The sequence below is a fragment of the Pipistrellus hanaki genome (assembly GCF_964339955.1).
Source record: "Pipistrellus hanaki genome assembly, chromosome: 8".
Lineage (NCBI taxonomy): Eukaryota > Metazoa > Chordata > Mammalia > Chiroptera > Vespertilionidae > Pipistrellus > Pipistrellus hanaki.
This window is the reverse complement of record NC_140510.1, coordinates 65,510,008-65,798,365: the sequence shown is the minus strand read 5'-3', so window position 1 is coordinate 65,798,365 and position 288,358 is coordinate 65,510,008. Positions and strand designations below refer to the sequence as shown.

Below are 288,358 nucleotides of genomic sequence, written 5' to 3'. Positions count from 1 at the left end.
GTGACCATTCAGGATAGCTCTTGGATCTTTAAAGAAACCTGCTTTCAGAGTCTGCTGCTGCTAATCTGTCTGCATCGTTGTCTTGAGATCTTGCTTGGTTTTAGAGGGGGATTGCTGTGTTCAAGTCCCTCGGTACAGTAAGTCTTAAAGCACTGCCACCATTGTGGCTCCAAAAGCATTTTGTTTCTGTGCTCTTTGATGGGAAAAGTTATTTATTTGGGTTTGAGGGTGTACTTTGAGAATGGGAAGAGAGGTTACCGGGGTCAGATGTCCCCATTAAGGAAGGAATTGTAACATTAAACAGAGGAGGATTTATTATTTTCGGAGTCATTCACCCTTCAGGAAGGAAATATTTGCCTCTCCCAAGCAGAGAAAAATTGTTTCACAATTGAAACGAAGGTAGAGACATAAGAATAAAGATAGACACCTCTGAATTTAGATATTCAAAGTAGATTTTTCTTATGATTCATACATTAATGATCAAAAGTATATTAGGGCACAGGATGCATTGTGAAGAACATAAATAATGTCTATACAAGAATAGAATGTAACTAGTTGTGAAGATGAGAAAGGCACTTTGAAATCAGAGTTTTACCTACCTACCTATGAAGCAAAGAACCCCTTCTGGTGTAAATTGTTCAAATAGTGATATCCGCCTGCCAAGCTTTCAAATGTTAATTTGTTTAGAAGAAGAAGATCAGAATGGTAATTCAACCCCTATCAAAAGCACTTCTCTAAAGTAGGGGTTCACTAACAAAAACATTTTGATATTTTGGCAAGTAGTCACATCTGGCAATTTCATTAACCCACAAGTTTTTCATTGGAAATGGATCCAGATGTTTGAAGAGAATTTGTATTGGACCTGCAAGAATCTGAATCCTTTCGGCAAAGTGCTGTTTTGTAGACTATCAGACCCTGTAGCTCCATCTACATGAAAGGGTCCAGATTGTGTTTCTGTGTGATTTAAACCCATTGGAAAGGCAAAATGCTTTTGCAATGTGTGTGCCCCATTCTTATAGGCCTGGAGACTATTGTTCCACTGGATCCTATAGACCACCCATAAAAAGGAAGGAAAAAAGATCATCCCTAAAGTTTAATGAAGAGTGTGAACTTTTAATATTTTATTAGGTACTATGTCCTCACAAAAAAATGGCTATTCCCCATTGAACTAAACTAAAATAAACTTAATGAATCAGAAAGACTCGAGAAATGATCTATCCCATCTTCCTTCTCACCTTTGAAACATGTAGCATTTACAACTCTAACCATAAAATAGCCAACACTTTTAAAACCCCCTAGAGAAGCCAGTTCTGTAATTACTATTGTTAGTTAGTTTAATCAAGTTTCTACAAACCATCCATGAAAAGAAAATTGGGTTGATTTAGATTTATTGGGCATTAACAACCCTCCCTCCCTATTCTATAGTTTCTGCTACATTAGGGGAAGAAAGAAAAGCAGTTTTATTGCTCATGCTCCATCTTTCCTGACCTTTGGGGGTGTCTGGTCCTACAATTCAAGACGTATAGTTGTAACAGCTGCCACTGGTTTAATCTAATCCCATTGCTAACCTAAATCTCCTACTAATTTTGATGGTTAAGTCTCTGGAATCAAACCAAACTCTTCCATCTGCAAACCATGATAATCTGGGCAAATCATGAACTCATTCATTTTTTTTTTCTTTTGAAAATGGTGATTATTATAGCACATACTCAAAGGATTGTTTTAGGAGGAAAATGAAATTATGAAAGTGTTTATCATGGTAAGTAATAGAAAAGGGTTAGCTATAATTACAAGTGATTTTAAAACTACCATTACTCATGCTTTCTTCATCACTCTTTTTATCTCCCAGTTCTGGTACCTCTTACCCAGACCTTTAGACCCTTGACCACAAACCAGGATTCCCTAAAAAAAGCTTCTAAGAACAAGTGACATAGTCCCACAGCTAAGTCATAGGAACCTTGGCATGACCCTGTACCTAACCACTTGGGGTTAATCATTGCATACATTTATTCTAGTGCACAGAATAAGTCTATGATATATAGAAAACCAATATGATTATTTCTATATTACCAATAAAGCAAATTAAGCTAGCTCATAAGAAGTCAACAACTTATCAAGGCCACATAAAAGAATGGGGTATTCCACACTTATTTCATGTGTCCAAGAGTAAAGCTTCTTCCATTATAACACATTGATAGAAATTATATCTGAAAAGTCCTGCTCCCATACTAACTTGGAGCCTGGTGAGCCTCAGAGAAAAAGGACATGGAGAGGCAAGAATGTGAGGAGGAAGTGCCTCCCTCCCACCCCCCTCCCACCCCCATGATTTGGTGTCTTTCATGTCTTCCTTCCTTTACCAGAAAGTAAAGTATGTTCTTCTAGTTTAACTTCAGCACATGTCAGAGACTTCCTGTTTTTTAAACTTTCCTCATTTGGTAACTATACCCCAATAGTGGTAATTTCCAATTTTGAATATGTCTAAAAGTCACTTTGGGAAATTTACTAGTAATTCAATGAGTCAAGGACTGGCACAGGTTTGTGACTCTTTTATTGACACTTCAGTAAATGTTAATGGATGTATTTCCATTCTCATACTGGAGCAGGGCTGCTCAAGTCCTGGGACATTGTAAATTTTCTATTTGTAGTTTTGTTTTGTTTTGTTTTTCCTGGTGGTAGCTGCATTCTAATTCCCTCCTGCTAAATCTGAACCCACTTGAGATATTATCTTTTCATCTTAAATTTGCTGACCATATAATACATGTAGGCATCAAGCATCTATGCTATGTTCCTGCAAATCTGACACTGTCATAAAAGAAAATTAGAGTAGTCTGACAGGATTTCAGCAGCCACCAGTTAGTTATTTCTTAAGGTGATTTTAAACCAGATACATTATCTATAGGGGACATTGAATGGATTCTAAGTTATTGCTTTTGGTAATTGGGATTTTTATTTTATTATTTCTAAGATATATTGCTCTGATAATATAGTACAGAAGACAGTAACAGACTTTGCTCTTTTACAGCATAGAATTAGAGGAAAAATTAATTCAGTTCATGTCCAAAACCCTTAGTGTTTCAAACATGTCTGCTTGTAGCCTGGACCATTGTGCCTATCTTTGTAGAATTGATTGTCATGACTTTTCCTTTGAGTTTCTCTAAGTGACCTGGAGTCTCACAGGTCTTTGGCACAATTTGAAGTCTAATCTAAAATACAAGTCCTTGCAAGTCTGTGTGTATGCCTATTGTAGATGTATGCATTTGTGTTAATGTGTGTTCGTATATTATAAAGTAATACACTATGGTTTTATAATGTTATCACAAAAATATCTGGGAACACTTTATGAGGCTATTTCCTATGAGAAATATAAATATAATTTCTATATAATATAGCATATAATTACATATATATGTGTTGTACACATGTATGTATGTATGTATGTATATACTATATATACACATACATATGAATGTGCTTACACACACAATGATATATAGGGAAATTTTAACTAGCTCTTTGGGGGCAAAAGCACTAGTTTGTAACATTTGCCAATTTCCATGGTATAAATACTCCAACAATGGCTAATTTAAAGCTACAAACATGACTAAACACACAAAATCTACTTTCTTGAGCTGACAGGCTTTGACACACCACTGGTTTATACCTCTCTCAGTTTTTCCTTGTCAGAAAGTAGGGTTTAACTAGCTGACCTTGAAGGTGTCTTAGCATTTAACATAATTCCTCTTCTATTTACATATACACCGTATAATTAATTGTTATACCCCAAATAGGAAAGTAGGTGGTCCACAGTGCCTTTAATCCCACCGAAAGTAAAAAGTTCATCAAAGCAGAGATTTAAAGGCCACTACACATATTTAGGGCTTTGAAATCCACTGTTCCTCCCAGGGTTTCTAATCCTATGTGTTGGCAGAAATGGATTTTCAACTGACTTATTTATCATCATAGTCATATCTTTTCATAAGATCTGCATTGTTTTTCAAAGTGGGTCCTTTGTTTCGGATGTTAAAATAAGGAATTTTATTCCATGTCCCACCAAAGAGAAAAGGGGGATAAAAGTTAATTGTATCTGAACTGAGGTGTAACTACGGTCCTATTAAAGAAGTGTAGTTATAGGCTATTGATCACAGTGCACAGGAAAAGCTTGTCATGTAAAGTCAAGAGGTTAATGTAATTACAAGAATGGGCAGCAGGATCAGCTGTAGTCCAGAAGTGGCGAATAACTAAAAGCTGCTTTAGAGACACATAATGTTGTCAAAGCATAAATAATTCATCCTAGCATTCAAGAAGAAATTACTCCTCTGTTTCAGCATATTATTCAGCCATTAAAATCTTGCCTTCTAAAGACTTTCAATGTAGTCATATTTTTCAGTTCTAACTCATTCAGAGGCATGCCACCTTCATTAGGCCTCATATTGTGTAGTTTTCAAAGTATTACAGGGGATGTAAAATAGAACCACAATTTGTTTAGTAACCACAGTAAGGTTCAGATAAGAGCGAAGAAGCTGGGAGGATTTATGTTAACATCTAGAACAGGGGTCTTCAAACTACGGCCCGCGGGCCACATGCGGCCGCAGAGGAGTCTATCCGGCCCGCCAGGTTTTTTGGGCAGTGAGCGCAGCCGAGGTGTTAACAGTAGGAATTAGTAGTTCATATAGTCCGGCCCTCCAGCTCTCTGAGGGACCGTGATCTGGCCCCCACTTTAAAAAGTTTGAGGACCCCTGATAGAAGCTAAATAAAGATAAAGATTAAGCAATGTGGGGTGGAATCCTTAGTTCATGATCTGGGCCAACTTCCATTCTCTCCATTTTCCTTACTCGCACCAAATTCTTGCAGATCCAGTCCCTGAAACATTTCTCTAGTGCCAAAGAAGTAAAAGAGAAACAATGACAGGTCCGCACCTTTTTTGTAAGTATTTTCATGTTAATTGCTCACTAGCTCTGACAAAAATACTCTGACAATGTGGTTTGGAATTCAATCCACTTTTTATATTGTTGTTGTTATTGTATTTCTTTCAAACTGCAAATTTAGAAAGAAAGTTTTGCACACCTATTGCAAAATGCTAGCTTCAGGCCCCTCAGAATCAATAGCTATATACTACTGGTATCTCTATAGTGATTGCAACTATTATTTCTACTGTATTGTGCACAGCATGTAAAAGGTGGGACATAAGACAACAAATATAAGAATGAGTATAATTATGAAATCATAGAACCAAAAAGATTCTATGGGAACAAAAGGAGTTTCACTCCCAAATCCATTCTTTGTTCTTCTCTGCCCTGCCCTGTGTCCCAGGAGGCTGAGCCCAGCTCCTTGATCTTCTGATTTCTTTTTGGGGATCAGCCAATGACAGATCCCAGCAGACATTGGGAAGGCAAGAGGAGAAAAGTAGGAATATTTCATCCCTGATCCCTCGTCACTGGGGTTTAGTCCTGGAGGTTGTGGTCACTAGAGCTTCTTTTCAATGACCCTTCTTTCATACCTCTGGTTCCATTCAAGCTTTACTAGCACTTGGCTTCTATAGACCTATAAGATCTCACCACCGTTTCATGTCTCTGAGTGCTTGAGCATCATTGCCTGGCTCTCTGCCACTAGTCTCCTCATTAAAAGTCTTCAAAAAAATCTCAGATAAATGTGCAAGACATTTTCCCAAGGATCCTGGTTAATAAGTAAGCTAGGCAAGGAGCAGGAGAACAAGTCCTCTTTAGTATATTCTCTAGAAGAAATTCCTTCTCTTCAATTCATAAGATATCATAGCAGTTACTAAAACCCTGATGAAAACAGCCTTAGGGAAAGTCACATGTCAAAATAACACTCAGAAACACTCAGAGGAGAATGGTGTTTTTCCAATACTTTGACATACTGTCAACAAATTAGTTATCCTGAACTACTCCTGGGTCAGGAGGAGCTAACATCAGATAAGCTCCTTTCCACCCATGTTAGAACTGGGCTTAATTGTCAAAAAGCTTAATCTCATGCCCTGGAGAAACCTCTGGGTGAGCACCACCAATGGGAGGCAACTCCTATTATATGAGTCATCGTATGCATTGAACATTATATATTTCAAACATTAAAAGATGTTTTGCTTTTAAATTAAAACTGTGTTCCTCTGGATGTTCCGGGTTTACATTTTGCAATGAAATAATACATTCATTATGAGGAAGGCATGTAAAGTATTCATTTAAAATGTCTGAGACATTCCCATTCATGCAGCTCTCCAGCATGGACGTCCTGGGCCAGATCAGTGATGCTGGGGTTCACCCCAAGCTCTGCCAGCAACTCTGCACAACCCCAGCAAATTTCTATTTATCACCTAGAAGTTATCCTTGATTTCATTTTCTCCTCACCTCCATGTCAAACCCATTAGTTTATCATATCATTTTCACCTCAAAAATACATCCTAAATCTATATTTCTATCACCCTTAGTACCTGGTGCAACCTACCATCATCTCTCACCTGGATTAATATTAATATAATAACCTCACTACTGCCATTCTTTCCTCCCAATAATCCCCTTTGCACACAGAGCAGGTAGTGTGATGTTTATAAAATGTAGCTCAAATTATATTATTCCTCTGCATTAAATCTTCCAATGGCTCCCTTGATCTACAAGGTCCCTGTATAAACATGCAGTTTCCTGTTCTTGTTCTCCCCACTCATGGTACCCTAGTCTCACTGCCGTCATTTGAAGCCTCCAACAATCTCCTTCCCCCCTCGTGGTTTTCTTGTTCTTTGCCCAGAACAATTAGCCCCCAATTTTTATTTGACTGATTATTTCTTACTATTCAAATTTCAACTCACATGCCATTCCCTTCAGGGAAACTTTTGTGACCCCACTGTAATATCCTGCCCTTAAGCCCTGCCCCGTCACATTTTTCTGTGTGGTTTTCTCCTCGTATTTATCACTACCTGAAGTATGTAATTTGTTTACATTTGCACTGTCTGTATTCACATTTAGAATGTGAATTCCATAAGATTAGGAATCTTATTTGTAATGTTGATTCCTTTCTTTCAAATTCTTAGCATGACATGGGTCCAAAGTGGGGACTCAGAAAGCAGTTGCTGAATTTGATTCATCTTTCTACTGCAATAGAGTAGTGAGGCAAAATAGTGTGACCTCATGTTTATTTTTTTCCAAATATTATCAATTAGCTCTTCAACTTATGCTCAATTATTTTACCTCCTGCTTAGTTGACATCAGCTAAATCTTAAACTGCTCTGCTCAATGGTAGAAAATGCTGGAACACATGCCATATGAAATTGTTTTCATTTTCAATGAAGGTCTCACAATTGATTTTTAAAATATTGATTTTTGTATATAAAACTAATTTACTCATCAAGTAAAAAAAATGGAATTTGAAAATATGGAAATGAGACAAAATGAAGGAGAGGTGATGAGAACAAAAATATCTGAAATCTAAGTACTTTCCAGGATGAGCAAATCCTTTTCCAACAGCATAACAGAGATGTGTAAAGGGACTGCCTGCCTCTCTCTCTGAAAACATCAAAATCGAAAGGCTATTGCATGTGATTAGGTGTTTTCAAATTTTGCTCTCCGCTCACACAAACTTTATCTCAGCAGTGAATGGGGAAAGTGTGAACAAATCTCTGAATCAGAAACCTCTGTGACAAGGTTTATTAGACCTTGAACAACTTAGGTAACTAACTGAGACTCACTGTCCTCTTCTGAAAATAAGAAGAGAGCTTGTACTTGCCAACTCCTGTACAAGGCTGAAGGGAGTCAGATGACCAGTGTGTCTATAAGTGCCTTGTGATATGTCAATCGATACACAAATGCTCACCACTGTAATCATTATTGTTGTGAGAGAGAGAGAGATGACTTACAGAGACAAATGGTAGAAACCTACACCAAGCATTGTAAGCGTGTATAAAGAATATTCCCTAAGTGCTGAACATTTAGAGAGAAAATAGGAAGATAGCATGACTTTGAGGAGGGAGTATGAGCCAAGAGAGGTTGGTCTAGAAAGTTTTCTAAGAGACTGCATCCAGGTCAAGAGGCAGGAAAGAGCATGATTCAAGAAAAATATTCAGGACCACTGAGAATCTTAACACCTTCTTGTACAGAAGAAGATGCATGCCTCAGTTAGGGGCCAGAGAGAGCCCCACTTCACTTTGTAATGTCAGGACACATATGGAGAACTGTGTCTGGAGGGCCACATTTTTAAGGACATTGATTTGAAAACACTCAGAGGAAGATAACCAGACTGGGGAGGTAAATGAAAAGTTTGCCATTTAAGGAAGAATTGAGAAGTTTCATATTATGGGACACAGAAAACTCAACAAATATGATGTAATTTTTTGTTGTTGTTTGTGTTAATCTCAGATGATTTCCAGAGATAAATGAAAACTTAAGTTTTAAGAGATTACACATGATTAAGAAGTCAAGAAGGTGTATGGAGAAGTCCCCTTATCTGAACACCAGAAGGCTTGGATTTAGTTCAGCTTTGCTCCAATTGGTGAGTACATTACTTACTTTCCAAGTTCTTAATTTGTGTGTTTAAAAAAATCTGGCTAGACTAGGCTATCCCTAAAATATTCACACAACAAGCTAGTAGTAGAGGCATAAAAACTTGTTTGACAGTTAAGTTTAGTAATTATTGACTAATTTTCCTGGTCCTCATTTAGGCTTACCTATAAAGAATGCAAAACAGAGCAGCAGGAAGTGGAGAAGTTTATCAATGGTAAAAATTGGGCAATATAATCAACACTTCATGATGTAGTAGAATCCAGATACCAAATAGATTATATACACCAGAGTCACAGGTTAGAAAAACTCAGTGAAAGTGATGCTTTGAGGGAAGGTAGGTTGGAAGCTAGAGAGAACGAAGACACACTCAAATTGTGCTCAACAGAATCTTTTGTCATGGACTAAGTGGTGAGCAAATTTATGTTCAACTAGATGTTAAACAAATGTTCGACAAATTTATATGTTGAAGCCCAAACCCCTAATTTTATGTCATTTGGAAATAGGGGCTTTGGGAGGTAATCAGAATTAAATGAGTTCATGAGAAAGGGATTAGTGTTTTCATAGAAAGAGGAAGAAAAAAACAGAGAATTTGCTCTCTGCCTATCTCTTTCTCAATCTGCCATGTGAAATTACAGCAAGAAATCAGCCATCTACAGCCAGAAAGAGAACCCTGAACAAAAAAACCAACCTTGCTGGCACTCTGATCTCAGACTTTCAGCCTCCAGAACTCTGATAAATAAATTTTTGTTATTTTAGCCACCCAGCCTATGCTATTTTGTTAGAGCAGCCTGAACTGACTCAGACATCTGGTGTTTCTGGATGCTAAATGTTACTACTTCTCAGAAGGGGAAAAAGAGTTCTATGGTAAAATTAATTTGGAAAATGGTGGGTTCAACCAAATAAAAAAAGCTTTCTTTATGGCAAGATTTCTCAGCACCTATAATATGGTCAAGGGTCTGGTGCCTCAATAAAGACATTGTACAAAGCATTTTTTTTTAAACCACAGAGGTGACCTTCCTCCTCTCAACACTCACCACGCCCCCCCCCCGCCCCCCCTCTAGCATTTTAGGAGGAGGAGTACTTATTAAACACTACTTTACAAAAACCCTGGAGACCTCTGCCCCTGTGTAGGATGGTCCCAGTAGGGACAACAAAGTGTTCAACTCATCCTGTGGGAATAGAGCAAGAACCTTTAAATCAATCATTATAAACCAATTAAGCACCTACTATTTGTCAATCACTGGAGAGGATACAGAAGCTCTCTTATGAAGTGTCAAAACAGCCAATTGGTATGGACTAGGCATACTTCAGTAGCCTGGAAAGCTTGCCAGACTGTGGCAGTCAGCACAGGCTTCTCCAGGAGGGGACTCTGGTGCCATTCCTGGAAAGAGGAACAGGACCAGATCATTTATAGGAAGACATCGGCATTTTGGAAGAGAGAATACTGTGATCAATGGGGCAGGCGAACGCCAAGGGCATTGGGGGACATTGAAGAGATGAGTCTGGAGCTGAAAGCTCTGAAACAGTTGTGGATAATGTTGGAAAACCAGGGCAGGGAGATGATTAAAAAGAGACTTCAATCCCAAATGCAAAACCATTCAGCAATGCTAAGCTGCTAAAATTTTAGAGCAAGTCTATGACATGATCAGAACGTGCACTTCACCTTCAACTTTGAAGACACAGACTGAAAGTATCATGTCCTTTTTAAGTCAAATAACTTTAATTTCTTGAGCAAAGCATTTACTCATTTTCAGAAGGAATTCAGGGAAGGGGTAAAAAAAAAAAAAAAAAAAAGAGTTTCTGTTTTCTCTCTTCTTCTGGCACATAAACAATCCTTGTTGTGGAGGAGAGGGCTCCGAGAGCTATTTTTAGCCTCCTGCCACTGAAGCCAGTGATAGAAGACATCGATGTATTCTAGTAGAAGACTCAGATATCCTGCTTGGACAGTTCTGCACACTGTTTAAGTAAACATTCTAAAAATAATACAATAAACTCATACAACCAGGAGAGACAAGCTGTGGGTTGCAAAGTGATGTAAAGTGCTTCCTCATTCATTCTGGAGGTTTCTTTGAATTTCAGCCAAGAAAGAGACACCATCCTGTCTAAAGGAAGGAGCCTCAAAACAAGTTAGGAGAGACATTCTTCCTAAATATTTTCACACTAACTCAGAGCTGCCCCTTGCCCTTCAGGAGTTATGCCGCAATAAAGAGCAGAGCGGGGTGCCCAGGACCCTTGGTTCATGGACCCTCTTCATTCATGTCACTCATGTCCACACTCTGCCTGCCTGACCCCAAGAAGAATTGCCATTGGTGACTCTAAGTTGAGGAATGGGGATGAGCTGGCCTCACTCATCAACTGATCATTGACACTGTAGGACCATGAAGCAGGTACCTAGGCACCAAGGAGCTCTCTGCTACAAGGCTTACTCAGGTGAGGGGATGAGGGAAAGGGGCCACTTAGCATCCCATAACCTTATTCAGAGGACTAGATCCCTTGGTTACTAGTTCTAGTATGTTTGCAAGACTTCCTTTAGAAAAATAATCTTTCCCAGTATGGATGGGAAAAAAAAAAAAAAAAAAAGATCACATGCTAACCTGACTAGTTCAGGGAAGGCCTGCATGGTGGTTTGGCAAACTCAAAGACCTAAAGTTACCAAAAAGGGTGGTCTGAAATTAAAAATTTTAACTAAAAGCAGTTTATAGTAGGTATTCATTTCCTAAGCCAGTATTTTCCCTGACAAAGACCAATTTCTGATTTTTACTGAGCCTTTTTCAGGACCCTGAGGTCACAACAAATGGCACCAGGGTGGAGATCGCAAATTCCCTCACTGGTATTATTGTATTAAATGTCGACTGTTAAGTATCCTGTATCCCCCTATGTAAAAGAAGTATGTGTCCATCATTTCACTTTTTATCCAATCCCAGAGGTCTCTCTGCTTTGCTTTCTCCCACCTCCCCAATCTATCACCAATGGATTTCATGTAATCCACTTACGGCTTTTTCTTTGATGGTAATTTATAAAAACAAGGTTAAAAACCTGCCATTCTCTGGAGCATTATCCCAATACGTTGAGGTTTTACTACCCTGTAATTGTCAACAGATTGGTTCAAATAAACTCACAAAACTTATTTACAGGTTTGAATTTGTTTTTATGTTAACACCAGTGAATATCCCTAAATATTATACATTGCTACCAGTTAAATATCATGAATCCACACTGGGAAGGTTTCTCCTTTTCAAATTATATTCAGCTTAGGAAGTTCTGGACTCCTTTATTCTTTAGTTAACCAAGACTTAGAGATCATTCCTCTGGCAAGTCTGGTTAGAAATAGAAGAAATGACAACAAACAAAAGACTGGAATGACTAGAAAAGTAATACTTTCAGACGTTCTGAATTTATTTTCCAGGCTTCTTTGCTGACCTCCTAAAAACTCTTTGGTTTCCAATGAGCACTAGTTAGAAACCACCTCTGCCTTGGCTTCCACTGCCCCTTCTTCCATGTGGCCAGCCTCCCACCCACGGAGGACCCATGTCCTGGCAAGTGCACGCAGGGCACAGCGTCCTGAACTAATGCAAGAAGACGGATGAGAAGAAAAAATGAAGTCCTGTAGAATATGCCATGAACCGAATAGTCAGCTGTCACGCCCCCCTTTTTCAATGAAACCACCTTCTGCTCTCCTCTGTGAGAAGAAACGCCTGAAAGTCAAGCACTTCACCTTTTTTCTGGGTCAAGCTTACTCTAGATAATGCAATCAGTCCTGCCCTGCCGTGGACTGGAGCGTGGGGGGACGTTATCCAATCCCATCACCGTCCAGCCAGCTCTAGCTCGCCAGAGCCTGCTGCTGTCCTGAAAGCTCATTTATGGAAAAATACAATCAAGCGGGGTCTGCTAGGGGCTGCCCCCTGGGGAACTGTCTTGTCATTGCCTCCAGGAGAAAGAAATTCACCTTAAGCTGCAATAAACTGACATTTTCTACATGGTGTTGTGTGCCTGATGGAATGCAGTGAAAAATAAATCCAGGCTGCCCCGCATCTCTCCGCACAGAGGCAGGCAAGATGATGTTATACTGTTATGACACGTGGCATTCATCTTCCTAAGATGATAAATCAAGGGACACACTGTTCACTCTGTTAAAACAAGAATCTACAAACGAGGGGAGAAAAGCAGCAGCTCATTATCATTTCAAACACCACAAACGAAGCAGGGGTTTGAGCAGGGAATACTGGAAGCAGAGATGCAAGGCAAGGACACATGCCCTCTCGGTAAAGGCTTGAGAGAGCGAAATAAATCAGCCCCACAGAAGACTCAAAGCAGCCCCCATGGGCAAGGGAGTGTGGAAGGCTGCATTTGCTCTTCCTGAAGTTTCCGATGCATCTTCGAAACCAGTCAACTGAGGAGGAACCTAGATGAAAGATGATAGGGATTGCAGTGGCTGCTGAAAGCTGTGATGAGCCCTCTTATCCATGAGTGCACAGGTGCAGTGCCAGCTGTGTATGGGGTAGGGCAGGGCAATAGATGCTGAGCCTCAGGTCCTGGTGCCATGGCTGGGTTCTAGCTCAAAGATGCGTTCGCAGGGCAGGGAATCTGGTAACCACACAAGTCAGCCAATATCTGAAAGAGATTATGTGTTTGAGCAGAGAGAAAGCCACTGACATAAATGATGAGGGATGCAGGGAGTGGAAGTTAAAAAACCAGCCACAAGTCATATGAGGCAGTTATAGACAGAGTGACTTATTGGCTGCACAGGGACACTTGCTATTAATAATGATACAACTGGAGTGAACTGGGACTGCTCTGGCAAACCAGATGGAAGGTCACTCACGTTGTGGACAATGTCAGGAGAGAAAATGGGAGTGACTTCATTTTAGCTCTTCTTTCTTTGAGGGGTAGCTATGTCTATTCCCCACCCAACTCCCAAGTCTGGGGAAAAGACTAGAAAGTCCTGCTTTATTTGGCCGGTGTCAGAGGTCAAGATCAGACCTCCAAGGCTGGAGGCTCCTCTTGCAAATGGTATGATACAAAGGCATTCCTAATTAGAGACAGAAAGATGGTTATTGCGTCAGATGGACCTCTGATAGGGTCCAGACTCTGTCAGTTACTCGAGCTCTTTAATCCCCACCAAGTTTTCTCAAATCTGATATGGGGAGAATTCAGTGAGAGAATGTGTGCTTATTCATATCACTGCAGCTCACCAAGCATCAGACCCTTTATAATCCCATACTTGATTTACCAATATGTATGTGTATTATGTCTTTCAAGGCAGAGTGCCTGGAATAAAGCAAGTTTTTAAAATCTATATATCATACAGTATATTAGTCCATACAATTCCCCCCCTTTTTTTCTTGGCTTACAATTTCCATTATTATGTGAGGTATGAAGACTACAATCATAAGCCAAACACAGTTGTTGTCACTGCCCTAGAGGCCTCATGATCAAATTATTTTACAGTTGGATATATAAATACAATCTCTGGTAGGTCATGTGCAGGTAAACAATGAACATAGGGTGGCATGAGAGAATCACATAGTGAATCTATTTTAGACAAAATGTTAAGGGAAGGCCTTACTGGGGAGGTAGGAGGTAGCAACCATGTGCTATGCCCTGAATGACCAGGAGGAGGCAGCTTTCTGAAAGAGGGCAAAGGCATTCCAAGAAAAAGTTCCTGACACAGACAAGGACTTGGCACATTTGAATACCTGGAGGGAAGGTAGAAGAGGAGGGAGCATGAGAAGGGCAGAGGGCAAAAGACTGACTGGAAGTAAGGCTCCAGCAGGGGGTAGTAGCCACACCATGGAGGGTCTGTGAATATTCAATGCATATTAAATATATGCATTTATTCAATAAATATTGAATATGTACCTAGTAGATGCTCATCTAGGCCCAAATGTTTGAATTTATTATAATAGAAGAGTAATGAAAAGGCATTGACAGTTCAAGCTTGGAAGAAGCATGACCTTTTTGCATTTGAGAAGTATAATTCTGACTGCTGAGTATAAAATTAATGGGGAGGGGAAGGAGTTGAAAGGAACAATTAGGAAGTAGGAACAGAGTGAATGGTAACTTGGACTAATGCTATCTTGATGGATATAAAGAGAAGTGATGGAACTAAGAATATACTTGGAGATGGCACTTATATGACTTGTGATTCTGAGTGTGGAGAGATAAAGGGACATGGATCCCTGAATAAATAAATACTCAGAGAGGACCAGGCTTAAGGAAATTAAAAGTACTGTTTGACTAAGTAAAATTTTAGATATTTTTCAGGTAATTAAAAGGAAAGCTCACATAGACAGATGTGCATATGAATATGAAGCCCAGAGGGAAAAATGTACATAATTGGGAGTAGTTGGAATATATGTGATATTTAAAATCAATGATAGATACAATCATTTGGAAAACCTATACGAAGACAAAAGGACAAAATAAGTTAAAAACATTTATTTCTCCATTCCCTTATTGACCCTAAAAATTATTTTAAAAACAATCTTAAAAAGCTTTATCTTTGGCAAAAAGAAGGCATCTTATTGACAGCCATTTGATTTTTTTATTACTTACATGTGAAAGGCCTTTTCCCATGTTTCTATTAAGGTAATCATATTTTTGATTCATTAATTCTATTTATATATTGAAAATATATAATGTTACTACTTATATTGCAAAAAGTTCCAAATCTGTCATTTATCATTTAAAATTATTTATAAGATTGAGTTTGTTTCTAATTTTTTCAGTAGTATGATTTTTTTTTGGGGGGGGGGGGGAATATGGATAGAAAAATTTGGCTGTTTTTCCATGATTTTGTCTTTGATATAATATTTAGAAAATTTTAGCCCACTACCAAGGTTTTAGAACAAAAGCATAGAAACCTAGAAGTTATTACAGCAGTGTTTATGAAAGTAGAAATAGTCTAAGAATATATCAAATATCTACTTGTTAAATATGTGACTTCACATAACAGAGTGCTTTTCAGCCTTTAAAAATAATATGTGCTTCTATTTACTGACATTGAGCCATATCTACTAAATAGTTGAGAGGAGAGAGAGAGAGAGAGAGAGAGAGAGAGAGAGAGAGAGAGAGAGACAGAGAGAGAGAGACAGAGAGAGCAGATATAGGATGACTCCCTTTTTGCAAAACTTATTGTAATAACAACTAGACTTCTATCTATTTCTGTTTCTATATTAAAAGAGTAAAGGTTTATTTATATAGAACTTCTCTCCCAATTAAGTCTTGAGCTTATATAGTTTCTTCATGTGTTACCTGCTCAAAAATATAATTAAATTTTATAACCAATGATAAGAGATCATCTATGATTTCAAAAATGTATACTATTAATAATGATAGCTAGCATTTATTTGCACATGTGTGTCAAAATTTGGCATATATATCAGTTTAAAAGGATAGAAAACAGGCAGAAAAATTTTAAGGAACACATAATGAAGTTATCACTGCTATTCACCTAATTAGCAAGTCAGGACACTGCCTGTTGGCTGTCTTTCCTAAAATTCTCCCAGCAGTTTTCCTGGAGGCCATCAGGCTGAGAGCTTTCCTCCCTGCATGGCCAGGGGCAAACATTTCAAATAATTCAGTATTGACCTGAACAGTCTCCCACCTACCTTTATACTCCATTTCACACATTTCTAGATACCCAGAACTAGCATACTCCCTTAAGCCTCAAATTCTCTTACCCACATAGACATCCTATGCCCTCCCTCTACCCAGGGTTCTCTCCAGACACATCCCCATCATAGCCTGCAGTGTTCTGATTTCCTTAGCACAGCTGGTTGTATCCAGGAATGATAGGGAAGGCAATCTGATTTTATTAATTTATTCTGAAGCATTAATAGCTGACAATCTTTTGATCTTCCAGGAGTTATTTGCATTAAAAATAAAATTAAGATGTAAAATGGGAGGAACTGTCACCAAAAGAACTCTCAATGTAGAATGTTAACTCGTATGGCTAATTGAACTGAACAAAATTAGGCAGGGATTTTGGACTGTCCTGCTTTGGTTAAAGGTCTAGCTGGAAGGGAGAGCAACCAGGCCAGTGTAGGAGGGATAGAAGAAGGGAGGTGGGAGGCTTACTTTTATGATGCTTTTGATTTTCACATCTTCCTTGTCTGCACTTTGAAACCCACAGATCCTCTAAAGTCTCCATACTTGGCCTGGTGTTATAGGCCTTTTCCCCTACTTTGGTGGGAGTGAGATACTTGGCATCAGAGAAGGACCAGCTCAGGGAGTGGGCTCCTTGTGCCTAAGAGTACTCCTTATGGGGAGATGCACAGGGCCTGGCATCCCTCAAGGAAGCCCCATCTCACCCATTTGTACTCTATATCCAACCTCACATTTCCTGTCTCCAAAGAGTCTCACCAGATCCTAAGTTGGCCAGGCCTTGGGAAAGCTGAGAAACCACAGTGTCTTGGTCCAAAGAAATGGAGACACAGGGCTTACATTTTTCTCTTCCATTAACATTCAAGTATTTTAATGAACACCAGATTCTACTATTTGTTCCTCGAGGAGGACATTTGAGTTTTCTGTGACTCATTTTATTTTAAATATTTTAAAACCTTTTCCCTCAATGAGGTATAACCATAATTGCATTTGTAAGAAGTAGGCTGTATTTGGTTAGTGGAACTGGTTTATAAATGTGGTGATAAAAATTAACTTCATGTTCCCTTTATAAAGTCTCTCTCTCTCTCTCTCTCTCTCTCTCTCTCTCTCCCTCTTTCCCTTCTTCCCTCCCTCCCTCAACCTGAAGGTTTTAAGCCAACTCACATCCTGTAATGTGTGAATACCAATGCACTATAACCCATAAGAAGCCCTCTAAGCAGGTATAGAGAAAAACTCTGTGCCATAGAAAGGGTATTAAAATTGTTCCATCTAACCACAAAGAAGAGCAAATCATCCCCAAAGTATAGTGGTTTAAAGACAGAAAATTGATAACTACATTTGAAGCTGACATCTTGACAGTCTCATGACCTAGTTTCAGGCACAAAGTTATACAAGAGTGACAAATGAGGAAAAAAGGAGGAGAAAAAGAGAGAAAAAAAGAGAGAAAGATGCTGATGTGATGGAGTGAGGAAAAGAAAATAACATCAAAAACAATTAAGAATGAAATACTATAACAGAACATAGTAAATAGACAGACTTGCTTAAAGCTGCTCTTTGGTATGTGAATAATTTGTGGAATAAATATACATTTAAATATTTATAATATTTATGAATATAAATTTATACTTTTCACTACACCAGTGCTCAATGCTCTCTCTACCAAAACTACAATGTGGTAAGAACTGAGGGGCAGGAGGAAGAGATAAGCTTTATGCTAATTTCCACCTTCTTGGTGGAATGGTTAATACCAGGTACCTTGATTTCTGTAGATTTGTCAACCTCTGTATTCATGTATGAGTAGACCTCACACTGAAGAAGATGAATTTCCAAGGACCCTGACCCACATTTTATGGTCAGTGGATCTTCTTAAACCTTTCTTTTGACAAGAACATGATTTCCAAACTTTTCTTTTCACTTTCAATGTCACTGGCTTTGAGAACCAACATCAACCCCCTAACTTTCTCCTTCCAAACAAACAGAAAAACAGAAAAGACTATGGCATTTACTATAGGATTAGACTATGGGATTAGAATTGTCTATATATTCAGCTTTCAGCCCACTACATTATTTTATTGTTGACATTATTATAGATGTCCCTATTCCCCTCTCCCCTTTGCCCACTTCCACCCACCCCCTACTTCTCCTTCCCTCTGGGCATCACTACACTGTTTTGTGTCTGTGGGTTATGCATATACTAGTGTGTTCTTTGACTAATCCCTTCATCTTCTTTCATCCAGTCTCTACTGCCCTCCCTTCTTGACGGCTGTCTATCTGTTCCATGTATCCATGCCTCTGTTTCTATTTTGTTCATTAGAATCCACATATAAGTGAGATCCTGTGGTATGTGTCTTTCTCTGACTGGCTCATTTCATTTAGCATAATAATCTCTAGGTCCATCCATGATGTTGCAAAAGGGAAGATTTTCCTTTTTTTTTTTTTTTTTTTTTTTTACAGCTTCATGCTATTCCATTCTGTATTAGAGTTTTGTTTTTTTTGTTTTTTTTGCTCCTTTACTGAGAAAAACCACTGAGTTTCCTCAAAAAAAGCAACAGCCTTTTGAACCAGTGATCACACTTCTGGGAATATATCCTAAGAACCCAGAAATACCAATTCTAAAGAATATATGCACCCCTGTGTTCCTAGCAGCATTATTCATAGCAGTCAAGATATGGAAACAGCCCAAGATCCTACTACTTTTAAATAATGATTTTTCAGTAAAGTACTATTTTCAGTTTTGTTTACTACTACAGGCAATCTTCCTATGTAGCAGTGAGCCTCTTACACAATATCTATAGGCATTAATCATTGTATAAAACCTGAAGAATGTACTCTTAGATGAATATTTTTAAAACATGAAAGTGTTTGAAAAGTAAGTTTACAATTGTTTGTATGAAAAATGATGCTATAATTAATTAATAACAATACAAGAATAAATTGTGTTTTGTGTACTCACAAGTAAAAACTTACTTTTGCCACATTCTGTATCTGGTATTGAGCTTCACTTCAAGATAATCCCCTTGGTGGAACATCTCAAATGTCTAAGGTCAGGAGATTTTCCTTGGGAAAGTAGCTTTAAAAATTGGCTGAACACTATCAAGTGTGTATTATAAATTAATTATATGCAGGATTTTTTAAATCTAACATGCACATGTATAGAAAATTTCTAATAAAACATAAATATATCTACTGTATAAGCTTACTGTTTAGTGCTACACTTGCTCACTAATAAGTTCCCAGGTCCACCTGTTTGTTGGAAAACTTGGTAGAAATCAGTATTTTTACAGTGTTCATATGATTCTATGTTAGCTGGTCCTGGGACTACACTTTGAAGAAGTTCTTAGCTTTAATAATTGCAAATTTCAAAAGTAAACTTTTGGTGTTTCTCAGCCTCCCCAACTGAGTTAACAATAGCACTTTATTTCATTGAAGAGTGGATGGAGAAAATATGGGGCTCAAATATGGTGATCATAGGCCAACTCCTACCTAAAGAATTCAATGGTAATTAAAGCACTGAACAGACTGTCAAATTACAGCAGGAGGGCTGGGGAGTATTGAGGAAATAGAACAACCAAAGGACTTGTATGCATGCATATAAGCACACCAATGGACACAAGACCCTGGGGGTGGGGGGATGACAGGGGGTAAGGGAGGCTGAGGGAAGGTCAATGGGGGGTGGGGGAAGGAGATATATGTACTAATATATGTAAAACTTTAAACAACATAAAAAAGTACATATTCAATGGTGTTTAAGGCTTGAATTTTTATGACAATAGCATCCTTCAAAGAGTCTGCTTGCCTCTAATTTACATAGGTTCAAAAGAGTTTTCCTGGGGGGGGGACACAAGACTGCATCAAGATTCAAATATGTATCCCTAGTAACTTATAGTAACTCTGACTGGGGCCAGATTATAAGAAAGGCATGAAAGGACATAGGAGTGACCTCACCTAGAGGTTGGGTGTGAGAACATTAGTCAGATACAATGTTAAGTAAGGCCTGAGGATGGTAGGGAGAGAGAAAAACAGTGATACTGATGCAGTGTGCAGGTGGAGGTTCTGGAGCCCAGCCTGGCACAGCCACCCTAGTAGTGTGTGCATCATAGGTTGGAGAAGGAGACATAGGCAGCTACCCTCTTATAAAGAGCAGTGGTAGGTCTCCCAAATATCACATATAACACAGCAGCAGCAACATGATGACAGAGGTAAGTATTGCTTCAACAGGGCAAGTTCACAGTCATTCAGGTTTAGGCTGCAGGGAACTGGCACTAGTAGTGCAGGTTGGTGGGACAGCAATGCCCAGGATTGCTGTATGGACATCATAAACAAACCTGGGAGACTTAAATTGTATCTCCTTGACAGGTGAGGTTTTACTGCAATAAAAATTGGATATTAAAGTTAGCATAATCCATTCATAATCCCAAATAGAGAAGGATGGGTAAACTGGTTCCATTTATATTGTGTGTGTTTTTTTCTGTTGGCTATTATATAAATCCATTCAACAAAGGAAATCCTGAAGACTTAACTCCTCTGAGTGACTACTTTGAATGCCCCACATTCCTTTTGTTAATCATCTTTAATTTATGCCTCAATGCCTCAGAAGTGGAGGGGTTATTATTTTTTTTTTTAAGGAATGCTAAGATTTAGGAAGATATATGTATCTTCCAGGTTAAGTGTTAACTAGCATAGTCTCTCATTACACAAATGGCCATTCTTTTCTTGTGATTTTCCTATCATTTTAGCAAAATGAAGGGTAGCAGGGAACTTTGAATACTACACATGGATTTCATTGTGGAGACCCAGCCCTAGCTCTTCCACATTCAGGATTTGATAAGGAGGATCTCAATGAGTTTTTCCAATACTTACTTTCAAATTCCATTTAACATGCTCTCAAGATACTTAAAAACAAATGAACTGAGATTTTATTTACATATTACTTTAAGTTTTAAAATATTTAAGCTAAAATCTTTCATAACAAAAATGAAGCACTGGTTGAAAACATTCTGTCTGGAGCTCGACACACATAGAAAGAGCCAGCGAATAAGTATTTTCAGGTGTGTGTGCCTCCACCCAACCATGAAATATATAATGATAATATACAAACAAATGAATGTGGCTATGTTCCAATAAAACTTTATTTACAAAACAGGAAGCCAAACCACAGGTAGCAGTTTATTGAGTCCTGTTCTAGGCTCTTCTATTCTGCCACAGATATTTTGTTTTGCTCTGCTGCACTGTGTTTATAAAAATGGTAGCTGTCTTTAGAGATCACCCACGAGTAGAGACAATAGATTTCAGAAGATGAGGTACAGCCATGAGAACTGTGAAATGCCTAGCCCTGTACAAAACCATCAGATTGCAGCAAATCAAGTTATTTTCCTAAGCCAAGACTGCTTCATGTTAAGAAGAAAAATTACAAAGAGGAAAATAGGTACTGAGGTACACTTTGTATTAAGAATGTAAAATAAAGATCTGGTAAATCTGAAGCCTAATTATAAAACCACATCCATACACACAGTGAAAAGGATGGTGCTGTAGAAAAATGATAAAGGAATTACCTTATTATGAGGATTGATGAGTATTCGAAATGCATAGCTACATAAAATCATATCTCACCATGTAAGCAACAAAGCTGTGTCTCTTAATTGCTGATTAAGCCCATAAATTCTCAGAATGATAGGCATGAATAGCTAACACCAAAGAGAGAAGCAAAAAATAAATAAATAAAATGAGAGCTTGCCTTACTTTGCTCTGGTGTCTGTTTAGTAGAACCACCAGCCTCACAACCGTAAAAGGTAGGGGAGAAACTTGCCTATTAAAGAAGTAAATCGTTTTTCTTCAGCAGATGTCATTTCCAAAGATAACATGTTGATTTAAACTTTCAACTTTCCTCCGGAAATATTTTTTATAGTCCCGCATTTTCATAAGGCCTCTCTTAAAGGCAATGAATATGTGAGGAAAGGAAGGGAATGTGGCTTCTCTGTGGTTTCTATCATAATATGAATTCTTCATGTAAGTCTCCATTTGGCAGAAGAAAAAACTAGTTTTATTCAAACTTAAAAAATAAAATGATAAGTTCCTAACAGCTTATCTGGTAGGTATTTAGTAGTTTCTGTGACTTCTATGTGCAGATGGAAAGAAATTTTTTGTACTAGTTTCTCTTGTAAAAATTACTCTTAAGTTTTTTTTGTTTTTTTTTTAAGGTTTCAAATGTACATGATTTCTCCAATCATGCCATATTTTACTGGGTACACAGGGGTGCCCTAACTGGGAATGGAACCTGAGATCTCTTGGTGCATGGAAGGATGCTCAACCCACTGAGCCACAGTGGCCGGGGCTATTCTTAAGTTTTAAAGAAAAACTGGTTTGTGTTAGATATTCTCTTCTGACCATTTTCTTACTTCATTTTAAAATTTCATTTTTAAATTATCATATAGTAAAACTGACTTCTTTGGATGTACAGGTCTCTGAAATGTAACATGTATAGTTAGATCCATGTAAACGCTAATAAATAGGATATTGAACAGTTCCAATACTGTTCAATAGCATTCCCTCATGCTATTCCTTAATGGTCACTTTTCCCCCAACTCAGTCCATTGGTAATCTCTGTTTTGTTTTCCGTAATTATCATTTTGTCTTTTAGAGACTTTTATATAAAAAGAATCATGTAGTATGTAATCTTTCAAAACTGTCTTTTCTCTCTGGGCATAATGCCTTTGAGAACCAGCCAAGTTGTACCATGTGGCAGTAGCTCATTCTTTTTATTGCTGACTGGTTTCCCATTACATTGATGTACTATGGATTGTTTACACACTCACTGAAAACATTTGTGTGTTTTTTTCTCAGTTTTTGATAATGATGAATTGAGCAGGTTTAAACATTTAGGTACCAGCTTTTAATCTCACTTGGGTAAATACGTAAGAATGGATACTGAATCATATGGCAAGTGTACAGTATATTTAGCATTATGAGAAACTGAAAATGGTTTTTCAAAGTGGCTGCACTGTTTTGCATTTCCAGCTGCAATGTATAAGAGTTCTAGTTGCTCCACATTTTCACCAGCATCCCATATTTTTTTTAGTCATTTAAACTGTTATGTTGTAGTAGAGTATCTCATCATCTTCCTTTGAAAAAAGTTTTATTTGCTCATGTTGGGTTTTTATTTTATAATTCTATTAAAAACACTATCTTCCACACTAGCAAGTTTAGTTCAATGGGTAGAGAGTCAGCCTGTGAACTGAAAGGTCCTAGGTTCAATTCCAGTCCAGGGCACATGCCCGGGGTTGTGGGGTTGTGATGATTCTCTCTCATCATGGATGTTTCTGTCTCTCTCTCCCTCTTCCTTCCTCTCTGAAATCAATAAAAATATATTTAAAAATAAAAACAAAAACACTATCTTCCTATTCTGTGTCTATAATTCCCTCTCCTATTCTAAGTTCTAAAGAATCTGTGACAAGAAAGATTACACTCACTCCTTTAACATCTCTATTTCCTTTTCTCCATTCTTGGTGGTTTCAAGCTAATAGTAGACCTGACTCCTATTTCAGAAGAAGTGAGTAAGTGGTTAATAGAGAGTGAATCACCTACTTCGGAACAACACCCTATGTCCCAGGAATCAGCTATGTTGATTCAGGTGTATGTTTGTGCTATTTTTTTAAGGAGCAGAGCTGGATTGCCCCAGTAAGGCAATGAATGTGCCTATAAATTGTCTCACATACCCAGGCTTGTCATCTAAAGAAGATTCCTAACAAATACACTATGTCTCCAAATATGTTGACAATCTAGACTATGATGAGGTTACACAGGTATCTAAACATCAGAAGGTCAAGCTTGCTTTTGCATATCTAATTTTGAGGCTGAGCCTTTCATGGGCAAATTAACAATAGAAATGATGAGAGGGTAGAATTTCAGATTTTCAAGGATTTATTCTGAACACTGCCAAGGCTGAGAGGATGGAGAGAGGAGTAACAAGAAAGATGGTGCTGAGGAACCAGCCAGTAAATGAGTCAACCTGGTTCTGAATCCAGTTGCTTGGTTATCCATTCTTTTAAAGCAGATAGCCTCTATATGTACATAATGTACTGGGAAAGAGATGAGCTTTGCAGAAGTGTGGAAGTAAGAATGGAAAAACTGATGTTATGAGAACATGCATGGGAATGTTGTAAAGAAAGTGTTTGCACTTTATGTATTGGGGATGCACAAGATTGTAAGCAATGTCAAATTTTAAAAGTTATATAGATATAGTGTCAGGTGTGGACTATACTTATGGGGAGGATCACGTCATAAGCTATATAAATATCTAACCCCTATGCTGTACACCTGAAACTAATATAATATTGAATTATGTCAACAGTATTTAAAAAATAAAAATAAATAAAAGAGTTTTAAAGAGGGATAACTTGACAGCCTAGAAAAAGTTGAAGAGGATGACAAAGAAAGAAGGGAAATTACTTGGAAGTCTTTTGAAATAATCTTGGCCAAAAAATCTTAATGTAGACTCTACTTTCTCTCTCATGTCTAGTACTCTCTATTCCCTTCCTTTTTATTCACATAATTCCTACCTGCATTAGCACCTTGATGTTTCAACTTTGAGTTTCTAATTGTTCCATAGTCACAGTATTATTCTCTCTTTGAGAATGTTTGGAGCAATTATCTCATGCAGATATTAAACATATGGATAACATTTACTTGGTGAAGGGCAGCAGTTTAAAACTTTTTCTTCAATAATATTTTCAGTGTAAACATTGTGACAAGAGGGATTCATGTTTAGTGTGGTGTGAGTCAGTGAAGCCCCTCAGCACCCCTCTTTGCAGGCTGCTGATGCCACAATATATTCCAGCAGGAGCCCCAGAACCCCTTGAATAGACTAATGACCTTTCTCTGGGCTACTTTTTCTTTTTCTTTTTTTTCTTTTTTTTAAATATATTTTATTGATTTTTCACAGAGAGGAAGAGAGAGGGATAGACAGTTAGAAACGTCGATGAGAGAGAAACATCTACCAGCTGCCTCTTGCACACCCCCTACTGGGGATGTGCCCGCAACCAAGGTACATGCCCTTGTCCGGAATCGAACCCGGGACCTTTCAGTCCGCAGGCCGATGCTCTATCCACTGAGCCAAACCGGTCCTGGCATGGGCTACTTTTTCTTGATGGAATTAAAGCAAGAAAGCTGTTAGAATGTGGACATTTCCAGAGTCAAAACTCCAAGACTTGCATAAATAAAATATATAAAAATGACTAGACTCAATATTCCTGATACACTTAAGAGTTTACACTTTTCTCGTAGTGGTGACTTTATGTGTACTTGCTAAGTTGAATTGGATCTCACCATTCTATTTAATGCAACATTTTTTTCTGCTTCATTTCTTTCTTGCTGAAAGAATAACTAAAAATGAGTAATTAGAAAAAATAGGTTTCAAAAAAAGAAAAAATACTGACAAACTAGACTTATAAATTTATAATAGTTATAAAACTCTTGCTTGTGGAAACACAATTGTCAAGGATCCATGTGATAAAGCACACATGCATAAAATTTGATTGTTAGTACACAATCAAACTTACCTTTACTTAGAGTTCAAAAGGACATTTTTCATCAGAAGTTCTCTGATTGCTTGCCATTGCCAATTTTTTATTTGCTCTTATTTATTACCTCTCAATATTTATAGGTAAAACAGAAGAAAAAAAGCATTTTGATGACAAATCTTTGAATCCCCTTATTTTCATTAGGATCTGCTCAATTATATATATTTGGTCAACAGTTTACTATATAAAACTCCTAGAAAGCCAGATAATGCTAACACTACTTTCTAAGTATTACCTTGCAGTACTAACTTTCACTCATTCAATGACTCCAGCAATTCCTAACTTGGTCATTCTACATTTTCTGAAAGAATCTGCCCAACAATTAACTAAAAAACAAAAAATAACCTCAAACCTATGTATCATTATGTGATAAGAAAAGTATTAGCATGAATGTAGAAGTATTCCTGTCATTTTGGAGGTAGGACAGAAGTCAGCACTTTAAAAAGTAATAATAATAATAATAATGTAAGATGAGTGAGAAAGGTACTACAGTAAGGAATACATTATATACAGAGCAATTCACCTTTATGTCCAGAGCAAATATCACACACAGTGCTTTCCTATAAGATCATTTAACCAGTATCCAACTGACCTTATCAACCTGCATTGGTAATGACATCTAGTTTTCCTGTATCCTGGAAAATGTGTTTTAATTGACCATATTTCTAGTAGCTTCTACAGAATTATCAATAATTCTCTAATTTTCAGTGTTATGACTACAGACATTTTTTAAAAAGGCTCCTTTTTGGAAATTTATAATTTTTCTCATTATGTTTCCATTGCTAGAATCCAAGTTAGAAATTTCAAAAATGTCACAAAGAACTATACCAACAACATGCATTTTCCCGCTTTTCTTATATAATTTATTTCATATTGTCATATATCTGTATCATACCTATCAGAATGTAATGCTGGGGAAAAGCCAGTGTTAGCATACTTGCACAAATATTTATTATAGGCTTTGTGTCTGAGGCTTTGTGTATAAATGTTTACTATTTTCATTTCTGTTTTTGCATACCTTGATTTTTGGATTCTAAAAAAATTAAAGAGGACGTGGGTCTTCAGTTAGTCTGCTACTCACCCAACATGTGACTTTAGATAGAACATTTCTTGAATCCCAGTTCTGCTTCTATAAATGTTGAGGTGAAAGGGGTAAGATTATACTAGGTAATCTTCAATGCTCCTTCCATCAGAAGTAGTCTAAGACTCCAAAGAAACATTTATTTTTGCTGTCACTAGTCACCATGTACTAATTTACCTGTTTAAAACAAGTTAGGACAGTGGCGAACACAGTTGCATGGGCCATTCTGTCACTTGTATTCCATCCAGCTCTTGATGTCACTGTGTAATTTTCAAGCACAGTCTGTCATCTATAAGATGGGCTCCTAAAGGAAATTCTGTGCTTAGCTCTTTGGTTTGTGGAATTAATCCATTTACTTCCCTTCCACTCCATTTCATAACCTTGAAAATAGCCAGGTGGCCTACATTCAGTCATGTAGGGTTAATTAGTCACTGTTTATTTATAAGCTGCAGTCTTCTCTGCTCCCAACATCTGCTTCTTGTACTCAATGTTTAGCATCTATCACTACTCATTGTTACCTCTGATGAAGTTGGTTGGTCATTAGTTCAAGATTTCAGTCAATCTTTAGGTCAGTGTTCTTCATGTTGGTACATTGAACAATTGTTTGTTGAATAATAACTGGATTTGATTAGAGAGAAACTATAGGCTCATGTGTGAAGTCCAAGGTTTTTACTAAAATTAGTGTAAATTTCTTCTGTTTATTATCAACTACCATCATTGCATTGACCTAATAGTTGTAAAGGAAGATAATGCAGTATTGCATAGAGTCATTTCACTATCAGCAGCATCTTGGGGAAAAACACACATCCTACCCCACCCCAAAAAGTTCTTGAGTGACTTGCAAGGAGACTTGGCTCTGCACTGGATGTGGGAAGTGTCTTGTCCAATTACCCAAAAATAGTTTAAAGTGTCCTCCAGGAGACACATGGAAGGACAATCAAGAAGCTTTGTCCTGCCTGTCGTAAATGTGGCTCAGAGTGGCAATCCATAAGGATTTTGTTTTCTACTGCCAATGAACACGGAGCTGCAGCTCTCCCAAAAAAGAGAGAGTGGGAGAGAAATGAAATACTACATTTATTTCTAACACCAGAATTCAGACAAAAACTGAAAATCTGTCCAGCTACTCCCTGGTTTAAAAAAATTATCAAAAGGTGAAGTACTTACTATGTGCTCTCTATATTGAGTTATTAGAAAGAAGTTTTAAGTCTAAAGAATCGGGTCTGAACTAGCTGCCAGCATGATTCCATGGTCCCTTCCAGAGAACTCAGTCATAGCCCAGGTATTCAAACACAAGTGGACAGGGGAACTCACTTGTCTCAGCATCAGTAAACTTGTCTTTATACAGAAATACAAGATGTGTTTACCAGACCTATAGGGAAAACATGTATGTTTTGTGTACTGCAGAAAACCTGTCCGTGGACAGTGTCACTAAATGAAGGCAGAGGCCTTTCAAGTGGGAAATAACAGCCCTAATGAGTACCGAGGGTGCCTGATTTTACCAAGCGTTCTCAGATGCTGCCTTCAAAAGACGTACTGTTTCTTATCCACCAGTGATTGTCCCTTTTAAGCTGGTCCTAAAACCTGTTTAACCTTGCCAGTCCCATTTCTGGGGATTGATATCAAATCAAGAAGAGCTGATTGATGCTGATTTGGAGTTTATACAAAGCAGGAAGAGTGCATAAGTTTTCCATATGATTTCTCACAGAAAAACATCTGAATCTGGATATGTTCATTTATAAGGGAAATCTTGAGGTTTATTTATTTATGTTTGTCAGTTCCTTAAAGAGAAAGAGAGGACAGAGAGAAGTTGATTGCCTTTACAGCATATGTTTCATAAAACCACTCTAAATAGAGCAAAATAAGTCACTTCAAATAACCAAATGTTTATGCCTCTAAACTCTCTTGATAAGCTTAGTTGACTGGTATAAGAGAACAATAATTTAATTAGGAAAAGGAACTAGGAAATTGCATTAATTTAGTGACTTAAGTTTTGAATATTAAGGTGAAAGAAAACACAAATGTACATCAGCCAGATGCTTTTTTCTATTCATAAAACATACCATTTTCTTATTTTAGCACCCTGCAGAGTTTACAGGAGCTAAGAAGAAGAACTGATCTCGTTAGAAGCAAGAGCCTAAGCCATGCAGTTATGTTGAGCTTATTCTTTGTACCCTCTTGCCTTAGACATTCTCCACTTTCAAATTCAACTATTTTGTATTTTATCTCTTTTATCAGAAGCATGAAGAGCAGACAACAGACTGCTGACTTGGAGATATCAATCATTGGTATGTCCATCTTGTGAAATAAGTTGTCCTACCTGGCTAGTGCAGTATATGTTGTAGTTAGAGTGTAAATCTCAGGAACACAGAACTCTAAAATTCTGATTCACATGCTACCCTCTGGTTGAGCTCGGAGAAAATGTTTTCAGGTAGAAAATGTGAATAATAATTCCCATCTCAGAAAGCCATTGGGAGGACTATGTAAAGCTTGAGTTGGTCACTCATGAGCTGTTACAATGTCCCTGACACATGTGCGAGGCTTTGAACTTGACAATGATGGTAGGGTGTGTATTGTTTTATGCAATTTTAGATAAGAAGAGGTCAGAGCATCTACTCTAATTCTCTATTTTCCATCATATTATTCTATTACCTAGTGCTTCTCTTTCAGATGTTTAGAAGCAAATGGAGAAGGCGTCATCCCTTCATCACAAAAAGAAATCTGGTTTGTCACTGGAAGTGCCCCAAAGAAGCAACAGGAATATAGTAAATGTGGTAATGATTAAAATAGAAACAATCAAAACAAGAATAATTTTAGTTTTTCCTTTGATACATCTTAAAATAATGAACAATACACCAGAGGCAAATTTCTCATGAAGGACAAGAAATTCAAGAGTCTGAGCCTTGATTTCCTAAGGCTCTTTCTAAATTAATATTTACTTTCAGGACTAATTTTTATATTCTTTTCCTTAAGGAGGGCCCTCAAAATTGTATCAATTTTAAGCTGTGCAATATCCAGTCCTACCCCTGGGAAAATTGTCACCAATTAAGTTTTCTCATATTATTCCTGCTTCTCTTCCATAACGAAGTTCCAATGTCAATTTTGATATACAATTTGGAACCTGATGTGCAAACCAATAAATACATGTGATCATCTAATTAATTGGCAAAATTCTCAACCTTCAGAAAACACTGAGCGCTAAGCTTAAGATGACTGAGCAGTACAATATGTTACATTTGGATTTTCTTGATCCATTATAAAGCATCATCTTAAAATATTTTAATTGATAAAATAGTACATAGATGAATCACTGGATGAATTATTAAAAATTGAATACATTCTTACAATAACCACATGGACAAAAGGGAGCCACAAGCTAAGCCAACAAACTCAAGGAAGGCTTGCATGGTGGCTTTGTAAACTCAGAGACCTAAATTAATCACAAAAGATGGCCTGAAATTAAACCTTTAACTAAAAGCAGTTTAGATCAGCTAGTCATGCCCTAGGTTAGGATCTTCCCAGACAAAAGTCAATCTTTACCTTAACTGAGTACTGTCTTTTGCATTTATATAACACTAGAGGCCTAGTGCACAAAATTTGTGCATGGGGGAGGAGTCCCTCAGCCTGGCCTGCACCCTCTCCAATCTGGGATCCCTCTCACAATCTGGAACATCTGGCTCTTAACTGTTCACCTGCCTGCCTGCCTGATACCCCTAATTGTCCTCTCCTCCTAGCCTGATCTCTCTAACTGCCTAACTGCTCCCCCCTGCCAGCCTGATCACCCTAACCTACATCCTCTCCTGGCCTGACCCCCCTAACTGCCTATCTGCTCTCCCTTCCTCTCTGTGCCCTTCAGACCACCCCCCATCCCCAACCCTGCAGGCATGCTGAGAGCTCTCTGCCATGGCCCCGCCCCCATCCTGATTGGTCGTCATTACATGATGGCATCCTAGACAATTTGCATATTCATCTATTAGTATAGATTCCTTTGGAATATCAAGGTAACTTCCCTTTTTCCAGGCCCCTTGGGGCACAACCAATACACCAGAGCGGAGACTGTAAGTCCTCTCACTGTTATTGTATTAATGTTGACTATTAATTATCTTGTACCGACCTATCTAAAACATGTATCATTTTATTTTTTATCCAACTCCAGAGCCTGCCCCCCTTTGTTTTCTTCACCTCCCTAATCTATCACCAATGCATTTCAGGTAACCGACTTACATCTTCTCTTTTGATTATAATGTTTACAATATGATGCAAAACTGCCATTCTCTGAAGCATTATCTCAATGTGTTGTGATTTTGCTTCCCCACAATTGTCCAGTTTGGCTCAAATAAACTCACAAAATTTCTTTACAGGTTTGTATGTTTCTTAAGTTGACACCACCCATGTCTAAATATGCAATATTGCCAACTTTATAGAAATTCCCACTATCACTTATTTTCTCCAATTTATTTTTACTTGAAAAGTTTTAAACCTTCAAAAAATTGAATTGATACAGTACACACCTGCACACATTTTAGCTAGATTCATCAAGTGTTAACATTTGGCCATATTGCTTGTTTTGAGGTTATACTCCCACCCCCACACTCTCTTTTGTTTAAGCAGTTGGGGATCATCATAATACCTTACTCCTCAAAATTTCATGCATTTTCTAAGAGAGGACATTCTCTTACATAACCACAATAAAATTATTACAATAAATTAAATGGTTCAGTAGTATCATCTAAAATCAGGTCCATATATAACCTTCACCACTCCCTCTTTCCCCAATTTTCTTTATATTTTTCTATCCATTCAGGATCCAGAGTTTCTATATTACTCCTATTTATCATGTCTCTTAAGTGTTCTTTCTTCTGTAACTGTCTTAGCACCATTTTTGCCTTCAGCACTCTGAAAACACAAGGTCTTACAGTTTGTCCCAGAGCTGAGTATTGAAACTGGATCTCTATACCTCAGATGTCACAGGAAAGACCAGATAAATAATTTCAGGGACCTGTGCAAAATGAAAACTCTTGTTTGAAAAGCAGGGGGGGGGGGGGGGGGGGGAATGGTGTTTAAGATACTAAAATGCAAAACTTTTATTTTTGAAAATATTTTTCTACTACAAATGTAGTAGGGGCAACAGTAACACAGAAGTATGAACATAAGATTACAAATTACAAAAAATTACAAAATTTTACCAAAATAATACTAATAAAATCAACGCTTTATTAATAATAAACACTAATATGATATCTTGACTTATTTTCCTGGCTCTATTTTCTGTCTGTTTGTTAGATCAGTCAACTTCATTTTCAAGCAATATAATTGAAACAATCACTCTTGCAAGTGACAGATAGCAATTTTTTTTTGTTTTTAACTTTGAGAAGGATCTTTATTTATACTGATACAAATGTTCCTATAGCCATTAAGAGAATTTCATAGTCTGTGCCAATATTGGGATAAAATTTTTATGTTATTTCGAAATATAAATCTTAGTACATTCAAAGTTGATGATACTTAATAAATAGTTTTTTTAAGAAATAGTTTTTCTAAAAAGACTTAACTGGATACAAATCAGTTTTGTGTAAGTCTGAATTTATTTTTAAGAGTAAATTTATTAAATGAAATTTCAATGCTTTTTATGGCATTTTATGTAACTTGTAAAATCCTACAAGAAACCAGAAGTGGCTTCAGGATTTCTGTATAATTCAGATACCTGTTTATGCATTATATCACTGTATTTTCAACCACACACATACACACACACACACACACACACACACACACACACACATGCAAAAATGGTCTTAAAACTGCTTTCCTGTTAATAGTTAGCTAATCCAAAGTTTCATGTGAAAATAGTATTCTTTCCTATTGAATGTAATAATTTTTTTAATTTACATTTTTATTTCAAGGGATATTTTCCCAATGGTGCAGTGGGTTTTAAACCAAAGATTCCAAACTCTGAAGAATTCTGACTCTTGATGTTCCTTATTGAAATGTCCATGTATACACTATTATTTTGTTGCTATTTACAGACAAAGATTACCTGGGCACCAGTAGTTCCTATCTGGGTTGCACACAATGAAACTGCCTGATTGTGAATTCTATCAATCACCTGAGCATCCTTGGAGCCTGGGAAGGCCCCAGGCATGCACCTGTGCATGGAGCAGCCAGACCAACTACACAGTGTGCATACTACTTACTACCCCTCCATTCCAATTAGCCTGACCCATGCATGCTGCTAACTTGTGTGTCTCCTCTAATCACAAACATGTTCCAATTGTCACATCATACTTCACTTATAAATACAAATTAAAAGATAAAATTATTGAAAATTCCAAGACAGAGCAGCAGAGCATTAAACCAATCTCGGCCTCTTCTGAGAATGGGGCCCTGTAACGATACAGGTCACACACCCATGAAGCTGGCTGGCCCCAGGAACTGGTTAGGAAATTATCCCTATGGAGGTCGGGCCAAGTGAGTAGATGTATACACTCATGCCCATACCAGGATCCATGGCAAGGTGGAACATCCAAAACTGGTGGGAAGATGCCTACAATCAAGGAACCCTGGCAGGTTGCTGCCTAGGGCAGAGGTTCTTACATCTAGTGTGCTTCAGACCCACCTGGAAGGGGTTAAAATCCAGGTTAGTGAACCTACTCCCAGAGTTTCTGACCTAGTAGGTCTGGGAGGGCCTATAAATTGACATTTCCACCAAATTTCTAGATGCTGGTGATGCTGCTGATATAGTAACCGCACTTGGAGAACCACTGCCATCCACACACAGTGGGAACGGTGGCTTGATATTCCCTTTTTGTCAGAGCAAGCAAAAATCCAATTTTTTTTTGTGTGAAATTATCCAATTTTTAAAAAATATATATTTACTTAAAAGTTCTCAAACATCAAACAAAACGTTTTTTAAGTGGACTTTGACCTAAGTGGTTCTTGGTTTAGTGCTCTCCCAACAAGTAAATTAGATCAAGATAACACTCATGAGCTTAATATTTAAATGTCTAGTAAGAAATTGGGTCAGGTGTACATAATGGAAGTAGACTACAGTATTTATCCTTTTAAATAAAACTATTATTACTTTCTCCTGGACTCCAAAACGAAACACAAATGATAAGAAAAAGCATGGTTATCTTTAGACTTACATTTTAACTAAAACAAAAAACACAGCTTACAAATCAGGTAATGAATTTCCCACTCTGGGTAGGAGCAAGGAAGCAAAATAATAATATACTCTCTTCACCTTATTTTCAACTGAAATATGAGTGTCTCTTTTACATTATGTCATGCCTTTCCAATACCGTCATCTTCTTTCCTTCCAACCCCCAAACTTCCCTTTCTCACAAATACTGTACAATTGGCTGCGTAAATTCAATATTCAACAGTTGTAATTAGGATAGGGAAAAAGAAATGAAGTCATCTTTTCTAGAAAGTGAAAAATTGCAGCTGAATTCATTTTACTTAGCAGCAATTAACACACATTTGTGAATTTATAAATATTTTGTAGCGTGGTTCCGCAAGTGTTTCTAATTTGAGCAATGACAGGTGTTTGTTTTTTAAAATAAATAGCAATCCTGGGGTCTTTTAGAATTCAAAATGTGTCACTGTGAAGAACAAAATTGAATGCCAGCTAAATTTCCTTCAGAAACAGGTAGTGATATGTTCTGCCTAGTTAATGCTGACAAGTCAGGGCAGACCCGTGAAGAAGTACCTACTATGAGCCAGGTGCACTTTCACCTGCTTTCATTTGACCTTAAGAATAATTCGGAGGCCCTAACTGGTTTGGCTCAGTGGCTAGAGCATTGGGCTATAGACTGAAGGGCCCTAAGTTTAGGTTCGATCCCAGTCAAGGGCATGTACCTTGGTTGCGGGCACATCCCCAGTAGGCGGTGTGCAGGAGGCAGCTGATCAATGTTTCTCTCTCATCAATGTTTCTAACTCTCTATCCCTCTTCCTTCCTCTCTGTAAAAAGTCAATAACATATATATATTTCAAAAGAAAAAAAGAATAATTCAGAGACCTAGGGCTTAGCAGCCCTGTGTTATGGATGAGGAAACCGAGCTCAGAAAGGATAGATGACTTACTCAAGATCATAATGCCAGAAAGTAGCAGAAAAGGAATTCAAACACAAAGCCTGCACCCTACCCATCAAGGTGGACACCGGTGACAATCCTTGTCTTGGGCAACCACAACTCAGAGGAATACATTGGCAGGTGCAGGCACAGACGAGCTAGACAGTCTTCCATACAGCTTGGGGGACGGGGGGACTGTGGGCTTCAAGTGAACAATCACCCAGATGTCTTCCTGTGCTTGTTTTCAGTGGATGATTGCAAGATTAAATCCTAGACTTGAAGTTAGACTGTATCCATATCCTATCTCTGTCACTTAGTAGTTTGGCCTTTTGGCAAGTTGTTTGGCTGTTTAAAGCCTCATCTCTCCTCCTCCCCTATCCTCTAGGTAAGTGAGGACAGAACAATACCTATGATTAAAGTAGATGATAGACAATTCACTGAGCACTCTACCTGGCACACTGGGAATGCTCAATAAATCTTTGGTATTACAATCTTGTTTAATTTAATGGGATCTTTGGGAGCACCTCCATCACAGGTATCTTATCTATAATAGAGCCACATCTGAAGCCACAACAGAAAAAAAATTAAGTCTTAAAGATCACTATCTCCTGCTCTTCTTTTAAGAGTCAGTTCAGGTGTCATTTCTCCCAGGAAACTTTCCCAAACATCCTGTACACATTTGCCTAGCTTCTGCTTATCAGATTATACAACATATTAAAATAAATTATATTATACTATGTAACAATGGTTATTATTTGATTTTTGCCCTACTTGGACTGTGTGCTCTCTGAAAGTAGCACTCCTTTCTGTCCCACCCACCTTGGGGTGTACCTAGGAGTGCTGGCTCTTGCCCTAACATGCTGGCCCAGGGTTCTACCTCTGCAAAGCAGCCCCTCTACCTGAAGGTATTTCTGGGAATTTCCAGCAGTGTTGCTCTGCCTGGCAGGCACTGTTGACCTGCCAAGGTCTGTGGACACATATGCACTTCCCTCTGGGTATCAATTTCCCTGTCCACTATGGTTATCTCCTGCCAACCACTGTCGAAACACTCTCAGTAGCAAAACTGAGCAGTGGTCTGTGGACATGTTGGAAAAGAATCTTTTCTCTGTTAGCATTTTGTTTTGTTCTGGAATTCCTCAAAATAGTAGTAGAGCAGGAATGGTGGGAAAAAGGGAGTGGTCCACCTTAGGTAAAGACAACATTGGCTGTAATGTCTGCAGAGATCTAAAATAATAAACCAACTAAATGTTGATCTGCTTGTTGCTATCACTACACCTGGCAATCCTAACAACGATAAACTACTCCCAGAAAAGCATCTTTAGTTGATCAAAGTTCTAAATGCCTCCAGTAGTGATGACTAAGTTCTAATAAAGAAACAGCAACAACAGCAAAAGTAATACATGCTTCAAGTTATCAACTGCCATTCGTTATCCTTTAATAAACACAGTATTCTACAAGGAAGTTTATTCAAAGGTCTCCCAGTTATACAGCCAGTCTCTGAATAAGACTCAGCTACAATTTCATTTGAAGAATAAGGAATTGTTTGGAATCAGTAACGCTCACTTTGGGTGCAGTTTTTGTCTTCAGTTCCTCAAGAACTACATATTCCTGCCTTTAAACAGGGGGTTCAAAATCATGACAGTACAGTGACTACATAAGTGAAAAGACAGAACTTGAGTTCCTGCAAGTTCATCATTCCATATGGTCACGTGGGCTCTTTGTGCTTGAAATTTAAAACCAATGAACTATAGTGCAAATTATAAGTTTTGTTAGGTAGTGAAATTGCAAATTTCAGTTCCTATACTAAATATTTTCCTGGATATTAATTAAAGAATGAATAAAGAAAATGCTGACGATGATGTTTACATTATTATTATTGAAGGTGATTTTGTTGAGTTATGTGGATGAAAAAGTGATCTGCTCCAGGTATCAAATGCACAGGAAGGCCATGAAAAGTAGTGCTTCCTGGCCATGATATCTCACAAGGAATGATCTTTCTGATGTTACTGAAAACCAGACATTCATTTTACAGACTATATTTACAGAAATCTGTGTTACTGAATATGTGTATGTTGCTGAAATATATTATATAAAATTATTAAAATCCAGACCAAAGGCAACAAAGTCTAAGCTGGAAACAGAAGTCAAAGCTTCTCCTGTTTTCTCTCCCGCTCCATTCCCAAGGTTTCTCAAAGGCTCTAGTGCAAAGTCTCCTGAGGAGCCTGCCCCACATGTTCTCTCAATTGCTCAGATGGGTGTACACACTGCCCTTCACCTATTCATGCAGCTTAGGCTCAAGCTGGGACCCTCTGCCTTTGTACACAGGTCAAGTAGAGAGCCCAAATGGAGCAGGTAATCAACAAATGTGTTAAAGGGATAACTGAAAGAATAAATGCATGAAATTAAACCACACCAATGTGAGCATGCTTTAATCAGATCTATTTTCCTCTTCGCTGGACCAGGAAAGGGAAAGGAGGATGGATGGGTGTCAGGGAGGTAGAGTCAGGGAAAAGGCTGGGCAAGTCACTGTTCCCCAGTTGAGCTCACTCAGCCTAACCTGGCTGATTTCTGTGTGGGGTCGTGTTTCAAGAGCTGCTTTGCCAAGTACTGGAGTTGAGCAACCAACAAGGTCGCTCTGTTTTTCTGTTTCCATAGCACTTTGGATTTCATGCTTTGCAACCAGTAATTATTTATTCCGCAAGGCACTCCAGAGAGATTTCACAGACTAGGAGACGCAGAGCATGAGTGCCTTGAGGGGTCTACGCACTTTGGTGGGAGGATGATTGGCTCCATGGTCCTGCCGCAGGTCCACAGCCCTTCCATCAGCCTCTTCTGCTAGAGGTGAAGAAGCACTAGCTGGCTTCCAGAGCCATTTCCAAAGTTGAATCAACTCACTTGTGCTAACTAAGGTGACCAAACGTCCCGCTTAAAATTGGGACAGTCCCAATTTTTAACCATTTATCCCACCTCCCGTGGCGTTTTAAAAAAGTCCAAAAGATTTAAAAGAATCTTTCCAAAAATCGGGACTTTTTTAAAACGCCGCAGGACTCGGGACAAATGGTTAAAAATTGGGACTTCCCGCCAAAAGCGGGATGTCTGGACACTTTAGCTTGATCATCATTGAAGACTCAGGAAAATGATTTTAGCCTTTTGAGATTAATTTAAGAAAAGATAAGGAAAAAGAAGTAGCTAGTATAAAGTGTTGTCTTAATTCAATTTTCCCTTCCTGATCAAGCAGAGACCAGGAGGAAAGCCAAGTTTGGTTGACCCCACTCTTTCAAATCCTAAAGATATTAGGGACTGTGATCTAGTAATAGGGCAGACAGTTAGTACTCAGCAAACAAGAATCTGAGTAAGATTTCCAGAGTGCTGTGGAGTCTGCCAACAGTTTTTGTTAGGACTATGACACTACCCACTGCCTCCAGAGTGTCTCCTGCAACCCCGCACCACCCTCAGGGGCATTCAGGGAGACCAACAAACTCCATGTGCTCCTGATAAGATTCCCCCTCCTATAGCCAAGTTACCACTCACCTGACCCTGAGAACAAGTTTAAGAAAACAAGTCAATAAGCAGAGTTTATTATGCGCCTTCATCTAAAAGGCCACCAGGACCATCAGATCATGCTTCATAACTCTGCTTACCCCAGTCCCTTCCAGAAGGTTAGTACTTCTAGGTTCCCATTCTCACTAGTCACGTGGTCACAATGACCTGCAAGGAACTTGCAAAATGTAATCAAATTGTGTATTCAGGAAGAAGAGGAAATGGTTTTGGTAAGAGGTTAACAGTCTGACACACTCAAGTCCATGCACATGCTGGTAACTACTATAATGTCATAGTGTCCCTATGCCTGTGTCAGTAGGGAAAGAGTGGCAGATGGAGGAGCAGGTAGGAATCATGGCTTTTCAGGACAAAATGGCAAAACCACATTGAATATTTTCAAATGGTTTCCGTGGGTTGTTTGTTTGTTTGGTTGTTTGTTTAATTATTGACTGAACCCAACACTGGGTACACATATTCGTTCCACTATATGTTTAAATGTAAGTTCTGCAGATCATTCTATTCAAAAACATGCAGTTTCAGGTCAAATATGTTCTTTCTATCTTTACAATATGACTCAATTGGGCTTTATTTTGGAAGGAGCTAGAAGATGAATCTAATCTCTCCTTGTACTTATGAAACAATGATGTCCAAAGGCAACATATGTACATTAATCTATACCAATTCTCCTACTTATTCGGGAGTTAAGCCCCTTGAAAGTCCCTGCCTCCATGGATTTCTTAGACTTCTCAGGGGTAATAGTATCTGATGTGTGCTCAGTACACTCCTGTTTCACTGCTCCAACATCTTACTAACTTACCTGGCCACTGGCTATAGGCAAGAGGCCCTGGAGGAATACTGTTCCCGCTCATCAGTTCTCCACTGAATGGCCACTCTTAACCTCAGGAATGGCAAAGCCACACTAAAGTCTATACCAGCAATTTTCAATCATTTTCTTCTCACACAGGAACTTCTAAAGTTCTGTGCCACACCAAAAAAGAATTTTTTGGTGATCTGTTAAAAAGAAGTATAATTTCGATTCATTGACACCATATGGCTATTGTGTTGGCTGTTGTCTTTTTTTTTCTTTTTTTTTTCTTTTTTCTTTTTTTGTTTCCAAAGGAAAGGAGGTCAATTCCTCTTCAGAACAAGTTTAACTACCACCTTAAAAATGCAGGCTTAACAACTTTTTTTTTTAATAGAAGTTTACTACTTTAGTCAGAAATTGCATGTTTTAAAAATTCTTGTGGCACACCATTGAAAATCGCTGTTCTATAGCACTGTTTGGACCCTGACTCATGAATAGTTTACATACACATATTCTTTACTTTCTGGCTTCATTTCTTGTGGTAGATTACAGTATTGTTCAGGAAGCATTTTACTCACTCCCCACCCCTCATTGATGTTGGTCTTAGCCATGTAACTTGCTTTGACCTTGTGATTGGCAGAATGTATTTCCCTAATCTTGATCTTGAGCTCGGCCATGTAACTTGTTTTTACCCAAAAGGATATGTGATGAACATGGAAGCCTGAGATGTGTGTGGCTTTTTAGTGTTGTTTATGAACAGATTTTATGCGGCAATAGCCAACTTATACCCTTCTTTCTAGTCTCAAAATCAGTCCCTCAGGCTAAGCCACTGGGGTAGACACCAATCCATCCTTTTCAATGTTTATCTACCCTCTCCATCCCCTCTGACACTTTAGGACCAGACCAATCAAAATGAAACAAGGACCTGCATATGGTTTGGGGCTCAACTGGGATATCTTAGTGCATTTGACTAATAGTGACCTCCCCATGGTCTCCATGAGTCAGACCGTAGAATTCCTTTAACAATATAGCATCTGGGAATAAAACTTCAGAACAAGTTTTACTACCATCTTAAAAAGCAGACTTAGCATTCTTTTTTTTAGAGAGAAGTTTACTAAAGTTTTCTGTACATAATTATATAATTAAGCTCTCATGAATCATAGGACTTTCATATAAGTAAATTTATCCCACAGGGCTAGTGTTATCTTTGCTGGCAAATATTTTACAAAGAAGGCATTTGTTTCAAAAATAAACACTTAATTTGGATGAATTTTAATAGCCACAGTGCTGATTCTGATGAAAGTGTTTACTAGCAGCATTTCTGCTTTGGAACCATTTGTTTCTATTATTTTGACAGAAACAAAATTTGGTTGGTTGTTGTTTGGGATGTGAAATGGTTTTGTATGCATTTCAGCTTGATGCTCAGGCAAGCAGTCATAATAATTCTCCAAATAAATGGGAACCACCATTTTTCTATTCATTACTTCAATAAGAAAAGTTTAACCAGTGAAAAGATCTGTAAAGCATGCATCATAAAAACAAAGTAAATCGCAGCAAAAGTTAGTAAACTGTAAATATTTTTGCAAAGGTTTGAGCAATCTTTTCTTTCCTTAAATATTTTTTCTGGGCAGTATTTGTGCAGAAAATGAATGAAAGATCAAAAGACAAAAGTGTATTGTCTTATTTATAATATGTAACAGCAACTATTATTGAATTCTGTAAACCTGTATTGTGTACCTTACAAGTTATACATAAGGTGGAAAAGTGGAGTAAATTTCATGCTAAAATACTAAGCAACATGGAGGTGACTTCTGTAATTAAATCATTTTTTAATCATCAAAATTGAAAATAAGAGAAAACAACTTCTAAAGAAGCCCATGGTCAATCAGCTGAATAAACTACAGTCATTCAGTCTGCTAGAATTGATTGGATCTTAGAAAGATGAAATTGACTTTGTTCCAACTCCACCCACTTCACAAACTAATTAAAAAAGTACATCAGCAACATCTTCAATCAGCTAAGGAAGATAAGTCGGCTTCAAAGCAATCAACTACTAATCTCTGTCAATAATAGCAATGGATCCTCAAAGAACTTCAGAGAGCTTTCTGAAAGTTACTCATGTCAATCAGAACCAAAACTCAGAGCCATGAATTTGCCATTTGGGGAGGCCTTGTTGAACAATGTCACTGACTTATAAGAAGGAAAACCACATTATAGTAGGTATATATTAGTATCCAAGACCTCAACTCTAGTCCACCTAAATTCCCATTAAACAAGAGTAAAAACAATGCCTGGATCAGAAGGACATAAAGGGTGATTGGACAAATCTTTTAAAATGTTGAGAAATGTACAAGCTACTATAGTTCTTAAAAGGAGTATAGGATTATTAGGTTACCATTTGTATGAACACTGGCTGTGAATCTGTAAAAGATCTTGCATTGTGAATGTGTCATCCTCTTTACCATCCAAGACATTTTCTTCTGTAAACCTGTATGATGAATAAAAGAAGCACTTTGAACACAAGGTTTTTTTCTTCTTCTTTCTGTGTTTCCATTCTCAAAGTACTGGAAATCTAATTTGTTAATGAAAGATATCTAACTATTCAAAGCTCTGTTCTATTCACAGTCCTAAGTAAAAGATTCAGGACCAATCTGAATACAGAATTTTTTCCCCCCTTTAACTCTTGGATTACAAAGGAGGAAAAAAGGAAGAAGACACAGAATGACACAGGAGACCATGCATGTCTAGTATGGTATCAAATTTTCAGGTTGACCTTATTATCGCTAGTAAAAGCCATAGCATCTCTCTTTTACTTTCTCTCTCTCCATATCTCTATTCGTATCTCCTTTTTTTCTGTCCTCAGTGTATTTTTTATAGCCTAAGTCTTTATTTAGAACTATTGTTACCTTATATATGTAAAATTATGTTTAAACCATACAAAGAAACACACAAAACTTCCATGAAATACCTTGACTTGGTGATTATGGGTTGCATGGGGGATAATTAGGACAGTTGGGATAAAAAGAGCCACATAGGGTGTATGTACTTAACTATTATAATAATGACTACAGTCACACCAGGGCAAATCCTCTAAATATTAGACTCGACTTTCTTTTCTTTATCTGTGTATGAACATTCTTGCATTCAGAAACTTATACCTAGGAACCAAAAAATTTAAAGCATACATTGGATATCAGAGCTGAAAGATATTAGAGATTAGAAAGCCCAAGTTCCAGTTTTAGAATGAGGAATCATGAGCAAAGCTCTTTGTGGCAGAGGTCAGGCTAAATCTAACATCTTCTAAACTGTACAATATTCTTTTCCAACAGCATCAAGAATAGAGTGCCTATTAAACTAAGTAGATTTTCTATCACATTGGTCTATAGCTAGGAGAAAATCAATTTCAGGCTATCAACCAGAGAATTAAAAGTCTTACTTAAGATGTGAAATGTTACTGGTTCTCCTGAAGACATGGATTTCCCTTACATCCCACTCCTCCATCAAGACATTTGGACAGATAACAATAATGATGGGGTGTTTTTTTTTTTTTACACCGAAAAAAGAACTGCTGAAACAAATGGAAAGTAATCCTTTCACAAGTCTGCTTTGTAGAATTGTCACAGGAAATTAACCAGCGAGACACATTCTTTTCCAGGTGACACATTTCACTCCTTCAGGGGGCATGATGGTTTTATAGGAAGAACCTCATCTTTGGTGGACAACGGATATGGTACAAATCTCAGCACAGCCATTTTACAAGCAGCTAAAATTTGAGCAAGTGCTTAATCTATTTAATTCTCAGTTTTATAGCTCTAGCTATAAAATTGGAGTAGTAATAGTTGCAACCTGATTGTGGTGGGAATTAAATAAGACAAGTCACCAACCTCACCTGCCTGTGGCTGCAACATAATGTTACATTTTCTTTTCATGTCTAGACTATTACGATCTGAACTCTTTCCAACCAACTCCTGGCAAATCGCCTTCTCAAAGTTTTCTGAGCATTTCCCAGCATCCTGCCTCCCATGTCTTCTTTGGATCTTCTGTGCTGCTGCTGATCCTCATGATAGCACTCCTCTTCTGGACAGTTATTCTTCATTACAGATCCCCACTGCCTCCCCCCTGATCTTATTAGGAGCTTCCTTCTCAACCCTATTCCACACATCACACCTGGGAAAGGATTAGAGAGGATGTGATTTACACCAGCTTAACTGAAGTTTAGGGTTATAGAAAATAACTCACAACTGCTCCCAGCCCACATGCCAGATTCTACTTTGGATCTCCTTGGTAGGCCAATACCCACCCTGTCTTCCAGCATGCCACTTTCATTTTCCCACCTGAAGCTCCATGGAATAAAAATGTCCTCTAAAGGGGCTCCAGTGGCGCAATCAGTTAGCACGCGGTACTTATAAAAATGTCCTCTACACCAATCCTAGGGTCAGCTCATGTCCAGCCCTAGAACTTTATTCTTTCGGCATGATTGACAGTGATTAATCTTTCATAAAGGGCAAAATTACCTCCCATCACAAATGATTTGGCCAAAAGGCTCAGACATGACATTCACAAGAGTTGTGTTCAATCTTAACACCATATATAGCACAAGAGTTACTTAGTTCAAGTTGCTAAAGTCAACACCTTTTCCCCCCCAAAGTATTTCTTTCAAAATACAAAACATGATAAAGTATACATCAGTCCAGTCATGGTTTTCTCTCACAGTCATGGTTTGTTACATTTCCGATTTACTGTAAAAAAAAAAAATGGAATGGATCCAAAGACAAATAATACCCTGATCTCAAAAATATGAAATTTTTACAAACCCATAATTGATAGTCTCAGCTTAAAGAAAACTTTAGCTTCCAATCTACCATGACACATAGTAATGTTGTGGCCATTGTTACTTATAATTAGGATTAGTGAGATAAAGTAGTAATTTGTAATATCCAAACAAAGTAAATAGAGTTACAATATTAAATTTTAGGTGATAGTTCTCAGGAAAAAGAAAAGCAAAATATGACCAAGGTTATAGGACACGAAGATAAAGATTACCACTTCTTAACTGCCTATTACTGTGCATCTGGCTATTTATACCAAATATTTACTTTCACACAGTAATCTTAAATGTTAGACATCATTCTTATTTCACATATGAGGAGAGCATACAATTTACCTAAGATGACCCAGTCAACAAATTATGAAATTAGAATTTATACCCCATTTATTTGACACCAAAGTCGAATATCTTCTTTATATCCCTCAACACATTCTTCTGTCTAACACTGGAGATGAGAAAAGTGAAGAAGGAAGAAGACAGCAGTTTTTATAAATGTATGATGATTCATGCATTTAATATAAGATTGGGTGAATTTATACTTAGCAAAGTTCTTGGTCATCAGTAAAGGCTCAATAAGTGTTAGCCCTTGTTATCATGGATAACTTTTCAGGCCATGTTGAATATGCTTTCAGTTAATAGTAATAGAAAATCATCTACATCAAATAGACTTAACAATGAAGGAGACTTTTGAACTTCTGATATGAAAAGTTAGAAGGAAGACAAATTTCAGACAGTTAAATTGGGGGTATGGCAAGCAAAAAAGCAATAAATTTTTCACAACCCATTCTGGGGGAAGAAGGAGGAAGAAGAGGAGGAGGAGAAGAAAGAGGGGGAGAAAGAGAAGGAGGAAGAGGAGGAATAGGAGGAGAAAGAGGAGGAAGAGGAGAAAAGGAAGAGGAGGAGGAGAAGGAGGAGGAAAAGACGAAAAAGAAGTGTTTGTACATTTCTGTGATTTTAAGTACTTCCACCATGGCCATATTCTAGCTACCACTATGATGTAGTTCACCAACTCACAAGATTCTTGAAAATTTAACAGTCCATGCTCATGAGCTCGTTTGGTACAAGATGCCTCCAGTACACCACTGGGCCCTGCTCTGTTTCTTTGAGATTCTCTTTATCTATGTGTGTCACCTTCATCTTAAGGATGACTTTTCTCATGAACCTAAAATGGCTACCAGAGTAAATTATGTCTTTTGTTCATTTGGGGGTGAGTTAGGGTTCCAGAAAGAGTGTATTCAATTCTATGGAAAAATATGTCTCAAATTTCTGTCTGATTGGACCTACTATGAACCAGTCATTGTGTGTCAATGGTTTACTCTGGTTAAGACCCATTAGGGTAAGTCATGATAGCTGAGCATGGATCAGTCCTTCTCAAATTATATACAGAACCTGAGTCCTCAATTCAAGTCTGTTAGGTGCTATTAGGAAGAGAACCTAATTTAGCATCATGGTAGATTACATCAGGGAAAAGTATATATTATGTTAGCTCAGGTTTTAATTTCAGATGTTTTATAAACAGCCAGAACCTAAGATTTAAAGAGACAATTTATGAGGATTTTCTCATTTTACAAATTATCATTTATTTTGATTCTTAAATTCCTGGCCATTTTGAAGGGGGGAAAAAGATGAACTCAATTAAACCTTAACTGAATGGTAAATGAGATGGTGATTCTATTATGTCAGTCACTAGATAATGCATAAGCAAAAAGAAACTACAGGGCAATTAGCCCCCTGAGTGATTCTAATATTTCAATAAGTCCCATAAATAAATTCTGAGCATTTTAAGAGAATAAGAACTCTATTAATTGTAATATTTCCTTACCTACACACACACACACACACACACACACACACACACAATGTTGTGCATGTGTGTTTTCTTGAATTTTATATCAAGTATTTCTTGAACTTTTTTGTAGCTTTTCAGCCCCTCACATTTGCCTCTGGCTGATTTTAAATTATGCTAATTGGAAGGGGGAAAAATGCTGGTAATGGAATAAAATGGAATGCTGTTTCTTATAGCATCTGGTGCAATCTTAGCCATTTAAAAGTGCATCTTATGGAATAGAGATCTGAATAAGCAATGCCAGTCTGATTACAAACAACATGGGTCTCATTAGAATACGTCAATCTGATTGCTAGGTAGTGATACACTGCAGATTACTAGGCCATAATTGCCTCTAACATATTATGTGTATAATATATAGTTTCTCTGGGTGTATGGTAAAGCTACTTTCTCTCATGGCTATGTTTCCCAGCTCTACACAAAGCAATGTCTATGTTCTACTAAGTTGATTTTAACTAGATCCTTAGGTCCTAATTCTAGTTTCTTCTAAGTATTCATCAAGTTTTCTACAGCAGCTGTAAACAAAGCATTATGTCCAGGGAGATTGTCAGAAACAAGATATGTCAGGGGTCTATTACCCACTCAACTGCAAACAGTTGATGGCTCAAGGCACTTCCTCCAAAAGGAAAGGGTAAAATAACTGAGGCCAAAGCCCACAATATTGCTACAAGTCTTAATTAAGTTGTCGATGGAAGTGTGCTCTGCATTTTTTTATTGTCAAAATGCATTTTGTTTTTTACCATGACTGGAAGAATTCAGACATCTTAACCCAGGTCATGACTTTGGCTCACATAATTCAGTTCATGATTTAAACCTCCCATTGGGGCTCTGCTATCAGGACTTGCTATTCATACTCTCTAGTAGCGTAATTTCTCCAACCCATTCTCCCCATCTCACATGCTTTATCCCCACAAGTACTGAAGCCACTAGACCACAATGGGGAATATGCAAATCTCTAAGCAGCTGCAAACCTAGAAAATGCAAATCTCTAAGCAGCTGGAAACCTCAAAGTCCTCATTTAACATCATCATTAGGTTCTTGGAAACTGTGACTTTAAGTGATGACGTATATCAAAACCAATGTTGCCATAGGCAAATTGATATTAACAAGAGTTAAATTCTACAGCATATTTCTGATCACAAAACATCAGCAGATTTCTAAATAAAGACCTAAAACACTTCTAATATTAAACATTGAAATTAATGTGAACTTTACATACATTTAAGAAAGATGTATAAAGACATGTAAGATAATGAATTTCCAACCTGCTTATTCCAATTCAGGGTCTAGGGTGGCCACAGACTGTCCTGGAAACTCAGGGTGCAATGTGAGACCCCACCCTGGACAGGATACCCCTCTATCGCAGGGTCACTCACACATACCCTCACACTCGGAGACTGGGACAATTAAACACACAATTCACCTCATGTGTGCATCTTTAGGATGTGGGAGGAAACCGGAGTCCCCAGGTGCCTATACTTGTGTATAAGGAGTTCTGTTACCAATAATTAACCAATAATAAGACACAACCTTATTATGAGGGGTGACCAATAAGATGCAACTCTATTACATAACCTATATACTTATGTTCAAGTCAGGGCATTCACGCTGGCTGGCTATTTTTGCGTCGGCTGTTGTCATTTTTTTAATTTGACAAGCTAGGGAAAATAAGCCAGTGCTCTTTTGGGAGAATGTGCAAATTCCACACAGACAATGCTCCAGCCTGGATTCAAATTTTTTTTTCTCAACATTATAGTTAAATGACATTGAATGAGAACTTGCTACTGTGCATGGCTTATGCCTTAGAATGTAGGTGCATTGTGACTGGGATTCAGGAACTTGAGCTGAAAGTTAATATAAAAGGCACCTGTTTGCCTCTGTCTCCTTTAGTTTTCTATTTAAAACCCCAAAGGAATGTCCAAAATGTGTTTCAGAGACTTTTATTCCATGTATGTTTAAAGGATTTTATCTTCCAATATATTTGGGAAATGTTAGGTTAAACTAATGAAATTAGTGTTTGTTTGTTTGTTTGTTTGAACAACAGAGCTTCCCGGAACCTTTAATGTACAAATGTGCTGTATTAAAATCCAAAGGGGTATAGTGGAATGAACCACTGTTTTTCATCTTATGTGACCTTAGAACCCTCATGGACACAACCTACCATTCACTGACTAATACTCATTAATATTTTATCAACTTAATGTTAGCTAAATACTTACCCACTCTATTGGGTTACATTTGGACAGTATCACTTATTCACATGGCCTGACTGGCCCATGTAAACATCTGTGTTTGCAGCTCCAGCTTTCCATAAACTTGATTATATTGCGTTATCAGAAGACCTTGACAAAATAGGGTCTTGCTCCCATTTTAAAGATGAGTAAGCTGAGTTTCAGGTAGATTAAGCGATTTGCCCATGGACACACGGGTAATGAGTAGCCAAGGCACGGTACACGTGGAAGTCTATGCACTTTGTTACCGCATGTTCAACCTTTTCTTCACTTCATTTTTCTCTTGTCTTTGGACCCATTTTTTGTTTCTATTTAGTTAATGACTAGCCTCTCTTTGTCACAGGCTGTCATCAAAGTGAGGAATGACATCTGAGAAGTGCTGTCCGTGGCTTTTATGCTGAGAACACAAAAATGATAATTAAAGAAAATCACTACTTCTTCATTCACGCTATATTAGATGGTGGTATCTTAGTAATAATAGATTACACTCTGCTTTTAGGGAAAAGTAGACTTTGGAAATTAATTCTCACAAAACACAGTGTGTAAGATGAATATTGTACTTAAGTTATAGTTCATTTCCCTAGAGCTTAACAAAAATAATCAACGAGATAAATCAGTCAAAAGTAAGCCACCTAACAATGGAATGAGCATGGGGTGTTTAGAAAACTATGCACTGCTGTATATACCTGCTATCCATGGCATGTGTGGTAGCATCATCAGCAAACTGGAACAGTGGCCTCAGTGCATTGCCCTGCCCACTGCAATGGGCATCATCCAGTTTGTTGATGCCCTAAATAGAGATATATGTAGAGGAAAGAAGCATTCCCCTTGTTCTCAGCTTCTGAAATGAATGACTCCAGATTCAGAGCATTTAACATACTAAGTTTATTTCTAGCTCACATCACAGCCTGATGAAGGTCTAGAGCATCTTCTGTCATCTTTCCAAGCAGTGCCTCAGGGATCCAAAGTCCTTCCATGTGAGGCTACCATGTTGAGCAGGTAGCCTCTCAGGCCACCACATAAGGGGAAGAGAAAGTGAATGATTCTGTTGAAGGCTTTATGGACAAGCTTGGAAAGAGCTTGAATCTTTACCTCCTTTATCTTATTAGCCAGAAACCTATCACAAGGGCATAACCTAAGGCTTTGAATGCCGGGAAACATAGTCTTGTGTGAACAGGAAGAATTAAAACTGTTGAGCAGCTAGCCTGTCTGTATTGTTAATTCAAGGAGGACCATGCACCTAAGGTAGGTCAGGGAAAGGTTTCTGTAGATGTTGAGTGCATCCCCAAGCTTCTTCCCTGCCTCACTGTTGAGCTGGAACATCTCATCTTCTCCTGCACTGGGACTGCAAATTATGCCATTGGGGCATTGGCTTGGTTGGGTCTCAGGTCTTTGGATTTGGGACTAAATTATACCACTAGCTTTTTAGGTGTCCAGCTTGCAGATCATGATACTTCTCAGCCTATGAAATTTCATGAGCCAATTCCTCATACACATATACATATAGATCTCCATATACAGAGAGATATTGATATATTTCCTATTGGTTCTATTTATCTGGAGAATCCTAATACTGTTGACTTTGTATCTTAATAAAAAGTGTGTGTGGGGGGAGGGGGATGTCAAACCCAGTCTCTTTCAAATCACAAATATGTTGTCAACTACTTTATGTTAAAATTGTTGATTGTAGAGAAGTGTTTAAGTAGGAAATAACAAGACATATCAAGTTTCTTTTCATTTCAAGGCACTGTTGGTAATAATGAACAGCATGGCCCTACTCTCTAAAGCCAGCTGCTCTTACAGGCTTCAGTTAATAAATTATTATGTCTTAAATCTCATTTTTCAATTAACAGGGGCTTAGTCAATTGATAGTTTATTTAATGAGAAGAGCATTCATGAGAACATTCATCCTTAAGACTGTGGCCTTCATATTTTTGTATCCCAGACCAATTTGGGACTTAATGAAATTTATAATCTTTTTCCCTTTTAAAACACAAATATACATATAATCATTCACATTGGCACCATGTTTTAGGGACTCTTGGAGTTCTAATGTACTCTCCAGAATTTAAGGACCCAAGGATTCAGAATAAAAGCCTATGATAAAAATGGGTAGCTGGTTATCTGGATCAATAGCAAAGATGTTTGAGAGGGTGAAGAACTGGGAATATTAGAGAAGACATCTTATATGACCAAGAAGGCTCCTGAGAATAGCTACCATTTGCTGAATTCTGGCTAGACGTTAGACACTGTGTTAACTTTTAAACATGTTTAGTCTTTATCATCATTCTCCAGGAAAGAAAGAAAGAAAGAAAGAAAGAAAGAAAGAAAGAAAGAAAGAAAGAAAGAAAGAAAGAAAGAAAGAAAGAAAGGAAGGAAAGAAAAGAAAATGGGCACAGGGAAGTTAAGAAACTTGTCCCTAGACTGCATGATTTCTAAGAGGTGGAGCCTGAATTCCAACCAAAGGTCAGTCCTATTACAATGGGACACAGGATCTCACAGAATCTAAGTCCGATTTGCAAATGTGTTGTTCTCAAGGGTAAGGACCCTTTAGAAGTTGATGCTGTTATCCTCTTAGTAAGTGCTGAGTAAGATTTTGTGTTTTAACCAAATGACAACCAACAACTAATTAATTGAGAACCAACATATCTAAGCCAAAAAGTATTGAAGAGACAACTAGATTCCAGGTTTGAATATGGCAACTACTTTATTGTTTTCAAATGCAAACTCTTTGCATTTAGTTGCTATTTTACAATTTTACAAACTAGGTATAAAAGACCATAAATAAATGACATAAGTTATGTGTACCTAAGTTTTATGAAGGGAAGAAAATACCTTGACAAATTAAAACAAAATAGAAATTCTATGTCTAACTCAATAGATTGCTCAAATTTTGGAACATGTATGAACCAAGCAATGTTTTGTTAATTTATTTTTCAGTATGAACTAAATTATAATATGCCTTATACATTCTAATTTTAACCACAGTCCTTGCATATTCCAACATACTTGGAGTGATAAAAAAAATAAATACACTCTTCAGTGTGTATCAATGCTTGATGTTGTTTGGAGAATGTTAAATAAGTGAAATATTGCTTCTAGAACTTTGCTTTACTGGTCAGAATTTAAGTTTCTTCAGACAAATATTGAGGCTATAAGCGTGTATGGATTAATATACATATCCTTCACAGATTGAATACAAGAGCTCTCAAAACACACACACCAGCAGTGTAGTGATCACAGCCTTTCTTTAAAATAACTTTTTTAAAACACACCAGAACATTTTACTCATAAAATTGTTAAAAATAATTTTGGGCCAGTGGACACATGGTGAAGCTACTTGATTTGGTGCAGGGGATCAGCTTAATGCTTCCTAATGGTAGATCTGAGCTCACTAGGTCAGCACTAATTCATGGGGCTAGCTAGCCCTAGCCGCTAAAGCTGGCCTCCTGGCCTTACCTCTGGGGAAAGGTGACTTGCTCAGAGATTCAACATCATTTCTTTATACATATTTTTCAGGCATTAATGCATAGGCACATCCCTTTAAAAATATATTAAGGTCCCCAAAAAGGGGTGAATTAACTTTGTCACTCTGGCATAGTTCTGAGAATACAATGCCATACACCCTGTCAGAATGCAATAAATATTTGATGATTTATTTTTTTTTTACTTATTCAACAATATAGGGTTCAGAATCTTTTGTTTCCCATTTTTCCCTGATTCGATGTTATAGCTTATATAAATGGCCACAGTTTCTGCAACCATAGCTTAAATAAGCAAGGCAGCCACTCATTTATGAAACATGGCAGTATGTTGGCTGGAGTTTGGTATACATATCATATCAAAACAGAATCTTCGCACAGTGGACCTCAGATTCTAGAAGGCTGATGCACTTTTGTGGGCCATAGGAGTTAGCTCTATATTAATAATTGTAGAACTTTCCATGTAATTGGGAACCTGAAATTGCTTGAGGCCATTTAATCCCATTTATGCTAACCTCAAGAGTCACCGGCATACATTTTTCTGTGACATTGGGAGACAAAATATTAATCCAGGACACATCATTTCAAAGCTGACACACATGTCTATGTTCATCTCCAAAAGTATATGAATTGCATATATTTGTTCGCATTCATCAAGTTCATTTATGCAGGAAAATAAAGGCTGCTTGTATTCCATTTGGGGTTACCAAACAAATTTCATCCCCTTCTCTCTCTCTCTCCATCAAGCAACTGGTGATTCAGATGAGGAGTTCAATCAGAATTCGTGACTTCGATGATGGATTGTCACTTGAATGTGTTTATGTTTATATTCTAAGATTACTCCACCACTAAGGTGAAAATGTTCTGCCCAAAGCTGTATAATTACTTATTAAGGTTAGTGTGGCAGCTATAAAATACAACATAAATACAGACATTTAACATTTCTGGGTTTCCTTCTACAGGAATGGGCATGGTCTCTAGTCCACTATCTTGTGTGGCTCTTCATCTCAGAACTGTGGAAAACCAGAACTCTTCAGGTATAGCATTCCACAACATTCACAGGCAGTTCTAAGCATGAGGTTACACACACACACACACACACACACACACACACACACATACACACACACGCATCCAAATACATTCACACCTATCTACACACATTAAAACAGATAGTCCGCTCATATTTAGTCTAGGAAAAAATATATTTATATCACTGCAATGGCACACCCTGGGTAAAATGTTACTTCAGCAATGCATATCATAGGCAGTTCATGGGAACTGGCTTTGTGTTGTGTGGTGGCACCTGACCTGGTGTCCATAATAAAACCTGTTGCCTTTGGTCACTTGCTGCCACACCAATGCAGCAGTGACGTACAGCAATGAGATATGGAAATAGATATAAATAAAACCACAAGGAGTTTGGGAACAAGGGTTCTGCAGAGCTGGTGCTTTGAGACAGTACATTCCTCAGTGCAACTGGAGAACAGATGCCGAACCGTGAATGTTTGCTGCTTCTTTCACTGGAAAGGGGATTTGAAAGTCATAGATTTATTCATTTCCGGTATTGGGTGCTGTTTCATCAGTGTCTTTGCTCCAGAACTGGCATAGTAGAAGCAGAAGAAACACATTTCTAAGGAACCAAGAAGGGTGTGTTCTGTTTTCTTCTGTGGCTTTGTAATCAACAGGAAGGGCTGTGAGGCCAAGATAGCAGAATCCACTCCCTGTAAAAAAAAAAAAAAAAAAAGAGCAAGACTTTAGAGAAAGTTGTCAGCCAGCCAGTTGTCAACCACTATTGTAAGAAAGAATGTAGGTAAATGGGAGTTGGTAGGGCTCAGTAAGTAGTCCAGGAGGGAGATCATGAAATCTTATTTCTACTTCTGAAAAAATGGCAATGATGACAACCAAAAAGTATGTGCACTTGCAGCTTAATTATAACTACTTGGAGGAAGATACAGTTCTTATTCCTATTACATTGATGAGGACATATTACAAAGAAAGGCTACGCTACCTTCTCATAATTATAAATGCTGAAGTGGCAACACTGGGAAGAGAAGCCCACACAGTCTATGTCTTTAGCAGTGTGTGAACAATCCCTCTTTGAAATGACTTGTATGGGTCAGTAGTGCAAGATGACAAGGACTAAGTGTTGGTGAAGGATGTGAAAGGCAAACTTTAGTACTGTAAAAACCTGGATACTGGCATCTAGTCTTTCCAAAGTGGGAAACTATGTCTTCGGAACATAAGTATTTGGAAACATGTCAATCTGTCAGTAGTCAACAATGCAATTGAAAAAAATGCAAAGTCAGAAGCTATTTCCTCGTCTTTGCAACAACTGACTGTCAAAATAGCTTCTTGGACTATATCTCCTACCCCAGTGTCCATGCTTGACAGTTGGCCTCAAGTATAGAGCAAAAATTAAGGCCAGCTGGGACTGGTTTGGCTCAGTGGATAGAGCGTCGGCCTGCAGACTGAAAGGTCCCAGGTTCGATTCCTGTCAAGGGCATGTACCTTGGTTGCGGGCACATCCCCAGTGGGTGGTGTGCAAGAGGCAGCTGGTAGATGTTTCTCTCTCATCGATGTTTCTTTCTATCCCTCTCAATTCCTCTCTGTGTAAAATCAATAAAATATAAAAAAATTAAGGCCAAAATCTATCTTTACAGACAAATTTGATTATTTTATTAAACCATTGATTTATTTTCTTGTGTATGTATATATTTTTTATTTTGTGGAGGAGATAAATAAAATTTAGTTTCTTTGAAGTAGATGACCATTATTTAAACTTGTAGGAAATACTTGAGTCTGTTTTGAAAGAGAGAAATAAAAGTTTTCTTATAAAATAGTATAGAAATTACTTCTGAAGCAATTAAAAACTATAAATGTGGGAAAGGGTATAATTACCAAGGTCTTTAAGAAGCCATTTGTCAATATCATTTTGACAGTTATGAAAAAAAAAAAGGAAAGAAAGAGGACCAAATCTGTTTTTCCCTACTGTTTCTTCTCTGAAAAATCAGTAAATCTATCAAATGTATCTTTGCAACCTGAATGTGAAGGGATTTCATTGGGCAGGCATGCATTTATGTGAAAGAAAAGGAGAACATGAATCTGATCTTAAGACTGATGCAGTACAACCAACACCATATGGATATGCAGACATTTTGTAGAGGATGATATTTTGCTAATAGAAATTCCATTCTTAGGAGAAAGTGTAGTTCCCAAAACACATGTCTCCTTTCAGTTTGCCAACCCCTTCTTCTCAACACCTAGATATAAATATGTATTATATAAATATATTCGTAATATTAAGTGGGCTATTTAGGGACACTGTGTGTGTGAAAAGGATTGGATGTTTGAAGTGAGAAGTGTGGGAAGGTGAGGGCTCATGTCTACTTGATGCCAGAAAGAGTGCAGAAAAATAAACCTTCTTTTCTCCTTTGAATTCAGGCAACTCCTTTGTCAAAGGGAATTGCTAGAACAGATACTAGACAAAGCATGTGGCCCATGTGGGATCATTGGTAAAAAATGTGACTTTCATTGTGACTAAATAAACAAAGCACTGTTCCTTTGAGTCAGTCATGAAGACATCAAAGTGCCATTAGTATCCAGTTCCTTTCATCGCAAAGGAGTCTTACTTGTGCATTTCACTCTTTCAATTATAAAAAAACAAATGCCATGAATTTCTAAGGCTAAATAACACCAGAATAATTTAATAGGTCTACCACTTTTTGTATAGATATACATTTACCCGCAAACACTTTAGAACCATATAAAGTGAAGAAGCTTCATCTGCTTGGCTCCCTACCACTGAACTTCATTTCACTCCACTCTGATATGTCACAATGAAACATTTGGATTCACAGTGAAAGATGGATGAATAACAATTGGTACACTTCTCTTATGTGAAGTTCAGTGTGTCCTGCGTAAGAACATTTCATATACACTTACAATAGCTCATGTTAGGAAAGGAGTTATTATTAAAGTATAATTATCTGTAATTTACAGGTGGAGGAATTGAGCTAGAAAGAAATGTGGAGTGCATTTCCCAGTCTCAACATCTCAGTTGGCTTTAGAACCCATAGCTGTCTGCATGCCAGAGTCTGGCTCCACACCCAAGGAAACAATGCACCCTTTCTATTGTGCTCACATTGCTCTTTCTAAAATGTGTAACTTTGTGGAAGTCCTGGCATTAACACTCTTATTGCTACTGGATATGATTTTAGACACTTGGAAAGTCCTCCGTTGGCTATTCTATTGGCCTGCATTCTAAATCCTTCACGTATCAAAATTAAGATTCAGAAGGCAACCTTTGAATGAAAGTCTCATAGACCTTTCTTTCAATCCCTGCCCAATGATTTTATTTAAAGAGATACCTACTGAAGAAGGTATCTCTTTAAATGACAGCAGCATGGAATATATTAGAATTGACATTTTCTCCTTTAAAATGTTCCGCTTTGAATATGTTCAATGTTTAGAAAAATATTTCAGGTCTTAAGTTCTTGAATTTAAGAAAACAAAATGTTTTAATTATTCAATATATGCAAGATAATGTTCTCTTCCTCTCTCTCTCTGGTCTATTTTTGTTGTTGTTGTTAATCCTCACTCAAGGATATTTTTTCATTGATTTTTAGGGAGAGTGGAAGAGAGAGAGAAAGAAAGAGAAACATCAATGTGAGAGAAACACATCAATTAGTTGCCTCCTGCAAAAGCCCCAACCAAGGCCCAGGCTGTTGGGGAGGAGCCTGCAACCAAGGTATGTGCCCCTGACCAGAATCAAATCCGGGACTGGCTGATGCTCTATCCACTTAGCCAAACTGGACAGGGCAAGGTAATATTCTCTTTTTATTTATAAGATAATGCCATAATGCTGTCTTATTTGAATCAGTCTGCAACGGTCTCTCTCTATATATATAAAAATCTAAGTGACCTTCTGACCGTTCAGCCAGTAGCTATTGTATGCAATGACCCCCAGGGGGTAGACACTCTGACCAGTAGAGGAGGAAGCCTGATTCCTCTAGGAATTGGCCATGGGTTAGATTGCTGCTGGGATACTGTCGGCCCTGAATCTGCTTCATCCGCACCCTAGACCCAGAGATCAGTTTCAGCCCAATCCTCACAGGCCAAGACGAGGGACCCACCAGTACACGAATCAGACCTCTAGTTGAATATAAAATACTCAACAGCTTTGCTAACACACACACACACACACACACACACACACACACACACATATACACTTTTTGAAAAGCAAACAAACCCCAATCTGCATCATCTACATTTGTCAACTTTTAACATGAACATTCAGAACTCCCAGACTTTAGCAAAAGTGGTGATGAAATAAAAATTGTTGAAGCAGTTTAAACAACAAATTTCATATTTTTTTTTTTTAACCAAAAAGCTTTTAGAACACATGTTGCAAAAGGTTTTGTACTAAACTGTCATGATTTGACAGCATCAAATTTAACATTCTTTGCTCTATAAGAAATAGCTTTCAGGATAAAACTAAGGAGAGGGAAATAAGTTATTAAAATTAGCCAAGCTGTTGTTTAATAGTGATAACAATGGAAGTAAAAAACAAGTTAAAATTTGTCTAGTGAAAAAAAAGTTAGGCTGTTGGCTTCTAGGAATGAAGAAAGTCATTTATTTTACATGTTTCAAGAAGAAAATTTTAGTATTAAAATAGAAGCTTCTTACACATTTTTTATTAGGTTACTTTCTGATAATAAGGAACTCAAGGTGAGTTCCAAGTCTCACCACTGACATCTAGGTTCATCTTCCCTGGCTACTCTTTTTGATAAAAGAACTATGAGCAGGACATAAAAATAAGACTAATGGAAAAGATTCTCAACTGAAGCAAACTCTCTAAAGAGTGAAGCATGTGCAAGACCCAACAAGGTTTGAGGTTGCTGCTTGGAACCCAAAAGTTCAATAAATTCACTAGACAGCCAGAGGAACCCTGTATAAGAGAAAGCCCAGAAGTACGTGTCCATCCTCTTGTACCTGATCATATATGGCTCTTATTTCACTGCTTCCTGGAAGAACAATAGGGAAGCCATATTGGTTTTGGTCTTCTCTCCCATTGTGAAGAGAGGATTGGAATATTGAAAGAACCGCAAACTACCTGATAGAACTGAAAACTTATTTTCGACTCAATGTTTCAAATAAGATTAAGTTTCAAAAAACAATGTTTTCATTGGAGAAGAATTTACTACTTTTTTTCATTTTGTTTTTGCCTTACCTTGGAGATTGGGGTTCACTTCTTTAAAGAAGGGAAGTGTGAAAATTCCCTATTCAAGATTGTCACGGTCCACTATCCGTAAGGTAGTTACGGTAAGTTTGTAGAGTCCCAAAATACGACTATAGGGCACAGCCTCAGGCCCAAAGAAACAGACGTTGTTTGTCCAGTCAGGGATGTAGGGTGCTTGGAGTTTATTATTATTATTTTTAAATCCACTTTCCTTTTCCTTTCCATCCCCTCATGGCATCACAATCCACCCGGTGGCCTGAGCTTTGAGGAACAGCACTGATGAACCACCCGGTTTTCACCTGTGTTCTTCCCTCTGCCATGAACCAAGCCTTTGTAGCTACAAGTGAGTCCTTCAGCAATGTTCCTGGGCATGGCCTTCATTCCAGTGAAAGAAGGAGGACTGTCATTTATGCCACAAACAAAATACTACAGTTGTAATTCCAAATGGAGAGAGGATCAGGATGTCTCTGAGAAGCCCAGTGTCTGGCAGCAGGTACAGCATCAAAACTCAGAGGCAGAGTCCTATTTGCACAGGTACATGTATCTTACAAACTGGCGATGGACCCAGTACTTCTGAGAAACAGTTTGTTCCAGGTCGAATTCAAGTGACACTGGTTATTTCTGGAAGCCCCATTTTCCAGCATTCTGTACACCAAACAACACTGCAGATAGGTTTTTTTGTTTTTGTATTTTTTTAATTTCAGAGGGCGAAGACGGAGTAAAAAAAGTGCAGTTCTTCAATTAAAGTGCATGGATGAGGTAAACTAATTTCAAGAGTTTTGAGTTTATTCAGTACTGGCTCAGACGGGAACCATCCTGCCGTGTATCTGCTGCATTTGGGTTCGCATCGCCTGGACGCTGTTCAAAATCTTATTCTGGTGGGTGACAGCTGTGATGCCAATTCGTGCCAGGTCGCTGTACGAGGGTAGAGGGGGTGGGAGGTGGGGAGAAAACAGAGGGAGAGTAATGTTATGAGGGGCTGAGAACCTCTCTTTTGGGCTTCATGCAGACACACATCTGAATCAGCCACAATCCATACAGCACAACAAGGCAGGTGTATTAAGATGTTTAATTAAGCAATTTAATGCAACAATGTGGGTGCTTTATAAAGGCTGTGTAAAATTAAGACTCAACTCAATCAAAATGAAAGGCATTCCAGTTTTGTGTGTGTGCGTGTTTTAAATGGGTAGGATGATTATGCAGCTCAAAGCAAAAAACAGGAAAATACTATTAAATCTAGATTTACCCTTTTGTGTTACATCGCTGAGTACTTACTCCTGGTTCATGTGCACCACAGCCTCTAGTGTGGTATAACCAGCAGCCGTGAAATTATCCTTATACCGGTCCATTTTAATGGCCTGCAGCCAGTCGCCCACCGAAACCACGGCGGAGAATTCAGGGGAGCTTGGATCCAACAAGGCAGTGTTGGGTCTGGAGATGGAACAAGATATTGTAGACAAAGCTATCAGCGAGACAGCAAGACTCAGAAGTCAAATTGCCTGAGACAGACAAGAGGAACTGAAACCCCAAGAGTAACCTAACCCTCACCAAATGCCACTGTGATTATTTTTGCTCCCGATTTCACAAAGCTTCTAAAAAAAAAAGTATCAGTCGCCCTATTTGTTCTTAATTTCATGGCCCACATTTGTTTCATGTGAACCTCTTAGTGCATTAATAATCATAGCAGTTGTTTTGTGTTTTTGTGTTGTTTTTTTTTTAACATCCTAGCCTGGGGTAAAGATTCAGGGAGCCCTTGTGACTGAAATTGATTGTCTTTGCAGAAAGAGTCCAGTCCCTCCAGCACTGAATATTATAGACTTGAGTGCAGCAACTATGGAAACCCTAGTGAAGTATGAGTAAGGAAAACCGAGCTTCAATCTGCCAGACTTGATGGAAGGAGAAAGCAGCAAGAGTTCAAGTCTAACGTGCTTTGAGCCAGGTTTGCAGGCAGTCTCAGTAGATTCGAAAAAAAAATTGGGACAGCAGGGAGTTAATCCCCTTTAATCAACCCATGCCTGACCAGCACGCGTGCCAAGACTGGAAGGAAGAATGGCCACTTTGATCACTGTTTAGCCTGTGGAATGTGCTTCTGTATTCCCTTGCAGGGGCTCCTAAATAATCATTTCCACAAAAAATATGAGCACATTTTATTAACTTAGTTATTAGTTAACACATTTCTCAGGCCAGGTGTTTGATATGAGGTCATTGTTAAAAACAACTATAGTTCAAGGCAGGAATTCTGCCAATCTTCATAGTCCTGATAATATAATAAATCACCTATTAATGGAAAGTATTTAGTAACAGACTTGTAGTTATCTTTATCATCAAAATATGTAATAAACACAAGGTAGACCTCCACAGGGTATTCTATACCACCTTTACTATACTTACCTCTATAGCAACACTGCTACTTAAGTTTTATTTTCTTAAAGTTCATTTTCTCTAGAAACTATGGAATGAATTTGACCTTAACAATTTGACATGACTTTCATTCTGAGACTATGTTGTTTGAATACAAGTGTTTAAATCAGAAGTATATCATCATTACTGAATTTTCACCCAAAAAGATTCTTTTCTTGTAAAAACAAAATTAAGTCAAAATAATGCCTTGATTCATTTTTCAACATAGCAGACTTAATTGAGTTCCATTCTTTATTTTAATTTTACCAGTTAATTTTATTTGCATTACTTCTTTTTTATGAAAATATTTTAACAAAGTCTTGTTTTATCAGTTAGTTCTGAGCCCAGATATTAGCTTGTCTTTGTGACCTTTCTTTTGTGCTCATTGTTTCAACTATATCCATTTTTATAAGTAAAATTCTACATTTTAAAAAAATATATTTTATTGATTTTGTACAGAGAGGAAGGGAGAGAGATAAAGAGTTAGAAACATCGATGGGAGAGAGTCATGGATCAGCTGCCTCTTGCACACCCCCTACTGGGGATATGCCCGCAACCAAGGTACATGCCCTTGAACGGAATCGAACCCGGGACCCTTCAGTCCCCAAGCCTCTATCCATTGAGCCAAACCGGTTTTGGCAAATTCTACATATTTTTATGGCAAGAATAATCAAGCTTTAATTATTCCCCCAATTTCGAGTCAATAACAAATATTAACACTCAGAATTTTTATACATCAGTGTTGAATGTTTACCAATTTAAATATTTATATCAAACAAGAAGCAACAGTATGCATTTGCTTCTAACTTTACACCAAGAACGTTAAAAGACAATGTGTAAACTCTAGGCGCTTGAGAAGGTCAAAATGACCTTAGAATGAAAATAGCCTCACTTGCCGAAACCGGTTTTGTTCAGTGGTAGAGCGTCCGTCTGCGGACTGAAGGGTCCCGGGTTTGATTCCGGTCAAGGGCATGTACCTTGGTTGCGGGCACATCCCCGGTAGGGGGTGTGCAAGAGGCAGCTAGTCGATGTTTCTCTCTCATCGATGTTTCTATCTCTCTATCTCTCTCCCTTTCTCTCTGTAAAATATCTATATCTATATCTATCTATCTATCTATCTATCTATCTATCTATCTATCTATCTATATATATATAAATATATCCTCACTCCATATCAGTACACTCCAACAGATATTCTTAAGCATGTTCTGGAAGTCTCTATGCTCTCCATGACATTTGCCTAATTTTGTGCCTACTAACATCTCATGTTATACTACACCCCATTATCAGCAAGTGGTGATAAGCATCAAAGCTATTCAAGTACCATCAGTGAAAAAAAATTAGCACCCTAGAAAAGTGTATTCAATAATTCCTTTTTTCCTGAACTTTGGTGCTAAGCGCACATTATGGAATATCAATAGTTATCAGGAGAAGTTCCAAGCACTGGCCTCAGCACTCTTAGACATAACACATGGGCTCTGGAGATGGAGATGTAAAAGCTGAGGTTAATGTAGAAAGAGGAGAAGCCAGCTACACGGAAACCTGGCTTTAGAGCCATCTGTTTTCACCCTCTCGGTGAACAGAAGAACAGAAACTCGCCCAGAAATGTTAGATTTGTTTTAGGTCACATAGCTACCAATTGGCAGGAGGAAGATGTGAATTCAGCTGGATGTTTTTGCAAAAGAGCTTGACCACTGAGCTCTTTGTATAGTGGCCAATGCTAAAGGATCTGAAAGCCTGAAAGAGAACAGAAGGCACCTCTGCTGTTCGCTCCAAATTATTTTTTTCATGCATTTTAATAATAAGTGTAGTCCTTTTTGTCTGCAACATTTAGGCTAGGGTTTCAGGAGAAAAACTAGAGAACATCATAATGCTGGCCAAGACAGGAAGGGCTTGCATATCTGGAGAAAATGCTCTCCTGTTTTTAATCTGGGGTCATGATGAAAGAGACACTTTTGAGAAATTCAGACTTGGAAATGAATAGGTGCCTCAACTCATGCATGCCTGAATAATTTGGTCTTATTGTGCTTGTCTCTTAAACCATTTAACTGATAAAGATGGTCTATACCTTTTTCAAGAGAGCTGGTAACTAGGTATCCTGAACCGTAAGCCAGTAAAGCTCAACCCAATGGGGGGGGAAAAAATAAGTTATCATTGAACTATAGAACTTGCAGTATCTTTATCTTCTTTCTGGACTGATACACTTCAATTGCCTCTTCCCAATGAAATAACTAACTCTTTTACAGGTGGTACAATTCCTGGTCTGCATGCTTTGTAACTTGATCAGTTTCCATCTTGGTCCTGTTTCCTACTACTCTTGAAAGACTTATAAAAGAAAAACTTCAAGAACTAAAACCTAAGGCATCTCTTGTGACAATTAACACTTTATCAGTCAACTTAAAATTGCAATGCACAGAGAGCTGTCCTCTAATCCTTACTTTTTACAAACACAATATTCCTGTCCCTTTTCAAAATATGGCATCCAGCAACCTGAATGTCTTCCAAAAGTACATTTCATCCCTCTTTCAAAATGTCCGTGTCCAGCATCATAAAAAAAGCACTTTAGTAATTTTGCTGTTGCTGTGTTGTTGTTTTTAATTTATTTTTCTAACTATTCATTGAGGCCTGACAGATATTTGGCTCTTCAAATTGGTGAAGTGAACTACCATAAATACTTCACTAATTGAGAAAGAAACCACCCAAGTTGCAGAGAGCTATGAAGTGACCTCTTACTGAGAGGCAGGAATTAACGTGAGTCACCACTTGCCTGCCATCTCTAATGTATTCTTTTATACATCACTCTTAAGTAAGCATGGCTCACCTGGAGCTCTCTGTTCCCGTCCTCTTCAAGCTGCTAGGGTTGCGGATGAGTTTGTCCAACATGTTGACAATCTGCCCAAATTTAGGCCTGTCACTCCTCTCCTTCTGCCAGCAGTCTAGCATCAGCTGGTGGAGTGAGATGGGGCAGTCCATTGGAGGGGGTAGCCGATAGCCTTCCTCAATGGCTTTAATCACCTATTGAAGAAACCAGGATGACATGTTAAGCTGCCAGGCAAGCTGTTAGTTGCTCACCCTCCTGATAGGCAAGTTCCCTGTACATTAAGCTGCCAGCAAGCTTGAGCATGGGAACACCTCCAATTCCTTCACAGAAGCCAAGCTGGACCTGCCTATTGCTGGCAACAGGGTAGGCAAGCCTGCTGTGGCTATGAGGTGTTCTCAAAGGGCAGGCCAAGCCAACCTGAAGCTCTCAAGTAAAGATGCAGCAATGTTCCAGTGATTATAATCCAATTAGATCTGTAAATGGTGTTGGTCTGACCCTCAGAAATCACAGGGCAATGACTTTCTCCACTCTGCTTCCAAGCGTCTGCAAAATACTCTCAGGAAAAAGAGACCCTAACCTTGTTGTGAAAGGCCTTTCTTAGGAAGTATTAATAGCTGCCTTCAAAATGCAAGCCCTTTATATCATTTTAAGCCCATATCTTCTTGCTCAGACAGCTAATGGGTCAAAACCAGAGACCACCTCCCTGACCTCCCAATCCAGAAGACACTGCCAACCTCTGAAATAGCACACTTCTCGATCTTTCCAGATGCCCAGCCTTTTCTGCTTTTGGAAGACCAAAATACACCATCATGTCAATTCTGTACCTCTTTCTTCATCTTACTTGGCTGTCATTTGACGCTGTTAAAGGTGTAGTATATATATATTTTTTAAAATGTCAGAAAAAACATTTTTTTTCATCTTTTTTGAGGGCATTTCTATGTTAAAGGAGTCACTAGCACATGTAAGGGAAAAAAATTAAAATATAGATGACACTTGTCTTACTACCTAGAGTGGTCTCGCTGTCTAGTGAGACATAAATAAATCATTCAACAGTCTTTTTTCTAATTCTAATTTTCCTAATCTGTCTTCACAGGTATTACTTATTTTCTTATTGACTTTTCTCTAAACCCCCCTTCTTCATGGCATAAATCCCAGTAATGCAATACAGCATGACTCATGCCAAATTTAAAGAGGGGAATTACTTCATAATTTCTTGGCGACTCATAAACTTTGTTTATGGGCATCCTATGAGATTCTCGAGGTGCTTTTGCCTGTTAGGGGATTTTTTTAAAGTTTTATTTGTTTCAAATCAATCTTTCCACTCCAGCCCCTCTCCCACCAAAGCAATAGCTGCTAAGGAAACAACCAGTGGCTGTAGTCATCTCAATGACCACACTGCATCCACCCTGTGGTAGGTCTATTTACTGCTGAACAATTAGCCTTCAACATAACATGGTCAGTTCAGTTGGGTCCAGTTTCTACATACCGATACGACTTCTTGTCTTTTTCACCAGCACACTGTTTCAATCATCTGGTGATTTGTTAAACCCTGTGATCCTCCCCCCATCCCCTCCATGTATTTTAGACAACATCCATCCTGGTTGTATTAGTATTTATTTAGTTCTCCTAAAGTAGACTTCTATATGCTACCTTACTGAACATTATTCTACTTATTTCCAGTGATCACACTAGGTCAGCTTGATTCCCTCACTTTCTTTTATCTTTCCAGGAGCATGGTGTTGACTCTAGATTTGAGGAAAACATTTTATACTGAACTGATGACAATGCAAGCAAAATTGGGCTAATGCCAGGATAACACAATTTCTTATAATCCCTCAGACTGTTTAATACTCCTTCATTAGCTCCCTATCCACTGCCAGCTTGCAAGATGACTTGTGGGTTAGCAAAGCATATTTTCTCAGTTTACTGCTGAATGTTTTGGAGGGCAGAGGATTAAAACCAACAAAAATCTTGATAAGTTTGACATATTTTCAACAGCTACTTTGACTCATTCACCATATGCCAAATTCTACTCATAAAAGTAATTTTCCAGTTACATTTCCTGTTGATCCCTGTTCTACACAGAATCCAACACCAACACGAATACACATGAGTACTAGACCAATGTTATTTGCAGAGAGAAACAACTTCAGATGATTTTTCAGGGATAAAACCATACAACTAAAATTTTAAAACAGCCAAAATTATTTTAATACTAGAGGCCTGATGCACAAAATTTGTGCAAGGGGCTCAGTCCTCTAAGTTCCAGCTGCCTTGGCCCTTGCAATCCTGGCTGCCTAAGTGCTCGCAGCAGCCCTGGCTTCATCAAGAAGGTCATCTGGACAGTCTTTCTGCTGTTTGGTCTAATTAGCATATTAGCTCTTCATTATATAGGATAATATAGAAACCATCAAAACTACAGATTCTAAAAGTACTTAGAGCAGGGAAACTAACAACATTGATAATCTGCTGTTACGAGCATTTAGCCATGACTCTCAATTGAGAAAAGGGGGAACGTTTAAGTATAAAATAATTAAATAAGTAAATACACACATCACTTGATCACTTAGGTTGTTTGTCCTTGTCCCTCTAAAAATCTCTAACCCCAAACTAAATGTTGCCACAGAAAAGGTACTTGAAGGTATACACATAGCATAGTCACATCAATAGATTGTATACCCTTCACCTCTACAGCCTTTTCCAGCTTGTAATTATTAGTTATGCTAGCTGCTGACTTTTCTCCCATCTGCTACCAACCTTCCTTTACAATTTACAGATAATCCAATGTCAACACGACCATTCCTCTTAATCTGGTTAGAGAGTTCATTTTGTCCCACTAGACATGGAGTTCATTAGCTTCTCTATTGCACTGAACATCTTTTTATTGATAAGGCAACAGCATCCTGCTTCTTAAGTACAACTAGTTCTTCATTGAATTGTCAAGGCTGCACAAGTCCCTGTGTTTCAGGACACAGCAGATGGTCAGGTAACATTCTACCTCAGAGAGAATTTTTTTAAAAGATGACTTTTCCTAAAATATAATTTCTGTTGATATTGACTACCATGCATCTATAAACTCTGTGCCAATATTTTAGCTCATATATTAAAATATTTCTTAAAGTTCAAAGACTGTTCATTTTATTATGATCTGATTTCCAACCCCAGAACTAAAACCTTTCCAGAATTAGCAAATACGTGTTCTGGGAACCCACTGCTAAAGGGTTTTTTCTTTCTTTTTTTTGGTCCTTTCTCACTGGAGATGTTTGTAATTAAATTCTATTACTCTGGAATCTTATTAGTGTCATTATTGAATGCTTTACTAAAATTGCAGGCATTGTGGATACTCCCTTACGAAGTAGTCCAGATGGTACATTTAAAGGGATGTGCATAATTTACAAAGGGTCATTTAGTGAAGCTTTATTTTAGAGTCCTCAAGGGGCAAGCTCTAATTACAACTCTGTCAGCTTTAAAATATTCACTAGTTTTCTCGCAATAAACCTTTCATGTCAATTTGATCACATGTGAAATGTGTTTTTCATACATCTTTGCATTTTCTTCAAATTCAAAGTTTAATTTTGTTTCAGTTTGAATTTGGAAGTTATCCAAGTTCAAATACTGCTCCATGTCATGACTCCATGCATCTATCTAAATTGATCTATCTGGTCCATCTCCCAAACGATAACACAGGGCTATGGTAATTTTGGTCCTTGAAATCCACCACCAGAAGGTTTAACTATATTACTAGACACATTTGTATTAAGAATCCTGAGTTTAATGTATCATTTCAAGCTCAACATGCACTCCATCATACACTAATGCGAAACTTCCTGACTCTCAATGCTAAGGCATATATTTCAGAACATAAAGACTTACATCTTGATTGGACATATCCCAATAGGGTCTCTCTCCATACGACATCACTTCCCACATAACGATTCCGTAGCTCCATACATCACTTGCTGATGTGAATTTACGATAGGCGATTGCTTCTGGCGCAGTCCACCGGATAGGAATCTTGCCACCCTATGAACATTCGAGCCATAAGTTATTCCCAAAGTACATTACTGAGGTGCCATTTGTGATTCTGAATGTCTTTAATGTTTGTGAAGCAGGACAAAAGCATTCCTGAGATAGCTCTCCAAACAATAACAAGAGATTTGTTTATCTTAACTAAAGTCTTCCACATAGAGACAGTTTTCCTGAGATGTTTTCTTTTGTCACAAGGAAGTGAACAAGTAATTGGTTTAATTATTTTTTAAAATGCCTACCTATTACCTAAGCTCTGCTCAGGCAATGTTGTGGAGGAAAAGGAATCTCAGGTATTAGGAGATATGTGTTAGCTTTGGCATAGCAATGGATATGCAGCTGATATTTCCTTTGACTTCTTGTTAAATTCTGTCATCCAGCAGCACAAAGGCAATATATAATTTTGTTCCTAAAATCATGAACTAAGAGGTTAAAATGAAAAATTTTATCATTCATATTCTCATCCTGCTCTTACACAGCATGAGAAACATGCTCAACACAGCTAGAAGAGAACACTGAATAGGCTCTTGAAGGAAGCCAAATAATGGCAGATGCTAGAGCCATTATTGACTTTAATAAAGTGAGGGCAGGATTTTGGTTACCATCTAATTAAAAAAGAAAACACCTGCAAAATTGGTAAAGCAATTGTACTCAGGGAAGTTAAAAATGCTTTATCCCCTCCTCCCCGCCCCAAATGTCTTTTTTAATAGAGTTTCATATTTCCTGGGGTTCCATCCAGGGAAATTAATTCAACTTGAATCCATATCCTTAAGCTGTTCAAGAGGCCATTATTTAAAAGTTTGCTTTATTAGAGCTACTAAAACAGGACAATATATTGTACTGGCAATTGCACTGATTCACTGTCATTTACTCTGAAAACTTAGTGTATCACATTTATCACATTTAAACCTGTGACATGTAGGACAGTTGGGCTACCTCTGCCTTCCTTAAATATTTGGCAAAGGTTTTATCTATGTAAATGTATCATTCTAGAAGGCTCCCCTAATTTCTCTCTCTCTAACTACTGGGACAAAATAAAAGATCTCCAGTATTCACAAAGATGCATTATTTCCTAAATGAATGCTCTTGGAATTCAAAAGAAGATATGTATAAAGAATCAAAACTAGAACCAAAGAAACTGAACAATACAAGAAAAAGCAATAACCAACCATACAACAACAAAAAAAGTCCAATGCTCAGGATTGCAGTTGCAAAATGTAAGCATTAAATGCCTGGCAACTGTCTGCTTCATGTTGATTTTAACAGTGTCAGCCCTAATGGCCAATAACTTTCATGATTCTGTGCTTATTCCATTAGTATCTTATATTCTGATGGCCCAGCTAAGATAGCACAGCCATTAACTGTATACTGATAACTCTTAACTGCCCTCTAATCCTGGCTTATCTGCCAGTAGTAAAATGAAGGCCATTAGATACTGGAAAACCGTGCATAGTGTAAATGCTTTATAAATCCTGTATATACACTCTCAGAGCTGGTAGCCAAACAACTAGAAACATTGCTCTGTGCTGTTTAAAATAAGGTTATTTTTAATAATAAAAAAGAACCAAATAGAAAACCTAAAAAAATAAAGCAGAATGGTAGGAGGGAGGAAAGGGAAGAAAAATAAAGTGTTAAAAATAATAAAATACAATAAGTAAAGGGCTACTTTGTGGCTTTGTAGAGTGCACATATAGAGGCTGTTTCAAAATCTCTGTCTAGGAAACATGGTACAAAACTGGATGCATGGCTCTGAAGAGGCTCTGAAGGATGATGAGCCTATTGTAATCACAAAGGGCTTAAGCATCAAAGCAAGAAGAGTGGAACAGTTTCATCAGAGTGAAGACCCAGAGGTTGCAAATCCTCCTTACCCTCGTGGTATAAGCTGCTTCAGGATCATCCTCAAGTACTCGGGACATGCCAAAATCGGACACTTTGCAGACCAAGTTGCTGTTTACCAGAATGTTCCGTGCAGCCAGATCTCGATGCACATAGCTCATATCCGATAAGTACTTCATCCCAGACCCAATGCCACGAAGCATGCCCACCAGCTGAATGACTGTGAATCTGCCGTCATTCTTCTGCGTATAAAGGAATTGGGAACAGTCTTATTAGCTTTAGGCCAAATTAATGTTTATCGAGCATTTCTGTTATTTGAATCTTTTTTAATGGTTGTATCCGGTATGCAATCAAATTTAAGATAATTTCTGGGCCTTTTTTACCAAAGTCACTAATTCACTAGGTAAATTGGGTATATCCGAGAAGCTGCATTTGCTTCCTGTGACAGATGGAAATTATCCAACTGTAAGGAATCTAAGACTCAAACAGTACCACAATATAAGAACAAATCAAATACATGGATTATCTAATAGTCTTTAAAAATTGCATCATTCTCTATTTCTCTCCTCCTTCCTTGTCCCATTAAGAAATGCCACCAAATGCAATAGATGCAAGGAGTCAGTAAGAGTTTTCTGAATACCAACATTCTTGGGTTTAATATAAAGCAGTCACATACCCTGAGGAATGCATCCAAAGAGCCATTCTCCATGTACTCTGTTATGATCATCACTGGTTTACCTAGAGTTTTGAGAAAGAAAAACACAAACCCTTGATGAGCACTGCAGTTAATGAGATAAAAATGGGCTGTGCACAATTTTACTGCCAAGACACCTGTCTTGTGTGATCTAATTTAATTAAAACAAGCCAAGCTTATGCCTCAGCTGTGGAGAGCTGGGAATGAAATATTAAAAAGACAAGTAGGTTTAGGTTCCATCTGGAAGGTTAACCCTTTGCGTGGCTTGTTGACAAGGTCTTTAACTAAAGTGGCCTCTGGTGCCCAGGGAGCACATGAATGGATAATTGCTCTCTCAAGCCAAAGGGGAAGAAGATAAATGAGCAGGCCATTTTAAAGGCAGAAAACAAAAAAATCTTTAGGATAATTAATTAATTTTGTCCCCAGAAGAACCACTTGTGTGATGCTAAATGAATCAATGGAGAGATAAACTTTTGTTGTTGTTGTTGTTGTTGTTTTACTTATTTGGAGAAACCCAAGTTTCAGAAAGCAGTAGCTATGTTGATGACTTCATTGCTCAGACACATCTTAAAGATCAAGCATGAACAATATTAACTTCTTTCTTCGTCTTGCTCAGATTAGGGGTTGTATCTTTTTTTTCCTCTCTTTCCCTTTCTATAAATAAGTTTATTCTTTGTTTCTTTAAGCCACCAACCTCAGCAACAACAAAATCACAGAAAAAGTTCATTAAACTATTTCATCGTAGAATGAATTCACACTCTTTCAGGCCACCTTTTCACCCTCGCTCCTCCCTGGTCCGACCGCTGGCACCATCTTCAGCAATCTTAATTCAGTACTAGGACAGTCTTGTTCCCCACTCCCTCTTCTCTTTCTCTCTTTTTTTGGCAAAGAAATCAAAACCATTTTAAGGTTTGGGGAAGTAGGGAAATGCCATTTTTATTTCACTTCAGTTTTCTTTCTGAGGACCTTAGGAAATCAGAACCATTCTTTAGTTTCTTAATCGCTGGCAATGGACTCAAGGCTTGAAATTCCTTTTTTCTAAAGGGGATTTGTGGGAGTGGGGAAGAGGGGGGCATAAATCCTCAATATTTTACTAAGGGAAGGTTTAGAGCAAATAGAACATAAAAAATTCCCTGAGAGGAAAATAAAATGTTAGTTTGATAATAAATCAAAAGTATTCACACTTTCATTGATGTAATTGTGGACTGTTTGGACTTAGGGAAAATGGGCTGGGATGTGTCACTTGCTGAAAAGCACCCAAAATTGTTCTATACAAATACATTTCCCACCCAGAACCCCTATCAGAATAGACTGTGCTGGTGAGGGGAAAAGGACAGATCTTTGTTTCACAGATAATGATTTTGAAGAACAGACATTTTTAATTTCAACGAAGCACAGTTTATCAATTTGTTTTTTGATTGTGTTTTTGGTGTCTTAAGAAATCTTTCCGAAGCAAAAATTTTGGATTAGAAACTAATACCCTGGAGATTTTATTTTCAAGTGATGAAGGAAAGCTGGCAGAAAAAGCAGGAATGGTGGTGAAGACTGAAGGATGAGCCAAACCACTTCCAGTCTCTCTCCTTGATTGGAGAGGGTGAGGGTGGTCCCTGTCCACCTCTCCACTCGCCATCAATTTAAACAGGAAGCTCTTAGTTCTTAGCTTCATTTACCCTCTACATCTGTGACCACAATCTTCCAGACAGACACAAATGCATCTAAATGAGTTTTAATTAACCTGCCTCAATCAAACGATACTTTGTCAACTGGTGAGAAAGGGTGACCCTCCTGGTGGAGGGTTAACACCTACTTCCATTTCACCAGACCCTTGGAGGTGTGGAGAAGAGAGTGGAGGATCCAAATGACAGGGGGGTAGCGGAGAGAATTTATAGTCTCCTTGTCAATTTTAAAAAGTTACTCAAGTAACTGCTGGTAATGAATTCACACTCTTCCAGGCCACCTTTTCACCCTCACACCTCCCTGGTCCGACTATTGGCACCATCTTCACAATTTTTCTACATTCCTCTTTCTGCTTATTAACAGTATCCATTTGTCAGAATCTTTATGAGCTTTACAAGAGAAATAAAGATGAATATCTGCAGAAGCAAAGGGGCTTATAAAATCGGCCAAGGCTGGGCTCATGGGTGGGGGCGGGTCCTTCTCCGGAACAGAGGGGGATGCCGGTGGCTAGAGGAGAGGGGGAGGGGGGGACAGCGCCTCTGGTGGAAATTTTAAATCATTTTAATTCAGTGACAACTGCATTATGCAAATGCACCCAGTCGTTTATAACAGTTACAGCTGTAATAGCTGTGGGTTTTAGAGGCTCGGTGGGACTTTCACACAAAGATCCCCTGTTTCTTCTCTCTTCTACAGAGGTGCTGTGAAAATCACTGTCTGCCGCAGGAAAAACACCCCACGCTGAACAGAGCCTCCTTTTGAGAAACTGGACCTGCAGAAGTATTTAGACAGAATGTTATCTTTTAATTAAAGTAGTGAAGGACTCTGGACAGCCCCTAAGGCCACGGGCAACAAAAAAATATCCTGTCTGTAAAACTAATCTTAAAAAGTAAATAGAGCTATTCTATGCTAATTATAGCCTTCACCTTAGTTGGAAAAACTGTATATCCTTCTCTCTAAAGTTCTTTTTTTTTTTTTTTTAAGAATTCTGAAGATAGGGAAAGATGTATTTCTTAAGACATAATAACACCAGCTAACGCTTAGAGTTTGTTTTATTTTTTATGTGCCAAACATTATGATAACCACCCTAAATAATTCATCCAAAATAACCTTTTGAGACTAGTTCCATGTTATCTCTATTTTACAGGTGAGGAAACTGAAATATTGAGCAACAAGTCAAGTCCACCTGCTTAGCCAACATGTAAATCTTAGGTCCCTACGCCAAACGTAGGTTTTGGAAGTGTGGTCCCGGGAACTGTATGCACCTTTGGCTAACCTTACAGCTTGCAATTTGAACTCATGGACCTCACTTCCCCTGAGGATGAGGTTCAAGGAAACTGATTTGACACTTTTTTTAGGATTCTGATGCATGTTTAAGTGTGTATACTTTCCCACTTTTTAGTAACCTCTTTTTCTCTTCTTAAAGAATTTATGCCTTGTGTCAGACCTCCCCCTCAGCCTCAGGTCTAATGTCCAAAGTTTAATATTTAACCAACCCTTCCTCCCTCCCTTCACCTGTTGGAGCAGCCACTCCGTACAGGATGTCTGAGGATGCATCTCACAGGCACTTCAAATCCAGTAAGAGGCACCCTGGGCTTCCTGGAGACATAGCCCCAGGCTTACAGGCTCCTTGACTTATAGGAACTGTAGGAGGTACTATGGCTCCTGGAACAGAGCCACCTTCAGTAATAACCACTTGGGTTGCGCTGTCCATGTGGCATTTTATAAGTTGGTCTAAACCAGCTTCACCAAGGCATTCAGGGTTTGCTTCGTAAAATACATCTGTAGAGCTGTGTTGTGTTTTAAATGAAGCGTGGTTCGCAGGCTCAGGGAATGCTAATGGACTAAAAAAAGGAAAGTTCAACCAGGTGTTACTGGAACTGGGTGCTGAACTGCGGCAGCCATAAATCAGGCAGAGCAGACAAGTAAATCCCCCAGCCTAATAAAGATTCCCAAGATCCACTCCCCGCATCTGGAACCTGAAGCCTCAAGCACAAGGCGTGGCGAGGTTTTTGTTGTGTTTTATATGAAAAGTACTTACAATTCATTGTGCTTACCATCTGCTGGTGCCTACCTTGTGACAGTCAGTTGGGTCTAGCAAAAACCTGAAAGATGGCAAGGCATACCAAAAATCTGCAATACTAATTCCCCTAAAATCTCACACAAGCTGCCTTGGAACCAGTGGTATCAGCCTAAACCATAGACCCATTTAGAGCTGACTACAAGATTAATGACTTGTCCTGCACTGATTTCCTCCTATTAGCAATCAGTGGGGCTGCTCCATCTGTCATTTCCCTGGAAAGAAATGTGTGTTTAATTTGCCAGGAATCTCTAAACTTGGCTTTGTAAAGGGAGTGACCCGCATACATTTGGTGACGACGCCTTCCATGTGAATTATATTCGGGTGGTCAAACTGTCCCATGATGCTGGCCTCGCTCAGGAAGTCTCTCCTCTGTTTGTCTGTGTAGCCGGCTTTCAGCGTCTTAATGGCCACACAGATCTCTCTCTTGCCAGGCACTTTGAGACGGCCGCTGCAGACTTCACCAAATTCACCTTTGGGAGAGAAAGAGAATTGACTGTGGACCAGAAACACATTCGAGATGAAAGAGTAATGGCAAACATTTGTTGAGTGCTTATTACCCGCCAGGCACAGTGTTCGTGTTTTACATAAAGCCAGGAAATGTCATGTTCACAGATATTTACACATAGACATGGACACACAATACACCCGTGTGTATTTATATAATCACATGTGGATATTTAATATCCACAAAGAAAATAGGTTTATTAGACAGTCACTTACCAACTCCTATGACTTTTTCTATCTTAATGCAGGATGCATCAATTTCTTTGGCAAATTCTCGAACTGCTTGGTTGGGATCCTCGTATGTAAAAGGATCCACATATGTTCTAACACCTAAGGAATAGACACATGATAGAGTGACCAAACACTTCTCAGAAGCCAATAATAAACTTAAGTCTACAAATACTTAGCCCAGGCAATGTTTTCTTAGCAAGATAAAAAAGACTTGGTGTAGACATATGACAATGTTTAAATTCTTGCTCTGGTTGTCATTAGTGGGTAAACAAAGAAATCATTAACTACTTAAGAGGCTGCAGCTCTCCTGATTTCCTGAAATATCTTCACACTTCAAGGACACATTTTTAAAAAACAACTCATCCCAGGGAGAAAATGAGAACCTCTATAAGGAAATTTGGAATGTGTTAGCTGAATATTGTTTTCTCATCAGTTGTCCGTATCCTGCCCACCATCTCCAGCTATTCTAAAGGAGTAAGACAATAAGAACTTTCTATTTCAACTGGCCTGGTCTTCATGGTGTCACCCTTTTGCCCAGTATCTGGACCAATTAAAGATGTGACCAACAATTAACAAAGCAAGATTAAACCTAGGTGAAAATGGACAAGAGGGATAATCTCAGCAAAATGATTTGAGAATATAGACTCTGTATTGGAGCTTCACTTTTTTTCTGTTTTGGAAAAAACTAAAGACATTGAAGTTCACCTGGAAGTTTTAGCTGAAGAAATGTAGCCTGTGAATGGTTTGAATAGCAGAAAGTGTAATTTAGCCTTATCCCACAGCCACTTGCAAAAAAATTCAGAATGTGACCTCTGGAACCACAGGGGGATGCGCTATAATTCCTGGGAACTTTCTGCTGGCATTCACACCTCTCCTTCCTCTGCCTGAGCTCCCTGGGGCTTTGAGAGGGTGTAAGACAATGAATGTCCCAATCCCTTTGATTTTTTAGGCCTGTCAGTCTTGTCCTTATCACAGAAAAACTACATTTTTGTTTTTAAAAATATATACATCATGCAAATTAAAAAGTATTTAGAAAGAAAACAACTTGAATAACAAAAAGCTTTTAAGCCCCACGTAGCCTTTAGAACTTTAGATACTCTATTTAAGAAAATCTTTGTCAGGATTATTCTTCCTACTGCTAGTCTCTCTCTCTCTTCCTTTTACCTCCTGGCGCTGTCTAATAGGGGACCTATTAGCCACATGTTGCTATCTAAATGTAAATTAGTTAAAATGCAATAAAATTTACAATTTACTTCCTCTTTCACACCAGCTACTTTTCAAGTATCCAATAGTACATGTGGCTGTTGGATGGTCTGAATTCTACATATTTGGGGGGTGAGGAGGAAGGAGGCATAGCAATTACAGTTCAATTCCTTATTCCTTCTCCAAGATTGTTACCTGCCATCCAATTACAAAAATGAGCCAGCTAGACCAATACCTTTTAAGAGTGGAGGATAAAAGAAGGGGGAAAAAGGGGAGAAAAAAAAGACTCTAAAGGAATTTCCCCAACCCCCATTTTTAATCTCACTTTCAAGAATCCCCATTCACCTGTTTCAGTTTGATACCGCGAAGTATATTATTTAGATAATTATATAAAAGGAATATAATATGAATAGACATGTGACTATTATTCAGATATTTCTAAACTGAAAACAGGAGACATGGTCTAAAACTAAAATTATTTCGAATCCAATGTTTTGTACCTTGATTCAAATGTTTCTCCTCATCTGCTTCTTGCTTGGCTTTACTGTATTTACTCCGTCTATTAAAAAATATTAAAAAAGAAAACAAATTTCAAACACTGAAAGTACATAAGTTTTTGATACCATAATATGTCAGGCAAATATAAATACACACATTTCACAGATGAGAAAGCTGAGGTTTATGGGAGTGAACTAACAAGGCGAATAACCTGTCATCTTGTTAGTGAATCATGGTTTCTAGCACAAGCAGTCAGAGTGCAGAGCCTCTGCTCCTAACCACTGTATTAAATTGAGGTGATAAAGCAAATATTTTATAAAAAATTACAACTTCAAATCCTCAAAGAAATGTATATTATTGAAGATAGATTATAAATTTATTGGCTAAGTTCCACATATGTATTCTAAATTAAAATAGTTTCCATGGAAGGATGTTGCATAAATCAAATAGCAATAATGTTCAGTATGTGATTGGTAACTCATTATCATATTATATGATATTCTTAAAGCAATAGACTTGTGGTTATTGGTTTCAGCTGCTGCATACAAAATCCTCAATTATTATTGGAACTTTCAAGAGTAAATATTTTCTTTGTACTAGATTACATTCCTCAAGAGCTTGTAGAAAACTTGCAAAAGTGAAAATGAGAAGTTTCCATTTGTAGTCTAATTCTCTTTCCAAAAAATGGTGTATGGCCTTGCAGTTGGCATTCACTATTTTTCCAAATATCCTCTAGGAGAGAGATCTGGCTTTGTTATAAAGTTCTGGGGTTCAGAAATCTTTGTTATACATAAAACTTAAGCCAGTAGTCTTAATATTTGTGCACCCAGTGGGATCCCTCAGCCTGGCCTGTGGGGATGGGCTAAAAACAACTCTCTGACATCCCCTGAGGGATACTGGATTGTGAGATGGCACAGGCCAAGCTGAAGAATCCTATTGGTGCACAATCAGGGCTGGGGAGGGACTGTGGGAGGGCTCCAGGGTGTGTCTGACCCCTCTCACCCAGTTCTGATTGGCTGGACCCCAGCAGCAAGCTAACCTACCGGTCAGAGCATCTGCCCACTAGTGGTGAGTGCTTGTCATAGCAACTGGCCAAATGATAGGTTGAATATTTAGCATATTAGGCTTTTATTATATAGGATGTATGTGCATATATATGTGTGTATAAATATCACATAAAGAAATTGAAAAATTAACTCAGTTGCTATTATAGCTCTTTAAAATTTGAGATGAGGCCAAATTAATGCATACAATGTGTACATTTATGTTTCTGTCAAAAATGTCAAGTTGACATTGGAGTTTATAATCATCTTGTGTTTTCTCAGAGCTTTAAAGAGATGAGTCAACACTGTTACCTATGAGGAAACTGAAGCTCTGAGGTGACAAAGGTTCCCTGAAGGTCCTGTTGGAATCTGGTAACCAATTCCTGACTGTGAACAAGTAGAGAAGGCAGATGATTATGTAAAGAGAGAAACTACCAGGCCAGGCAAGGGCAGAGGCAGCCCTATCATGGTCACATGTCCCAGGCCTCTCACCCGCCTGCCTCTCCTCATTGTCAGCAATGCAGGGGCCAGCTCCACAGTCAGCCCCTCAGAGCCAACAGATGTCCCTCAGTGTGTGTAATTCCCTTGCAAATAATAACATCTTGCACTGTTGCACTGTATTTAACTTTTCAAAGTGCTCTCATTACTCCTCCCTTAACTGTTTGCAAAGCAGGAAGCAGTTTAGTAAACAGAGACCCAGTTTCAAGTTAAAACTCAAATAATAGCTTGCCTTTTTAGTTTGTAGTTCACTTTTGGAACAACCTTCCCTTCTACTATTTAGTTGCATCTTCACCATAACTCAATGAAAGCAATCAGGCAGACAGACACACACACTCAGGCCCACTGAACAGATGAGGGGATGGGGGCAGCCAGGAAGAGATTCACCCATGACCCTCTCAGCAAGTACTGGAATGTGTCTGCCCTGATCCGGCTCACACTCCACATACTTCTCATAGTGCAGACGAAGTTATACGATGACATGAGAGTTAAATATAAGTAATTTTACATTTTATATCAGTAAGTCCACTTAAATTGTATTCCACTCTGCTCTCAAAATCCACTTCCTCCTCAAGGAAACTAAACACGTTTAAGAATGCTGCAACCAAACATTAGGAAGAAAGATATAGTCCCTTCCAAACCTCTCCCCACCCTTCCCCTTTTAAAGGAAACAGGAGTGTTAAGTCAGGGACCATGAAAACAACATTTCATGTCAGGGAAACTCCTCGTGACTATGTCCCAAGGAAGTGACATGATCCTGCCAGCCTCAGAGATTGTATCTTATCAGAGCTCCTAAAAGCATTATCTAAAATTACAAGTATATCTTTTAAACCACTTTAGATCTCCAATACTGATTGGAACGTTTCTCCTTTAAAAAGAGGCAGGGGAGGGGAAATGCATGGAGCAGGAGAGCTTTGGTACCAGCTGAGTTCATATAGAAACAAGGGGCCTCCAGCTGCCCAGGGGTGGGGTTATCTGTTTCATATCTAGCACATTCATTAAATACGTGCAAAGCCGGAGGAAATGCAAAATGGCAGGGATCATTAATTATAAGGCTGACATGTCCATCCTTTTCCTCAGACTCCTACACCTGGAGGGGGGATTAAATTAGAGGCAAAACTTCTTTACTTCGCTGTGTGACTCGGAGGAGAGGACCCTACAAAAGTACAGGGAATGCTGGAAAAGAAACACTGGCATAACTGTTCAAAGGCTAATTATAGCCTGTTAGCTTTTTAATAATACCTTGAAAACTCAAATGCCTCGGTTCTGCTCTCCCTTTGTCACCTGATGACCTTCCTCCTTGTCCCAGGGGAGGACAATGCAGCCTTTATTGTCCCAAGAAAGCAAAACCACTGAAGTGTATTATTGGGTCAGCGGGCCTGGAGGAAACCACAGGCCGGCTGACCCAAGATGTGCTAACTCCGTACTGATCTCCGAGGCAGATCACCTGAATGGCAGAAGGAAACCTTTGTTGGAGAATTTCTAATTATTCAGATGTGGGCAAGCTGATTAAAAAGGGGCAAGGAGGGGAATGGTTGGTTAGCGAATGCTCCAGAAGGAAACATGGAAACTTTCAGCCGCAGGAGTCACAGAAAAGCGTCCCCTCTGCAGGTGAAACTTTTTTGAAAGCCAAGGAGCTAAGCCCTCCTTCTGTCAAAGGGATGCACAATAAGGGTATTAACGGACTTTGTTGAGGATCAGCAGGAGTTCCCGCACTGCCCTCCCAACCAAAGCGTTGTTCCTGGCACCTTGACTATCCTCAATAAAGCAAACCAAACAGTGGAGGGGAGAGAGCAGGGGCCCTGCTGAAACCCAGCTTTTATTAAAATACTCACTTTCCTGACCAAGTGGATGGATTTGATTGATGTGGTTTACTGTTCCAAAACTAATTAGTAAAAGGTAAGTAATTTATTCAGCTAAAGTGCAGATTGAAGATAAGGCAAGGCTATAACTAGCCGGGTCCAGGAGAACTCTTTCTAGCATTCAGAGGCATCACTCATGATGATTCAGAGAAGCCATCCTTCTTTATCCCCTTCCTTAAGTTGTCATTGTTCTTGAACCAAATGATGGCTAAATGTTCTTCACAAGCAACATTTTGAAACGGTTGGAAGTGAACCGTACGATTGCAGGAAGGTTGTTTTGAAATGTTCCTGCAGTACCATCTGCCCCCCTAATTGTATGAATTTACATGGCTTCATCAGAGCCCATTTAGGCTACCATTTAAGTGTATTTGTTCCTACGTGATCATAATATTCCAATGAGGACACCAGGGAAAGGCAGATACAGACTGAATGGTAACTGGTTTAGCACTACTTGAACAGTTGGCTTCAAAGTGGAAAATCTTAACCTTCCTAAAAAGACAAAACCAACTTGCAATGTCTGACTTTACAGTATGCATTAGATTTGACATTAATTCACAGATTACAACTATTACCAACATCACTGACAGGCTCTTACAATTTGGTATGATAAAACTGTGGATGTTAGCTTTTGATGTAGGTCAAATTTCCAGTTAAGAAGACAATAAAATAATCTATCTATGCCAGTGTTGGAAATCAGGAGAGATGGATTCCTTTCTGGATCAAGCAACTAACCAGCTGTGTGACCTTGGTTCAGTTAATTGTTTAACTGCCTCTCTAGTCCTCAAGTTCATGATATACGAGATGGCAGTGGTAGAATTCCTCAGTTTTCTAAACAAGAAACACTAGTGAAACTCCCCCATATATTTTGTCATAAACACTTCATTTCTTATAACCCTAATATAAATGGGAACCCAGAGTCACTTGCAATCATCAGAAGGTCAGTATCAAAGCAGTTATGCTCGATTATCAGCTAGTATTTATCTCTGATCTTAGAAAAGAGTCATCCTGTGTCTGGTCCTTTCTTAAAAGGGATTTCCATACTCAAACAATAAAGTACTATTTGGGGAAGACACACTAGCCTAAAGCAACCCAAATTAATACTATTTGTGATGCTTCTGGAAGAAACCCAATTAAATCATTAATATAAAGGGGGGGGGGTGGAATGTCAGAAAAATTTAACACATTTCATCATTCATCCTAAAGGTTCTGACCTCTTCATTGCATTTTATAATGTCACTGTTAATAGTCTTTTCAAAAATCACTTCAAAAAGCAATAAAGTGGGTGCACTGTAGAGTTTACAAATATGTACATATAGGCAAATGGGGAAATGAGCTGTCTGCTAAGAGAATGTGCACTTGTGGTTTGCAGTATAGGGATAGCATCCCATGGGGTGCACACAAACTGCTGCACTTTATAAACAGCCCAATTAGCAAGTACAATTGTCTTCTCCAAAAAGCTGATAGAATCCTTAAAATAGCACTGGAGTGATGAGGATGATACTAATCAAAGACACCTATAAAAAAAAAGGTAAGTTAATTTGCTTAACATAATGTGGGCGGTAAAAACATACAGTATATCATGGTCAACGTACTTTGTATAACATATCATTTTAAATATATAAAGTTTATAAACTTAGTAGCTGGACCCTATCACTAAGATCCCTAAATGTTTATACATCCAAGTTAGCCAAAAGAAAAATGTGGATCTTTTCATTTAAAAAAAAAAAAAATTGAGGCTTACTTTGGCTTGCCTAAAGCTCAGGCTTCCTAGCATAATCCCAATGTGATGAAATAAATGACACAATTACTAGTAAAAAAAAAAAATCGAGTAAAATACCAGCTGTGAGCCTGAGGCCATTTCCTCTTTGTTAAAGGACAAATTAGCACCAAACAGACTTTGTTTTTGAGGTAGTCAGACTTTCTCTCGACCTGTGGGTCCCTGCCCATGTTAAAACCCTCAGATGCCATCAGCAGTGGTGGATTCAGGTGGAGGGGCATCACTCTGTAAAGGGTCTGTCTCTAGCATCCATCCTGCCATCAATATCACGTGGCTCTAAGAAGCCAGAAGCAGCCCCATCTGCTTCCCCTGGAAAGTGTCTCATGTTGCTTTCCTGGACTGCTGGCTGCAGTGTAAAGAGCAGTGTGACGAGATTACTTTGGGGGTACCATTTACCATCTTTCACTTGCACTCTCACTAAAAGCATGGGCCAGACTTTTATCCGCAAGACCTGTCTCCTCTCTCTTCACCTGTTCTCGTCCCACTTCAACATTTGCCGAGGAACATGACAAAGCACATGCCTGCGTGTGAAGAAGAATCAGCTGAGTGTGCATCCGTCCCAGCAAAACTTGGCGCTACCTGGCTCCCGGCAGCTTCCCCATGACAGCTTTATGGCCGCCACTAAAGCAGAATCAATAGGAGGGCAAGGGGTTGACATTTCATTTTCTAAAAAATGATCCATTGAGGACCAATCACCAAGCAGTGTTTATCAGCCTTGGGAAGTGCCTTTTTTTTTTCTTTTCTTTTCTTTTTTTTTAATGGGGAAGAAGGGACAGGAATCATCGCTGAGTAACTCGACAGGCTCAGTTCTCTAAGGTGAAGACACATAATTGGAAATCTGATGCATCCTGCTATCAATCCTGCCTTAAATAATAAAGTGATCAATAAAAGCCAAGAGGAAATTAAGTCATCAGGCTTGCGATGCTATTTTCTAGAGCTATGGCTTTTAATAAACTTGTCTTCCTGCATTACATTTCCCTTCCTTTTCATCCAAGCAGAAGAACATCCAAGAGAAACTTATAAAGAGGTGACTTATGACTCTGGTTTGCTGTATTCGGGGCAACTTATTATTATTATTTTTATTTTTTTAATGTAAATCTCAAAGAAATTTGACTACAACTAGAAAATGCTTCCAACCAACATCAGAGAGAAAGTGAGACACAAGAAGAGACCCACTTTCTGGAAACATGAGTTGACTCAAATGCTTCTGAGAATCACAAGGTACTGGGTTTCAACCAAATATTTTTTAGAGATTAAGGCAATTAATAATGGTTTTCTGTTTTTAGACTCTTAAACATCTACATTTTCTGATAACAAAAGTTGTTTACATATACTGTGAAATTTTCAAATGCAGAAATATGTAATAATGAAAGCAACACTCTGTAATTTTTATTCTCCCCCATCTGACTCCCTGTTTCCCACTCTCAGAAGGATATATATTAATGTATACCATTCCCCAGGTGTTTATATGCCTGGCACGTATATACATACACAAAATTAAATTACAATGGACAAGAAAGCAGTCCATCTTGATTTACTTTCAAAATCAATGCCAGGTAAGCAAAGCACACTGGAAATTCAGGTTCTGTTCCGGCCAGTTGAAGGTTCAGAAGGCCAAGATCATCACATCATCAGGCATGTATACATGGGTATGTGCATTATAGCAACAAGGATGAGAGTCTGTGGTAGATTTAACTTCTTCAAAATGGAATGAGATACTCAAATTTATCTAGTTTAGACTTTTCACCAATAAGAACTACCAGGATGACAAATGTAGGTTCCCACACACCATGAAGAGTTGTTCTATACTATGTTAAAGTGACCAAAATTGATCTCTACATAATAGGCATTTTGAAGAGTGATATTAATAAATACATGTGACAACTGGGACCATATCCAGGCAAATTAAACTATATGGTCATCACCTTAATTATAATGTATCCCCAAAACAAGGGAAAAGCACAGGTCACTTCCCAAAAGGCATATTTGGAAATAGCCAGAGGCATATTTGTGACATCAGGGAGATCAACAGAAGAGGCAGGGAGGGATAATGCCACAGTGGCCTGAGAGCCTGGCATGGCTCCTGGGGTCCCAGAGAAGCTCTGCCATGAGGCCAGTGTCATGACTCAGACAAGTACTACATCCTTCTGTGTATTATTTTCCTCTCCTATATCATGAAAGGTTTATGTTTAAGAGGATCATTTTGACGTTCTTAGGTTGTATATTTTTTGTGGGTTTGTTTGTTTTCCCCAAAGCCTCACCTTGTGAAACGGTGGATGGTACAGGGATGAGGTCAGAGAAGGGGCAGCTTTGCTCACAGGAAGTAAAGATGTGGGCATAGGTTGAAAAAAAGCAGCTGTCCCCTCTACTACCCCTTTTCCTCTAGAGGCTCCAGGCAGGGTTAATACATAGATGGAGGCAACAGCAGTAAGAAAAACTGGTCCAAAGGAATATGCCGCCAAACCATGTTTAGTTCTTTCTTTTCTAGATTGTTTTTAAAGTTTCAAGTTAGACTGTAAAGTTACAGAGACTAAGTAATCCACTGTTTTATATTTATTTTCAAGAATCATGCTATGCCTACAATGTACTCAATGCATACTGCCTGGAAATGCTGAGGCACCTACTGTGTGCCAATATTATCTATTTTGTCCATCAAACATCTCCGTCAATAACTCTTTGAAGCAGATATCATTACCCCTGTTTAATAAAAGGAAAACCAAGGCTCAAGGTGCTTAAGTAATTTAGCTGATAAATGGCAGAGGACAAATTTTGGTCCCACATTTCATATGGCTTTCTCTTTTTCGCCTTTGGCAGTAAGTCCAAGTTTAAGAGACATATAAATGTAACACCTTACAGCTTAAGAGTATCCAAAAGTCTCCCGCCAGCTTGCTTTGCAGCTTGGTTTCCTGGACTTAGTTGGGTCTTTCCAGGCTCTCAACTCTGAGAGCTCCCACCAGGGTACAGTAGGCAGCTCCAGGAGGGGTGTGGGGAGATCAAAGCAAAGAGAATGGGGCTTGAGATGCAAATGTTGTGTTTATAATGCTAATCAAAGCCTCAGCTTTGTGTGGAGGGGACAAAAAGCTTCCTCATAAAAACCGGGAAGGGAGGGTGGTTCAGGGAGTGGGTTAAGTGCTTACCTCCTGCTGATGACAAAAGCTGCGATGAGAATGACCACTAGTACCACACTGCCAGCTACAGAGACCAGAAGGACGGTGGAGTTGGCCCCATCTCCAATGATCCGAGAAGGCACTGGTAAAGACAGTCACACAAGGATCACCTTTGAGAAGGTCCTAAGAGGGTGCACTTGTGACTGGGTCACAAGTTTCAAATGTCTGAAGCCATTTAGAATGCTCACAGCCTCTTTGCCCTTCGTTAAGTATTCATGCAACAGCGTTTGCTAAGGCAGCCTTAATGAGACAAGGGCATTCTTTTCATAATTGCATGAAAAAATCCAACCAAAAGATTCTTATTAAATCCTGTGGTAAACATCACCACATCTTTCTTTTCTTTCCTCTTCTTTTCCTTTCTACCCTTACTTCTAACTCTTACATAAAAATCTGATGCATTCCTTAGTGGGGAATTTCAGAAAGGACAAGCAATTTTGAATATTCCTCTCTCTCCCACGGCTCCCAAAACTATCAAAAACCTGCCTATTAGTGTCCAGTTCAAAGGCCACTTCCTCCTTGAAGGCTTCCAGGATAATCCCAAAGGATGTCAAACCCCTATCAATGTAATTCTGGAGTACTTTCTCCTCTGCTTTTGTTTTCATCCTTTTTAAAAATTTAATAATTTGTGAATATAATTACTTTCTAGAACTGAGGTCAAAAATTCTGCTCCACCATCCCCTTATAAAGTGGGCTCAATTTTGGTTAGTTAATTTTGGATGTGGAGATATCTTATGTAACCTGCTTATTGATGGGTAACACCTTCTGTTAATATTTTTTACTTAACCAGTTATCCAACTCACAGTGTGGAAAGAATTGATATATTTGTTCAAATGGACTTAAAAAACAAAACAAAACACACATATAAAAAATGGTCTGACTTGATTTAGAAAGATTCCTAGAAATAAATAGGAAAGGGAAAAAAAATGGCCCCTTTTCCAGTCTTCCCAGGAGGAAAATATCCTAGCTATGCAACTCTCAATTGGTTCAGCAATCTCATTTCTCATGGCTTATAGAATGCTGAAAACAAACAGAAGAAAAGAGATTTTTTTTTCAATCACATGAAAAAACAGGCCAAATAATATTATTTTAAAATGCTCTTCTCTAAATAGTTTGAGGTTTTCCAAATTACAGGCATTGTTCATTACAATAAAAATGTTTGCCTAATCAAAAAGGATGCACAGCACCTTGGATTTCCCTGTAATAGGATTTGCCCTGCATGGTCAAAAGAACCTCAGAACTTCTTACCTGTGTTGGTTGTGACCTCCAGGGGCTCACTGAAATCTCCATAGCCAGCTGCTGTCCTGGCCCGGACATGGAAAACATAGGAAGTCAGAGGATTCAGACCTTTGATATCAGTGTTCCTGGCAGCGGTCCGGACAATGCGATAGCTTCGCTCATTCTGATCCTACATTGTGGAGAGATAAAATAGAGGAAGATGGAAAAAGAAATCCTTCACTTATCTAGGCACAAAATTAAAGGAGCCATGCCAATCTACTCAGAATCTTAAAGAAAGCGGGGTTTGATTAACTCTCTAAACACTATATTCTCTTCAATGTTAGAAGTACTATTGTTACTTCCAGCTGTTGAAAGAAATGTAGAGTTGTATGATCATTGTTGACACTGAGCACTTTCAGATCTTTACTCATGATCTTTTTTAGAAAAGATAATTAGGTGATGGTTGATGGCTTTTCTCACTCTACACACAGCAATTTAACAGAAATAACTGTAAGAAAGGCCCTTGTCTTTTTCTACTTTTCTGCCTAGAAAATGTAAAAAATGTTGTAATCTGGTTTCAATGAAAAAAACAAACAAAAAATAACAAAACAAAAAAAAAAAACCCTGTCCCTTTTCCTGCTTTTAATAAGGAAGATAATAAATGATTATCTTTAAAAAGATGATTGCTCATTTTTTCTAGACAACTTTGAATACAAATAGCTTTCTTCAGAATTTTGTCCTTTAGGAAGAAAAGTTATTTATAAAAATAATGTCTTTCTATAACTTTAAGAGGCAGAAGAATATAATTTTTCTTCCCTGGTTTTCTATTAAAAGCCACCAAAAGCCACACCTTGAAAAAAAAAAAATAGCAGTGATTTACTTAAGCAGATCATCATTTCATCTTTTATAAGTCACTCTCCTGATAGAGGGTTATAGATTAGAACTAGCTGTTTTGATTTCCATTACTAGAAAGAAAACATTATAGTTACATTAGAATGCAATGAATTTTTTTCTGTTTTTGAAGATAAGCAACTTAATACATTAAATTCATAACTGGATTTAAGTATGAGCAAAATTCATTTGGCTTTGCAAATCACTGGTATTTCAGGACTTATAATTGGCCAAAAACCAGATGCAAAGAAGGAAAAGAAAAGAAAAAAAGGAAGACAGAACTTTGCTCATTCAAGTAATACCTTCTCATAATACTTGACTTCATACTCTAAGATCACTCCATTGGGCCGATCTGGTTCTAGCCAAGCCAGGGCAACACTGTATCTGGTAACTTCTTTAGCCTGGACCAAAGCAATAGATGATGGTGCTATTGAGAAAAACAAAAGAAAATAAAAATATAACACAGTTTATTTCGGGGGGGGGGGGGGGGAGGGAGAGAATAGTGGCATCAGTCAGTAATTTCATTTTACTTAAGAAAAGTATAAAGGGTTGTCTTATCTTCCTCCCAAACCCCATTTTGCTCTTCCCCTGAACAAAAGTATACCATACGCCATTTTAATGGTTTCCTCCAATATCCCTCTGTGCATGGTTTGTCCTAGAAAAACAATCTCTGAAGTAATAGCCTGGTAGTCCACAGGCCTACAACGTCACATCCACAGCACCTGTAACCATTCTTCTTAAAAGGCTGCAGGTATAGAGAATGCTGTCTGCTTCTGATTTTCTGGAAGCCTTTGAAAGCCTTTGGAAGATTTCCCTTTAAGCTCACTGAAACTGCATCTCCTACTCCAGTATCATCTTACTGGTCTTTAATTTTATACCAGCAAGAGGACTTGCAACTCTTCCAAGGGAACTGGGGGGAATGCCACAGGCAAACAATTTGCATACTTTCCAATATAAATAAAAAATATTGCTTAATTACAGTGAAAGTTTCCAGTTTGAACACAACCATGCAAATAATGAAGAACATGAATTAAGCAATGATGTTCTCTCTGGACATACGTGGCATTCTGCAATGACTTAATGAGAGCTGAACTATTGTTTTTGCCTACTGAGTAAGTAGCAAACCTTTCCACTGAGAAAGACACAAAAGCAGCCCACCACTCAGTGTGTTGTCAGGGGTGGGAAGATACATCTGAGATGTATAAAACCAATCTGACTAATGCTTGCTTCTCCACTGTTGGGCCACAGCTCCAGCCAGCTGTTAAGTTCCACTGTGGCTGACAGTGGTACTAATGTGCCATCTCAGGGAACAGAGGAAACAGTCATGAAGTCAGCAACCTTATCTAACGAAGCTGGTCTGTAGAACCAGAGATTAGGGGTCTTCCTAAATTTAATGTATAATCTTTTTTATTCCCAAATAGTGAAAACATCAAAATGGCCTCTGAGGAGCAACGATATAGCATTGGGTCTTTCTAATGTTCTTCTCTCTCTCTCTCTCTCTCTTTCTCTCTCTCTCTCTCTCTCTCTCTCTCTCTCTCTCTCTCTCTCTCACACACACACACACACACACAAACACACACACACCCCAAACTCTAACTTGAGAAAAAAAATAAATTCTCACTGAAAAGGGAACAGGGACTAGCTTCAAACCCACTTGACCATATCTGACAGGCATATTGATGACACAGTCCAGCAGGGAGCATCTCTCAGAGGTAGATGGTCATTTGACAACCCAGTGTCTCTGCTAAGGTTGCGGTGACAGTCACACATACACTATGCTTCTCCTCCTCCTCTTCCCCCTCCTTCTCTTCCAAAGCAATTCCAGATTGGATCTCAGGCATAAACACTAGTGAAAGATGCAGTGGATCCACATGTCCTCCATCAAAGGCAAACCCAAGGTTACTCATGCCCAATTGGACCCAGCAGACATATGGAAGCCACTGAACATCTGAAGAAAATGAAAAACGGAAACATGCTCATTAGCTGTACTAAAGCTCCCCTTCCCCAACACACACACACACACACACACACACACACACACACACACTCTCTGTCTCTCTCTCTCTCTCTCTCTCTCTCTCTCTCTCTCTCTCTGTCTCTCTCTCTCTCTTTTTCTCTTTCTTTACTAGTTGACACAGAGCCATTGCCCAGCAAAACCCAAGGAGTGACTTTCTTAAATAGAGAGTTAGCAGGGAAGCTAAGAAGGCTGCCTGGCTGTGAAAAGCCATTTCACTCCAGGTAATGAATATATTGCCTAACAGAGCACTTTAGCATACACTCCATAAAAAGGGGCTCTTTAATCTCCGATGGTCAGGATTGGGAAACGAAATAGAAAAGCAGGGCCATTAGAAAGAAAGCAGGAGAGAAGAAAATCATGAAGTTACAAAATGAACTTTCTCTCAGCAATGATCTGGGTCAAACCCCGATAATCAACAGATTTCTCGGAAAAGAATTGCCTGGCAGCCCTTGGAGTGCACTGATTAACTAAGATGGTTCCTCTCGCAGGGCTATCACTCAGCGGCTGTATGTGGGAGATGAGTCTGATTTCCATTTCAGAAGTTGGAGCAGCGGTGCCTGGTGCCCATTCGAAGACAATATGAATTCAACCGAGGCGCTCCACACACTCCAGGCAGGGAGCTAACAATATGACCGCATTAACCAACAGACTATTTCTAATGCAGCCCTACTTGGAAAATTCATATGCACAGAGTGTATGCCCGGTGACTCGCTGTCCTACAAATGGATGAAAATGGGGTTAAAGAGGAAAGTAGAATAAATAGCTCTAATTCACAAAATGGATTATGTCCCGTGGCTGTGAAGTCCGGGTTCTTGCTGAACAGATGTTTTTCAGAAGAGCATTTTTATTGGGCAGGTGACAAAAGCAATCCCTGAGCAGGTCCTACTGAGAAACGTACTTCAAAATAAGCCACTGCATTGGAGGATAATATGGCAGCCCCAATCCCCGTGGAAGAGTACTTCTGACCTTCTCTGATAGGAAGAACACCAGTTGGGCAAAAGCTGGGCCCCACCACACTGCCTCTTCGGAGAGAAGAGAAAACGGGGATATGCTCCACATTATAAGCCACATAATGGTTCTCCCCTTGCCTTGCCTTCTAGGTTTCTAAGGCAGCCTCCAACTCTACATCTGGAAGCCATCACCCTACTAGTGATGACTGCCTGTGGCTTGCTTCCCTAGCAGAGGCCTTTGGCAATGGCATTTTCCTACTCCAGTGGTTCTCAATAATTAGTTTTCTCATGTCACCCATATAATTCCTTGCTGCCACAAACCTCTGTATCTTGTACTATGATTTAAGTCATATTTTTTTCTTAAATTGACACACTATACTACTTTGAAAGGAAAAATGCCATTACTGTTATCACTTGCAATAATGGTGAGTAACCATAAAAATGAAAATAACATTTCAGTAAAATAATACTATCAACTAAATAATACTATCAACTCTTGCCTCTCCATGCTTTGCCAAAAGAGATAAGCTAGAGAATGAGAGATTTTAAAAGAAACTAACTTTCACACAGGGCAATTCAGCATATAAACTAAGAGACTGAACATTTATCCCAAATATGTGATACAGTGGGGGCTTTGACAAGTAAATGCCTTAATTCAACAGAGCGCTTCTAATTCACAGTAGGAATTTTGGTCAATATGAAAAGACCAAGCAGAGGAGAGGTCTTGCTTGCCTCTCATTTCTCTGATTTACATTCTGAGACCTTATGGACACACTTTTATCCACAGCACCGACTCGCCCATTAAGCACATACTTAAGGAACACCAATGGAACTGGGCAAAGAAGAGGAAAGGCAAGCAAAGTGGTATCAGGTACAATCTTTCTTATCAAATTAAGTGCCATCTTATCTTTTAGACTCTTCCTAACTGAAAAAGAAAAAGCAAAACTACAGATGAGTTTGTTTTTTTTACCATAGCCTCAGAGAGAAGACATTCTTTAATGTCAACTCAGAGGACCCGTGTTCTAGACCTCAAGAGGAGACAGCTCCTTTTTTGTTATGTCAAAATTCTAGCCATTAAAGAATGCCTGTTTATGTCCACAAGCACACAAATTTCCTAATAGCAAACATTTATTTTATGAAGGAAGTCTGGGTAAATAGAAATGCTTTTCAATCTCAGATGCATCTCTCTCTCAGTAAGGATAGTTACACCAGTCCTCAGCTTCTTCTTTGCTTTTCTTCTGATGCTGAGCAGGTACATTACATGTCTAAAGCACCCACCTCTTTCTTCTCATCATCACCATGAGAGAATGTGGATAAAAAGAGGGTTTGAAGGGACCCTCTTTCTATCCACATTTTCCCCCCATTTGTGGTTTTGTATGATAAATGTAAAAATCAAAGACAAGAACTACCAAAGGAGAGCTTTTTAAAAAATGTTTATGATTTAACTCAGGTAAGCTCCTAATTTTCAAGGTTTTGAAGCAGAACTTCCAATAGCCCATAGATGTCTATACTTGGCTGAATGAAAACAGTGACCGAGACAAGAAACTTAGAATAGAGAGAAATGCAGTGTGGCTTGCAGAAAGAACTATGGAAGGTTTAGAAAAAGGTTGGGGGAGGAGGGGTATGCTCAAGATTCGCAGGGACAAACTGGCAGAAAAGCAAAAAGGAAGGCTGAGCAGAGGTGCGCTTCTGCAAACTTGACTAGAATTTTCAGGAAATCACTAGCACCCTGGTGCTGTGAGGGCAGAGCACTCACCTAGGACATAAGAAATGAGCTGCAGATGAAAACATATCTGATCCATATACTTAAAGTATTCTTTACTCATTTGTTTGGAACAAGAGATCAATGTTTAAAGGATTTGGGGTAAAATTCCAGGTTTGATATTTACTAGTTGCCATCTTGGGCAAGTCACTCAAATGTCCTTGCCTCAATTCTTCCATTTATAAAACCCCTTTCCTTCCAGATACAAGCATGTGAGCTGTTCAAATGTACCTTCCATTCCGAGAGGGCTTGCCCTTGCTCATCTCTACATTCCCACTATCTAAGAGCATGTCTGGCGCATAGTAGGTGCTCAATAAATTTGTCAAGTGCATAAAAGTGAACTAAATCTAAAAATCTAAAGTATTCTTTGTGGACAGGAAAAAGGTTTTCTAAGTCTAAAGTACCAGAAGTAAGTCATCCCTAAAACAACTTTGTATCTGCACCTGTTTCAGGTGAGCTTTGGTGAATTTGCTTTTCCTATTTAGGTTAACTAACATATTGACAATTAGGAGGGAAGTGAGTGATGATTCTGATTATAACTGGAGTCTGTTTTCCAAGGGACCTACAATGCTTCTGAACTTATTTGGAACACACAGCCCATAAAATGTCATTCAAATGTAAGTTTACCTTAAAACTTGCTTCACTGCACCTGTTATAGGTAGCACTTTGAGGTACAGCTCTTTTTGGTTGAGTGCAGTGTTGATACCCACTCACTACGTCTTCTCTAAATCTGAAGGGCACATGCAAATGGTTCTCTTCACTTCCTAACTGTGAAGTTGCAGTGGTGCTGGGATCCCCCCACCTTCAAATCATAATCCTAAATCCAGAAAGAGCCACAAGCATCCCTTGTTTGATAATTCTGTGACACCGAAGTTTCTCCAAAGATGCACTAATGTAGGCTCAGTCAGTCGTTGCCAGGAGAAGCCATTAGCTATTACACCCAGAAGAACATTATTGTTGAAGTGTCAGGTAATAGAGTAAAGAGCCCTCTGCAGTCAGGGGGAAGGGCAGCAAGATTAAGCTGGAGAAACAGACTGTCTCTACACACCTACTGGAAACAAAATGGTAGTAAAATATCATTTTTAAAGATGGAGCAAAACCTAAGAGCGTAAAAGAAAGAAATTCATGAAAGCTTGGAGGTCAAATGATCTGAGCTTTCTATGCCAAGATAAACTCCCCAGACAATTTCCCCCAGACTATTCCGTATTCAAAATTTGACATATCCCTGAGAAACAGAGGAGGTTTTCCAAATGGAATCCCCATTTGCCATGTGCCTGTGGTTCCCTTTGGTTTGAGAGCAGACCACAATGCATCCAGAAGGCGCATGCGGGTTTTATCTCTGTGTGTGCTTTCGATAAACAGAAACAGAACAGATTAGGGGCTGGATCATGACTTTCTAACAGTGGTACGTTTCCCAAGGAAGAATTACAGGATATGCTTTGATGTCAAACAGAGGTGGCTCCTTTTAAGAAAATGGTAAATTTAACTTTCTTCGCTTAAAAAAGCTCAGCAGTTCTCCTTGCTCCCCCCTGGAGTGAATGTTGTAATTTTCTTTTATTCACTTCCTCAATGACTTGCCATTAAACACCTACAAGTCATTTTACTGCAGCAGTTTGGTCCCTGTGACACCCAAGTGGAATGGAGAAGAGGAAAAGAGATTCCGAGAAAAGAAAGGGAGGACAGATGCACTTCAAACAGAGGCACTTCAAACCGCCACTTTCTGGGCTATAAAACTATTTTTTTGGGGGGTGGGGGGGTGGGAGCAGGATCTCAAGCAGTGAATTCACAACTGTTTGGGGCACTTGGGGAGGGGTGAATTCGCTGAAACAATTAGACTGCATTTCACTACTGCCTCAAATTAGGTGTGTGCAGGGAATAAGGAAGGAAGGGAAGAGATGCAAAGAAAGGTCTCTGGCCTGTAGGCAAGGAAGGTGGAAAAAGCCATTTATAGAAGTCAAGAAACCTAAAGCATGGATGTCAGCTGACACAATGGCCAAGGTTTGGAGGGAAGGTGACTTCTTAACCACAGCAGGGTTATGTCCCCTCCCTGGGACCTGAATTTAAAGAGATGGTGTTTATTAGAGGGGTCTTCCACTGATAAGAAAAATAAGCCAGAAGTTTATACTTCTCCCTGCTTAATGCAAATAGCATATCTAAATTTAATTACTCAGAGCTTAAGGTGGTTTTTGTTCCCCCTTTCTTTCTCATTTCAACGCCACAGCTCGGATTTGCTCTTTATCAAAGGTTTGTGCATTTTAAAATTCTGTCAAGCATCCAAATTAAATGCTTCAGAACACTAATGATATCCTTGTGATGAAGGGTTTTGCCGTCACAGAGATGCTAAGAATTCTGGGTGCTAATATTAATTGCTTTCTTCCATATCCCACCAAAGGGAGGGAAGGATTTCTCCGGGCTTTGCACTACCTACGGTGCCAAAGAGCAGGGAGTCAGTTTTTTTCACTGCAGTATTTTGTGATCCTCCCCAGTGTACAGAGGGCTTTCCTATATACATGATCTACTTTGCAGTACATTCAATAGCCCTCTGCTATTTTTTAGGTAAAAAGAATTCAATGACTCAATCCCCATCCACCTCCTTTGGATATGTCACTGATGTTGTAAAAGCTCAGCTTTGCACCCACAGTTTCCAACAGATGCATCATTAATAAACAATGAAGCACATTTTCTCATAGTCAAGAATTAAAATTGGTTTTAAAACCAACCAACCAATCAACAGCAGGTATAGAAAAACTTGATTGTTCCAAAATTGATATGGAATCATTTTCCTTCAACAAAAGACCTAGAACCAAATTCTCAGTTGAAATTTTTAGAAAGCTCTGAATTAAATGACGTTAATGTATATTTAAATGCAGAAATATTAATATTAATTAAGCTTATACTAAAGGTGTATGGGTGCTTTTTCCCCACCACACAGTGATATCCAAGGTCAACACATACAGTCTATTTTAAACAAATAGTATAATAAAAGTAGGCCACAGTAACACTTACTGAAGGATACAACAGACCCATGTTCCCAATGACATTTGAAATCTGATTTTGGAACACTAAGAATGCTTTAATTAAGTGATTCAAGAGTAAGACTACACATCACTTAAATGACACTCTTACTTATTTTTCCTGAGAATTGGGTGGCAAATAGTTTCAGATCAATCCTTTATAGAGAACTATTAACCACATCTATATAATAAAAGCCTAAGCAACCTTTATGGAAGAATGACCGGAACAAACAGTCTCTATGATGCACACTGACCACCAAGGGGCAGACGCTCAACATAGGAGCTACCCCCTGGTGGTCAGTGTGCTCCCACAGAAGTAGCACCGCTCAGCCAGAAGCTGGGTTCTTAGCTGGCGAACACAGCTATCACAGTGGGAGCCTCTCTCTGAAGTACTTATAATTATCATGTTTGATTTCATACCTGGAAATTCACAGAAATTAAATAATTGAATCAAAGCTATAGAATTTCAGTTTTAAATTCAAGTCTGCTTGACTGAAAAGCATATGATCCTCCTTCCATATATCACATGTCTATGATAACACACATACTGAATTAGCGCTTACTGAGTAATTACTGCATGCCAAGCATTGTGGTAAATACCTTGCATGGATTAATCTATATAATCCTCACACAAAAAAGTATGAGGCAGATACTATTATTATTTCCATTTTATAGATTAGGAAAATAAAGTATAGAAAGTTTGTATAATTTGTCCCAAATTACAGCTTATAAGTGGTGAATTCAAAAGTCAGGTCCTAGAACCCACATTTTCAACCACTAATCTATAAAAAGCCTCTACTCTTTTAGTCTCCCCTCTCACTGGTAAGAAGTTAGAGACTTCAGTGTTAAAGGGCTTCTTCTCCCAAGACATCAACAGCAGCATCAGTAACAGAGCAATCTGATTCCATAATGTGTTGGGTACAGATCTATCTATATATATTCTTAGTTGCTGGAAGCCTAGAGGTAAATTAGACATGATCACTGTTCACATTAGAACTACTTACCTAAAGAGCTAAAAAGGGAATCATCTAAAACTGAAAAATTCAATTATAAAATAAAATAAGAGTATTTGGTATTAGAGAAAAAGTAGGGAGCAATGAAAGGTAAGCAATGTTATATTCTTTGATCTGAAGTTTGCCTTGCAATAATTTATTGACTGTACACATGAACCTGATTTTTCCTATGTGTATGTATTTCATACTAAAACTATTAAAAACAAATACAAATATTAACTAAGAATACTAAAGGTGAAGTATTCAAGTTACTTTAGAAAGACAAAACCTTTAGTTAACACCATAGGTATAGATCTAAAGGAATCATGAATGATTCAGGTTTTTTGTAAATTAAGGCTGGGGGGGCGGGGGACGGGACTATTTAATCACTATGCTTGATACCTGAGCCATATCGTAACCTTTGCTCTCTGTAGTAAAGAAAATTCCTCAAAGAATTGTTTTATTTTTTTTAAATAGCTACTATCTTGAACTAACATTACTGCGTGTACAGCCATACCATTACTTGTAGAATTACAAGTGAGTGACGGTCCATCTAAAAACCAAGATCCACGCCCCCCGGGAATGAACTGGGAATGACTTAGGAAGCACCCAAGTGTCTCTGATGCAGTTCAAGTGTGTCTTCTGTTTTGTCTGAGAGCTGCTTGTTTTACTTTCTACTTGCTTGCTAAGAAATTTGTTGGCAGGTTCTAACAAGGAGAGCCCAGCACTTGCCAACAGAAACATGGCAGGACCCAGTGTGTATTTCCTGTTAAATAAGAATGCCGGTTCCAAGCAAACAGGAAAACAAGTCTTTCCACTGGAAGGCAATTTATAAGAATTAGCCTGAGAAAGACAAGTGCTTTAAGATAAGAAAATGGATGGAGCAAAGCCAGCAACAACAGAAAAATGAAATAAACATAGGAAGAGGAATCTTCTCAATGTACCTCAGTATGCTGAAACCTACCTCGTATAGACTCTTAATTGAAATTATTTGGTAGATGAAGATATATGGGCAAAGGAAGCCCCTCCGTGATCAACAATGCCCTGCAAAATAATCTAGAGTAAGTTTGGTGTAAACTAGGAAAGGTTCTCTTTAGCAGAAATACAGCACAGAGAGAGGAAAAGGATTAGCGACTGTGAATTAAGGCTTCTGTTCCTCTAGCTGTGGACTCCACTGGAGAGCTTCAGGCATTCCAAATCTGAAAAAATAAAAGCTGTGCTGTGGGCTTCAGGTTCTCTTTGTTACTCAGACAGCTGCTAATCGTCCTGCTGCGTGAGGAACCGTGAGACAATGCGGTAACATTTAGCTTTCTAACACCCAAAGCATCTAGATCAGCCCCCAATTAAAGAGGTATTAATCACATGCACTAAAAGCCAGGATGATAGATGCACCCAGTAAATCTCTTGCCTTTTACTTTCCACACTCAGGTTGCTTCATTTACAGACAGAAATGCTTAAAAGCCTGCTCCAGAATGGACCAATAAAAAACCTTGTTCATTACAATTTCCTACCCCTGAAAAAGCCTTTCGGGAAGAGGTGAGACATTGATCATGCCACTAAAAGAGCCTATCTCCTTCAATAAATATCTCCAACGTGGCTGTTGTCATCTTGACTTCTTAACAGTGATAACTCAGTCAAGTGTGATTTTGCCACTTGCTACAGGGACACCCGAATCATTTGTGTAGTTTTATAAGGTGCCATTAAATAACCATAGTAAACTTGAGGGGGCAAAATATTACCAATACTAATAATATACTACCAAAAATCTCCTCCAAGGCAAGCAAGTCACCCTCTGGTCATGTCCCCAAGTGAGAGTGAATAAATGGTAACTTACTCTAGATTCACAGACCTGGAACAACCAAAGTTCCTTGAATTCCATGCTTTGAAATTCATGTTAATAAGAGTCTCAAAGTTAGTTTTTTTCACATTGGTCGCCATTTTACAAGGGCATTGAAAATAACCTTATTAAATTCTTCATCGAAGAGCATATCACTCATAACCAACCCCAAAACAAATAAAAAAATAAAAGCAGATAGCTGACTGATATTATCATAGAAGCCAGAATCCAATTTTCTTCCCCGCCCCCCTTACATATAGTTTTCATAGAAGGCATCTAATCTCTATAACACAAAATGAAAAGAAAAGCCTCAATCTACGATGCTTATGTAACCTCAGAAAAGCAGCATTAGCCATTCCAAGTTATTGAAAGTCTTTTGAAATTAGATTTCAGTTTTTTTTTTTTTTTTAATTCTATTTATGAGGCTAATGGAACCTCTGAGAGACAAGTACAATATTTGCAAGGTGCCAGGTTGGTGCCAGCTCAAGGTGATGAGTTCCTTGGCTTTCAATGGATTCTGAGTATATCATGAATAACCCCTTCCCTCACTGACACAGTGATGGTCCACTGTCGTCTTCCAAGTTGAAAGACTAGGAAGTCAATTAGTGTCACTTATGATGTGAACACCTGTCGACTAAGACCTGGACCAAGACCAAGTCCATTACCATAGGCACTCAATGGCTGCCAGATGGACGGGCCTTGGACCACTTATGATGGAGTTCAGATTCAAGGAGGTGACCTAAAGACAGAAAGGTCCAGAGTCCCATTAGTCATCTCCTGAGCCATCCAATTTCCCATCATATATACAGTTGGAATAGGATACCTATTTTGTTTAAAAGGACCACATCAGTGGCTCTAAAAAAAAAAAAAAAAAAAAAAAAAGTTGTGGTATCCATAAATTGATCATCTAAGCTCCTTAACTTGTAAGCATTTTCATCAGCTGGTGACATTTTTATCTCTGAAACTATGTTTTAGTAATTCATGTTTGCTTGTTTTTTGTTTTTTTAATTTCATTTTGAAATGCATAGACAGAAGGGGGGGAATAGGAATAAAAAAATGTCTGGCAAAGAGTAAAGAGCATAAAATTATAGGCTGCAGATGATCACCCACAGGGTGAGATAGGCAGAGGGAACATTCCAATATAATTTTAGTTGCAAATCTATGTGTTTTATACGACTCAGAATTTTTCCCAGTTCAAATGTTGTTTGGCTTAAAGAACAAAGGCTAAATGCTGAGAAGTGATGGCCAAGGATGTTAAATAGAATGTTGCAAGTGGGAGAGATGAGAGAGATAAAGATAGAAAGAGAGAGATAAAGATAGAGATAGATAGATAGAGATAAAGATAGAGATAGAGATAGAGATAGAGATAGAGATAGAGATAGATACAGAGATAGAGAAGAGGCCATTCTAGTAAAGGATTAAGACTCTCCATTTTAATCCATTTGGTTTCACTGCATAGAAGTCTTTGAAAGTTCTGAACACAAGGTGTCAAAATATTTAAGGGACAATATCCAGGAACCATAGAATGCTGAGAAGCTGGTTTTTAGTACTACCTAAGGAAGCCTTCGTTTTATTTGTAGCCAATTATTTCCTGTCCAGTTTCTGGCCTGCTATGTAGATAAGCACAAAGAAGTGACTTGTAAGTGGAGAGAAGAGATTCAGAGACCTTTGGGTTAAATTGCAACTAGTACATTTTGAAAATGTTTCATATACAAATGGTCACCACATGCTATGCTCTCAAAAATGTGGCCATGAAATGATACTCTTGCAAGTCTCCTATTTGAAACTCTTATCTTTTTTGCAATTCTCTTAAAAGCTATGACAGAGGTTAGGAGAAGGAGCGTAATTTATGAGAAGGGATTTTAAGCTTGGGAATGTGCAACCATAGGATTAATTTTTTTTTAAATTTTGGGTTATCAGCCAGATACATAAACTGTTTGTGCCAGATAGTTTAAACTCCTACAGGCATTATGAGACCAAGGCTGAAACACCAGAGCTATTAAATTTTAAAATAGTATTAAGGCCAATAGATGTCTCCAACTGGATTTGTGCTTGAGAATTCAAGATGACTTTCATAGTCCTGAAGAATAACAAATAATGTATTAGGAAAGTGATAACTTTTTAGGACTTGGAAAAAAAAACTTTTATTTTTTTTTATTTTTTTTTTTAACTAGAAGGTTCACAGCATCTCACTGGGGCCTTTCTTTAACACAACTTGTTGAAAAGTGAAACTCAGTATTATTGGCTCCACCCAGGAGCCAATCTGTAAATACTGGAAGAACTTCATTAGAACAACATTTCACTTAGAAATAACCCCCTAGTATGATCTCCAAGAAGGACATTGGAGAAGGGCTTCAGCACATAATGGGCAGTTGCTGTTGTTGTTGTTTTTTGTTTGTTTGTTTTTTTTAAAGGATTCAGTTAATGTTCTGAAACAAAAACTGGGGAGAAGGAGAAAAAGCCACCACCCAAAGAATATGTACAAATAAAGTTATACCCTTGAATAATTAACAATGAGATTTAGAGGTCTTCGCATCTATCTTTCTTCCTAAGCAATACACTTTTTATTGCATAAAGATTCCTTAACCATATTATCAGCCTCTTAGAGCCACACATGAATAAGCTAACTACTCAGCATTGGTGTCTACAATAAGGTCTGTGAAAACAATGTGTGTTTATTTTTTCCCCCCAACACCATTTATTCTCCCCATATATCCTATCCACCTCCATCCACCCCCATCCCTGCAATCGCCACACTGTTTGGGTGCCCATGAATTCTTTCTCTTTTTTATTTCTTTGTGCTCAATCCCTCCACCTGCCAATTCTCCCTTACCCCTCACCAGAGTTGTCTGCTTGCTCTCTATCTAAAAAGCAAAATAGAAACAGACTCAATTTGTGTTTTTAAAATTCTATGGCCACCGTTCCTGGTTAGAAAAAGATAGTCTCACTTTTCACAAGGGAGATATTTGGCTCTATTCGATTCCTTGCTTTCAATGTCAAACAAAGAAACAAGAATCCCAATTACATATTGTAATCACACTTCTGCTCCTATTTTAAATGGGGAGAAATGAAATGATGTAAGCTCCAAGAATCCCCGAGCCTCCAAAAGTATCTTCCTAGAAGTTTCCTAAAATCATACTCTCCACCTGGACCAGGACAAGACTCAGGGGAATCCCACACAAGGAGGGGCTCCACCAGCAACTCTTAGGGTTTTCTGCAATGAGCAGATTTTAAAAAGTCCCTGATTATCTTGGAGAGTGGAAGGAACACTTGATTAAGCTCTCAGTCTGTTACATATTCAAAATCAGTGATTGTTTGTATGTTGTGATCCTGGCTTTGATAAAGTAACATGGAGGAAGCTCTGTGCCCATCTACCTTCACACTTACTATGCTCAAAATAAACACTTATTATGCTTAAAAAAAAAAAATAGGGTTGATTCAGGAGGCAGATTTACAGCTTGCAGTATGTTATCTAGACAATACCAACTCTCCAGGGAGTCATTGTGATCTTGCCCCTTTCAGAGTTTGTTCTAATGGATGGACCTTGTCCAAGCTTGTTATGCACAATGAGCCTGCTGGTGGCAGGTACCTAATTTAGCACCCACTGAGAAGCTGAAGTGACATATGTAAGTCTTCTTTGTATGCACTGGTCACTGACAAAAGTTTCCTAGATAAGATGTTTTTAATACCCTATCCACAACCTTTTTGACAGTGAGGACCAAACTGCCTGAGAAACTCATGTACACAGATGATCATCTGGAAGACGCCAGATAAAAGGAAGCAGTCCACCCTTCCTCTTCTTCTGCCTCCCTCTCCTTCCAAGAGTGATAGCAAAACAGAGCAAATATTTCAAATCACTGCCACTTCACCCAAAGATAATTTAAATAGATTGTGTTTTAGAAAGAAGTCCTTGTGCTTTGTCATAACAACAACAGAAGATCCTTCAGGAATGCCACAGTAAAGCTCATTATGGCCGACTGACCCATTTATCAGAATAGAGAAAGAAGGAATTGAATACAAGATGTGGTTCTTCAGTGATCAGCGGACATTTTGCTGACTGCCCAGCACTCTGGACCTCTATGTGTGGGACCAAATCATTAGTAATATTTCCCAATGAAAGCCACCATGTTCACCAGGCATGAGACCACACTGTTTGTCATCGTCTCTCTTTTTTCTGTTATTTCAGTTTTGAGACAGCCTATGAAACTTCATTCTCCTGACAAAGACAGTCATGAAAATGGGGTGTGTAGGGGTGTGTGTGTGTGTGTGGGCAAAATGTAGACACTGGAGAAAGACATTTAAAAAGAGATATTTTAAATGCTGATGGATAGAGCTAAACCTTACTTATCTTGACAGATTAAAATGTAAAACCTAAAAAACAAACAAACAAACAAACAAAAAAAAAAAGCACACACAAGTATTTACCTAAATACAATATGTGAGATGCTCCTTTATTGGGCAACCCACATGAAAACAGCACATGAACACTGAAATTCTGAGAAAGCTCTGTTAGGATGACATGGACAAGAATATTAATTAGTTCCTGTAGATTTCAGCTCTCTCAAGGCAGGATTAGTCCTGCAGCATTGCTCTTGGTTTTCCTGGTGTTTCAAGGAAAAAACTCTTTAAAGACATCAGTAGGGGGTTAATGGAAGCTTTGATAAAGTTTCTCTGGATCTTTTTATTGATGCTCCATTGTGAACTGGAGTCCAGAGTCTCCTCTGACTCCTCTGAGGAGACAGTAATTAATTTAGCCAGTTGGAGCGACAGCTAGACAATTCAGAAGCCCATCTACAATCTTTGCTCGCCCTGCCCTGTTCATTTCTCATCTCAGTTGGGCACTGCTTTCTTCAAATCCCTTGATGGCTTCCTCAGAGGGTGTAAAAGTTGGCAGCAGCATTCAAAGTAACAAGCACAACTCAGAAATAAAACGCAAATAAGAATTAGACTGTCAAGTGTTTAGAGTGAATGCTGTTGAATGGATTTTTTCTTCTCACAAATGAACCTGTGTGCATATTTCTGTGGGAGGGAAAGAGAAGAAGTCAGGAAAAATAGTGTTCTCAGTCCTGGGTGTATAAATACAACTTTCATTTTTCTACAGTGAAATATTCTCATCTTAAAAAGAAATGCAACCCATTTTTTATTCATATGCAATAATTACCACTAGGTTCTATAGACATTTGTCTATGCTGCTCAGTCAACCTTGAAGCTGGATAATTTAGTAGGTTCTTTTGGAAGGCTTTGATTTATTTCTCCTTACCAGGATGTGTGATACCCACCCTGAATACAAATTCACAAATCCTGGTGCCACACACCAGAAGCCTGTATCATTGTATTTGAACAGGTTTATAGTAGTCTTAATTATTTTCATAATGAATGAGCCTGCAAAACAATGAGGGGGTAGTAACAATATTCCATGAACATAAAATTGGTTTATGTATAAAGTTAGAATCAAGAGACTATTTCTCTTTAAAAAATGAACATGTTTTTAAAATGTACATTTCAATTAGCAACAGAAAAAAAAATGTACATTTCCTAGGCGTGGTGAACAACATGAGGAGCCCTTGGCTGGATCAGAGTTTTCGATGGGAACATCCTCAGGCTGGCTTCTCTGAAGCCATTGTGTGTTTACTCAGGCACAGAAAGGACTTTCTCACCAGCTTCTACTTTAGAGACTTGTCCCAACAATGACATACTAACTACAGTTGACCCTTGAACAATGTGGGGGAGCTTAGGGGCACTGAGCTCTCCCCTGCAATAAAAAATCCAGGTGTAACTTTTGACTTCTCAAAAGTATCTAAGAGTTTACTATTTATTGGAAGTCTTATCAATAGCATAAATAGTCGATTAACATATATTTATATGTTATTCCTATTAAATACTATATTCTTACAGTACAGTAAGCTAGAAAAAATAAAATGTTAAGAACATCATAAAAAAGAGAAAATATCTCTACAGTATTTACTGAAAAAACAAAAACAAAAACCCTTATATAAGTGGACCCATGCAATTGAAACCTGTATTGTTGGAGAGCCAGCTGTCCTGAGGATGTGCAAACAACTTTTCAACAAACCTTCTCAATGCAATTGCTGTACGATTTATTTGAAAGATTTTAAAATGTCTTTGGAAAGATTTCTGACTTACAGATTTCACTAGTTTCATCATGTGTTTTGCCTTTAAATTTCTTGGAAGAAAATATAACATAATTCACTTGAGATCAAAGGCACACCAGGAATCATCTTGGTGAGGAGACATGGGAAAGAGCAGCACATATCATTACTTAAAAAGAAAATTGCTGCCAACATGTAGGAACCATCAACAGTGAGTGCCAAGAATGCACATTTTCAAGAGAACCAGAACACTGCCTCCTGAGGATATAAGCATGTTCTACAGAGTGCACTTAACGCAAGCGTCACTGGGAGAAGATGTGCAGTACAAGAAAGCAAAGGCATATTGAAAACCTAATTATTTTTTGTGAAATCCTGTTCATATTTTCAAAGCTTTTAAAACAGAAGGGGTCTTGCCAAATATCAAAACTGTTTCAACTGTGAGATTAAGCTAAATGTTGGTCCACCATATCCTTTGCTGAGCTGGTACCAACATATAACAACATTTCACCATCTTTTCTTGAAGAAGAAGAAGGAGGAGGAGGAGGAGGGGAAATATTTTATTTATTTTTAGAGAGAAGAGAAGAAAGGAGAGAGAGAGAGAGAGAAAGAGAGAGAGAGAGAGAGAGAGAGAGAGAGAGAGAGAGAGAGAGAGAGATGTGCAAGAGAAAGAATATCAATCAACTGCCTCCTTGATACCTCCCACACATCCACACACACACACACACACACACACACACACACACACACAAGATGGAGCTTGCAAAGCTGGGCATGTGCCCGACCAGGAATCAAATAGGTAACCTTTTCGTGCAGGGAATGACACCCAACCAACTGAGTCACACCAGCAAGGGCATCACTATCTTTTCAATCTCCTTTCTCACTGTTCCCTTTTCTTGTTTAGTATTCCAGAGCAGGGGCCAGCAAACTTCTTCTATGAAGAGTGAAATGGTTAATACAGGGTGTGGCAAAAGTAGGCTTACAGTTGTGAGTAGGTAAAACACAGTGTTTATTATTGTATCATTAGCTATTGATTATTGTATTATTTTCTGTATGATCAGCTGTAAACCCACTTTTGCCCCACCCTATATGTTCTTTGTGAAGGCCACTCACTCTCTTTAAGTTACTCAAGTCTGTGGTTGTCTTGTAAAAGCAGCCTAAAACAACACAAGTTAGTGGGCTTTGTTCCAATAAAACTTTATGGACACTGAAATTTGAATTTTATATAATTGCAAAATGTCACAAAATGTTACTCTGCCTTTGATTATTTTCAACATGTTGGAAATAGACAATTCTTAGTGAGTTGCACAATACCAGGTAGAGGATCAAGATTTGGCCTCTGGGCCATAGTTTGCCAACCCCACTCTAGGGCACTAACAGAAACTGGAGATTTGTGCCTCAAAAATATCAACAGAGCTTCCCCCCAACACACACACCTTTCCTTTTCAAGCTTACAGAAAAGCCTCGGTCCTGGCCACAGCTCATTTGGGTTTAATATCCCATTTCCATTCTCAAGATCACCAGGAAAGTCTCTTTCTGTTTGTTGTGATCTCAAACCACAATCTAGGCCCACACAAGCACTGTCCCTCACACCAGAACCATTATGGTCTGACTTGGTGCTCCAGTGCCTTTCAAATCAGGCCAAACTGGACTTCCTGGCATCTTTCATGTTCCTTTCTACCCTTAGGCATAATTGCACAATAGTACCCCCCCTACCCGGAGCCACCATGCCTAAAGCACATTACCTACCTAACTGGTTGCTCTAAGATGCTTCCTTTTCTCCCACCATCTCCTTGAAGCTTTCCTGTTACTATCTGGAAGGCAGGTAGCAATTATACCCAGTAGGGATGAGAATTCCCACTGTTCTCCATTATATCACTCAAATAACATAATAGGTCTAATTAAAAGGTGGCAGAGAAGGAGAGAATGGGAATGTACCAGTTGAGCAATAGAAGACAGTATGCCTCTTGTACTTAGTTATTTTCTTTTCTTTACTCATTATTTTGGTTACACTCAATTTCTTACTCCTCGACAGAGTTCACTGATTGTTATTACTGTAAATAAATGTGTTAACCAACAAATATCTACTATGTGCGGTGGTGGTGCTGCCGTCACGAGGAGGTGTCCTGCCACTTGATTGTTGATGAAGCGTTTCCTGGCAGTTTTTAAAAATTGTCTTCCCAGAGAACAAGGCCAGTCTAACAAGCAGCACCAGTTCATCCGAGGGCAAAGCAAACCGGGATTTTCCACAAGAAGTCCCAAAGGGCCTTCTCTAACTACCTATCCTCTGAGAACAACGTGAGAGCGTGAGGTTCCCCAGCGCAGAGCAATGGGAACAAGCTAAGACAGGTTGACCATAGAACCCTTATAAGGTGGGCACTGCTATGAAGTCACAAGTTCTGTTTATTCAAACATGTCATTAGAGCAGAGTTTCTGAGTCTTGCCACTCAGCATCCCTGGCCTTTACCCACTAGATAAATAGCCCTGCTTCCAGTTGGGACAACCAGAAATGTCCCCAGACATTGCCAAAAAATGTCTGGAGAGGAACCTGGAATAGCTATGGTGGAGGTACAGCTAGCTTACTGTTTTGCCCTTGGAAGTAAATACTTTGCCTGGTAGGGTGGGGCTTAAAGGGTTGAAGGGAAGGCAGGATTCAGATGTATTCTGATAATTCTGCTGAAGCATTTTTGGAATTTTCCCCACTCTTAAAATTGCCTTTAGAGCCAGTTTCTGAACATCAGAGAGAAATAAGCCCCACGTGCTCATGCTCATAGCTCATGTCTATGTCCTTGGAGTCACAGAATTTTAGGGTTGGAAAAGATCTTAGAGACCAGCTAGGTTTAAATAATTATATAATCCATCAACTATCTGAACTCCTGTGAACTCAGAGTTTTCAAGATGTTGGTCACTGGGACACTACAGCTGTGCTGAAGAGAGATTAGCAGATGTATTTCACTGTGAAATATCTGGAACAGTGTCACATGCAAAATAAAACTCAAACATCACTGCCCTTGGGTACAATTTGGGGTTAGTATAGATGATCAGCTATAGGATTTCATAAGGACTTAAAATAACACAATCTAGAGAATGGTCCAGCCCTATGGCTGGAAGATGGGTGTGGGAGTCTGGGGGTGCACAGTAAAAACAGGCTCACTGATATTAAGATCTGCTGGCAGCCATCACAGCATTTTAGCAAAAATATTCACAGTTCTGTTGCTCGGCCAGGAAAACCTTATTTCATTTATACAGCATTTTTCTCTCCTAGTGACACATGCTGTATTTATTTGCCTGAGATGGTCCACTTAAGTAAAAGTAAACCAAAGGAAAGCCATCTAGAAAACAAATCACCCAGCAGTCTGCTTATCCATTTTTCATAAACATCAGAGCCATCTCCTTCTAAACAAAAGACAGAGCAGTTGCCAGAGGATAGAAAGTGAAGGAAAGGGAAATAAGTTTTCAAGGGCAATCTCACTCTGTCCCTTTTGGTCTGTAATGTTGCAAAGGCATTCTAAGGAGAACATCCATTATCCTTGTTTTTGTGTGGGGCAACTTCAATTGGAGCTCCCACCCACCACCCTCTCCCCACCTCTCCTTCACTGGTCTTGGCATAGAGGTGGGAGTGGGGGTGACTTATCTCATGAAGAGGATTTGGGAGAAGAACTATGTCTCGGCTCTACCCACTCTGCTCTCTCAAACATGCCTAACTGCCCAGAGTGACCATTTGGACAAACTTAGGGGAACAAGCTTTATATGGAAGGGAGCCTACAATTGGCCAGCTGGGCTAGAGTGTCTGGGGGTGACACTGGGTAAGGGTTACTAGAGCTAGCTAGCCCTTTTGACCACAGATATAAAGCTGACATTCTTACATCAGTTGATCAGCAACAAAGCTGAGATTCTGAGTTCCCTTTGTCTTATCTTCTGGGTCAATTAGTTTTGAACTCAGGAGGGGAGGGAAAAGGTGTCAATAGCCCCTAAGACTCCACAGTAAAGATGTAGGTTAGAATAGTTTAAAAAGCCATGTGAGAAGACCAGCCCATTCACACCACATTCTACAACTAAAGGATCAAAGCCCAGTTACAGCTACACCTCCTCGCCCAGTCAGCTCTCACAAATGGGGAGAATGCCAAGCAGAATATATGAGTGCTATTAATTATGTAATAATTTAAAAAGAAGGGAGCTCTCTCTGGTTTCAAGTGTCACTGGCTCTGACATTAGCTTGGATGAGTCATTTCACCTTCACCGGGCTGTTCATCTGTGGTCTCAGAAGTGGTGATGATAAAACCAGAAACTCTAGAGGGTTTTATGTGTGTTCTTAAATATGTTACTGATGAGAGAAAGAACCCTGTGAAAACTGAGCAAAAATGAGAGCCATAAAACTTTGTGGCCTCCAGGTTGTAAATGCTAACATTCCTTGATTCTGTGTATTCCTCATAGAGTGAGACATCATTGCCTATAGAGGTTCCTTAGGAATTTAATTTAATGAAATAATAGAAACGGTTGCAATTAGAATATAATTGTGAATGTGCAAATATGCTTAGGAGAGCTTTGATAGCGTTTATGGTTGCTACATTCCACCAGAATTTTGGCCTACATTATTAATCTGCCCACTATGAAGAAAGGGTTTGTTAATCAAAGATAAACTACCCCCAATGAGTTTGAATTAGTGAGCTCCAAATTATGGTAGGATAATGAGGCAGGACTGTGCACATATACAACGCGGCTAAGCAAAAGCTTTCTGGCTGGCCACATAGGAGGTCTCCTTATTGAAAGATTTATTTTTAATTTTGAACAGCTTCCCAGCATCACCCTTCATGAAAATTAAAATAAGGAGCTGGAATTTTGTCCTATTCAGCAAACCTCCTGCCAGGACTGCTCACCATGGCGGAGAAAACAACCTCACTGTGTCAGAGGAATTCCCTGTCCACCTTTCTCTTAGATCTAAAAGAATTACACCTACATTTTTCGTCCAACTCTGACAGTTTTCTTCCTTCATTGTAGAGGGAGCCTCTGTAGCCTGTCTTCGTCCCACTCCTTGCCCCTTCTGGCCTGGCGGGGGTTGACATAATCCTTTGGCTTAAATCCTTAGGTGTATAGAGAGTCATAGACGTCTCCCCACAAAATCTGTGGGAGCCAAGCCTGTCCTCAGCACTTCTCCCAGAGGCTGTTCCCTGCCAAAGAGGATGACTTCACCTGTACACGAAGGCCTCAGAGTCTCCAATCCTAGTTCTAATTCAGTGAAGAACACGAAGCGGTGATGTGTTTTGAGAAAAACTGGAAAGGTGCTTCAGGGCTGAACATAAGGATATGGATTGGCTCACAAATCAGACTCTCCAGCGTGTGCAGAGATCACTCTGCACCTCATTGTCTCCTTTGAACACAGACACACCAGTGACACCAATGCATTTCCCAGGATCAACATGTGGTATATCCAGGGCATTCTCCCAAAAGAGCACTGATCTAAGTCTGTACGTCACAGAGTACTTGTGATGCCATCTGACCCTCCTAAATCAATGGTCGGCAAACTCATTTAGTCAACAGAGCCAAATATCAACAGTACAAAGATCAAAATTTCTTTTGAGAGCCATATTTTTAAAACTTAAACGTCTTCTAACACCACTTCTTCAAAATAGACTCACCCAGGCCTTGGTATTTTGTGGAAGAGCCACACTCAAAGGGCCAAAGAGTCGCATGTGGCTCGCGAGCCGTGGTTTGCTGACCACAGTCCTAAATCATTCTAGTTTTTATAGGAAAATAAAACCAATGGCCACAAATAGTGTTCACAAACCAGAAGTGCAGAAATACAATACAAAAGCATAACCGGAGATTGGTTCATACCACATATTTTAAAAGACCAGCCACCTTTGTATCACCGAAGCTGCCTTTGGGGGAGATTTGCCTTTCTAGCTCCAGTTCAAAATCTCCCCCAAGTCTTAACTTTTTATTTATTCTAGAGAGTTCAGGGGAAAGTGGAAAAATAATGGCTTTGGGTAGGGACACTGGAATACTTCTCACTAGAGATCAATTAGTACAGACATATTTTACCTAACTATTGAGTGCACTTACTGAAACATGCATTTAAGAGAAAAGTGCAGGAAGAGGTGATAGGATTGTGGGCAATTTATAATGCTTTGCCGGCAAAGTTTGTTGTTCTTAAGAGCCTCACTGAAGGATAAACTGCAGTTTTTTTTCCTCCTCCCTTTAACTCTCCAGAAATAAGTAACAGGGAGCTGGCAATGGAAAACATGTGGCAGAAGTCCAGAATGGAAAATTCGCATGAGGATGTGTGGAAACTTCTTCAGGGGAGGAATGGGGATGAGTGGGTCAGGGGCTGGAGCCTAGAATTCTAGATTCTACTTTACATTTTTAAGTATCTGATATTCAAGATTTTGTAATAGTTCTGCAGTTCATGCAGCATGAACAGAAAATATAAATATACTACAGCAAATATAAATGTACCAATACAGATTAGTAAAAATCAATTTTATAATTCTAAATAATCTATAAATGCTCTAATGCCCAACCATGGACATTGTGATTAAAATGGCCAGTCCAAATCCCTTTAAAAAAAATCTAGCATGGGGTGACCCAGCTCACCCGACTGTTATCTGGTTTCCATCACTCTCTTTGTCTTAATTTAATATCTTCCTCCTAGTACAGGGTATGTTATGCAGTTAATGTCCACAACTTTATTTGTTAAATGAATAAATGTTCATCTAAGAGTCTTTTGTATTATAACACAGCTCACATGTTTATGATTAAGTCCATGTAGTTCTACTTTAATTATGGAACTTTAATATCATTCACGGATATCAACACAAGCCCCTTCTCTATACCGTGCACATTTAGATCATATAATAAGGTGGATCTGCTTCCTACCTGCTTGGTTGGTTGTCACGGTGACAGACACTGACTGATCCGGGCTAGGGTTATACTTGGACACTCCGTTCACCGCCCAGATTTCAAAGGTGTAATTGGTATGAGCCAGGAGGTCGGTGATGGAGACTTTAGTGGTCTTCAGGCCATTCTGCTGTGGGGTGTAGTGGACCCCACTGCCACAGGGTCGGCACTTGCTAGAATCACCAGCTCCACATTTCTTGCACACCACATTGTAGGAAATGTCCTGGCGGCCGCCTGTGTTCTGAGGACTGCTCCATTCCAAGTTCACTGAAGTCTCATTGACTTTTGAAATCAAGTTTAGGGGAGCCGATGGTGGGCCTGGAGAAAGAGAAAAAACATACCATCACACCAAGAACTGTAAGGATCCTTTTGGAATCTCTCAGTTTCTACTGTTTCCTGCAACTTCAACAGGTAGATAATACAATGCAAAAAAGAAATTGAGTTAGCAAAAAGGTCTTTTAAAATAATAGAATAGAAAACTGTGTAGGTGTGAGTGTCATTTTCATTTGTGTGCAAACAAATGTGGCAGTGCCTGCCACTCTGAGATATAAGGACACTCTACATCAAATGAGCTCCAAGTCCAGGCTTCCTCTCTGAAGTGGCAGGAAAAGATCACAATTCATCCAGTCTCGATCTTATCTGAAAAAAATGGGTATGCAAATGCAATTCTAGTTCCCATAGCTGTTGTGGGACTCTGCTAAATTAAGAGAGATAGATACCACTTCTGAAGATAAATCATGATTCCTAAGTTGAGTGTATCATCAATATAAAGGAAGATTAAATTGTTTGTTGGGTAATTAGTTGGAACTGGTTTAACCTGGTTGCAAAGATGTTGAAGGAAAGTCCCATGGTTGAAACATCCCAGCTTGAGGCAGATAATACACAGAGGGACCCAAACGGTCAGCCCTTGAATTGACGAGGGCTGCTAAGGCTTTGCTTTTACAAAAGACCTACATTAGTGCCTGTTTCCACCAATGCAGAGAAATCCAAAAATGATATTTGCACTCATGAAAAAATGGAGAAAAAGTGTTTTGCATTTGTTTTGCAACATGCTGTTATAGAAGCAGCGTGCACCCTGCACGCCAACCTTCTTCCCCAGAAACTCAGCATTGAAGCATCAAGCTGCCTTAGCTGTGTCTGTCAGCATCTGTGTTACTTCGTGCCTCCCTTAGCAAGATGTGCCCTAAGGTGATGTGCCATTTCAGCTTAAGAAAGATTTCACAGAAACTTTCAACTTTTAGATAGGGGGGGTGGGGGTGGGGGGGAGAGAACCTGTACTCATTCCAATGGACATGCAAGAGTTTCTGAAATATGAATAGTGGTGATGGAATAAAACAACTGATCCCAACAGATAGTGGTGATTTAACAACAATAATAATAGATAAGACTGTAGAACAATGATGGATCTCTCTTGCTGTAGATTAGTTATTATAAGCCAAGAAGTTACGACACAAAAGAATTCAAGAAGAAAAATAAGTGTGGGAGACATGAGAGGTAATTTTGTCCTGGTCTGAGCTGGTTCCAAAGTTTTAAAAGACATCTCCACACTCTAATCAAGAATATTTATTCAATGCGACAGTCAGAAAGCCCTCTCTTTTCCTTCTCCTTTCACATGGTGATCCTCTAAGAAAAGAGCCAAAAGTGGGTTTTAATGAAAGTTTGGGATGTCTTTCTCACTGTTTCTATTCTACTTCTACTTTATCTGTAATGACTGCTTTGAGGAAAGTTACCTGGAGGCCTGCGGGAAGTCAGGAGAAGTGTTATCTAGAGGACCACAATGGAATGTACTGTTTCAATGTAGCCTCTGAGAGACAGTTGCATGTAATCTACATACAAGGGGTTATATTCAGTACTATTCAGCTAATGGTAATGAAGAGCTAAAGAATTTTGGTGATAATACTGAATAAGGCCAATTCAGTCTCCCTTTCTCTTTGTACAGCTTAATTGAAGGCTTTATTTTAACATGGTAAGTTTGCCCTCCCTATGTCCCCTTGAGACTAATTATGTCTTCTGCTCCTTTGCCTGTTCTGTGAGCCTTACAGGGAAACCAATGTGGCAAAATTTGTGTTAAACGTAAGATTACCTCACAGAAATCTCCAGAAATAAAATACCAGTGTTCTTCTTGTTTACATTTTCAAATTTGTATTAATGGTCCTTTGGAAAATAACAGGGTCAAACAAATGGTTTCTGAATAAACAAATAGAGCTCTTTAAAATCACAGACTCCTAGAGCCAGATAGGATGGTAAAGATCATTTGGTCAAATAACTTCATCTTACTAGTAAAGATAAGGAAATTGAGACCCAAGAAATGAACCTGATAATATGGAAAGTTTGTGCAATCTAATTTGTGGCAGAATCTAACATCCTTAAGGACTAACTCCATTTTGGGGTTATTTCTACTCCACAATATGGCCCCCATTTAAGGTATAAGAAGAACAAAATCAGCAGTTTCAACCAAAGTTTGAGATGTAAAGGTAGGAAGAGGGAGTGAGTATCATCAGACCTTTTCAGGTTCTGTAGAAGCTTGCCACTGTGGTGAAATCCTTACTAATTTGCTGAAGCTGACTACAGCTTGGTTTATAAAATAGGTCAGCCACTGGTTCTCATTGTGCTGCAAGGTTCTAGGGTTAAATGAGAGTGACTCTCAAATCCATTAACCTCCTTGCCAAGGTTCCTGGTCCACTTTCACATGGGAAAATGTGACACAATGAACCAAGCACCACAGAAGCAAAAAGTCAGTAATTAGTATGTGGGATGAGGCATGGCAGTGTCTAAACAGAGAAGAAATAGAGCAGAAAACTAAATGGTCACAGGGCTCAGAGATATAACACAGCCACGTGGGGGGTTGGGGGGGGGGGTGCAGGGGGAGAATGATTCAGGATTTCTAATTGGAGGGCTGGCAGGAAAACTAGTAGTAGCCAGCCCAGAACAACCTTCTTCCTTTGGGAAGAATACTTCGGTAGATGCTCAGGAAAAGAAGGAAAATTAGGTCAATTCAAGTTCAATGTTGTCTTCATGAATGGTCTGGTGAATGGTCTGGTCAATATGTTTTATGTTTTGTTGCCATGTGGAATGATGGTTATATGAGCATAGTTGTATTGGCACAGAATTGAGGTAGGGAGGAAGAGAATATAGAAATGTCACCCAGTATGATTATAACATTGGCCTGCACAGGAACTGGGAAAGGAAAAATGCCTTATAAATTAAAATCATAATGTCAGTTATATTTTTTGTGGGATTTTTTTCTTTTCTTTTTCCCTTTTGCCATTTAAATGATAATAACATATGAAGTGTGTTTCCATTTAAAGGAGGGGTCATCTCTTCTTCAGAAAAGAAAGAATTTTCTTCTCAAACAAAAGAAAATAATAGGGATTTTAATACAGTCAAAAGTCAATACTTAGCAGCACCTTAAAACAATCAACTGTAGAGATGGCTAAAAAGGAAACAGGCCTTCTAAGTTACATGAATTCTCTGAGTAAATACAAACGATCCAGAAAGAAAAAAATCGTAACTTTTAGATTACCTTCTCTTTTGTTCATGTAAGATTATGTCTGGATATTTAGGAACAATTATATTTCTGAAAGGTAACAAAATTTCTCATCAGAAATATATCCACCTGCAAATAAGTCTCCAATTACAAATACAAGATGTATCACAGAGAAGAATAAAGGTGGCATTTGTTTTAATTTTCTAGTCTTTATATTGACATCATGTCCACTGAGCAGACACCAGCCTCAGGCAGCTTGTGGGTCATTGTGAATAGTAGGGTTTTATGCTTTCTAAAGCTACTCAGTCAGGCCTGAATGTAGGGCTGATAGCAACCTGCACATGGTATCACTCCACCATTCGGGTCTTTATTTCTAGTTCCTATTTTGTTTGGAACAGGGTTTGCTAATGCAACACTTATCATGAGTCTATATGCTGCTCCAGACAAGAACTGATGTCTTCATTTCCTGGTGTCTACCATGAATCGTAGTTCAGAGCAAGCTCAATAAATATTTGACGAGTCAAAGAATAAGTGAATGACTGCACAGAAGGCTAACAAAATCCTCAAATGCATCGATGCCGAACTATCTCCAGTGTGTTTTTAAATGTGTGAATTAATACAGCTTTCTCTGAGCTAAAGTAGTATTAGTCAGTTTTCACGTACACATTCATGAGCATGAAGCCCTGTAAAGGAGTATCTCAACGTAATTAGTTTAATTCAGTTTCTTCTTTTCTATAATTTAAAAACACTTTGGAAAAAGTAAGGAGGGCTATAAATATTATTCGTGGTTACTTCTTTTGAGAGGGATTGAAGGGTCATTCATTTATTCAATAAATATATATATATATTGAAAGTCCAGTATTTGTCTCCTGCTCTAGAAGAAAAAGAAAACAAAATTTGGTTTATTTTGATACTACACTGGATAGTTGAAGGAAGGGAAGCTGGGAGAAAGAAAAAAACGAAGGAAGCTAAATGAGCCCCGGGGGATGTATCCTCTCTTGTTTTTAGAGCTCCCTAACCAACCACTCAACCAATGTGGCTGGCAATTTAAAATTGGGCTTTACCCCTGACCTGCTTGGAGCACCATCCAATGCACCAAGGTTGTGAGTTTGATCCCCTGTTAGGGCACACACAGGAGACAGCCAATGAATGCATGAATGGGTGGTCAGTATTTCTTTCTCTTTCTCTAAAAATCAATAATAATTTTTTTAAAAAAATTCAGGCTCCATCAATTAAAGTTGTATTCATTTGGGATTGATTATTATGACTTTCCTTTCTCCATCTTGAAGAAATATATATTCCTTGAAGGTCATGCTATATTCAGGCATGACATTATGAAACACTTTATTTCTGAAGTGTCAATTTTAGCATTTTAAGAAGTCAGCTAGCATATTTCTCATTAGCCTTTATAGAGCTATAGTTCTTTTATTTTTATCACCAAAATTAAGACATTTTAAAATACAAATCAATCAATAATTGAAGTGTGTTTAAGGAAAAACAAATGTCCTTCCATTACATTTTTTACTTTATTTATAGAACCCCTTGGAATTCACATATAAGCTGAAGATTCTCTCCCTGCATCCAGGAACAGGGATAAGTATGTAAGCTATTTCAAACTTCTCATGTTTAAAGAGCCCTTCACACTTTAAATATAATTTAGTGGCATAGATAATAGCTGTACTATGAGGACCAAAAGTGAAATGCAATAGCCCTGAACTTGAGGATCCTTTAGAGCAGTGCCCAACAAGCTTTCTCTTTAGAGGGCCAGGTAGTCAATATTTCAGGTTGTATGGGCTACATGGCCTCTGTAGCAACTACTCAGTCTGGCCAATGTACTACAAAAGCAGCCATTGACAATACCTAAACCAACGGTGTGGCTGCGTTCCCAGAACATTCTATGTGCAAAAGTGGAACAGCTGAATTTTGCCTGCAGGTCAGGTCATATTTTGCTTGCAACCCCTGCCCCAGAGAATTTGACGGGGAAATGAACCCTCTTCCCAGGAAAATGCTCACAGTAATCCACAATTTTACACCTAATTCTAGGGGCTTTGAGCATACCTGGAACCTATCAGAGGAGTTCAGTCCAAGAACCTCAGATTGAACATTTATACCGCCCAGATAACAACTCCGGCTTCTAAATGCCAAGTTACACCTACTTTCGTTGACTAAAGAAGCAATAAAATAGGCAGAATATGGTGGCCTATTTTTTGAGTTTTTCATTGCTCTGAAAGAAATGGGTCCTGCATTTCTTGCCACTGTGAATAAATTTAATGAACATCTATTCACTTTGCTGGTGTGAAATACTTGCTGTATCACACAGTAGGCACTGGTGTAAGGTGTTACAATGGGAAATTATGATTTTTCTAGTGGGATGTCAACTTGCATTCAGTTGACAGCAGTTTGACAGTATGAAGTCCAGAAAAAAACTATAACCAAATTACAACAGAAGCAAAGCACAATCATATAATATCATGTTACATCATGTCAGATCATGAAAAAATTTTGATCTTCCTTAACCTATCATGTGCTCTCCTCTGGGAAAAGCAAGCATTCAGAAATGAACCCCACACTACCTAGAGAAAATAAGTGAACGTGACATATAAGAAGGGCAACATTTCAAGTATGAAAGAAAATTCCAGTAATTCCACAAATCTTAGTTCTTTCTGAAGAATAATTTTTGAATAGTTTCTAGAACACATGTTCTGGCTCATCAAGGATTTAAAGAAGCCCCATTTGGGACAACCTAATGTTTATATATCTATAAGAAATCTATATGAGCCTTCAATTCAGAAAGAATCAGCCAACACTGAACCTAAAGTCCTAAGTGCCTCTGATATGAACTAGGTCTTTGGTATAAACCATTTCATGGAAAATCTAGGTCAGGACAGCTGCAACCTACGTATTCCACTCCGAACTCACAGGTCAGGAAATATGGACTTTTTCATTATCATAGGAGTAACTGGAACTTTAGCAAATGGTAGAAATCTGTAGTGATAATTGCATTTAGAAGTAAGTTGGGACAATGTGTCATATAAACCTTAACTTCTTATTTCTTATAACAAATTCTTATAAAGTATGAACAGATTCCAGGACTAAGGGAAGAATAAGTCAAGTTGAAAACTCATATTGTTAGAAAAACTTTAAACATGCAACTCAAGTACTTTAGATTTGGTAGCTCTGCATGGAATTCTCTCCTCTAGTTTTTTCAATAGCTGCCTCCTTAACCCTCTGGTTTCAACTCAAAACTCACCCTCCTCATTCCTGACTACTCTATGCAAAGTAAAATTCTCTCGTTCTTTCATTTTACCCTACCATGTCATCTTTTGTGTTTTCCTTACTGTGAGAATTTTAAATTACCTTGTTCATTATTTATTTCCCCATTATAACAGAAGCTCTGTGAGAACAGAAAATAGTTTTTCATCTGATTTCGTCCTTCCAGAGATGACAAACTTATAGTAGATGCTCATTAAGTATCTGACGAATAAATGAATGAAAGATGCTATATCTCCCTAGCACTTGCATATATCACAAAAGCTGTTAAAATACAAAGGTTTAAAAAGATAAAGTCTGTAACCAAGGCTAGCAGACAGTTGACAGGAAACCAATGTAGCTGGGTTCATAGAGAGTGGTTTCCAGAGCTACCGGTGATTTTTAATACTTGATTGATTTTAATCATCATTTAAAAATTCAATGCTTGAGCCATGAAATTAATTCTGGGTGTGAAAAGAGCATACCCCTAGAGTATGGGCAGAAACATAACTCTTAAATGATCAATCTATTTAAGCCCTACTCTTACCCTACTAAAATGCCAAGGCAACCAAGACACATCTTCTGAGGAAGAGGCACCTTGGGTCTTGAGTTCAATGCCATAAGTCTTCATTGATCATGTGCAACTTTTGGGCTGTCTACTGATACTTCAGTGCCTTAGCTGTAAAACCCTCCAACCCTTCATATAAGCCTTTGTTAATCTCTCTCCAGCTGAATGACAGGTTATAAGGCAGAGTAAATGGGTATATATGTTTTTTACTGAAATAATGCATTCCCCCATGACAGTTGTATATGTTGCCCCCACTAATTGCTTTCTCTCAGCCCTGCAGCCTTGGGTTAGTTTACATTAAAACTGCTGTTCAGAAACACCTCATCTGAGATCTATGAACAGAGCATAACCTTTTATCACAGAAGTTTGTGTTTTAACAGTAAACTGCCTATTATTAAAACACAGAACCATTTGGATCCATCGATCATTGACTGATGCCATGAAATACTCTTGGCTTCCTATACAGGTAACTCCTTGTTGAAAATTTGCCACCATGTTTTTTTCTAGTTTATGTATTTTCCCATTCTCCATTGTAGGAACCTTTGTGTCTTTTCTTTTCTAGGTTAATTGGTGAAGTAATTTTTTTTGAGGTGATTAGTTCATGGCTGGAGTATTCTATAAACTCCCAGTTACTACCCAGAGGAAGCTACAATATGAACAATGAAGAAAAGTAACATGTATTTAAATCATAAATATTTTTATTTAGAATCAACTAGCCTGAGAACTAATTCTAATTTCTTCAGAAGCACCTTTTCATCCTTTATTTTAGCCCCATGATAAAATCTGACAGAAAAGTATCTACTAGCCATAGCAACTGGAAACTAAGTTAAGCCACTTGACAAAATTAACAACCAATGGTACAAAGTTATGATCAAAAACCCTGATTCCAGGGCTAAAACAACCACTGTCACAAGGATTTAAACAAGGCAAGGGAAAAAGGAATCGTAACGATGAATTCTTTGTAGAACAAGCTGGAACGCTCCCAACTTTCTCATTTCACCCCAAGTAACATTTTTCTAGCTTCCCTGACGTTGATGCTGGCAACTGTGGGCGTTGTTTCCTGGATGGCGCGGTTGTCTTAGCTGGGTTGTCCTCTCTACCTGGTTCCTAACTTGCACAGAGGAGTGTAACTGGAAGTCTATGTTAAATGTCTTTCCCTGGGTGGATGGTCACAGGAGAGTGGGAGGCAATGATATCTATGCAATAGGAGTCTCCCTGTTCAGCTTCTGCTGAGCTGTAAAGAGCACGTGGAACAAAAATCAACTACGAGAGGAAAATCAAAACGCTGATAGCAAAGAAGGTAACTAGCTCTCACCCCAGGAAATCTCAAGGAATGTATAATTGACCCTGTTTCATAGAAGCATGCTGTGCACAACTGCTCTATGACTTCTATGAATAGTGTAAAAAAATGTTATCCAGAAATGACAGGGCTCGGTGGATAATAAGCCATTCTTAATTATTCATGGTGGTGGGAAACATGTAAAAACCTGGCTGAATGGCATTCGCAGATTATTTAAGCCTTTCACTTGGGCATACATTAGTGTTCCTCACTCGTATGCATTTTCCAGCTGAATTCACATTGTACTATTAACCCCTATAGAATGGGAAGTAGGTTGGGAGTTAAAAAGGACACTACAATACCACTGCTTTAATGCAACTCACTCAATGAGATGATACCTGATCTGTATTAAAGCTTTACAAAATTTTGCAAATAACAAAATGGCAAGTGAGCATCAGCCTTGGGTCCACCTCGTTCCTTTCACTTAGCACACTGGGTCCAACTAGCTCCTTTCATCTATATTCTAAATTGTCATTGGATAAGAAATGTATTCTTGGGTTCTCTGGATGTATTTTTTTTGTTAGTATTATAATGCTGAAAGGTAATTCAGAAAAAAGAGACGAGGGTGTGGCTCACTTATTAGCTGATGTCGGACCTTGAACAACTGACATTTCACTAAAGGAGCAGCCTGGAAATGGAATGGGTCGGCAAAGGCTGCACCCAAATCATCAAAACATCTTTGGTTGCTTTGGTTGGTTTGAAAGGTCAGGGGATGGACACTGGCTAATAGGCAGCAGAACCATGTCATGTAATCTAGCAATAGGAGAGCTAATGTCTCAATTTAAATTTTAGACTTATGACAAATGAAATGTAGTATGAAACTACACTCGTATATTGCCAATTTGATCAACATGAAATAATAAATTTCCTGAAAATCTTAGAGACAAGAGTTTTCATAAAAGTATGTTCATAACAATGATTGATTCCATGGATGATGCAACATGGGGTGGTTAGAGATCAATCTATAGATCCTCTGAAACACTTTCAGTAACAAAACTTGGGGAATCGGCTTATACTCTCTCTCTTCTACGAACCAGTCTTTCCCTAGATCTAACGGCACTCTCATTAATCAGTTTCTTAGAATGCCCTTCCCTTTCGTGTTATTAGTTACTTGCAGCTTTAAAGCAAAAAAGAAATATGTTCTTGGGTAGAAAAAAAAAAAAAGGAGTTTACTTGAAACTGGGAACTGCCTTTTATCCTATGGTTTTAAACATCAAAGCCACATGCTAGACTATCCCTCCCAAAATCCCTCAGCCAGACTGTTAAGCATGAAAATCTTTGGGGTAAAGAATTAATCTGAACATCATACCTTCAAGGGTTTATTTGAAAATGCTTATGAGATTTCCAAAATTAAAGCACTTAAAAAAAAAGTCTCTCTCTTCTCCTGACCTTGGGAACAAGTAAGGACGATGTTATTTTAATTTGCATCAGATTTTAACAACACAGTCACAGAGCCACTGGGATCCACACTGGGTTTGCACTGAAGATTGCTCATCATTTCATTATGGTTCATTATGTTGATAACTGTCAGAGAGCATTAGAAATGAAGGCTTTGAGTAATAGAACTGAAATGGTAATTTTAAAACAATACACTTTCTGGAGGAAATACATTGGCACACTAAATTCAATTTAAAAAGGCAAATGTAGAGACAAAGTAAGTGATGTTTGCCGTTCAGAGCTAGGCTATTCAATTGCTTGATAACCTAAACCTGCAAAAAGCTTTTTCAAATCAAGATCTTTCGTCATAGATCTTGGTAAATTTGCCCTCATTAGCTCTAAGCAACTCCAGGATAAATTGTCCTAAAAGCTGCAATTTTGGAATATTTTAGGCTATGTCTAAGTATCAATCACCCAGTCTTTGTTTGTTTGGCACAGCTGACTGAATTATTCAAGGCCGTTTACTTGGAGACAGATTTGTGAAGGCCCTTTAAGTTGGCAATCTAAAATAATAATCTCTTATTTACAGAGTGCTCCCGATCACAGGGCTCAAATAAGTTTCATCAAACAAGTTAAATAAGGAGCACCCAGCAGCGCAAGAACAGATTTCCAATTGAAAAATACGCAAAGCCACTCTGGTAATGGTGCTCAGAAGTAAAGTTGCCAAAATAACAAATTAGCTATTTCTTTCTAGATACACAAAACCAATTTACTTCTTCTACAAGGCATTTTTTTCCCAGGTACATTTTAAAACACAATAAAGGGTTGGAAAGTTACTTTATGTGTAATATTGGTTCAGCCTCCTGGGGGAGTGGGAGGGGACGGGAAGACCTTTTTCACTATAATCACTGAACAAGAGACTAAGTGACAAAAGGCACTCAGTCCTCCTGCATAGGCAGGCAGCTGACATCTCCAACACTGGGATCGCCAGACAACATTCCTGATGACAGGGAAAAGGAAAGGGAAGGTGAACAAGATCTGAAGGGGAAGGGCTGGCTATCTGCAGAGTTAAAGAACATTAACTTCATTCATTAAAATCACTCTGAAATTTCTCCTAAAAAAACGATTTATGGAATAAAAATCCCTTCATAACTTAAATGCCATCCTTGTGTCTATCAAGGTCTAGGTGTCTGCCTTGTTAGCAATGTCACCAAAAGCCCCATCACCTTTTTTCTTCCGCAGTCCCCACTAGTTTACTGCCAGAAGAGTGTCAATGGGAATGGTCACCTGGGACATGTAACCATTCCCATTGACATTCTCTGGCAGTAACCTAGTGGGGACTTCAGAAGAAAACACAAACAAAAGAAGCTCCGCAGTGAGTGTATTGGATTATGCAACTCCACACCAGATGGATTTTCTTCATGTGGGAGATAAATGAAGTATTCGATTTCCATTAAGGAAGAATGTTCAGAATCCTGGAAATATCTTCAGAGAGTCACCACTGAGCGGGAGAGCAGCCCTAAAATTTAGAGGCATGGAAGGGAGGGTCCTCCTTTGTCTCCTGCTATCCATCAGGGAGGATCTAACTCTTAGAAAGGGAAAGGGGTCCACAGAACAGCAGCCTCAGCAGCGTCTGGGAACTTGTTAGAAAAGCAGAATATCAGGCCTGGCATCTGCTGATCACTAGGTGCTTTCCATGCACATCAACATTTAAAATAGTGTTCTAACAGGTGCTGATTATCTTCTTGAAAATATTCAGATGATTCCTCCATTGAAATGTCTATCTATCAGGCAGACGCTGACGTTAACCCACCCAGAGGCTCCGTGGGAAATCTCCCCCAAGATAAAGTTTATTTTATCATTGAATTCTCTCATGTTCTCTAGCAATGGAGATGGCGTGCAGAACTTCTTAGGCGTCTCCCGCTAAATTAGCCAATGCCGCATGTGTTCACCTGGTCTAGTCGTGCTCCAAGTGAACAAAAACTTGATTTTATGAGCCAGTGGAGCAGAATCTCTCAGTGGCTGAAAGAATGAGTCTCAGTTCGTGTGTTTTATTTCTTCATTAGTGTGCCGTCACAGTGAGTGATCAGTAAATGCAGGGCTGCATAAGAATGCGGGGGTTAAAAGCAGCAGAAGGAACAAAGAAGGTGCCTGATTGCCATGGCTGTCAGCACAAGGGAATTGGGTTTGCCACCTGGCTTAACCAACTGGTAAGGACTCATTAGAGGCTGGAATCTGTTTGAAAGGATCCCTGATGTTTAGGCTCCTTCCCATCCCCAGATCTTGTCAAGAGAATCTGATAAAGCTGGGGGTGGAGGGGAGGAGGGCTTCATCCTGTGGGTTATTTGAACAAGAGGTTCTCTGAGAAAACCCCACTGTCTCCTCTCTATTGAAATGTCTGCTGCAGCACTGACTGTCCCACAGAACTGTCTGAGATGACTGAAATAACTCAGAGTGACTCAGCCATGCTGCTCAGGATGGTGGCCACCGGCCACATATATCTACTGAGCTCTTGAAATGTGGCAAACCTAAATTAGAAACTGAATTTTAAACTGAATGTGATTGATTCTAAATTTAAATAGCCATGTGCAACTAGGGGCTATTCTTTGGGCAATGCAGGTCCACTGCATTCATCAGGAAGAGAATAGATTCTAATTTTGCTACTGAACTAATATACCTGTTAGCAACATATGGTAACCTCCCAGATTATCCCTATCTCAAAGGAGATCTTATGAGTCTTATTCAGTTAATGTTCATTGAATATTTTTTTTAAAGGACTTAAAAATTCAACTCTGGAGAGAAGTGGTTTCAGCCTTGTCTGTATAGTAGAATGATGGGACAACTTCTAAAAATACTGATGCTGAAATTCTGAAATTCTGGTGTGCAGTGGGGCTGTTGGGTCATTTAATTGCGCATTCAGTGAGAAAATCATCACAGAGGCACGGACAGTTGTCAGCAATCTGCTATGGAGTAAGCTTGGGGGAGGAAGTGACCAGCTGCCATAAAAGAAGAGCACCCCCATTTGTTAGATCCATACCAGGTGCCAGACCAGTACAAATATTTTCTCATTTAATGTTTAAAACCGCCCCACAGGTAGATAGTAAAAACCCCATTTTACAGATGGGTAAACTGGGGATTGGAGAGGGGAAATAAACCCACAAGTTGGTGGTGTTAGGATCAGCACTGTGTTTCTTCCTAACTGGACTTGGAGAGATGCAATAAGCATTAGAATAATCCTGCACATTTGGCTTAGTGAAGTGTAGGAGTTACAAGAGAGTGAATCAGGAGAAAAAGATCACATGTTGTTTTGGTAATTTAACAGGCATTTTATTAATGACACAAAAAACCACCAGTCTTCTTCTCTTATGTTATTGAAAACTATCTCTGAAAAATACAAGAGCTACTTTAGTTTTTAAACTTTTTGGTTCACTCATAGGCTAAGAATCCATATTTGCTTTTTCCCATTGGCATCTTCAGGATAAAACTATTCCTACAGAATCATAAAATTCCAAGGGCTCACCTACCACACTTACACTTTGACTAAAGAGCCCATCCAAGGTGAATTTTGTGAGTTTCATAACATAATCAAACCCCAGCCTACAGAAGGCATCTATAGGAAAGACAGGTAGTGGACTCCTTGATCCAAATTAAGGATAATACTGTCAGCCCACAATATTTTTTTTTTAAGTTTGCTATCATTCTCTAAAATCCCACAATTGGGATGTGGGAGTGGATAGAGGAAGAGTGTCACTATTAAATTAATCACACAATGGAGCATAAGAATATTTAGATTGGGGGAAAAAATAAAAGGCTTGGACTTAAGCATATCAAATGTATATGCCCCATCCGGAGAAAGCACTTAGTCTATGGAAGGAACAGAAAAAGAAGACAACGAGGACATCTTTGCCCATGTAGGCTTACCCCTAAGAATGGCCCCCATGGATTCCTTCCCTGTAGAAGTTAGAGCTGGAATTTAGGTAGCTGGCAAGAGGGCCTCCCAGTAAACGGGGGTGATGGGAGTCTTGTGGTTATCCAGCCCTCCCGCCAGGCTGGGTGGAGTTTTGGACATATCCCTTAACATCTGAGCTGATAGTTACCTCCTCTAGGAAATGAAAATAATCCCTATCTTATAAATATAATATCAGCCCGGTGATAAGGTTTATTGAAAGTGCCTGCTACATTACCTGGGCATAATTATAAATGGTTGTTGTTGCTATTGTTGTATTGTCTCTGGTTATAACAGGAACTCACGAGAGTGTGGCAGTTTCAGTACAAATTTGGGATGGACCTGAAATTGTTCCCCTACCTTTTAAAGGTAGTGCCTGGGCTGGACAACGGCCAAACAGCTGGCCTTACTACCCCCCACCTCCCGAGATGAGAAAGTACTTTTATTTGAATGATGCTGGCTCCAGGCAGCCAAGATGGAATTTATAGTAGTTAAGAAACAAAATAATTCGTAATGGCAGTAAAAGCTAAATTATTTGGAGTAGCATCATTTTATGTATTTTATATAGTAAGTAAACAACATGAGAGTGTTCAGTACCAACAACCAGGAGGGAGGTGCTATTTATTATTGACTCCATTCCACAGATGAGGAGAGTGAGACTTAAGAGGCTAAACAATCCGTCACTCGGCTACTAACTGGCAAGCTTGGAAACAAAGCCGAGACCTGAGAAAGCCTGTGTGCCAGCCCCCAGGTGTGTCCCTCCACACACAGACAGACTCATGCAGTGGAAACGTGGGTGGAATACCTGGGCACGCCACTCCCTGTTCTGGTCAAGGTCACAGCCATGGCAGGGTCTGAGAAACCCAGAGTGTACACAGAGGGAAGGCCCACACCTGGGAACACGGTCTATATAAAAGTGTGATAAAAGGTTTCTCTACTCCCCAGCATACCAAAATGCCAATCCCATCCATTCATTAGCCCAGCATTTACCGAGTGCCTAGCGTTAAACAAGCATTTGTTAGGACCCAAGCCTAACTGCTATGAATACAAAACTATGAGGAAAGAGGGACGAAGAGCAATGACAACGCAAGCTATGACATCAGTATCACCCAGAACTGAAACCTGTTGTCCGCAGGGGATCCCATGCTCGGAGCCCTGCCCTATACCCGCTTCCCTGCCGCTGTCAAGCTTCTCCTTGAGTCCTCCATGAGCCGGTAAAGCCATTTATAAATTCCAACCTCAGCTCTAATTACACTGTCAGACAACCCCTGAATGCTCAATCTCTGCTCTGCAAAGTCGTCTGTTGGCAGCTGTGCATTTTGAAGGCAACAGAACAGTGAGAAAGATCCTTTCTTTTCATCATCATTTCCCCTGCTATGATTAAGAAAAGAAGCCTGTTTGATGTAATTTGCCCCCTGCACAGTTATCCTGGGAGAAGACCTGGCAATGCCCCACTAGGTGGGAATGAAAGCTGTTGCTATTACATAAACGAGAGACAATCACACAACTTACGAGTGCAGGGCATTGAGGCGGCATCACTGTCGGCTCTGAAAAAGCCTCGATCACAGGTGCAGGATATGGCTCCTTCCCAGACAGAGTAGCTGTGGGGTGGGCACTTGGCACAGGTGGCATCTGTGGAGAGGGCTTTGTAATATCCAATTTTGCAGGCTATAGGAAAGAAGAAAAACAAACCAATATAAACCGCTGCTAATATAGCAAAGCATAGCATCACCTCCTTGATTCTGAGGAAGGGAGACATTTTTGTTAATCACTAGTGATCGTCTGACTGGAGATACAGGTAAAGCAATCAAAAACGTGCAAAAACAGTCACCCTTTAAGGGACATTAACATTTCTGGTCAGAGGGCAGAGGAGCCCCATGGAAAAAAATTTCTTAAAACTGGTAATATCAATAAAATCACAGCTAAAGTTTCCCCAGTGTTTCCTGTGTGCTGGGACCCTGCTATTATGCATCACATTCAATCCCACGACGCCTCTTTTCCATAGGCACTCTTATTAGCCTTACCTTCGAAATGAGGAATACCAGCTTTGAGCAGTAAATTGCCAGTGCCTGACCATGCATCTGGTAAATGTCAGGGGCCAGCTTTGACCCCAAATGCCCTGCCCCCAAAGCCTGCACTCTTTGCCACATGCTATGAAATCTGAGAGCATGATCTTGAACCAACCAGTTGGAAGTGTAGCCAAGTGCCAACAAAAAAATGGGGGTTGCTGATTATTTCCTAATTACAGCTACAGAGGACCAAAGGGAAAAAACCCACAAAAACAACTGAGCACAAAAGCAAAGAAGAGTTGTTCAGACTTGAGTCACAATTTGAGGGGAAAGTTCTAGATACTACCCAATAGTAGATTCTGGAAATAAAACATGTTAAAAAAATTTTTTTAAGATCAGAAGATAGTTTGTGTGTTTATTTTCAAATTAATAAAACCCTCTCCAGGTTTTCAACACTCCCCTCTCTCCCTCCACAAACTTAACCCTCCTCTCTCCCCACCCCCCACCAAGGGGCTGGTGCAGAGAACATGGGCCATATAGTTCCTTATGCACCTGACGCACTTTCCATGACTTCATCTTTACAAACATCATCACACTGACACCGAAGACTGCTTTCACTAATGTGGAAAAACCCACTAATTCTGGGAAACCTCACAATAAAAAATAATTAGTAGAGCCACGCTCCCCTTTTTTCTCCCTATGCCCTTCACGATCACCTCCCAAATCTGTCTCAATCTCAAATAAAAATTGACCAACACCATCAGTATTAAAACCCACAGTGACAAGGCCATTAAACATAAAGAAAGCTATTTCAAAGACCAGAGGTAAAAAAAAAAAAAAAAAGCGACAGTTACCAACAATCTTTCCAATGTGATCCACTCTCAATTCCTTTCCATTTATCACCTTCTTAGAATGATTCTATTCTATCAAGAATACCAGTTGGGAGAAGAACCCATCAGGCAAGTTTCCATCAGCCTGACCAACCAAAGGAGACCAACCATGCCAGCAAGCTAGCAGATTTTATTCAAATGAGTAGAGACAAAGAGGTCCACAAAACTGCTGGGTTCTCTGAGCAGAGATGGCCTCATTCCCTTGTCCCATTACTCATCCATCAAGCACCCATGTGGCTTCCAGTTGAAGGCTGTTCCTCCCTCTTGCACATCCTGTTGGCATTTCCTTAATCGTGCTCTTGTAATCACAAGTGGAAAAGGAGTTTAGCAGAAGCTCTAGAAAGGCACAGAGTTCCTTCGTCGCTATTAACTAAAGTTGTTTATGGAATTTCCTTTAACGAGCCCAAAGTTTATGACGTGTGGCGCACCGACCATAAAAGCGCTCAGAGATCAATCTCTCCCTTATTTGCTTTCATCTCTCACTGGACCGGAGCATCTTAGAAAAACAAGTTGCTCCAGTGACTGAGATTTATGTGTCTCCAGTTTATACAGTCCACATAATTAGATAGGGTTCAAGATGCAAGGTGCTTTTGGTCATGCTTATGATGGCCCTAGGGTTTGGATTCAAATCAGAAACTCCAGGTTTGGCAGAAAGAAGCACTGGCTTGTCCGTCCCACATCAAACACCACAAGTCCCTGAACTCGAGACAAACCCACTGGGTCCTGTCTGTCACTCACGCAGCCACAGCCAACAAAGGCAACCTGTCACGGGCTGTGAGGACCGCCAAGAAGGCATGCATTGCTTTTATTATTTCACATCTGGATGTTGGAGGAAAACTCTCCCTGTTCCTGACTAATCCTTGTGCACCCCCATTTCACCAGGCATCAAAATCTGAAAACTCACAATGGCAGCGAAAGACTGACAATGAAAATTGGCCTTGACCGATTCATTGCAATGGGACACATGGCTCATTCAAAAGCTTGTAAGAAAAAAAGAGAGGTGGGGAGCGTCGCTAATTCTTCAACTGCCATTCCAGTAAGATTATATCCAATCAAAAAATGAAATCCATAGTTCACTAAAATCAGAGTGGAGGATGTCTTTAATTTCTTAAAGTTCAAAAATTAGGCTGAAACCAATTTGGCTCAGTGGATAGAGCGTTGGCCTGCAGACTGAAAGGTCCCAGGTTCGATTCAGGTCAAGGGCATGTACATTGGTTGTGGGCACATCCCCAGTAGTGGGTGTGCAAGAGGCAACTGATCGATGATTCTCTCTCATTGATGTTTCTAATTCTCTATTCCTCTCTCTTCCTCCCTGTAAAAAATCAATAAAATATATTTTATATATATATATATATATATATATATATATATATATATATATATATATAAAAGTTTAAAAAATAGTCCTGTGGACATATTAATTTAAGAAAAAAAACTAGTTTGGATTTTATATATTTTTTCTACATTTCCTTGAAGCTAGTATTACTAGTAGTGTATTATCAAGAATATGCATATGTGAATTCAATTGGAGAATATGGTTTTATCCCTCTTTGTAAAATTGAAGGCTGCTGTTCTTTAAACACACTGACTATTTTTATTTTCGTTTCCTCTTGCTTTTACGAGCACAAGCTGAAAATACCAAATTGTCATTGTGCTATTCTCAGCAACCCTTGCCACATGCTTTTGTCTTCAACTACATTAAGACCATGTTATTAATATTTCAGGATTCTTAGAAAGGATCTCTGAAAATATAGTAGTAGTTTTTCATGCACACAGACATTTTGCTGTCTACGTTCAAAATGACCTACTAAACTGATGGCTCAGTACTTTTTTTTTTTTCTCTGAGTGGCTGGTTCACAGCCCTTCAGCATTTGGTGCACAAATGTGTAACCCATATTTATTCACCACTTCTTTGCATCTTCCAAATTTTAGTACATCTTTCATTGTAAAGAAAAGCCCAGTGAAAGATATCTGGTACAGCAAGCAAGCATTGACACGTACTATGATTTTCCATCATTCTCTGGTGGGTGAGAACAGTTATACCAAATTTTTGAATGATAATGCTTTGGCAAGCAAGCTTGTAGCGAGCCAAAGTGCACCCCAAGAGACACCATCCTTCTGCCCCTTTGCTGGGGAAAGTTCACTAGATGGAGTGCAGTATAACGGATGGTTGTACTTGGCCTTTCAAATATGCCATCTTGGGAAGATTTGTTCACATGAACAAGGCAAATTTTGAATCTATTTTCTTTTGTCTTGCCTTAATTAGTTCTTTCTGCTGACTTTAAATAAAAGAAAAACTTATTAAATAAATGAGGATGAGGAGGAGAAAGAAAAATTCTTTTCTCTCATTAGTTCACCCACTACCCTCAGGTAGTTGTGCAGTGTGGGACAAAAGTAGATTTATAGTTGTGCATATTTGAAATAGAGTTCATTCTTGTATTATTTCTTAATTATTGTATCATTTTTCATATAAACCATTGTAAACCTAATTTTGCCCCACCCTGAAGTTTATATAATACCTTCAGGATTTCTTGGTGCATAGATGACTTATTTACATGAGGTGTAAGGCCCAACTTAAGGAACTAGTTAAACTTACTCTTGAAATCTACCCTATATAGATGTTAGGGTCACGTTTCACCTTTTGAAAGAAATACAGAAAGATTGATAGTATTTGATTGACTTTATAGTCTGATTTTAGACAAATTTAGTTTGTATTTGGATACTATAGTAAGTTAAATAAAATACCATAACATTTAATATTACCTTTTTACATTTTACATTTTTTAATGTGGCTATTAAAACACTTAAAAGTATCAGCGTGGGGTGTACAATATTTCTTTCAGGCAATTCGGCCCACTGTCCAGACTATTAAGTCTCCTCTGGGCTTGTGCGTGTTTGTGCACACACCTGCACTCAGGCACTCTTGCAAATGTTGATGCTTACAGTGGTAGGGATGTGTCCCCAGAACTCAAAGACCTACAAAACTCACCCTGAGCCCACTTCAGGCTTAGATTTGCTTCTATTTAAGTACTGCTCTCAGCTATAGCTAATTTGAAAAGAAAAGGCTAGTTTGAGCTCTAACTGGTTTGGCTCAGTGGATAGAGCATTGGCCTGCAGACTGAAGGGTTCCAAGTTGGATTTTGGTCAAGGGCATGTTCCTTGGTTGCGGGCACATGCCCAGTAGGGGGGTGTGCAGGAGGGAGCTGATGGATATTTCTAACTCTCTATCCCTCTCTCTTCCTCTCTTTAAAAATCAACCATATATATATATATATATATATATATATATATATATATATATATATATGTGTGTGTGTGTGTGTGTGTGTGTGTGTGTGTGTGTGTATATATATATATATATGTATATATATATTTGATTTTTTTAAAGGCTAAAGTGCTAACAAATAGGTATTAATGGGTTAACAATTACATTCCTAGGTAACGAATTTGCATTTTAATACAGATTCTCCAGAAGGTCAAAGCTGAAATTCCATCAGTGGCTCTCCAGGGGAAATGTGAGCCATTCTGGCAAACTTGTCCTCAGAAAGCAGTTGACTCTGGGAGGCCTTTGTTCCCTCCAATCTCAACTGAATGGACAAGCACGATGGGAGCTCTGCCTTTTGAGTTCTGATGTAGCATTTTCAGTGTGCTTAGCAATCTATTTTAGAAATTCCAAAGTCACTTAATGGCCATCGTTGAATTGTTCACCTGCTAGACTGTATATTTTACAAATGATGTAAGAATAAATGCTGGGAAAAGAAGACACTCTGTCAGAGAGTTTCTGCTTTGAGGTTTATTTTGTAAAAACATGCGATCCTCAGCCACCTTTGGGGAAGCTGTGAACATTAAAAAACATTCCCCATAGAACAGATGGGAAAATTGAGGCAGAGAGATTGCAGAGTTGCCCAAGAGAGGGTTGCTTTACTACCCCAGGCTGTGCAGCTTGAACTACTATTTTCACAGACCTCTTCAACTGCTTTTGAATCCTACAGGGTGCAGATAGACAATTGCTGCAGGGAAATGAGGCTCTGCTTTGGGTCCACTTGATTCTGTCCCATTCACACAGAGCAAAACAGGGTCAAACACTGGGAAAACTACATTGTCCCTGTCACTCACATTCCATAACTGGTTTTATTGATGCCTTGAGAGAAAATAAAAATCAGGTTTTTAAGAGACTTTAAGGATCATCTAATCCAGGGGCTGCAAAAATTTCTGTAAAGAGCCATATAGTAAATAATTTAGGCTTTGCGGTCCAAGAGTAAGAAGAAAGATATTAAGAAGGTATTTGCATAATGGGAAGACAAAGGAAGACCTATGTAATACTTTCAACAATAAAGATTAAAAGAAAGGAGATAAAAGTCTAGCACTTACCAAAAAATGTATTGATGCAATTCAAAATATAATAGTAATTAAGTACAGTTGGGTTTTTTTTATTTATTTATTTATCTAATACAGATTTACTAATGAGAAGAATGGAATTCCAATTTGGAGAGATAAAATTTCCCTTAATTGGGGTTGAAAGAAAGTATTTCCTATTATCAAATTGATTGCAAATGTCATCTATAAAAAAAACACCCTTAGCTCTGAGACTATACAAAAAACAGGTGGCAAGCCTGGGGGCCAAACTTACTGACATTTGATCTAGTTCAACATATTCATTTTCAAGGTAAATGACTTGCCCACCCTTTCTTCTAAACTCTAGAGGATCAAGTTTGGAATCCAAGGTTCCTGGATCTCTGTTACCCTCAGTGCCCAATCCGTCCCCCCACCCCCACCCCCGAGTTTTTAATGACAAAGTTTAATAAAGAGTGCTCTCTTACCATTGCTGCAAAAGAGTCAACTTTCCAGCCATCTCTCTGAAAAACTGATTTGAATCTGTACTATAAAAAGTAAATCCATCTTTAAGTGGATTTTCTTGATTAAATGATATAGCCTTATTTGGGGGACATTCTAGTTCATTTTGGGAGTAACTTCTCTTAGGCACTTCAAATTTTTGCAATTATAAATTATAATTAATTTTAGCATTACAATTTTTTTTTTAGATTTTTCTTTTCCTGGGAATCCTAAACTTTAATTGTTTTCATCTATGAAATAAAAGAATGACACTGATTGTTGTTTCTGAGCTTCTAAGATTATAGAACTAAAATGGTAGTTAAAATACTTTGCATTTGTGACTCATGTGGACATATGTTGCCTTAAAACCTTTGCCAGTGGACCTAGGTTTACTCCCTATCCCAACTTAGAAGTATTGAAGTACTTTGAAAGACATAACTAGGCTCTTAGGTCACCCTTGATGTGGGCTAGCCTCTAGTTTGAGACATCAGTTAATAAAAAATAAAAAATAAAAGAGCCACTGGAGTGAAGATGACCTGGATCCAAATTCAGCCAGGACCTTAAGCTCCTAGTCAGAGTAGCAGGCATTCTCAGGCCTCAGTGCACACGAAATGACTTGGATGAGGGCCCAGCAATTGATCTTTTAACAAGTCCTTCAAGGACCATAGACAGGCTAGGTATCAAGTAAAATTTTATTTTAATTTTAAAAATATGCGAACACATTTTTAAATTAAGTAAATTATTGGGTTGCTTTTTCAAGGTTTCTTCTTTCCATCAACAGTTTATAATGCAAACCATCTCCTTGAGCAAGCCACAGTTTGATTCTACTCTCCTCTCCTCTCAACCTCCTCCCACTGTTTCCACTCTTACCTCGGAGCTGGCTTTCACAAAGCCAGGCAGAGGTAAAAAAAAAAAAAAAAAAAAAAAAAAAAAGACACCTCCAAAAAAATCTATGCCGAAAATTGACTTGCTCCTTCAAGAACTGAATGCAGTATAATCCCATAAATAGGTGGGTAATTCTAAAATGTCAGATGCAGACAGTTTTCACATACGATGCAGTAAATCCTCCCGAAGCAGTTCATGTAAAGCCTGCTAAATTTAAATTAACTCCATAAAAATTATTGAACACAAACAAAAAGAATGCAATGGAGAAATCACTTATTATTTTCCCTGCTTGCCTTGAAAATAGACAACCTAATTATCAGAGGAGCTATTTCTCTTGGGTGAATCTGGGGAGAGTCAACTTCAACAGTGGAAGTTACAGAATAGACAGAGTTCAATAAAACATGGAGGAGAAGCAAAGTAAGTAGCAGACTCAGCATATTAATAAGGTTTAATTCCACTGTCAGACATTCTGCTTAAAAGCAGTCTTCTTCCCTACAGGCATAAAGGTACCAACGGGAATGAATGTTGCCAGCTCTAATCTTTGTACCTCCAATTTTCGGCTGGTAAGCCTGGGGTTCTTCTTTATGGGGGACTTTTTAAGGCAATTATGCTTCCAAATTTAGATGTAAGTAACTGACTGGTAGGACAAGTGAAGGGCGTCAGTATCTTTGAAAAAGATATAACCCACTCTGATCTGAAGCCTCTACCAGGTTTGACCACAGTATGGTTAAAAACTTTTATTTAGCATTATCATTACAATTTTAGCTAAAAAGGGACAAATATGAATTTGTAATGAATCACAATAGATTACTGTTGGAAATAAATAAGTTATTTCAACTTGAGAAAGGTGACAATTTTAAAATCGAAGGCAGCAAAGCAGACTTGTAATAACATGTGTTTTTAAAATATGTTGTTTGTTAAATAAAGATTCCTGATTTCTACTCTAATCCTCCTTCTTCCACTTAGGACATTGAAAATTTGCTACATAATTTTTTTTTTTTTTTTTTTTTTTTTTTTTTTTTACATAAATCATGGATTTCAAAGTTGCCTTGAAAAACAATTACTTCAGGGAAATAATCTCATCCTCAGAGTGCTACAAATGCTGTGGGTATTTGTTCTCTTTGTCTCATACTAAATACCACATATCAATGATCATGACTTTCTTTGGTAAACTCTGAGATTAAAGAAATACTGGTTTGATTTTTTTCTCAGTTGATCAATCCTATTGAAGATATAAATCTGAGTAGATTGAGTAGAACTTGATTGAATGACTTACATTAATATTTTTAAGGTTATGATAAAATTTTTAAGTTTTTCTGCCTTTTGAATATGTTAAAGTTAACATTAAGAAAGGAAACACATGAAGGTTAAAAAGAAAATCACAAATGACCACAATATAAAGGAAAAAAAAGAAAAGAAAAATGAATGCTTTTAGATGAATTAAATGCAGAAAGTACTTAGTCATGTTTTCAAAAGAAAACCTAATCCCTGCCTCCAATTTAATATAAAAATTATTGAAAATATATGGGAATACTTTTGAAAGATTTAAATGTATGCTGCCCTATAACTATCAGTCCTCAACGCTGACAGAATCTCAACCAGAGAGATGGCATGAAATCCTCACCAGTCACACCAAAAGTGATTGCCTCTGACATTTCTGAGAGAAACAGGCTTTTTGATGAGTCGGTATTTTCTTCTTCACCCCTTTGATGCTTGGGTACATAAAGACTACTGGTTCTTTACACATCTACTGATTGCAAATAATAGGCCAGAGCACTGAACAAAGGAAGCAGCTGTTCTACTTTATTCCTCACAATACCCCATCTGAATTTAACCCTAGAGTCTAGGCAATTAGCATGGTTACGTAAAAAGTTTGTCCATTAGGAGGCATATGCATTCATGCAGTCATTCAGTCATTCATATTTTAGCAAACATTTATTAAGCTTTTACAAACTAATAATAGTAATAATGATAGTACTTACTGAGCACATACTAAGCCTTGAGAGGCTGGGGAATGGGAAGCTGTTGCCTTCAGGGAGGGAGCAGACCATTGCTCACCATGACATCTTAAGGAGTTCTCTCTTGCCAACAATTATGGGGATATATCCTACACACCTAACCCAGCCTGTCTGCTTGTAGAAGGAACTAACTAGAAAACCAGCATCTGACAGAGTAGGTGACCCCTGAGTGAAAAACTCCGGAGGAAAAAGGGTTTAGTCAGGAAGTTGGTTCCACCCAGAAGTTAAAATAACAGTTCGTGATTGCTGACCATGAGCAAATCACTGTGGTGGCCACTCCAGGTACTGACCAAGCTGATGGAGAGAAGGACCCTCTTTTTAGGGAGATCCCAGCTCAATTGGAGGTTCTCTCCTTAACTCTAAGTACATCCTATACTTCCTCAGTTTCTCTATTAAAAATTAAAAGTTGTAAGAGAGAGCGGAAAAGAAGGAAATATGTTCTGAAGCTGGGGCCAGACCAAGAGAGACAAGTGTTAAATAATAATTTGATTAACTCCGGCTGCATTGCTAGTCATTGTCAGCCGGATGACTTTATAGCCTGAGTTGTCACACATCGTGATTTATGCAGCTGAAGCGACTGAAGTAATAACTGCTCAATGCCCCCTCTTCTTTTTTGTTATGTTGATGGGGCCTGAACATCAAAAAAAAAAAAAAACTTTACAAGACTGAATTCCCTAACGTTGCAGTTATTATTAGCAGCTCATTATAATTCTCTGCTGAGTTTTGTGATCAGGGGTCCCTTCACTGTTTTACCTTTCGAATATTATTTACTAAGAAATTTTTGAAATAAGTGTTTAAATAAATAAATTTTTTACATAAATCTGAATACTCATAATTTTAAAAAAGTGACTTACTTTAATGGGTGTGACCAGGTTAAACATCTGTTTTTGGAATTTCATATAGTGGGTTAAATGATTTTATAGAGCTATCTGCCAGCATTTGATATTATATGTGTTTGACTATCCCAACACTGCTTATGTCTGAGAGAACAAAATAAAAAATCCCCAAGAGCTCCCTGAAGAGTCCTAGTCTAGACCGAGGGAAATTTATGGGAAACTTGCACCGTCTGTTTTTGGTGAGGTAGAGGCAATCTGAGAGATCAGAGCAAGAACCTGCAAGACCAAATGCCTGAGATGACATGGAGCACGTCATTACTATGTACACCAGTGCTAGTCACAACGTACCTTCTCCCACTGACTCGGTTATACTCCGAAAGCTGGGGAGATTTGATCATTGTTTTAATGCATTCTGAACATGTCCCGTTGATAAATCATTGTCCCAAGAAAGCAGTCTTAACTTGCTAGCAGAAACATGCCGTGTGACATGGAATGCTCATGTACACCCACCTTGACAAGGCTGGCCTGGCAACTTGTCATGGCGTACCTGTGAGCTTTCACCAGGACCACCTGGACACATGGGAAGTGAGGAGAGAGAGCGGTGCATCTACAGATCTCAACTCCACGGCACTGGGACAATTTCCTTGCTTCCATCTGATGTCTTACAAAACACAAAGGGCCAGTCTCTAGTCCTCTTTACTGTATGGCAGGTCCCTTCCTCCCCCCCTCAGCAGCTCTGGGAGGTTCTCCTGGTGAAAGAGCTTTGGCAGCCTCAGCTTTCTCTGTCATCAGTTTGAATTCATGGGAAAGGGCAAGGTGCCAAAAGTGCTTGCAGGTGAATTCCTCGCCCCTTTCAAGTGCATCTGACTTCACACCAGTGACTTTAAGTGTGTTTATCTTTTGTGGGGAAGGATTATCAGTTAGGCCGGTAAATCTTTTCCAGGTATAAATTATAAATCACAAACAAGGATGCCAGGGGAAATATCAAGTCATAATCTGCTCGTTTGTCTGTATCTCATCCCAGGTATCAAAAATGAGCAATCGTGATGAAAATTGATATTCTTAAAAATAAAAACAAGACCGGGATGCTGACATGTTCCCACAGTGTGGGCCACAAAGAAAGAAAAGAGTGGAATGGTTCCCCTTTGTAAAATATGGATGGGATGGCAGTGGGAGCTGACCCGTTTAAAGAAAGCAGAACAAACCAGGCTTATTATCAAAAACAAAAATCCCGTGAATAATTCACATATCCTAAATTCATCTCAGATGTACAACAACCTTTACTCATCCAAAACAAACTGCTGGACCAGCTTTCAGAAATAAATCTAAACAACATGGAAAATAGAAAACTTTTCCTAGGGTTCCATTTACAAGATGTAGCCTCCCTGGATTTAGGAAAATGGTTTAATCTCTGTGCTAATTACTCTTCCTTTCTATGCATAACAAAGCAGGTGAAAATCATTAAAAAATACTTTCAGCCAGCCATCAAAAGTAGATCATTTCTGTGTCAGGAAAGCTGAGACCATGAGAAAACCTGCATTTTATTTATTAGAATAGGAAACATTTTTCCCCTAGCCCTGAGGCTGGATCATTCTGAAAGAGGTTTGGATTTGAAATATAAAAAAAAAAAGGGGGGGGGGAGGGAGGGAATGAAGTCATAAATACTTCTCCCAGGGGGAGAAAACCATTTGGCAGGTAGATGATCATCTCTATGAACAAAATGAAGCATTTTTCCTCAAGGCTATGTCAAGGTTACACTTGGTATGTCAAAACCACAACCATTAATCCATAGCACACATATGTAGGTGCAGGAAATGGGCCCAGAGTGTGGGCCTGCCCAGGGGCCAGGCTCTGTGGGACATGAACCTGGATTCCAGGCCCAGCATTTCCCAACTGAAGGCCTCCGAGCCTCAGACTCTTCACAGGACACCAGACTGACTAACTTATAAAATCTCTTTAAATCTCTAAAATTCTAAGCCTCTACTCTTCCCAGAATCTGGCAGACTCAATGATCCTGAAATAGCCAAAGGTGTTTTAATAACCACTAAAAGTAATTTGGAGTTTTGTTCAAATGATAATCAGCAGATTAGTCCAGAAGTTGTGCCTCTCCTTCCAGGACTTGTGTGGGCTCATTGGGGCACTGAGAATCTGAGCTCAGCCTCTTACCAGCCGTGGAACCATGAGTAGGGAATGAGTTATGGGTCTACCTAAAGAACCCCCCCCCCCAATAAATTCATAACTACAAACTTTTCATTGAACTTTCTCCTATCTGTCGTAGCAGAGATTTCTGCGTGCTCCTATGTTCTTTTTGCCACTTACAAAATCAAAAACGAGAACCAAAGAAATACCTTTTCTCCATGGTGTTCCTTCATTCCACATGTCTTGTTAAGCACCTACATATGCCTGGCATAGGGAGGGGATGACTGACAAGGTCTCTGCTTTTGAAGAGCACACGCTTTAGTGGCAGGGATATAATTTAACAGGGGAGCAAAAGCAGTGATGTGAAAGGGATTGAGGGTGGGGATGGGAAAGGGCGTAAAGCAGGTGCTTAAGAAAGGCCTTTCATAGATGACACATGAGTTGGGCCCTGAGCTAAGAAAGGAACGGCAACAATGTTTTTACATAGGAAAAGCATATTTTTAAGAAAAAGAGAAAATGATGAAGGCCCTGGGATGAACATGTAGTAGAGGGACAGAAAGAACAGTGCTGTCTCTGGGGAATGTTTGAAGTTCAATACCAAGGCTGAGCTTAAAGCAACCAGCAGGGTCCACAGTGTAGGAAGAAGATGCAGGGTTTAAACTCAAATGAAATTTGCTAGAGATTTTTTTCAAAAGACCATTTTGGCTGCTAGTCGAGCATCATGGTAGGAAGTTCTAATGGAAGTAAGGTGACCAGTTAGGTGCTATTGAGAGAGATGGGTCAGAGGACCACGATGAAGGCAGTGGTGCCAAGATCAGTGGTTGGATTCCAAGTGAGTGACATAAAAGACTAACTTTGCTTTTTCCCATAGTCATAGATGTTCCTTTAAGAGGACATAAGATACCAAAGAAGTGACATAAGGAGCACATTTTTATTTTCCCCATGGCTCTGTCCTTCAAAATGAGTCATGTCTAGATCCACCTGAGTAGACCAGGCCAAGAAGTGTCCACTGCTAATTATAGGACCCCTCCCACCTCAGCTAACACAACAGCATTGCCAGCCCGATGACCGAGCCCTGAGTTCTGACCACTTGCAGTGGGCCACGCCTAGATAAGAGCTGCATAACAGCAGCCACTGACTCAAGGGAGCCGGCCAAGCGGCCAGATTCCTGAGTGTGATTCAAACCGGAACTGAGAGCACAGTGGACAAGAATTTGTCAACAGCAATATAAATAAATGAAGAGTTATTAGGTTTTGAGTTGACATGAGGGAGCTGTCGGTGTGGGCAGTGCTCTGTTGTTATTTGAGTGAGACCTTTACTTTCCTGTTTCCTCACAGAGCCAACTTGGACCTAATTAGGAGACTGCAGCTAGCTATTTGGTTTCCAGGAACACTGAAAAGTGAGAGTCAATTTTTCTGACCTGGTTCCTCTCTTGATCTTTTCTTTTGATTGCCCCTGTGGTCATAGAGCTCAGTCCTTAACCTGCAGTGCAAAACAGTCCTCCTCTCCAGCTTGTAAGAAATGAAGAAACAGATCAGGAATTAGAAATGATTCTCTCTTACAGACCCTCTTTTTTCCTTCCTTCAACACAACTGTAACTCAGTAATGAATGGTGTTTTTAGAGTTTTATTGGCCTTCTCCCCTGTAAAATACATTCCTAGCTCAAGAGCAGCAGCAAAGGTGCCTATTCTGTCTACTGTGAAATCTCTAGCACTGAGTATCGTATCTTGTAATGGTAGCCACTCAATACATATTTGTAGAAGTAAATTGATGGATAAAAGATGGCACAGTTAACGTAAACATGTAAACTTTGATGACCATCTCTAGAAGTCAGAGGCAACTGGGACCACCCTTGGCTATATTATCCAAGTTTTACAATGATCATTTTTGGTTCACTTTCCTGTTTCTATGGTTGTTGGCCTTTGGGACTTAGATTTCAACCTCAAACAATCAGGGAACATTGCAGACTTTGCTGAAAATTGCCAGAAGGGAAACAGGACCATCCTAACACAGGCAGGCAAGAAGGCCTGATGAGAATGCAATACCTAAAGGGTATGAGGAGTGGGGAGACAGAATCTTAATGCTTTTACATTTGAGTACTTGTCATTAGAAGAGTAGGAAACCAGTGCTTCAGATCACCCAAAGCAAATGAATCTAGAGAGCAGATTAGGTTTGAAAAGCAAAAATATTTATACATGAAACATTTGGGAAGGAAAGTTAGCAGTGAAAGTTGGAGGGGGTGGGGCTGGAAGGGAAAGAATAAGTCATATCAAAGGCAGACTTGAGAGCTCAGGCTGATAGGATAAGAGATAAGTCCCTTTGCTAAGTTAGTCACACCCTCCCATATACAATTCTCTTGGCACAGGTTCTCTTACTAACAAAGCAGGCATGCTTGAAACAAAACATAGTGCAGTGTAACAGCTATGGTGCCTTTAAATATTGTTTAAAAATATTTTTTAAAGCATCAAAGGGGGTAAGGTATAACAAAGTATGATCCAAGCTTTGAGAATACTAGAATAATAAAATTACTAGGGTCCTGTGGCCACAAAGGAAATCCAGATTTCCTTATCATACTTGAGATGTGTGTGAACCTTGAGTCACAAACAACAGAGCTGACATTAATCCCAAGGCACTGTGAGGTAGAAAAGAGATGGTGATTCACAGCAAGACTGAGGGAAAGAGCTAGGTGGAGAAGAGAAAAGGACACTGACATTGAGAAAATGCATTTCCTTTTCTTCAGCTCTTCAGACCATCCCAAAAGAACTTATTTCTGCTCCAGCTATAAAGACATCCCACTGAGGATCCTGTGGTCATGGATGGTACTAATGCTGTTGGCAACTGCTACTCCAATTTAATCCTATCACTAACTATCCCCTAGGAAGGGAGGTTTAATGATAAAAGAATATTTTATCTTAGAGATAGAACAACCACTGTAACCTTTCAAATGCTAGGCAAAGCGAACATTCTAAATTCAACAAAAGCAGATCACCTCTGCACAGCCTAGAGTTCCAGCCATGTCCTTTCTAGCTCTAGGGTCAAGATCTTTTTTTCTGCATCTGCAGTTTCTGCTTCCATTCCTCTTTACTGGCCATTATCTACATATAAGGTTAATTTGTAAATACCCATTTTGTGTCCTTAGGAAAATAGGATGCTCATGCTAATCGCATTATGCCTGTGTTTAAAATCTTTCAAAGGCCCCCATTTGTACATCATAAAATTCAAACAGAAACATAAAGAAACTAAAGATCCTCATGTCTAGTCCCAACTTGCCCCTCAAATGTCCTACACTTCAATCAAACCAGATGGGCTACCATTTGTTTTCACTTGGATCATTCACACATTTTCAATCATTTTGGAGTAATAAAATCTTAACTTCTCTTCAAAGCCTAAAACCAGCACCACCTCTTCTATCAAGCATTCCTATACTCGAGAATCAAAACTCAAATTAATGTTTGTGTACACAGCACTTCTATCTTTCTGCTTATTTGCACATATATTTATTTTCCTTATTTTCCAGCAAGCAACTGGTAAACACAGAGTACAAGACTTATGCTACACACACAAACATATGTATACTCACTCTGAGTCCATTATCTTATCTTGAATATAATAGATTTCTTTAGATAGTGGCAGGCCCAAACTTTCTAGTCAAGTGTTTAAAGACTTTTAGTTCCAATTTCTCTCCCTAAGAATCTTATTTTTGAAAGCTCAGTGGTAATCTGTTTGCCCCATATGCAATGGTGACTCTGAACAAATGAAAGTCAATTGTTCTTGAAACCCAGGTTTCATAATACAATATCATAATATTTTGATGAAACCTCCCTCAATGCTTGCATTTTTAGTATGCATTACTTGGAAAATTATACAATGACAAATGGCTAATATAATTTAATAACTCTTTGAAGCATATTTGCATTTCATTATCCACTGTAATATTTGCATTTATTTGGAAAATGGAGATTGTAAAAGACTAGTTATTCTATACACAGCCAGGTTTGAGCTGGTCTATACACTACTAATTCAAGGACATCTCGCAAAAATTCCTTCCATATTTTTAACCCCTCAAATTCTGTGACCTATTATTGTGAATGTGAATGTCAATCAACTAGCTATTGCTTGACCTAAGTTCAAGCAGCCAACTTCACTTTCAAACTTTCTGCTCTATAAGAAAAGAAAGAAAGCTCTACCCAAGACCAAATCAATGGTTCTGATTAGATGTTTTAGGATATAGAAAAAGTAGAATTGAAACTGGCCTTAAGGTTTCCAGACCAAATGCCTGAGAGAGTAGAGATACTACAACCAAGATAGGGACTAGAGGAAGAAGAGTTGGTTAGGGAAAAAAAGTGGTGAGGGCAGTTAGGCAGCCATTGAATCTGAGATAGTTAAGTTGAGATATTCAGGAAATAATTGGAAATGCAGGTCTGGAGGTCATCAGGAGCAGAGACAAAGGTTTGGGAAACATCTGTAAAGGACACAAGAGTTATAAGAGTAGATGAGCTGCAGATTCAGAAAAAAAAAATCAGCAATCTTGGAAACACCATACTTCAAAGGCAGTCAGAGAAAAAGAAATTAAAAAGGCAGAATAGACTAGAGAACACAGAGTAAGAAGGGGACTAGCATTTGCTGACCACCACCAGGCACTTGGCCAGATACTTTAAATATGTAATCTCATTTAATCCTCATCATTTGCTTTTGACCTGAATTTTTGCCAGTGATGCCCACTATGTCAGTGAGGCACCTGAGAGTATCAGTGAGCAATAGCACAAATCAAAATCTATATTCACCATGGAAGGATCAGAAAAGTTCATGAAGAAAACCAAGAGATATCAGAATTTCAAGTTGTCAAGGAGAATATCAAGGAGAATGAAACTCAGGCAGACACTTGGATAATCCATGTCAAAGATGTTTCCAGCCATTCAGAACAGCACCAGGGGAATGATATAGATGGAAGTTAAATTGTAGGTTTGGTCCATGAGATGAATCACAATGAGTCAAAAACTTAGCTAATAATACCTATGCAATAACCAATCCTATATAATAAAGACCTAATATGCAAATTAACCCTCACACCCTCACAAGATGGCTGCCCATGACCAGGCCAGCAAGGAGGTTAGTGAGGGACAACCAAACAACTGAACAGCAGGCTGCAAGGGTGACCAGGCTGTCAGAGGGGGGCAGTTAGGGACAACCAAGCAGGCAGGCAGGCAAGTGAGCTATTAGGAGCCAGTGGTCCAGGATTGTGAGAGGGATGTCTGACTGTTGGCATTCGGACATCCTCTGAGAGGTCCCGGATTGGAGAGGGTGCAGGCTGGGCTGAGGGAACCCTCTCCCATGCTCAAATTTTGTGCACCAGACCTCTAGTCTAGAAATATACAGACAACAGATTGCTGTTACCACAAAACTTATTACAGGGATTTAAACCAAATAAACACGGCAGTAGTAGAATCTCCCACATTTCATTGACTTGTGTTATATTTTTATATGTTTTACCTTTCATATTCCTGATATCTTAACTCACAAGCCAACATCTCTTGCCATAAGTAAAAGATAATAAAAAATAAACCTTAATTATTAAAATTTTAACTATCTATCACCACCTACAGTTTGAGAACCCTAGTATCACCAATAGGCCTCTCACACTTACAGAATCACTGGCGGATTGCTTGGGTAATATGAATAGCAAGTAACTATTGGAACTATGTACACTTTTTATTTAGTTGATTCTCAACAATTCTAAGAAGTAAGGACTATTATTAATTGACTTGTTTATTCAATAAATATTTTTTAAGTACTTAGTCCTAGTGTCAGTGTTCTAGGTACTAGGGGACAAAAAAATCAAAACTCCTAGTTAAATTGGTGGTGGGACAGAGAGGGGAGTGAAGAGAAACAAAAACTAAATATATATAAAATGCCAAGTGGTTAAAAATGTTTTGGAGGGGGAGGGAAGAAATATATATTTCAATTGACAAAACTGAGGCACCAAAGCAATGCCTGACTTGCAGAGAGGGCAAGGAAATGTCATGAAGTGATGAGCTGAAGGTCAGATGCAAGGACACTCCGGAGCAGACTTCTAGCCACTCCTGTGTCAGATGCTAGCCCTGCTCCTTAGCACCAGCGCTCCACAACAGATAAGTATTAAAGCCATCAAATTCAGCTTGAGTGCACTTTACTGCCAGGCTTCTGAATGAAAGAAGAAGAAAGAAAAAAAGGAAACTTGAGAAAGCATAATCACCTATATGCAATCAATAAGACAAGTGGTAAGTTAAATGTATGATATTATTCTTCCAATGCTTGCCTATCTTTCAGGTTTTTTTTTTTAGTTAAAATGAGAGTAAGGATGAGAATGCAGGGCAACAGCTAACCCATGTTAAATCTCTGTGGATCTATAAGATGCTATATTTATTGAGCCTTATATAGCCAGCATTACATTAAAACAAATGGTACCTGCAGGGTACAGTTGTCATCCCTAATGAAGCCTGTGCTAAACAAAAGGGCAAACTAGAAAAGACAATGAAGTATAGTCCTACAAAGTGACCTTTCAGAATGTCCCAAATGCTTAACCAACTACATAAATATTAAACATATCACAATGGCTTTATTTAAGCTGGGAAAACAAATTATATAAGAAATATATACTGGGAATTCTGAATATTTTCAACATCTCAAGTGTCAACTCAGATGACTAAACACAAACTGAGTCAGTTGCCACAAAAGAGTTCTTCACTAGCACCTAAATCTAGATTTGATCTGATTGCATTTGAATGACTATCACCAATGAGCTCAAATGAACATGCTCACATTTAAAGTATGTGTTCCCCAATTCAGAGACATGAAATTAAGTTTTCCAAATAGTAATCATATTTTTATAACTGTTTAAGTTTCCATAAGTGTCCTATCTACTGTCTCAGTTACCTGGATTAAGTACCAGAAATAAAAAAAAGGAGAGGTACATTTCCTAAATCCATAAATATGTAGCTATAGCCTTCTAAAAGAGCTTACTATTTTCAATACTCACACCAAATTACATGCTCATGATAGAAATTTCTATTTCATAAAAGAATGTGGTAACAATTGATGATGTAAACCAGACCAATCTGTCAAGTAACATGGCATTCACGATGGCCTCGGGGCACAGCAGCTTCCAGCCATCCATCCCTGCAATGTGCACACAGAAAGGACATCCATTATGCTGTGTGCAACTTACCATTTAGATGGATGAAAACTAGCGCTAGACTCAATGTACAATACATATATTAACTTAAAAGGCTAATTCTCTGACTCGCGGTCTAGATACCAGAGCTGTGAAGGAAAACAAGTTATCTTTGCTCCGTAAATTACCTTCCCGTGAAACAAGATAAGGGAGGTGAGAAAGGGATATGTGTTCTATTTAGTTTCATTAGTTCCGACAGCAGGGATGCTCAGGGGGCACCTTTGCAGTGTTTCATCAGTGGAGGCAGAGCTTCCCAGTGGTTAGGCACGCGACCAGAAGTCAGAGAGGCTTCAGTGAATGATAGGGCTGCCACTTCAAGGTGAGAAGTGACACTGAACTCTCAGTTGTAGCTTCTTCACTGAAATGCAACAACATTATGTGAGGAATAATGAGACAGTACCACAAGTACTGGACGTAGTACTCAAAATATAGGGTATAGGCTGCTCTGAGGTCCTCGCCAGGAGACATAAGCATGGAACCTATCACCTCTACTTAGAAGTGTTTCTTCCTGACATTCAGATTCCCTGTAAAGATGTTGCTAGGAGTAAATAAAGAAGAAAAACCTATTGAGTACTTTTATTTTTTTAATTTATTATTTTACAACCTAAAATGTATATTTTATTTTATTGATTTGTTTGGATAATTTAAAAAGTTAATTTGTTTTCCAGTTGTAGATGATGTACACTATTAGTTTCAAGTGTACAAAATAGTGCTTAGATATTTATACGCGTTATGAAGCTATCACCCCGATAAGTCAAGTATCCACCTGACACTATATACAGTTATTACAATATTATTGGCTATATTCTCTATACCGTACTTTACATCCCCATGACTATTTTTTTATAACTGGCAATTTGTACTTCTTAATCTCTTTCACCTCTTTTCATCCATCTCATCAACCCTCTCCCATCTGGTGACCATCAATTTGTTTTCTGTATCTATGAGTTTGTTTTTGTTTCATTTGTTCATTTCTTTTGTTCTTTAGATTCCACATATAAGTAAAATCATATGGTATTTGTCTTTCTCTGTCTGACATATTTCACTTGGCATAATGCCTTCTAGGTTCATCCACGTTGTTGCACCGACTGAGTACTTTTAGTTGCTGTGTCCCCATAGTGCTGACATAGTATATGATCCTCTTCTCAATTCTGAGTGACACACAGTTTTTCCCACTTTATTTTTTTACAAGACAAATGGTGTTTCAGCAAAGCTTCCAACTAGTTACATGGCCAAAGTGAGAGTCAAGTTGGTGTTTATCACATTCTAAATATAAATACAGCTAGTATTTATTGAATGATTATGGCTTTGCAATTTATAAACATAATCTTACTAAATATTTAAAACAAACTTATGAATAAGGAAACACATTATCTCTGTACTAAGTTAAAGAAACTGAGAAAAATAGAGTTAACCAGTGAAAACACGAGGTTAATGTTTATGAGTCAGTATTTAAAAAATAATGAGGCAATCGTGGAAATTAAACATCCCCATTTCCTCATGGTTCAGAGGATTATTATTAATAAACACATTCTATTCTTTAATGACAAGTGTTTCTGATCAATGAGCATGCCCACCTGCAAACTTGCCCAGTCTCTCCCAGAAAAACTTAAGAAAGGAATAGAAAAGGAGAAATACAAAACCATGACCCAGGGGAGGGGTGGTTGCAATGAACAGATACAATCCTCAAAGAAAGCCTTGTATTAGACCTTCACAATCTCCAGGACAATGTTCAGCCCCACAAGACTGAGGGGGTCATATTCTGACCTGAGACTCCATCCTCATTCACACTCAGATATTTACAGCTGGTATGCTGACCCCCTACCCCAACAGAAGAGGTTCGCATGGCTGTGCTCAACCTTCAGGTGTGTTCGGAGTGGCAGAATCTGGAAGCCCATGCTTTCTTAGGACCTCCTCAAACCCCTCATAAAGATTCAACACAGACCCAGCTGGCATGGTTCAGAGGTGAGCGTTGACCTATGAACTGGGACATCATGGTTCAATTCCCAATTGGGTCATATGCCTGGGTTGCAGGCTCGATCTCCAGCGTGAGGTGTGCAGGAGGCAGCCTGTCAATGATTCTCTCTCTTCATTCATATTTCTATCTCTCTTTCCTTCTCCCTTCCTCTCTGAAATTAATAAAAATACATTTTTAAAAAGATTCAATACAAAATATTAATGGCTTATATTTATCTCACAAGAGCCTTATGACATAGATACTGTTATTACCATTTCATAGGAGAGAAAATTGAAGCACTAAATGATGAAGGAACTTACCCATGACATTTCTAAGTAACTGGACTGAGACAATGGGTCTCCAGAGCTCACTGTGCTGCCCTGCAAACCCCTTCTTTGAATGTCCCCCCCCAATTCCTAGGCTCATGAGCAGAGACAAAGGAATTCTTTCATATATTAAAGGTGTTTATATATCTTTCCCAAGCCCCACCCCGACCCAACTACTCCCGATTTCCCCTCCCCTCCTTTTCCACACACACTACACAAACCTTATCTGTTGTTTAAAAACAGAGATTGGCCTGTCCTGGTCACTCCTGTGTAAAAGCAGTGAGATTCCTGATAGGAAGGCCAGTAATCCCTAATAAAAGTCTGATAACGGTCACTTAGATGAGAGAGCAAATATATTAGCTTTACAGGAGAATGTACTCATTGAGTTAAAAATACACAGACAAAAGAAGATAGGACCAGCATAAAATAGCAAATGAAATAATCCTAATCCCAGGTTGGATAACCACCTCAACAGAAAGTACACATGTACCATTAGATTTATCAGCAGCAACTATAACAAAATCAAACAGCCAACTAAACATTTTATCTGCTTACCCACCTACCATGTCCAGCCATCCTTGTTTGTTTTACCCTTACTCCCTTTGAATCACCAAAGCCCAATTTCAATACCTTTTTCATTATAATAACGTTATCTGATTCTTGTCTTGCTTGTTTGCAAATCATTTGCATAAACAGTACTTCATTAATGAACTGAGTCATCAATAACACCCATAAAAGTAGTTTTCCCATTTCCCAGATTAGAAAACTGAGTTTCTAGTAGGTGACCCAGCTATCAGGGCAGGAACCCGATCTGATGCCAAAGCCAGTGCTGCTCCCATTCCACTAGCTCCATGGTAGGCAAACTGAGGCTCTCGAGCTACATGTGGCTCTTTGGCCCCTAGTGTGTGGCTCTTCCACAAAAAAACCATGGCCTGGGCGAGTCTATTTTGAAGAAGTGGTGTTAGAAGAAGTTTATGTTTAAAAAATTTGGCTCTCAAAAGAAATTTCAATCGTTGTCCTGTTGATATTTGGCTCTGTTGACTAATGTGTTTGCTGACCCCTGAACTAGCTCCTGTCCCTCTAAGGGCCACCTGCACAACTTTCCTTCTTTCTCCTGGCTGCGTGGTCCTGTGCCATCACAAAATCTGCTACATCTAAGAATGTAAAATAGTTTGCAAATGCTCACACAACTAAAGGTATGCTCACTCTTAGCCTCTGTCAGATAGGCCTCTCTGATACAACCAGATAAAGAATCAAATTAGCATTTGCAGGCTCAAATAAATAAAAAACACAGAGCATTAAATATATATATATATATATATATATATATATATATATATATATCCTTATGAAAGAAACACACACACACACACACACACACACACACTCACAAATACAAAAAAAAAAAAAAAGCCAAACCTCGTGAATATACCCAGCATAGTAATAATAGTGGTTCTCTCTGAGCAGTAGGATTATGGGTAATGCTCCTCACAGCAATACTCTCTACTTTCTAAATTTTCTATAATTACTATCTATTACACTGTTGAATACAGGGAAAATGATTTTTAAAATGTTAAGCAATGAGCACACTGACATGTTGAGGCTCTTAAGGAAAAAAGAAAAGGACAAACACTGGCCACGGGGGGAACTCATTTTGCCCAGTCCTGATGGTAAAGGTGGCCCCACCATCCACAGAGCTCAGGGCAGAAACTGAGTCAATGGCTCCCTCTTTCCACCAGAAACTGTGACTTCTGGAAAAGAGTCACCCCTCCCTAAGGGCTGCTAACCCTTCTCACATCTAAACACACTGACTTGTACCAACAGAGAATGCCTATCCTCTAAAACAAGCGTCCAAGATGGTTTGGATTTGGGCGGAGAGGGAGCTGATTATTCTGCAGGCAGAGTTCATTCTTTTGACCTAATGCTTTGCCATCATCTCTGATGTCAGATCTCCGACTCAAAATCATCCCATAGGTCATCACACAATGTCTTTAAAAGGAAAAATTGAGATGGCACTGAAGGGTATACCCTCATTTTTCATAACTCTGCATCATGTCACTAAACGGGACACATGGAAGTCGGGTCATCAGGTCATCAACTGGAAAGGTTTCTAGTTACAATACATGGAGCTTTTATTTTATTTTATTTTTTTTTTTAAATCAATCTTTATTGTTCATATTATTACAAAGGTTCCTCATTTCTTCCCCCCTCCACCAGGTTCCCACCCCACCCTCCGCCCCCTCCCCATCCCCCATTGTCCTCATCCATAGGTGCACAGTTTATGTTCAGTCTCTTCCTCCCTCCCTTTCCCCGATAGTAAATCCCTTTTCAGATAGTAAATCTGTTACTTAGCATTTTCTCATATCAATAATACCTCCACATGCCCAATGATACACTTCACACAAAAGACATTTTCAAATAGGTCAACCAGCCTCATCCAGGCCCCACCCAAGGCACTCACAGATCAACACCCCAGCGCTATACTAACTCAAAACATCCAGATCTAAGCCTTCATCACTTGATTCAGCAGACCCTCAAGTTCCCGCAAAAGTTTCCAGCCATGTCTGAGAGGCAGCCGTGGGCAGGTACAGGCGAGGAGCGAGCTGTTTCGGGCCTGGATGCTCTGGGCCTGGCCTCTGTTGCTCTGGTTCATTCCACAACCAGCTGCTCCGGGTTTGGTCACTGCCGCTCCCGACCTAGTTGCTCTGGACTTGGCTGTTGCTGCTACAGGCCTGGCCGCACCCGACCCGGCTGCTCTGGGACCGGTTGCTCCGGGACCGGTTGCTCCGGTCCCGGCCGCTCCGGGCCTGGCCGCTCCCAGCCTGTCAGCCGCTGCTCCGGGCCTGGCCGCACCAGACCCGGCTGCTCCGGGCCTGGCCGCTCCCAGCCCGGCAGCTGCTGCTCCGGGCCTGGCCGCTCCCACCCTGGCAGCCACTGCTCCGGGCCTGGCCGCACCAGACCCGGTTGCTCCGGGCCTGGCCGCTCCCAGCCTGGCAGCTGCTGCTCCGGACCTGGCCGCTCCCAGCCTGGAAGCCGCTGCTCCTGGCCTGGCCGCACCAGACCCGGCTGCTCCGGGCCTGGCCGCTCCCAGCCTGGCAGCTGCTGCTCCGGGCCTGGCCACTCCCAGCCTGGCAGCTGTTGCTCTGAGCCTGGCCACTCCCAGCCTGGCAGCCACTGCTCCGGGCCTGGCCGCACCAAACCCGGCTGCTCCGGGCCTGGCCGCTCCCAGCCTGGCAGCCGCTGCACCGGGCCTGGCCGCTCCCAGCCTGGCAGCCGCTGCTCCAGGCCTGGCCACACCAGACCCTGCTGCTCCGGGCCTGGCCGCTCCCAGCCTGGCGGCCGCTGCTCCCAGCCTGGATGCTCCGTGCTTGGCTACTGCTGTTCTGGGCCTGGCTGCTCCCAACCCGGCTGCTCTGGGCCCAGCTTCTCCGGGCCCAGCCACTCCGTGTCTGGGTGTTCCTGGACTGGCCACTCTGGGCTTGGCCGCCTCTGCCTCTGGCCTGGCTGCCACTTCCCCAGGTCTGGCTGCTCCAGTGCTGGCCGTTGATGCTCTTGTTCTGGCTGTTGCTGCTCTGGGGCCTGGCCACTGCTGCTCCGGGCCCAGCTGCCACTGCCTTGTGCCTGGCCACTCTAGGCCTGGTCGCCGCTGTTCCAACATTCTGTCCCTTTTTTCTTTTTTTTCTTTTTTTTCTTTTTTTTAAAAAAAAAAAACCAAACGCATTTATGTTGCAATGTTGGCTGGTGCGTTGAGTTCTGACTTAGTCTTTGATTTTTCAAGATCTTCTTTGTATTCTTTCTTAAGTAATTTTACTATCATTTGCTCTCACTTGATTTCTTCACATTGAGAACTTCTTTGGTGTCTTCCTCCTTGTCCTGGGAGCTCAGCAGGTTGGCCTGTGGCACCCCTTTGTTCTCCGCGGGCTCCCGCGCTGCTCCAGCCTGTTGCCGGGGTCGGCGCCGCCCAGGAAGCAGCCCCCGTCCTTGGCTCCGTTGCCTGCGCTCAGCAGTCGAAGGCTCAGGGGCACCCCCCGCCCCCTGGGGGCCCCGTCGCCCGGCTCCTTGCTGGCGCCCGGCTGGCCGGTGTCCGGCAGGGGCTCCTGCTCCACGTCGCGTTCCTCCAGTCTGGAGCTTTCTTTCTCCCTCCCACTAGGGGAGTCCAGGATCAGAGTCAACAGACTGTCCTCTGCGCACAGTGTGCGCGACTCCTGGGGCTCGGCCTTTCGCCGCGCTCCCAGGACTCCACCTCACAGCTCCATCTCCCCCTGCCGGAGCCTGGGTCCCCAGGGACTGGCCCAGACCTGGAGTTCGGGGCGGTCCGGACTGAGGCTCAGAGCTGCCGCCGGAGGCTTTGTTTCTTCCGGCTAGGGTAATCCAGCATCAGAGTCAACATTCAGTCCTCTGCGCGCCATGTGCGCGCGACTCCGGGGGCCCCGCATTTCGCCGTCCCCCTGTATTGTCTCCCCCTGCCGGAGCCTGGGTCCCCAGGGTCTGGCCCATAACTTGGGGCTCAGTGCTGCCGGTTCGGGGGTTCAGCCCAGGCTGGGGGTTCTATTTCCTTCCTGCTAGGGAACGCCAGGCAGCACCCAGCCCTCTCCTCCTCTCCGGCTGCGACCTCTCCGCGCGCGCGTGCGTGCGAGCGCGCCGCATGTCTCCGTACCTTAGGCTTTTTTTCAGCTCCTCTGATTTTCCTTCTGGTTTTCTCCCTCCTTCCTATTGTAGAGTTTTCAGTCAGTCGACTACCTGTAGCTCTGGGCAATGTCCATTCTACATTTTAGTTGTATTCCCTTGAAATTGTTGTGAGCTGCTGCGGCTAGGTGTATACCCGAGCAGCCATCTTGGATCCTCCATGGAGCTTTTAGACCCAAATCAAACAACCTTTTGTTCCATCACTTGGGCAACCCTACTGGTATATTTTCCTCGGTGAGAAGACAGAAGGCTGGAAACAGAAAAGGTGTTTTAACGTGAGTGCTGTTTTCACAGGAGGAAATCCGACCTACCACCAAACGACTCATAAAAAGGGAGTAAAAACGGATTCAGAAAGTGAAATGATTTCAGGTGTTATGTTAACTGAATATCAAAATAATAAACATCCAAAGCAAACAGGCCTGTAGGAGCAGGCCATAAATCAAAATACTTGTGGGAATCGGACCTCATTAGGTTTGAAAAAAGGAACACTGTTGCACAAACTGGTTATTAGCACCAGGTTCTCTCTCCTTCCTTTTTTTTTTTTTCCTCTTCAGAAAAAATTGGGACAAAGCCCACATCTTGTAATACGGAAGTTCTTGCCTGGTTGTACATGTCTCAGCAAGTCGCCATCAGCTGTTACTCGTTATTAGGGATCTGTGTCAACATTAAGGCCAGGAGACTGACTCATGCATCAGAACCGGGAAGAAAAAGGCCTGATCCCTTTTAACTGCTTTCGCGTTCAGCATTATGCATTACAGAGGAGATGGCAGTTCACATTCTCTCATTCTCTAGCATGAAACATTTGAGCACAGCTGGAAGCAAATTCTAGGCTGGAACAACACAGCAGCGGGTGGGCTGGTGAGTGCAGGTATGGGCGAATACCTGTGCCCAGCATGCCACTGGTGGTAGCTCTGCCACACAGCAGAACCCTGTGGGAGGCCCAGGGGCAGGAATAAGGGGTCCCTGGACCCCCAGCATTCTTCTCAGGATCAGAGCAACCACCAGCAAACTCTGCTAGGCAAGGAATTCTTAAATCTGTGGACTGAGGGTTCCATGAATAAGACTTGGGAATGGGAATAGGAGGAACTCTGTTCTCCTGCTTCACTGGGTGGATCCGTAGCCAGGAAGGGGGCTGTGGCAGGATATTGAAGTCTGCAGAGAAGCAGTTAGTTCTCTTGGTTGTTCAAATCACAGCACCTTCTATAGTCAGCCCAGGATCCACTGCTCCCTGTGCTGTGATACAGGTGATTCTGTGAGCACCCTCCCACCCCAAGTTCCCTGGAAGTCCTTTAGATACCAGATATATAAAGAGCTGAAGACAGAATTGACACCTCAAGGGCCAAGTGATGGACATCTTAAGGCTAATTTAGAGTCACATAACCAGCTCCATGTACCCAGAGACATTCAAGTGAATAAAAGAATCCGGTGTTAATTGGATATCACATTTTGGGATACATGCAAATATCAAATCATTATGATGTACATCTAAAAATAATATAATAATGTTATGTCAATTATATCTCAATAAAAATATTATTTTAAAAAATCAGTTAGGGTACAACTGCTTCAGTTGCTTCTAATATGTTTCAAGAACACTTAGGAAGCAAAGGCAAGCAAGAATTGTTACTAGGAAAGGCCATCAAGGCTTCTAACTGATTGATACTGAAACCACAACATTAGAACAGTGATGTTAATAAACTTTCTCTCTGAGGTCAGCTTAGAACACCAAAATCCCTTTAGAAGATGTTTATACTGGGAGCTTATTACTCTAGTATAGATGACTAGATTAACCACTTCAGTGCCTCTGAAATGAAGATCATTTCTTACATTCTTCAAAGCATTAGGCCTGTTTCTGCTTGCAAAAGTCATGTGTGCTTTCTGAGCTTAAGGAGCTAGTACGCCTGGGACTCAAAAGACCTCTTTCAAATAACCTTTGTATTGTATAATTTTAACAAAAATCCTGGCAGTCCTCAGGCTGAAATTTCAGAGTAACCACAAATAGATGTTAGAAAACAAAAGATATTTTCATTCAAGACTGAACCATGATAGAAAAGTAAAATATGCAAATATACTTCCTGTTCAGAGTCACACTGGCCTTCCAACTCAGGGCTGATGCTGAATGATATCCTTTTTCTTCACTGATGCACAAGAAGAAGATTAATACCAATTGCATAACAGTTACATCCATCTATGTGCATATACCTATATTGGTCCAAACCCACCGGAATCTTGTGTTTGTGCAAAGTCCACAGCTGGATTTTTCTCTCTGGGAAGCAGAGTCTTTGTAGACAAATGTTAGCTGAATGAAAGGAGGAATTACTGAGGAGATGCCATGTGCAGAATTTCCCAGGGAAATGTGTCTGGAGCAAGGGCCACCAGCTGCATCATTGATCCTTGTACTTTATCAAGGGAGTGGCCAGTGCTCTTTCCAGAGGATTGACTAAGACAAACCAAACACATTAGAGTGTTTGTAAGAGAAATTTCATGCATGGGATCAATTGTCACATAAATATTTAAATATAACCTATGAAAAGATGAGAAAAACTGATCAGCTGAGATTTAACAGTTTTTCTGATCATTAACCTCTTTAATTTGGTAAGTAGGCACGTAAATTGACCAAAGCCCTTATCATTTGTTTTAAAGGCAGTTTATTAACTTCCAGTTCCTGCTCAAGGAGCCAGCATTTCTGAATGAGTGGAAGGGAAAGCAGTCAGACTAAAGTTGCCTAGCACATTTTATGTGAGCCACACAATGGCCCTGGAAAGGAAACTATGAGAAAGTTACATTTTAGATGTGCATGATTATAATCAACCCACTATGTATGTTATCATGGCAGTTCTATATATCTAAATATGGGCTTTTTTGTTGTTGCTGTTCAAACCATGTTACAACAAATCACAAGTCCAGTCTATCTTCTTTTGATTTGGTTTCTCTATTTTTGTCTGCAGCCCTTTACTAATCCTTGAAAGAGGAAATGGGGGCAATGGTCATGACCACCCCTTCGAACTTTCCCCATGTGTGTGAGTATAGGATAGAGAAGTGCTCTTGACTAAGGGGTTGATGACTTTGAAGGAGAAGGAAAACTGATGTGTTCAAAGCATACATTCAAAGGTACGACCCCAAAGGAAAAATGGCAAAGTCCTACTCCCATCTGTGACTCCTACATCAACACAGCTTCTGAGACAAATATTGTACCACACTGAACAAATTTCAGTTTATGAAGTTTCAAAAAGTATGTGACAAGGATGGTACCAGCAAGGACCGGGCCTTTTCTGAAAAAATCAGTATGATTTCAGACATTCTAACATCCAATTTTGTGATTACTCTGCCAAAAATATTCCTGTGAGGTAGTACTGGGGTTGTAAAGACTGGAGCAATAATCTGTCCCCTATGAAAACCAGAATAGCTTCTACTACAGGACTATGTCACAGCAACGGCCAATTCTTGGTCAACTAGGGGACAGACTGTGAGTGAATTAGCAGACCCACACAAAAGGGGTGGGTGCAAAGCCCTGAGTGAGACCCTACCCTGTCCCCACATCTCTACAGCACCATGTGCTTTATAACTATTAAATAAAATAAACATATAAGAAAAGCTAGTTAGGAAACCTACTGTTCTCTACTGGTGATTACTTAGGCTGTCCAACCTGGATAAGCAGAGATTCTATTGCAAATGTCAATATAACTACTTCTTTTGAATGATAGTAGCATGGATCTTTCTAAATTTTAAATCTTTACAATAACTAAAGGAATGATTTGAGAATGGCCCATGGGGAGAATAGATGGTATCTTGTTTACTAAAGCATGAATGTGTGCAAAAACAGACCGCTAACTAATAAACCAATCATTGGTGGTCCAGTTACCCACAAGTGTTTATGAAAACTGCCTCTGCCCTGGTCCCAGCTCTGGTGATGGCCCTGATTCGATTCCCTTTTGTTGATCTTGGCTAATCCACATCCAGCCTTGCTCTAAACAAGTTTAGTTTTTAACCAAAATGCTACACTAACTACAGAAAATTCCAACTCTTCATCTGCAAATGCCAGTTCTAACAGTGGCGCCTAGGAAGGATCTTTCTCCCCCCACACCACTCTCCTGCAAAAAAAAATAAAAATAAATAATAAATAAATAAATAAATAAATGCAATGTGGCTTGTCTAAAAATGTCAATAGTTGATAACTTTTTGATTCTTCTTGGTTCTAAGTTTGCCACATTTGGTTGATAATTTTATCCTTATAACCAGACAGCCTTTCACTTCTGTGTAGTTGTAGTCTAACCACTTGTCTCCCCTATCCCCCAAGAAACAGTTCAGGTAGAAAAGAGATAAATTACTCACACCTCTTCAGTAGACAGACCTGCTCTTTATTCTAGTATCTACATGATTTTTTTTTTTACAGAAAATTAAACTATTCATAGCATCCAACCAAAAAAAAATGTGATATGGGCTAAATTCTGTCTATCTGGATTGACCTCATTGGTCCATATGAGTGTGACATTGTGCTCTCTCAGATCCACAGGTCTTTCTTTTTCAACCAGGTTAAAATTGTTTTTTTTTTCTGCATCTCAAAATTGCATTTAAATAGACACATACTTAAATTCATTTTTCTTAGAATTCATTAAATCTTAAATTGAATTTTTTTTTTTAAAGAAGTAAGCAGCACTATTTTCTCCCTTGGATTTTATATTTAGCAAGGGAACCAACTAATCACTATTATTTCTGTGTCGTCCAGAGTCAGTCTTAGTGGTATGAGCAGCAGGCAAGTGCACCAGTGGTGTCCAAATGCTATTTCCAGCTTAAATTAACCAGAATCATGTGTTAAAAATTCAAATCACAAATTCAAAATGCAAAAATTTTGAGATATGACCTTAAAAATGTGCATTTGAAGCAAATACCCTAAATATATTTGGAATCACAGGGGTTATCATCAGAGAGATAAAAGCCCAGAAAGCAATAATCTCCCACCAACTTATATTATGTCATTCTTACACACACACACATAGAAAGAGAGAGAGAGAGAGAGAGAGAGAGAGAGAGAGAGAGAGATAACATCCATGCGTTGAACTAAATAAACACCATCATTTATTTACTATTCTAAATCACCTATCCACAAGGTACTAAAACATCAATCATGTCAAATCAAGGGAACTTTTTTTTGTGCTTTGCTCTTCAAACAATTGACTTGTTATTTTCTTCTTTGTTTAAATAAATAAATCCAATCATCCTTTAAATAGAACAGTCAAGTCAACTTTACTCTGAGGCTTTCCTTATCTTTCTCCTTCTTGCCTAAAGTGGTAGAACAAACATTTGGGTAAACATTACAAACCATACCATTGCTGTACTTTAGACTGCACTTCCCACTCTAGTTGGATACCCTTATTCAGTGAATGACCTATACAATACTACACGGCAGTTTAATACCAGAATCTAAGTTCTATATTCTATTTACCTCTGCACCCCCTATAGTGTCCAAAACAATATAGTACACAGCTTTATTCTGTCCTTGTACTCCATGTGTGATCATAGGAATGAATGAATAAGCAAATGGAAAAAGAAAAATGTCACTATAGTTTTGTTTATTTGTAAGCACCCTATTGATTTTTGTAGCACACTCACGGAATATATCATGCATTTTCAGTAAAAAACTAGTATTTGTCACCATCTTTTACAATACTGGATAGGTCATAAATTTAAAGAATGCCATAGAGGCTGATTTTTTCTGTTGGTTTATTTACTAAATCAGAAAGTGACTTCAACTTTCAGCACTTATTTTATTTGCCAACAGAAACTCATGGGTTTAGTCAAGTGCCAAGAAAAGCAGTTAATCATCGGAATTATGTGCATTCTGGCAAATCACTTTCTTTTTAAGAAAAAGAAGAAGAAAAAAAAAGAGCATTGAGTCTTTATCTCCCTTTAGCAAAACCAACTGATAATAATAGTAAGAATAAAACTCTATTAATTCATCTAATAGCTCTAGGCAGTTAATCAGTCTAAAAAAGTAACATTACCAAGAATATACTGGTTATCTTTATTGCATGTCATTGATATATAATGCAATTGATTTTCACACTTTCTACATTCCGAAATAAAATATAGCTTTGTCGTGTCACTAGATTGGAATTTTTTGACAATACATTAACATGCCAAAAATAACATTACACACAAGAATAATGTCAAAATAAATTACAGGTAGACTTGTATCCCTAAGGACATTTTCATTTGTGTCTTAGACTAGAAGACCTATCACCCTACTCAGATGTCTGTTTCAGTCCAGTATGTTTCACGCTCTTAGTTCAATTCAATAAATTACTCATTTTGTGTTAGTTACACACCCAGCCCTCAGTTGGGCTGAGCAGTAATTATGCTTACACAAAAGTCTGCATGAATCTGAAGTACATGACTTTTTTCAAAGAACAATTACAGAGACTTCCATGCAAATGATCCTTGAAAGTGGGCACTTTGATGGCTTTACATGATTATTATAACATAGGAACTTTTGGGAACTGGCTTCTTCAAAATATATGCTACCTTATTTCAAATGTGCTTAGTCCTGGACAATTTGTTATGTTAAGGTGGATTTAATTTTTGGAAGTCAAATAATTAATAGACAAGGTTGTTGATAAAATAAATAAATCATGCCATGAAACATTGTTTTAGTCAAGAACAATGAATGCTTGCATGAGTAACTTTTAATTGTTTTGAATGCAGCATTAAAAAAAAGTATTTGGAGCTTTAATGTCATTCAGGGAATAAGCATATGGTAGGTCTCCAGCATTCTTGGATTTTGCTGCCAACCTTCATCTGAAGGTGGTCCTACTTTGTTGCCTTCAGGATTCTCAGTGCCTTTAACTGAGACTGAGACTTAGTTGTTATTAAAATAAATAAAGGAGTGAGTGAATAAATTCATGAATGAATGATGACAGCAGTTCACAAATGTACTCAAAGGCCATGGCATATAGTGATTTATTCCAGTCTCTCTTTCCAGAGAGGGATATTGTTGAAGCTTGTCTTACTAAAGACTCCCTCTAGTTTCTGCTTAAACACTTTCCATGGCATGTAGCATATTGCTTATTTTGGATGGGTTGGCTAACCAGACATGTGCAAACCTCACTGACATAGGTAAGAGAGGGAGATAGGAAATAACCAGAATCTGGAGGACTAGAGCTAAAGAGACTGACTGACGTAGGGCCAAATCAGGATCCCAAATGTTGTTGGAAATGAAGTCTTGATTTGTGACATCATCTTAGGGATTCCAGCTAGAAGGAAGAGAACAGAGCAGTCCTGGACTAGAAATCACAGAGGCGACCCACATTGAAATTCCTGCTGATTCAGAACAAGAATCTGTGGGATTGAGAAAAAGATGCAGTAGCCTAGGGGAAGGGAAGGGCAAGTTCATTCACAGATGAACTTTGGCCAGAGTTACAGCCAAAGGAGCTGGTTCCAGTGGGAACTGGAATGCTGAGCTGGAAAGAGAAACAGAAGTAGTTGTAGTGTCTGGGCCAATAATGTGTGTGGGAAGCTGTAACTCCACGGGTATGTAGATACCAATATTCATCCCTAGCAAGACTGGAATGCAGTCTACAACAGCAAAGCCAATCCCTACCAGGCAAGTAGCTGATCCTGAGGTTACGAATGCACCATTTCCTTGGTTGGCAGTGGTGGTGGAAAGGAAAAGGCTAGCCCTGCCATGCAAGGACAGTAGAATCAGTCAGTCTGTACTTAGGCCTCTGAATCAAGAAGCCAGGGAATATTTGTCATGATGTTCCCAAATGTGACTTCAGGTTCAATCTGTGTGTGAACATATTTCTTTCTCTGCATTTCCCCAATGGTCTACAATGAACAGAATTAGTTTAATGAGCAATGTGTTAATTTATTTAATAGGAAAAAAATTTAAAGAGTAGGACTTTATTTTCTGTACTGCTAAGAGATGAGTGACAGAAGGCAGAAAGAATATTTTAGGTACAAGGAAACACATCCATGGTTTCACTTTCTGTGGAGACTCTACCCTATTTCCAAATGACAAGGTCTTCCAGATTAGCACCAAGGTGTGCAGAATCCTTTCACTGAGAAATAGGGAGGCAAAAAGAGTGATGAGAGGTGGAAAAGAAAGGATAACGCACTTTACCATATTCTGTCCATGCAACTGGGAAAATAATTTGCAAAATGTTTAATTTGTTTTAAAGAGGGGAAGGTGCACAAATCACCCAGTTAGATAATTACTATTCCATGGTGAATAAATGGTCCTGGGAGATGAATGCTAGTATCGATGATTAGGTCACAGAAACAATTGATTACACAGCAATCAATGCATTTAACCCATAAAGAAGAAGTAGCCAACCTTACAGGGATTTAATCTCCTGCTTTGTGTGCAAGTAGGAATGTTAAAGTTCATGCATAGTCCATGAAGTCATTTTCCCTTCCAGTTGGTGAAACCCTGAGGCATTCTGTAAAATTGTAAGACAACAGTGTCTAAGCAATTATAGAGAGCAATCAGCCTCATCACGCTCACTTTAACAATGTCTTTTTGAAAGGCAGTGTTTCTCTGGGTATTAAGAGCAGTGGTGCTCCTTCGATATAGAAAGGAAAACCTGACAGTAAATTTAGAGGAAATAATTTTCATTAAGCAACTGAACCATAAAATCTTGTATACTAAAAACTATTCTTTATATTACAGGGTAGCTGTCCATAGCTGTCACCAGTGGCCAAAAAATCCTACATTTGGTTTAAGCAAGCATAAAACTTAATTGATTTTTAGAATAAAAATAGAGGTTTTGTTGGCAAAATCCTTAGGTTTTCTCATAGGCAAGTGCAAATGAGTAAATCTAGCTCCACTTTGGAGCTCATGTCACTAATGAGCATTGCAAGAAAATTACATGTAATGTCACTAGGGGTGAGCTGTTCCTCATTGTTTCAAGCTTTGGTAAGAATGTATCTCAAAACTGAGTATCAAAGCCTTTAAAATTGCGTACCTTTCAACTCAACAATCATTTGAAAATAATGAAGGCTATATTTTAGGATTTTGCTGTGAGAATACTCAGGGCAATGTTATTAAAAGCATCAAGCTGAAAGCAACCTAAATGTTCAATCACAGAGGGTAGCTAAAAGAAAAAGTGGTATATCCAAGCAACAGAAAACTCTGTGCCATTAAAAATAATGTTATGAAGTTATGTTTCTTGATCTGGAAAGAGTTTATGATAATGCTGCATGATCAATACTGTGTGTGTGTGTGTGTGTGTGTGTGTGTATACATCAAAGGAAGCCTGAAAGTATGAAAACCAAATTATAAGCATGGCTCTCATTATGTGGTGATATTATAGATGACTTTGCTTATCTTTTTTCTTGTTTACATTACTACATTTTTTTTTTTTTTACAAACAACATGACTTTCTTGGTGTGTGTTCGTGTGTGTGTGTGTGTGTGTGTGTTATTTTTTCCTTAACTAGATAACTTGATGATTCATAAGTTCCCTTGAACATGGCTTAAAACCATGTTCCCATGCCATGAGGAATACAAGTGACTAGTGATAAGAGGCATTAACTACTCAGCCTGGGCAAACACATCATGTTTCCTACACACAACATCTGTATAAAGAAAAGTGGTAATTGTCAAGTTAAAGTAATGACCTTTATTAAGTAGGGTTGTGTGGCAGTCAACAGAAAACCTAATGGTTTAGGATTTTTTAAAAAAGAATATTTTATATTTAATATAATTTAATAATTCAGAACGTAATGTTTTAGGTGCTGAAAAGTGAGCCATTTCCACTGATGCAACAAGGTAGCAGCACAGTGGAGAAAGGGTAGGATGGATGTGTGCGTCCTAAAGGAATTATATATCCCACCAATTGTAATTGTTGACCTCATGTGTTTCCCCTTCTCTCTTTTTACATAAATGAATTGCCTTCTCAATGATTTCATTGCCATTTTTTTCTACACACATTTGCAACTAAATACTTTAACTGAATCAGCTTAAAAACACGTGCACAACATAATAGATTAGTAAAGTTAATGCTTTTTAGATTGATTTTCCTCCTAAACCTCCTTGGATTTATTGCACTGCATTATGAAATCAAAAAGTTATCATCTAGAGTTGGGCTGTCCTTCTATCAGGATGCGCTGATGCTGTCTTTTGTAAACTTCGGTCTATGCTTGTAACCTCCTTCTCTGCTCTGATACAGAGTCAAAATATGAATAATTTGCTAGTAATATACTCTGGGGCGAGATTTTTTCTTCCTAGCAATTCTTCCCTGGAGAAAGTACAGTATAGAGTTGGTAGATGCTGAGGCTGGAGCCAGTTTCTCTAGTTTTAAGCACACTAAATAATCTACATGGCCTGAGGCACCTTTCCATGCCTCAATTTTCCCAACTGTAAAATGGGTATAACAGGACCCTCCTTATAAGGCTGTTTTAGGACTAAAGAAATTAAAGCCAAGAGCACTTAGTTGATGATCACTAGAGATACTTTTATAAAATATTAATAATTTCTTCTAAAAGACATTCCCCATCTCCTTTAACCGGTGTCTATTGGGAAACATGAAATCATTTTTGAGATGCTATGCTGGTCACTTAGACTGAAAGAAAATAAAAAGTAGAGAGATGAGTAGCTGGGATTGTCTTTTCTAGGCTAAAAGATCCTAGACCTAGATTACCTACTTACAGAAAATATAAAATATTTAAAATAGAGTATCAGATACCTATCTTAGAGTTGCAAGTAATCTTACAGTTTGTCTAGACTAGGAGTTTACAATTGAGATTAGTATCAATTCCTGAGGCATTTGGAAAAAGAAGAGAGGTATTCGCCTGTCATAGGAGCTGGAGGATGCCACAGGAATTTAGGGTCTTGGAACTAGCCTTGCAATGTGCTTGTCCACTCTGCACAGGACAGACTCATAGTATTTGGGAAATATTACTAAAGGAAGAATTGTCCTGCCCAAAATGACAAGGATGCTCCTTTTGAGATATCTTACTGCAGAGATGCTGTTAGAGTCTCCAGGGTCATTAGGCAGGGTGAACCCTGGCCTCAGAGATATGGAACTCATCATCTCAAAAGGCATCTCACTCCACTCATGCCTCGTTCAAAATATCAGAGAGTTCTTCCTTATCTTGAGGCAGTATCTTCCCACTGGTCTTCGTTCTGTCCGCTATGGCTCACAGAATAATTTGAAATGAAAATCAAAACTTGTCTATTCTCTAAACAAGTGGTCGGCAAACTCATTAGTCAACAGAGCCAAATTTTTTAAACTTAAACTTCTTCTAACACCACTTCTTCAAAATAGACACCTAGGCCATGGTATTTTGTGGAAGAGCCACACTCAAGGGGCCAAAGAGCCGTATGTGGCTTGAGAGCCGCAGTTTGCCGACCACGGTTCTACACGAATAGAAAACATTTACAAATTATTATGTCAAAGTTGCCCCAGATATTTCTACAAACATGGACCTATCATTCAATGTTCTCTCTTTCTCTCTCATTAGAAAAAGAGAGAGAAAAAGAGAGCAAAGCACTGCAGTTCTAAAGCTTGTATCCACATTCCCTCTGCAGTGGAATGCAACTTTCCCTAATGGATGATTAAATATTTTCTCAACTGGATTCTCATTAACAGCCAGGCTCATGCTTAAGGGATAGCTCAACCATGCCTATGCACTAACTCCAGGTCTAATGATCCCATTACCTTTAACTTGTATGATTAAATTAAGATCTACACAGGTGATGAGAAATCTCAATAATGTAATGATGCATGACAGCAATGTGGCATCTTTGCTTTTTACCCTAAAGTCAGCAGAGGCTAGGAATGGCCCAAATCAAAGTCAAAGCAAAGGTATAGTATTCTGGGCTGAAAAGCCATTTGTGTGACTTGGAAAGCAAGTGAACAAGGTTTCCTTTCTATGGTTGTTGCATTTTTTAGTGAAGTCTAGCAAACATACAGAAAAGTGCCCAAATCAAAAGTGCACAGTCCAGAGCCAGTTTTAATGATGAAATTTTTCAAACTTACAGAGAAAAGCTAGTTCACAGGCACATGGACTTTCTACAATGTTAATAAAAAATGGAAAACTATAATAATATAATAGTCAATTAAAACTTGATAAAAATAGGAGTGGAGAGAGAAAGTGATAGAGTGAAAAAGAGAATATGTAAATTAATATTACTTGGATATTTATAAAAGTTTCAAAATAAAGTAAAACTGTATTTTACTGAGCACTTAATAAGTTCAATTCATAGGTGGAATTTACATATATTATCATATTTAATCCTAACTATACCTATGGAGTAGGTATCATATTCCCATTACAGAGTAGAAAACCAAAGTACTAAAGTTAAGTAACTAGCACAATCACACTGTTAGTGAAAAAACAGAGATTAAAATTCAGTTATATTCCAAAGCTCTGGCTTCAATTAACAAATGGAACTCAATAATCTACTTTTCAAAATTCACTGCCATCTTATAAGTTACTCTCCACTCCCACAACTGCAAACAGAATTTAGGGTTAGTTATCAGAAAAATCTATTAATATATTAAATTGTGTAATGGCAACAAGTCAAAAAGGTCACAAAGTAAAATAAATATTTGTAATTTAACTAAATTCAAAATTTATTCTATCTGAAATATGTTTAAAATTTGGTAATATCTCATAGCACATTAAATTATGTCCACTGAAATTGTACATAAAATAAAGATGCTCACAATCTACACTATTATTTATTGCTAGTCTGAAAATTCTGACAAATGTTCTAAGATAAAAATCAGAAATAAGAGGTCTAATTTTTAGAAGTCAAGAAACAATAATTGCGTGCAGTCAAACATATTAGTTCTCTAGAGAACCCTGGAGAATTAACTGAAGGTTTATTAGTATTCACAAGGCAGTTCAATAAAGGTATTGGATGCAAGATAAACATACAAAAATCAATAGCTTTCCTGTAGATCAGTGATAACTAGCTAGAAGGTATAATGGAAAATATTGAAAAACTCACTAGGTTTGTGTTTTTCAATCATTATCTTTAGAAGTCAACAATTCACTTTTTGGAAAAGGGATTCTTTTTACTATATTTTTAAAAGTTGCAATAATAGTTGTGATCTTTATAAGGACAGACATCACTTTTCTTCAATAAATTACTTTATGTTCCTCTAGGAGAAAAAAGAAAAGATCTAATGATGAACTTTCAAAAAGAGTTTCAATATAATTGCTAAAATCACAGAGCAGAGATCTGGCTATTATCAAAATTTAAAAATTATTAAAATAGTTATAGCTACAACATTTTGTTAATGAGAATCCAGGAATCCTTCATGAAGATTAGAATACATTATGTACTTGGGCTTGTTTTAACTGGGTACAGTCACTATTTTGCCCTGTGGAATCTAACTTCCTAAAAGTAAGACCATTTAAGACCCTCAGGTTGTGTTTCAGAACCTTTTTTAAAACATGTTTTTCTTTCATTTATGTACACAATATTCTTTTATCTATCAACATGAGGTTCTTTCTTTAAAAATCAACGGACTTTTATTTTGTTTTAATGTAGTCCTTCAATATTGCTAATTTTAGATTCTAGAATACAAAAAAACACACACACACACACAAAAAAAAAAAACAACAACAACAACAAAAACAGAGAGGTAGTTCCTAAAGAATATGCTATAAATGGAAACCTGAATGCTCAAATATTACTTTCACCTGCACTTCTTTGCTGACACCTCAGTTAGAGACATGGAGTAATGAAATCTCAATTTTCCCTATTAGTTAATTAGCACCTTCACATCTTAAGTACTGGAAGCATTATACTGTTAATTACCTGCAAGTCCTCTCTCAAAAACCAAGTTGCTTATTTTTTTTTCTTATGCACAGGCTTATATAACACTTTTAAAAAAAATCTATAAAGCATTCTTCTCTATGCACAGGCTAAATGTTACAAAATGGAGTGCTCTAACAGCTAAAGGTGAGTTCAGTCAACTCGTGCCCTCATATTGATCTCTTATTTCTCCCAACACTTTTCTTCTAATCCTCTCCATAATTACATGAACTGCTTGAGCTTTCTTGAAGCTGTCAATTCCTCTTGCATCCATTTTCAAATGGCCGGCAGAGAAGCTGCCTGGGCACTAGATCAAACTGTCAATGTTCCCCACTTGGCAATTGACAACCCTCTTGAAGTCTCCTGGCACATCTGTCAAGGGCCTCCTAGGGTTCTTCAAAACTCTTCCCACTTGGAAGAGAGCAAGAAGGGTGGAGGAGCCAGAATGGTATTGATCTGTCCTTTTAACATGGTAATTTGCCGGGGGCTGCTTCAGTCATTGCCAAGCTGGACACTTGAAAAGGGAACTGTTTTTTCAAAGTGGGGATGTCTTTTGCAAACACTTAAAAACGGAAAACAAATGAATCTAAGCATCAAGTTCAGTGCGCAATGTGAAGGAGGTTGGCCAAATAGAAATGGGAGAGCTAATATGTAGAAAAGCGGCTTAAAATTGATTGATGATAACAAGATGTCAGGGAGTTTGAAATATATTTTAAACTTTTAAAGGCTGCATGTGCATCATAACCAATTAGAAAGGAGCCTACTGAGTGACATTAATCTTAGGAAAGAAAAATTAAGACTGATATAATTAACTAATGTAAAACATTAATAATAACATTGATATTGATGAATGCTTGGACATCTCCATAAATGATGAAAATGGAAAATAAAATCGATTGCTCGTTTAATTATACCTCTAACTGGCAACACACCATGAAGGCTAGACGAGAAAAAAAGGGGAGGGGGTGTAATAGCACCATTATTTAAACTATTTTTGTCTACGCTTTTGTTATCTGTTTATTTCCCCAATGAATTACATACAGTACAGGTACAACTACAAGGCATAATTAACTAGATAAAAATTGTAAAGTATTACAATCTTAAGTTGGTAGGATCAATTAATCAAAAGCAATGGTTTGTTCATAATTTTCAGGCCATGTGTTTCTGGGGATATATTGTGAGTTGTGAATGAAAAAGCCCCATAAAAGGAAAGGCAGTACTCATAATGAAGGATCTATGGTGGGAAGCAAGAGCTGGGAAAATTGGCGTCTTAAATCAGGGAAGTTCTTAAGGACAAAGACTCTGGAGAAAAGCATTCCTGTCTGAGCTGTGACTTAACTGATCCTGAGGTTGGCCCATATTTACCTGCCATGGTATTATGGGAGGAAATCAGTATTCTGTTAACCTCTGACCCCTGGGATCTGAAGCAGACAAAGGACCAATCTGGAGCCCTGGGAGAAGACAGCCAAATGTCAAACAGCAGGGAGGCAATTGTTAGGGAAACATTTGGCTTGAGCACAGCCAGCCTCATTGGGGCAAACTGCTATTCACAGAAACAAGCCATGAAGAGATAACAGCATAAAATATGGACAAAATGGCACCTTTTTTTTTTTTTTTTTTTTTTTTTGCCTTGCTCCTAAATTATTAGCTTTATGGGACTTCATGCTGAACAGTATGAAAAAAAATCCAATTTGCTTTGAAGCGCATTAGTCTGTCTCACATCCTAATTATTGTTTACATTGCCATTTGCCTTCTATTAAGAATTGAATAATTACCCAGCACTTCATAGTTTAAAAATACAAGCAAATAGGATTATCTGGGTAATTAAGAAACTGTACCATAGCTTTGTACTGCTGAGGAAAATATCTGCACACATAGGGGAAATGATAATTATCAATCAACTTACTTCAAATGGTATTTGAAGGATTTTGGGCAATTTGAGATCTGTAACTTATTAAGAAGAGGTTAGTAGGATCACCTTTAAGAAGTGTGGGTCTGTTTAAATCCATCCTCAGAAACAAGAGCCAGATAAGCAGCTGAATTTTCTCATCCACTAATGACACCAGAGAATGTACCAAGTACAGAGCCTTCTGCTGTTCTTTAATCCTAATAATCCATCCCAAATGGACTTTGAACAGCATCATCAAACTTTGTCAGACCATGTGGAGCTAAACAAAAGCTCTTCCACATTTAGATGTTGTCTTTCCTGACCCTGCCTCCACTTAATTACACTCGAAGTCTGGCTATGCCCATTTTCTGCCCTGTGAAATTAGCTTGAACTCAAAACTAATTGAACTTCAAAAACATTTCATGCAAAGTCCTCTTCTTGTAGTTTATAGAATGCATATGATCACGATCTTCTGTTTTCAAGCAGAAAGGGATTCTTGTTGGGTAAGCAATGCAGTGTGCTTGCATTTCTACTTTAGGGGAATAAAGCAAAGGTTAAAGGAAATTTGGAAACCCTGGGTGGGAGGGGAAGACGGGAATTCAATTTGAAGTGAATACACATATGGAATAAGGAACAGAATTACAGTAACATACCCTATAAAGACATTTGTCTGGTCTATAAGTGAAAATAAAAGATTTCAGTGGTGATTTTAGTTATGAAGAATGATGTGTTCATCCATAGATGTAGAAACCAATGGTGAAAATACCAATGATGGTTTGTAGATTCTACACTTTCAATATATATTTATTGAAGGAATGTGTCGGGGGAAAGGAGGCACCACCTACCAAACTTGACAAGCTAAGGGGTAACCACATAGGTCTGAACAGAAAAATTCCTAATTAAAAACAGGTTATGCCGAAACCAGTTTGGCTCAGTGGATAGAGCGTCGGCCTGTGGACTGAAGGGTCCCGGGTTCAATTCCTGTCAGGGGCATGTACATTGGTTGCGGGCACATCCCCAGTAGGGGGTGTGCAAGAGGCAGCTGATCGATGACTCTCTCTCATCGATGTTTCTAGCTCTCTGTTTCTCTCCCTTCCTCTCTGTAAAAAAATCAATAAAATATATTTTAAAAAATAAATAAATAAAAATAAAAAATAAAAGCAGGTCATATCAGGTAATTATATTCTAGGCCAGTAGCTTCCTTAACAAAGACTAATCTTTAATCTACCTTAAGTGGGCCCATCTATTGCGTTTTTTTGCATCTAAGGTAACATACTTTTGAAACCTCCTTTTTCAGATCCCTGAGGACACATCCATAGTACCAGAGTACCAGACCACAGAACTGCTCATTGTTATCTTGTTCCGAATATACTTTCTGTATGTGCTATAAATGTTGATGATTAACTATCCTGTACCTACCAATGTAAGAGAACTATGTTTCTTTATTTTGCCTTTTAATTTAATCCCAGAGATTCCCCCACTTTGCTTTCTCCCATTCCCTTAATCCAGTGTTTTTCAACCTTTTTTGGGCAAAGGCACACTTGTTTCATGAAAAAAATCACGAGGCACACCACCATTAGAAAATGTTAAAAAATTTAACTCTGTGCCTATATTGACTATATATAAAGTAATTCTCTTGAATAGGAATCAAATAAACACAAAGAAAGTATTTTATAATTACTTTATTATGAAATATTAAGTAAACAAAATAGTGAAAAATTATAAAATTCTTGTCTTGTCTGCACCTACGGCACACCAGGCAACATCTAGTGTGCCGCGGAACAGCGGTTGAAAAACGCTGCCTTAATCTATCACCAATGACTTTTATGTAACCCTCCTAAAATTGCCTCCTTTGATTCTAATGTATAAAATAAGCTGCAGAACTGCCATTCTCCAGAGCATTTCTCTCATTGTGTTGAGATTTTGCTTCCCAGCAATTGTCATCAATTTGGCTCAAATAAACTCATAAAAATTCTCTACAGGTTTGGACGTTTCTTATAACAAGGAATGGACTCAAGCCCGCTAGTAACCTAAAGCCTATTTTCGGAACTTCCTGAGATCTGACAATTCTTTTGCAAAGAATTTGATCTTTTTACTTTACAATGTTTTTTAAGTCCTTTGTTGGGACACTTCTAAACATTCCTAGCATAATCTGAATAGTGTCATCTCCTCCCTCCCACCTCAGAAAGAACATCAAGATTCCAGCTGAAGCTGTCACTAACCAGGCAAGCCAAGGGATTCACCAACTGCTAGGTTTCTTTCCAAAGGTCAAAATAAAATGAGCAGCGGGAGTCTGGTTGTTTTGCATGGGGCAAGGGGCTGCGGAGTGACAGCCAGCCACATCAGGGCTGTAGAGGGCGGGTAGGGTTTACACAAAGAGCCCTGTGCAAATAGTCCACTCTCTACACTCTCTCCCCCTCTTCTCCCCCCCCCCCCCCCCCAATCTCTGGAAGCATTCAAATCAAAACTGAATTAATTTGCATGGCATCTAAATCATTGGGTTCTGCATAAACAGAAGGAGATTTTGGCTGGAGTTTCCAAAGGAAGCTCTCAGCGCCATTGTGAAAGGGAGAAATGGGTGTGCTGTTTTGCATGAGGGCGAATACAGAATATGCAAATGAGGAATCTGCTGCCTGGAAAAGCAACCCTAGGCAGACAGCTGAGGACCAGCATTCACCCAGAAAACGCTTGGTGTCTCCAAAGCAAGTTGTAAGGGGTACCAACACGATTGTTCTCAGGAAGCCAAAATAGACCTGAATATTTATAAAATGTCCATTTAGTCATGGGACTATTAATTACCCTCCAGATCATGGGACCCAGTGACCTCACCTGCTCTCCTCCCCAAAACAGCTCTGAGGTACCAGCTGCAAGGGGACATGAGAAAGGTTTTATGCTCTAAGTGTAAAAGATACAGTCTCTCAGGATCCTGGAGACAGCTGGGGCCTTCTTTAATCATTCCTTCTCACAAGCACAAAAAAACTAGAGAGAGAACTCAGCCATGTTATTGGACACAGACAAACAGTTTTTAAAAAGCCAAGAGCTATAAATTGCTGTCTAATTTTATAGAAACATCAAAAAGGTTGAATAAATAAAATAGCACTTTTCGAAGCTACCTAAATCTCTCAGATTTGAAAACAGTTTTCAGAGCTTTCTTATTTCATTTCAATTTTTAATGCGTCTGCAGCAAGACTGTAGCGCACTTTATTACCTGCCAGAGAAACTAACAGGCTTGATGGGCCACCGCTGTGGTTCTCAAATTTTTGGATCTTGAAACCCCTTTGCACTTTTAAATACGTTGAGGAGGCCAAAGAGCTTTTGTTTATACCAGTTAAAGTTGTAGTATGTAGTATTGTAAGTTGAAACTGAAAATATCTGTAAATAATTATTTATTAATTAATATAAAAATACTGATAATAAACCCATTGTATGAGAACACAAATAACATTTTAATGAAAAAATAACTGTATTTCCCAGAACAAAAGAAATTAGTGACAAGAATGGTATTATTTTCTTTCTTCCTTTCTTTATAAATCTCTTTATTCCCTGGCTTACTACCCTGTTTCCCCCAAAATAAGACAGTGTCTTATATTAATTTTTTCTCCCAAAGTTGCACTAGGTCTTATTATCAGGGGATGTCTTATCTTTCCATGAGCTAGGTCTTATTTTCGGAGGATGTCTTATTTTCGGGGAAACACGGTAGTAGACAACTAGATTCTCATATTTGCTTCTGTATTCAATTTAATATCACACATTGGGTAGGCCTCTGGAAAACCAGCTCATGAGAGAAGGAAAGCGAAAGGGCAGATAACATCTTATTATTGTTAAGAAAGCTTTCATCTTGCAAACCCCATGAAAAGGTCTTGGGGAACCCAGCTGGAACACACTTTGAGAACCATGGCACTACTGCCAATTACTTGGGGAAGAGAGAATCAATATAGACAAGATTAGCCATTTTATACCATCTCCTATCCTTGCTTACTAGTATATGTCACTACTGCTCCTCCAAAACTCAAAACTCCTCTATTCTGCACCTAAATAAATTGCTTTTCATGTTGAACAGACACTGATCAAATAGTCCATATTGTCACCACATTTCTATATAACAATAAAATTGACAATAATTATTTCTATGTACTAAGCATTTAATGATTCTAAGCACTGGGCTAACCCTTCACTGTATGCATACATGTTTATGTGTGTGTGTCATACATAATCACATACTATTACCATCAATTTGCTAATGTGAACTTGAGATCAGGGGGCTTGTAAATATCCATGACCATACATCTGGCTAAGTAGCACAACCAGAAACTAAACTCAAGTCTCAAACAAAAAAGGCAGGGCATAGCCATTTGGTACTAAAATAAGTAGATGTTCACACATATGTTGCAGAGATTTCTGAACGTTCGTTCCGGCACAGAGAGGATTCATAAACATGATGTACTAGTAAATACTTAAGACCCAATTGAAGTAGGAATGACAAACAAGGACCTCTTGAATACATTAGTCACATGCAAAGATTCTGATATATCATGTTGACTCCATGAAACATTACTCCACGAAATAAATGTTTAATATGAAACAGGCCACAATTCCTTATGCATTTATTTATTCATTCATTCGATGAACATTTCATGAGCCCCAGTATGTTCCATAATAGTCGCTGGTGAACTGCACTCCTCAACTTACATTCTCAGAATACAAAAGTTTTACTGAATTCACTTTCCCAGGAGAAAGCCAGAAAAATAACGAAGCAAGCTTAACCATTCATCATCTTAACGCAAATATAAAGATATGATTTTCAAATTAAAGTATTTGTGTAAAAATATTACCAGGAAAAACTAAGACAACCTAAACATCTACTAATAAGTGAAAAATTAAAATATGATATTGTTTCCATAGAATTTTAATCATCAATTATGAAGAATGAAGGAAAGTTATATTCTCTAATATGATAGTCAAGCATCCTAAAAACAAGACAACTAATAATAATTCCACTTGTTATTTTTTAAAAAAATAAATGTATAAAGATATATTTGGGTTCCTTGTCAAATTGTAAAAAGTGGTAACTCATAAAAAGTTTGAGTAAGCCATAGCTGGCTTGGCTCTGTGGATAGAGCATTGACCTTCAGACCAAAAGTCTCGGGTTTGATTCTGGTCAAGGGCACGTACCTTGGTTGCAGGTTCCTCCCTGGCCCCCAACCCTGGTCAGGGTGCATGCAGGAGGCAAACCAATCTATGTGTCTCTCTCACATTGATATTCCTCTCTGTCTTTCCCTCTCTTCCACTCTCTCTAAAAAATCAATGGGAAAATATCCTCAGGTGAGGATTAACAAAAAGAAGAACTTTAAAAAGTTTGAGTAAGAGTTAAGTATGCAGTTCTTTGGTAATGTTAAAGTTATCAACTTAAAACACACACACACACACACACACACACACACACACACACACCTTTAAGGAGCAAAGTTCAATGATGTGAAAGTCAAACATATCACAACTGCCTCTGTTTTGCACGGTGGCAGCTGGAATGCCATTTAATCAGTCTTTTTCCTAAAGCGTCACGTGTTAAAAAAAAAAAAAAAAAAGAAAGAATTCTGTCTTAATTCATTTTTTTGAAAGGTATAGGGAAGCTCAATTGGACTAAAATAAATCATCAAACCCTAAATAGCATAGTCAAAAATCCCTAACTGAGATAATGCCTATGTGATGCTTTGGTGAAACTGAAATAGAGACCATTGCCTCATTCACACTAAAAAAGAAGCTTGGTCACATGAAGATAGAGAAATAAAAAAAAACACAACAGAAAGAAAGACAATAATTAAACTCCATTCTTCTTGTATATAAAGAATTGCATCTTTCAATGATCAGAGCCACAGCCATGCTTCAAAGCCAGGATAAAGGCAGCCATGTGATTCAAGCAATTGATTCTTAAAGACACGATTCAAAGGAAAAAGAAAACAGTGTCTCTTCTGAATTATATTTTAAATGCTTCCTTTTCAGTATTTCTTTCTCCTAAGGCTCTTAGGAAAACAAAGTCATCACGATTTTTTTTTTTTTTTTTGTTACCACAGTGCTCTCTTTTCAGAGGACAAATGTGAAATATTCCTATTTCACAACCATCAAAGCATTTGTCCTGTTCTTTCTCAAAAGAGCTTTTAACAAGATACCTTTTGCTGATATGAAGGCATCACATATATGAAATGACATATAATATAGGTCCTAGAGATATATAACCCCAAACGACTTATGCAAAATTGTGTATTTCAGCAAGGCTTCATTTCTACCTGGCTGCATTTTGTCACAGTTGTGACCACTTCCTTGTCCTTAAGAGTGACTCTAAGAACATTCTCTTATTAGTTTTATTTTTCTGTGTGTTCTCTGAAAATATTGCTTATTAATATTTCATAGAGTAAATCTGTGACTTTCATTTTTCAGCTTTTCAATTAAGCAAAAAAAATAAGTTCATAAAGAATCCTTTCCTGTCTGCCTTCTGCTTAGTATTTCGGAGGGAAGGAAAACAGCCCTGTGAAACATCTGGCAGATTTTCTCGCCCAGGGGAATGGCTTGTGTGCGTTGGGGAGGGGGTGTGTGTCTGATGTGATTTTATTTCTTTTTCTGACCATGTGAGGTGGATGGGTGACTAGACTGACTCGAATATTTTCTCATCCTCTGCACCCAATCGCTAGGCAAGTTCAAAACACTGCGCCCATCTCCCGAAGGGGCCAGAGGAGTGACTAACACTCTTTGTTGTCCTGCCAAGACGGAGCCAAATCATTTCAGAAAATGCTATTCAAGAGCACAATGAACTTGCAGCCGCTTCAGAGGGCAAGCCCACCCTCACCCTGCCACTGGACACGTTTGAGGCAGTTCTTCACGTCTCCATTAGCATGTACCGCTTGGAAGTGAGAACTCTAAGAGGAAGTGTAGGTCTGTCCCTGTCCCTTGAGGACTCCGGCGGCAGATGACCAGGGTTAGATTTAAACAACAGCACACTCCAGGCCCCCAGCCGCTGGGCCCATTTCTGGCCAGGGATCCTTTGTCAAACATTTAAGATCTTAATCAATCTTCACTCTGACCTCTCGGACCCTGAGGAAGATGGATGAGGAAGTAGGTGACCTTTCACCTGGTCTTCTATTTGTGCTGCCACAGTATACCCATTGGAAAGACAATTGGGGAGGAACCTGCTGCCAGAGTTCTGAAGCCTTGCCAATTCTCCATTATATCCCTTCTTAAGCTCTCTCCACATCTCCTCTTTCTTGTCCCACCCCCTAATCACTTTTCTCGCCCTCAAAGGAAAGAGAACTTTCCTTCAGAGAAAAACAATAACAACAAAACAACAACAACAATAAAAAACCCTGACACTCTCCAAATATCATTTGCAATATGAAGTGTGAAAATGGACATTATTCTTTGTCAGGACAAGGGCAATGCTTTCTCTCTGTAGCCTTGACTTCCAAGAGTGACTGGGAGATGAATACCCTTTTAGTACTTCAGCTCAACACCTTTAAAAGTCATCAGCTATAATTTGGGAAGGGCAGAAGGATTAACAAAAATGCTAGCATTTATATCAGTTTCATGCTTTATGATCTACAAGGTGATTTTTTACCAATCTAATGACACCATGTCCTCATGGCAAGTCAGGAAAATAGTATCATTATTATCAACCCATTTTATAGATAAACAAACCATGGCTCAGAGGGCCTAAAAAACATGCTCAAGGTGATACAGCTAAGTGACCAAATTGAGACACATTTCCTTGTCTTGATGTTCCTTCAGCTCCACTTGGATGTTTCTCTGACACCCCAGTAATGGTGTCAAGGATGGAGACAACCATTTTTATTACTCCTAAGACTGTCAGTCTTTTAAAAGTCTCACTCAAGTTTGGAATTTTAAGAATCCTTTGTCATGCAAGTTTTTCCTTTCTTTTTAAATTCATCAGAGATTCTTACTGGTAGAATAAAAAACAAAAACAAAAAAAGCACAAAGTGCAAGGTTTTGTGCAAAAAAGTATCTTCTTAAAGAGTTAATCACTTCATTTCTTTAAACTTTTTTAAAAATATATTTTTATTGATTTCTTTTTAAAAAAATATATTTTATTTATTTTTTACAGAGAGGAAGGGAGAGGAATAGAGAGCTAGAAACATCGATGAGAAAGAATCATTGACCAGCTGCATCCTGCACAACCCCACCAGGGATGTGCCCACAACCAATGTACATGCCCCTGAGTGGAATCGAACCCGGGACCCTTCAGTCCACAGGCCGACAGCTGAGCCAAACTGGTTTCAGCTATTTTTATTGATTTCAAAGAGGTAGGGAGAGGGAGAGATAGAAATATCAATGATGAGAATCATGGATCAGCTGCCTCTTGCATGCCCCCTACTGGAGATCAAACCTACAACCTGGGCACATGCCCTTGACTAAGAATAGGAACCTGGGACCCTCCAGTCTGCAGGCCGGTGATCTATCCACTGAGCCAAACCAAGTAGGACAAGTTAGTCACTTTTTGCTTAGCAAAGGAAATACATGGAGAGCAGGTGTAGAAACACCAAAGATTCTCAAAAATGGCTCAACCAATCTTCCCATTCCATTAAGTATCTGATCCGGTGTTAAAAACTGTTTGCTCAGAAATGGACTAGGCCTAAAACTTGGAGGCCCTCCCTTTCCATGAACTATATGATTAACTAGAGTCCCAAGATTATTTCCATAAAACAAACCGCTAACATGTTCAATTGACTTTACATTCATTTCCCCCTCCATCTTTTTCTCTTTTCCTTCTAATTTGGGTTGTAAAACTGTCCAGGAGTTTCACAATGAAGCTACGGATGAGTTATTGGGCTCTGTGACAATTGAAAATCAATGACATTAATACAGGGAGATTCTAATGCCACCCATGTGACTGTTTGAGCAGGAAATGGAAGACAAAAAATATATATATTTTAAATATATATAAAAATCTTGGCATGTGAAGATGTGCGTATTTTGTCTTAGAAAAATAGAAAAGGCAGAATAATTTGCTCTAAAATTTGCTGTAGTGTCATCACCCAGTTCATTTCATCATTCCTTCTATGATTATTATAATCCACATGCCAATAACAATGCACTCATATACTTTTTAAAATTGTTATTAGTACATACTTCAAGGTTTCACTTTGGTACAGGTTATCTTTTAGTTGCTAAGTCAATGGCAAACAAAATGGCAAAAGCTGCCTTTAAATTCCAACTTACAAATTTTCTAGTTTACAAATTTACCTTTTCACACTAGGTCAACAAAAATGGTAGTCAACCTTTATTCTGCTTTATTTACAATGAAGTTAAAAGACATTCATTGTTAGCTACTCCAGAAAATAACTGCAAGCAAATCAAGAATGACACTTTAGAAATGTATAAACTATGAAATCACAGCTCTATGACACCAAATTATCAAAACTGTAAGTTTTCTAGGTTATTATAATTGATTTCCAGTCCGTCGAGTGGATTGCCCCATACATAGTTAATCCCATCATGTCATTAAGATGATTAAAATGCCAGGCAAATTGTTTGGCAGGCAGTTATTTCAGGCTCTTTAATCACCAAATCAGGTGAACCATGGGCAATCCCAGTCTGCAGCTCAACAATCCCCCGAGAAAAGATTAATCTGATCTGTTGCCTAGATGGGACCAGAGTTACACTGTTTAGTACTAATCATAATAAGATTGGCAGCAGCAAACTATCGATAACCACTAAAAATAAACACCAAGCAAAAATAAAGACCTTGGATAACTGTGTTTTTTGTTTTTTTTTAAAGCCTTAAGCTACACATGACATGAGCAATCCATATACAAATGAATTACTCTCATCCCTTACTCAGAAACAAGGCTTTTTTAAGAGAAATAAAAACTTCACAAAATCCTCAGTATTCTGACAGAAAAGGGGACATAGGGAAGAAGGAATTGCATTCACTGTATTTTAGGTGAGAGGGGGAAAAAACACACACACACTTTTGTAATATGCTGCATAGAAATTAACGTGATAAAGACATCGTGATTTCTTCAAACACTCAATAGCCAAATGGATCACAATTTAATATCACCTCTGACCACAGATGAAATGAGAAGACTCTCGCTAGTCCCTTATCACCTCCTGGGGGAAAGAAAGGTCTTTCATCAAGATTAATTTCTCTGAGGGACCCTGTTGATGGATGCACTTGAAACACTGTCACTCTGAAAGGCAGAGGACACCGGACAGTCCCCACACAGCTTCAGAGATTTGCAACAGCACAATTCATACCTCGCATGTAAATTGTTTACGTACATATACACACAACCAGAGATAGTTACCGTTTTTTACCAGGTCTGTACTATGGTTTGGACATCTGTCCAGCCTCTTGAAAGAAGGACCAATCAACCTCATTTCTTCAGCTTGATCATTTACATTTCCGAGGGCACATCCAGCCAGTTGAGATCTAAGTGCCCGAGAGCAAATATGTTTGGCCTTCTGCTGATTATGGCAGCATCCTGTGCACTGCCAGGCTCAGAACCGGCCCAGCCTTGCCACCTGGAGCTCCAGCACTTCCTCATTAGACCCCTCTGTCCCACCAAGTCCCACAGGGGCTGCTAATTACTGGCTCTCCTCCACTCAGCCGCATCTCTGATTTAATTATGTGCCCCGGGCCCTCATGAAAAGGACGATATGGCTCGTCTTACCTTGGCATTCTCCATTCCGCTCTTCGTGCCCGGCATTGCACAGGCAGTTGCCAATGGGCACCAGCCACTCGCCATCTGCCCCGCAGTACATCTTTGGCACATCCTTCTCCTCGGAGTTGTTGACGCAGGAGCCGCGGACCTCCACCAGCGAGGACGTGTCGGCCCCGGTGATGGTGTCGGGAAACTGGGCCAGGTTGCGCACCGTCAGCGGGCACTTCTTGTAGAACACGCGGACGGACACCAGGGCGATGCAGGCGCCCACGTCCTGGAAGGCCAGGTAGAACCCCTTTTTGCTCAGCGGCCCTACATCTCGGACCTCGGTGTTCAGCTTCATGATCCGGTCGCCGATGTCCACCTGGGTGAAGCTCTCATCGGCGGCGATGGTGTCGATCTTGGCGAACTGGCTCTCCCGGATGAAACGCTCTTTGTCGCTGTCCGACTCGTAGTAGTACAGGTTGAAGGTCTCCTTGCAAGTCCCCATGACGCCCGGGAGACTGTTGCAGTCCCGCAAGGTGAACTTGATCTCGATGTACACCCTTTGAGCGCCCTCCCGGGTGATCCAGTCAGTTCGGAGCCAGTTGTTCTGGCTGGGTTCCATCACGTTGCACACCTGGTAGGTTCGGATGGGTGTATTTTTTTCATCCATAATACTCACTTCCTCCCACTGCAAAGATGCGAAGAAAACGTATCAATCACAACATGTCATCACACCAGGATCTGTCAACCCTGTTTTACTCTCATACAACTTCAATTATTACTATTATTATTATTTTTTCCCCAATAAGAAAACTACGGAGCACCAGTCCTCTCGGATAAAGCCTGTTATGGAGAAGATAAGGCAGTGTTTTATTGCAGAAGTGTTTTTGCTTTTTAAAAAACTGTTTCATTCCTTTGCTTTAATCCGGAGAGGCAATGGTGGATTTATTACTTAGGAGTTCTCAGCAGTTCCTTGTGGTGGTCTAACAACCTCAATTTCACCTATTACAACAGCTACAATTTCAAGTGGCAACAGTTCAAATTTACTCATAAATGAAAAACTCGTATGTGTATTGTTTCAACAACTGAACAGAGACCTGCAAATTAAGAGCAGGAAGAGGAAAGCTTGCCAAAGGAAGACAATTATCAGTTAATTAGTGGTGCTCCTGTCAGAACTTTGCTCTCTAATACCTAAAAAAATGTCAGTGGGTTTTTTTTTCTTTTTCTTTTCTTTTCTTTTGGCACTGTCACTACTCTTTCAAGGGGGAAAGAAAATCTCACCATTCTGGTTTTGGTAATCCAGGGAAGATAGAGAGTAAACTTCCTGGTTGGATTTCTCAACTATGCTGTCCTTTGTAATGGTAGGACACTTTTCAAGAGTGTGTGTTCAATTAAATGTTTATATTGTTCTTATTTTTAAAACATATGCACATAAGTAAACAAGAGCACATACATACTTTGCTTCTAAATCCTCTAAGGGGATTGAAAGCAAAATAGTAAGTAGTATTTGTGATCAAAAGCTCAAGAAATTTTAAAAGGATGGTAGAGTTGCAAAAAATTTCCTAACAAAGATTCTCATAGTGGGACGGTCTGAATTCACTATGACTAAAGTGGTCATTTTACTCTCGCCGTACTTGAAAAAATAAATCCTAAAAGAAGCAAGATGGTTTTGGGGTTCCTACAAAGCTCTTCATTAATATCTGCAGGGGTACATTTATGAAGATCTGGTATAAGTCAGCTTAAATATCTAGCACATGAATATAATTAAAAGAACACATAGTTTAAGAAATAATAGCTCTACTTAAACCTCCATCCAAAAAAAAATGAGTACATAGAATCATGCTGTATCTTTTAACGGGTTTCCCATCTGTGAATTGAAAAACTGTTAATGGATGGAAATGTTACTATGTGAAGGGCCATAATGCATAAAATTCTCTATCCCTTTCATCTACTACCATTATGAAAGTGGGAACTGGGAGGGATAAGTACCCGGTGGTGATTAAAATTTCTTTTTTACCCACTAACTAATAAATCACTAGTAATTTACTTATTTGGGGAAATTCATGTAAATGCAAAAATAGATCCCCATCTTCAAAAACAAAACAAAAACCTACTCAGCATGTTTCTCATCTCAGAACAAAGAAAATATGGAAAAACACATTTATCAATGTAAATGAAAGTACACAGGGATAGCTCCACAAAATTCGTAGAGGATAATTCAGATGCAATGTGAATTCTCCAGCCTGAACTTGATTGTCTAAACACACTGATCAATTCACCAGAACAATGACAAATCTCCCCTTAGTTTTGTATTTTACAATCAATGTCAGAAACTCAATATACTCCTTTAAATGAGCACCGCCAAGAAATTAGGTTTTTGCTCTAATGTTGCCATCAGGAGCCATCATTTTCTGTTATTTTCATGTTTAGTTTAGTTGTTCGGATGGAAAAACAAGAGAGTTGTTTCTGATTGCATTGTCAAATAAGCTTTCTTTAAAAATAATAATAACAACAGCAACAATAATAAATAAAGGTCATTATTGGATAAACTGTAATCCAAAGTTTCCAGCAAAGATGTTTCAAAATAATCAAAACTCAAATATACGTTTCCCCCCTCAGCCAAAAAGAACTTTGGAAGCCAGTCTATTCCTACTCAGTAGACTTCTAATTCATCCATCACTTTAAGACTGATAAAGTCCTCTTCAAATACAAAACCTATAGATTAATTACATTTTATAATTTGGTACCTAATGCCTCAATGGCTACTACCTGGTATGTATTTTGGAAAGACTATTGCTCTTATGCACAAGTAAAATTTCATTTCCAACCCTTCACAATAATACTTACAAAGCTACACACATAATATTTAAGGAAAGGAAAAAAACTATTTTCACTCAGCCCATAAAAGTCTGGGTTTTATACAACAATCAGTATGCATAATATCATTTTTTTAAAAAGACTTCAAGACAACCAAGAAAAGTTTTGTGTCTAGAAAAAGTGACCAGGTGCTTTTTCAGCAATTTGGGGAATGGGGGTAGGGGTGGAGTCTACAGCATATTAAATTGCAGTAAAAGCTTTCCAGAAACTAGAGAGACCATAGACTGTACAAAAAAAAAAAAAAAAAAAAAAAAAAAAAAGTGTCACTACTTGCTTTTAATAGGTCCATGTATATTTAGTGTTAACTAGTCGAATCCAAAGGCATACTTGATGCATTGTCTCTTCAAGCTTAAGAGCAACCGGTAAGAAAAATAAGGCTCATTAAAAAATTTAATGCAAGTACGGATACCTTCCATCCTCAATTGAGCAGACAGTTCTAATACAGTCAACCCCCAGAGCAATAGCTCTAGTGTAGCATGGGAAAGTCTTCCTGAATCAGTGACCTTTCCAGGGTATAGGATTAACAAGAGTCTGACTCTCACAAGATAAAGCTGTACCTTTCTTCGCATTCAAAGGATGAGGGCAATTGCCTGCAATCAGCGGTGAATACAGCCTGTCTACACTGCCAGAAGCCTGCCAATCATTCTCCCTCCCTTTAAAAAAAATGGTTTTGAGGGCAGACTGGAATTTTTCAGCAGAGACCCAACTAACTACAGTCAAGTTCAGGCAGAAAAACAGGAAGGCAGGGCACTCTCCGTTTCATTTAAATGAATTATGAAAACTGCTTTGGAAAAATCCTAAAATTCTCCATTTTCATGATTGTTTCTTATCTTTGAAACCCATCTTCTATAACAGTTTCTATGCATCTTTATTTTCTTTTCATCTTTTATTGCTTATGCAATGGCTGAAGCACCATAGTGGGTGCTTGCTGGCATTACAATTTTTGCCTGGTAAAGACTCAATCTTCCTTTTATCTCTATTGTTTTTAATCATTTGACTTGGAGGTGGGCTGATATGCTTAATTTTTTAAAAACCTGAGAGTTATCTCAATTTGGCAGAAACCAGAGATAAATATTGTACTGATCCCCCCCTCCCCCCGTAAAAAATGAATCCATTTTGACCTGTTATTAAGGGGTAAGGTTGAGGTGAGAGAATGTGTTCATTGACCTACTTCCAGTCTCTTAATCTTCCAATGGAGGCAGTGATGGCAAATTCTAGAAGAAATGAGCAGTGCATTCTCTCTCATGCTTTTAATGCAGCCTCCCCAGCCCCAAAGATCCAAGACTCCAAATACTTAAACTTTTCACCTTTAGCCCCAGTGATGCTCAAGCTTTGATGCTTGCTGCATGTACTGTGCAGGGGCAGGAGTTCCTAAGCTTTCAGTGTGCGAGAGGGCAGCAGCTGCCTTCAGGTGGTCCGGACAGCAAGGTAAGGAGCTCCTGCAGCTGGTGCACAGAACTGAACCTGTGACTGGGACAACGAGCAGGGTTTTCTCCCTAGAATCTTTACTTACTCATTTTCCCCACCTGAAAAACAGAACAGTGGCTCTAAGATGAACCCTGTCAGGACTCCACGGCCATCACAGTGACGTAGGCATCAATTCTCATTAGATCCCAGATTGCCTTTTTTGTTGGTATGTTAGTTTTAAATAGGCATCTAAGTCGATGCCTCCACTGATCTCCTAATTTTGAAAACCCTTTCTGCCCTTTTGGTTTCTAGTTCTGCCATGACAGACCTATCCAAGGGGAGTATAGGATTTCTGCAACAAAGCGTAATTCACTTCATAGGCCACGACAGAAATCTGACCCCCTCGCCACAATCAACAAGAATCAAGCCATTAGGACTTTCAGAAAGTTGCTAATCACTCCTTTTTTTACCCTTCGAAGCAGAGAGCCACTCGGAACTTACCCCTCCTTCCAGAGGGCTCGCTATCCACCCAAGTTCTCCCTGAACGGATCTGGAATCCAATAAGGTAACTACAAAAAAAAAAAGAAAGAAAGAAAGAAAAATAGATTAATTTCCAATTGCAAAAGCCAATACTACAAAAACCATTTGCCTGAGCGTTTCCATATGTGCTGAGGGTGCGCATATCCAACTCTGATCAAACCTAAACTTGGTCTCACTTATGTAAATAATCATTACTCACTTGATCTTCTCCCCTCTTTAAATCTGCAAGTTCTTATTTATTTAACTTGCTGAGCATTTAAAATTCCATCCCGGGGACTCAGTTGATTCATTTTCTAAAAGGGATGAATAGAGCATCTCAAGTACAATTCAAAAAAATAAATATATCTATGTAGGGCAGTTGCACTCCAGAGCAAAATCTGCATTCATCTCTGTCTGGTGTCTACTGGAGTTATTTGTTTTTACAAGTTTCAGATGACCGCATAACTCATCATCATGGTGACAGAGCCACAAGTGAATTCTATCTGAGAGTGCTCCGAGGGTCAGGAAAAGGCTCTCTCCCCGACCACTCCGCCCCCCTCCCTCCACCACCACATAAATCGGCCTTGGTAGTGGTATCCGCTGCTGCTTTTTTAAATATCAAAGTTTCAAAGGGGGGTGGGGGGTGGGAGAGATGGCAGACGCACAGAATTAGAATGCAAATGAACTGAAGGATTCTCTTCCCCAGGTCTTTTAGAGGACAATCAGACACTCCTCCTCCACCCAAGAGGAAGTCGCTGGCTTGAATTTTAGGTATGCAGAAGAGTTAATGTGCTAGTGTTACACCTAAACCAGTGCCTCAAAGATTAGGAATAGGGAGCGCGGCTGGGAGCCGCTGAGCCCCGCCCAGGCTGGAGCAGGCCTAGGCACCTAGAAAGACGTTGAAAAGGGAGCAGTCCATCCCTAACCTCTCTCTTCACGTTCCCTTTCCCACCGAGATCCGCAGGCCTGCGGGTCGAAAGGAACCACTCCAAGGAAGCACTGGGTTATTAATTTGATCGGCGAGGCTGGCTCTTCAGGCTGGGGGAGGGGTGGGGAGAGGGAGCTTCCCCTTTGCTCTTGCCCACCCCGACTCTCAAGCTCACCCCCAGGCCTCTGTATTCTGACCATCTCCCCTCTCGTTTCACCACCAAGTCATGGAGTTCAAATCTGCCTCTTTCTCCTGGTTTCGCTCCCCGCCAAAAGCGTGAATTCCTGGGATCTCTTAATTATTTTAAAGTGCAGAGCCTTCCCTGGGTCTCTCCCGCCCAGAGTTGCGCCCCCACCACCAGCCTCATTCTCTCCTCCGGGTCCCTAGAGAAAAGCCCGCTACATCCATTTGGATTTATGTAAGGTGGATTAGGGACACAAAGGGAACAATGAGACCCAATTTACAAAAAAAAAAAAAAAAGGGGGGGGGGAGGGAGTAGAAAGGGAGGGGAAAAGGGAGAAAAGGAAACGTGATGGGAATAAAAAGCAACAAAATGAATTAATTTTTAAGGGGGAGGAGGGGTTCGAGAGGGAGGTGACTCCCCCCCCCCTTTTTTTTTTTTTACATCAGCCTATCGCTCCATCAGCACCTTTTTGTGTCTAGGGCTCCCAAGTATTGCTTTCAAAAGAAAAGGCAAGAAATGGGGGGAAAGAAATTCTCTGCTTCTGGTGCAGTGAGTCTTAGGGGACGGACGTCGTAACAAGTGCGCCAAGTAGCCAGCGGGACGCGGGGTCCAGCTTCGGAGAAGAGAATCGACCCTGGGCACCAAGGAGCTGCAGGGGCCGCGATGGCACCTGGAGCCACGTCGGAAGGAGGGGGGGGGGGGGCGTGCAGAGAAGGGGAGAGAGCGCCCCTTTTCTCGCAAGCAGTGTCTGCCGGCAGGTGTGTAAATCTATCCAAGCCTTCGTCTGGCCAACTCTGGGTACCGGTTGCCCAGCCAAGGCTAAGTTGGGTTTTGGCTCCCTCCTTCGGAACAGGAAAAATGATAGATTGCACAGGGGTGGAGGGACGGATCCGGAGAGATGGACGAATGAAGAGCTGGCTGGCTGACTGGCTGGCTGGCTGGCTGGCTGGCTGGAATGATGGATGGATGGATGGATGGATGGATGGATGGATGGATGGATGGATGGATGGATGGATGGATGGGGAAGGTAAGGGGTAGGGAGGGGTGAAAGAGTAGGCGAGACAGACGCAAGGCTAGATGAACGCATTCACCGGAAGACACACGCGCGCACACAATCAGGGCCCCCGCGCACGGAAACGCAATCCTCCACCGACATGCGGGCACCCACGCGCCACAAACACGCATCTGCCCTCGCGCGCATGCACACATGCACCCACACGCACGCACACTGGCACACTCAACTCGCTTTTCTCTGAGATCGCCAGAAACTAAATGATCAACCTCCTCCCACCTCCCCGACACAGGCACGCACACAATCTTTCCAGCAGGTCCCAACAGACGCGTCGAACACTGAGCGCCGAGACGGGTCCAGTGGGTCCCGCATATTCTCTCCAGACTAACCCCGTGCACAGTACTGGGGCAAAAAGCAGAACTTGCCGGCGGCAGGGTGCCCAGGTCTGCGGGGTGATCTGAGGAGCGTGGGCCCCTCAGACCAGCGATCGCACCTCGGGGAGCGAGCCCAGCGGGAGGAGAGGGACGGCCGCCGGATGCTGGAAACCAGGTCACGGGCAGCCGGCGAGCCGCGCGGCCGCTGCCGCGCAGAGGAGGCTCCGCAGCCCGGTCCCGGGGAGCGCAGGGCTCGGAAACTTTGCAGAAACCACAGCTCGCACGGCTTCCGAGGAACCCGGGAGCACCAAGCCCTGACCGGGCTCCAGGCTTCCGTGTCCCCACCGACTGGGGCCGGGGGTGGGGGGTGGGGGGTAGTGAGGGCGTGGGCCACAGAATGATCATTCTTAATCCTAGCGCTGGCTCCCTTGGGGCCCCTCGGGGCGCCGCGAACTGGCCTCGCGGGTGCTGCCAAACTTTGTCCTTCTGCTACAAACTTGGGCAGCCTCGCCGCAAGCTCGGGTCACCGCCCGGGTCAGGATCCTCGACCGCCCCGCGCCTCCTCTTGGCGGATCCCCTCTCCCCGCTCCTTTCTCTCGAGCCTGCGAGCACCGCTCACGCGGGGTTCCCCGTCCACCACCCCCCCTTTATTCCCCACCACCACCCCCCGACACCAGCCAGCCTCACGCTCCGGAGGAAAAATTCACCCTCGGATCGTCCCCTCTCTGTCCCCGACAGCAGGCAAGCCGCCCCCGCGCTTACCTTCGTTCGCGGGGTACACCCTGGAACCAGTGACAGCGTTGCAAACCCCAAAGAGAAGCGAAAAGAGGACGAAATAGAAAACCCCAGCCATGGTTCGCCGGTGCCAGCGCTGCTCCTGCCGCTCCTATCCCAGTGGAATAAATGCTTAAGTTAGGAGGGCAGCGGGCTGAGGACATTGCCAAGGGGGTGGGCCCGGCCCGTGACGCCCACCCGCCAGTCCGGGGCCCGCGGCCAATAGCGGCCCAGACCCGGCGGCTGGCCCCGCCCCCGCCGAGCAGAGCCCGCCTCGAGGCCCCGCCCCTCGGGGCTCCCCGGGCTGGAGGGGGCAAGGTTTGCGTGGTCCCCCTCCCCCCCCCCCCCCCGCCTCCCAGGCGAGGGAGGCGACGGGGTCCCCGGACTTCACCTCCGGGGTCCAGCCCCTGGGCCGGGGAGGGAGCTTAGAAAGTCTCTGAATTGGGAGGAGGGGGGGAGGGCGGGAAGAGCCCTAGGGAAGGTTGGCAATCCCCTCTCCCCCCCGGGACGGTGTGAGGAGGCAAAGGTCCTTTTATTGTAATAAGATAAGTATAAAGTTGGCCTGCCTCTTTGCTGTTGCTCTTTCCTGCGGGTCGAGGCGTTTGGGGCCGGTGCGCCCGGGCTGGGCTGCACACGCACTCCTGGGCCCGGCACAGCCTCCCTTTGCCGCCCTGCCCTGTTTCGCGTCTTTATTGCGCATCTCCTGATGAAATGCTCTTTGGAGGGGGTTTTGTGGCTTGATTGATCCTATTCCCCAGATCCCCTAGATGCCTGGAGAGCGACCTAATCGGTCCCCATCGTCTGGGCTCAGTCGTTGTCTCCGCTCTGGAGCGGAACGAATGACTTTCTAGCGACGGAGAAGCCAGCCCCTTGGGCCCCCTCTCTGCGCTCGCTCCTAGGCTCTCACCCCGCTCCTAACTCTCCACTGCGGGATGGCCCCGCCGGCAGGGAGCCAACTGTGTGCTGCCCCGGGGGAGTCCCTGGAACCCGAGCTAGCAAGTCCCAGGCGCAGGTGATAGAAGCAAAGGGCTTAGCTGGGCATGCGGTGGCCCACCGCTGACCGGACTTCGCAAATGGGAACTCAGAAGCTGCCCATTTGCGGCTGCGGCAACTCTGCGCTCCGCCCGACAGTTCTTCCCGCCCCAGGGGACGCTGGTGGGCAGCGGGGCCCGCAGGTATCCGCTCCTCGGCCCCTGCCGAGGTGCCCGGGGCCACTAGTGACTCTCCGCGGGGCGCAGGTGCCACTTGGCCCTGATCTGTCCCCCCCAAACCCTGGCTGCAGGCGCAGCCACCTGAGCGCCGTCCTCAGACAGCAAAGTAGCCCAGGAATTGGACCCCCACGCGGCTCGGTGCATTTCTCCAGACGTTTGCAGGGCTCTTGATCTCATGAGAGGCCTCCCTCCTTCCCTTCTCCCAGGCCGCGCCTCCTCTCTCTCCCTCCGGGATTGGACCGGGTTTTCCTCCGGAGCCTGGATCCCAGAGGGAGGGCGACCTCCGAGAGGTGCAAGAGCCTTTCCCTGGCAGCAGCTCACCGTGAACCTACTGCGCCACCTGCCGGCCATCCTCGGGAGTGCGCGGCCCCCCGCTCAAGGGCGAGCGGACAAAGACCGCAACGCGCAACCGGCACCCCGCAGCGAGGTGAAAGGAGGTAGGCTGGGTGCGGTATCTTCTCATTTACCCGCCCATTTCTGGCGCACCCAGCCTCCGCTAGGTGTAGTGGCTGGCGGGGGAGGAGGAGAGAACCAGGTAGTCCTGTCCTGTCGCGCTTCTAGCCAACGGATTACGGAATCGGAAAAACATTTCAAGGAGAAGCTCACAGTCAACATCCCCGGGGTTGCCTGAGTACTTGCTGTCCCCCCCCCCCCCCCAAAAAAAAAAAGGAATCCCAGAGAACAAGGGAGGGGTGCAAGTGGGTGCGGACGAAAGAGCAGATTGGGGCCACGATGTCAGGTCAGTGGCCTCCGTAGCACATCGTGTGTCCTCCGTGATTCCCTCGTGCAAACTCAGACCCGGGCTAACACGATGGGCAACTTTTCCTGGAGCGCGCCGGGCAGTAGCTGCGAGCCCGCGGACAAGAGAGAGAGAGAGAGAGAGAGAGTCAGCTTGCAAGCTCCAGGCATTTTGGCTTCTCGGTGCAAGACCTGCTGAAATGTCACAGTCTGAGAATGTGGATTTCAGTTACTGTAACTGCTGCTTTCACACGAGTCAAAAGAGGGGAAATGCACACGGGGGGGATTATACTAGTATATGTATGTGCGTATATAAATTATTTAAAGTAAATGCCCGGATTCCTTTAAGGAATGCATTTCTCGGTTCTTTCATGTGTCCTCCTGGGTTTCAGAGGGAAAGGAAGATGAGTATTGGTTTCTGTCATTTGGCACACAGACTCGGAAGAGAAAAAAGAGCCATCTGAATTCCGTTTAAAACATTTTAAACAATAGTAGCTGGTTGCCTCTTTGCAAGAACCTGAGTTTTGCATGTGTGTGTGGTTGAAATGGAAAATTGACTGCCTGCCTCCTTAAAAACAATAAAATTTCTAAAACATGTAACCATCCACCCCCCTCCCGGCCTCCGTGTACACTCTGAATATTAAACAAAGGCTTCCCAGCCACAGCTGCCTGAAAGCAAGGCTCCTTTGCTAGGGTACATTCAGTGACATCCCCTTTTTTCTTCCGATTTTCCTTTCCATATCCTTCTTTAGGCTTTAGAGCAGCCCTATAATCTGGGGAACCACGAGGCAGGAAATGCTAACTCGGAAAAACTGAACTACAACTTCCTCTTGAAAGCATTTCTGGACGAAGATCAGAAATGAGCTGGTGAAAATTCTTCTGTCCATTCTGACTACCTGGAGAACAAGTGTTCTAATATAGCACACAGCATTATTCTTAAAAATAGGGTAACAATGAAAATATGATGGTGGTGCACCATCAAATGCAGAATCTCCCACTTTATTGGGAAACTCTCAGGACTTTTCAAACATTTGAGAGCATTTATTACAAATCTATTGTCCAGTGAAGTCATAAGCATGCAACAGAATACCACCCTTTCAAGAAGTACCTAAATCACCTACTTTTAAGATAAATTAGCTTGACTCTTGATTTAGAAAAGTCCTCCTCCCCCAACTGCTGTAAGAATTTGAGGTCTTTTTTAATCCATTAAGAGACATATCAAAATATATATGCTTATAAGCTTAAGAAACATATTAAATAATTTGCAAATTTTTCTTTTTGTACAGTATCTGTAACAACAACTTTAGCTGCAAAGGATGTTTTAAATGCTAAGTTGAATTAAGGTTGAATTTAAAGGTATTTCTAATTTCTAAAAACATTTTAAAATAGCACCAAGTCTCCCAGAGTTTTCACTGCTAAGTGGAGGGCCACTTTCACCAAAGTAATGAGAAAAGGGCCTTTGACCTGTGGACAAATAAGCAACGATAAAGAGAGTGCATGGAAGACTGCAGAGAGGGTGAGAATGAGGTGAACCCACTCTGCCTTTTACTAGACACTGCCAGAATTTTTAGCTAATTTAGATGGACTTTTTTTTCTTTTCTTTTTTTAATCAATAAAAAGGAGCCTCCAGTGTCGTTGCCAGAATCAGGGTTTTCAAGACAGACACTCCTGGTTTAATTTGTGACAGCTCTTCTACTAGCTGTGTGTCTTTGGGTAAGCTACCTAACCTTTCTGAGATATAGTTTTCTCATCTGTGAACTGTAGTTCTTAATGTGATTCTTCTAAAAATGGAATGAATTTTGAAGAGCATTAGAGTATAGTATCTGACATATAATATTTCATTAAGAATTATTTAATAGTTAATAATTTAATATTAATCATTTATATTGTCCATTTAACATTAAAATTTTAATATTATTAAATGGGAAATGATTTACTCAGCTTGAATCATCCCTACCATGAGGAAACTAGGCACTGTGATTAACCTTGTGTACTCCATGAGAAGAGAATGCTTCATTTCATCACCTCCTAGAGTAGGCGAGGAAATGAATTACAAATTCTTCCCTTCTTTCATTATTCACACTCAACTCACATTACTAGATGACTCAACTGCATTCAAACCTAGGGATTGCACCTGTCTCCAAAAATAGTGGTCTCAAAAATAATTAAGTGAAACAAGATGTGATCAATCAAAATTCCCACAACCAAGGCTGATATTGCTGGTAATAAGTAACCAAAGCTTTGCCTGATGAAACGCTCACCTTTGCCAGAAACAAGCAAACAAACAAGAATGCTCCCAATTATCAGATTATTACCTGACATAGAGCAACCCAGAAGAACATTTGCTGGGCTTCCTCAAGCTCCCAAGGGGCCCTGTTGGAGATTTCATCCTTCAGTGTGAAGGCTTTGATGCGATTTCTTTGCAAAGAAGCTGGACTCTTGTTAGGCCTTTGGACCTGAACAGGAAACATGGCCAGAGAGCTCACATCTTGATGAATCAGAAGGATGAGAGCCAGCCACAGGAAAAGTCTTTTGGAGTCACTGAGATGGAAAAGGACAAGAAAGAAGGGTTGGGGGTCTCAAAGGAGCAAGACTTTTTTGAAACTTTGGTACTGTACCTAAAGTTTAGTCCAGTTCTAACAAACATTTCTCAAGCACCTGAGTGCCAAGCAGCACACGTTTAAGACATCAAATGTTTCTGCCCAGCCTTGACCAGGCATGACACCCCCCACAAGGGGATGTGAGAGCTGAGTACAAACCATGAGGAAACTTTCATTCTCCTGGAGACTAGGAGAGGGAGGGGGAAAAAAGAGGAAGACACTCAGTTTAGTCCCACAAAAATCCAGATCCCTAGAATTAAACATTTTGTAGAGATGATGAACCTTCTTTTAGGGGAAATTCAGAGGAGATCATGTTTATGGTTTTGGCTGCATTGGGAATGTGAGTTAATTATCAAAACTGTTTTATTTTTTATGCATGCCTCAAAAGAAATGTAAAATGCTTTTAACTTGGAAGCCTTCAATACAGCATTTGTTAAGTGGTCTCCACTCATTCTAACTCCAAATACCTACATAAACCTCCAAGTTACAGCTATTCAATATTTTAGCCATTAAATACCTTACTATGTAATAGCTATGTGGATTGATGATCAGTAAAAGAGCTTTTTTGAAATTACAATTGTTTATGATGAAAAATCAACGATACTATATAGGAATAAAATAAATTCATATGATTTTTAAACGATTTTAAAAGAGAAGTAATTATTTAGTTAGAGAACTAATTTATGAAAAATACTGTAACAACCTTCCCCCCCCCCCTTCTGAAATACAATGTGTAATTGCAATGAAATGCTATAAGAAAAGAATTCAAAATGACCCATGGACATAATTAATGATTTACTACATAATGAGACTAAGTTTGGAAACCTAACTTTTCTTTCCTCTATCATTGTCTAAAGCAGACTTACATCCCAAACATTTATTTTGTACTTTCAAAAGATCTCTAAATATTTTAAAGATCTATAAAGTGACAGATAATGTATTTTTATGTTAAATATAAACCCTTAAAGACTTGTTTAGATAATGGAACTTTATTAGCATACTAGAATGAAAATGGTACTTTTAAAATCATATTTATATATTTTTTCTTTAACCTACTACTCATTCATGCCAATTAGTAAACAAGAAAAGCTTTTTGCCGGCAAAAGATTATACTTCTTGACCATTTACTTAAAGAACTAAGGAGGAAACTCTGTCAAACCTCCAAGAAACATAGTTTAAGCTTTCAGCTGAAAATTATATTTTACTTGAGAACCACTATGAACTAATGTTATTAACATAAATTGAAAATAAATAAACTCCTTATATAAAGAAATACAAAAGCGAGATTCATAAACATGGTTTGGTTAGAACTGGCATTATTTGGGGACTTTCTGGACATACGATGTTTAAAAAAAATGAACAATTCATATAAAATGAATGCTAACTCAAAAGTTTATGCAAATACATACATTGTACCATTTTATCATGTATTCTGTTATCAACCCTCTTCTACTTATTTATATGTGGAATCACATTTCCTTAGACCTAGACTATCTCTGCACAAATAAACTGGCTTCAATTCAGGCAAACAATAAGTTATTTGAAATAGGAAGGTAAAAAGAAATTCAGTTAGTAACGGATCATTTGACTCAGGCTGACATTTAAAGTATATCAATTCAATTATTTGTTTTTCTTCTCATTCAATTCTAAGTGTACACACCCCTGGTTTTCTTTTCTTTTTTTTTTCTGGACAATGAGAGAAGGAGTTTTAAAATAGGCATTAAAACATGAAGAATGGTATTCCCAGGAGATTTATTATTTAAATTTGTGACTGTGTATGAGAGTTACCTTCAAGTAAGGCCACCCTTAACCATCTCCATTTGAATTAGAGACTGAGTTTTCCCAGTTTGGGATAAATGATTTTTCTACATAGGACATTTATATAAAATACTAGAGGCCCGATGCATGAAATTGGTGCAAGGGGCTCGGGCCCACTGCCACAGCTTTGTCCAGAAGGTCGTCTGGAAGGTCATCTGGTCTAATTAGCATATTATGCTTTTATTATTATAGATAATATTTTAGGTAAGATTTATGTGCTGGGAGTTGATACTTCACGTTAGTTTCAGGATTAACATGTGGAATAATATACGTCATCACTTTTAAGTATCTCTCACCTTTTATTTCCAGCTCTGAATTAAAAAATATTTGAACACAAACCTGCACAGGTGATAATGAGAGGGGTCCCAACACAGGTGAGCTTTAAGAGTGAGGTCCTGCCCTAGCTGGCTTGGTTCAGTGGACAAAGTGGAGGCCTGGGACTGAAGGGTCCCAGGTTCTATTCCAGTTGAGGGCATATGTTCGGGTTGTGGGCTTGATCCCCAGTAGGGGGCATGCAAGAGGCAGCCAATCAATGATTCTCTCTCATCATTGATGCTTCTATTCTCTGTATCTCTCCCTCCCTCTCTGGATTCAGTAAAATAAATAAATAAATAAATAAATAAATAAATAATCTCCTATATAATAAAGAGGTAATATGCAAATTGATCCTCATGCCCTTGCACAAGATGGCCACCTCCATGTGGTCAAAGATGGGGCCTCACAAGATGGCCAGCAGGGAAGGGTAGTTGTGGGTGATCAGGCCAACAGGGGAGGGCAGATATGGGCAGTCAGGCCAGTTGGTGGGGACCAGGCCTGCAGGGAAGAGCAGTTAGGAGTGACTGGGCCAGCAGGGGAGGGGAGTTGGGGGCAACCAGGCTGTCAGGGAAGGACAGTTAGGTGTCAATCAGGCTGGCAAGGGAGTGGTTAGGGGATGATCAGGCAGGCAGGTAAATGGTTGGAAGCCAGCAGTCCCAGATTGTGAGAGGGCAGTCGGACATCCACTGAGGGGTCCCAGAATGGAGAGGGTGCAGTCTGGGCTGAGGGATACCCCCTCAGTGCACAAATTTTGTGCACCAGGCCTCTAGTGTGTGTGTGTGTGTGTGTGTGTATATATATATATATATATATATATATATATATATATATATATATATATATATATAAAGAGTGAGGCCCCATCTTTTCCTGCTTATTTACATTACATGAGACATCTATCAGAGGTAATTGAACATCAGCAGGAAGTTAATCAGGTCTGTCCCATTAAATGGCCAGTTTACTGCAGCTCAGTCAAGCTGGGCTCCACTTCCTCTGTGCATCTCATTATGCTCTCTCCTGAAACTTTTATAGTTTTCAGTCAGATTGTTATCATTTAAGATACTTTGATGAATGTCTAGTTGTGCCCATAGTGCTTAGCAGGCCACCTCGTCAAGTGACTCTAAGAATTACATTTGCAATGCAGAAATCACTGCAAAGGTTAAACTCAAGGTGATGAGGAAACTTCAGGACGCTCTGTGTCTTTCCACGGATAGCTTTCTTGAGCAATACACTTCTTGCACCACTTGACAATGTGTATTTATGTGTTCTAGATAGCCATCTTTTTATAAACCGGAATCCTTGTTTTAAAAACCTGACTCTGATTAAAAATAAGATTAGCCGGCTTTAAAGCTCCTAAAGCCACCTAAGTCTAGAAAGGCCTGTGATTTAGAACCTTCCCCTTGCTGTGTTCTGATTTAATCTGCTCAGCTCTCTTTTTTTCCTCCGTGTCCACCTACACACAGCTGTCCATCTCCCTGCACCCTTTCTGCTGTCAGTCAAGTGACAACCTTGGATAGAAGCTTTGTATACCGAGGCCTCCAGAGACCCAGCACTACATTTAGATGGAAAGAGTTTAGGGGGAAGGTTGGGGGCATAACCAATTCTCCCAAAGCTGGGGGTGGGAGACTAGTGGTGGGAGGGTTTTAGCCCACAGCCCTTCAAAAACTGCTTTCTCAAACACACGGGAAAAATGCAAACACTTCCACCAAACCCCTGGCATTAATGTACTGTGAAATAACCTGGGGGGTCGGGAAGGGGGGGGGGGCACAAACATTCCAAGTCTTGTTGATGAGAAGAAAAAAGTTCCCTTACTGAAATTTATCAGGAGGTTGGCACCCAAGAAAAGTTCTGGTTTCTCTCCTAATGTGAGTGGTCTGATGTGTCTAGCTTCCCCTTTCTTGGATTGACTGGTTCTTAGCTGACCTGTAAGTACTAACATCTCTTCCTAAAATTACTCTGGGAGTATTTCTTCTAGCTAATCGGAGAGTAGTAGCAGGAGGCATCTTTTGCTTAGGACTCTGTACAGATTGCATCCTGTATGATTTAATGTCAATATTGGAAGGAGTTGGCATCCTGTAATATGAAGCCACACTATTAAGACAATTCTATTTGTACAGTAGATTACTTTCCTGAAAAGTCAGATAGCTAATTAGCACAAATTAAAATGTTGAAGTTTGTATTAAAATGTGGGCTTTATTTTAATTCCTTTGTTTTTATTTGGGGCCACCTGCATTCCGAATCTCTTAAATTTGGTATATTTCTGATCAGTTGAAGTTGCAGGATCTTTAAACAAAATGTTCCAAGTTTATGCCTAAATCACTAGCAGCCCTGAGATTCTCTAAAAATAAATATACTGAGTTTTACCTTGTTACAAGAAATGAATATATATATATATATATATATATATATATATATATATATATATATATATATATATATTGGGTCGGCAAATAAGTAATTGCGGATTTTTTAAAGAAAATCAAAGACAATTTTTTCATGGAACTAAATAACTTTATTCTGTAATGTATTGCCCATTTTGATCAATGACCTTTTGCCATCTTTCAGGCAGCATCATAATCCCACGTTCAAAAAACTTCTGGTTTTTATTAGCAAAAAACTGAATCAGGTACGATTTGACATCATCATCATTATTGAAATTTTTACCATTCAAGGAGTTTTGTAAAGATCGAAACAAAAAGTAATCAGATGGTGCAAGGTCAGGACTATATGGTGGATGTGGCAAAACATCCCAACCAAGCTCCATTAATTTTTGCCGAGTGACCAAAGATGTGTGTGGCCTTGCATTGTCATGATGGAATACAACACCTTTTCGATTTGTCAATTCGGGCCGCTTTTCTTCAACTGCATTGTTTAATTTCGTTAGTTGTTCAATGTAGACATCAGAATTGATCGTTTGGTTGGGTGGTAAGAGTTCAAAGTAGACAATTCCTTTGTAATCCCACCAAACTGATAACAAAACCTTCTTTTGATGAATATCAGCTTTTGATGTTGTTTGAGTTGGTTCACCTGGCCTGCTCCACGATCTTTTCCGCTTGATATTGTTGTAAACAACCCATTTTTCATCGCCAGTTATCAGTCGTTTTAAAAATGGATCATTTTCATTACGTTTCTTTAGCAAATCGCAGCTGCTAATGCGTTGCGTTAACTGTGATTCTTTCAGTTCGTGAGGAACCCATGTATCGAGTTTTTGAACATAGCCAAGTTGTTTTAAGTGATTTTCAATGCATGTATGTGATACATGAAGCTTCTCTGCAATCTCACGTGTTGTACTGTGACAGTCCGAATTGATTATTGCTTTGATTAGGGCGTCATCAACTTCAACTGGACGACCAGAGCGTCTTTCATCTTTGAGTGAAAAATCACCAGAACGAAATTTGGCAAACCAATTTTGACACTGCCGTTCTTTTAAGGCTTCGTCACCATAAACAGCACATAACTTTTTATGAGCTTGCGATGCGTTTTCCCTTTGCGGAAATAAAAAAGCAAAATATGACGAAAATGTTCCTTTTGATTTTCCATTTTTCAACGAACGCCAAATGAAAACTACAAAACAGATCAAAAAACTTTTTTTACTGATTAACAGCTGAATAGCCAACTATCAAATAACAAAATGTGTTTTACATTTGTACTACGTCTGCAAACCTAAAAATTCAACTGAAGCCATATATGTGTGAAACCCGCAATTACTTACTTGCCGACCCAATATATATGCCTCCGTTTCAGTTAAGATATGTGTCACTTAAAATATTGAATGCATTGTAATATAGTTATGTATTATATTTTCCCTTTGTGTTAACTATACTCATATTATCCTTGTGTTTGGTTTCTATTTTTAATTTTGTTGTATTGGAGGTAAGATATAAATAAAAATAATATATACATTTGAATATTATAGTTCAAAAATGATATTAATTTGGATATTAGTTCATCATCCTATATCTGTGGTCTGTTTTGCTGTCTCTTCTATCAGCCAAAAGGCAAGCAGCAGTTATTCAGGAGCAAGGGTGTAACCAATAAGCCAGAGTAAATAACTTTATAACCCTGGAGTTTATTTGGGATGTCAACACAGATGCTTGAAAAACCCATGGGGAATGCTCCACAAATGTTTGATTCACCAGTGCCTTAAGACAAGTGTAAAGTTAATAACTACCAAAAACATAATTTCATGATTCAATTTTTTTTTTCTGACCACAGTTAGTCTTCCAAAGCAATGCTTCTTCTGGTACTGAGTATAAGAAAGCAAATAAGTCTAAATGTAAATAATTCCGGGACATTATGTACACACATCCATCTGAAGAGTCTTGGAGATAGTAAAGCCTTTAGCTTTTAAAATTAAAGCCATATTATTGATTATTGATTAGTCTCTGTTTACACAGATTCCACTTAAAAGATAATTTGCCTACTTATAGTTCTGTAGTTTGTTCTGATAAAACACAGATGCATTATTTAACTCTAATGTCACTTAGAACTCAACTTTTTTGACAGTTGATTAATTTTCAATATCATAAAATTGGTGAGAACCAATGAAGTAGTACTTGGAATTAATATTTTAAAATTCTGGAAACCTCCACACTTGGTTGTGGATAGAAATAGGCTTTTAGTAAATTGACTTCTTAGTAAGATAATGCCAAGATTAATATTAATCTTTAGAATTCAATTTGTGTTGGTTTAGTGTATTTCAATAAAAAGTGTACCCGGAGATTATCTGTACAAATATCACACGCACATATGCACATGCAGAGGTGCAAACTCCCATAAATCCAGAAATACTCTTGGTAAGCCATTGAGGTTTGTTATCACAAAAGAATATGACTTGGAGTAATACACTCTTACCTTCTTACTCAGAATAAAAGCTTATATAAAAGCTAACTTATATGTGTTAAAGGGGTAGAATAGTTGATTGTTAAAGAAAAAATGAACTCCTTAAAATTTGGCATCTGCATAAAATTGCCTCTTTAACTCTCAAAATAAGCTATTGATTTCTGCTTTTAACTTCATAATATTGAATTTATTCTTAATCCTTTCTTTACTATGGAAAATACATTTTTCCATTTATGTTCAATGTATTTTATTTGGGAAATAATAACCATTAAAATGAATTTCAGTGGATAGTTATACTGCGTGTGAAGGGGTGTTTTCCTGTATACATATTCCAAATAATTCAGGTTGTAATTAATCTATGAAATAAAATTGAGTTAGCTGATGGTGAAAAATTTCCCAAAACTGTAGAAGGTTTATTATTTTTCTATGACCACATAGCCTTTGCATTGGCTCTTCTTATGTGGCCCATCCATTATAGCCATTTGTGGAATAAATGCAGATTTTCACACAATTACTTGCTTGATGCCAAACCAAAATGAATGGCCTTGTGTTGTAGCATATTGGACAAATGTGACCACTCTGTAAACAGAATATCTAATTACATTCCCCATTGTCTCTGCAGTAGATTTTGATTTCAGTAGCTTGTATCCCAAAGCCACCAACATTGCTCTTCTTTTAGCTGGTTATTTGAGTGCTCCCAACAAAAGAGGAATAAAACTCAAAACAAACAAATAGCTTAGCTAATTTTCAACAAGTCTGCTTAAAACTTAGATGGTTTAAAACAGTGCTCGGCAAACTCATTAGTCAACAGAGCCAAATATCAACAGTACAACGATTGAAATTTCTTTTGAGAGCCAAATTTTTTAAACTTAAACTTCTTCTAATGCCATTTCTTCAAAATAGACTTGCCATGCTATGGTATTTTGTGGAAGAGCTACACTCAAGGGGCCAAAGAGCCGCATGTGGCTCTCGAGCCGCAGTTTGCTGACAACTGATTTAAAAGATTCAAATTGTTGATTTAAATAAGATTTAGAGAAACTAATGTTTTTATATTATCCTATTCTCACTTTTTTCAGGAATCAAGAATAATTTAGAATGGACTGATCTTTCAAAAATATGGTCACAATTAAGAATTGTATAAAAATCTATTGCCTTATGACCATGGCATAGTGACCCAATTACAGATTGAACAATGAAGATTTTGACTATTTGAACATGACTTCCATCACCCATAACATATAATTTATAACTTTATTGAGACCCACATTGAAGTTTTACAGTTTATGGCCAAAGCAAGAAAGAGTGTCATTTAGTTAAAGGACCCTAACTGTCCATGTCAGCCCTCATGGTGTCTGCTCTTCATCTCAAAGAGTAATTCTCTTTATGCCTTTGTTTCTTTATCTGTAAAATGGGCTACAAATAGTACCTACTTTAGGATTGTTATAGAAATTAACTGAGATACTTCACTTACCAATATGAACAGAGTGCCTGACACAAAAATCATTGTTTGCTATTAATATTGTTGTATCTTAATTTGGTGTTCAGTGGTGAGGCACTAGGTTAGGGGTGTTGAACTCAATCAGAATCAGAGAAGGGGCCAAAATCTAAAATCCAGCCTAAATCGCGGGCCGAATGGTTTACTGAACAGTCATAAACTGACAATGTCATAAACTGACAGCGGAGTGCAGTGATGACAGCGCGGTGCGGGCCACATTGCAAGGCCTGGCGGGCTGGATTTGGCCCGCGGGCCTTGTGTTTGACACATGTGCACTAGGTAATTGCCAGAAAATCACCTTTTTATAAATTGGACCCTACATTTCTCATATTTAAAACTAGAGGTTCGGTGCATGAAATTCGTGCACTTGAAGGGGGTGGTCCCTTAGCCTGGCCTGTGCCCTATTGCAGTCTGGGAGCCCTCGGGGGATATGGGTCTGAGCCAGCAGTTGGACATCATTAGCGCTGCTGCAGAGACAGGAGAGGCTCCTGCCATACCACTGCACTTGCCAGCATTGAACCCTTCTTCTGGCTGAGCAGCACTCCCCCTGTGGGAACACACTGACCACGAGGGAGCAGCGCCTATGTTGAGTATCTGCCCCCTGGTGGCCAGTGCAAGTTATAGCAACTGGTAGTTCACCATTTAGTCTGCATATTATTAGCCTTTTATTTTATAGAATAATAATCTGAACAATGTTTCCAAAGAGTATCATAAGCATTTCTCTTGCAAAGGTTACTGTTTCTATTTGTCCTTAATCTAAACTTCAGTAGACTCATTGTTATTCCACAGTAGGAAACTGCCTTCTTCCCATGTACCATAGCTTGCAGAGACTATTCTGTTCTTATACTTTGATATTTTATATGTTTGTTTTATTCTGTTGTAAAATATGTGTGCATGCTTGTATGGTTTTTTTGTTTGGCTATCACAAAGTGTGAACTGTAACTTCTTTTCTATTCCTAAAATTTCCTAATCCTGATGTCAGTCAAAATACAGATGTTAGTTTATCCCAAACCTGGGTGACAAAATCTTAATCAATGAAATATGGGTTCTGTTCATAAAATAACAAAGCAGAGGATGGATATTCAATAATTTAACTCAGGCACTACAAAAATGTGTTAAACAATGAAAGAAATGTCATATTAGATCCTGGATTCTGGATTGTTTGATGTGGGAGGAATAATCACAGCTCTTTAATCCTCAATTTCAAATCATCTAGATGGTTCCTTTCAATATAATACAATGCTAGTTTTAGCAATTGCCATAATTTTTTTTCTTTGGAGAAGAATAAAGCTTCTTAGTCAATCACTTCAAAGTAATTTGCTACTATTCACAAACAAAGAAAACATCAAATGGATCATATGCAACATTATATTTTTGTATGTAAATACTCTGAATTCTATAAAAATTCTACAAAAATAATAGCTAAAACTTGTTTTCCAATTTGTATTAAAAGCTGTTTTTTAAAATCACGTTAGCAATTCAAACCTATTAAAGTAATACATAAAATGCTCTATATATTTAACTTTTCTTGTAATGTTAACCTTTGTCTTGTTTACGAATGAGAGCTTATGAATTTATAACCCACTTAGATATGCATGTTTCAAATCGCAAGTCAACAAGCAACCAACAGATGGATGCATTTTAATTAGTCAGTCCATTGCTATTTTTTGGTTAGAAAATTTTTGTGCTGATTGTAACAAAATCTTTCACTGGGTGCAAAAATAAGGACTCTCTAAGAGCTCCCTTAGACAGGAGAGGCTCCTGCCACGCCACTGCAAAAGACATGTGTTTTAATAGCTGGATAACCTATTCAGATTTTGTATGGTGATACAAACTAAATTATTGGTGGAAAAAACAGATCAAGCAAAATAATTTGAAGTTATTGTAAACCTTGAGATGTGATTAAAGTGGCAAGCAGTATCTACTTACATTTATGTTTACTGATTTTAACTGCAAGCAAGCATGATCCAGTTCAATTCTAGACTGTTTTTGCAATGTTGTACAGAAAGAGTCTACAATATTATGCTTAAAATTTTAATTTGCATTATTCTAACAAATAACTTTGACAAAAAGCTGCTCTTTGTTTTGGAAAAATTGCTGCAGAAATGAGAAGGCAATATTAATCAAAAGAAGCCAGATGCAAAATTGCAAAAGGTTTCCAGATATTATATTGGGTGGTATCAATTTTAAATGACTACCTTTTCTAAAAAGAAAAAAAAAAAAGAAAACATAGTCTATCAGATTATCTCTTCATATGCACAGAGCAAAGGGAATGGAGAAATAAAGTAATTATTTTCATAATTCAGGCACTTAAAACTGTCTTTTGAAATATACAAATGATTGATATGATAATTTTGACTGAATTAGACAAATTACCCTTTCACAGTTTGCCTTCTCATTACATGAGTAGATACAACCTGGGTGGATGTAACATTTATAAATGTAGAACACTAAACACATAGCTTATAGTACTTTTCAAGATTCATTCAATTCTATATAATCACTTACCTTTTGGCAACATGATAGTAACAACTTATCTTTTTCTTCAAAAGCACCTGCTTAGAATTTTTCCTCTGGGACCCTACAGCATTGCTACACAAAAGATTTCAATGGATGACACCAGACCATTTTAACCACACAAATATTGCCAGTCACTCTGGCATATGCATATCAAATACAGGTAACAATGAAAACATTGAGCTTAGAATTCAAGGAATAATGAGCTTAACTATAGTTTAGTACTTCATTTAATAAAATGAGTTAATGGAAAGATATGATATGCTCTTCTGAAAGTACCAACAGAAAAAGATCAGTCCCAAATTGAAAATTAATGAATTGTCTCCATTGAAAACTTAATGACAGTTTGTATACATTTTTTATTTTAAATGACTACATCTTTGCATTTTTATAAGTTGGAAACAGTATAGAAGGGAAAGACAGTATTCAAAGCCTTTTAGTGATCTATTATTAAACTCAGGAAAAGAAATCAAAAGAGCCTACTGGGAACATATTGTTTTGATTTAAATAATGTATATAAAGCTGGGTGCACCTTTTGCTTTTGGAAAATTAATAAAACCACCTTTGTTGATGATACGTTAATATTAATAATAAAAGAGAGGAGGCAGATGACCTGTTGAACTTGATCTTCCTTCTTTTTCACTAAGATAAAGAGATAGGTTTTCAAACTGGGACAGGAAGGAAGCATGATTGAAAATTTCAGTGGTCAAAAATCAGTCCCTGTATTGAATGCCAGGCTGCAAAGATAACCAAAGCAGATACAGTTTTCTCAGGATGAGAAAGAGAAGAATAGAGAGCAATTGATTGTAAAAAACTATAACTCTCTAAGTACAGTTTAACTCCTTCCTAAGAAAATAAAACAACTTCTATAATTATGGAATCATAGCTGATAATCTTTAAGACACCCTGAGAATGAATGGAGCATGATAAAACTGGCAAGCAACAAACAGCAGTTTGTTATTTGAAAAGCAAAAGGTTCAACTACAGACATCATAAATCAGTAAAATGAATAAGGATCTCAATCATGCAAAATATCCTAACCATCCTAACAGATTGTTAGAGACACAGCTTAGAAACACGTAGGAAAGGAAGAGGAAATTCCTAGGCCTTAGAATTGTGTCACTAAATTTAAGTCATACTGCAGTGCCTAAAACATTTCTGGCACATAGTAGGCACACAACAAATAGTTGCCAAATGTTCCTTTTTCTGATGGAATAGTTAGTTCAGGTAACATTATAGTGTATCTTGATTTAAAAAAAAACGGTTGACAGAGTCTTTCATATCATAATGGAGAAGATGGCTCTGTCTAGTTCACACATTTATCAGTGATTATGATGACATAAAAAAAATCAAGTTTTTATTTTTTATGTCATCGGACACTAGCTAATTTGCTGAGCAAGAATCAGACTTCAAATGTTCTTGGTACACTAGACCAACAGAATAAAGCACCAAAGTGCAACTTTACTGAGAGAAATATTGTCTTGGGTTTCAATGTAAAGAAGATATATATATATATATATATATATATATATATATATATATATATATATATATATATATATATATATATATCAAGAAGCTATGGCTTCATACCAGTTTATATTTTTAAAAAATTTGCTAGGTTTAGTGGATGCAAACACTCACATGCGTCACCAGAGGGGTGGGGAAGGGGACCCAACAAATGCAGTCTTGGGCTGAATAAACCAAACTCCAGTGCCCAGAGAAGAGGGAAACTAGTCCTGTCTTCTACTTAGTGGGCACATCTGGAATTGGATGTTCTTTCCCGGATTCCACATTTGTACAGGGACAGTGACAAATGACAAAAATCCGGAGGGGGGAAGCCATATGGCCTCGGGGCCATGACTCAGGAGAAATTGTTGAGGGCAGAGGGTAATGTTTAACAAAGAGAAGCTTAGTGTAGCGGACCATGACAGCTGTCTTCAAGTAAACGCAGGCCTGTCATATGGGAGAAGAGCACCCAACTCTATCCTGTTCTGAGGGCAGAGCTGAGGCCGGTGGGAAGTCTTTAGGCAGAAGCAGATTTCTTGTCGACGTAAGGAAAAAAACTTTCTTATGGTTTGAATTTTCCTCTATCTGCTGTTCTGTAAAGCAATGCCCCCAGGGAAAGATTCACGCAGAACCCGGTTAAGCCTCTATAGTGACGCTTTAAGAGGAAATTTCTGTGTTGATGGGAAAATTGAATTGCTTAACCCCTAAGAGTGAATACGAAATGATAGTGAAAACAAGCAAATAGCAGGCAATCCAGAAAGCACTAGATGTGGAGGTTCTGCAGAGATTGGGGGCTACTATAAATCCTGTGAGGATTAGGAAGGCGATGCTGATTAGAGAGGAGATGTGAAAGAGAACTGCATCGTCTAGGACAATGCTGCCTGTAAAATATATACAGCATATATCTGAACCACATATTTAATTTTCAATGTTTTTGTAGTCACCATTAAACATTAAAAGAACTAGGCAAAAATCAATGTCAATAACATATTTTACTTAATCCCACATATCTGAAATGTTACCATTTCAACATACACTGAAAATTAAGTGTATTATTGAGATAATTTACACTTTTTTTGTACTAAGTCTTTGAAGACCATTGTTTATATTATTATTACACCCACAACACATTCCAACTAATCCCATTTTAAGGGCTCCATAGCCCTGTGTGACAAGTAGTTACTGCGTTGGACAGCACTGACTAGAAGCTAAAGTCCCCAGCATGGCTAGTTAAAATAAAAAGAGTTATTAGTAAAGCAGGCAGACCCATACAGGTTACCAAGAAATCCCAGAGACTACGGCCAAAATAAAGAGGATAAAGCTGTGGAATGTTTTCCTTCTGGCAATCACAAGAGTGATAGGAGCCAGGGATACAGGTGGGGTTTGACCACACAGCCCAGAATCCAGTGGAGGCTGAACTGCACCTGCCCCACTCCTGGTTGCTCTGGCAACCAGACTCCCTCCCCCCCCCCCCCACATGCTAATGACATTTTAATGAGAACATCCAGATGCAAATGAATTAGGCAGTAATTACAGGCAGATCCTCACTTGTCTCCCAGCTCCATTTAAGGGGTGGTGGTTGAGGGAGGACTTGGGGAGAATTGATACTGCACAGAGCAGATCACGAAAGGAATGGATGTGAGTTATGAAGTAAAATAGTTATCCGGTGCTTGTACATGAGGCAATAAGTCATGTAGTTACATATCTTTGTGGTCCCATCTGTTTGACTTTCTCTGCTTTTCCCATCACTCAAGGGGAGAGAGACAACCCAGGGGAAAGAGGACAAAGAACAGGGAGACACAGCAACTCTGCAAAGAAGGAGCAGGTTTAGGGATAAATGCCAAGTCCCCTCCTCCAATAATTTAAAAATAAATAACTTATTGCTCCACCACACAAACCACCCATGGGGATCTGAAGTGTAAAACATTGAAACTTTGGGAAAAGATAAAAAAAAGGGGGAAAAAAAAGCCTGTCCTTTATTCTTGGGTCTAGTTTACTCTTAATTGCTTTTTATGGTTTTCCCAAGTAGATCAGAGCCACATATTAATTAAGAGTGAAGACGTTGAATACTGAACTTCAGAAACTTGATAATCCTGGCAACGAGGAGAACTTTGCTGACTTAGGAATAGTGAGTATACTGTACTGCATTTTTGCATCTTGTAGGAATTTTTAGGTTTCCAGAATCTTTTAGGGCATCTTCTATATTAATAATAAAAGGGTAATATTAGACCTTCTGGGAGACCTTCCAGACATCCTTCTGGACAAAGCCATGGTGGCTGGGCCAAGGCAGAGGCAGTTAGGGGATCAGGCCAGGAGGGGAGAGCAGTTGGGGGAGATTAGGCCAGTGGGGGGCGGGGGGCGGGCAGTTTGGGTCTAGCAGGCTGGCGGGGAGGGGGGGGAGGGCACTTGGGGGCGAGCAGGCCAGTAGGGCAATTTGAGGCAAGCAGGCCAGCAGGTAGAGTGGTTAGGGGCAATCAGGCAGGTGAGAGGTTGGGAGCCAGTGGTCCTGGATTGCAAGAGGATGTCTGACTGCCGGTTTAGGCCCAATCCCATAGGATGTCTGGCAGTCGGACATCCCCCAAGGGGTCCCAGATTGGAGAGGGTGCAGGCTGGGCTGAGGCTCTCCCCCTCACACCCAAGCGTGCACCGGGGCTTAGTCTCAATATAAACATAAAAAAATCTGGCTGTTGATATTTTCAGAAAATACTCAGCAACTGATTAGCAATTAGTTCATTGGAGATTGCATCACTTTGGCTACCACCTATAGGTGCTGTAACAGTACTGACACTATAGATCAGTAATGGCCTTCAAATGAGAACTTATAAAAGAATATAGCATTCTTCTCTTTTCTTTTGAAACAATTCTATTATAGTGCTTATCACATGTCAGGGTCTACCCTAAGTTATACAGTAACTTTAAAAAGAAATGATTCTTGTTAGCCTATTTTACAGATGAGGAAATAAAGTGAGTTGCCTCAGCTAGTAAGTGGCAGACAGACGAACTGATTTCAATTAGTTTGGTTTCACAGTCCTCTGATGAATTACAAGATGCCTAGGATGAAATCTTCAAGAAGATAAAATAATTTCTGTTAATTGTTAACTGATCAATTATTTTGCTATCTAATAGAGCTACTTATATAGTGGAATTATCTAACTGATTATTACATTCAGTACAAATGATTAGAATAATGAGTAGGTCAGTTTGGTTGGAATGGAAGACTCATATAGTGCATCAGAGGAAGGTATTGGTAAAGGCCCAACTCTCAAGGAATCCTAAAATAAGGAGGCTCCAGAAAGTGTTACTGAAGATTTTTTTATGTGAGGAGAAGAGTATTTGAAAAAATTTAATTTAGCATTAGCATACAAGGATAGAAGAGAAAAAAAGACTGAGCTACTGGTACAACCATAATTGTTTACCAAATGCACACATGCAATGACGTTGACAGTAGGAATGAAGAAAACCAATGACCAGAAATTTCCAAATGCAACTGAGGACGTGAAAGGAGTAGAAAACACAAGGAAACAGGGAAAAAAAATTCTAAGTCCTGATTAAATCTAAAACTTTTGGCCAAAGAGACTCGGTGACAGAAATGTGGAAATTTCAGTGGCAATTGGATTAGGCCTGGGTTTATGCCTGAATATCACTCATATTTTGAGCCAGGTCATTCTTTATTGTGGGGGCTGTCCTGTACATGGCAGGATGCTCCCCATCACCCCTGGCCTCTACCTGCTAGACACCTGCAGCTCTCATCCCAGTGAGACAATGTCTCCAGAGACTGCCAAATATACCCAGGAGCTGGGGTAGTGTCCAGTAGCAAAATCCCCTTCCATTGAAGACCACTTGCTTCAGGAAAGAGTGTGAGTTCAGTAGACTTTGAGGGAATAGTGGGCCAATCAGGTGAATGTACCCAGGAAACCAGGGAAGTATAGAATTAATATTTCAGAAAGAGACGGGAACTCAAAATGAAGATTTTTGTATTTCATTATAAAGAAGCAGTAGGGGGTGGGGGCAGTAAGGTTAGTGAATAATAACTCTGGAATAAACAAAACTGGGAAGAAGAAAAAGCACTTCAATGAAGTAAATAGAGATAGCATCCTGAGATGAGAAGGAAGCCAGGTTGGGCAGTGATCATCCCAAAGGAGAGGCTACAGGAGGAGAAAGCTTGTGTGAAAGGAACCACTGGTAGGATGATGAGTGGATCTCAGTGATTTTAGAAATAAAACTACATTAAAGTGAGTGTGTGTGTGTGTGTGTGTGTGTGTGTAAGGGGTTGATGATGGTGATGGTATAAAAATGAGATTCCACAGTTAAGGAGCGAGTTGATAATGATGAAGAGATGGTAGCAATGAGTCTGGATGATTCTTTGCAAAACTTTGGCACCAGGAGGACTAGGGCACCTTAGAAAGTGGCAAGGTCAGTGAAAGAATGTTATTTGTTTTTAAAAATATATTTTTATTTATTTCAGAGAGGAAGGGAGGGAGAGATAGAAACATCAATGACGAGAGAGAATCATTGATTGGCTGCCTCCTGCATGCCCCCTTCGGCAACCTGGGCATGTGCCCTGTCTGGGAATGGAACCATAACCTCCTGGTTTATAGGTCGATGCTCAACCACTGAGCCATGCTGGTTGGGTGAGAATGTTCCTTTTTAGAATACGAGATAATAGAGAAAGTTTTTAGTCTGGCAGACAGGAACCATGGGGAGGCCATGGTACCAGAAAAGGATCAAGAGCGCTCGTTTGATCCTTCAAACAAGAAGGCAAGACTCTCTGGGATGAACATCACTCCGTAGACATCTCTCCTTAGAAATTCCCAACTGTAAGACGCAGAACAGAAGACAAAGATGCACATGTAAATCCTGGTGCCATTGGAAAATAAACCAAAAATCTTTGTAAGGGAAGGGGGGATTTTACTATATGCCTTTCCTAGTTTTTGGTGTTTGACTCTTGTAAATATGTATAAGTTGCTGAAAAAAAAAAAAAAAGAACAATTCTGTTTAAAGAAAGGCAGGATATAGAGAATGAAATATAATGCTTTTCTTGTCTTTTCTCAAAAAGAGAACTTTAGCATGACATTGTGCACAATTTTTAAAACACCTTACTCGTGGGTATAGGACTGTATAAAATTTATCTTCTGCCAATTGTCTGAGTCAGTTGTTTGGATGTTGAAGTCAAACAACCATGGTAAAGTGTAGCTAAAGGGAGCTATTTTAGACAATTGGTAAAAGCAAACAAATAAAAAAACACTAGACTTTTAAGTTTTCAAAATCATTCAATTTTTGTTTGTTTGTCCAAAGTATGATCTCAAGTCCCCAGAGGAAAGATTTTCAACCACTAAAATATCTCATTATGGAATTTACTTTCTGTTTTCATCAGCATTTCCATCTGTCTGTGCATTTAGATCTAACTAGAATTAGAGGTGCTTGTTACACACCAGAATTTCAGATTGTTTTTAATTGATTTTGTCATTCCAGAATTACACAAATTATCTGAAACTTGTAAAATAGTGCACATGCTGTTCTCTGTGGTCATGAAAATTTCTCCATTCATCATTGCATTTGCTCACCATCAAGAAATCTAATGTAGCCATAAATAATGCATACTTTGTAGCAAACATAAACATTACATAAAATTCAGGAAATCTAACGATTGAATACAACATGCTGAACTTGGTTTCATTTAATTGATTTTTACGGGCCTTTATTTCTTGGGTTTTAAAATAATACCTTAAGGATTTCAAAAATGTTAATCATAGAGCTTTATTATATATTATCTGTAACCTTCTTTCACACTCCCTTTTCAGTTGCTTGATGAAAAAGCACTTATTGAAAATGATTTACTGAAGGAGATTATTTGTGCGGTGCATACTAAAATACTCTGTGTAAAGCACTTAATTTGAAATATTTTATATTACAAGTGACATTATAAGATCATAATTATACACATGCAAAAACTTCTTGGTGTTCTTCTTTTATCTGTTTCCAAAAGAACATGTGTTCCACATATATTCAAATATTCACACATATTTTTTAGTGCCAGGCTCTATGCGAAATGACAGAAACACTGTAGGGACCAAAGTATTGAAGTCCCTGTCCTCCTAGAAGTTAATTTCTAGTGGGATAACAAAGCAAACGAGCAAGTCACATATTGTAATAAATGATGAAGGTCAACCCCCCTCATCTGGAAATGGAGCAACATTGCTGCAGAGGAGCAAGATGTCAAGAAAGCCACTCAGATGACGTGACACATGCATGCATGGACTAGGTTCTATATGTGCCCTTAGTGTTTATATATGGAGTCTATAAGTTACATTTTCATATATAGCTTTAGGTTGAGTTAAAGTAAACCTTACTCATCAAAGTTAGAATATCAAATACCTGACCTAAAAGGAACAGATACTTAAATTAAATGATTATTTATTTTAGTATACTATCTAGCTTACATTTAATCTGTATATTGAAATTATAGTTCATTCTAATGAGAAACAGAAAACATTGTTTATGGAAAATTTAGGCTGAAAAAAATTCTTATTGTCCTAAGGTTTATATATTTTTTATTTGATTTGGAGTTTAAGAACTAGGTTAAGAGCTAGATATCTTTACTGTGTCTTCAATAACATTATTTTTTTCCTCATTTATTACTAATAACCACGTGCTTAATTTTGTTTTGCTACCTGTCCCAGCACAGACTTTGTTCCACAATTTATAAGTTGAAACTAAATGTGTATTTCCCATCAAACAGAATAAATACTTGCCTTTTCCAGGAGGCTACCGGTACCATGTGTGTGCACGTATAAATGTGAAATAGTTTTATTTAATCAATGCTCAAAATAGAAATTGTTTCAGGGTAAAATGCATTATTAAAATTGTACCAACTTCTGGAACTCAAACAAAAAATATATTGAGAAGTGGATACAATAACTTGACCAAAGTATAAATTAACTCTTTGTGTGTGTGTGTGTGTGTGTGTGTGTGGTTAAGATTCACAAAATGCCAGAAGAAGCAAGGATAATGAAGGTCTAAGAAGAAGCCATTAATATACAAAAGATGTTGGAATAGAGATGAAAGCAGTAAATGATGCTTAGATTAAATGAAATTTCTTAGATAAATGTGAAGTGCCAGCTTCTGTTAGTGTTTTTGTAGAGTTGTTTCAAAACACCACAACTCAGTCAGCCAGAGTCCCAGTTATTTGACACTCAAACAACTTATTGCTCTAAGGTGTGTCATTTTTTGTAGTTATTTGTGGATTATTATGAATTAGTAGCAAACACACATAGAAGTACCTGCAAATAGGCTATTTACATGCTTCTCTAAACAAGCCTGGAACATGAAGTGTTGGAACAATTATTTTTAGGATATTAACCTTGAAAATAATCCCGAACAAGCATAAGAATTTCAGGCTACTAATATCCTCCATTCAAGTGATGAAATTTAACTGCTTAGCTTTATATTTCCATGGTCCACATCAGTAGTTTCTAATCTTGGCTTTTTCACTCTGTAGGCTGTCTTCACTTTTCTTATATAGAATCTTTAGAAATTTCAAAAAGCAAAAACCCTTAAAAAAAAATAACAACTGTTCAGTCATCAAGCAGCTGGTATGTGTTTAATATTGAATTAGGCCCCAGGAGGACCACAGAGGCACCAGCGCCCCTCGGCCCCTGCAACTGGAGAGTTTGTGATTTCATTGGGAAGAGGAGATAAAGACAAATATAGAAATTAAAGCAAGGGCATATAATACAAATTTAATTATACTCATTCTAATGTTAAGTGTGTGTCTCTCTGTGTGTCTACGAGCCATGTGGCTCTTTGAAATTAAACGATCAACACTTGGATAAAAGTGGCAGGCTGCTATCACGCAGTGCTATGAAAACATAGCTTATATATTTTACTTGCTCATCTTAACCCAATCTGAATTTTAAATTTCAAGATAATTACTTAAATCTCAGACCTGTAAAAAAAAAAAAAAAAAAAAAAAAAAAAAAAAAAAAAAAAAACTGAAAGAAGGGAGTGGGTGCCTCTGTCTGATTTTTGTGTCTCGAAGCAGCTGTCCCCATGAGAGCTCCCGAAAGGCCATGCGTCCTCGCCGGGCCTACATTGTTCCGACCCGCTTGGAACAGTGCAGTGGTGCTAACCGAATTTATCAGGTCCAGCAACATCTGGTGGCATTGGCATCCTTGCTCAATGCTGATTGTCACTCCCTGTCACGGGATGAATGTGCCCCGAGTGCCTGTTGGGGTGTGTGATAATAAAGCCTGCATTAGCGAGTGTTGGGGTGGGGGTGGGCAGAGGGATTCTCGGGCCTCCCCATGTGCTGTAGCAAGTGGGCAACAAAGGGGAGGTGGCAGGACGCACAAAAGTGCTGATGCCAGAAGGCCTGACACGCTGCAGGCGGTACGTGACATCTCGTGGCTTTTGGCTGTTGTTGGGTGTGAGGTATGTCACAGTCATGATGGATGACTTTCAGATCTTTCCCATTATATCATATCTGTAAGAAATTCCCTTTTCCTCAAATGCCTTTTTGTTCCCCCACCCCTGAACTGCAGATGGCATCTACCCACGCATCCTATTGTGTGAAGCCTATGGAGAACCTCGCCATTCTTCCAGGGATCCTGCTCATGGTTGAGTTGCCAGCATTCAATTAAGACTTGAAGTTATGGCTTTGGGCAATTTAACCTCTTTTTAACACAGAGTGATGGTGGTGTGTGGCCATTTAGGAATTTCCAGGAATGCCACTGATGGATTTCATTAAAATCTTAAAGGATAAAATGAGCAGATAAAATAAAGGCAATTATTTTTCTAACCCACTTTAGAACTAACTTACTCTTCTTTACATTTCTTTATTGATTAGAAAAAAAGTTTTTTTTATTTTGAAACCATTTGTATACATACATGAATTCCTAAAAAATGTGAGCTCTCTCAATTGGAAAATTCAGCTTAACAATATTCATGTTAATTGCAAAAGTTAAACATACATGAATTGGTGGCACACCTAAGCAATAGCTTCCTCTTTCTCTATCTTCAGCTCAACAACATAAATTTTGCAAGTCCGGTTTATTAAGCAATTATTTTTCCCTCAGGAAAAGCTGCAATGATGAGTAATATGGAAGGAACCCTTTCCTGCTGTTTTCTTAGTATTTCTTCAAACATTATATAAAAGAGAACATGTAAGTAATTATAAGTTGATAAGTCAGTAAATAGGTACAGGAATATCTAATAAATTATAGAAAAAAAGTCAAAATATCAACATATCCTCTATGATACGTGTGAGTGTGAGTGACTTAGACCATTCAAATGGAATACTCCAAACTTGTGTTTAAATATTTGTGGATTAAAGTAACTCAGGTAAAGATATAAAAGCCATGGAGATCCTTGGAAATCTCAGATTTATTTTAGTTAAGCAGTCTCAGACTCCAATTACAGATAAGTGGGGCTTAGATGGAAGGATCAAGGACTGTACCTGGATGGCCATCAATGGAACATTAGAATTCCCAGGAAGGCCTCCTTGTGTGCACAGAGACAGAATTAAATGACTCTCCAAAATGTGAGTATCATAAGGAGCACTCAGTTAAAATGGGAGATAAGAAAGCAATCGAAATAAGAGAGCTAGTGAAAAAGAGACAGGAATTTGGTCAAATGCCTAAGTAAAAGAAGGAAAGGAGCTACAGATACAATAAATACAACATGTGGGCCCATTGACAGAGAAGGCCACTCACTGGTTTTTGAAGGTTGACCTCATGAAATGATAATTCTTATCGACACTGAGTATGACAAGGGAAAACAATAATCTCTAACATTTATTAAGAGTTAACTATGTGTCAGACTCTTTTCTAAGTACTCAACATCTTACAATGAATAGGACAAGAGAGAGTTATTCCACTAAGGATCAAACATTCTTTTGGTTTTGATCAAGCTACCCAATCTATTAAAAACAATATAATGTATTTTGTGGTTTCCCACTTATGTGCATACTAAGGCATTGTTTCCCAAATTACCAAATCATAGGACTCCCTGGGTGCTATTTAAAAATACAGGCTTCTAGAACCCTCCAACAGAGGCCTTAATTGGGCGAAGAGCCTTTTCTTTTCATAAGTAATACAGATAATTCTTATACTCAGGACATTTGGGGAAACACTGACTTTAGGAAGATAATACTTCCATATTCAGAAGTCAGTCTACCAAACTTTATACTTTACATATCTACCAGGCAGTGGGCACTTAATACATATCTTTGAATGACTGTATGAAAACCTTGAATTATAGAATATTATTTTTTTAAAAATGTAGCCGGAAGATCAATAGTGGCTTGATAATACATAGAGGAATTTTCAAGTAAAAGTCTTGCCTGGTCTGTTTTAATTAGAATTCTTAGAAATAAATTACTTGTATTGAGTACATTGCATGTTACTATATGATCTCATGACTAGTGGATCCTGTCACAGTGTGTGGAACAAGGCTGGTTTCTGAGACCAAAATGGTGCCCAGTGCATGTCTTACACTAAGCTAGGTAACAGCTTAAATAGGCTATTGTATTTGAATCCAATAACACATTATTCTGCATAGGCAAGCTCAGTCTCCTTTCCTATTAACCTCACACCATCCAGAATACTGACTAGAACTAACAGGACTCTATGAGTCAAAGAGACTAGAACTGAGGATATTCTTAAAAAAAAAAAAAAAAAAAAAAAAAAAAAAAAAAAAAATTCCTACCATAGAAAGATTCTTATTTAAACATGTATTTGAGTTTTCTGAAAAAATCCCCAGAAGTCTACCCTTGTGTTTCAGGAGAAAATGGGGTACAAAGGTGGCTGGAAACCACTTTTTTTGTAAAGGCTGTGATTTGTGAAAATCAGTGGACTTTCAAGGTAAAAATGTTATCTGTAGTATGTCTGGCTTTCAAGAAATCTCCACACAAAGAAAAATGTAGGAGTGCGTTCTGCACAGTTGCCAAGCCATTTCTGGGCATCAGACCTCAAATCACAGGAGGGAGGCAAAAACTAAACAACAGCATAGAGAATTACTTCTTCCCAACAAAGGGCTTGGGTTTAAGCCCAATCACTAATTTATGAATCCAAAAATAAAGAGGAATATTATAAAAATTGATGCTTTTAATACATAAATTTGAGGCACCATAACATCATGATTGTGAGTGGATTATGAATATGTGATTGTTACCTAAGAAAAACTGTGATTTGATTATCCTTAAAGAAAACATCAACTTGGTAAATGTTCCTTAAATTCAGAGGATAATGGAGGGAAAAGCGAAGGGATCATCTAATGCAGGCTTTCAGCCTCAGCACTATTGGCATTTTGGGTGGAATAACTCTCTTTTGACCTATTCATTGCAGGATGTTGAGCAGATCCCTGGCCTCTACCTACTAGATGCTGTTAACACTCTTCACCGAGATGTGACAACCAAAAAGGTCTCCCAATCTCATTGACTTTCCCCTGGAGGGGAGGAAAGGATTCCTTCTCTTTGACGCTCACATTACCAATGTGTCACTCAGGGAAATGCTATCCCATTCTACCAGACCACTTTACTGGCTTGTCAAGAAAATGGTCCCAAAGGTGTTGGTGATTGGTGGCAGTACAACACTGTTCTTCTTGGCGATGGGACAGTTCATTGCTTTTCTTATTGTGACATTTCTAAAGTCACAAAAAAGGGAGTCAACAGAAGCCTTTATGGCAGTTTGCTCATAGCAATGTTGACGTGAGTAGATGGATCAGTGAAAAGAGCTATCCTTTAGAAACTGCAGATGCCACAGGAAGAGGACTCCCCTCCTCAGTAATCCACTCTTTTATTTCTTTGAAAAATGGTTTGGGACTATCTGCTACTGAGAGATGACTGCCCTTCTCTGGACAAGCTTTTGCTGCTGTTGCAACTGTTATTGTTTAATTACTCTTAGGGTCAAAGAGACATGTTCCAATTTCTCTATCATAACGTCTTGTTTCACCTCCCACATACAACCTTTTGCGCAGCCCACAAATGTGGGACTTCTTGGACTCCACATTATGATGAAATCGCTATGGTGGGGAACCCATGTCCAGGAAATTAGCTTATTGAACATGTAAAGACCCTTGGCCAGAATAAAAGTCAGATAATACCAAGGGATGTAGAATACTATGAAATTCTACTCACCATAATATCATTATAATGTAAAAATGGTTTCAAAATTAATTCAGAGACTATGGGGACATTTCTCCCATAGAAATAGATTGCCCAAATTAGAATTATTTTTTAAAGCATTTGCAATTATTACATCAATATTGTAAGGCTAAACATGTATGCATATGTAAATGCACAGATTTAAGGCATGGGGAACAGCATTGTTTCCTAGATGTTTTTTACTTCCAAGAATCAAGTTCAGAAAATTTGCACTCAGGGCTAACATATCTGATCAAACTTGACCTTGGATTATAAATTTGTTTTTCCCCTAGAAGGCTAAATAGTATCATGGATTATTAATCTGAGATTTCTCCTCTTTCCTCAGGTAAAAGCTTCATTTCTGAAAACCATCAGCTCTCAAGTGTTCTTGTTCTCACTGTTTCATGCCCACAATCCCTCTCCCCGCCCCCCCCCCCGCCCCCAGATCCTGAGTGGAAGAAAAGAGTTAGGTTCATGGAGTTGAGTGAGATGAAAGTTCTATAAGGTCAGAGACAGACATTTTAAAAAGACTGAATTACTTAAAATTAAGTGCATGCAGTAACACACTCTAAAAGGGCAGTGTCTAAGAACCTTAAGAACTTTTTTTTCCCCTAAGAAATTAGCAATTGTTATTAGTGAAGAGCACTACTTAATATTCACTTCAATCAATGTCCCATCTCTAATGATTGCTTCTCCGAGGCATCCATCCAGGGCTCCAGTGATAAATATTTAATAAAAGGAACTCCTCCTACCTTTTTTTTTTCTTTTTCTCTTATGCATTAAATTAATTACTTCATTTTAACAAGCCAAGCTGCTCTCTCAAATGCTACTACCTCAATATTTCACACCCTTGCAAACTCTCTCTATACCAGGCTGATTTACAGTGAAACATTTTTAAAGATTAAAGTTTTGGGGGAGGATTTTGGCAGAAAAACGACATAAAAGACGCCCAGTCCAGAAAATGGAAGGGTTCTGACATGCTTTGCTCCTTCAGTCATGGTGAACATCGCCCCATATTTTACTATTTCAATGGAATGGCATAGAAAGTTTCCTTACTGCAAAGCAGAAAATAAAGACATTTTATTTGCTTTGTGGAGGGTTTCATTTCCTAAAGACTCCTCCCCCTCTTTTTCTTTTTTCTTTTTTTTTTTTGGTGGAGATGCCTGTGTGCTGAAGACATTCTGTTCTGGTGAGCTCTGCACTTATTCATGGCAATTACATTCACATCTTTGATCTTGGCTGAAATCTCTTGTGCATATTTTGTTCTATTTATGCCTTTGATCTGGATTCTTGTGATTGTTTTTGAGATTGTGTTTTTACTCAAAAGACATTCAGCCTACAATATTGAAGAAGGAGAGAGAGGTGAAATGTAGTTTATCCATATGACATTGTCTTTTTAGGCATAAGAGTAAATCAGACTGTCTCAGTTCCTCTCAGCTCCTTCTTCCAATATCCCGATAATTTGTGCTTTTCAGCTGTCATAACAGTGGAAAGCTCAACAGTCAAATGGATTGCATCATGCTCGATCAAATTCAGCTCAACAGTATTGCAATCTTGTTATTCCATTTGTCATAAGAAGAATCAAATTGGTCTTCCAATGATATGGACGGTGACATAGCTAAAAAACAGTGAGGGAATTAATTTATAGAGCTCCCACTTATGGATGGCTTAAGGAGTCTTATTTGTTGTCATCATTATCATTTTATTTAATATAAATTTATTTTCTTGTTTATGTAACATATCATTTATACTCGGGTTTCAAGAATTCACCCGGGTAACTTAAAAGTGATATATATTACTAAGGGGAGATTAGATAATAAGATAACAGCTAGTAGTCACTTGTAGTGATGGCAAAGTGCTATGAATAAGGGGGCCGCACAGGACCCGGGAATGTACATGACAAAAATTGGTCACCATGGCAACATTTGAGCAGTGGGAGGCAGGAGCTGAACTGAGCAATACAGAACTGCAGAGGCCTGATTGAAAAGAACTGCCTATAATTTAGTTTGACTGACTTGTTATGTAATATGTTTTCTATACTATGCAAATGACTATGGAAATGTGAGACTCCAAAACAGTCTATAAATTCAGACTAGAAAAAAAATACACCTTATTTATTTTGGGGTAGTGTAGGGAGGGGTAAGATTAGGCATTCCAATTTGTAGTGATCCAGAGGGTTCTTTATTCCTAATGATCTTAAACATTGAGCACTATCATAATCACAGGTATTTCTCTATAAAACCAAGTCTACAATAAGATTTTCATGTTTTAGAAACCTACTTATGCAAACACTAAATATCTTTTGATAAAAGCAAGTAAAACTAGAATTAAAAGGGATAGAAAGGAGGCACAAATATTATAAACTGCTAAGCTGAACAGCTCCATGGTGAGCTTCTTCAGAGAAAATATAATTCAATAAAGTTTTAAATTTATCTCTAGCAAGATGTTTACTGCTTGAACTATGTGGATAATTGCCCTTTTTCCCTTTTCAATTGGTTTGTGAGGCAAAGAGTCACAAAAACATAAGTAACCACTAACAACTATGCAGGGGTGGGCAAAAGTAGGTTTACAGTAGTGAGTATGCAAACATGTTCATTCTCACATTATTATGTATTAACTATTGTATTATTTCTCATGTGAACTACTGTATGATTTTGTAACCAAAGGCTAAATGCCATTTTTCATTTTTATATTTGCATAGTAGGCAAGGGAACCTTTAAGAATTCATAACATGTGTATCAATAAGGACACCCAGAATATACCCTATTAACACTTTTTTAAGAGCTATAACATCTTAGTCAATAAATTTTCTAAGCATAAAGTCTCTTCCTAAGATTTAGTAATGTTGAGTATACAAACACTTTTTTTAAAAAAAAATCATGTAAAACAGAATTAAGAAGAATTTTATAGCTTAAGGCAATATCCCTGTAAGCTGTGCATGTGATAATAAAATTATTAGTCATTATAGAAATAATTAGATCTTAACTTTCATGAGCATTATGTAAATTCCAGGTATTCTGTGCCTCATTTAATCCTTCCCAAATCTCTCAAGGTAGAAACAAGCACTCTCCCATTTTGCAGATGGAGGCTTAGAAAGGTAATGTAATTTGCCCAAAGTTACACAGACAGCAAATTGTTCTGATTAGAAGGACCTAGCTCCAAAACCTAGTTGTCTAAGCATGGTTTCTTTCTGTCATGTGGGACTTTTTTTTTCAGATTACTTCTTAATAAAATCTTTGTTTTCTATTCTTATGACTAATAGTTTCCTCTGCCCAGATCATCTCTTATCAATCAGTTGCAGCTCTTCCTTGTCGGGCCTCAGTTTCCAGTTGTGCACGTGGACTCTGGAAACTTAGCTTCTTTGCTTTGTAGCCTAATACTCATGAAATTGCCTCTTATGAATATTATAATGGTAAAGTTTTCTTCCCTTATGATGATGTATCATGGCCTTTCCTTCTGTTTCATTTGGCTAAAATAGATTAGGAGAAAAATCTGTCTTTAAGTCTTGAATGTCCTCATTCAAGTAGCGTTTGTGTGCCGATATCATGAGGGGATCAGGACGCAAGGAAGAACTGGCCAGGATTTACTAGAATCACCCAGATCCATGGTCAAATTTCCCTTACTAGGATGGAGGCTGGGTATGTGCTTTTAATTTGGCCCTTGTTTTACCTATCAAAATCCTCTATTAAAATGGAATAAGGGGAGAGAGAATATTGTTGATAGAGTGTAGTATTTGTCATTATTAGAATTGCCAGAGCTTTAACTCTTTTTTAAAAAAAAAAATATTTTATTGATATTTTACAGAGAGGAAGAGAGGGGAATAGAGAGCTAGAAATGTCGATGAGAGAAAAACATCGACCAGCTGCCTCTTGCACACCCCCCACTGGGGACGTGCCCGCAACCAAGGTACATGCCCTTGACCGGAATCGAACCCGGGACCTTTCAGTCCGCAGACCGACGCTCTACCACTGAGCCAAACCGGTTTCGGCCAGAGCTTTAACTCTTGATTAGATATTAGAGAGGTTTCTTTCAGATTATAAGACTGGGATTTGAAAAGTAGTTGATACTCATCCTAAATAGCAGTCCCCAACAGGAATAGCATTTCAAAAGTTTCTCCCTGATAAGTTAACAGCTTGACTAAAAAAATTCACATGGAAACAATATTAGACATATTAGATTGTCAATTAGGATCATATTATTTATAAACCAGTTATAATGTTTTGTGGTATTAAATTAGATATCTGGAGCCATCCAATCCCACAAATTAGATGGTTTAAGCCACAAAAAAATATTTTCTCACAACTGTGGAGGCTTGAAGTCTGAGATCAAAATGCCAGTAGGGCTGCTTTTTCTGAGGCCTCTCTTCTTGGCTCACAGATGGCCCTCTTCTCCCTGTGTCTTTTCTTTTGTGTCTGTATTCTAATCTCTTCTTCTTATAAAGATACCAGTCACACGGAATTAGGGCACACCTTAGTAACCCCATTTTAACTATATTGCCTCTCAAATACTTTATCTGTACATACAGTCACATTCTGAGGTAGTTGAGGTTAGAATTAAAAAAAAAATGAATTTGGAAAGGGACAATTCATCTTATAACCAGTGTGGAGGGCAGATTAGTTGACTGTGGTGATGTAAGTATCTATAAAAATGAACCTTATAAAAAAAAAAAAAGGAAGTTCTGTGAGAAATTTCAGGCTAGATGTTTTCAACGGGGATATTTATTTTTTATTACTTCTAAAATTTCCACAGCTTGACATCAGCAAGATGGCTGAATAGCCATCCTTTGCTCATATCCCACTCTCACCAATAAGAAGTTGTAATCTACCCATGGATAAAAGTGACTTTGTGGGAGTTGGAAGATCCAAGTAGAAGGCTGTGAAAATTAGTACAGTACCAGAAGGAGGAGTGCTGTTTCAAAAAGTCAAGTTCATGCCCAGGTAGCTTATGTATTGACTGAGGCCCCAGCTACAGACCTGGAAACACTCCATACCCATGAGGACTTGGCTACAACTCCATTTAGCTTTGGTTCTGTCACCAATACCACCCAGGCATCAAGAAAGAGGTATGCAGACCTTGACTCTGGCTGTGGACCCTGATGTGCCTCATGAACTGGCTCCAGCCCCTTTCACCATGGCCTGAGAATCCCTAGAAAACACCACCTTAGACAGTCACCCAGGGGTGAGAGAGCATTTGTGGAAGTCTAGGAGCCCATCAGTGAAGTTTTATCGCAGAAAAAAATGACATTGGATGAATAAAAGGATGAGAGGGACAATTTGACTTTACCTACCTCACCCCTCTCAAGGCAGCATGGCTCAGTACCTTTTCTGGCCTATGATTTCTCCTGTGGGGGAAAGTAGGACTGTGTGAATGAGTATCTGCTTTCCTCAACTTTGCAGAACCCCGCCAAAGAGGACCATTTCTCTCTCGTCACTTTCAGAGTTCTGAAGTATGAGCTCCACAATTGGTGGAGGTGGGTCAAGCGATTGTCAGAATAGCAGCTAGGTCTTCAAATGGAAAGTATCACCTGGCCGGTGTGGTTCAGTGGTTGAGTTTGACCTATTTACCAGGAAATCAGGGTTCCATTCCTGGTCAGGACACATGCCTAGGTTGCAGGCTTGATCTCCAAGCATGTAGGAGGCAACCAATCATTATTCTCTCTGATCATTGATGTTTCTCTCTCTCTCCCTTTCCCTTCCTCTCTCTGAAATCAATAAAAACATATTAAAAAAAAGAAAAGAAATGGAATATATTAAGCGGACATAGATACTACTGTTTGCTGCTGTGATTTATTTTTATTTCTATTTTATATTGTTTTACATCCAAATCTAATGAATTTGAGCAAAATTTTATAAGGTTAAAACCTTTTATATATATATTTTTTCTCTTTTCACATTCCAGTCTTCTGTGGACATTTAGGATTGTTACAGACAGTGTTAAAGCTTTTAATTATCCACTTGCTTTTCTCTGAAGGATATAAAATTCATAGTTTCTTGTGTCATTTTTGTGCTACAGCAGTTATGTCATCACTAGTTTTTCATTGCAAATGTAATAAAAAAAAGTAAAAATTAATTTTCTATCGTTTGAATCAAAGTGTCCCAATGCCTCGAAATGGTGCTAAAGTAAAACTGTAAAGTTAATGGGATATTATAATCTGCAAGATGCTCTTTTGTTGAAGAAAGAAAATTGGCTCATTCTCCATGGTTTGAAAGGTTTATAGCAACAGCACTACCTAATCAGCAATTAACAGTGAAAACGCCAGATAAAAATGCATTTGTTCCATCCTCTTTTACCCAGAGAATAGAAATTCCTATCAAAATACTGTAAGGTTCTTTCTGTTTAATTTTGAATACTTCAGTAAACAAACTCCCCTTTTTGTAAACCTTGCATTGGGGAAAAAAAAATGAGCAGCATTAAAAAAAAAAAAGAGCAACAGTTATTGATCCCCTGTATGGAAGCGATTAAAATCTTGACAGTATACCGGCATCCCTGAGCTTTGCGACAGCTGCCTTGCAATTCAGCAGAGCCTACGACCAGGGCGGGATTTATTGGTAGACTGCTCTGCTGGGCCGCACAGGAGCATCTGTTGCTGTGTTTTGAAGCTTTATTCCACAAACTTGGATGAAGGCAAAGGTTCCATCCCATATACATTTGCTCCTGGGTTTTCCAGGACCAAGACCATAGCCTTTGTTTCTGGAAATTGACGCTGCATTTTGCCCCTGTTTTATTAACATTACAAGCATTTTCACTTCTTGTGCAATCTACATTTGGGCAATGGAAATTACACTGAGTTCTCTCTCTCTCTCTCTCTCTCTCTCTCTCTTTTTCTCTCTCTCTCGCAGGAGAGAGAATGAATGCTTCTGTCTAGCCTCGCCAAATAGAACTTGCGGCATCTTTTAGGCATTTTCAGTCTGTCCAGTTTGTGGAGACAGCCCTAATCACATGTCATCCCCCGATGACAACAGCTTCAAATGTAGCTGAACCAACGCTACAGAGATAGCCATTTAAAAAGAGAAGCATGTAAAATCCAGATTTGAAATTCAATAAGGAATTCAGAGAAAAGTCTAGCTTTCAGGCCATCTCCTCGCTAAATGAATAGAGAAACGATTACATTCCCCCGCGGCACCCAGAAAATTTATAAGCAACCAAAGGAAACCTTGCTCACTAACGTCTGAAAATAGCCCCGTCTGGAAAGGTATGCTTTTAGACTAAGAAAGCAGAAAAAACTAATTAGACAAGAAGCAACCGTGAACAAACATGTTAGCAGAATCAATAACTGGAACTGATCAGCTATTTCTTTAATTGTGCCAGCTGGGCATCTGTGATGTGCTTAGCAGAGCATAATTATGTTTCTATCCCAGAGCAAAGATCTTCCTTTTCTTTTCTTTTCTCTTCCTTTTACATAAGTAGCTGGGCATATGCCATTTAATAATAATCAAAATATTTTTAAAAAACCAGTGGAAAATGAGACACCTCGGGTGAGATGATATTTTTATGAACAATTAGAAGGAGGCCAAGTAAGTATGCCAATTGTGCTAGTAAGAATGTGAGCTACTCAGGAAATGTAACTAATTTCTTAATTTAAAGTCCATTATGGGCTCTGTGTACAAAGCCGTGTTATAAAAAGTAAGAAAAATTTGCTTTGCTATTTTAGCGGGAGTTTCATAATTGGTTCTCATTTGTAGCCTTACGATTAACTCAAGCCCTAAGCTCTGTGCCTACTGCAACTTGAGGGACTGTGCAATACAGTTGTCTGGTACCATTAGGAGGAATTAAGACAGACTACGAGTTGTGTAAGTAAAAGGAATAGAGAGAAGGAAGGTGTCCCTAGTTAACGCAAAGAAAAAAAAATCCTGGCCCAATTGATTTGTAACTCCCCTCCCTGCGCCAAACCAAGTGACAGCGAAACAAAGGTTGGTAAGCATGTAACGGACCAGAAAGACCAGCATTTAAAAGTCCACATTTAGCTGTGTGTAGCTGAAGGAAGCTTATCGGTTCTGACATGTTGTTGTGGGAAACTGGCCTCTTTAGGGCAGTTGTCACCTGGAAAAGTGGCATGTTAAAGGAAATGTGTTTATAGGGAACAAAGGCCAAACCAGAAAATACTGAAATATTCTGATGAAAGTAAGGATTTTCAGATGCATATTCAAATGATGTCTTATGATGTCTTTTTCTAAAAGGAAAGTGTTGGCTCAACTTGTTTTGAAAAGAATGAAGGAACCCATAATAATAAATGCTTTGACATGGTTGCTCCCAGATGTAGAAAACTTATTAGTAAATACAGTTCTAGTAAACAAGTAAATATATATATATACCTTAGCAACCAGCTAGTCAACCGGTAGACCATTCCACCAGTCGCTATGATGTGCACTGACCACCAGGGGGCAGACGCTCAATGCAGGAGCTGTCCCCTGGTGGTCAGTGTGCTGTGGAAGCACCACTCAGCTGACCGACAGGTGCCAGAGGCCTGGCTCACAGCTGGCAAGGGCAGCTATCACTGCTTGAGCCTCTCGGCAGACACCCTCCCCCCATCTACATGCCCCTCCCCCATCCAGACCTGGACCAGAATCGGGGACTGACTGGGCGTGAGCCTGCAGATGCTTCTCAGTGATGGGTATGCCGGTATTGCCCTAGGATGGGCACACAGAGACCATAGTGGAGTGGCAGCAAGGCGGTGATGGCGGCAGGGCAGGGATGAGCGGGAGCAGCAACTGCCCAGCGGGGCTTGGGCTCCGCCCCAATCCTCTCCTATGCCTCATGCTGCTTTGCACACAATTACATCCCTGTGGGTGGGGGGTAGGAGGCAGGGGATGTTGGATGCCGGTTTCAGCCCCATCCGGGATCCCCGCAGGCCATGCCCAAGGATCCCGCCAGTTCAGGGATCCATGCTCTGGACCTCTAATAAATAATAAATCAACTGACAAAGAATTGCTAAGTCCATTTTTGTTTGTTTGTTTCATCGATACATATAAAATTGGAAAGAGGATTGTTTTCCTCAGCAGGAATAATTCACTATAGCTGGGAAGACTAGAGCTATATTCAAGTTGTTGATACCTAGATTCTACTAGCCCTGGAGAAATGGTCTTTGTTTCTTCCATGATGCTTCAGAAGAAGAATCCTCGCACTATCCTCCTTCATTACCAGCAATTTGGTTCAACTCCATTGAATTTGGTGCAGTTTAGTTCAACCCTCCAAATCTTTATTGTGCATCTACTATGCACCAGCAATATAACCCATCAGGCTTGGTCTCAGCTCTACTGCTGCCATCTCTTTTCATCAGTCTTTCTGAAGTATTTGGAGCAGAATAAATCATTAATTTATGGAGCCACATTGAGTCGACTACCCTTAGATTACTATTAATTCTTTTCAGAATTTACTCCCAATGAAATAGAGCATGAATTCATCTCTGTGCTAGGGGGGAAAAAAAATCTAATTTGAGTAGAAATGAAGTAAATGCCTAAGTGATATTCTAAGCTGAATTCTAAGCAAATTCAACAAGCTCTGTTCTTGGTATCTTTGCCTATGAAAGCATGCATTGAAAACAGACGGTGCATACTCATGAAGCCATCAGAAACGGAGTGTCTGCCCACTCCCAGCTTTTGCCTGAACCCTGCCTAATCAACAACACAGAAAATGAGTAGCTGCCCCTGTCCTATAGCAATGGTTTTCAGATGGCATTCTGAAAGGGCCACAGAGGCCGATTAGAGAAATTCAGTCTCTTTGCTTTATATTTTGGCTTTTCATGTAACATTTCATTTTAGAGCAAGTTCCACTGCTATCAGTGTGTTTGAAAATCCATGGCCTATGATTGAATCGATCTATAAATTGCTAGCTATAATAGAACCAAAATTATATCCTTATATTATATCCTGAGACTGATATTACATCAAGATTATATCCTGAGGTTCTCTAAGATTATATTCGGAGACCTGCACAATTTTCAAAGTCATACTTGCAAATAACTTCACAATTAGTGCTCCTAGTTTTCTCATCTGCAAAGTGGTCATAACAGTTATATCACAGGTGATTGTGGGAGTTAGATGAAATCATATGTTGAAAAATGAGACTTCAAAGCTCATTGAGATGAATGGTGGCTGATGAGCGAGTCTCTCTCCAGCTAAGTGCCTTTCTCTCACACACTAGCCTTGTAATACAAACAATTCTAGTTCATGCTGAGGAGGAAAAAAGGTTAGTATAAATTGTGAAATTTGTTTTATCAATAGGTAATCAGAACTTCAAATGTCCACTCGAAATGGCAAGAGCCCTTGAATTTGGAAGTTCCAAAGCCACCAGGATACCTTGGCCTAAGATTTCCTTGCCTTTCTAGGAACTCTTTATAATAACGTACCAGCAAATTGACACAGGTAAAACATCTGAAAACACCTCCATTTTTAGTAAATAAAATACCCACAGAGTCTAAGTAACTCCAACATAGAAGTCAGTGATAGGTACTTTTTGAACACAGTGCTGGGGTTGTGTCTTCTCAAAGAAATTTGGAGAGTAATATGTACAGCACACACCTGAAAAGTTGCAAGACTAGAATCCTTGGTGGCAATCTGGAGGAACAACTAAATGCTATAGGATTTCTCTGGGAGGAAAGTCCATAATGGCCACTCAAGGTGAGCCAAGGATGCTTCATACAAAGCTGGAGACTTAAGTATTACCCTTCGGTGGTGTGGGATGCGGATGGAGATGGCACAAAAGCAGTATGCTTAATGGTTAGTGAATTGGGCTCTAAATTCAGGCTTCCTGAGTATAAATCCTGACCCTGACTTTTTCTATTTCCATTAAGTAAGTTAGGCAAGTTACTTAATCTTTCTGTGTCTCTGTTTTCTCACCTGTAAAGTGGATTTTAAGAATAGTGCCTGCCCTAATAGGGCTTTTGTGAAGATTACATATTTTAATTTTTAATGGGCCCAGAACAGTGCCTGGCATCTGAATAAATACTGTGCCAGTGTTAACATAAATAAGGACTTGACCCAAGTGAGCCCACTTTTTTTCAGACTTCTATCCAAAGCACTCAGCGATGGAAAAGGGGAGCTTTTCCGAGTCTAAAAACAGATGGGCCTGATTTCTCCTCCTGCTAAGATCGTTGAGCTATTTCTAGACACATATGAAAACAGTGAACTAGATAATGGTCTTGAAACTTGCGTTGCTTGCTCAGTGGTTTGTTCAAGTTAAATTCATGGAGATGGAACAGAAAGCAAATTTAGATTAAATGCTGTATTCTCTAAAGTCTTTCTGCGAGTCTGGCCCTATGTGGAGTGAGCTAAGCACATTGGTCTTTGATAATAATTGCTTCTTCTGGTGAGATGAATTAACTCCTCCAGACTCCCAGGGTGTTGCTGAATATGTTACCTTTTCCAATTAGGAGCTCTAAAAGAAGCTGTAGTTTTTGGATTCTATGATTTAAAGTGCTCTGCTCCCTTGTACCAAATGTAATTTGGTATAAGTAGAATTCAACTAGCTACCTTGTCTGCCTAAGTTGTTATCACCCAAGTGCTGATTGAAAATAGCACCTAAAGAGGAAAAGAATATAAATGTCAGGTATGTATGTGTGCACGCTGAGGCTCAGAGGCAAGGCTACTTAAAGCCGTGTCATTGTGAGCTGAGACAACAAAGCTCTTGAAAGGGTTTCTTTCCAGCACCAAATTGCAGCCCGTCCGAACAGAGAAAATTAAATTAGGCTCCTTAGAAATTAAACCTCTCCTGCTAGCGAGATCGTGCTCCCTCACAGGAAGTGTTGCTCTCCGGCTATAAGCAGCTTTGGTGGCGTGGCATTAAATCTGCCACAGGCTTTATAAAGCTCTTCACAGAGGTCGTCCTCTTCTCTCTCCCTGGCTCCTACCTCACTCAGAGAGAATAAATGGACACCGGCAGGTTGTTTGGAGTCCGAGTGGGCGCAGACCTATCTGAGTATCAGATGTTTGCCATGTTCATTCTTTTGCAGTGGGTTTACAAGTTTGGTCACGCGAGAGGCCACATTCACGGTGCATCATAGGAGCTCTGCCCAAGGATTCCCAAGCTCCATAATGCCCCCTCCCCACCACTGTTCTTCCGTCTTGTCCATTCTTGTGGAAGCTGTTCCTGTGAGTTAGGTTAGAGAAGGGGTCAGCAAATGTTTCCTGTGAAGGGGCCAGGCAATAAATATTTTCTATTCCGAGAGCCTCCTGGACCCTCTTTCAACTATTCAACTCTGTGGTGGTAGCATGTCATAGACAATGTGCAAATGAATGACCATGGCTGTGTCCCAGTAAAACTTTATACATAAAAAGAAGCAGCTGGCTAGATTTGGCCATGTTTGTAGACAGAAAACAAAAAAGGCTACTTACATTAAGAACAAAGTCAGAGAAATATTTAGATTTCTCTTTTGTAAACCCTGAAACTAAAAAGACAGTGGAACAATTTGCACATACTTCTAAATCCCCAAATTTCTATAACCAGTGAAGATATCCTTCACCTATGGGGGAAAGGAGAACATTTTCAGGTATGTATGTAGAACGTCACAAAGTGTATCATCAAAGAAATCTCATTGAAGACTTGAGCAATTACTTTAGCCAAATGAAATTTAAATCAAGAAAGAGGGAGATAACATAAGAAATGATAAGGAATAATGACTAGTAAATGTAGAGTAAAATTTAAGTAAATAGTGATAATATATTCTATGTATTAAAAATTAGCTTTTGTAAAAATAACTAGCTATACTTTAAGAGAAAACTTAATACCCTGCATTAAAAGGGACTATAATTAAAAGAGTTCAATATTGGCAGATGGTTAACAAAATATATCATTGAAATCTAGTTATCATTAGATATCATTAAAAATCTAAAGTACAGAAATAAAGGCAATTTTATGTGGAGATATAAATGATAAAGGTAGTACTACAGGCCAAGGGGGAAATGATGGATTATTCAATATAGCATTGGAACAACTGGCTAGCTAGCTGATAGAAATGAATGAAGGACTTCCATCTCATATTATATACAAAAATAGCTTGCAAGAAGATTGAATAGCCATGTAAATTGAAAATATCAGGAAAATGTAAGCAAGTATTTGTCAAACTTTGAAGTAGAGGAGGCCCTTATGAGCAAGACAAAAAATACAGTATTTTTCATTAGAAGATGAACAGATTTATATCTATTAAAATGTAAAGGTTATGTATAAACTGAATAGAAAAAGCATAAAGAAAAAAGTATTCAGAAGAGTGCCCAAGGTGACCTCAGGCTACAACAAAAAATATTAAAAAACAAACATTTTAATAGGTCCTAACAGGTCTGCCTGTGACTATAGCATCATTTAATCTCTATATATAACTTATACTCTGATTCAGGAAATAGACTAAACACATAAACCAAAAATGTAATAACAAACAATAACACGTACTACGAATGTAAATGTTCCTTTTTTCCTCAACTGAGTGTATACAGGGTTCATATGGGATCTTACAGAATCTATGAAAGAAACTAAGCTCATAGAATTGGATATATCAAGCCAATACCCCCACCTACCCTTCTCCCTCCACTGTATCATCCATAAATGAAGGATATAGAAAAGGAAAACAAAACAAACAAAAAAACCACAATAAAAGTTGTGATATAACAAATGAGATTAAAAAGTAAAAAGCAAAAAAAATGAATAGAAAACAACAAAACAGGTAGGTAGAAAATAGGAGTGGAGAAATGGATGCTTTATTTTTGTTTTTATCTAAATAAATGGATTTATTTTAAAAATAGACAATAAATAATGAGTTATTAAAATTGGTATGAATAGACCAAACTTTTCTATATAAAAAGAAAAATTCCAAATTGGTTTAAGATGCACACCTAAAACAAAATAATTTACAAAATAAAATAGTTGGCAAAGACATGTTAGGATAGAAAGAAACCAAGAGAAATTTGTCTGCAAAGATTTTCTCTTATCATTAAAAACATACATAGATCCAAATTCTAAACAACCAGATGTCTAGCTATAAGGGACTGGCTAATTAATTTCTGGTATATTCCTATGGTGAAATCCTAAAAGTTAGTGTTGAAGATTCAGTGTTAACTTGATGAAGTGGATTACAAAGCAATGATAAACTGCCACCAATATGAATGAGATTTTAAAAGTCCATATCCTTCTTAGATCTTGTACTTCAGGGAAAGGTGGCCTCAATTAGCTTCTGTTTCCTGGGAGGAGTGCAAACAGTCAGGTGACTCTCTCCACAGCCAAATGATAGCCTCAGTACAAGAGCAGAAGGCTGAGCATGAAAAAGAAAATGGCAGCTTGGGATGGCTTGAAATGAATTATCTCCAAGGTGATGTAGAAGTGTTCCCTATGGAGGATGGAAAACAAACCCAATAAAATCTCTCTTTTGGGAAGTAAAAAATGCTAAAAAGCATTTGGTGAGTGAGGATGAGATGTACAAAGACAAGTAGTGGCTAAATCCTTATCTTGGAAGCACTTAATCTGGAATGGCTACACTGCTGACAAAACAGCTTCCCTGGTTACTCCATGCCCCTATATACCCCTGAAACAAATCCTCATCCTTGATAGTATTCTGTGAATTTTTTTTCTTTGAGAATTTATACAGCTAGATATTCATGTATACACAATATAATCCCATTGTTTATCTCAGAAATATATGGAAGAATATGCAATAACATATTGCATGACTAACTCTGAGTACTGGAATTAATCATTTTTATTTTCTTCTTATTACATATCCATATTGTCTAAATTTTCTACTAAGATTATAAACTGTTTATGCAGTAGAAGAACAATGAAAGGTACTTCAAAATTAAATTTAGTTGAAAGGCAAATTAATTTTAAAAATGAACAAACATGCTTTCTAAGCAATTTGGTAATATGCATACATAAACTTTAAAATTGTTTATAGTTTTTGACCCAGTCATTCTACTTCTGGGAATCTACCCTAAGAAAATTAGCTTTGATACAGAAAAGGCATTATGTACAAAGTTGTATATCAAAGCATTATTTATAATAGTGTAGAATTGGAAGTACTCTAAGTATTCACTAAGCAAATTTTGGAAATGGAACTTAATGGAATATTATGGAATAAAAGATTATACCAAGAGCTTATATTAGGGGAAAATGAGTATGAAGGAATGAAAAAAATCATAACTAGGAGTAAGTACTATTTTTATAATGAAAAATTAGATAAACAACATATTTTAAAAATCAAAACACAAGAAAGTAGAAGTAATAAGCACCAAAACTTTCTTTCCCTCTTGATGAAATTTAACTATATATGCTGTGTCCCCCACTGGTGAGATCAGAGCTATTTAATAACCAGCCAATCAAGTGTCTGTACAGAGACTCCTAACCAACTGCCAATCCCTGTAATGCCCAGTTCAGCCACTTTTGGCTGATTGACAATACTGTAGATGTCCTGTGTTCTTTGGGAAGGAGAAAGTGAAATGATGGGCAGAAATAAAACTTCTCCTTGTGACAGAAAGCAACTGGCATCCATTAGTGTCACCCAAGGGTAAGAACGGGGTCTACCAAGTCAAAGTTTTGACCCCTCTCCTGGGCTCTAAGCCTGCCCCAGTACACCATCTTTCCCCAATGACCAAGACTGCTACCCAAAGAGGAGATCTGGCCCATCTGGAATTATGAAAGTGTAGCAGCTTGTTCACAGGTCTTCTTTGTGACTTTGCTGCCCAATATCTTTGGCCTTCTGTGTCCAGTTTAGTTTATAAATATTTATTAAGCAACTGTTCATTTATTCAGTGACTTATTTAGCTATATTTGAGAACTGTGTGTGCTGGGCTGATTGTTTCTGTTCTTAATATGATGGAAAAAATCTTATACAATATTTGAATATTGATGGGATATTTGATAATTTTAAGAAATTCATTAATTTTTAGAATTATGAGAGTGTAAAAATATTTTGTGGATTTTTAAAAATTAATCAAGAGATACAGATTAAGGTATTTAAGGAAGTAGGGCGGTATAAAAGATATATCCATATGTGTTCATTGTTAATGTAGTAAGAAGGAAATGGGGTTCATTATATTCTCTATTTTAATCAGGTTTGAAAATTTCCATAATAAGATGTGTGTGTGTTTTATGGACACAAAACTAGATGCCATTAAACAAAAAGAATTGAGCAGGAACATAAAACATCATAAAGTTAGATCAGTGTTCTGAAGAAAAGGAACACAGAACTAGGAAAATGAATAGCAGATATAATAATTTGACCTAAATTGAGGCATCAAAGAAACTTGAAATAGTAATTCCTATACTGTCATGAGAGGGAGGAACTGTTAGTTTGGTGAAATGATGGAGGGGGTAAAATATTCTAAGCAGTGAGACCTGCCTGTGTCCAGATTTTTAGGTGGGGGACTACATGGAATATTCTGGAACTGAAAGTTGGCTGCAATCTGAACAATTACTCAAGTTTAATGAAATAAGCTGTAGAGGTCAGCAGGGCCGAGCCATGCAGGGGAGTTTACATTGGATGTGAGTTCTTATCCTAAGAACAATAAGAAGCCATTCAAGTTTGGGGCTATAACTCTATTTACATGTTATAAAGATGATCAAGACTGCAATGATAAATTTGTCAACAGAACAAATGAGGGTAGTGAGCTGAGGGGTGTGTGGACATAGGAGGGCCTGGTGAGAAGCTGCTGTAATAATGCAGGTAAAGGATGATAGCTTTGTGGTCTGAGTGGAGATTAGGGGAGACATATGGCATTGAAAGATGCTTAGGGGATAATGGTTCCATGATTTAGCGATGGATTAGATATGGGGGACTAAAGAAAGGGGAAGTTTCAAGGATGACCATTCTAGCCCCTTCATCTTACAAAGATGAATAACAAAAGAATACATCTTAAGAGAGTTTAGAGTCAAGGGGTGGAGGGAGATAAGCAGTTTTGAACTAAGTGCTAAAATAGAAGTAAGCCCAGAACTCCATGGAATTACAGAGGATATGAGTAAACACCAGGTTGGGAGGCAGGAAATGCTTCCCAGGAAGTCCATAGGTAAGCCAAATCTAAAATACATGAATGAGAATTAATAGGGAAAAGAAGGCAAAAATGGCGTTCCAGTTAAATGATGTTCCAACTAAGGCATCAGTACAAGCCAGGAAGTGGGTGGTATACCATCCCTGGTAATTTTAAAAAACTCGGACAAACTATATGTAACTCTTCAAACAATAAAATAAATAAATAAATAAATAAATAATAACGCAAAAAGAAAAAAAAGTAATGGAAAAGGGAGAGACATTTTTAAAAAGAAATATTTTTTAACATCAAATATCAATTTTCTTCCATCTAATAAAAAATAAAGCAAAAACTGATGTCTGCTTCTAACTCCTCTAAGAGGTACTAACTTAACCAAACAAAAACATCAATATTCTCTTTCATAAATCTAGTATTAATTAAAAATCCTAAGTCTTACTCATATTTTCTAAATTAATTATGGATCAGATATAATCAATGATATGATGGGGGAAACAGTATAAAGAAAACAAATGGGTCTAGTGGGAGAAGGCTTTAAACAGAGCTGTAAGAAATGGAAACCACTAAAGTCATTTTTCTCTGTTCATTTTAGTGAGAGCATTTCAAGAAGATGTTTGTTCCCAAGGCTGATTATTATGGAAGAGTGATAATATGAAAAAATCTTCTCTCAGGCCTAGAGCATCTAATGAAAATGTACAGCCTTCTGTTCTCAGTACAGCAAAGACACATCCTGGAAAGGGGTGGTGCTCTGCCATCCTCCCTATCTGTTCAATCGGAAACACATCACCTCTGCCCCAAACAACCAATAAGGGTTGCACTCTGCATGTTAGCAAACCCGGTTCAGTCTTTAATCATAAACCTTCATTTTTGAAGTGGCTCATGTCTGCGAGTCTACTATCACAGCAGTGATGGCTGGATGATCACTTCAAATGTTTCTTTAAGCCCCCTGCTTCCAAATCCTTTAGGGCCATTTTCTGAAAACAAGAGCCTGTCACTGCATTTCTGTCCAGACACTACCTATCCTGAAAGCAACTGTCCACTGAGAAGAAATCCCCACCCTCCAGAGTGAAATGGCAAAGGATATTCCTAATGAAACAAACTCATGGGTCTTAATGAAGATCAAACATGGTCTATTTGGGAAACTTAGGTGACCATAAATAGCCCTTATTTTCCCGAACTGTATTCTGAACCCATAAGAAGTTCATACATGCCATAAGTGTGGAGAAAAAAATGAACTGAACTCCCTAATAATAAACCACTGAATTAGACAGACACACTTGCACAGGTTCAGGCGGGGCAAAGTGAGAAAAGGGCAGGTCTTTGTATCCCAGGTCCTCAGGTAGGTCTCACCAATACAAGGAGTCACCTCCTCTTTTGTGTCAAGGAGAAGAGCGAGTCCTTGAGAAGTGAGGGATACCCTTGTCCCTCTACTAGCCAATGCCAGGGTTTCTCAGTCAGCACTATTGACAATTTGGACCATAGATTTCTTTGTTGTGGGGCTGTGCTGCACAATGTAGGATACAGACTAGACACCAATAGCACCATCCACCCCCCAATGCTGTGACAACTAAAAATATCTCCAGATATTGTCAAATGTCTTCTTGGCGGGAGAAGGGTAGCCTAATTGTCCTCCATTGGGAACCACAGGCCTTGAGTCCAGTTTTATTTTTTCCTAGAGGTCTGGTGCACGAAATTCATGCATGAGGGTGGGTCCCTCAGCCCGACCCACACCCTCTCCAATCTGGGAGCCCTGACAGCTTAGGCCTAATCCCCATGGTTCTCTGCTCTCTGTGGGGCCTGGTTGCTCTGCGCCTGCTGCCCAGAGGCTCTCCACAGCCCATAGGTTCTATGCAGCCAGGATGGGATTCTTGCCTCATTACCGCAGTGATGACACAAGCGTCCCGCTGCGGATGCTCCACACACGTGCTCCCCAAAGCCTCCCCCCTAGCCAGGGCAGAATGCTTGCTTTGTCACTGCAGCGACGAAGCAAGCATTTTGCCAGGCTGCTCACACTGCCTGCTCTCAGCAGCCACACCCCCAGGACTGGAGACTCTGTTGGGGATGATTAATTTGCATATTACCCTTTTATTAGAAAGGATAAGTGGGTTCATTCTGACCACTTCTACTGAGCACTTACTATTTGATTAGCTGGGAGGAAAAGGCAAAGTTGACCTAGTTCTGGCCTTAACAAGTTTACGTCGAGTGGACTCACAGAGATGTGTCTAAGGAGATATTGGTGGAACTCATGAATAAGGAAAAATCTACTTGACCACGTGGAGGTTCAGTCATTTCTGTGCAGATCCTTTGATTTCTGTTTCAGAATGACTGCTCTATCTGGGCTTTACATTCAGAATGTATGGTTGTAGCCTATGAAATTTGCTTTCTCTCTGAATAACGGAGCTCTGCCTCTCCATGGCACTGTGAGACCAAAGCCAATTCCATTGTGATAAATATTAAACCCCAAATAGCTTAATCTTGACATAAGATGGAATCTTTAGGGGAAAATGCTGGGTTTAAACAAAAATAACTCACTAATATCTTCATCTCAGTACTTCTGGATTTTATATATCAAACTAGAAGCCCAGTGCACAAAATTCATGCATGGGAGTATGTGTCCCTTAGCCCAGCCTGTACCCTCTCCAATCTGGGACCCCTCGAGGGATATCTGACTAAACGGGAAGTCGGACATCTCTCTCACAATCCAGGACTGCTGGCTCCCAACTGCTTGCCTGCCTGCCTTCCTGGTGGCCCCTAACCACTTCTGCCTGCCAGCCTGATCACCCCATAACCACTCCCCTGCCAGCCTGATTGATGCCTAACTGCTCCCCTGCCAGCCTGTTTGCCCCTAACTTCCCTCCTCTGCCAGCCTGGTCACCCCTAACTTCCATCCCCTGCAGGCTTGATTGCCCCCAACTGCCTTCCCTTGTAGGCCTGGTCCCTCCCAATTGCCCTCTCCTGCTGGCTATCTTGTGGTGGCCATCTTCTGTCCACATGGGGCAGTCATCTTCGACCACATGGGGGCAGCTATCTTGTATGTTGGAGTGATGGTCAATTTTCATATCATTCTTTTATTAGATAGGATATATTGAACCATTCACTGATCTGACTGTTCTACTTAGGATATCATGTCATCATTTTTAAGCAAGTAACTTTCCATTTTCACTCTAAATTTCATGGAAGATGGTGATGACCTAACCATAAAGACCTCACAGGGAAACTTTTTCCAGGGTAACTTTTCCACAAGGTGTCAGACATCTGGGGACCAAAGAATAGGGACATTTAGGCCTGATATTAAAAAAAAAAAAAATTAGAAAAAGAAAAAGAAAAATGTAATCCTATATATATTAAAGAGGTAATAAATGCAAATTAACCCTCCTGCCACCACAAGATGGCTGTCTACAACCAGGTCAGCAGGGGGGTTAGTGAGGGATGACCAAATGATTGAACTAGCAGGCTACATGGGGCAACCAGACTGGCAGGGGGGTTAGTGAGAGATGACTAAAAGACTGAACAGCAGACTGCATGGGGCAACCAGGCCGGCAGAGAGGGAAGTTGGGGCAGCCAGGCTGGCAGGGGGATGGTTGGAGATGACCAGACTAGCATGAGTGGCAGTTAGGGGAAACCATGCCAGCAGAGGGGGGGCAGTTGGGGGTAACCAGGCCAGCACACAGAGTCAGTGAGGGGCGATCAGGCTGACGGAGGTGGGGAGTGGGGGTGGAAGGTGATGTAACCAGGCAGGCAGGCAGGTGAGCAATTAAGAACCAGTGGTCCAGGACTGTGAGAGCATTTTTCAACTGCTGGTTTAGGGATTGGGCCTAAACCAACAGTTGGACATCCTCCGAGGGGTCCCAGATTAGAGATGGTGCAGGCTGGGTTGAGGGGACCCCCCCACCCTGTTCATGAGTTTTGTGCACCAGGACTATAGTTTTATAATAATAGCTCTCACATTTTATAAGGCACTGGCAATTTTCATGAAAGATTCTTTTCAAGCTTTCTTGCTTTCTAATACATAGAAACATCACCAGGAAATTTGGCTCTTATTTTTATCCAATTTGACTCAGTAGATAGAACTTCTGCCCTTGGACTGAAGGGTCCCAGGTTCAATTTCAGGCATGGGCATGTACCTTATTTGCAGGTTCTCTAGCCTTGGTCAGGGTGCATGCAGGAAGAAACCAACTGATGTGTCTCTCTCACATCGATTTTTCTGTATTTCCCTCTCCCTTCCACTCTCTCTTAAAAAAAAATCATTACCACTATTAAATAACTTTATTCATTCAATGACAACTATTTATGGTCTACACTGCACACTGTGCACTAGGGTCATGGTCAGCAAACTGCGGCTTGCAAGCCACATGCGGCTCTTTGGCCCTATGAGTGTGGCTCTTCCACAAAATACCAGGGCATGAGTGAGTCTATTTTGAAGAAGTGGCGTTAGAAGAAGTTTAAGTTTTAAAAATTTGGCTCTTAAAAGAAATTTCAATCATTATACTGCTGATATTTGGCTCTGTTGACTAAAGAGTTTGCCAAACACTGCTAGGGTGACAACTAAAGGGAATTGCTAATTTAGACAAGAAAATAAGTATAGTTTTTTCTTATGTCAAATATGAAGGCTTAAAAAGACCACTTTGGCCCTGACTGGTGTGGTTCAATGGATGGATTGTCAGTCTGAGGACTGAAAGGTCCCAGGTTTGATTCTGGTCAAGGGCATGTACCTTGGTTGCGGGCACATCCCCAGTAGGGGGTGTGCAAGAGGCAGCTGATCGATAATTCTCTCTCATCGATGTTTCTGACTCTCTATCCCTCTCCCTTCCTCTGTGTAAAAAATCAATAAAATATATTTTTAAAAAGACCATTTTGAAGAATCTCATTGTTGTATCTGCATTGCTTTTTTTCTTTTTTTTAATAATCTCCATATCTAAAGGAATGTTTAGAAATTGATCCATAACCCTTAGGTATCTTGAAATATTGAAAGGCCTCCTCCCCTCTTTAGAACAGAGACACTAGAATGAAATAGAATAAATTCTGGTAAGGCAAAGGAATGGAGCAGGGTAGGGTCAAGCTTATTCTGACCTGAGATACCCCAAGTCTCACTCTACTATTTTCACCTCCACTTCCCCAACACTTATTCTGTGTGTCTGTCAAGGGAACAAGGAAAGTCACCCCTCCAAAAATCCACACACATACATACATGTGCAGCATACAGATGGGCCTAAGCTCCTCACAGTGACAAGCTAAATCCATGAGAAAGAAAACCAACATTAGAGAGGGGGCATCTGATATAATGTAAACACTTGAACTTTTAAACTCTAAGAGCCTTGATATATTAAAAAAAATATATGATGCACTTACTTGAAAAATAATAGTAAAAATTATTCCAAGTCAATTGTAGTGAATACTTCTTAGGGACCTTGATTGATCTATTGGCTGATTAGATAATCCTGAAATTTAAAATGTTATTTAGTATTGAGTATAACATTTTCAAGTAATAATAGAAGCTGATAGTTTCTGTTTAGAAAGGAGATTGATGGCTGAGATTGGAGAAAAAAATTAACATTATATTTTCACTAGTAATATAAACTAATATCCTATGGATGTTGAGATCATTGAACATACTCTTAAGTGGTATTCATTAATGTTCTTTATCATGCCCAGGAAATAATAGTACAAAATGTGGATGTTTCTTTCTGGTGGAGTGAAACAGCGTAAGATGAGCAAAAGAGTGTTTGGGGCTCTCCTATAAAGGTCTAAGAAGAAACTCCTAGAAATATCAAAATACGGGATTAACCCATTTACTTTCCAATAAAAGTGAATATAATTTAGCTTTTAGTTTTTGCTTAGTTTCAATTTTATTTTTAATTCCTATCAGTTTCTCCTATAATTATAATCTGCTAAAACTCTAAATAGATGGAAGATTGTAAGCTCTTTTAGATTTTGTTGGTAGTATAGCTGTTATTCAGGCAGTATGCATTCCACCCAGAGGAAGAAAAGCGAGGAGAGGAATCAGACAAGACATGGTGGAAATGTCATTAGGATATGCCCCCAGACCAGAATGGCATTCCTGAGACACTCTTGCTACTGTTCCTCCATCCTATGCATAGGTGATCCTACACACAGTTTCAGAATTCTTTGCAACCCAGGCAGCCATGAGCACTTGGTTGTCCTGTGCCCTAGAGATAAAACTTATTTCTCATTATTTGGGTAGGATTTGTGAGATAAATGACAAGAAATTATTGACAGTTGAATCAAATATGTTTCTGAATACTCACTAAAGAGGTGGCCTAAATGGCCTGATCTGAAAAATGCCTTAGACATACATTTTACAAATGAAGAAGCTACGTTTCAGAGGGCTGTTCCTTAACAAACACCAATAACATTGATGACAACCATAAATAAGTATGTTTCAATGGCATCACCATGTACCCCACCCCACCCATCAATCAGAGGCATGCATCTACATTTTAAAATATGCGTATAATTGCTTATTATTCAGGCCTATTGTTTGAAAAAAAAGCACTCTTGGTCCTATATACTGTGAGTAATTGAGTCTCTACTATACTACAGTATATTGTTCAGTGATTTGCATGATATGGACTCTGAGGTCCTAGCAGGACATTTCTCTATTTTCCCATTACTGGCTATTCACAGCATCCAAAGACAAGACAGAGGCCCTAACTGTGATGCCCTGGATCACTGCCAGGCCTCGGGCATTGAAGCCACGCTTTCTACAATTTACTTTGGCTAAGTTAGACTCACGCTAAAATGGGTACCAGGATCCCAAAGCAATTGCCTCGTAGGACACTTAAATGAAGGCAAGTGAACACAAGATGGACAAGGGAAAGCTTTCCAGAACTTTGAAATTGAATTTGGAGTCATTAATACAGCTGGGAAGTGATAGCATTGAATGTCTCAAGGTCACTTGCAACAGAGAAGGGGCTTTATTTCAAAGAAATTGCTCTGTCTGCCAAGATAAAAAGGAGACATATGCAGACTGAAGAAGAGAAACAGCGGCTGCAGAGCACTACCAAGGGAAGGCTGTAAAGCAAATCGTCAGTGGGAAAGGGGATGAGGAATGCCACACATTTCTCCCTTCACTGGGCCAGAAGTGCTCACCCCTCTAACTCATAGGATGAAAAGTAGGCTGGCTCCATAGGGCCATTTAGGCCAGAAGGGCTGTTTGCAAGAATGGGAAAAGCTGGAGGATGAAATTATCTCCACTGTGCCAAATCAGTGGCTATGCTACACATGCTGTAGCCAGATCATAAAAGCTGAAGCATGTTTGGAATCATTTTGGACCCCACAGTCAAAGAGTACCCCAGAAACGCATTTCCTACTACCTGTGGGTCAGATATCCAGCCATTTCAGGAGACAAAATAGACTGAAATCTTACTGGTTTCTGGAGGTGAAATGGAGATTTAACAAAGCCAAGATTTTCTTCCATGCTGTCTTCTAAAAATTGTACTAGAGGTCCAGAGCACAAAATCATGCAGGTAGAGTCCTTAGGACCTAGCTTTCTGCGATCAGGGCCATCTTCTGCCTGTTTGCCAGTCCCCAGGCATAATGCTGCCTCAACTGCCAGGCTGTCAGGCTATTGGGATCACCAGCTCATCCCCGACTGCTCAGGGGCTCAGGCCTGCGGGAAAGCAGGCATTAGCGACTTCACCTCCATGCACATGTGCTGGGCCGGCCTTTGATGGAACATGCTGCCCACTCGGGTTGCTCATGCAGACACTGCTGCTGCTGCCACCACCACCGCTGCTGCTGCTGCTGCTGCTGCTGGGGCTTGAGGCACTGATGGAAGCTGCGGGGCATGCTCAGGACTACCCACCCCGCTGTGAGTGGGCCCGAACAGACTGCACATTCCATCAGTGGCTGGCCAGGCACACACGCATGGAGGTGAAGTCACTGGCACTTGCTTTTCTGTAGGCCTGAGCCCCTTAGCATCTGGGAATGAGCTGGTGATCTCAACAGCCTGACAGCCAGCCGGGTCCTCTTGCCACTCACCCTGATTTCCCTGCTCACCATCACTGATTTATCAGAGCCTGTGGGCTGGGGATAGGAACAAAGAGGTCAGCCATTCAGCCCCCTCACAGTCCTTAGTCCCACTTTGTCCTGCTTGCGGGCTGTGGGGGAGGGACTAAGAGGTGCTCAATACACCTCATGGTGACCAGTCATTTGGTCATCACAGTCATCACAGACACTGGCTTTTTATATATATATTGATAGATAGTTTTAGGTTTCACTTTAATCCTATGATTGTTTTTGAGTTAATAGTTTTATATAGTACTAGAGGCCCAGTGCACTAAATTTGTGCATGATGGGGGGGCGGGGGGGTGTCCCTCAGCCCAGCCAGAACTGTTTACAATCCATAACTGCTAGCTCCTAACCTCTTGCCTGCCTGATTGCCCCTAACTACATATGCCTGCCAGTCTGATTACCCCCTAACCCACTCCCCTGCCAGCCTGGTTACCCCTAACTGCCCTCCCTTGCTGGCCTGATTGCCCCTAAATGCCCTCCACTGCCAGCCTGGTTACCCCTAACTGCTCTCCCCTCCAGGTCTGGTCACCCCCAACTGCCCTCCCCTACAGGCCTGGTCCCTCCCAGCTGTCCTCACCTGCAGGCCTGATTGGCTCCAACTGCCCTCCCTTGCAGGTCTGGTCCCTCCCAAGTGCCCTCCCTTGCAGGCCTGGTACCTTCCAACTGCCATCCCCTGCTTGCCTGATCTCTCCCAACTGCCCTCCCCTGCAGGCCTGGTCCCCCCACACACCCCCCACAGCTGCCCTCCCCTGTTGGCCTATTCATCCCCTACTGCCCTGCCCTGCTGGTCATCTTGGGTCCACATGGGGGCAGCCATTTTTGACCATATAGAGGTGGCCATGTTGTATGTTCAAGGATGGTCAATTTTCATATTACTCTTTTATCAGATAGGATAAGATGCGGATCAAGGTTTGAATTTGCATATGGATGTACAATTTATCTAGTACCATTTTCTGAAAAGAAAAAAAAAAAGAGAGAAAAAAAAACCCACTATTATTTCACCACTAATGTACCTTTTCAACTTTGAAAAGAATCAGTCAACCCATATAAGTATGTGTTTCTTTTTGGACTCTATTTCATTCCACTATCCTTCTGCCATTACCACACTGACTTGATTACTGTTCCTTTATAGTAATCTTGAAATAAAGTAATGTGAACCCTTCAACTCTGTTCTTTTACAAAATTGTCTTGGCTATTTTAGTTTCTTTGCCTTGTCACATACATTTCAGAATCAGCTTTCTATTTCCACAGACAAAAAAAAAAAAAAATCCTGCTGGGATTTTTTATTGGAATTATATTACATTTATATAGTTATATTATTGTGATTATTTTAAGATAAATTATTTCATAAATATATACTGATACTTTTGGTTGAAATTCAAGACTATAGGTTTTTTTCTTTACCCCCCTTGTCTGTAACATGTGTGCCTCCTTTCTTTTTTTAAAATATGTTTTAGTGATTTTTAGGGAGAGAGGAAGGAAGAGGGTAGAGAGATAGAAACATCAATGAGAAAGAATATCATTAATCATTTGCCTCCTGCACACCTCCTACTGGGGATCAAGCCTGAAACCCAGACATGTGCCCTGACTGAGAGTTGAACCAGCGACCTCTTACTTGCTGGGTAGACACTCAACTGCTGAGCCACTCTGGCTAGACAATATGTGCCTCTGTTCTTTCATACCAAAAGTCCTGGTTCTCTAGGACACTGAAAATCATAGAATTAAAATAATCCATATAGCTCATTAACTTTATTTCTTTTACATACTAAATAATAGAATAATACTCATATTACCTAAACAATATTCATAATATCACCACCAATATAATCACTGTTACAAATACCTTTTGCTTGTTTCTTTGTTCTCCACCTTAATAACTGTACTATAGCTACATTTTCTGAGCATATAGTCATACCATAATAAACAATAATCCCCGATTAAGATATTTTTCCCTGAAAGGCACACTTTAAATCTATTTATTGAACTTAGTTATATACTAGCTTCTTCAAAAATGACTTTAAGCTGTTTAGAAAGAAGAGAACTCAGCTGAGAAAAGAAAGGAAGATGCAATATGCTTAAATGTAGTATGATTAAGTATGTAGCTTAACAGCTAGGCTGGAGGTGAAAATGAGATCAGTTACATAAATTGGTGTTAGATTTTTTTCAAATTCTGTTTTGTTTTCCCCTCAAACCTAAATGTCAAAAAACATTTTTTTTCATGTTACATTAATAGGAGACAAAATTTGAGAGATATAATAACATCCTCAATCAGAGTTTCTCAGAAATGCAGAAACGAAATTCATATGGAAAAAAAGTTCAAAATATGATATTGAAGTGCAAATCACTAATACTGCTTCATGACCTTGCTTTATGAAATATATCATCTCATTTGCTTGACAGAGATAGCTTGCCCATTTTCAGTTAACTAAATTCTTATTACCACTTGAGAGCAGGTGGGTTCTTTCAGAAAATCTTAGACGTGTACAGACTCAATAGTTCCCTATTTGTATGCCAACTACTTTATTTAACTTTTGTTGGCCCTTATTTTATCTTCGTTCTGTGAGCACACTCTGCTCTCTTAATTCCTTGAGGGCTACAATTGACCAGAAACACTCTTGACTGTGCAGGGAGTATAGTGGGAACTCTTGATAGGTCTTTGGTCAATCACTTAAGAAACTACATTTCATTCAAGTCGTTCCTGGAAATTTTTGTATTATTTAATCATGCTGTGCACCTTTTGCTTCCCTCTCAAGATGTAAGGACACACAGGTTAATATGAAAGAAGCATACACAGTTGTGATATGTTTATAGGTTAGTTGTAATACCATTAACACTGATTCTTTATGCTCTTTCCTTATGATTCTTAAGTCATACATTATTTACATTCATCAATGCTAGAGTACTCTGTATAGAGTGTGTGCCTATTTATAAATCTCTAGGTAGTTCTATTTGCCCCCAGATTCCTCTTTTGCTCTTTGTATTGCCATATGTCTCCCCCAAAGCTATTATCTGTCATTAGGAGTTGTCATTCCTCCCACCTGGTGAGAATGACTGGCTTGTGTACGACCCCTCTAAACCCTCCGGGGAGGAGGACTCAGAGAGCTGTGTGAACAGTGAGTGACACTGACCCCATAGTCAGCATATCATGTCCCTCATCCCAGGCCACAACAGCTTCCAACTAAGAACCTCAAGCCAACTATTTATTTCATCTTCAGAACAGATGATGGCTGCTTTGAGATTACAAATGCTGTTTTTATGGTTGAGAGCAGAAATGACCATACACACTAATATATTTCATTAGCTTTTGAAAGAGACTCTTCTGTCCACACCTCCCCCCCGACACACGCACATATACACCCACTAGTTATATACCAAAACATGCCATTAAAGAATTTGTTTTCCTTTTTGCTGACAAATAAAATCAGATGCTAATCAATAGGAATTCAGTTGGCAGAGATGTCTTGCTCATCAGTGAAATTGCATCTGGATCTTGTTGGCTTGATGGCAGGAAACCCTTTAATGGGAAACTAAAATGGAAAAGAATATGTCCTCTGTTACTTATCATAAGAAAATATAAACAACCACAACATTCAACCAAGCAAGCAAAGCAAATAGAAAAAACCCCGAGTTGTTAGACTATTGCAAACCAATTGGATCACTCTGGGTTCCCCTCCCACTAAAATATGAGCAAATAAGATACAATTATTAGATTTGCTTATTTAAAAAGCAAACTCTTTTTTCTAAGTGATTACTTAAAAAACAATTGGGATTCAAACAAGACTGTCCTATTTTTTGTGTGACCACCTTAACAAACCTATGTCAATCAGAAGTGACCTTTTCAGTCATATTCAATGAGATTACTACCCTAGCTCTGTAGCTATTGTTTACCCTTTAAAAGAAACACATAAAACATTAGCATTTCCTAACAATAAGTCTCCCCAGGTGGTCTTACTTAGGTAACACCCTTTCATCCATCATTGAAGATCCATCAGCCAAGCTGTAGATTTAAGTTGGGCTTGACATTTGTTATTTACCAAGCTCTTAGGTATCACATGAAAAGGAAGTTGCTTACCTTCTGTCCTCCCTACCAACTGTTGTGAAGACAATAGCATGTGAAAATATATATATGCATAGAATTTTACTTATAGGTGCCATTGACCTGGATTGTAGCTGTCAAAGATATTTCTCATCTCACTTTAAAGAGTGTTTTGATTCCTTTGGATATATATCCGGAGTGGAATTTCAGGGTTATTATTAATTTATTTTTAAAATGTTTCTTTATTGCTTTTAGAGAGAGATGAAAGAGGAGAGAGAAAGAGAGAAAAAACCATTGATCTGTATTGTTCCATTTATTTATACAGTCATTGGTTGATTCTTGTATGTAGCCTGGCTGGGGATTGAACCCATAACCTTGGCATATTGGCCAGACAGTCTAACCCAGTGTTTCCCAACCTTCTCTCATGATGAGAATCACCTGGTGGAGTTGTTAAAACACAGATTCCTGAATCCCAACTAAGAAGTGCTAAACTAGAATTTTTGGGAACATATAGGTAAAATTGTATACTTAACTAGTGCTCTAAGACAGATGTTATATACAGAGCACTAAGTTAGGTATGCAATTTTACCTATATGTTCCCAAAAATTCTAGTTTAGCACTTCTTAGTTGGGATTCAGGAATCTGTGTTTTAACAACTCCACCAGGTGATTCTCATCATGAGAGAAGGTTGGGAAACACTGGTCTAACCAACTGAGTTACAAGGCTAGGGCAGATTTTTAAATTTTTAAAAAAATTATTATTGATTTCAGAAAGAGAGGAAGGGAGAGGGGTAGAGAGATGGAAACATCAATGAGAGAGAAACATTGTTTGACTGCCTCTTACTGGAAACCTGGGCATGACCAGGAATCAAACCAGTGTCCTCCTTGGTTCATGCTTCAATATTCAATCACTGTGTCACACTGGGTGGGCAGGGCTTATTTAAAAAAAAAAATTATTTTATTGTTGAGAGTATTACAGATGTCCTCCCCTCTTCCCTCCCCCCCCCCTTTTCTCCTCTCCACTTTTCTCCCTCCAGCCCAGGCTTTTACCTGTTTATTGTCTGTGTCCATAAACTATGCATATATGCTTATGAATTCTTTGGTTAATCTCTTCTGCCCTCCTTCCCACCTTCTCTCTGAGATCTGTGAGTCTGTTTCTTACTTCCCTGTCTGTGCTCCCATCTTGTTTGTCAATTTATATTGTTCCTTAGATTCCACATACAAGTGAAATCCTGTGATATATGTCTTTCTCTGACTGGCTTATTTCATTTAGCATAACATTCTCCAGGTCCATCCATGCTGTCTCAAAGGGTAAGAGGTCCTTCTTTTTTATAGCTGCATAATGTTCTATTATGTAAATGTACCACAGCTTTTTTTTTTTTTTTATCCACTTATCTACTGATGGGCACTTTTTAAATCCATTCATCTACTGATGGAGTTTTAGCTATTATAAATAATGCTGCTATAAACATAGATAACACTGTATTGCATAATTAAAATTAGCTAAGATAGTAGAACTTAACTATTTCTCACTAAATATTATAAAAAGGTAAACCTATGAGGTGATTTATGTGTTAATTCACTCAATGGAGTGAATCCTTTCACAATATGTATGCATATTAAATTATCACATTGTATACTTTAAATATATCTATTATAATTTTGTTTGTCAATTATACCTCAATAAAACTGAAAAAAAAGATTGTTTTGAAATGGTCAAACAGTTTTATAGAATGTTGAGTGCCCTTGGTTTCTTGTTTCTTTTTTACTTTTTCCTTTCCTTCCTTTCCTTTCTCTTCTTTATTTCCTTCTTTCTCTTTTTCTCTGTCTATTTAACTGTAGGGTCTTCAAATACCTTCAGATATAACAATTTACCTTATCTTTATAGGACTTTTAAGTAAGACAGGTATCACTAGAATTATATTGAAGTATTGCAAATAAGGTTACTGACATTTTCAAGGTCAACCAACTGATAGTTGATACATCTGAGATTCAAACTTAGTCTTCCTTACACCTGATGCAGCCCCTCTGCCCTCCCCCCAAGCCCCATATCTCTAATCACTAATATGCTATTTAATTGAGGTATAAGTTTGTTGGTCAACGTGTTATGATGCATTCAAGAGAATCAATTTTAAGTATGAAAGTCCAAGCAAGCACAAAAGCATATTGAAAACAGTTTCAAAATTCTGGGAGAACTACTAAAAATATCAACAAGAATAAGCATTTTCTAGCTTAATCCTTTACATAAATAGACACTGCTGCTGACAGTGTTGCTTCCAGAGCTGGACTTCCCACTGTCAGCAAGATGCATGCTGAGATATTTACAGTGAGAGTGTTCACACCCTCTACATCCTCCCAGGCTTTCTCAGCATCCTCTGAGTGGAGTGGGGGGATAAAAGACTGGTATCTTGTAGCAATGACCTCAAAAGCCCCAGGCCTGGCACTGTTGATATTCAATATGACATGTCCTCCTGCTTCCAGTTCTTTGAATTCCTGACCACCACATGAATTGTCATCTTCTTGCTGGTGTAATTTAGCCCCAATGGCAAGCTGTATACCTAGTTCATTATAGACAAGAATGGAGGACTAACATTCAAACTGAGTTTCCAAACTGCCCTCACCCTGCACACTCAATGTTGATTATCTATTTGCCTGAAATAAAACAGGAAAGGCCATCAATAGGGTTCACTAGAATGTCCTAGTAATTTAGATTCCTTTCAATGCCACCAAGTTGTGGGGGTCAGGAGTAGAGTAACAATACTTTCAAGAGTCTGAACTGTAAGCATATTAAAACCATTTCTTACGAAGGAGAAATAATGGGGAAAGAAAAGCAAAAGGGACCCCCCAGAATGGACAGAGATGAGGGGTTTAGCACAAGGTAAGAAAAAGGAAAACAAAATAGCCCTACAGAATCTCACACTTCGGGAGTCCGTTTTCCATTCTTCTTCTCTGCCATGCACTGTTACAGTTTATTTCTCTGCGTAAACTCTCACCTATTCAGTCTTCTTAGCAAGGACTGTACTGAAATTCACCTTTAATGGTGAGCTTGCCAGGAGCCAAAGGCTACATTTAAGATCTCCAGACTGTTGCTGAAGCAAATTTCTCCTTCTGCTGTTCATTGAATGCAGCCTCCACTCTCCATATCTTATGGTTCCTTCTGTGCATGCAATGTCTTGACTCTATGCTTCTTTGATAACACGCCTTTTCTTTTTTGGATATATTTTACAAGGAGTTGTGTACATATCTGTCTGCTGCTAATCCATAATACCCTGAGACAGGGACTTATGTCTTTTTATTTATTTTTATTTTAAAAATGGATCTTTATTGTTGTATTACAGATGTCCCCTTTTTTTTCCCATTGACACCCTCCACTTTGCCTTTACCACACTCTTGTCTGTGTCCATGAGCTATGCATATACTAGTGTGCACGGAAGTTCCCTAGTTAATCTCTTCCTGTCCACCCACGCACCTTCCCTCTGAAATTCACCAATCCGTTCCATGCTTCTGTGTCTCTGTATCTATTTTGTTCATCAGGGGTTTTTTTGTTTTTGTTTTTGTTTAGTTTTGTTCATTAGATCCCACATATGAGTGAGATCATGTGATACCTATCTTTCTCTGACTGGCTTATTTTGCTTATTTCATCCCTCTAGGTCCATCCATGCTATCTCAATGGGTAAGCGTTCCTTCTTTTTTTTTCTTTCTTTTTTTTTTTATATAGCAGCGTAGTATTTTATGATGGGACTATATCTTTTTAGAAAATTGTATTCAATACATTAGGATAATTATGTGGACATAATATATCCCTAAAATCTATAACAGTGGTTCTTAATAGGATGATTCTGTCCGCTGCCCTGTGGATAAGAAGCAGGGTGAGGGCCATTTGGCCACATATGGAAAGATTTTTGGTTGTCACATCTTTGAGGGGTGATGCTGTTAGCATCTAGTGTGTAGAGCCAGTGATACTGCTAACTGTCCTACAATGTCCAGAAAAGCCACCACAAGAAAGTATCCAACCAAAAATATCAGTAGTTCTGAGGCTGTAAACAGAGCAAACAACCATCCCCAAGTCAATTGGTATAGACTGTTTTTCTTGGTAGACTTGGCCAACATGTCTACCAGGAGTAGCATCTTCATTTAACCAATAATGTTCCCAAATGTCTTCATTCACCAGAATTAACTCACTTAATTCTTTAAAACCCTTTGTGAAACTTAAGTAAATTTTATTATTCCCATTTAAAGGAAACTGAGACTGAGAAGAGTTAAATGACCTGGTGAAAGTTTCATACCTTTGAAGGTGGCAGCAAAACTTGAATCTTTGACTTCTGGCTCCATAGGAAAAAAAGAAAAGAAAAGAAAAGTAAAGACAAGGAGGTATAAAAATTCAGGTCATGTTGGCAGATCAACCAGTATAATAAAGTGCTAATAAATTCTAATGTACAATAAGATGAAATTAACCCTTAAGCTACATAAAGACAAGTTAGTTTTGGGTCAGATGGTTGAGGCCCCTGGATGTTTTTTAAGACAATTTGAACCTAATGTAGAAGTGGAGGGCTGGGATGGACAGCAGAGTAGCTGGTTAGACATTTTCTCTAGAAGGACCAGTCTGGCAGTAGATGGACATCTTGGAGAAGAAAAGACCAATTATCCAGGTCCCACTCATAACCACTAAGAGTGGATGACAGAGAGAAAGACATCAAATTTAGAAGTTGCTAGAATCTTCCATAGTTCACTCCAGATCATGTCAAAGTATTTGGAAGGGCAAATAACTACCCTATATAATTGTGTGTCTGTGCTACAACACGTTTTATTAAAGGCACAACTCTGTAGACTTTACCTTTACGACCAATAACGTAGACATATATAAACTAAAGGCATACTAATTCTTGATACATGATAAATAAACAGTTAACTTATTTCCAGAATTTGAAGGCAACCTATCAAGACTTATTTCCACTTAAACTACTTGAGCCTTTATTAACAAAGTGACTCACCACTGTCTTTTAGGGTATGAGGATTTAGAAAACATATTAAGATGAAGGATATGGGGGATGTTTATAAATCTGAGCCTGACTTTGAGTTTTGAGATGAAAAATATTCTAAGCAACTAGAATTCCAGGGAGTGTATACATGATCTCAAAAGTATAATATACAAACACAGCCCAGAAGCCTCCCACCAGTTACACCTGTGAAGCGTATTCTTCTGTGAATGCATTTCTTCTTAACCTTCCACAGATGAAACAGAAGCTGGTGTCACTTGTGATCTATTTCTTATGTAACTGGTGGTGGCAGCTTGTTTTGCATTTTTTTTCCTGCCTTCTTTTTAAACATCAGACTAATCCATCATGAACAGCGATTGCTTTCATTGTATAGACCTTTGAATTTCAGAATGTCTAATTTGTTTATTTACATGAAAAAGAGTCTCTAAAAGAAAACAGAAAAGCTAAGAAGGGGTTTAGCTTCTCATTTGCCACTAAATATTCATTTTTCCCCCTCTGGGATCACTATTTTGAGGGCTGTCAAGGCACAAGTATTCTGTAAAAGCTTCATTAGAGAGGGAATCTCTATAGATTAGAAGAAGCCAGAAGACTTATCTGCAGTCACAGTTACTCTGACCTCCAGCTCTCTAGCCATTTTCATGGACCAGCATATTTAGTGACTTTATGAGGATTTTCTTCCCAAACCTTTTAATAGTTGAGTACTAAATATGCTCCATATATCACTATTCTGTTCTAATGTTTCATAGGATAGAAATGGATAGAATTTTAAACAAGAGATGATAGTCATTTATGAGTATGTTTCTGTCTTTTGAATTACAGAAGATCTCAACTCTCTTATACTTGTTCTTCAATGTTGGCCTAGAGGGGAGAAAATTTTTCTAGGCAAACATGCTTTTGCAGACATGCTAGAAGGATGTTTCAGAACACTGGTCAACCATATTCCTGTCTATGAGTTCTCTTTTCCAGGAAAGCATTCTTTCTGCTCCAATAGGAAGCCCTCTATCATGCTATGCCTCACACACTGAAAAGAATCAATTAAATTGGCCCAAATTATGGATCTGTGGATTATGTATTAAGTGTTAAGAATTTACTGAGTTCCTATTTAGTGCCCTTTCCTGTGAAAGTTATATGGAAGCATAAAATGCATTTATACTGTCGTTGAGCAGTTTAGCATTTGATTGAATGACAATGCTAATCAAAGCAACTGCAAAGATATAAACAATAGTGTGTGATCAAGAGAGAGGAATCATTTGGCATGGACTTTAAATGTGCTCATAGAATTCAGAGAAGGAGATAGATGAAAGTTGGCATACTCAAATAATACTCTCTTGAGGAGCCAACACTTGAATTGGATTTTAAGTCTTAACATTTGAATATATCACAATGATGAGATAGGATTTCAAATCCAGAGAGCAACTTAAATAAATAAAAAGTAGGCATGACACAATAGGATTAGAGGATAGGAAAGTGGCAATATAGTATGGAAGTCTTTCTGACAAAACCTAGGTCTTATGTATAGAAAAATGTTAAAAAACAGAATTTAGCTGAGTAAAATTTCAAAGATCTAAATTGATGTTATTAAATAATTTATGAATTGGGCAGTATCCTATCTAGCAAATAGAAAGAAGTTCCAGGGGGCTTCATAAAGCAAAACATTTTTAAAGGCAGAGAAGAACCTGGACAAACAAGGATGTCATAAACAAACAAACAAACAAACAAACAAGGAAAGGATTATTTCAGGCCAGGGTCAATAGAGTTTATTAAGAAGATTCTCTCAGTGATACTGACCAGAATATTCCAGATAGGAGGAAGAGATGGAAAGACCTTGAAAATTGAACAGAGGAATGGAGACTTGATGTTACATGCAACAGAGTCATTGTAGAGTTGTTGGGAAGGAGACTCATAGTGAAAGCAGCATTGATATGAAGCATAACTGAGGTGGGCTTAGGTTGGGGGATGAGTTAAAAAAAAATGTAGGTATGCAGCAATGAGGACTTGTGCTCAAGTTCACTGAACAGAAAAGAAGAAGGAAGAGATAAACCTGAAAGTCCTGGGAAGGCTTGGTGACTAATGGAGGGTCGGAAGAAAGGCGCCAGTGAAGGGGATTCCAAGACTAGAAGTGGGAAGGAAGTCTTCCACAAATTTAGGAAGGAGCTCCTGTCTATTTTCCCAAAGAGAAGAAATTCTCTTCCCTCAAGAGAATCTGGCATAAAAAACAAATAAAACAAAACCTAACCATTATTCTCCCAAATCTGGTGGAAGACTAAATGGCATTTCTGAAGAATAAGTCCTTTCAAACATGAAGCCTTATTGATCTGATGGAGTTCTTGATTAAGTCTACCTTTTATACTATTACAGCAATGTCAGAGTATATACTTTCTGAGAAACAAAATCAATAGAGATGAAAAACATAACCCTCCATCCTTGTTGTTTTGTGTTCTCATAACGCAGACTCTTAACTGCATAGGGAACCCAAACCTCTTTCTTGGTCTATATTGGTATATTCTTCATCTACCTTTTACATTTTTATAATTCCTAATCACTAATACAAATTCCAAAAATATACAGAGAGTCTGACAGAATTCCACTGCCTTTTCAATTACCACTCTCAGTTCTCCATTTTACTACTAAGAACTCTCCCCCTCAACTCCCAATCCCACCAGGACAATCTAGCTAACAAAAAGTGAGTTAACATACAATTAGAGTCTTGCTGCGCTTTTTCTCAGTTCTTTTCACTCTGTGCCAAGGAAACCATCTATTTAAAGGAATAAGAATAAAATACTTGGAACCCATGCTACTCTAGCCTCTATTGCAATATAAGGCAGTGGAAAATAACTTAGGGAATAAATGTAGCTTATACATGTAACAGGTCTTATTTGAATAGTTATATGTTTCTACTAAATGCTTATATTGAATGTTATGCTAAAATTGTATGTCCATCACACTGTTCAAACAATCTCATTTTAATCACAGAGCATTTTAAAGGAATACCTGACTGCAATTAATTCTTCTTTATGGGCTTTCAAATCAAACTAGTGACATTTTAATAGGAAAAGAAGATGAGCAGAAGCAAATGGTGTAGAGAACAAGTTTGGTGTAGAGATTGATCCAAGAGAAGCTAGAATATGTAGGATAATTCTGATTTACATTTATCATGCTCCCACCAACATTTTTTTGCCTTAGCAATTTTCTTTTTCTCAATTTAGTCCAAGAGAACACTGTCCTTAAATGTGTGGCAAATCCAGTGGATGCTGTAGCTAAGCTTCTTTCCTATGAAAGCATCGGTATTTCTTTGCTCAAATCAACCTCATTTTCAACTGCTGAATGCCAAGGTGTAAGCTATAGTAGAGTTCAAAATATGGTCTCTGGCCAGCTGGGTATACCACCACAGTCTGAATTCTGTATTTACCATTTACCAGGTTTGTGGCCTTAGTAAAAATCACTTAATATTATGAACTTAATTTTTCTGTATTGCAATAGTATTAACTATAATAATTGGTTCTTGTGAGAATGAAATAAGAATTATGTAAAGAGCTTAGCAAGCACCCAATAAATATTTAGCACTGAATAAAATGTTATTATTTATCACTAGTGGCCTGATGCACAAAATCATGCACATTAAAAGGGAATTAATTAGAGGAAATATTTTAATATTGCTATTTCTCCTTTCTCTATAATAGAAATGTCAGAGATGAAAGAAAATTAGTAAAATGTATATAAAAATCTTCCTCCTGTCAGAGTCTGGAGTGCATCACAGGACCCAGAGTCAGGTCCCCACCCACCCGCATGTGCCTTGAAATCAAGACCCAGCTGGCCCCATCCCCATCAAGCCCTGCCAGGCAGGAGGCATGGCCTGAGGTTCCCCAGCACCGGGGTGGGGAGTGAACCTTGAGGTCCCCTGTCAAGTCCCACTGGGTGGGGGGGCACAGCTTCAGGTCCCCTACCCTGGCCAGGCACCACACAACCCCAGGTCCATAGCGGAGGCAGGATAGCTCCTTATGGGAATCCTGCCTCCACTATGGATGCAGCCATCTTGTGTTATGGGAACCCCACCTCCACTGTAGGTGCAGCCATCTTGTGATGGTGTGGGGGTTAATTTGCATATCACCTCTTTATTATATAGGATTGTGTCTATGACCCTGAGGGACATTTTTGTAATGATGAAGTGAAAATATATTAAGCTTATTCTTATTTTATTTTCGAATAACACTTCTCACTGTTCTTATGTTGACTAATAATAATATAAATCTCCCATTGATTTCAGGGTGGAAACTATTGGTCTTTTTATTGTTTTCTGTGGGTTTTTTTTTCCTGTCTTTTAATACCCACCCCCTTCTTTAAGCTCAGTTAATCAATTCTTCATCACAGCCAGTTTTACCTTTAAAACAATAGTTTTTCAACTTTTTGTGGTTTATAGACTCCTCTGAGAATTTATGAAACCACGAATCTTCCCCATGAGTAGAATAATTCACTCAATTGTATAAGATTTCATAAGCCATCATTTTTATTTTACTTTTATTTTTAATTTTTTAAAATAGGCCATTTTAGAAATAAACAGACCCCACAGATCCCACCATATAGGTACCCTATTGGTGTCTAGGGTCTCAAGGTTTAGAACCCCTAAACTATTTTTTTTAAATCCACATGATCCTTTTTTTTTTTCACTGACCTCTACTCTAGTTTTAACTCTCATTATCTCATTATCTCATTTCTAACTTGGTCTCCAGTTCCAATATATTCTTTCTATTTCCTAAACTCCAGAATACTTTTTCTCTAAAATAACATTTTCTTACTCAAATTCTCTCAAAATTTTTATTTTATTCTTGATACACAGTGATCCACAAATTTTATCTTGCATGATGAGGTGGACAGATTCTGAATATAGAGCATAGGTAGGTTCATGAGTTGTTTATATATTTTTAAAAGTTTCCTACATGATTTGAACACTGGTAGGCCCAGACCACACTTTGAGAAAGACTAATCTCAGATGGACTCTCAAGACTAAGTTCCTCATTTATCATTTTATTTAAACTAGCCCTTGTAATTCCACAAATAGTGTGTCCAGAATTCTTCCTTTGCTTTTTTAAAAATTTTCCCTTTGATCTCGAAACACTTTTCTTTCACAACTTTTTTGAAATCTACTTACTTTTCTATTGTTCAGTACAACTACTAACTCATCAATGGATTTTTTTCTTTACCAGTTCACCTAAGAAGAATCTATTTACATACTGTTCCAATGCATTGCCATTGGAGCACATGGTAGACTTTCCGCTGAATTACTATTGATTGTGTCCATGTCTCTTACCTTTACTAAATTATATAGTTCGTGAGGCAGACCTGATCTTATTCTTTATACCATCAGTGTCCAACACAGAGCCTTACATGTTACAGATATTCTTAAAAATTTTTGGAGTGATCAAATTTGCTGTTTTTCATATATATGTGCCACATTTCTTGAAATATTGCATCTGTGTCCTCAGAAAAGCAGACCTCTTGGCTATGGTCCAGAAGATCCTTACTTGTAACAGTGAAGTGATGTATTATTGTGCTGGAGCTGGCTTGTCCTTTCCCCCAGCTCAGAGTTCTGTGAGATCTTTTGGGTGAGCTTAAAATCTGAAATGGTGATATTTACACCACAGGAGTCAGGAAATCTACAAATCAGATTTTTGTTTTTGTTGTAATCTCTTTTTGAGAAAGATTTACTAGTACACCACTGCCAAGGACCAAAAACATTATGGAATTCCTATATGCCTTCATAGAATTGAATCTAACAGGAAAAACTTATCTAGCAATCACGAAAGCCACCATTTGTAAGTAAAAGAGCTACATACAAAGCCTGGATATTTTACTGTCCAGATGGCATGGAACAAAATATATCAAGGTACCAAGATCTAGAATTTTCCTGGATCTTCCACGTAGGAACTATGAGTCTTTAGGCAAATGAATCTCTTCCAGGACTTAGTGTCATCGCCTATGCAGTAGAAAAACCAATGCCTTCTCCTACCTATCTCATGAGCCACATTGAAAAAAACACAAGGGAAGACATGTATTCAGAAGCGTGCTTTAAAATTATAAAATCCTACCAAAATATGTTCCTTTTATCATTGAGTTCCCTGATTCAGTTTTACAAAGGAGACTCCAGCCAGTAAGAGAGTAACAGTTCTTCATTTATCTTTACTAATTAATTTAAATTCATGGAGTCAGTGCATGTTTTAAGTGTTACCTGTTTCCTACCTGTTACAACATCAACCAGGTTATGGATGTTACCTCTCTGCCAGAGATTATCCCTTTCTTTGCACAGAGTTTTCCCAGTCTTCAGACAGCAGACCCTAGAACAACCTGACCTTTATCACAAACTTTAATGAAATACAGACATTCTTTGTAACTGCTATCCCTACTCCCCATAATACAAAAATGAATGGATTGATTAGTGATTGACTTCAAAGTGAGTAATTGAGGTTTAATGGTTTTATAAAAGGGATTGAAATCAAGGCAATAAATTAAAAGCAAAATAAAAGAGTAAACAAGAAAGGATGTTTTACAGCATGGTTCCATTACAGTCTATGCTAACCAGATTAAAAAGTAATTGCCATGTCAAGAAAAATTATTGTGGCCTCTGTGCAAAATGAAAGAGCAATGAGCTCTCTGTGTGCAGGGTGCAAAACAGACAGAAAAGAGTTCAGGGAGTGGAAGAGAACAGACTACTGTCTCCTGGTGGGCATTATGCTTTCCAATATCTGAGCTCTCTTCATAGAAATAGTCATTATTATCAACACATGTTAATGAGGTTTCCTATTTCAACTGAACTCTTTAATGTCTTCTATTATCTTTGTAAAACATATCAGAGTATATTTAACACTATGTGGGTTATCCATTTTAAATGTTCCTAAATCAATGACATTGAAACGACAAAATATTCTCAATAATTCAGGGGGATTTTTTTAGTAGACTTTCCTTAAAAGAAATAATAAAGAAGGTAATATATGATCTAAAATAAAAGGTATTTGTGATTGGAGAATCAAAAGCCACCATAAAATAAAGAGATTCTGTGAGTAAATTGGATGTAGCTATCTATCGTTGCTATGAGCCTTAATGATACATCATGTGACACTTAAGAAATTGAAGGCACAGAACCACAGCTCATTATCTCTAAGAATTCATGGATGGATGGTGAGAAGCATAGAGAGTGGTAAAGAGCAGATGTAGTAGCAATTTTTAAAAATAACTGTCCCTAGAAATTCCACAGCCTAAGAACTCACTCTAACAAAGAACAGAAAAGATGCAAACATCAATATTCAAGACAGAGCATCTGTTGATTCATCTGATAAGCAAAGCCATTGTGTCAAAGTGTATATATAAGGATTGTACTGAGTGCAACGTCTATGGAAGAAAAGAAAAATTGACCAGACTTTTCTTTTAGACATATCTATACATAACTAAAGTTTTCCAAGTTAGGCTAAGAACATGTGCATTGGATTCCTGGGAAAGTCAAGACAGTCAAACAAAGAATCTATTATGAGATAACTAGAGGCCTGGTGCATGAAATGTTTGCACTGAGGGGGGGGGGGGTGTCCCTCAGCCCAGCCTGTGCCCTCTTGCAGTCCGGTACCCCTCAGGGGATGTCTGCCTGCTAACTTAGACCACTTCCCACAGGGATTAGGCTTAAGTCAGCAGTCAGATATCCCTCTCACAGTCTGGGACCCCTTGCTTCTTACAGCCCACCTACTCAGTGCTTCTTACTGCTTGGCTCACTGCTCCCTAGTGCTGCTGCAGAGGTGAGAGAGGCTCCTGCCACCACCACTGCACTTGCCAGCCATAAGCTCCCAACTTCTGGCTGAGCAGCACTCCTCCTGCAGGAGCACACTGACCACTAGGGGAAGCTCCTGCATTGAGGGTCTGCCCCGTGGTGGTCAGTGAGCAGAGCATCATAGTGACTGGTTGCTCTGGTTGTTCTGCCATAGTGGTTGCTTAGGCTTTTATTATATAGATAATGTTTTTCAGGAATGCTGTGATCAGCCCTTTAGTAGCTGGAGAATCTTGACCACTAACAAACTCTCTTATGTATTAGACAAAGAGTGGTTATAACAATAACAAAAGAAGAGATCTGTTTTTACTTTCACCATTTACTACATGAGGACTAACCTTGGCCTTTATTGTGTATTTACTTTAAGAATCTGTAATTCTGGTTAGGTAACTCTGTAATTCTGTAAGGCTTAGAAAATAAGTCAAGAAAATACATAGGAAGATGTCCAGATAATTCCACAAATTAATCACTCCTTTACAGATTAGTCTCTCATTTAATACTATTTACTTTTACAATCCCTTTTACAACTCCCTCTTTGAGAAGATCTAAGATGGAGATGACATGTAGATTAAACTTAAAAGATCAATTGTTACTTTAAGGCATATGATAGGAATTGAGAAAAAAAAAAGTGCTTCTTTTTTTCTAGTTTCCTTATTTAAAAAGATACATACATTTTTTCTCTTAAGGTTGTGCTTTAAAAAGCCCATGTCCACACACATAAAAAAAAAAAAAGTGGTACAGTACAAATTTATTTAAAAACTTGGAATTTTATGTTAAGTTGAAGCACTATTTATCTTAGTTTCCATAATGCTCTTGTTTTTAGTTTGAGTTATTTTAAGCAAATTTTCTCAGGCAAGGTAGCCCAGCTGCTTAGAGCTATTGTAAGATTTTTAAAAATATGTAGATGTCTTAATTTTGTGATATTGCAAAACAAAACTTTGATTAGAAACAGACCACTGATTTAATTCAAAATGGAATGGTAAATGACCAGGCAGGGAAAAAAGAAAATAAACACACCCACAAGTATTTCTTAGACTTATAAAGAGGTACCAAGCTGATTAAAGGTAAAATAAAAACAAATTAAAAAGTAAACTGGAAAGAATATTTTCTCCTACACATCACGATGATAAAAATCCAAAAGTTTGAGAGTACACTTAATTGGAAAATTGTGGGGAAAGAGAATCAGAGATATTTGGCAATATCTATAATAGAAAAAGTAGAAAGGGACTAAGCCTTGCAGACTTTATATTATATATACTCATGCATGAGTAATATATATTTTCAAGGTAATTTATTGCAGGATGGTTGTAAAAGCTAAAGAACTGAAAGAATATTTATATTCTCCAAAAGAGTAATGATAAATTATGGTAGATTCATATAATGGAGTATTATGTAGTGGTGAAAAGAGGTAAAGAATGAACTCAATCTCCAAAATAGATTGATAAAAGCAAAATAAGCAATGTGAAGAATAGTTTGCATAGTAAGATGTATTTCATGTATAAATGAGAAGAAATAAAACTACATTTTCATTATATAGTGAAACTAGAGGCCCAGTGCATGAAATTCGTGCATAGAGGGGGATTCCTCAGCCCAGCCTGCACCCTCTCCAATCTGGGACCAACAGGGATTGGGCCTAAACTGGCAGTCGGACATCCCTCTCACAGTTCAGGATGACTGGCTCCTAACCATTCACCTGCCAGCCAGCCTGATTGCCCCTACCTTGTCCTCCTACCAGCCTTATAGCCCCTACCTTGCCCCCTGCCTGCCTGATCTCCCCTAACCTCTCTGCCTGCCTGTCTGATAGGCCCTACCTGCCCTCCCCTGTCATCCTTATCTCATCCCTAATTGCTCTCCCATTCCAGCCTGATTTCCCCTAACTACCTCTGCCTGCCTGATTGCCATTAATTGCTCTCCTCTGCTGGCCTGATCTTGCCCCCAACTTCCCACCCCTGTCAGCCTGATCTCACCTCAACTGCCCTCCCCTGCCAGCCTGATAACCCCTAACAGCCTCTGCCTCAGCCCCTGCCACTATGGCTTTGTCTGGAAATAAGTTGAACATCTGGAAAATGGCCAGTTGACCCGGTCTAATTAGCATATCACCCTTTTAGTAGTATAGATAGATAATATAGAATAGGGCCTTTTTCATCAGGAAGAAATGTTCTTAGCAGACAAAAATATATAATCCCTATATCTGGATTGATAGACAGCCATATGCACTATACTGCCAAAATAGTCATTAAAAATTTGAACTGCTTTCTTACACCAAACAGCTGTTGCCCTTAAAACCCCTCCTCAGCCCCCACCTTAGGTTCTGCCTTCCCAGTATACCCAGATTACATTCTGATTGGTTAGTTTTTATGCCAATGAGTGTCAAAAACTCTGCCTCCTAGGCAGCCATTGGCTCCTCACACTTTACTTAGATTAGGTTCTGATTGGTCGGTTTCTATGCCAGGCAGCATCAAAAGCTCCACCTCCTAGGCAGCCATTGGCTCCTCACACTTCACCCCAGATTTGGTTCTGATTGGTCAGTTTCTATGCCAGTCAGTGTCTCTGGGCCTATCAACGGGTCTGATCAGAGAGGTGGGGCTGATCAGCAGCCTCAGTGGAGGCCAGAGAGATAGAGAGGTGAGGCTGCTGGCCAGGCCCAGAGCTAAAGAGAGAGGCAAGTGCTGATCAACAGCTGCCATGGAGGCTATGGATCAGATCCTGCTTCTCTCTCCCCAGGCCTCTCTCTGGGCCTGATCAGCAGCCCTCGTGGCAGTCAGTGCTGGGTCTGGGCTCCTGCAGCCAACAGTGCTGGATTACCACAGAAACCTAATACTGACTTCCAGTTGGGGATATTATGGACCCTGGGTATTTTTATATTAGGATTATATGAAACTCAGAAAGGATAGACAAACATTAATAGCAGTAATTGCTTGAAAGTCAAAAGAAGCAAGATAGAAAATCATGCTTGATTATTCTAAGGAATTATATTTTAAATGACAGCCACAAATCATTTTGCTATTTTTCTATAATAATTTGAAAGCAGAAACTTTTTGAAGTCTTGGATGAATATTAACTTCTTAATTCTGAAGCTCTTGGGATTTGGTGTTCTGTTAAATTCAAGCTTAGAGTATTCATTTGTTTTGAAGTGTATTTAATTTGAATCATTCAATATAGTTCTTAATGTCATAAATTTTAGCTCTTTATTAGTCCTTCATGAAATCCATTGATTGTTCTTTATGGACCAACACATCCATATGTAGAGCAGACACATGCCTTCTTTCTCTGAATATATGTTCAGGAAACTATATTATATCTTTACCTTTGCAAGTGTACAAGTATCTGCATGGGGTTGGAGCTTTCTCTTGAGTCACATTTGCATTAACTGTTTTCTGTGTCCTATACATATCCTTACATCACAAAGTAATCATCTTTTCAACTTCTGATGAACGTTTATCTTTCATATGATGGTCACTTTTCAGTTTAGACCAGTACCTGCAGTATACTTTCTTGTAGCACCAAAAATTTTCCTTGTTAATGCTTGCACTTTCAAAGTTGTTTCTATGATTGTTTATTGCTAATCCCTGGCCCCCAAATGTAAATCCCAGAATGGTAGAGAATGTCTTTATTTTGATCTTTCTGTAACCTCAAAGCTAGCACAATGTAGGTCAATCAATATGTGTTGAGTTAGTGAAATACTGTTCTAAATACACTCAATTTTTTTCTAAATATTATTTTTATCAGTAGGACATAACAATACATTGATAGAAGACAACAAAATGCTGCATGTGCTTGCATTTAGTTAGCATTGACACTCATTAGTTTTTTTGCCCTTAGACAATTTATTCTGCTCTCCCAATCCTGCTATTTTACCTATAAAATAGAAAAAATAACAAGAAGTATCTTCTACCACATAGGATTGAATGAAATAAAGAACACAAAAGATTTAGCACAAGGTCTGGCCCAGGACAAAAATTCAGTAATGGCCAGTTATTGTTATTATCAATACTTCTGAGTTGTAGTTTAGCAGTTAGCTATGCTCACTTATTAGCTATATGTGTTGCTCCCAAGCATCATCATTAAATTCATGAGATTTAAATTTATTACACAGAAAACTGACAAATTATTTAGGCCTCTAAGCCCTCTTCCTACTGATCAAAACCAAGAATATTAAATTGATACATAAAAAGAGTTGACTGTAACTCATTTAGCTTTTCAGGGTTACCTAGCACTTAATTGATGATTATATATTAAGATGTGTGATTCCAAATGAATATTTTGAATATCTGGAGTGAGAATTTCATGTGGGAGTAGTGGGGGGAGGAAGGTCAGTCCTACATAATGGATCAATTCCCTGCATTTTTTAAATTAAAATTTAAATATAGCATTTTAGAAATAAATGTGCAATAGAATTCTCCTTTAAATAAAATATTTTACTACTACTATTTGCATTGACTTTTTCCAAGAAATTATAAAAACTATGTCCATAAAAGAGATGAAATTCAACTTTATATTTTTGTGAGTCTATGAATTTTCCTCTGTGCACATTCTTGCTCATAAAGCAAGGCCTAAGCTCAGTGGCTAATGTATTAAGAGAGGGTTTAAAGTGGTAATTAAAATCAAAGACTAAATTTGGACAACTTAATTCCAGTTCACCACTCACTGCTTTTTAGCTGTTTGGCCTTGAACACATTTTTTTCAGCTTCTCTGTGCCTCAGTTTCTTTATCTTCAATGTGAAGATAATAGGAAGTTCATTGGATTTTTGAGGAAATGATGCTAAGCACTTAGAAGACAGATATAGAGACGCTAACTGCAGGCTCTTACTATTTCATGTGAGAGAAGTATTATTCTCCTTTGTCTTTCTGTAGATCTTATAGTGACTCCAGATGTACATATACAGGAATTGCGATCAAGACCTGAACACTTTTTTTTTTTTTCAATTCCAAGGCCCACATTTAGTGATTTTGCTATCAACTGTTCCTTAATCTAAAGCATGCATTATAAATGCAGGGTGATATTGCCCCTAAAGGGGCAAACAGTCTGTGGAGGGAATCGAAAATTTATAGCTATTACAATGGTATATTGAAAGGTCATTGTATATTCACAAATATCCTATATAATAAAAAGCTAATTTGCAAATGATTATCACACCCTCATGCCATCACACAATAAAGGTTCAGACACTCAACACTGGGGAGAGAGGAATGAGGACCAGCCAGGCACAAATGAGTTTGCAACAGAGGAAGGAGAGGGACAAGCCACATGCCTTGCAGTCCCAGCACCAGTGGCAGCATCTGTGCCTGCGGTCCGGGAGAGGGACAAGCCACCCACCCCATGGTACTGGGCACCTGCTGCTGTGGCCCAGGTGAAGTCACCTTCCCACAGTCTCCTGTGGCTGCGGCCAACCTGGGCGAAGCCAGCCTGGGTCCTGGGTGCCTGTGGCCAGCCAGAGGGAGGGAAGCCTGGGTCCCAGGTGCCTGTGACCAGCCGGAGGAAGGAATCTGGTTAGGGGCAATCAGGCCAGCAGGGGAGCAGTTAGAGGCAATCAGGCCAGTAGGAGAGCAGATAGGGTTGATCAGGCAGGCAGGCAGAGGGGTTAGGGGTGATCAGTCAGGCAGGCAGGCAGGCAGGTGAGTGGTTAGGAGCCAGCGGTCCTGGATTGCAAGAGGCAGTCAGACATTTCCCAAGAGGTCCCAGATTGGAGAGGGTGCAGGCCAGTCTGAGGGAGCTCCCGCCTCCTGTGCACAAATTTCATGGGCCTCCTGTATACAGTATATCTGAGGCATCAACATTTTGTGGATGGAAAAGATTAGGAAAAAAAATGTCTGAAAAGGCATGTGAAATCCATATTTATTTTGCCAACATGAATTGCTGAAGTTCCTTGCTTAAGTATTTACTCTACCGAGCAACTGTCCACTCAAGGGTATTTGGGTCATAATATTTGTACAGTGTAAAAATGGGGTGTTAGGTAGTTTATATACTATTACTTCACCTAATTGGTTTAGATATACAGATACTAATAGAGATACCCATCTTTTTAGTCACTGCAAGTTTCCTGCTATTGGGATATATGTGTACCTATGATACCATCAACACAAATAAGAAAATAGATATATCCATCACCTCCAAAAGATTTCTTGTGTCCTTTTGCTTAATGTGTGTGTGTGCATGTTTGTGCAATAAGAACACTTACTATAAGAACAACCCTCCTAAGAAGTTTTTAAGTGGGCAATACTGTGTTGTTAACTATAGGCTCTATGTTGGAGAGATCTCTAGAATTTGTTTATCTTGTATAATTAACTCTATAACATTGAGCAACTCCCACTTTTCCCTCCTCTCATCCCCTAGCAACCATCATTATATTCTCTGTGTCTACAAGTTTGACTATTTTAGATACTTCATATAAGTGGAATCATATTTGTGTTTTCTTTAAAATTGCCTTTCTTTATTTCTCCTGGTCTCTTTTCATTTTCTTAGCTTCTTATACTCTGATATTATTACAGACCTTAGCTTGGTGCTGAATCTCTCAGTTGCAGGCATTTACACTCATGTAATTAATTGGCCCGGTGAGCGCTACTTAAAAATCAGGATGGCTCTCGCTTTCCTATTAGATAACTGCACAGTGCCACAATGACATTGGAGTTCATCATTCCCAAGACTCTCTATTAAGGGGTGGGAACTCGCAATAAATGATGATCTATACATGTAGAACTCACTTATCTTTTATATCACTTGAAAACACAAAGAAGTGGGGGGGAAAAAGTCATTGGACATTTGTTGTTGCTATTCTCTGGTCTATTGGTTAGTTCCTCCCATAAAGGAGCCATTTATGATGGTGATCCCAGGAAGCCACGGGAGTTTTATGCCAGAGGGGGCCTCATAAGCCTCTCATACTTAAATTTAGTATTACTAAAGGTCATATTAACAACAGCAAATCGTGGGCCCCATGATTTTGTGGCATCTCCATAAAAAAGAGTGTAAAAGATTTTTTTTTCAGAACCCAAGTAAAATCCCAATCAGAGATCATTAAAGGCAAATTCCACCACCACCACTTTTTTTTTTTTTTATTGTCTTAAGCTCTTTTCTTGGCATGTTAATCATTAACTAAATGAATGCATTCCAAATATCAGATAATTGTATTCACACCAAAGAGTCCATTCTTACATAAAACTTAAATGGAAGTCATCTTATGTTTAATGGAAACAGACGTGCATTTAAAATAAGAAGTGGTGAGGGCAGAAAACCTATAAAAACAGACTTTATTTTTATAGGAAGTAAAAGCAGCAGAAAGTCATTTTTTAAAGGAATTACCTAATTGATGTGATTCTGGGTGATTTTAATCATTTCTTTACACTTAACTAAATTGTCCAATTTTTCTCCAATAAATATTTTATTTTCACAATAAGAAAAAAATATGTCTAAGAATGGGCAAGTCTTAAGTTTATTTAACGAACATGGAGTTGAAGCAATGGGGTTTATTGTATGAGTCAGATTTCTGTTCTCATCTGTTTGGGAGTAAGTATAACAAAAACATCCCTCAAATACTCAGAAACTGGTCAGCTATGGAAGCTTTCTGAGCCTCAGTTTCCAAATAAGTAAAATGGGGGAAACGAGAGTACCAACCTGATAAGGCTGTGAGAACGGAATGATAATCTGTGAAAAGCATTTAGTGCAAGACCTGGCATACAGTGAACATTCACAATAAGACTAAGCTAAAACCTGTTTATTCTCCCTGCTTCTGTTTAGAAAACTATCTTAAGGGGACATTTACAGATAGCTAATCTCATCACAACAGTTTTTTGGAATACAAAATCCTTTGCTTACACTTGTATAGACCTGCTATACAAGTAAACACACACAGAAAAATACAGCACACACTTTCGTGTAAAAGTTCAGTGATTTCATGTGGTAAATGCAAGTCTGAAAGAGGGCAGTTGTGGGATCCAATATGAGAGACTCACCAACAAACTCTGAGGAAATTGGCTCCTCAAAAAATGTATGAATGGCAGATGCCTGTGCCTTGAGTGGGGGCCTCAGGTCACCGCAGGTTAAGAGGGCAGACAAGGAGGAAGAAGGGGAATGTGAAACAGAAGAAAGTGGGGACAGCCTGGTACCACATCTTAGCCCCAATGATGTAAATGACTTCAGAAGACCCTTGAGACCTTCACAGAGGAGCTGCCCACAAATCTGGTTCAGGCTTTAAGAACTGAAGTGAGGTAGAGCAGCTGTGGGCACAGGTATTTGCTTCTGTGAATAAGGCAGATGAACAATATGCCACATTATGCAAAGGCTTCACCCACACTTGACACCTTTCATTGACCTTCAGAGAGTTAAAGTCTGCTACTTCTCATCCACCTTCACAATCTATGTGCATTTCTTATTTGGCTTGCTTTTACTCAGAATCACACCGGAAATGGGGTTCTTCGATACATGGTTCAGTTTAACTAAGCTGGCAGTGCACAAAACCTCCCCAGATGGCCTTCTATTTAGATGCAGGTCCTTTGTAGGTACAATGCACATTTTCATCCAAGCTCAGCTGATTTCTGAAACCATTGGTTCGGAATTTAATTGGCAAGATAAAAAGAATTCACTGCTTTTCTTTTTAGTGTAATAACTTCAAACTCTCTGAAATCTATATTAAAGGTATCACATCTTTCTGAAATCGGAGAGAAGTTCAGTAGAATTCTCATTTCACCACATCATCAGTTCTCAAACAGAATCTTGAGGTCATTGATGGACCCACAACAGAGTTTCTAACCTAGAGGTCTTAAGTGTGGACTAAGTATATTCATATTTCTAGCAAGTTCCACTGCTCCTCATAATGGCTAAGAGGCATCTCTGAATCACCTGGGGAACTTTCTAAAATTTAGATAATCGTATCCACTCTACATCATTGACGCAATATGTTAGTTTGGGGTGAAGGACTGGTATTTTCTTCTTCTTCTTTTTTTTTTTTTTTTTTTTTTAATGGTATAAATTCTCCAGGTCCATTGAAATGAGCCAATCAGAGAAAGATAAGTATCACATGATCTCACTCATATTTGGAATCTAATGAACAAAATAGATCAGAGACAGAAGTATGGAACAAACTGACAAATCTCAGAGGGAAGGCAGGGGTAGGCGGGTGGGAAGAGATCAACCAAAGAACTTGTATGCATTTATGCATAACCCACAGACACAGACTAACAGTGTGCTGAAGGCATACGGTGGGAGGTGGGGGCAGGATAGAAGGGATTGGTGGTGAAAAAAAGGAGACATATGTATTACTTTCAACAATAAAGATTAAAAAGTGTTATAAATGATTGTGATATGCACATCTTTTTAAAAACTACAGTTTTGGAATTTTTACACAGCTTGTTTGCAGCATGTTAATAACTGTTCTCAGGAAGAAAGGACACTTCAGTGACATGTTGTGAAACTCAGAATTTAATAATATTGAGCTGGTTACTAGGTAGGATAAATCTACAGTTGATACTTATATAGCAGTCGCTGGTGCCAGGCATTTTGCATGAATTAATCAGAACAGTAACCCTATAAAGAAGGTACTGCTATTTTTATTCCCATTTTCAGATAAAGAAACTACAGTATGGAAATGTTAATAATATGTCTCAGGACATAAGCTAGTAAACAGAAAAGCCAGGATAAAACCCAGGTACTTGGGCTCCAGAATCTGGACTTTCAAAAACCAGGCTATACACCCTGCTCTGGGGATCTCCCTGAATAACATGCAGTCTTTCCCCACTTGTTTGCCTATGAAGAATTTCCCTCAGCCCCTTTTTTGCTCTAGAAGAGTTTTTAGAACCAGTGTTTCTGGAACACATCCTGATGAAACACTGCTTTACAAAACTCTAAAATCTCTTTTGGATTAAACCTGATTATCTAAGCATTGGCCATTCAGGCAAAAACAGGTCAATCCTGTATAATTTTAACTAATAATTAAACCCTGGTGGGGAACCATTAGCTTATATTATAAGATATTCAAGAACATAACTCCATGCAAATCATGACTGTGTTTGCTACAAGAGCATGTTTGGGGTGTGTGTGTGTGTGTTTTATATCTAACAAGATCCTGGTTGTGCAATTCCAGACTTGATCTCAGGAATAAATGTGATTTTTCAAACCTGAGCAACTGACTTGTTTTCATCTCAGGGACACTATAACTCATATAACTGATTGTCTTTTGCTCCTGGATTTTGCTACTGGAAAATAGGGCTCTATTATTACAGGCACATATAATCATTAATTATTAGCAATAGTTTAATATTAAAAATAGAACCTCTTAAATCTGAAACCAAAATTTTCTGTACATTATCATGACGACTAAGTAGAGAGCGAAAATAGGCGAGAGGTTGAAAGAAATTATATTTCAAAAAGCAAAATTAAAATTATTTAAAAGTTTATTTTCTTTACTATTTAACATACATAGGAACTATGCATTAACTTATGAAACAAAAAATCTTATGTTTATTTATGTGGAATTTTTTCTGATAAAATTATACATAGCTTAGTAAGACATCTTTCACATTTGACTTCCATAGTAAGATATAGAAGGTCATTACTTCAGAAATATTCAAGAGCTTCATCAATTTTCCCAAGGGCTTTTCTTAATCCTTTGATATTCAAATATTTCGCCTTTGAAGCCTACAACAGTGGTGTCTTCCTCATCCATTTTCCCTTATTTGGTTGTTAACTAATGTAACTGTGCCCTATCTTCATTTGCCACTGACATGTGATTCAAATAGTACTCCAATCTGATTTTCGCCTACTACATGCAGCCCTGCATATTTTTCAAAATTTATAAGTTCACTATACAATGAACTATGTTTCATTGTACAATGGCAACAATCAGAGTGATTGATAGAAGACTCAACTGGTGAGGACAGATGCTAGGGTTAAGCAAGGAGTCCGTGTTTAGAGTGGACACTAATTAGTGAATAACTTTATGACTTTGCTTTCCTAATGCAAGTCTTGTAACCTTTGGGACCCAGGGAATAAATTCAGATCCTACCAACCTCCTCTTTGTAAAATTTCATAGTATGCATGTTTATACATTGACTTCATCCATGTTTTTAGTTATGACCCAGCTCTTGTATTTCTTTTATCTTTCTCAAATGATTACAATTTATGTCACTTTGTTCTAATTTTTGCATCTTTGTAATCAAAAGCATAGCACTTTTGGAAGGGATGAAAGTGGAATAACTATAAATATAACACATTTGATAGTCTTTTCCTTCACACTGTTGTGTAGTGCCACAGTGTCTGAGGATTTTGACTGACACTCTACATATTGCACTGCCTTTGAACCATGACATATTGATTGGACACCATTCAAGTTTTATATTTTTAGTTAAACCTTGTGACACATGGTTCAAGAGCCCATCTAAACTCTCATCCACGGCTTCTGTTTTCCAAATATTTACATGGCTCTTTACATTATTTAAATTCAAGATAGGTCTAGCTGCCAGCAATCGGGACATCCATATCTAAAGGAAAGGAAGTATAAAATGATTCACTCTGCCTCTTTGTCCAAAAGGCAAGTGAGGAACGTTTTAACAAGTATATGTAATCCTCACAGCTAATTATGATTTTTCTCATTGCAATTTTAATTATTTTTTTTAAATCCACACTTTCTTTCATCCCTCATGGCAGTTTCATTGTCATTAAAAATACTGCTCTATTGTGTACATCCTCTATTCATATTCATGAAGTCAGGACCATTTAACCACAGTAATTGAATGGTCTGATTGGCTGAATGTCCCACAGTGGTTTAGAGTGATACTGATTAACAAAAGACACCAAAGTCTCTGAGATGATAGGAAGTATAATTATGTCGGACCCTAAACCAGGCCTCTAATCATCTAACAATGCCCATTGGATTGGTATAATATTATCTATCATCTATCATGCCACTATGGTTAAATATTTAATTTTTCTTTTTATGGGGATTATTCCCTATAAAAATGTATCATAACTCCAACTCAACACAACTTATTTATGAGTTTTCTAAAAAAAAAAAAAAAAAAAAAAAAAAAAAGCTTTTTATTTATTATGGAATTCAGATATGAGACTATCTAAAATGACCATTACCAAAACTGGTAAGATTTTTTCAGGAACATCTGGTACATAATGATAGCGCTGATTTGGATATAGATTGTTTTACTGCCTAGGTAAAAACTAGAACTGTTTGTGTGTGTGCTTGTTTCTCTGGTTTCTTTCTTTGAGCTGCAAAGAGATTCCTTTCGCTTCTTCCAATACTCTGGGGCCATGTAGCTCCAGCATAGCATTTAATCTCTCTGGATTTCTGATATTTTATCCATTAAACTGTAAAGGTTGGGGAAAATGGTTCAGAAGTTGTCTTCCAGCCTTAGAATTCTGTGATTTTTATGTAAATGAGTAGCTATTCTACTTCATGAATTGGATTTTTGCCAGAATTCTATAGCCTGCATGACAGCTTATACAATGATCTTCAAAGTGGTGTCTGTGGACTGTAGAAGGGACATAAAACCACTTCCAGAAATATCAGAAGAACTCATTAGAATGCCACTTATTTACATTTGTTTTATATATTTTTAATATTTATAAATTTGTTTTAATATTTATTTTTAAAATTACCTTTACAATTTTTCTATTATATATTTATATTTTCTATGATTATGAGCACTTAATTTGTATCAGGCACTATTCTAAGTGTTTCAAATATGTTATTATTATTATTATTTAATCCTTAAAGCAACTCTATGAGGTAGATGCTCTTACTATACTGATGAGAAAAGTTGAGAGACAAAAGTTAAGAAAACTGAAAGAGATTATACAAGCTTGGAAATGCCTGCAAGATATCAATGCAGGCAAGAGTTTAACCTCTTTAATCACTCATGATGTAATATATTAGTACAGTTATAGAATCTAAAACATGCAAACAAATAAATTCTTATAATATAAGGGGTGTGGCAGACAGACTCTAAAATGACTCTACCCATCCTCCATGATCCTGATGTTCATAGGTTTGTGTAATCCTTTCTCCTTGAGTGTGGGCAGGACCTGTGTCTTGGTTTTCATAAATATGGCAAGCATGAGGGATTGTCACTCTCATGATCCTACTTGTTAACAGATGTGCTGTACCAGCTTCTCCCTTTGGCAGCTCTGAAGAAGCAAGCTGCCATGTCATGAGCTGCCTATGGAGAGGACCACATGACAGGGAACTGTGGGTGGCCTCTAGGAGCTGAGGGTGACCATCACCTAATAGCCAACAAAAAACTGAAGCTCTCCTTCCCACAATCACAAGGAACTGAATCTGACAGCAAAATTGCACGAGTAAGTGGATTCTTCCCACATAAGCTTGAGTCCATACTCCAGTAGATACTTAATTGCTGTCTTCCCTAGAACCCAGCTAAGCTGCACATTTTACCACAAAGCAAATCTCAAAAATATGAAAAAATTGATGTCTTATAGACCACATTCTTTCTTTAAAAAAAGAGTAAAAATAAGAGAGAGAATACCAAAATCTCTTAAATAGAAGTTAACTAGATTTTTTTTTTTTTTTTTTTAAGAGGTGTGCCCTAGTCGGTTTGGCTGTGTAGTGTCAGCTTGTGGACTGAAGGTACATGCCCAGGTTGTGGGCTTGATCCCCAGTGGGGGATGTGCAGGAGGCAGCTGGTTGATGATTCTCTCTCATCATTAATGTTTCTATCTCTCTCTTCATCTCCCTTCCTCACTGAAATTTATATATATATATATATATATATATATATATATATATATATATATATAGTGTTTTTTTTAAAGAGGTGGGATATGGTTAGACATCAAGGAGACACTATGTCAAGCCTAGATAAGAGTTTTAGGTGATCTTCTTAAAATGAAGGGATTTGTATACTTGAGTGAAAGGAGCAGGAGAACAGTGTGGCTGGAATTCACTAGTGGAAGGAGAGAGGCAGAGGACATTTAGCTGAAAAGATAATCAAAGTTAGTCCAAGCAAATGTTAGTGTGGATCATATTTTTCTATGGACCAATATTTTGGTTTTGATCTTAAACAAATAGAAAGGCACTGAAAAATTTAAGCAAAATGCTGACATGATTAGATTTGCATGAAAACTTGCATGTTCCTGCTGCTTAGGGACTGGATGGAATCAAATGAGTCAGAGATCAGGTAGTAAGCAAAGTTGTAGTTCAGGCAAGAGATAGAGCCTTGGACCAGGATGGAAGCAGGAGGAAGGATTGAAATAAAAATGAACTAATGAGAAAGATATTTAGAACATATTTAAAGAAATCAGTGATGCATTTACTGGTGGCTGGATGTAGAAAAGAGGGGGGGAGGGGCCTAATTTGCTGAAATAAATAGGCAACAGTACCAGTAAAAAGAGAGCTAGGTGTTGTGTTCCACAAACAAGTTGAATTCTTTTTTGTCTCTGGGACTTTTGTTTTGAATCCTGAACTTCTTACTTTAATTTTAAATACACTGCACGTGTATTTAAAATTAAAGCAAGACCAATAAGATGTCTGATTTTTTTTCCATTTATGGTAATTTAAGTTCATAAAGTACTATATGCCCTTTACAATTTCAGTTAATCATTGCAGGCATAGTCCCAAGCAGGCCTGAAGATCTACAAGTGGGACAGGATACTCAGCAATGTGAACCCAGGAAATGGAGTTTTGATTCACCTTAAGCACTCAGAAATATAGTAAATATACCAGGGCATTTTTTTCTCACTTACTTGAGTCTAGCAAAATACACACATATACCCTTAAAAGGGTTAAGATACTATAAAACTCCTGTTAAAATGTCAAATAACTTCCCAAGTGGTAGAAAACTGAAAGCTTCAATTGAAAGCTGCCCTATCACCTGCTCTGTGCAGTCAGCCATCTGTGCATACTCAATTCATTTGTTTACCCATATTAAAGGAGCTTGCATTCTTTTTTGTGTTTTGTTGATATTTTAGGCTTCAGCTGGTGTTTGAAAAAAAAAAAAGAGCTTAGGGATTTATTCATGTGCAATCAAAACCGTATCTTAAAACCATTGGGGTCTCTATTTATCTAACTGATTAGTGCCTCTTCTTTCTCCTTCCATATTTATTCAGTTTGATAGTCTATCATTTTTTTGTTTATTATGCCTACCTCTATGTTGCTGTCTTTTTATGATAACAGGAGTGATTTATTAATCAGATAATACCAAATCTCTTCCAGTGGGTTCCCATCATATTTAGTTTAATAATAATGGGATGCTGGCTGGTATGGCTCAGTTGGATTGGAGTGTCATCCTGTGCAATGAAAGGTCATAAGTTTGATTCCTGGTCAGAGCACATACCTAGGTCGTGTATATGGGAGGTAACTGATTCAAGGTTTCTCTCTCAAATTGATATTTTTTCTCTTCCTCTCCTTTTTCCTTTTTCCTCTCTCTCTCTCTCTCTCTCTCTCTCTCTCTCTCTCTCTCTCTCTCTCTCTCTCTCTCTCAAATCAATAAGTGCATGTCCTCAGGTGAGGATTAAACAATTAATAATAACAATGGACTATGAGACTGTACAGGATCTGACCACTAACTACCTCATCACACCCACTTCTCCTTCTCTTCTTAACCTGTTGTACTCTAGCCACATTCCCTATATACACAGAACACAATAAGTATATAGACGTTTCAGGGTCTTTGCAATTTCTGTCCCCTTTAGTCCCCTTTACTCAGACTTGTTCTCCAGATATTGATATGCTTACTCTTTACAGTAAACACCACCACTGTTCACTAATCTCTGGTTCTCTTTTACTTCAGGAAAGGGGCTTACTCTGATCATAGGCCAATGATATGTGAGCAGAGGGGACATGTCACTTCTGGTGGAGGGTTTACCAGTAGTGGAATTTAGTGTATTGCTTGACTCTCCAGTCCTCTGCTCTCTTGTCAGGATCAGGAAGGCCTCATGTTCCAGATGGCACTGCTCCAAGGTGGTGGAACACCCCCTCCCACCTCCCATTGGCTGGCAGAGACTTCACCAACCCAAGTTGCATATCGATGTGGCTGAGAAACAAACTGTTGGGTTATTCCAGCATAGCCAAGTCTCTCCAAACTGGATACATCCTGTTTAAGTTTTTGTGCAGATATCACTACTTCAAAGAGGTCTTCTCTCACCACCTTATCTCTGCTTCTCTGTGTCTTAACTTGGTTTTATTTATTTTTTTTTATCAGATCCATTTTCTTCACTATAATGGAAGCTCTGTAAAGATAAAGCCTTTTATTTTTTCACTTATATACTAACTAGATACCCAACGCACAAAATTTGTGCATGGGGTAGGGGGGGGGTCCCTCAGCCAAGCCTGCATCCATCTCCCACTGGGATAGGGCCTAAATGGGCGGTCAGATATCCCTCTCACAAGCCAAGACTGCTGGCTCCCAACCACTCGCCTGCCTCTGCCTGATTTCCCCTAACTGCTTCTGCCTGCCAACCTGATCACCCCCTAACCACTACACTGCCAGACTGGTCAATGCCTAACTGCTTCCCAGCTGGCCTGTTTGCCCCTAACTGCCCTCCCCTGCAGACCTGGTCCCTCTAAACTGCCCTCCTCTGCTGGCCTGGTCACCCACAACTACCCACAACTGCCCTCCCCTGCCAACCATCTTGTGGTAGCCATCTTGTGTCCACATGGGGGCAGCCATCTTTGAGCCCTTGGGGGTGGCCATCTTGTGTCTTGGAGGAATGGTCAATTTGCATATTACTCTTTTATTAGATAGTATTGACATTAAGAATGGTTCCTGGGATAAATTATTAATAGGTAATTGTTGGATAAGTAAATACTGAAAAAAACTAAAATGCTATAAATGTGTATAATTTAGGAAGCAGTTTCATGCAATTACTTCTCCCAGAAGTATTTACTATTACCTACAATTTTTTTCTAATTGTGTTTTATTTATATACTGACTTGTGTGTAAATAATTGCATATTTTGCTTTTTTAACTAAAATGGAATATACTCTTCTAAATGAATTAGGTTCTAATTTGTTTTTCCATGTAACAATTACTCATGGATTGTTACTGTTTAAAGTTTTCTAAGTCTTTTTAACTACTCAGTAGTATTCACCTTCTTAATAATCATGAGTTTCCCAAAGTTTTTGAAACCTATCATTCATTCATTTTAACTAATGTATGTTGCCTGCCTGTTTGGCAATAAAGTATCTATAGATTTGTCAGTAAGAAGGCAAGGTTTCTATACTCAAGAAGTTTACACTAAAGTTGTAAAAGATAGATAAAAAACACAAATAAACCAAAATATGTCAGATCATGATAAGTGCAGTGAAGAAAATATAAATAAACATGATAATGTTATAGAGACATTGGGGACAGAGTTAGTCACAGCAGATTTCTCCTGAAAAGATTTTGAGCTCTGACCAAAGGTGAACAGGAACTAGATCTACATGTATTCTGGGGAAAACAGTTCCAAGCAGAAGTTACTTATGGGCAAGCTTGCAATGTTTGAGGAACAGAAAGGCTAGTGCAGTTGAAATGTGGTTGGAGAGAAGGAGCATAATAGAAAATGAAGTCAACAAAGAAGGGTCTGATAATGTGGAATACGTAGTAGGTATTCAAAAATGTAACTGATAGATTCTGTATTAACAATGATAAATACAATTTCAAAGGCAAAATTCTATCTATACAGAATGAAATAAAAGTTCCATTGCAGTCTTTACTTATAGCATTCCATAAGATCTATTGAATCTAAAGGCGGAGCAAAGCTTTAGAATGTTTCAGCTCTTTTATAAGGCACCGTTAGGATGGCCATAAAATGTTTAGCCCTTAAAAATGCTTTCTGCAGCTCGGCAGAATGTCTAAGATAATTTTAAATGTTAATGAAATGTTTTATACGTTTTTAAAGCCGTTAGGAGTTTAAGGAACTGCTTAAATACCATCTCATAAAAATATAACTTAAGATTAATTTACATAGAGAAAATATGTCACAGAAAGACCTGGTATATGAATTCAATATGAATTTCTTCCGAGAAGAAAACAGGATAGATTCTGTACTGGCCTCACGTAGGTTCTTGGGAAGATCTATTCCTTTCTAAATGAAAATGTATCAGTGGGAATAAAACCCTTTATAGCCTGTAATTCAGAGGTGAACATTTATGAAACCCTTTGGCATTGTGTATATATGTCCAATGGAATCACATCATTGAAAAATCTAGGGCTATGTTTTTCCTGTGACCCAATACAATAAACTTGGCAGCAGTAGAAAACATTTCTCTTGCCACATCCTTCCATTCAACTTTAGACAGGTAAGAAGAGCATGCTGTTGTGAAAGGCAGCTTTTTGTTGTTGTTGTCGTTGATTTTCTAATTATTTCTAATGTGCTTTTCTTATTCCTTGAGGATGACAACATTCTTAAGACACTATAGGAACAGCCAGGGGATAAGTTACAGAGGGAGAGCCCAGGACATTAAAGGAGAGGAGCAATTCCGGGACAGGGCCAACACTTACCTTAAATATATAACTACCCTTCATTTCTCTGTGAAGGTTAATGTGGATTTTCCTTGCTTAATGAACTTCCTTTAGTACACTTTCCATCTTTACACTGGGAGGTGAACAGGAGTTAAATCAGAACAGCATGACAAGTCTTTTTGTCAATGCTGGAAAAGCAAATTGCTCCTTTCAATTACACAATTCCTTTCCCGCTGGGCCAATACACACAATCAAGTTAAAACTTACAGGAGACATAAATGTCATTCCTCCCTCCCCAGAGGATATTCTGGCCGAGAACCCCGATTTCCCTTTGGGTTTGGTTTGGTTTTGCTGCCACGACTGAAGTAATGAAGGCAGCATTTATTGATGGTAATAATTGCCAGCCAGGATGGGCCGTGACGTTAAAACCAAGCAAAAGCCTTTTCAATCATAGCCCATGCATTTCAATCCAAGCCCTGGTTGTAGAACACTGGAGAACAAGGTGTAAATCAGTTTAAGAACATAGTTCTGCATTCAAGGCATTGTGGTTTACAGCTCCCAAATGACCTCCATCTATCTTCCTTAGCTGTGGAGGTGTATAATCGAACTAAAGAGAGTCCTGAGTAATGAGGTGGAGAATAGCAGCTCCATTGCTGTGGCTTAATAACATAACTGTTGCATGCGTTTTTATCCCTTAAAATGTAACAAAATAGTCGAGTAGTCCCAATTCTTCAGGGTGACACTTGCTGAGAGTCTATATTTTAAAGTAGAAAGAGGTTTTTATAAGAAGAAAAAAAAAGCAAACTATAAATCTCTTTCTATACAAGAAAGTTCCCAAAATACAATCATAAGCCATCTCTGCTGGATCAGAAACTAATATGAATGCATGCACAAACCTGTATTTCTTTTTGTAGGAAAATAGTTTGTAAGCCTTTATTTTTCTTATGCAACAAGGCCTATTTTAGTCTCAGAAGGGACTATGGAGCGATAGCATTTGTACTGCTGGGAGCTATAGCCAGAGGACTAAATTTATTTCAAGTTTTCTTTTCTTTTTCTTTTTCTTTTTTTTTAAACTTGGTTTGATCAGTGAAACCCAGGAAATATTACTTTTAGAGAACTTCTTTTTCCAAAGGAGCAGTTCACTTGCAAATGAATGCTGTTTTTCCTTTTGAGGATATATAGTTTACATGCATTTATCAGGCCTCAACCATGTGCAAATTGCTCTATGAGGATGTTAGCAGAGCATAAAAACTGAACAAAGACATAACTACCTCCTCATGGAATTATCTTGAAGGATAGTATTGGCTGAATATTAAGAATGAGCTTATTAACACAGTCATTTAGTATGAGTAATTAGCACTACATGAATGGTTTCAGGAGCCTGAATTCTCTATCTTTCCCAACAATTAGAGCCCAAAATAAAAACAAATAACCTGCTTGCTGACTGTGCCTGAAATTCCATGATTGAAATTCATCCCTGTTGCACAACATATCCCTGGCTATAATGCAAATCTTTCTAGAAGGAGGAAATTATTCAATAATGGCAATGAAAACAACTAATACCGATAGCTTACAGGATTCAGGGGAGTTCTAAATGCTTTATATTACTTATCTTGTTTAGTTTTCAAAACAACCTATTACTTGTTCCCATTTTATAAGTGCAAAACTGGAAGCAAGGACAAAGTGAATTTGCTCCAGGTTATAGTTAATGTAAGGTCAAGATTGTCTGACGTCAGAGCCCTCAGTCTTCACCACTCTATCAATCTGAAGAAGCTGATTACATCCATTAGTGGGAAGAGCGAAGGAGAATTGGGAGGGCTGGGGGGGACAAACTTTGCACTATGCAGAACCTCCCTTCAGAACTCACAACTGAGCCTGGGGCCAGCAGTGGGGGTGGTCTGTTGTGGCAGATCGTGATGTCACAAGTTCTCTCCTTAAAACCAATGCATCACACATGCCATTAGTGTGTCACAAAAAGGTGTCAAGGTCAAAATTATTTTCATAATAATATATGGTATTTGCCATTTTTCACTGTTTCGACATTTGCAATAATGGCACAAAAGCAAGTAATGGGTTAAATGGCTGGCAACTGAACATGAATTAAGGCAATGGCACCTAACATTGAATTCTTTTCTGACACACATTTTTGTTAAAAAATATTTCAGTTTCACTTAGGAATGACCTTGATAAAGCAGTAAAAAGTATTAAATTTATAAAATATTGACACTAAATACATGTGATTTTTAAATATTCTTTGTAATAAAAGAGGGCAAAGCCCTTCTGTGAATACCAAAGTACGGTTGTTGCTTCAAGAAAAAAAAAATCCTCATGCAGTTATTTAAGTAACAAGTAAACTGGCCACAATGTTCATGGAATATTATTTTTTACTTGGAAGAATGATTGACAAACAAACTTAGGTATTTGGCAGATACGTTATCTAAAATAAGGCCACCTATCCAAGGAAAGCAACTGATAAGATTTGATGCAAATGATAAAACTGAGTATTTCAAGAGAATATTAAAATGTTTGAAAACCTGTTATTGGCCACTGTGAGCTTTTCAGCTTCCTGAAACTTGAAGACGTTTCTGATGAGCTCAGTAGTGGTATTAATAAATGTGACTTTTTAATAGTGTATAATAAAACATGCCAATAATGAGAAGATCCGCATAATCCAGTGAACCAATTTTTCTGGGTGATCAATGTATGATGTTACATGAATGATGTTAGAGAATCATGAATGTTAGTACAGAATGAAAAGTTCTTTGATGTGGTATCTGATTCCACATTGCAACTAACCTTTAAGAAATGCTCATATGTTGAGTTTGATTAATGTGACAAAAAAAGAAATCCACACATCTATACTAATAAAAGGGTAATATGCTAATTAGACCAGATGTCTTCCTGACATCCTTCCAGACAAAGGTGGGGCCCAGGTGAAGCTGCCTGCAGTCCTGGATGCCTCCAGCCGGCCCCAGCAAAGCTCATTGTTCCAAAGCTTACTGTTCCTGTTTCTATTACGATGACACTTTAGGGTTGTTTCCAGGCCTTGGTGGCATGGTGGCAGCAGCTATGGCACAGTGAGAGGCATGTTTCATTTCAAGGAAATTCCTAAATTGCCCTGTATTTGCTCACAGACAAAATTTCAAAGTCTAACCTACAGGGAGAGGCTGGCACAGGAGGACAAGGGGGATCTGCAGCTGGCCAGAGGGAGGGAATCCCGGGTCCCAAAAGGCCTATGGCCAGCTGGAGGAGGGAAGCCTGGGTCCCTGGTGTGGGAGCTGAGGTAGTGGTGGTTAGGGGTGATCAGGCTGGCAGGAGAGCAGTTAGGGGTGATCAGGGAGGCAGAGTGGTTAGGGGTGATCAGGAAGGCAGGTGAGTGGTTAGGAGCCAGCAGTCCCATATTGCAAGAGGATGCCCAACTGCCAGTTTGGGCCCAATCAGAATCAGGCCTAAATCAGCAGTCGAACAACCCCCAAGGGGTCCCGGATTGGAGAGGGTGCAGGCTGGGCTGAGGGACCGCCCTCTCCGCCCCATGCATGAATTTCATGCACTGGACCTCTAGTATCTGATAAAACTATTAAAATGCTCTTCTTTTTTTTCAACTAAATTTCATTATGAGGCTAAATTTTCCTCATAGTTCAACAAAAAACAACATAATGTAGCATATCACACAAGCAAATAGAATACCAGTAATCTAGCTATATCATATATTAAGCCAGACATTTGTTTTTTTAAGATTGTTGACACTATTACATAAGTCCCTCTTCCCCACTTTGGCCACCTCCACCCTACCCATCACACCTCCCCTGGCCTTCACAACTCTGTTGTCTGGGCTATGTATATATGTATACTCTCTTCACCTTCTTTTAGCCAGTCCTCCCCACACCCTTCCTGTCAGACCTCTGTCAGTCTGTTCCGTGGATCCATATCTCTGGTTCAATATAGAACAATGCTGTTTTTCTGTTTGGAGTAAAAATAGAGTTATAGATTTTATATCTCTTCTTAAGTTAACATGCAATGGGTTTATTATTGTTATATTTAAGTGGATTAATAAAGAAATATTTTAACTTCTTGTTTTCATTTTGAACACAGTAAATATTAATAGGTGTACTGTATATAACAGTTATTTGAAGTTTTCAATATATTTTGAAGAGTATAAAGGATCTGGAGACCAAAACGTTTGAGAACCACTGGAGTATCCTTTTGAATTAATTTGGCTTCTGATAATAGAAATTCTAACTGACAGTGGCTTAATGGGTATAATATATTATTCTCTGTGAAGATTTTTAGCTAAATCTCATACTTAGAGGAAGTAGTCTTGTATATGGTCTCCTTACTTCTGATATCAATTACAAGTTTGAGGGGTTCCCAAAACAACCCTTAGTTTTATTTTATTTAATTTTTAAAATATATTTTTATTGATTTCAGAGATGAATGGAAAGAGATAGAAACATCAATGATGAGAGAGAATCATTGATTGTCTGCCTCCTGCACACCTCCCACTGGAGATCAAGCCCACAACCCGGGCATGTGCCCTTGACTGGAATCAAACCTGGGACTCTTCAGTCTACAGGCCAATGCTCTACCCACTGAGCAAAACTGGCGAGGGCAGCCCTTAGTTTTAATAATTCATTGGAAAACTCACAGACCACACTGAAAGCTGCTATACGTGGTTCATTTCAGGAAAAGAATACAGAATAAAATCAGCCAAGAGCAGACAATAGAGGAAGCCTAGATGAGGAGCTTCCAGTCATTCTCTCCCCATGCAGTGTTTTTATTGGGCTCTAATCACATACTGCCTGCATGGCGAGGCTGTAGTCTCCAATGCTTTCAGAGGCCAGGTTGATCCATTTAGTCTCCAGTCCACCCAGAGGCAGAACTGCCACCAGCACTGCCACCAAAAGCCCCCAGGCAAACAGATACACTTTTATCAGGCATGGTGTCCCAGGAACCTGGAGATCACTGCCTAGTAGTCAAGGGCAAAGGCTAGGCTGCTGTTTGGGTAAGATTAACTTTTCAATTTACTGTATATTCTCTTAATAAACACACTTGTGGGTTTTAGCAGGGCTGATTCAACATGTCAATGATATTTTCAAAGACACCATATTTATTGTGTTGGCTTTTTCTCATTCTTGCCATCTGGGTGCTAATTGGCAGCCCAAACTCATGGATTCTATCCTCTTACAGCATTTAAAGAAAAGAAGCAAGATGCATAGGAAGAAACAGAGGTAGGGGGAGAGGAAAAACATTCCCAGAAGCCTCCCAACAAATGCCAGAATGATGTCACACCAACTTCAGATGTGGCTGAAAAAAAATGAAATAAATTTCTGGTGCTTCTGACGCTGTTTCTCAGGAGGGTTATGATTGGCCTAGTATAATCATGATTCATCTCCCAGGGCTGAACTCAACGCACTCAGTAAAATTAGTAGTTTAAAGGGGGGATGAGAATGACTGTTGGAAGAAGAACATTCTCATATGTTAATGTGCACACAATCCTTTGTTAAAATTCAGATTATAACTCAACAGTTTTTGGATGGGGCCTGAGCTTCCACATGTCTTAAAAGCTCCCATGTGATTCTAACAGGTGGCTGTGGATTAAAATTTGAGTAACAGGAAGTCAGGAAACAGTGTTTGCTCCAGTGAGACAAAGGAAATATGTCTCCCATATGAATAAATTTGTTCCCTGTCCAACTACTATATGGATTAAGCTATAATATACCACAAAATTATGTGATAGATTTTCAGATCAGATAATAATAATTGTTGTAATTAGAACTTATTGAAAAGTTATTATGTTACAGGACTTTACACTGTTTCATTTAATCTTCACAACAACTTCATAAAGTAAATATTCTTTTCATCCCTATTGTACATATGAGAAAACAAAAACTGGAAAAGCTTAAGTAAATAGACCATGTTCAATAGTTCTTGGTGGCAAAGCTTAAAGTCGAGTCTTTTGATTTTTAGAGACTAAACTAAAAATCACTAGAATATTGTCAATTCCTCTCATCACAGTGATTTTTAAAAATGAACTTATTTTAGATTTCAATTATTAGCAGAACAGATATTAAATAGCAGTTTGTATCCATTCCTATACCATTCCCTGTACCATATTCCCTATACCATAATTTCCTCATGCAAACAATTTATCATCCTAAATTCCCACTATTACACACAATAGGATTCTAGTGGATTATATTTTGTTTGAAATAAGACATTTATTTTCTAAATCAAGTGTCCTGTTAATTGGACTTATTTTTAAACCTTCCCATCGTGTTTCTGATCCTGGAAAAAAAATGTTGTTTCTTCAAGGAAATTGTGTCTGAGGACACTGAACAAAAATAAATGCATGAAGAATGGGTTTTGGAATTTTTAATGGATTAATTTGCATTTCTCTTATTCATTCATGCATTCAACGAACAGTTCCTATGTGCCAAACATTATTCAAAAGGTAGGTTATATGGATACAGTATTAAAAGTAGATTTTTAAAAATAAAGGGATAAAAATAATATTTTAAAATATATATTTTTATAGATTTCAGAGAGGAAGGGAGAGGGAAAGAGAGAGAGAAACATCAATGATGAGAGTCATTGCTATGGATTGGCTGCCTCCTGCATGCCCTTCCCCGCAATAGGGATTAGGCCTGTAACTTGGGCATATGCCCTGACCAGGAATCAAACCGTGACCTCCTGATTCATAGGTCAATACCCACCTCTGTGCCACTCTGTTCAGGCTAAAAATAATATTTTGCTGAAGAGAAATTGCCACTGTTCTAGCAATGGTTCCCCAGTTGTTTAACCACACAACTCTTGTGTAACCTTCAACCTCGTAATAACCTATGTATCTATATCAACTATACTCAAACAATCTCTTCCCACATGTCGATCTCTTCAACACTAGGCAAAATGGACAACAAAGGAGAAGAAGCAATCTTTCTCAAAAACACAGCTATGCCTGGAGCTGTTTATTACAGCATACTTTTCTAAGAGTGAGATATGTCAGAAATGACTAGTGGCTTATAAATCTAAAAGTAGAGAAACATTCAAGTAAATTATTGTGCATTGTCTTGATCAATTTACATGCTGTAAATCAATCACAGATAATAACTCTAACTTCTTACAACATTATAAAAAATATTTGTGATATCATGCAAATATGGCAAGTAGTTAAGAAGTATTAATATTAGGTGGTAAACAGTATATTATTTTCTATACTGCTAAATGCTTAATGTAGTTCAGAATAAAAAAGAGAACATAATAGCTAATAAACTGAAAGTTGAATGCAGTCTTTTAAAGCTCTATCAACCTAGAGAATTCATCCTACATTTCCATTCTCACTGCAACTGTCTTAATTCAGGCCTTTTATTTCTTGCCTAGATTACTGTAGCAGTCCCTTTATTCATACATATGTTCAACAATTGGTTAAACCCTGGAGATATAAAAATGAAAGACTTGAATCTGCCCCAAATTGCTTAGTCTAGTAGGTTCTTCTAGACATTGCTTCTTAATTAAATCTCCTGGCTTCTGGCCTCTACACTGCTTCTAAGAGTGATCTTTCTAAATTACTACTTTGATCATGTTTAAAATTTTTCAGAGGTTAACTCTTGCCTTTGGATAAAGTCACAAGTCCTCAGTATATTATACAGCACCCTATTTATATGACTCCTATTTGTTTTTCTAGTTATATCTGTTGCCATTGTTCTCCATCCCAACCTAAGCCCCATATCTGCTAAACCTCAGGCCAGTCAGTGAGTGGACACTGCCACCTTCTCACTTTTGCTTGTGCTGCTTATATCTATCCAGAGTAGGCTTTCCAGCCCTGATCCACCTAATCAACTACAGATCAGGCTAAGTCTTCCTGGAAGCCTCCTTCCTTCCTAGAATGGGTCAACATCATAGTGCTTATTACTATATACAGCATTTACCTCCTATTCAGTGATCATCTTTGGGAAAAAGACAGTATCATTCATTTCAGACTGATGACTCTACACAAGGATTTTATAGTCAAAGAGCTTAGGTTTATATTCCAAATAAACCATTTAGTTACTTTAAAAATTAATTGAGTTACTATGTGTGGTTAAAGAAGATAATATAGCCCGGCCAGCATGGCTTAGGGGTTGAGCATGGATGTATGAACCAAATCAGTTTGATTCCCTGTTAGGATACATGCCCAGGTTGTGGGCTCGATACCCAATAGGGAGAGTGCAGGAGGCAGCTGACTAATTGATGCCTCTAGCTCTCTCTCCCTCTCCCTTCCTCTCCGAAATCAATAAAACATTTTTTAGAAAGATAATATAACTATAGAAGTTTCTACATGGTGATCACTAAATACATTTGAGCTGTTATTGGTTCTATCACTTTTAATCTCTTTATCCCCATTGTTTCTGCCAAGAGGACAATGACTAACTTATGAATAAAAACATGAATGAAACAGAGAGTAGCATCCTAATTTAGGCCTGATTGCTTTTTATATGGACTGTTCAGCTGGTGCCTTTTTGCTTTAAAAAAAAAAATACCTGGAATGAGCATCCCAGAGAGAAGGAGCAACTGAACAGGCAAAGACCATAAGAAGAGAAAGAGTGGATGATCAAGGGAAATGGAAACTGGATAGAGATTCACAAGTTGGGGCAGGAAGAAAAAGAAAGAGAATAATTGAAAGTTGAATTAGACTCTTGAAAGTTACTAATGATAGTGTTGCCATTTCCTATAATATGCAGTAGAAATCTGTGGAGCTATCTGTATAGCACTGCCTCCAGCCTTCTTTCTTTTTATAGAAAACTAGAGGCCCAATGCACAAAGATTCCTGTAAGAATGGGCCTTCCTTCCCCTGGCTACCAGCACCACCTTCACTCTAGCTCAAGCCACATCAGAGGGTGCGAGTGGTGGCTGCCAGCCCTGATCACCCCTCAAGGCTTCTCCACCTCCCCCTGCTCCTGAGGGTCTATTGGAACAGCAGCCACCACTCGCATGCACTAACGGCATGTATTCTGCTCACACCCACTGCTGACACTGGCCTCAATCACTCCGTGCCATAGCAGGTGTGAGTGGGGTGGCACTGTCAGTGTGTGGGAGTGGAGTGATTGAGGCCAGTCGGAAGATGGGACCAGGTGGGGGGGAGACCATGGCAGGAGGGGCTGGGCAGAGGCACAGAGGATAGGCTGAGACCCACCCCTGTGCCCACTGCAGCCTCATGGCCCACAGTTCCCTTTAAAGTGCATGAATTCATACACTGGGCCCCTAGTTAGTTAATAAATAAGGGAAATTTAGAATTTGTATATGGTATCATATTTATATATATATATATATATATATATATATATATATATATATATATATATTTTACAACTGCATTAATATTTTAAAAAGACTAATTACAAGTAAATAAGAAAAATATAAAATCTTAGAAAAGCAAACAACACAAATAAACATTTTACAAAAGTAAAAATGCAAATTATCAACAAACCTTTGGAAAAAAATCTTCAATTTATTAAAAATAAAGGTAGGTAGATCAAATGTTTATGAGAATTAATTATAAAAATAATATATGAGATTGCCGTAAATTAGAAAATAATAATTTACACTAATAAAAGAGTAAGATGCAAATTGACCATACATTTGCAACACTCACCAGCCAATCAGGAGTGAATATGCAAATCAACCCAACAAAGATGGGGTTAATTTACATAGACCAGGGGTGGGGCAGGATGCCCCAGCTGCTCCAGGCCTCTGGGCAGCATGGGAAGGTGGAAAGGTGAAATGGCAGCTCAAGTCAGCAGCCAGAGGAAGGAAGGCCCATTCTTATATAAATTAGGCCTCTAATATTAAATAAATAGAGAATACATAATTTTACACATAGGAGGATATTTACAACTTTTTTGGAGGTTAATTGGGCACAAAAACCTTAAAAGTGTATATACTTTACACTTTTAATGTTGAAATTTTACTTCTATGGATTAATGCTAAAAAAAAAATAGTTGTAAAAGTGTACAACAGTGCAGTGCATTGTGGGGTGATGGTTTTTCAGTGTTGTTTTTTATTTTTTAATAGCAAAAAATTAGGAACAGTCTTAACAACCAATCATAAGAAAAAGATAAAAGTTAGAGATATTATTTAGTACATCTGTATAATGAAATACTGGTCAAACACTTAAAAAAAGTACTAAGAAGAATATTTATCAACATGAAAATATATTGAAGGTGGAAAACTGTTTAGTAAAAAGGAAGCTATGACATGTAGAATTAGAAAGAAAACAACAACCATGCATAGACTGATGTTAGGAACTCGGCCAATGGTTTTTCTCAGGTTGGTGAGATAATGGGTGAGTAGAGGTTAAAACAAAATATTTGTCTTTTTAGCATTTTTCAAATTTTCTGCATTAAGCATTAATCCAGAAAATTAATGCTTACCTCTGTGACCTGCCTTACACCCTCTTTTATTCAAACTTCTGGCGTGGCCTCAGCTGCCTGCAGGTGGAACCCTACGATGCCTTGCTCGTCTCAGAGCAGAGAATATAGAACCTTAGCACTCCAAGAGGGAACCCTTAACCAGTGGGGGCAGAGTCATTAGACAAATCCTCTAACCTCTCTCCTTCAGATGCACAAATGCCAACAGGAATTGTTGGGGCCCCTCAGCAAGTCCAAGCAACTGACCACTGCTATCCACATTGGTGACCTGGTCACAGTTGCACTTGGACACCCACACAAGAACCAACTTTGGAATCAGCTTTTTCTCTTGTTTTGCTCTCCCCAGTCCCTCTCTCCTTCTTTCAAATAAAGTTTCTGCATGCTAATAAACCTCATCTCAGTCTCAGACTTTGCCTCTGTGGGCACCCAAGTTAAGACATGCATATATTAATTTCATCACAATAAAATGCAATAATACTAAAAACATTTTATACAATTGTAATAGAAATAAAATTAAAGTCTCAAAGCTCTAAAGCACATGAATAACAATGGCACCAGCATCAGAGTTTTTTTAAAATGGGATTTTTATCTTGTAGGCTTTTGAAGCCACAGGGAACTTACACAACATTTTGCTCTTGAACTAATTTCAAACTATTCCTTAGATTATGTAGAAACCAGGTCTGCACTGCTTCTTGAAATGGTGTGGAGATTGGTGAGCACATGATGCCTGTTCTCACCTCATGGAGGGGCCCACTGTCTGTAGCCTTAGCTCCAGATGTCCACCCACTGAGCAGCCTGTAGGGATTGGAGTACCAATAAAGACACAGCTCACACAGACACTGGATGGAACAACACTGTACTCACAGAGCGAAGGCACAGAACAAGATTGGCTTCAATAGGGTCCTGGTCCCCAATGACCAGCAGGTCTCACCTCATAGCCAGTGAAGGGAGATGTTTCACATACACCTCTCTTGTGCTACAGACACAGGACCTCATTCCCTTCACACAAAGAATAGATATGAATGGGGTCAGCCAGCTGTCATTCGATGCACACACTTAAGCAGAACAAAGAAATACATATCCAGCCAGTTCACACAAAAATATTCCCAAACAAAGGCATATGCCCAGCACAGGCTGTGGGGCTCTTTATCTCTATAATGAAACTAGAGACTCAGTGCATGAAATTCGTGCATGGAGGGCAGGGTCCCTCAGCCCAACCTACATCCTCTGCAATCTGGGAGCCCTCAGGGGATGTCCGCCTGACGGCTTAGGCCTGCTCCCCATAGAGGTTATATATAAGATTGCCATAAATTATAAAATTTATAGGGAGCAGGCCTAAGCCACAGTCTGGCCTCCCTCTACAGGAAGTGACAGGGCTGATCAGGAGAAGGCACTACCCCTATAACTCTGCTGCTGCTGCCACTGCTGGCCACTGCAGCTGCCAAGGTGTTTTCATCAACACAGATTCCAGTCCCTTTGCCACCAAAAAATGACAACATTCTTTAGGCATTTTCAAGATGTCTCTTTCATATGATATGACAGTTCTTTCTTTTTTTTTTTTTTTTATCCTTACCTGAGGATATTTTTCCATTGATTTTTAGAGAGCATGGAAGAGAAAGGGAAAGACAGAGAGAGACATCAATGTGAGAGGGACACTTTGATTGGTTGCCTCCTGCATGAATCCTGACGTGGGCCCCAGCCAGAGAGGAGCCTGCAACTTAGGTACATGCCCCTGACCAGAATAAAACCCGGGCTCTGTGGTCAGCAGGCTGAGGTTCTATCCACTGAGTCAAACCAGCTAGGACAGGATATGACATTTCTTGGCCCCTCCAGCAGTGGACCTGCATCTTTTTCCCTCCAGGAATGAGGTGGAAAAACCCTAGATTACCTTTTCAGATTCTCATTATTTAAGTTCCCGAGAATACTGCGAGTGGCATACCGGGAGCTTAGCAAATGAGAGGTCAGAAAAAGTGTTTCCTCTGCAGTTCACGTGCAGAGGTGGGACTGCGGCCACGCCCCAACAGGCAGGCTCACCCTGCTCCCCACTCTCTGTGGGCCCTGCTCTGTCCTGTTGTGTGCATAGCCTCCTCTCTCTCTCTCTCTCTCTCTCTCTCTCTCTCTCTCTCTCTCTCTCTCTCTCTCGGCACATTTTATATATTCTAGGCACATTTTCATGCAACCGTGCAGGGTCTGGAAACACAGCATGTGACGGCCCTTCCAAAACAGGATTCTGTGGTTTAAGACATGACACAAATAGGACACAATCCCACAGCAGCCATGAACTAAAACTGGCCTTTAGGCTTTATATTCTGTCTAGGTGAACCTTTTTGTATAGGTCAGTGGAGTTATTTTTTCACAAGAGTACTATTTTATGGGATTAGAAAGTTCTATTCTTTTTCTAATGACCTCCTCCTTTCTGGCAAACCTTGATAACCTAATTCAGTAGTGCACAAAAGAGGCACAGGATTTACCATTAAAATTGATTAATGGCAGTCATTTCCCATGTCCTAGGGAAAATTAAATTTATAGATACCATCTTTTCCATTTTAAATATTTCTGTCACAACTTTGGCCTGAACCTCTGGCA

General features: G+C 39.0%; 1 protein-coding gene across 2 annotated transcripts; it reads right to left on the bottom strand.

Moving 5' to 3' along the window:
- Nucleotides 1–50,765: 50,765 nt before the first annotated feature.
- Nucleotides 50,766–186,151, bottom strand: EPHA4 (EPH receptor A4). 2 transcript variants are annotated; one of them, XM_084891388.1, is made up of 18 exons: nt 185,944–186,151; nt 182,666–182,733; nt 177,905–178,568; nt 125,288–125,443; nt 109,789–110,127; nt 86,536–86,660; nt 85,373–85,532; nt 84,098–84,209; nt 75,783–75,841; nt 74,065–74,178; nt 73,629–73,814; nt 69,570–69,631; nt 68,926–69,135; nt 66,905–67,054; nt 63,032–63,225; nt 59,086–59,241; nt 57,802–58,725; nt 50,766–53,290 (listed from the first exon to the last, which is right to left on the bottom strand). In XM_084891388.1, exons 1-17 carry the CDS (start codon nt 186,032–186,034, stop codon nt 58,611–58,613), a joined length of 2,961 nt encoding a protein of 986 aa, XP_084747514.1. In that variant the 5' UTR covers nt 186,035–186,151; the 3' UTR covers nt 50,766–53,290; nt 57,802–58,610. The 2 variants fall into 2 exon arrangements, with proteins under 2 accessions (XP_084747514.1, XP_084747515.1); XM_084891389.1 differs by lacking the exon at nt 50,766–53,290 and having other exon boundaries at nt 58,604–58,725; nt 59,057–59,241; nt 185,944–186,089.
- Nucleotides 186,152–288,358: the final 102,207 nt, after the last annotated feature.

Coding starts and splice junctions, on each gene's coding strand:
- EPHA4 (XM_084891388.1), bottom strand. CDS start 186,034: ATGGCTGGGGTTTTCTATTTCGTCCTCTTTTCGCTTCTCTTTGGGGTT. Junction 75,842..84,097: donor GCTTTTGTCATCAGCAGGAG/GTAAGCACTTAA, acceptor ATTTTTTAATAG/ACGGAGTAAATACAGTAAAG. Junction 59,242..63,031: donor ACGGGAACAGAGAGCTCCAG/GTGAGCCATGCT, acceptor TTCCATCTCCAG/ACCCAACACTGCCTTGTTGG.